This window comes from Cimex lectularius, unplaced genomic scaffold (genome assembly GCF_000648675.2).
Source record: "Cimex lectularius strain Harlan isolate CLEC.00 unplaced genomic scaffold, Clec_2.1 scaffold402, whole genome shotgun sequence".
NCBI lineage: Eukaryota > Metazoa > Arthropoda > Insecta > Hemiptera > Cimicidae > Cimex > Cimex lectularius.
This window is the reverse complement of record NW_019392971.1, coordinates 1-230094: the sequence shown is the minus strand read 5'-3', so window position 1 is coordinate 230094 and position 230094 is coordinate 1. Positions and strand designations below refer to the sequence as shown.

The window sequence follows — 230094 nt, the reverse complement described above, 5'->3', positions numbered from 1 at the left end:
TTGTGAGCTCTCTTGTAGATAATTGTGAATTGATGAAAGAAAAAATCAAGGTGAAATAGGCACTGACCAGCTCTTAGGACTAGTAGTAGCTAAAATTTCAGATATACTTGCTAATACAAAATAACAATGGTGAGACCCTATTTATTTTTATTACCCACTTATTATCATTTTTCATTTTTGTGAGCGTCAAATGAGAAGGAAAGTGAGTTGAATGTGCCTTATTTTTACTGTATTTCAATCATTTTGCTTCCTAGAGTGGAATATCTGAAACAAATTCTGCTGAAATTAATGACAAGATGTGATGACAATTGCAGATTTATAAAAAGTTTCTGACAAACAAAACTAGGGATGTAAGTGAACCATAATGATTAGAATTGACCAAATGATCTGTGATTCTCGTTGATCCCTATACAATATTTTGCAATATAAATACAAGATATTATTTTAAATAAAAGTGGATAGGTGTTTTTGTTCAACTGTCAGCTGAATATAAATGCATTCACCTTGACAAGTAGAATGGAAAGACACAATTAAGAAATTATCCAGATTTCAGTAAAAATCACTTATTCAATATTTTTATATTATTTCAATTTTTTTAAGAGTGAAAAATGGAAATATGTTTCATAAAATAATTGTTAAGCATACAAGGCCAAAAAGAATTGAATTTCACCCTAATTTATTATTACTTATTCAGGTCCGCCTTGAAAGTATCGGAGCAGAAGATATTGTCGACGGGAACCGGCGACTGATCCTTGGGCTCATTTGGACAATCATCCTCAGATTCCAGATCCAGGAAATAGAAATCGATGTGGTAAAGTATCGAAGATTTAGGTCTTATTGATTTTAATTAAGGTATATTAAATGCATAGATTATAAATTGGCGATGAAATTTTTCTAAATGACAACACAAAATTGTAGCTGAAAAATAATTGTTTTATTTGTGTAAGCGATCAGTTATTGAAATAAGGTTAGTTATAATTTGTAAATTATGTTAATAGCCTGTGTAAATTTAATGTACAAACTTTTTTTAAATGAAAAGCACTGCTATAGTGGCAATTTTGCACCGCTAACTAAAATTCACTAGTGAAAAATTTCAAATTTTCGAATTTTTAAGAAAGAATTGTGAGTCAAATAACTTTTTTCTTTTTTTAAATTCAAATCGGCTTGAACGGGAAAGGAAACAGGTACAAAACAAATTTTCCGAGAAAATTAAATTTAAATTACACTGATGGGTAAAATAATTACGCACTACCATGTATTTAGGTTTATTCATAGTTTGCATACCAAAAATAGGTTTTGTTGTAAAAATAAGAACAATAAGACAAAAGAAAATGTTTATTACCTAATTCTAAAATAATAATAATAATAATTATTATTATTGAGTAAAGAACAAAACAAATAAACAGAAAATTAAAAAAAAAAAATAAAAATGAAAAAAAAAATTGTCCCTTTTAAGATGGAGTATTTCTTCCTCTGGCAAGAGTCTGTTAAATGCCTTTGCGAACCTTGGAAAAGAATTCTGGTAAGATCCTGAAGAATTCTTTCCCATTCAACAAGAAAAACCATTTCCAACTCTTTTAGGGTGTTTGGACTTGGGATTCACCACCATACTTATCGCTTAAGTTGGACCTAAACAATTTCAATTCCACACCAAGCACTCCAACCTTATTCAGGTAATCCAGTGACTCGTCCAGCGAGTAATCCACAATATGTGCTCTATGGGTCCTGGGCGGGGCAAATGACCCATGATGGTATGCTCTTTGATTATGTCTTGAAGTACCTCTGTGAAGTTACGTCCTTACACAACAACCAATTTGGTGCAGGCGTTCAAAGAAAAGCCACCGCAGAACATCAATGACCCACAATGGAATGCCACCTAAAGAACAATAAAGCACGAGGTCTACTTTTCTTATGAGCATCTCCATATGAAATTACACCCAAGTGAAGATTTAAGGCCAATTCTCATCTCAACTGTAAAGAGTACTCATCACCAATATTCCAATAGAGAACGGCCATTTTCTAAGCTGTAATAAGAGGAGGTCCGCAAGCCCTTATGTATTTTCATTGAGCCATTTTTCCAGTCCTAGAGGAACTCAAAACATTTCAGACTTGTCTTATTAGATTTCTTATCTCATCTCCCATAATGTTGCGGTTACTTACAGCCTAATGACAGATGAATCTGTTGCCTCTCTCATCCATATACCTAGGTCGACCTGTCCTAGCCTTCTAGTTTCTCTGAAGCACCGAAGAACCCTTCCTAGTGTAGAGTGATTTACACTCAGTCTACGGGCAACTTCACACTGTGTGTCCTTCCTTTAATAATGTTACAAACCTAACACGTCATACCCACTCAAATGCTTGACTGGAGCCATTGAAAAAGGTTTAAGGATAAGAATAATATCAAATGAAATCAACAAAGGAAAAATATTAACTGAAAGCGATCTTTAGACGCAATGGAAGGGCACAATTCTCTTTTTTGTGCAAATGAGATTATTCATACAAACTTCAATACAGGACATAGAAAAACATTATTTACTGTTCATTTTGACTTTGATAGCTCCTAATTACCTGTAACTCATGTAGAAAAATAATGGCTTTAATTTCAAACTTTAAAAAATTGAGTGGTGTGTTAAAATTGTCCATCAGTGTATATACTGTTAATCATAATATCCAGAATTTGGCATTTGACAATTCAGTTTGTTTGTTTTTAGGATGAAGAAAATGAAAGTAGCGAGAAAAAATCAGCAAAAGATGCTTTGTTGCTGTGGTGTCAAAGAAAAACTACAGGCTATCCTGGTGTACACATTCAAGATTTTACAGGTGAAATATTGAAAATATTTCTTAACATCTCGTCCAATTTAACTATAACAATTATTTATATAGGATCGTGGAGGAGTGGACTTGGATTCAACGCCCTTATTCATTCCCACAGACCAGACTTAATCGAGTTTACTTCTCTTCATCCTGCAAAACACATTGAAAATCTAAACAATGCGTTTGAAATCGCCCACACTGAGCTTGGCATCCCTAAACTCCTCGACGCCGAAGGTATACATTTGAATTTTCATTATCCTCGCTTAGCATAATCAATTTAATTTCAGATGTCGATACAAATCGCCCTGATGAAAAGTCAATTATGACTTATGTTGCTTCTTACTATCACACATTTGCTAGGATGAAAAACGAAATGAAAAGTGGAAGAAGGATAGCCAACGTAATTATTTTACATATTAAGCATATTTTTATTTTTAAATTTAATTTCTACAATTATCCTTTGAATCCTTGAACAGATTGTGGGCCAAATGATGGACGCCGACAAAATGAAAGTATACTATGAAAAACTAACGACCACGCTGTTAGAATGGATCAAACAAAAAGTTGCACAACTAGAGGACAGGAATTTTCCCAATTCTCTGGAGGGAATACAAAAAGAATTGTTGTCATTCAAACAATACAGAACAATAGAAAAACCACCAAAGTAAAATATTACTTTTTAATACTTTTTACGGTTTGTTTTTATTATATTATTATATGTTGTATTTCAGGTACAAAGATAGGAGTGAAATAGAAGCACTTTATTTTCACATCAACACATTGTTGAAATCTCTTAACCAACCAGCTTTTATTCCCTCAGAAGGAAAATTGATCCATGATTTAGAAAGAGGTTGGGAAATGTTAGAAGCCGCTGAACACAGACGAGAAGTCGTTCTTAGACAAGAGCTCCTGCGACAAGAAAGATTAGAGCAGCTTAACTACAATTTTGAAAAAAAGGTTTGTCTAAATGCATTATTTTAATTTATAATTAAGATATATAATGAATTAAATTTGAAGTTTGCTAATATCCAGTCAATATTTTATTTTATTTTTTCAATTTTAGAGTGTCCTCCGAGAAGGATTTTTAAAAGAAATGATTCAAGTCTTATCCGATCAGAGGTATGGTAGCAATCTGGCTCAAGTGGACGCAACAGTAAAAAAGCACGAAGCCATCAGTGCTGATATTTTAGCTAGGGTAAAGTTATAATTCAATTTGCTAATTTCTGATTATTCATTACATTAGAATTTCTTGGCAAATATCAAAACATGTTTGACTGACCATATGGACAAGAATCTAGTAGTATGATTTGAGACATGCTACATTAGTATTTCTGTTTATAGGAGGAACGTTTTCACGATTTGAGTAACATGTGTGAAGAGCTAATCAAAGAGAATTACCACGGGCATGAAAAAGTAAAAAAAAGGGAAGTTGAAGTATTGTCAAAATGGAAGGAGCTTCTTCTTCTATTGGATAAACACCGTGCCAATTTAAATACAATGTGCACCCTGATGGCAATGTCAAGGGAAATTGACACTATTATGTCGACGATAAAAGATCTCGAGGTAATAACAAATTTTTAATATTTTAATTTGTCCAAATTTTAATTTAAAAAGTTTAAGTATAATAAGAAACGATTAACTTTTTTCAAGGCAAATTTCCAATCAGAGGATGTTGGGCCTCATTTACTAGGAGTTGAAGATCTTCTGCAGAAGCATAGTCTAAGTGAGATGCAGATTACTGTAGCTATGGGCGAGACAGTAAGAAAGCTTACAAGACAATGCCAGCAGTATATTTCAGCAGGTCACAAAGAAAGTCCATTGCTGCAGTCCAGGATTGATCAATTGAACAAAGCTTACACAAAGTAAGCGTCTTGATTTTTATAAAAGACCCTTTGATATTTGACACTTGTAACAATTTACTTTTGTTACAGTTTGATAGAAAGGTGTAAAACTAGAAAAGAGAGATTGGAAGAAGCTAGAAATTTTTATCAGTTTGTACAAGACCATGAAGATGAGGAAGGCTGGCTGATTGAGAAACAGAGGATCTGCCAGACGGGAATAACAGCAAAGGATTTACGCGCTGTAATCAGCCTACAACAAAAACACAAGGCTGGTTTTACATTATTGCCTTTATCTTTATTACATCTCTTATGTAAATATTTCATAATGAATTTTTTACAGTTGATGCTAGATGAGATGAGAGGGAGGAGACCAAAATCAGAACAGTTGTGCAATGCGGGTAAACAGTTGATTAATGAGAAACACCCAAAATCAAAAGAAATAATGTCAAGGGTCCAGAGCTTGCAGCACCACTGGCAAAAATTGACAGAATTGTCGACTAGTAGGAGTAAACAGCTTCAAGACGCTGCTGAAGCATATCAAGTAATTTTATTATAAATCAAAGAAAATTAAGAAAGAAAATTATTGTTTAATAAACATGTTTTTTTTTTAATTAGTTTTATGCTGATGCAAATGAAGCTGAATCATGGTTAAATGAAATGATGGCCCTCGTTAGTACAAAAGACGATGGAGAAGACGAACCCAGTGCTCAAGCTCTTCTACACAGACACAAAGATCTTGAAGGAGAAATTAACGCTTACACTGGAGACATTCAAAGTTTAAATGCTCAAGCTGAGAAACTGGTCAAAGCTGGAATTTCAACACTAGAGGTACACTAGAGCTTAAATATAATACAATTAATTAAGGTTTTCAGTTGAGATAAAAAAGGCAATGGTACGAGTGGGACTCGAACCCACGATCTTCGGCTAGATACGCCGCTGCTCTACCACTTGAGCTATCGTGACCTCGATCCACTCGGACACTAACTTTCCATCTCAACCTCACCTTTTGAATTTTCCCTCCTTTTTGCCATTTTTCAAATGTCGTGTAATCGGATTGGATTCTCGGCGACAATTGAAATGGTCACGGAGAGCTTTAGTGAAATATACTTCATTTTAAACTTATTAAATTCACTAGTTTCGTGGTCCGCTTGACCAATTAATATCTTACAATTAATTAACAACACATTTGACATTTGAAAAATGGCAAAAAGGAGGGAAAATTCAAAAGGTGAGGTTGAGATGGAAAGTTAGTGTCCGAGTGATCGAGGTCACGATAGCTCAAGTGGTAGAGCAGCGGCGTGTATAGCCGAAGATTGTGGGTTCGAGTCCCACTCGTGCCATTGACTACTTTATCTCAACTGAAAACCTTAATTAATTGTGTTATATTAATTGGTCAAGCGGACCACGAAACTAACTTAACTTGAACTTAAATATAATTTGAAAAGTATTAACTTTTTGGTTTTTAGTTATCAACTGAGCCTGAAATAGTAGAAGTGGAGCCCAGAGTAGAAGAATGGGTTTACGAGAAGCAGCTAGTCCCACAAGAAGTTTGGGAAGAAGAGCCTGTAGAAAAACTCGAGTCGAAAAATGTCAAGGAATACATGCCTGTTACCGAAGTCAAAGCGCTTTATGCTTTCAGCGGGCAGGAAGGAATGGTCATGGCTAAGGGAGAAGTGATGATCTTGCTTGACAAGAAAAATCCTGATTGGTGGAGTGTCAGAAAGGCCAACGGCCAAGTCGGTTTTGTACCTGCAAATTATGTTAAGGAACTAGAGCCAAAGATGAGAGAAGTCATCGTCCGTAGGGCTGAAAAAGTCCGAGGAGTTCAGAAAGTTAAAAAAACCAAACTTGTCGAAACAGTAGTCAGAGTGAAAAAAATATTACCTCCAAAACCAAAAGGTAAATTTTTTAAATTTTCTTTTTAATACAGTGAATTTTTCATTTAATCTTGGTGGTTTGTCTGCAAGTGAATAAACCCATGCTGAACTGATCAACTGAACGGTTTACTCCTAACACCCCAACTTCTCAGCTGCCCTTCTTTTTTTAATGCCCGCCTTCCTTCTATTTTTTTAATTTCATTTTTAATTTTTAGTTCAACCAAAGAAACAAGTAGTCAATGATAATCAGCAAGTAGAAAAGAGACAGAAATACATAAATGAGACATACACTCAGTTAAAAGACCTAGCACAAGTGAGTAATAAATCTTTTATTTTCACACAAAGCTTTATTGAATATAATCATATTGGGCTTCTAAAATATAAATCAGCATGTTCATGCTGTTTGTTTTGATCACACATTCAATATTTTTTCAATTTTAAAGTTTATCTGATTAATAGTTAATATCTGATATAATTAAAAATTATTTTAACAATCGTTTGAAATGTTATACACAATTTTCAGAAAAGACGGGCTTTGTTAGAGGATTCCATCAGATTATATGGTTTCTTTAGAGAGTGTGAAGATTTCAGCAAATGGATTAAAGATAAGGAAAAGATGCTCAGGTCTGGAGATAAATCTGATAATGTTGAAACTGCAAAGAGAAAATTTGAGGTAAATCGACTCTCTTTTTCTGAAAAATTCCCAGGAAGATATAATTGAATAACGAAATTCTTTGTAGAAATTTTTAACCGATCTGTCAGCTAGCAGTAAGAGGATTGAGGCCCTTGATGCCACAGTGGATGAATTTGTCGAACAGAACCATTCACAGCTTGATAAAGTGCGTGCCAAACAACAACAGATCCATCAAATGTGGGACCACCTGAACTGGTTGAAAGCACAGAAAGACAAAAGCCTTGAGGGTGCATCAAGGTTGTACACATTTCTATTTACTCCCAGAAATTGAGTCTAGGACCTAACTGTTTTTCTAATGATTCTAGTGTGGAATTGTTCCACCGGACGTGTGTCGAAGCCAAAGACTGGATGTATGAAAAAATGATGCAGCTAGATACTGCTGAGCTAGGCCCTGACCTGAAAACAGTACAAGCATTGCAGAGAAGACATCAAAACCTTGAAAGAGAGCTTGCGCCCGTTGAAGAAAAAGTGAACAGAGTAAACCACTTAGCAAACACGTACGTTTTCATACTGTTTTGATATCAATTCAAATAAGTAAAGATTTTTTTTTCTAATTTATTATATATTTTTTATAGTGTAAAATCATCTTATCCAAATGAAAAATCAAGTGTTAATACAAAACAAAAGGAAGTATTAGAATTGTGGGATAAAGTCCAGGTAAATGTTTTTTACATTTTTTACTTTAAAATAATTTAGAAATTGAGATAAAAAAGTCAGTGTCACAAGTGGGATTCGAACCCAGACCTTCGGCTAAATACACCGCTGCTCTACCACTTGAGCTATCGTGATTTCAATCCACTCAGACACCAACTTCCCATCTCAACCCCACCTTTTGAATTTTCCCTCCTTTTTGCCATTTTTCAAATGTCGTGTAATCTATTTGATTCTCAGTGACAAATGAAATGGCCACGGAGAGCTTTAGTGAAGATATACTTCATTTTAACTTATTAAATTCATTAGATTTCATGGTCCAATTGACCAAATAACATCTTTCAATTAATTAAGGTTTTTAGTTGAGATAAAAAGTCATTGTCACAAGCAGGATTCGAACCCACGACCTTCGGCTAGATATGCCGCTGCTCTACCACTTGAGCTATTGTGACTACGATCCACTCGGACACTAACTTCGAATCCCACTTGTGATACTGACTTTTTTTATCTCATCTGAAAACCTTAATTAATTGAAAGATGTTATTTGGTCAATCGAACCACGAAATCTAATGAATTTAAAAAATAATTAATATAATTTCACTTTTTTCAACCTTAATCAACTTCTAAATATATTTACTTGTGTTTCAACATAATTTTATTTTTGTTTTAGAAAAAAGCTGTCGATAGAAGATCAAGACTTGAAAATGCAGTTGGCCAACAGATATTTATGAATAGTTCAAAAAATTTGGTAAATTTTTTATCTTATTACATTATTTTAACCGTTTTAAGCGTATTGAATAAATTTACAAAATTGTCTTTCAGCTGAATTGGTTAACCTTGGTTAAAGAAGCTTTGAATGCCGATGAAACAGCACGGGATGTTCAAACTGCTGAAAGCCTTCTGAAAAAGCATATCGAGTTGACTGAAGACATCAAGGCCCATAATGACGAGTATGTCTCTTGTTTTTCTTTATTTCAATTATTCTTATTAGCATTCAATTAATTAAGGTTTTCAGTTTAGATAAAAAAGTCAGTGTCAGGGTGGGATTCGAACCCACGATCTTCGGCTAGATATGGTGCTGCTCTACCACTTGAGCTATCGTGACTTCGATCCACTTGGGCACTAATTTCCCATCTCAATCCCACCTTTTCGATTTTCCCTCCTTTTTGCCATTTTTCAAATGCTGTGTAATATATTTGATTCTCGGCGACAAATTGGCCATGGCCAATCAAGAATAGATAGAATCAAATAGATTTCACGGCATTTGAAAAATGGAAAAAAGGAGGGAAAATTCAAAAGGTGGGGTTGAGATGGGAAATTAGTGTCCGAGTGGATCGAGGTCACGATAGCTCGAGTGGTTGAGCAGCGGTGTATCTAGCCGAAGATCGTGGGTTCGAATCCCGCTCGTGACACTGACTTTTTTATCTCAACTGAAAGTCTTAATTAATTGAATGATATTGCTTGGTCAAGCGGACCACGAAAAATAGTGAATTCTTACTAACATTTAATAAATCATTTGTTCAATATAGGTTTGCAACTGAAAGTCTTAATTAATTGAATGATATTGCTTGGCCAAGCGGACCACGAAAAATAGTGAATTCTTACTAACATTTAATAAATCATTTGTTCAATATAGGTTTGTAGAATTATCAGACTTAGGAAATCAGCTTGTAGCCCACAACCCTGGGCTGACTGAAGTCAAAGACAGATTGGTCAAACTTGGAAAGGAACAAGCGGCTGTTCAAAAAGGACACGCTGAAAAAGGCGACTGGTTACGACAGTGCCTCGACCTCCAATGTTTTAACCAGGAAGCTGATCACATTGATACAACAACATCTATCCATGAAGCTTTTCTTGACTTTACTGATCTGGGTGTAAGAAAATTTCTAATTTTCAACATTTAAAAAAAAATCTGATGATTAAATACTTGATTACTTGTTTAGAGCTCAATTGATGATGTACTCGCTTTGCTTAAGCGACATGAAGATTTTGAAAACACTTTATATGCTCAGGATGAAAGAATAAAGCAATTTAGCGATATCGCTGACAAATTAATGAGAGCAAAACATTATGATTCTGAATAGTAAGGAAATATTTGTTTATTTTCTATTATCACTTATTCTGATATTAATTTTTTTATTTTTAGTGTAAACGACAGAAGAAATCAAGTCATTCAAAGACGTAAAAATGTAAAGGAACTGTCTGCTAAGAGAAGAGCCGAATTGATCGCTTCTTCAAACTTCCACAATTTTGCTGCAGATGTTGATGACCTGAGAGCTTGGCTTGGAGAAAAAATAAAAACCGCTGGAGATGAGTCATACCGCGACTTGAACAACATTGAGCGTAAGCTTCAAAAGCATGAAGCTTTCGAAAGGGAGCTCAGATCGAATGAGAAACAACTGAGAACAATAAACAAGGGTGGCGAAAGGTTAATAGCGGAAGGCAATTACAGAAAGCCCGAAGTTGAACAACTGCTTAAAGAGCTCAACGCAAAATGGCACGCTCTTGTCAAATGTTCCATGGAAAAGGGCAAGCGACTGAGACAAGCCGCGGCTCAACATTCTTACAACAGAACTCTGGAAGATGCGAAGATCAAGATTGAAGAGATCAAATGCTGCTTACAATCTGATCAATTAGGATCTGACTTGAGAAATTGCAAACAACTTCTTAAGAAACATCAGGTAAAAACAATTGCTACAACAGGTCTTTTTAAAAAAAAGGAAAAAAAGTCACATTAAAAATAATCATTTTACCATTTTCAGGCAGTTGAATCTGATATTAATCAATGGGAACAGAAGATAAAAGATTTGAATTCTCTGGGCCAAGAAATGGTTCATGAGGGGCATTTTGATGCCGACAATATAATTAAAGATTGTAAAAAGTGTTATGATAAGTCAGTTCATTTTTTGTTTTAATATTGATTTTGGTTTGAAAATCGTTATTTCAATTGATCATTTTTGTCTCTAGGTTTAGCGCTCTTCAAGAACCGGCCAGAAAGAGGCGAGAAGCTCTTGAAGAGTCACTCATGTTTCATAAATTTGGCTTTGAACTTGAGACTGAGTTAGGTTGGATAAGAGAACACCTACCGTTGGCTTCATCAGACACTCTCGGCAGTAACCTTTACCAAGCACAAGCATTATTCAAAAAACACAAAAAATTGGAAGCAGAAATCGAAGGCCATCAGCCGATGATTGAAAAAACTCTAGCATCCGGCAACGCTTTAATACATCAAAGTCACCCAGAGACAAAGCAGGTCGCTTCGCTCTGCACAGGCCTGCAAGATGCTTGGGATGACCTGAAACAAAAGGCTCATGACCGAGCTAAAAAGCTTGAGCTTTCGCTTAAAGCCCAACAGTTCTTTTCTGAAGCAAATGAAGTTGAAAGTTGGCTCTCAGAGAAGAATAATATTTTAAGCTCTTCAGATTTTGGCAGAGACAGGGATGCTGCCTCAAAGCTTCTCACTAAGCACAAGGTATTTGTTTATAAATCATAAATCAAACTAATAAAATTAAAAATAAACATTTTTAGGCTTTAGAACTTGAACTTGACACATATAATGGTATTATATCGGAAATGGGAAGAGTATCGAATGCGATGGTAGTTAGTAAACATCCTGACTGTAAAGCGATTGCAAGCAAACAAGCATCAATCCAGCAGCAGATGAGAAATCTGCAAAAGTTGGCAAGTACAAGGCAAAAACGCCTTGTTGAAAGTATGTGCCGACATGAATATTTTAGCGAAAGCACTGAATTGGAAGAATGGATCAAAGAGCAACTTCAAGCAGCCAGCTTGGAAGATTATGGACAAGACTATGAACACTTACTTGTATGCATCTTTCAATTAAAAAAAAATAAAATAAAATAAAAAGATCATCACTGGAAATTTGTTTTAAATGTTTTTCCTTTAATGTTTCAGAATCTGCAAAAGAAATTTGAAGATTTGAAACATCTGGTTGATGCAGGAACTGAACGTTTTAATCAGTGTAAAGTCCTTGCGACCAAACTTGTAACAAATGAAAGTCCTTATGCAGAAGAAATTGAATCACGACAGTATCATTTAGGGTAATTATTATATAAATTTAAAAGTTAAAAAAATTATTTATATATTTTTTAACTCTTTTCTTTAGGGAATATTGGCAACAGTTGATGACTGCACTTGACAAAAGGGATCAGAGATTAACTGCTGCTGGAGAAATACACAGGTTCAATCGAGATGTAGCTGATGCCTTATCAAGAATAAATGACAAGAAAGCTGTCCTTGGAGATGACTTAGGAAGAGACCTCAATTCAGCTCTAGCACTTGTCCGGCGTCACGAAGGGTTTGAAAATGACCTTGTCGCACTTGGTGACAGACTCCAGGTTCTTGTTGAAGATGCAGTGAGACTCCAGGCTCTGTACCCAGGAAGCAATGTCAATCAGATCGCACAGAAACAAGAAGTCCTAATAGCTAGTTGGGAAGATTTAAAACAACAATCTGATCTAAGGAAAAGAATACTTCAAGCCAGCTGTGATCATCAACGATTTTTATCACAGGTAGGTTCCTTCACAGATATCGTTTTTCCAACAATACTTAAATATTTTATTTTCTAGGTCAGGGATTTGATGAGTTGGGCGAATGAGTTACGAATGACTATAATGACTGACGTCAAAGCCCGAGACGCTGGAATGGCTCAGAGTTTTAAAGAAGAGCATAAAAGGTTTTGTGCTGAAATCGAAGCGAGAGAAGACAGCTTCCGGCAAGTTATGGATTTGGCTGATGAAATGATTCAAAACAATCATTACGCATCTCATGTAATTTTCTCAAAACTTTATGGAGTTGTTTAAAATATTAGATGAATAATAATAATAATGGAATTATTATTCTTTTAAATAGGAAATTCAAGAAAAGTTCAATCAGCTTCTTGAAGAGAGAGAGAAGCTTCACACAGTCTGCCAGCACAAGAATGTCCACCTTGATCAACAAATTGATCTTCATCTTTTCTTAAGAGATGCAAAACAGATTGATACATTGTGCAATTCTCAAGAAGTGGCTCTTTCTAACAATGATTTCGGTACAATAAACAAAGGCGGTGAAAGGTTGATAGCGGAAGGCAATTACAGAAAGCCCGAAGTTGAACAACTGCTTAAAGAGCTCAACGCAAAATGGCACGCTCTTGTCAAATGTTCCATGGAAAAGGGCAAGCGACTGAGACAAGCCGCGGCTCAACATTCTTACAACAGAACTCTGGAAGATGCGAAGATCAAGATTGAAGAGATCAAATGCTGCTTACAATCTGATCAATTAGGATCTGACTTGAGAAATTGCAAACAACTTCTTAAGAAACATCAGGTAAAAACAATTGCTACAACAGGTCTTTTAAAAAAAAAGAAAAAAAAGTCACATTAAAAATAATCATTTTACCATTTTCAGGCAGTTGAATCTGATATTAATCAATGGGAACAGAAGATAAAAGATTTGAATTCTCTGGGCCAAGAAATGGTTCATGAGGGGCATTTTGATGCCGACAATATAATTAAAGATTGTAAAAAGTGTTATGATAAGTCAGTTCATTTTTTGTTTTAATATTGATTTTGGTTTGAAAATCGTTATTTCAATTGATCATTTTTGTCTCTAGGTTTAGCGCTCTTCAAGAACCGGCCAGAAAGAGGCGAGAAGCTCTTGAAGAGTCACTCATGTTTCATAAATTTGGCTTTGAACTCGAGACTGAGTTAGGTTGGATAAGAGAACACCTACCGTTGGCTTCATCAGACACTCTCGGCAGTAACCTTTACCAAGCACAAGCATTATTCAAAAAACACAAAAAATTGGAAGCAGAAATCGAAGGCCATCAGCCGATGATTGAAAAAACTCTAGCATCCGGCAACGCTTTAATACATCAAAGTCACCCAGAGACAAAGCAGGTCGCTTCGCTCTGCACAGGCCTGCAAGATGCTTGGGATGACCTGAAACAAAAGGCTCATGACCGAGCTAAAAAGCTTGAGCTTTCGCTTAAAGCCCAACAGTTCTTTTCTGAAGCAAATGAAGTTGAAAGTTGGCTCTCAGAGAAGAATAATATTTTAAGCTCTTCAGATTTTGGCAGAGACAGGGATGCTGCCTCAAAGCTTCTCACTAAGCACAAGGTATTTGTTTATAAATCATAAATCAAACTAATAAAATTAAAAATAAACATTTTTAGGCTTTAGAACTTGAACTTGACACATATAATGGTATTATATCGGAAATGGGAAGAGTATCGAATGCGATGGTAGTTAGTAAACATCCTGACTGTAAAGCGATTGCAAGCAAACAAGCATCAATCCAGCAGCAGATGAGAAATCTGCAAAAGTTGGCAAGTACAAGGCAAAAACGCCTTGTTGAAAGTATGTGCCGACATGAATATTTTAGCGAAAGCACTGAATTGGAAGAATGGATCAAAGAGCAACTTCAAGCAGCCAGCTTGGAAGATTATGGACAAGACTATGAACACTTACTTGTATGCATCTTTCAATTTAAAAAAAATAAAAAATAAAAAGATCATCACTGGAAATTTGTTTTAAATGTTTTTTCCTTTAATGTTTCAGAATCTGCAAAAGAAATTTGAAGATTTGAAACATCTGGTTGATGCAGGAACTGAACGTTTTAATCAGTGTAAAGTCCTTGCGACCAAACTTGTAACAAATGAAAGTCCTTATGCAGAAGAAATTGAATCACGACAGTATCATTTAGGGTAATTATTATATAAATTTAAAAGTTAAAAAAATTATTTATATATTTTTTAACTCTTTTCTTTAGGGAATATTGGCAACAGTTGATGACTGCACTTGACAAAAGGGATCAGAGATTAACTGCTGCTGGAGAAATACACAGGTTCAATCGAGATGTAGCTGATGCCTTATCAAGAATAAATGACAAGAAAGCTGTCCTTGGAGATGACTTAGGAAGAGACCTCAATTCAGCTCTAGCACTTGTCCGGCGTCACGAAGGGTTTGAAAATGACCTTGTCGCACTTGGTGACAGACTCCAGGTTCTTGTTGAAGATGCAGTGAGACTCCAGGCTCTGTACCCAGGAAGCAATGTCAATCAGATCGCACAGAAACAAGAAGTCCTAATAGCTAGTTGGGAAGATTTAAAACAACAATCTGATCTAAGGAAAAGAATACTTCAAGCCAGCTGTGATCATCAACGATTTTTATCACAGGTAGGTTCCTTCACAGATATCGTTTTTCCAACAATACTTAAATATTTTATTTTCTAGGTCAGGGATTTGATGAGTTGGGCGAATGAGTTACGAATGACTATAATGACTGACGTCAAAGCCCGAGACGCTGGAATGGCTCAGAGTTTTAAAGAAGAGCATAAAAGGTTTTGTGCTGAAATCGAAGCGAGAGAAGACAGCTTCCGGCAAGTTATGGATTTGGCTGATGAAATGATTCAAAACAATCATTACGCATCTCATGTAATTTTCTCAAAACTTTATGGAGTTGTTTAAAATATTAGATGAATAATAATAATAATGGAATTATTATTCTTTTAAATAGGAAATTCAAGAAAAGTTCAATCAGCTTCTTGAAGAGAGAGAGAAGCTTCACACAGTCTGCCAGCACAAGAATGTCCACCTTGATCAACAAATTGATCTTCATCTTTTCTTAAGAGATGCAAAACAGATTGATACATTGTGCAATTCTCAAGAAGTGGCTCTTTCTAACAATGATTTCGGTATGGAAAACAAAAGACAATTTTACAAGTTTTTTTTCTTCATTTTGATGTGAATTTGATGAATGTTTTCCACTTGGTATGGAGGGGGTGCATCTAACCTACTGGATCTAAAGTTTATAAGTTATGAATATAAAAGTTATACCATTTGGCGACTATCTAAAATAATTCATTCCTTCCCAGACAATGAATATTGTATTGCTTTTAATGACTTTGATTGATTTAGTTTCAAAAGGTCTTTATTTGGCAAAGAATAAAATTATGCAGTATTAAGAAACGCGTTCGGCACCAACAGAGCTGCCAAAAAAGTTTGGATTCAGGCAAAATACATTCAATGTGAAAAAGCTTTTTATTGAATTCATGAAAAAAAAAAAAAAAAACGTAGCTACTTCTTCCAACTTCCCCATTTTTTAGAGAAGTTTAATAGATCAATATAATAATTAAATTATGATGAGATATTTTGTTGATGTCTGTTATGTGATGAACCCATAGTTTTCATTCTTGTTATAATTATTTTTACTTAAATTCACTAATTTCGTGGTCCGCTTGACCAATTAATATATTACAATTAATTAAGGTTTTTAGTTGAGATAAACAAGTCAATGGCACGAGCAGGATTCGAACCCACGATCTTCGGCTAGATACGCCGCTACTCTACCACTTGACCTATCGTGACCTTGATCCACTCGGANTCCACTTTGGTATGGAGGGGGTGCATCTAACCTACTGGTTCTAAAGTTTATAAGTTATGAGTTATGAGTTACGAAGTTTATGAGTTACGAATGACTATAATGACTGACGTCAAAGCCCGAGACGCTGGAATGGCTCAGAGTTTTAAAGAAGAGCAAAAGTTATACCATTTGGCGACTATCTAAAATAATTCATTCCTTCCCAGACAATTGTCCGAGTGGATCGAGGTCACGATAGCTCAAGTGGTAGAGCAGCGGCGTATCTAGCCGAAGATCGTGGGTTCGAATCCCGCTTAAGCCATTGACTTTTTTTTTCTCAAACTAAAAACTTTAATTAATTGTAATTATTTTTACTGGTCTTATCTGTCACACAAACTCTAAAGATGCAAAATGACAAAGCCGGCTATAAAGACAGAAAAAGATTACCAAATCTGATCTAACTACAAATTAAATTATTATTGAAACATATAGTTACATACATTTTTTAGAAACCTCCAAAAATCTTGTCTTTTGCCACTTTTGACAAAACTAAAATTCTTCAGCATACATTTTTCTCAGCAAGCCATTAAATAATAATTATTAGTTTAATAACTGATAATTGATATAGTGTATTATTTTATTACATTTTACCAATTTTTTTTCTTCAGGCGATTCTGTGGATGAAGTATCCATTCATGTCAAAAAGCATGATGCTTTTGAAAAACTGTTTGCTACGCAGGAGGACAAAGTCGCCCTTCTTAACGAACATGCGTCAAAATTGCTGGCTCAAAATCATTTCGAGGCAAACATCATTGCACAAAGGCTTCAAGAAGTAATGGCCCGAAGAGCTGCAATAAGAGATTTGTGCAACAGCAAGAAAAACAAACTTGATAATGCGTTACTTCATGCTCAGTTTAACCGCGATGTTGCTGAAGTATGTCACCTTTTTGTATCGTCACAAAAAAAAACAAAAAAAATTGTTTTTATTAAACCTCATAATTGATACACTTTCAGGCTGAACACTGGATTGGAGAAAAACTGAAGAAGCTTGAAATGGAAGCAAAAGCAGAGGTGAGCAGTTTAGAAGACAAAATCAAAAAGTTACAAAAACATCAAGCCTTCCAAGCTGAGCTTTCAGCTAACAAAGGAAGAATCACAGCTATACAAGAAAAAGGTATAATTGCTAATATCTTTTTCCTTTGGATCTCACTTTAATATTTTTTAATTAAATTAAAGGAGACCTACTTTTGGCCAAAAAGCACAAATCATCACGGGAAATTCAAGAAAGTCTTGACCATCTGGCAGCCTTGTGGAACAGCTTGCTCAAAGAAAGTGCGAACAGAGGCAGAGGACTGGAAGAAGCTCAAGATATTCTTGAATTCAACAATCAGCTTGATAAGATCGAAGCTTGGATCAGAGATAAAGTATGTTTTGTGATGATACAGAACTTCATAAAATTGGTAAAACTTGATTTTTACTTGTATTTTAGGAAATGATGGTACAAGCCGGTGATATGGGCAGAGATTATGAACACTGTTTAGCTCTCCAACGAAAATTGGACGACGTCGACAGCGACATGCGTGTCGATGACACTAGGATTAAATCAATCAATGCTCTCGCCGATAAACTAATCAGGCAAGGTAGAAGTGATACAAGAGCAGTTCAGCAAAAGAGAGACCATTTCAATAACAAGTAATAAACAAATCTATTATATTTGTTAAATTAGTAGTGTATAATTTATTTATTTTTAATTATTGTAAGAAATTAACGAGTTCAACCAACCACATAGGTTTTTCAAGTGATATGTAAAATAATAAATAAATAAAGGTATCACAGGGAAAAGTTATCACATTTATAAATCAATTTCATGATTTAACTTTTTGATTTGAATGAATTCATAGCAGTCATAACTTGAGAACATCTTGAAGCAAACAGGGGTTTGAGCCAGTCCTTCACCTTTTGTCCCAGGTTGAAGTGAATCGTGTTTTTTACGTGAGGTTAGTGTGGAACTTATTGAATTTGGTCGTAATACATTTTTGAAGGGAAGTTTAATTCTTGATGATTTTGAGAATTCCTCACATTCTGCAGAGCATCCACTATCATTCTGAGATTTTTTTGCAGTGCTTGAACACTATTTTTACGTTGCTGCAGTTTCCTATACCTCATTTTTTTCAGATTTTTTTTTCATATTTAACAATAGGTAGAGAATCAGTGCTTTAGCATATCCTTCAGGTACTTTTTTCATTATGTGTTTGGAAATGGATGCCAGGATATTTCAGCTTTTTTTATCATTCACAAGATGTTTTTGTTGATGGTGATTAATTCTGGGGACCATGAAAACATGTTTGCTTCATATTTATGGTGATTTTCCCTCCTTCCATGTACGATTCAATTGAATACATTCATGAGCACATTCTACACATAGGCCTTAGATGCCACTATATTATCGTCTTTGGCATATATTATGGTGACATTTGCAAACTTCACTAGCTGACAACCTCTGTGGTTAGGAAGGTCACTTATGTAAAAAATAAAAAAGTTTAAGAGAAAGGATGGAGCCCTGAGGAGTGCTTGCTTTAATTTGCTTTGTCACTGAGGTATGCTCTTTAATTTTAACATAGAATGACATGTTATCGAGAAATGAAGATAAGGAACATCTTCTGAAAGTTTCATAATTTTTACTTGAATTTTAAGCCTAAGTGCCAACTCGAAAGCTTTCTGCAAATTTAGAAGTGCACAGAGTGTAATGTTTAAGTTGCAAATTCCTTTTACGATATCTGCAGCAAGTTTGAAAATCTGATGTTGGGCTGAGTGGTTTTGTGTAAATCCAAACGTATGTCGAGAAATGATGTCTTTATTGAACGGTTTCAGCCTGGTTCAAAAATGTCAAAGGAGGCTGATTGGGCATTAGTTCTCATCTAAATTATTGCTTTTTGCCTGGCTGTTAATTCTGCTGTTTTTCAAGTTGAAGGAAAGTAATCATTCCTGAAGCAATCATTGAAAATTTGAACTAGGTTCATAATTCCTTCGATTGGTGGATTTTTGAGGTGGATTGCAGAATTGTGTCCTTCTTTCTTTTCGTTCAGCTTTTTAATTTTAATTTTTTAAGTTAACTTCTAAGGGCATGTATAAAATTTAAAAATGGCATTTATAGATGGCGAGGTCTTCAAGGAGCATTGAGCGAATACAGAGAGCATCTGGCTGGTGCTTTAGAAATACATTCTTTTAATAGAGACGTTGACGATACATCACAGAGAGTTTCTGAAAAAGCTTTAGCAATGACATCTGATGATTTAGGAAAAGATTTGAATGCTGTTGAACATCTTCGAAGAAAGCAAGATGCTCTTGAAAGAGATATGACCGCAATTGATGGTAAATTAAAAGTAAGTATAGATGTTAACATCATTGCATTTTAGAACAAATCTTATTTAATATTTTCTTTATTTTAAAGGAGCACGATGTAGAATGCAGAAGGTTAGTAAGCAAATACCCGGACATGTCGACTCCAATTAGGAACAAACTGACTGAGCTTCAGGACAACTGGCATAACTTGCAGTCTTTGAAAAACAGGAGGAGAGATGCGCTCAATTCTGCTTATACTAGTCATAAGTTCCAAGCTGAACTCAAGGAACTCCAAATTTGGGTTGCAGACACTATCAAAAGGATGGGTTCATCTGAATTACCTACTAATGTTGCTGAAGCGCATCTTATGCTAGAGATGCACGACGAAAGAAAAGTATTACATGACGGTTTCAGTTTAATTCATTTTTAACAGAATTGATTATTAATGCTTTATCACTAATGTTTAGGCTGAAATAGATGGAAGACAAGAGATTTTTAAGACACTGAAAGAAGCAGGTCTTCGTCTGAATCCACCACATGAAGATGATTTAGCCAAGTTGGAAGAACTCCGCCGTACGCTCGCAGCTGCTTGGGAGGATCGCAGACAGAAATTGGCCCAAGCTCAACAATTACAATTATTCAAGCAGCAAGCAGATCAAGTAGACAGCTGGCTCGCATCAAAGGAAGCTTTTCTTAATAATGATGATTTGGGGGTAGGATTTGTTTTATTTACAAGTTCATTATTTTTCGTGGTCTGCTTGACCAATTAATAACATTCAATTAATTAAGGTTTTAAGTTGAGATAAAAAAGTCAGTATCATGAGCGGGATTCAAACCCATGACCTTCAGCTTGATACGCCGCTACTCTCCCACTTGAGCTATCGAGACTTTGATCCCCTCGGGCACTAACTTCCCACCTCAACCCCACCTTTTGAATTTTGAAAAATGGCAAAAAGGAGGGAAAATTCAAAAGGTGGGGTTGAGGTGGGAAATTAGTGCTCGAGGGGATCGAAGTCACGATAGCTCAAGTGGTAGAGTAGCGGCGTATCAAGCCGAAGGTCGTGGGTTTGAATCCCACTCATGACACTGACATTTTTATCTCAATTTAAAACCTTAATTAATTGAATGTTATTTATTTACAAGATTTATTAATATTGATATATAAAAAAATAATTGAATTGTTACTTGTAGGATACATTAGCAAGCGTGGAAGAATTGATAATGAAGCATGAAGCATTTGAAAAAACGGTTGACTCACAGCTTAGCAGGGTTGACGATGTTGAAAAACTAGGAAAAGAGGTTTTATCGGACGATCATTACGCTGCAAATGTAATCATGCAAATTCTTCAAGCGCTAACTACAAGGAGAGATAAACTTAAAGAGAATACAATGCTGAGAAGAAAGAGATTGCAAGAGTCTAAGAAGCTTCACCAGTTCTTAAGAAATGTCTACGAGGTGGAAAGCTGGTTGGTTCAAAAGCAGCAAGTCGCTGGCGATGAAAGCTACAGGGATTCTAGCAACCTTCAGAGCAAAATTCAAAAACACATCGCCTTCGAAGCTGAACTTGTCGCAAACAAAGGAAGAGTCAGTGGAGTTAGTAACGAAGGTGAAAATTTAATCCGCGAAAACCATTTCGCATCTGCTGAAATCCAGAGTAAACTCGATGAATTAGAATCTGAATGGAGATGTCTTCAAGAAACCAGTATGATTAAAAAAGATAGATTAAACGAAGCTTACCAAGTAATTTCATTAAAAATTAAACTTTTTCTCGTACATTTAAGTATACGGTCACATAAATAATTATTTTCAGGCACTTTTGTTCAGCCGAACCCTCGAAGAACTTGAAACTTGGATTGATGACATAGAAGGCCAACTGACAAGCGAAGACCATGGAAAAGATCTTATAAGCATTAAAAACTTGTTGAAGCGTCACACCCTTTTAGAAAACGATGTGACTGGTCATGGTGATGCGTTCAACCAACTTAAAGATACAGCTTCGGCATTCCAAAGATCTAACCATTTTATGAAAGAGGAAATTCAAGAAAGGGCTAAAGCCGTGATTGAAAGGTATTTGTTTGATTACTGATTTTCTCTGCATTCATCTAATTATAGCTTTAAGTATAGTTTTGTATCTTTTGGGTGATCATGGTAGCCAAGTGAGCTTGATAGACTCTCGGCTCTAGACCTTGTGATCGTGGGGTTGATTCCCACCATAGCCCCTGGTCCTTTTTTCATGCAACCCTTCCTTACCCCTCCAAAAAAAAAAATGTTCCTTGTCTAATACGCAACGTTCATACAACCATAAAAATAAAAATTAAGAAGTGGGGTTTATTATAATTTTTAGATATCGTTCTCTTCAAGAGCCAATGCAAATTAGAAGGGACAACTTGGAAGATGCCCTACTCCTTCATCAGCTTCTAAGAGACATTGAAGATGAAATGCAATGGTTTACAGAAAAAGAACCACTCGCAGCATCAGTGGATCTTGGAAACAGTTTAAATGCAGTCCAGAGTTTACAGAAAAAACACCAGGTACATTGCAGCGTAGATTAACATCGACGTTAATGACTTACTTATGAAACTCTTTAGGTATTGGAAGCTGAAATTGCATCGAGAGAACAGGTTGTCGCATCATTAGAGAACAGAGCGCAGCAAATGGTAAGAAGTGGACATTTCGCCGCTAACCGAATTGAGACAGCCTACAATGATCTTTGCGAGCAAGTAGCCAAAATCAAAAATCTTTCTAAAGAACGAAAAGGTCGCCTTCTTGATGCTGTCGAATCACAAATGGTAATTGCATCAACATAAAATGAAGATTTATTATTTACCATTTTTGGGTTTTAGTTTTATGTAGAGGCAAGTGAAGCGGAAGCTTGGCTTAAAGAGAAAAAACCTTTACTTACGTCGAGTGATCGCGGAAAAGATGAAGACTCTGTTCAGTCTCTTCTCAAAAAATTAGAAGGGATTGGCCGTGAAATCATGTCCTTTCATCAAACCGTCGGCAGACTTGCAAATCTATCCCATGGTCTTTTGGACAGAAACCATTTTGACAGTGTTAACATTGAAAACAAACAGGTACTTTATATTTTTGCTGATTTGTTGAAATGTCTTTAATGTAATATGTATTTTTTACAGATTGAAATAGAGAATAAACTAAAAGAAATTGAAGCGCTTTATAAAGAGAGAGAATGGCTTCTTGTAGAAAGTCGTAAGTACTTCAGGTTTTTGAGAGAAGCGGAGGAAGTTGCAGAATGGATAAGCGACCAGACTGCTATAGCTGCATCAGAAGATTATGGCCGGGATGTTGAACATGTTGAACTTTTGATTCAAGTAATTTAGATTAAAAATATGAGTCGTCAAATTATTGCTTATAATAATAATTTTTCAGAGATTTGACAATGTTCTTAGTGCTCTGTCCTCGAGTGAAGGCCGAGTCACAAACTGTTTACAGTCTGGAGAGGCATTAATTTCAGAAGAAAACCCAGAATCGGACAAAATAAAAGCTAAAATGGAAGAAACTCAACAACTATGGGATGATCTCAAAGAACTCGCACACGCTCGCCATGATGTAATACCATTAAATATATATTTTCCAATATATTATTTATTAATCCGTATATGTTTAGCAGTAATAATTGAAATAATCAGTATGGCTCTGAACATATAATACATTAATGTAATTATAACAGAAGTAATTATTTCAATAACAGCTCCCTGCGGCCATTTTATAAATCACCAAGAGGGGTGTCGGTGGCCGCAACGGTGTAGGCGTTGACACGGCACTCATCATTGTAAGGTCGAGGTCCTGAGTTCGAATCCAGCGGCCCTGCATTCGAACCTGACATTCTTACAAATGGGCTTTTTTTTCAAAAACACCAGCACCCCGAGGGTTGATATAACCTCTGCTGTTGCGAACCCTTGTTAAAAAAACAAAAAAAAAAAACACCAAGAATCGAATCATGATTACAAATTATTTGAAAATATGGCAGAAAGTACAATTCAAAAGGTTGTAGATTGAGATGAGGAGTTGCTCTCCACGTGGATTAAAGTCACAACAGTTTTAGTGGTTAGAGTAGTGGCATTTTGAGCTGAAGGTTGTGAGTTCGAATCCTGCTCATAGCACTAACTTTTTCATCTCGACCAAAACCTTAGATTAAATGTATTACTAATTGAAATAATCAATATGGTCAATTATGACATCTAAACATATATGGATTGATATAATAATTAAAGCAGAAATTATTTCTACTACTAATTGAAATATTATTTATTAATCGAATAATTTTTAGGCACTGGCAGGTGCTAAACAAGTACATGTATTTGACCGTACAGCAGATGAAACAATTAGCTGGATACAGGAAAAAGACTCAAGCCTATCAACTGAGGGTTTTGGTCAAGATTTAGAATCGATTCAAGCTTTAGTCAGAAAGCACGAAGTGTTTCTAACTGATCTTGCTGCAGTAAAAGAACAAGTAATTCTTTTAAAAGTGTTTTACTTTGACGATGATGTCTTAAATAATTTGTAATTATTTTGAATCAGGTTGAAAGTGTTGTTGAAGAAGGAGGAAGACTGTCAGGCTTATTCCCAGATGCGAGAGAGCATATTGAAGTCAAACACGAAGAGGTGACGGATGCTTGGACACAGCTTTTTGAAAAGACTGAACAAAGGAGGAAGCATCTACAAGAAGCCGAACAGCTTCAAAGCTACTTTGACCTGTCTAGAGATCTAATGTAACTTTACTTTTAAACTCACATAAATTAATTTAAACAAATTATTTTTACACTGATAAATGTTAGGGCATGGATAAGTGAGATGATAGCCAAAGTCACGTCACCAGAATTAGCCCAAGATGTTTCGGGTGCTGAAGCACTGATTTCACGACACATGGAGCACAGGGCTGAGATCGACAGCCGGGAAGAGGCTTTCATACAATTCTACACGACGGGAAATGCTCTTGTGAAACAGGGTCATTTTCTTTCTAATGACATCTTGGACAAAATTAGGATTCTGGAGCAACGAAAGCAGCTTCTCAACGAAACATGGGAGCGACGTAAAATCATTTACGACCTCAGCCTTGATACTCAAGTAATCTCAGTTTTAATTCTCTTCTTCGCAAATGTGTTTCAACTCTGAGACTATTTATTCTATTTTTAAGGTGTTTATGAAAGAAGCAAACTTATTAGAAAACTGGATTAATGCAAGAGAGCCGATATTGCACGATGAAAAATATGGAGACTCAATAGCACAAGTTGAGGAATTAATCCGTAAACACGAAGATTTTGAAAAAACCATCGAAGCGCAGGGAGACAAGTTTAATGCACTTCGACGAATCACTTTGGTATACATATATAAACATACGCTATACCATTCAGTTTAAAGTTAGTAACATTCATTTGTAACATTGCTTTCATTTTTAGCTCGAGCAAGCTTTTCACAGACAACAAGAGGCCGAGGCTTCAGCAAGACAAGCTGAAAGGGAAAGAGTTGAAAAAGAAAGAATTGAAGCGAGGAAAAGGAAAGAAGTTCAAAGACTATCAGATGTGAGTTTTTCCCCTAAAAAACTATCTACCTGTCACATAATAATAACTAATAATTGGTGTTTTACTATTTCAGGAGCGAAGGAAGGAAGATGAAAGGAGAAGACATGAAATTAATGGTGGTCCAGAATCTCCTGGGAAAAACGCGAGGTAAAAATCGATTCTGTAAAATAATAAGTTGTAAAAAAAAAATTGTAGCATGGCGTTTTTAAAATGTTGAATTCCTCTTTAAATATTAATATTTCATCATTTCCTTCTTTGTATTAAATTGAACAAAAATTTCTAATCGCATTTAAATAGTGTTGAATGTTTTTCTTTAGCCTTCAAATTGTTTGTACTAGGTAAGCTATTAACATGTAGATTTATGCTTATATTTTGCCAAATATTAACATTTAACTAAAATTAAAGAGAAAAGAAAATTAAAATTAACATAAAACATTATTTACATTGCATGTTTGCACGTTTAGCTTAATTGAAGTGAAGCATGATTTGGTGATTGAGCCAGGGAACTGGCCTTTCTCAAGTTCAATATTCGAGGAAGGACGAAGCAACCCTGAATTGCAGACTGACATAACCAAAACCCTTTCATCTGCCAGTATTAATAGGTTTGTTCTTTATAAGAAACCTTGTATAAGTAAATTGCCTTTTGTAACATATATAGGTATATCAAAATTAATTGTTAATATAAATATATTTACAATAATCATTACTTTAGGTTAATGCCTCAAGCGTCTCCCAACTCCATACAAAAATCTGGAAGTATATCATCACTCTTTGTTGATAAACTGAAGAAAGGTATAAAATTTATCACTTTTTAAATAGTTCTTATAGAGTAGAACGATGTTAATTGTTATTATAAAATCAGGCGATGTTAAAAGAGCGGAAAGTATGAAGGCTGATCTTAAAAAACCAAAGAGGACGCCATCCTTCACTACAAGGAGGAGGACACAGAGTTTCAGAAAACATCAGAAATTCGGCTCGGATCAACTTGACCAACTGCCACCCGTTGAGATTGAGGGTGTACTCGACAGAAAGCACGAGCTACAAAGCGGAGGAAAGAAAGCTGCTTTGCGATCCTGGAAGAGTTTTTACACTGGTAAGTGTTTTTTAAACATGAATGTACATGAAGGAAAGAATTCAAGAATGAATATGAGTTAGGTGTATATTGAGGCGTGTAGCAGCCTAATAAGGTAGGGCCTCCATTTGTAGCATACAAAATCAGAGAAAACTGAGCTTTGATGCTGCACAGTACTGCTGACAGATGCTGAAGCCATAACAGATGTACAGAATTAGTGCCATTTGTTGGAGACATGTTATTTTTCATTATGAATTATAATAATGATTATAATAAAATCTGAATAAAATAGCAAATTTGCATCTACCTTTCTCAATATTGAGGACAGTACAAAGCTCCAAATGGTTAATTTATTGTTATAACAGGGCAATGAAAAATTATCAATCAAGTATAGCAGGAAGGATGTTGTCTTTAAAATACAAGACGTTATTAATAGTTAAATTCACTAATTTCGTGGTCTGCTTGACCAGTTACTACTTTACAATTAATTAAGGTTTTTAGTCGAGATGAAAAAAGTTAATGGCACGAGAAGGATTCGAACCCACGACCTTCGGCTATATACGCCACTGCTCTACCACCTGAGCTATCGTGACCTCGATCCACTCGGACATCAACTCCCCATCTTAGTGGAGGGAAAACTCATAAGGTGGGGTTGAGATGGGGAGTTGATGTCCGAGTGGATCGAGGTCACAATAGCTCAGGTGGTAGAGCAGCGGCGTATCTAGCCGAAGGTCGTGGGTTCAAATCCCTCTCGTGCCATTAACTTTTTTCATCTCAACTAAAAACCTTAATTAATTGTAAAGTTATTAATAGTAGTGAAATATATATTAAATATTTGTGCTGTGCCAGGGGAGCACAATCCCCCATGGCCAAGCCTACAATCCTGATAATTAAATTTAAGAGAGTTTTACAATGTTATAATTTAGTAAATAATTCAGTTATTAACTCAATTATTTTTACAGTGCTTTGTGGACAACTACTTTGCTTCTTTAAAGACCAAGATGATTTTGTTGCCAGTAAAGCTGCGACATCTCCCATTATTATTCTAAATGCAAAATGTGAGAAAGCTGATAACTACACGAAGAGAAAACATGTCTTCAGGTAAGTTTTAATTTAAATTTACATTATGTCCATTGGATCGCTTAATGTTTAATTTTATAGGTTGTGTTGTACCGATGGATCGGAATTTCTTTTCCTTGCCCCCAGTGCGGCTGATTTGGAAGATTGGGTGAACAAAATAACGTTTCACGCCCAATTGCCACCGAGCTTACAGTTGATGAGTTATGACGAAAGTCGTAAAGTGAGTAATAAATGAGTTTTCTGTCTAAAGATGAAGATGCGTAACGGCACATTTATTTCAGAATAACTCTCCTGGAATTGACAGACTCGCTCCAGTCGGGCCGGAAGAGAGTTCTGGGTCAAGTCAAGGTTCGACACCTGATTTGGTGAGGAGACTGAAACCGCCGATTCCTCCTCGTGGGGCTCCCCCACCAATACCTGTTAGGATGCCATCAGTCGAGGGAATAAAACCAAACCACGGTAAGACTTGAATTTAATTCCCTTTCCAAATAACAACTTTACACAATAACAATTTGTAGAAGTAGCCCCCACGGGCGGCAGGCCAAGGTCTTTACAACCGATGCCTCATACAAATTCAAACCAAAATGGAAACCTGGCTGATTGGAGAAACTCCTCACTTGGAAATGTGGATTATTCACCACAAGGTTTGTAAACCAAATGAAATTTTTGAGCTGTTCATTCCGCTTTATCCATTTTTATTTGGCTCTTTGGCTTTGCTCTCCTATTTTTATTTTTATGCATTTTCATGCTCAATTATTGTAGAAATTCCTCCACCATTACCTGCCACAGCCCCTCCTAATAGACCTCTTGGACCTCCTGCTAGAGAACCATGGCCAAATGATGCCACCAGTTACCGACATGGAACAGGTCAGTTTTGAAAGTTTTCTATAAATAAAAATAAAATAAAACAAACAGCTGTCATAAATAATTGTTATTTCATATCTTGTGTTAGTTTATTGTTTACGATTTTGGGTGAAAAAGATTTTAATAATGTTTATTTTTTACAGTTTACGCAAATCTGGGAAATAAGCAGGTTAGTTAAAATTTATTAATTGTCAATTATATTATTAAATCAAATTTTGACTGAATGGAATAGCTAAGCATCAAATATGAATTAATATTATAACATTTTTAGTATGAACATAATACCAAAACATTAGACTGGAAATTCTGTCAATTTTTCCTTTCAATACTCATTTATTATTTAAAGAATGATTTCAGCCCTAATTGTACACGTCATTTAACATTTCTATTCATCATGTTTATAATACTCTATAAATTTTTTATTGGTTCTAGTATACATTAAAATAAAAAAACCTAACATTTTGATTCTGTTATGATAATTTGTAAGGTCAAGTTGTCGCTTTTAATATCAATTCAATGATGAAAAGTACAAATTGTTAAAATTTTATTAATGTTACTAGTAATCGTACCAAGAAACGTTTAACCGAATAAACTTTTTTTTAAGTTGAAAGCTTTTTTGAATGCATAATATAAATAATGTGGGAAATTTAGGGGCCAACGAATAGCTGAATTCTTCGCCAGCCTCTGCGTGTTCGCACTTTTTTCCTGGTCTTGCATGTGTGTTTTGTTTTAAACTGCAGCTATTTGAGTGTCTTGCTCTGTTACTCTCTGCATTTGTATGAAAACTAAGCTGAAATCCTAAAATGCTAACCTATCATTTGTACCTCAGGTTGTCAACTGCAGACATAGTCATCATCACCCTATACTAACATAGAAGTCTGTCACATTCACTCCCAGGGTTCTCCATATTCCTCGGGGATTGATCATATCCACTCTAATCTTGCTAATAACTTATTTTTTCTCTCCAGATGTCACACACTCACCCCAGAAAACTTTACATTCCTTGGGGTGCAGTTAAACGACCCATTCCTTTCACACTAATAAATTATATTAATTCCAATAAATCAGCATAAACAACGCAAATACGTTTAAAAATCCCTACAGTTCTAAGCTGCAGGAACAACGATCTGTGCTCTCGCCATGTCACAAGACTATGCACACGTCCAATGATTTATAAAAATATTGCTTATAAATGTCAAGCCTTCTACAATTAAAAAGGTGCTCGACTGTTATTTTATTCTTGCATAACAGACACCTACGCAGTGAATGTACCCATTAGTTATTCTTATATGACCTATGTAGTCTTATCAGTATGGCCTATCCCATTTTTATTCTCTGTGGAACAGGGACTGATGACTTTCTTAACCTGCCAGTTTGGCACTGTTATTTCTATTTTCTACAAGCACAGGGGTATCCCATTCTCCTTTTACTGTATTTAAAATTAATAGTTTTAAATCTGCAATCCTCACAACTTGGTATGCATTGTGAAGTCTTCCGGCGGCTTCTTTGACCGCCCTGCCTGCCTCTTCATTCCCTGCTATCCGTATGTAACCGGGAATCATGTCAAATTGACCTTCTTCCAAACTACCTCAATCAATTGTCACCATTTCCCCCTGGGAACCTGATTAGGTGTGGAAACAGAAAGGAATACAAAATATAATAAATTAAAACGAACTTCTGGTGTTTTTAACGAGTACCTTTGCCATTTGGAGCTATCAGGGTTTTCTTATTCATCCAAATGGGCCCCCTCATCATAGGTTGTGTCCATGATGGACCAAGGGGAGGTGCCTGGTTGGGATGATGATGCTAATACTATCACTTATTTTTTCTTATTTTCTCGGGGCCATCCTTTTCTGGCCATTATTGTATTAGCGAAAGTAATTGTATTTTTTTTTCGTAAGTATGTTGGGTTCAAATGCAGGGCTGCTGGGTTCGAACCCGGGACCTTTACCTTATAGTGATGAGCGCCGTGTTAACGCCTAAACCGTTGCGGCCACCGACGCCCCCTAATTGTATCTTTAGATCCGGCTTTGGAAAGGAGTCTATTGTTGCTTCTTCTCAAATGCTTCTTATCCAATTTTGCCATAATTTAGTTGATTGGTAGTAAATAAATTGTCTTTTTCACAATATGCACCAAGAGTGCAACCGACCAAGTCCTGCGACACATGGTTAAGAAACAAAAGTCAGCGTTTTTTTTTGTGTTTTTTTAAAATACCAGTGATTCATTAAATTTTTACTTATATGTTCTAAATTCACATCTCCATCAATTATTGCACCCCATAGAATTTGTAAATTTGGATGATTTGGTACATGAAAGAGTAGGAAACATTAACATCAAACATTTTTTCACTTTTTTCCACATCCTACATGTATTTGTTAAATGTAAACAATGTTTGTAAATCCCAGGGGGGACCGCAGTAGCNTGACCTCGATCCACTCGGACATCAACTTCCCATCTCAACCCCACCTTATGAGTTTTCCCTCCTTTTGCCATTTTTCAAATGTCATGTAATCGGTTTGGATTCTCGACGACAATTGAAATGGCGACGGAGAGCTTTAGTGAAGTGTACTTCATTTTAATTCATTAAATTCACTAATTTCGTGGTCCGCTTGACCAATTTAAAAAAAAATGAAAAAATGGCAAAAGGAGGGAAAACTCATAAGGTGGGGTTGAGATGGGAAGTTGATGTCCGAGTGGATCGAGGTCATGATAGCTCAGGTGGTAGAGCAGCGGCGTATCTAGCCGAAGGTCGTGGGTTCGAATCCCTCTCGTGCCATTAGCATTTTTTCATCTCAACTAAAAGCCTTAATTAATTGTAATTTCAATAAAGATTGAAATGTTGGCACGATAAAGAAAATGTTTTTCTGAAACCTACATCACACCAAACCGCATCTCACCATTTCTGAATAATCGACTAATCGCCACATATTACATCAAAAATCATAACATGTGTAAAAAACTCAACAAATTAAGATCAGCAGTATTACGCCTATTGTGGAAAATACAGTTTATTTCCTACCCATCAACTTATTATGGAGTTCTACAAAATTAGGATGGTCTATCAAAAAATTGCCTTAAATAATCAAAATTTGGGCATTGCAGGTAGACGTGTTCTGTTGTCTCATCCACCCCACAGTGGCAAAGGGGAGACTCCATTCAAAAGCTGTTTAGCTTATCGGCTAAGTCACCCGTGGCCTGTTAGCATCTGTAAGACATAGTCTATATGGAGGATCCTGCATGTGTTTCTGCCCTTGCTTGATGTTTCCTACATATGTTGCCATTCCAAGTAAACCCACTCCTGAGCTTCATCTATCGAGCTTATCACGATTTTTGGCTCAGGTCTTATTTCTTATATATGTCAATTGGAAGGATACCTGCTATTACCTGTAGTGCCTCTATCCATGTCTTGTAGACCTGAGTCAAGGCGAGTAGCATTGGCAATTATCAATTAAATTAAATATATAAAATCTTCCACATTAACGAAAGTGCCCGAATAAGTCCTGTGCCAGTATTATTTACACAGATATTTTTCTGACCTCCTGTTTTCCTCACCTGACTTTCCCTTTTTCATGCTTTTAGAGATTCTAACCTTGAGTGCACCTGCCTTTGTTCACTGTCTTTCAGAGACCATATTTGGAGGGGTTCTCGCCCTTATGAGGTATACTTTTGTCACGGGACTCCCTGGTCTCTTATTTTTTGTCCATGGAGTCTTTTCTCCTGAGAGCCTGGAACTGAGTTGGCACGTAACAAGCTGTGGTTTTTATTGTTGATCATGCTCAGTACTAAGGATATGGTGTTTAGTTCCATTTGTGGCAGGAGGGAATGGCAATGTTTTAATTTTACCTAACATGTACACTTTTTTAAAATATGTTAATTTTGCCAAATCCCACCATACGATGTAGGAGAGAAGTAACCAGGAGGGGCATTTCAGGTTGCTGTTGGTTTAGCTCCCCGCATCGCTAACACCTCATTGGCACTTATGGCCAGTGGCTTCATATAGATACTCAGAAAGGCGTATCTTTAGCAGGAGTTAGGGTTGAAAAGGGTCCTATGTAAGAAATGTTCCAGCCACGCCTATTTGCTCGCATAATATTTCAACATAATTTTTTTTTTTCAATAGATAGATTTATAGATAAATAATTTATTAATTTTGTTTGTTAAAGAATAACACTTATGGTACAAACCGTTCTTCGACGCTACCGACAATAAGTGGGGGTGGAACATCGCCGAGTAACGATTCATCTCGAAGACAAAGTGAGAGCTCAAGTGAAAATGAACACCTTTCTTCCACCAAAGAAATCCGTAAGGACAAAAAACCAAATGTATTATCAAACTTCTTTAGGAAAAAGAAAACGACCAACATGTAAATTAAAATGGTCTTATTATTGTATCATTTTAAAAATTTACAGTTATCACAGTTCTCTGTATCTTCGTTTTAATTATTTTGAACTTTATGAAATTTGAAATTGTTTTTTGTTTTTTAAAGCTGTAAATAAGACATATTCTATGAGGAAATGCATTGTTAAACTGGACAGTCTAAAATGAAGCTAATAAATTGTTAAAGTTATATTTAATGATTGATTATATATATTTTTAACTTTTTTCTTCTCTCTCTTGAAATTCAAAACAAATAATATTTACATGTTTCAAATTATTAATTAAACAGAAATATAAAACATTCTTTTTATTCAGTATTAAATGGTAATATTTGAAAGTAATAATAAAAAATAAAGGAAATATATATATGAATATTTATAGTGTATAATGTTGTATAAATTATTGAAGTTAAGTGCAATGTAAAGTTTCACGATTATTTGACAATAAGATGTTAATAATTGTTTGCCAAATTTTGATTGTGAACAGCAATTTTTGATTAAAAAGAAAAACTATACATATGTATTTTAAAGTTTATTATCTATTTAAGAGAATGAGGTGTATTCCATTTAGTTACCTGGTAGAAAATATAATATATACTTTTAAAATAAGCATTTTTTTTTACCCCTGAGATTCTACCTTTTAATCTATCTATTAAAAAATATTAATAAAGGTATTATGTACTTATTTATTTTAATGAAATAAAGCAATATTAAACTGAAATAATATTTCAAGTGAATTATTAAAAAAATAATTTCCGTTCACGATGAATAAATTACACATTAGCTATACAAATTAGTAGTTCAATACAAAAATAAAATTAATTAATTTTCTATTTTAGGAAAGTGATGAATCGAAGAAATCGTTTGTTATGGGTTTATTATTACAAAGAGTTTGGAGTTTTCTTCTTAATCAAGGTTCATCTAAATTATTTCACAAAAAGTTCAGCACAGTTTTGCCAATTTCAATTGACGGAGGATATGGCTGGGTTATCGTTGCTATCACTTTTATTGGCGTTTTTACCGTTGATGGAATAGCATATACGTTTTATATATTGATGCCAGGTTTAATTAAGGATGGCCTGACTGAAAGCAACTGCGCTTTATCTATAGCAACGATAAATAGTTTATCCATGTTAATTGGTATGTAATTTATTAGCTTGATGGGTTTAAATAAATAATATATTTAGATTATTGGTAATAGCGCAATATGTTCATAAATTATGGTATGCTTGGTGATGAACTTATAGCATGCTCATCCTGGTCGAACTGTTCTCACTAATTTTGTCCGTCACATGACCAGCCAATTGAAGCATAATTCAGAGACTTGAATATCAGACGAAACCAGAGAGATTATGCTTGATGACTTAAAACAATCTACTTACAAAGTGACAACAATTTCTTTTATACATCTCAATTCAATTTTAGCATAGCTAAGATTTTTCAGTATTATTTAGATTTGATTGGGATAATACGAACTACACTTTGGATCTCTGAACTGTAATTTTGAATAGCTTGTCACACATTTTTTTTTTTTTGTAATTGTTCTAATTCCGATTGTCCTCTTCATGTCCCATTTTTAATTGACATTATTTTCAAAAGTATAAAATCATCCGTCAAAAATTAAACCTTCATTCCAATCCACTTGTCCAACAGTTTCCTTGTTCCAACATTTCTGGAAACGTTTGGCGTTTAGAGACCGTTTCTTGAGATTGTTTGGAGGTCATGAGATGCAGTATGGCATGATGTAGGCATTAGAAAAATATTTTCTTTATTGTGCCAACATTTCCATCTTTTTAAATTCAGTAATTTCGTGGTCCGCTTGACCAATTAATATATTACAATTAATTAAGGTTTTTAGTTAAGATGAAAAAGTCNCTATCGTGACCTCGATCCACTCGGACACTAACTTCCCATCTCAACCCCACCTTTTGAATTTCCGTGGCCATTTCAATTGTCGCCGAGAATCAAATAGATTACACGACATTTGAAAAATGGCAAAAAGGAGGGGAAATTCAAATGGTGGGGTTGAGATGGGAAGTTAGGTCTGAGTGGATTGAGGTTACGATAGCTCAAGTGGTTGAGCGGTGGCGTATCTAGCCGAAGATTGTGGGTTTGAATCTCGCTCGTGCCATTGACATTTTTATCTCAACTAAAAACCTTAATTAATTTCCATCTTTATTGAGATCTTTTTTTTTTTTTAATAAAATTTTCTAGCATTGTAAATTCATTTCAATTTTGACACCCTATATGTATTTGTAAAATTTAAACAATGTTTATAAATCCCAGGCCCTGAAGATCTCAATAAAGATCGAAATGTCGGCACGATAAAAAAATGCTTTTCTAAAACATACATCACACCAGACCGCATCTCACAACCTACAAATAATCATTTCTGGAAATAATGTCATTTGCAGAGATTATAGTTGAGAGATCTCTTAAGAGATTGAGCTAGTCTATTGACACTTAGGGCTATTTTACTTTCATTCAGCTGTAGTAAGTTTATTTTGTTTAGTATTATTGTTATTATTCCTTCCACCCCACCAAAATTGATGATTGAAGCTGGGCACATGCAAAGTCCAGTGAATTGTGACAAAGTCCTCCTGGCATGAAGATGGCACCTCTTGTTGGTCTTAAATTCTTTTGGCTAAACTAAAGCATAGTGCCTATGGGATGTAGTGTCACCTCATCGAGACATGGAGTCATTATCACCCAAGAGGTCGAGGTTGTTAAAAGAAAAAGTTTCATTTTATGTATTCTAATTGTGCTCGAAAACCATTTTAAAAAATAGACATTTGGAATTTTTTACAAGTTTATTTATTTTATTGAGCTCAGAAGTGAATATCTGGGTCCCCTGTCCCGATTTTTGGAAGAGCCTGGGTTGTTTTACTGTACATAGTGCTGATTTTGTTGTGTACCCTAGTGTGTGTTGATGGTGAATGTATTTATTAGTGTGAATGTGTTGTGTGAGAAGGGTCGATGGAGTATTCAATATTTGGCCATGACCCTCTCACACAACACATTCACGCTAATAAATACATTCACCCTCAACACACACTAGGGTACACAATATTAAAGGGTGATGGAGGAAAATCAAATACTCCACCACCAAGTGAGTGAGTAAAAAAAGAAAGAATGTAAATAAATACACATAAAGAGAGTGTGAATGGGTTTGGATTTTGGAAGTGATTGTGTTGGGGGCTGAATTGACCTAGCTGTTGATAGCCCCTTGAGCCCAACCTCGGCAGACTAACGAAAAAGGCTGAGGTCTAACCCTGACTACCATCACCTGCGATGAGTCATTCTCGAGGCTTGCCAGTAATTTATTGTAAATTATGAAAAATGGAATTGCCAATGGACTGTAAGAAGCCATATGTTCAACTCTGTACACGTGTTTATGTATAACTGTAATTAACTGAATTGGGTTAGAACATCTATATAGCGTTTTGCTTAGTTTATTAAAAACTCTTTAAAAATAAGTCAATAATGCCCAACTAGACAAATTTGTTTAATATTCCATATTTTTTCAGCACCTCTCTCTAGCAGTTTGTGCAATGCAATCGGATTCAGGACTGTTATGATAATCGGTTCTGTCATATCCTGTTTGGGATTTGCAATGTCTTATTTTGCCATCACATTATTCGGTTTCTTGGGCTATTATTTCACTTTTGGGATATTAGGGGGTATGTACCATTTATGTCGTATTAAAATAAAAGTAAGATTATTTTTTAATCTTAACAGGAATTGGCCTTGGGTTAATGTACTTACCGATGTCTGTAGCACCAAGTATGTGGTTTGACACTAAAAGACCGTTAGCAGTTGGTATTGCAACGTGTGGGACTGGTATAGGAATGATAGTAATTCCATTTTTACTTGAATACCTGACTACTTGTTTTCATTACAGAACTTTGAACTTAGTCATCGCTGGTAATCATAGCCTTTGAAACACAGGGTGTAAGAAAGGATTTCTTAAAATAATCAATTTGTTTAGCGTTGATGTCCGTGAATGTGATTACTGCTGTTTTCTTACGACCAGCTCCTACTATTGAAATTGAAGTTGACAATAAAAATGAACCTGAAAAAGGAGTTACTGCTCGCAAGTTTATTGGAAATTTTCAGTAAACAGAATAGTAGTTAAATGAGATTTGTAGGTTAAACTTGGGTGTATTTTTTTAATTGATTAATTTTTTTAGGTTTAAAGTAAAAGAAACAGATTCCAGTTTTAGCGCTTCGCATTCCTTCAGACAATTCAGGAGTAAAAGAACTAGCAAACTAATGAGCAGAAGTACAATATCACTGTTGAAATTGAAAGAGAAACGATCTTATTCTGTTAACAGCCATTTCAATGAAGAAGTAAGCCATTGCAAAAAATGTTGGCTTTGTTGTAAATACACCTTTGGATTTCATCCAAAAGGATATCGGCCTATGTACAAAGCAGACATATTTTATAATGGAAGCATTTTAAGATTCGACAAAAATTTATTGAAAAAAAATGTGGTAAGGGGTTTTTTTAAATTGGGAAATTTAATTTTGAATGCTTCCTACACCAATAAAAGAAAGAAGTAAAAGAGATAAAAAATATTGCTAAATAATACAATCAAATTAAATTAAATTTTCTGAAAGCAATGGATAAATAAATGGTTTATTTGAAATAATAATACAGTAGTTAAAAATGAAATTATAAAGTGATGATTCAAGTAAAAAAATTTGAGATTTTATGGAAGTATAGGAGGGTCAAATCTTTCCTTAGATAATAATTATAAGATATTTGTATTATAGAAATTACTTCATTCAGTGATATTTTGTGTGATAATAAATGCTAATTTATGTAAATTTAGGGGACTGTGCCCTCGGCTCTAATATTATGGGTGGTTGTGGGTTCAATCCTACCTTCGCTCCCATCATTTTTCCATGCAAAATCTACCCACAATTGTACAAATAAATTGAATAATGAGGTCGCTAATATTGACAAAAACAAAGCCATTAAAAAAGTCAATTGATCTAATATATAAGCATATCCCTTGTAGTGGTTTTAACACTAGCATATTTTTGAATTTTTCCATTATATTTAAAACTGAAGAAAATTTTTTTTTGTATTGGGGGGGGGGTTATGCTGGCATATTACCCTTGAAGTTTTCTATTTTCATTTTACTGTCGAGCGGGATCGGTCGGCCAGGACCAGGTCCCCGCCGTGCCCGCACCCACTCATTCAGCTCCATCATCATCTCATCTTCTAAATTTTCATGGTTGAAGATAATCAAAAAGAAATGTTTATCGACTTAGAAATCCATAGATTATGTTGAAAGCTGATTGATTGTTGCTTATTAGGACAGATTCTAACTTTATTGGTTTGGAAATGTTTGGGACTTTGCTCAGATTTTTTAGCAGTTTGTCTCTTTCATTTTTGTATTCTGGACATTCAAAAATTATGGGGGAAGGATTTGAAGGGCAGTGCAAGTGGGACAGTTCGGAGACGATGCCAAACCGATTCTCTTCTTGTAGTTACCCCATAGGCCATGATTTTATCTTCAGTCTAAAAATAGTAGAATAGAACTCCTTTGACATTGCTTCTGGGCTATCGCCTTCCGAAAACCATNGAATATTCATTTTGGAGAATATATAATATTTTTTATAACTATGTTTATGATTATTTTAATCTTATTTTGGGAATAAAAAAAAAAGAAATAAAAATATTTTGTCTTTACCTTGCAGAAATTTAATTAGAATTGACTAAATTGGCACAAAAAGTGCTTATAAATATACATTGTTCAATAATTAACTATATGTATCTTAACAAAAAGTTTTAATCTAAAATTTCTTTTTGGAGTTGTGAACTTGTAGTATGGTCTTTTTTTTACATAGTGATCTACATCTATTGTTGCTGTTTTTGCCTACCAAACAAATTTCCCCTTCATCTTATCTTCATTGCTGGGTCTGTACAAAATTACACACACACACACACTCAGTATTGGCGGAAAAGCCAAAATGTTTTGGCTAGATGAAACCAACAAGGATAGGCAGCGAAAATAATTAATAACAACCAAAAAAACAGTTCTTTTTGGTCCTAAGTATTGAAAAAATATGCGACTATTTTCTACCCATGAATGTAAATATAAATTAAATATTGTACTGTAAATAAATTAAAATTAAATGTTATATAATTTACAACATTTGCCAATGTTTTATCATCCCTAATTGTCCTGATCCTACAACTCGTTGTTTCAGTCAGAAGGATTTTTAGCAATGTGCATGATTTGTTAAAACATGAAACTAGAACATACAGTAAACATTGGAGAAATATCAATAAAAGCTTACTAATATTCAAACATTTGTAACTAAACAAACTTAGTAAAATATTCCCGGAGTTTCACAATTTTAAACAACAAAAACTAAAATCACTTACATCAACGACCTGAAAATTTGGATATAAGAGCAATGGTGTTCAAAGCTATTATTACTTTTGTTTTGTATATTATAGATTACTTAAAATAACTATGTATTAACTGTATAAATAACTAAAGTTGGTTTTTTAGGATACAATAATGGATTATTCTATGCATGTTTACTACCTACCAACAAAAAAAGATGTCAATGAACCAACATGTAAAGTTTGCTGTCCAGAATCTCTAGTAAGAACTATTTCTAATATGGCTAGTTACACTTTACTCGAAACTCCTAAGTTTCTCTGTTTTTGTGGAAGTGGATTAAGTTTTTACGCTGTTGTGACAGTGCCAATTCTATTTATTAACAGTAAACCAATTACATAATATTTTTTCAGCTGTGTAGTCAGCGATGAAACTTTAAATAAATAATTCTGTTTTAGCTTACATGAAACAAAGTACAAAAGATGTTGACCCACATCATTTACAATTGCTTATCCCATTTATGGGATTGGGCGTATTTGTAGGCAGATTAGGAGGAGGAATATTGTTGCACATTTTTCCTACTATAAAGGCTCTTGCTTTGTGTTTGATAATTCATTTACTGATTTCTACTTCATCTTTTCTACTGACTTTCTTTGCTTATTATCCATTTTATTTTATCTATTCCTCTTTATACGGGTTATGTTTTGGTTTGTAATGAAATAATGATGGTAATGATAATTTAAAAAATAAAAATTGAACTTATAATAATAATTCCAGGGTTGTATGGTTCTTTAAGAAATCTGCTTTTGGTTGATTACATTGGCCTTGAAAATTTGACGCCAGCAACAGGAATTTTGTTCACAATTGCGGGATTAAGCAATTTGATAGGGCCTCCTGTAGCAGGTGATTATCACAAACATAGTTCTAGAACAATCACAAACTGAGAAAGAAAAAATAACATTATTACTACATTATTTTTATTTTATTTTTTTTTTTTTTCAGTGGAAATAACTGGAGGAGGAAAACACTTGGATTTAGCCTTTTATTTTACTAGCATTATGTTTACAGTATCTACAATATGTTTGCTACCATTGATCTGTGCGAAGAAGGCAATTTCAAACTGATCTTTTATGTTCATATATTTCAATAAAAATATTTTTACTTTTTTCTCTTAATAAGTATTACACAATAAGTACAATCAAATAACTAAAGCACAATTGCAATCAATTTGAATGAAAAATTACATTTATCAGATGGGGATTTTGGGGACCATGGTAGTTAAATGGGGTGCATTATTTAATTTAATTCCTATTTGGTTTCCTTTTTGATTTTGATAGTAATGAAGTAGAATGAGCACATATTGGAAAGTTCAAATTAATTATATTGACCTCAGACAATTATTTATTGTTATTAGATTGGACGTGTTGATAGATAGAGACAAATATTTAAAAACTGCCTGTAATTGGCACCAAAATATTTTTATGTTTTAGATGTGTAAGATTTTCAGCACAGACGTTTTAAATTTTAATGTGTGTAGCAACATTAGAACCCTAACTTTACCCTAACCCTAACCCTAATACCTAATTTAACTTGTCCCTAACCTTAATCTTACAAGTATTTAAAAACTTCCTGTAATTGGTACCAAAATATTTTTATGTTTTAGATTTTCAGCACAGTCATTTTAAATTTTAATGTGTGTAGTAACATTAGATCCCTAACGTAACCCTAACCCTAACCCTAATTTAACTCATCCCTAACCTTAATCTTAACCCTACGTAACATAAACAAACTTACCTATCCTTACCCTGACTCAAACCTAACTTGTCCTTACCCTATCTTTAACCCTACTGAAAACACTATTTGAAAAAAAGTGACAAAAATGTGTAAATAAATAAATTTAGTTTAAAATTGATAATTATTCATTATAAACGATAAATGGGGTGTTATATATTAGACATAATTAAACCTAACCCTAATCCTAACACCTAACATAACTTATCCCTAATGTTAACCTTAACGATTATTTGGAGATCATGAGATGCGGTCTGGTGTGATGTAGGTTTCAGAAAACATTTTCTTTATCGTACCAACGTTTTGATCTTTAAATTCACTAATTTCGTGGTCTGCTTGACCAATTAATATATTACAATTAATTAAGGTTTTTAGTTGAGATAAAATGGCCAAAAGGAGGGAAAACTCAAAAGGTGGGGTTGAGATGGGACGTTAGTGTCCGAGTAGATCGAGGTCACGATAGCTCAAGTTGTAGAGCAGCGGCGTATCAAGCCGAAGACCGTGGGTTCGAATCCTGCTCGTGCCATTGACTTTTTTATCTCAACTAAAAACCTTAATTGTTTTGATCTTTATTGAGATCATCTTCAGAGCCTGGGATTTATAAACATTGTTTCAATTTGGGAACAAACCGAAAACAAGGTCCCAGAGGTTTTTTTATGATCGGACCTGAATACATTAATTTAATTTAATGATCAGGCATCTTTTTTTGATATATGAAATTCCAATATTCAATTCAAACCAAAATAAATACGAGACCAAATATTAATTAAATTGAAATCTTTTAATACAATTTATTTCCAATTTCTTTTATTAATTATTATTTTTAATTTAAAGAATCTTTTATTCTATAATTAAACCTATTTCAAAATCTGCAAACATTAATTTTAAAATCGAATTTAATTCTTGTTTTATAAAGAAAAGTAAACGTAAAGGAAATTATTATTATTGTTATTATTATTAATTTTTGACCACCAATTAGAAAATACAATTAAAATTTTAACATAACTTTTAAAATCAAATGTTATTTCTTTTCGTTTTCTTTATAAAAATATATTTTTGTTACAACCATTTTTAAATTAAAGTACAGTTATTATTTTTAGTTTTTTGACGTCAAAATATAATATTTACTCACTTGGATTGTGTGCACACCAAATTTTTTCTTTATTACAAAAAAACAACTCTTTAACCCACAGAGGACAGAAAGGGCATAGCGATAGCCCTGAGAACTGACAAAATTACTCCTTTCCTAGCCCCTTCTCCTTTCACTGTCAGATGTGTGTGGAGGGGCATGGCGGTACATTTAAATCTAAACGTGACACATGTAAGATGTGAAAAAATGAATTTATACAATGATAGGAATTTTAGATCTAATCAAAGTATTTGTACTCACTCAAAGGGTTTGTTTTCTGTGTAGATGTGTCATTTTTGTCACGACACACAGTAATGACACATCTACACAGAAAACAAACACTTTGAGTTTGTATGATCTCAATAAAGATCGAAACGTTGGTATGATAAAGAAAATGATTTTTTAAACCTATGTCACACCAGACCACATCTTACAATCTCCAAATATTCATTAATTAACGGTCACTAAACACCACATACACGTTAACCTTAACCATAACCAAACCTAACCCTAATCCTAACACCTAACATAACTCGTCCCTAACGTTGCCTTTACCAAACCTAACTCGTCATTTCACCTTTCAACAACTTAACAACCTAACTCAACTTTGACCTTATCAAACATAACGAAACCTAACACTACCTAATTTAATTCCTAACCTAACCTTTTCAAACTTAACCCATAGTACAATACTCCTCAGTAACGCGAGACCGATGTCGCAAAAATAATCACGGAAGAAAATTCAGTCCAAAAACATATCCATTTTATAATCAAGATTCTAACATCATTTGCATAATCAATATTTGCTCTGTATGTTGTGCTATCAAGCTGCACCGGTCTAAAGTATAACACCCCCATTTATCATTTTAATGAATGATCAATTTTAAACGAAATTTATTTTTTTAGAAATTTTACTTGTATCGTTTTTTTTTCCGCCGTAAAACTTAAACGAATTATTTTTGACCCTGTTCATAGGGTTTATTCTTGACCACGAACGGTCAATTATTGGAAGATTACAAGTCTGTTCGGGAAATTCAGGGATAATTGTATATAAAATAATTCTGTGGAAAAATTAAAGCGTCAATTTTTAAAGCGTTAATTTTTATTAAATATAAATTAATTAAAAATAATTCATTTTCAATGATATTCATATATAGTTGGAATTTGTTCATAAAATCCCATGTTCTTCGTTCTTCTCGTGTAGAAATGTGTGCTGATTAGTGACCGTTCATCCATAATTATTCAGAAATCGTGAGATGCGGTCTGGTGTGACGTAGAAATACTTTGATTGAATATAAAAAATATATTTTGCATTGTATAAATTCACTTTTCCACATCCTAAATGTATTTGTTAAATGTAAACAATGTTTGTAAATCCCAGGCCCTGAAGATGATCTCAATAAAGATCGAAACGTTGGTACGATAAAGAAAATGTTTTTCTGAAACCTACATCTCACTTCTGAATAGATATTTATATATTTTTCAAACACAAAACAAGTTAATTAATTTTTTTGAACAGATAGTGCACCATTTATACAATGTTTCTTTTGATTAAACACATATTAGTCTTATTTTCTAATGATTCTTTGTGACATTCTTCAAAAAACTGTACAATGTTGCAAGATATGATGGTGTAACTTTTCTATTTTTTACAACGATAGTCCAAACTGGATCCTCCTGAATATCTTGTACGTCATTGCTTAAAGTTAGGATAAAATCTGAAAAATACCTTTGACGTAGAAATAACCCTGTCAGAGGAGAGGCGATACCCACATTTGTTCTTATGTCAGACTAACACAGGCGAGATCATCCCTTAATGAAAAAATATGAGACTGTTTTTCTTGAAATTTTAAAATTAATTGACTTAATTGAGAGAACGCCCTAGTCACACTCTCGAAATCTAAATTTAAATCGTATGGCTGCTCATATTTCATCATTATAAACGGATCTAGGCGTTGATCTACTTCACAGACAGGGATATTTTGAAAGCTGAACCATAAACTAAATATTATTTCGACATTGCCTGTTTGATCTCTGTTCAGCCAGGGTTCCCATCTTGTCTTTTGATCCTTGGTGTTAACTCGCTATGACACTTTTTAAACATTAGTAACGAAAGAAAAGGCCATATTATCTTGCAGTTTAATAAAGCCTGAATTTTCCCCAATTAATTTAAAAGGTCCGTTGTTGAATATCTACGTTTATGTTTACCTATTCTAACTGCTAATTAAAATTCTCAATGTTTAATGAAGTTTTAGAAGACCGTTATATTCAGCCCAGGGGTGAAATCCGTCACGGAATAATCTCAGTTAATCTTAAGGCTGACAGAGCCGTCTTTTCAGTTGATACAGGAATACAATTATTCTGATTTAACATACTCGCCAGAATCGGTTTATTAAGATGATAAATTGATGATGAATAATATTGAATGACAACGGAATGAAAAATAGAAAGTCGACTTAGTACGACAAAGACGACTCTGCATATCAATGTGCCCAGTTAAAACATCATCAGTACTATCATGTGGCTCAAGCAATGAAACGAAAAATTTATTAGTTATCTCCGTATGGTCAATAACTAGATTTTTATTTCTATNCAGCAACTTATACTCTCTTTCGCAGTGCTTAGAGAGTGGGGTAATACCGGTTGTGGCCCGACAAACGCAGTATTTGATCCTTCTTTGGCCAGGCTGTCCGCCTCCTCATTGCCATAGTGCCCCTTATGAGCTGGTATCCATATGAGGGTTACCCTATTCTCGTACCTGGTAGTAATCCTATTAATGAGTTCAACTGTTTCCTCTACCAGCCTAGATGTTTATAACTCTTTTTGTAAAGATTTAAGACTGGCCTGACTGTCGGAAAAAATTTTAATATCGTTTCCCTTAATCTTGTTATCCATGAGTGTTCTGCAGCAAACATTGATGGCCCAGACCTATGCCTGAAAGACCGAGGTGTTATTACCAAGAGGAGAGGAGATGCTGATCCCTAATTTAGGTATATGTATTCCAGCACCGCTTCCCTTGTCCTTAATGAGTGAGCCATCGGTGAAGCAGTCTAGGCTACGATGGTCATCATCTGCCCTATAGTTATAATCACAGGGAGTAACTACCTAAAAGTAGTTTTTCCCTAAAGGTGTTTTCACCTTTTTATCACTTACGCCCAGTAGTTGGTTGTTGACCGTACTCAATAAACGTAGAATTTTCGAGTGACCTATATTGTTTCCCTTATGGCTCCAGCTGCCTTCGCTGATTAATCTATAGCAGTTGGTTAGTGCTCTAACCTTGACCTCAATGTGTAGAGGTGTGGTGTTAGTTATCACTTCTAAAGCTAGGGTAGGTGTAGTGGGAAATGCTCCCGTCATCATCATACAACCTAGTCTTTGAAATGACCTTAGCTTGTTAATAGCCCCTTTGTTTTCTAGCCCTTTCCACCATACTAGGGCTGCAAATAGAAATCTTGGTAGTATAATCGCGGTGTATATCCATTTGGCCACCCAAGGTTTAATACCCCATGTTCTACCAACGATTCTCCTACACTGCACCATGGATATTGTGCCTTTCCTTTGTATATTTTTAATGTGGCCTTTCCAACCAAGTTTCTTATCTAGCGTTATCCCAAGGAATTTGATTGAATCCTTTAATTTTAATTCAATGCCCTGACATTTTGGGTTTTTAAAATTGCCTAGTGATCTTCTCCTGCTGAACATTATCAGTTCCAGTTTAGCAGGATTTATCGAAAGACCTTTGTCACTACACCATCCGGTTAGCAACCCCATCGCCTCCTTCATCAGCAGTGATAGAGTCAGAGGATCCTTAACCGTGATCATTATGGTACCATCGTCTGAAAATAATTGTCTATTCCTATTCTATTGAATAAGCCTGAGTTATTCAGAAGCTCTAATAAGCTATTTAATGTGATTAACCACAGTAGAGGGGATAAGCAACCTCCCTGTGGACAGCCTCCTGTGACCCTGATTCTCAGAGTACTGCTACCTAAGCACATATTTAGCATCCGATCCTCTAGGTAGGTTTTCACCCATCCTATGAGGTGTTGGTCTACGTTATTTTCACACACAATCTCTCACGCTAATAAATACGATCATACAAGAAAGGACGCAGCATTTTGGTAGTATTACTACAACCAAGACGCTTTGGCCTTTTCCCCCATTCTTCTTCCAATTTTTTTTTCCTTACCTTAATTGGTTGGTTTTTTGGTTTTTCGTTCCCGTCGGCCTTGTTGCTTGTTAACCCCTTCCGGTTAGTAATTCGTTTGTTCCATTCCACGGGGGGGGGGTGAACCACATGTGGGGGTTATATGCGGCTGTAAGCGTTTATTGATTTTAAATATGCCATAAGTCGATCTTTATGGTCGCTGTTATGCCTTTGACTTTTTGTGGTAATAACTCTAGATGAAAAACAGTCTGCCAAGATTTCGACCTATTTTAAGTTCACCATGGAAAAACAATGCTAAAAATATCTACAGATTGACATAAGTTTTTCCCAGACGATTTGAAATTTCTTTGAAAACAGACAGCCCAATATTACCCAGGACTGTAATATTATTGAACTGTAACAATCAATAGTATTACAGTCCTTGACAGTGTTGGGTCTGAGCCTATTTTCAAAAGAAATTTGAAGCCATCTATTAAAAACTTGATTATGTCGATTTATAGACATTTTTAACATTTTTGCCCTGATGTTGATTTTAAAATAGGTCGAAAGCTTTGCAGATAACAATTGTATTTCTTTTTTTCTTCCAGACCATACTTAGATTCAGATTAGTCCTGAGTAAAAAAAGTGGTCGATACATTTAAAACTTTAAACAAGCAATGAAAACAGACGTAAAATTAATAAATGCTTCGAACTGCTAAAAATAGAAAAAGATCTCAAAGATCGAAATGGTAAAAAAAATAATAAACAAACTTTCCCTTCTCACACTCCCAGAAACATTATAAACAGTAATAAATACACTATTAGAAATCAAGTATAAAGGTCCATAATTTTTTACTGTACAATAATAAGAATAATTGTATTTATTATGTAAGTTAAGTCGTAAGGTCATGAAGAAATTATGATGGGTTCCACTCTGACGGTCATTGGAAGAGGTTGTCTGTAAAATTTGGTTTGGCCTCTGTATCTATGTGAGAATTTTTGCATTTTATAAATAAAAAAATATTTATAAAGATACAATATCTATTATCCTCGTTATTAATATTAACTGCATAACACAGAAATGGTTAAAAGAAAATGACAGACAGTAAGAGTACAGATATTATGACAATTATTCTAAAATAACGCACAAGAAGGAGAATGTTTGTAAAAGAAACCGTTTGCAATCAAGCATAGGAAAATTTTAAAAGAACATACAAAGAAGTCGAGGGCCTCCATCGAATAAGGATATTTATGTATTCTTTACTAAAATCATCTAACCCTTAACAGACCCGCAAATTTCAGTCTAAAATCATCGCAGGCGAGAATTGAAGAAAACTTACATAAATGGCCAATAGCAAAAGTTTGTTTTTCAAAACAGGCAAGGATGTCTTGCATCACCCGTCCACCTCCTTTTCCTAGCTGCGAAATTCTGCCAATGAGAACATCTTCGACGCTCTCGGCTGGATCTCTGTCAAATCCACATCCAGCACATTGCCTAAATATTGGTCAATTTAGGTCTCGACTTGAGAAAATTAAAGAGAAGAAATAATAAGTTTCTTCGCAAGATAGCAAATAGTAACGCAACACAATGTACTTCATTTAAAATCATACAGATACCATTAAGAGGGAGAAAGATAGAGAAGAAAGAAAATAGATAGAGAGAGATAGATAGGTAGATAGTGAGAGAGTGAGAGGGGGGGAGGGGTAGATAGAGAGAGATAGAGAGAGAGAGAGAGAGGGAGAGAGAGAGTTAGATTAGATCATAAACATTAAATTTGTTTTTTTTGTACTTTGTTTCATTATAGAAATCAACTAGTTTATGTTCACTTCAAACGTTTTATAATAATACTAATCACATTGGCACGTCTATTCTTGATATAGAATAATATCGTATTCTTGCTTCTGACAGACATAGTGAGATTTAGGCGGACCAGTATCTTCAGAGGCCGTCAAATATCTGACATTTTGCTCAGAGAAGAACGGCGGGGGGGTTCAGTTTAATATAAATGGCTCAATCGTTTTATCAAGCGCCATTCATTCTTGATGATCCTCAGTGGCGAAAAATCGACCCTAACCGGGATTGCTTGTCTGCCGAGGGAGCGATAAATTCGGGAAATGACAACCCCTTGAAAAACACAGACTTATGGACTTGTTGCGCTACAATCTTACCCTTTCATCGCATCAATCCTGCGCTACGCAGGGGCCTTTTTACTGCCGTATAAACCCTTAGGTCCAACGCATGGAAAATGTTAATAATAAAACATTGAATCTAAATCGTTCCCAATTGCAATAAATAACGTCTGATAAATGAAATGAATGAGTAATCGTGTCAAATATTACCTACTGCCCTATTAGAAGACAAACCTCTTTATGCTTTTTATGCTACTCAAGGTGTAATTTATTTGTAAAAAGCAGATGCAAACGGCAATGCAGCCCAATATAAATTTATTGTGTGTAGAATTTTGTTATTACTGTCGAAAAGTACTGTTTTTTACGTCAGTACGTTAACTCAACAGAAATAATGCAATTGTAGTTTTGTTTACATACTTTAATTTCTTATTTGTCGTTCTCTGTTTCTAAAAGTTTAACGTCATTGGAGATGTATGTAAAACCTATAATTTTAGGAGTAGTACTTTTGGGAAAAAAAAAAGTTCTTTCTAGGTTGCTACAAAATTAGCTATGCACTAAAACATTAATAAATTCTTATTATAATATTATTAGATTTCTTTCTTTTTCTAATTTGACTTTTTTTAAATTGAGGATTGATAATNTTTTCTCTCCTTTTTGCCATTTTTCAAATGTCGTGACACTGACTTTTTTATCTCAACTAAAAACGTTAATTAATTGAATGATATTAATTGGTCAAGCGGACTATGAAAACTAGTGAATTTAATAAATTTATATTTGTATCTTTAAGCCTGAGTTGGATTTTAATTACGTGTAAGCAATAAAAGTGAAGAAAAGGAAATTCTCATCACATGATATTAGTTATTATTAAAAAAATAGTTTCGCATATACTATTGTATATATTATTAGAAAAATTAACGTTGTTTGGGAGTACGATTTTAGAAAAGATAATGTTCGCCAGAGAATGCTTTTTTTTTATTACTCATACCCAGTTTTCTGTTAATGGATGGATTGTAAACTGCATTATAAAAAGAAACGTGTATTTGGGAAGTTACAGGTAGGGTTTTTTAATTATGTATTTTTCAAAATTAAAATGAATACTAATAAAGAAAACATTATTGCCTTTTTAATAGTATCTTCCGATTTGAAAACTTTTGTATCACGTTTGGATTCTTTAAACCCAAATGTTATTGTTAGGTAATCAATGGAGGATTGTCTAAGAGATAAAACTATTAAGGGAGGCTACTTTTTTTGTCCTTCATCTAGTAATAAAAATTGAGGATTTTAATATATAAGAAATATGGTGCCAAATCGCTTTTTTTTTGTGATTCTGGCAAGTACAAGGAAACCGCAAACCCACGAATAGCCTGTTATGAAAGATTTTTTTAAATGTATCAACAGCCGGTTACAATTTGTTTAACTCCAAAACGATTTGGAGGTAGCTGCCCAATGATCTGACCGCATTATCTTTTTCCTTTACATTACATGGTCTCCTTTTTAAATAGCCCGGCTAAATTTCTCTTCAACCAATGACAAAAAAATTAGTCTAGTTTGAAATGTTTACCTTTTTGTAGAAAAATTATACAGGGCACCTCAGGCCCAGTTCAATTTTAAAATTTCAAATAAGGCCCTGTACATCTTGGCATATCATTTTAAACGATTTTTTACTCTGGAAACAATGGTGCAATCGGATTTTAAATTGGCCAAAAAATGACAAACTTATGGGAAAAAGAAACCGGGCAGTGTAATTTAGGCGAGGAGCTGAATATTTTACAGTAATTAATCCATTTATGTTTGGTGGTCTAATTGACCTTTTAAATTATTTCAATTAATTATTCTTTTTATGTAAGGTCTTACAATCTTACAAGTGACGGAAGTCACGATAGCTCAAGTGGTTAGAACAGCGGCGTATTGAACCGAAGGTCCTGGGTTCGAATCCCGCGGCACTAACTTTTTCATCTTAACCATGACCTTACATAAAAAAAATAATAATAATTTAACAGTATGTTCGCAAAAATCCGAATTCCTCTCTCCGAAATGTTGGAAGGGTTTTAGTTTTTTTAAAAAAATATAAAATTAGTTATGTACTCCGGACTTACCATTTTAAGCCTATCCCCCCATCTTGTTCAGGGACTTCGGGACTATAATTATGACAGGTGTCTAACATTCCTAAACCGTTGGAGTTTTCGAACGTGGGCAGAGCGAAATCAGAAAATTTCGTTACAATTTTAAGCCGTATCGCTCTCATCTTGTCCAGGGACTTCGGGACTCTGATTACGACAGGCGTCTAACGTTCCTTGCACAAATGTCGATTTGGGAGGGTGAAAAAAACGTTCTTTCATACATCCTATGTGGCAGATGAATCCAAGTTCACCTCTAATGGAATACTAAACTGATGGAACTTTCGAACGTGGGCAGAGGAAATTCCGGGAATTTTGATCTCCTGTCATCGTCAGGTGGTTCACAGTATTAACGTTTGGTGTGGACTTCTCGGAAATAAATTAATCGGGCCTTATTTCTACGAAAATAATTTAAATGGTGCTCAGTTCCTCAATATTTTGAGGGAGGTTTTACGAACACTATTAGATGATGTTCTTCTGGAACAACGGCAAAGAATGATTCTACAGTTTGATGGATGCCCCGCAAACAATTCTTTGTAGGTGAGACATTATTTGAATCGTCACTTCCGGGATAGGTAAAAAGGACCTAATGTCTCTTCGATCACCCTATTTCATTTCACTTGACTAGTTTCTGTGGGGCCATTAAAAAAACAATATCTACGTCAATCATAATCCAGCAACCTCAGTCGAAGAACTGTGGCAAAGCATAGAAAATGCATGTCAATCCTTCTCCCCTGGCTCTATCGCTCTGAGCACTGATGAAGAGTGGTTAAACAGAAAAAATCTTTGCAACTTTTCGCCAGGCAAGCAGTTCGAACATGAAATGTGATTAATAAATAGCAAACCACTTTTTGTAAACCAGCAAACCACTATTTTCAAAATAACAACTTTTTTTCAAACTTTATGCCGTAACTTTTTCATTTTTTGACCAATTTAAAATCCCATATCACCATTGTGTTCAGCACAAAAAATCCTTTAGCGATTATTATGCCAATGATTGATTATTTGGAGATCGTGAGATGCGGTCTGGTGTGATGTAGGTTTTAGAAAAACATTTTCGTTATCTTGCCAACGTTTCGATCTTTATTGAGATCATCTTCAGGACTCAAAGTGTTTGTATTCCGTGTAGATGTGTCATTCTTGGGTGTCGTGTTGAGAGTGCCCCGACACACGGTAATGACACATCTACATAGAAAAGGAGTGAACCCTGAAGATGATCTCACTAAAGATCGAAACGTTGGTGCGATAAAACAAATGTTTTTCTAAACCCACGTCACACCAGACCGCACCTCACGATCTCCAAATAATCATTGGCTAACGGTCACTAAACATCACACATCCTTTAAAATGTTGTGTCAAGAAATTATTTGAAATGAGCCTTAGGTACCCTGTATAATTTTTCGACAAAAAAAAAAATGTATTTTTGATAGTGTCATTGGTTCGAGACAAATTCAGCCGAATCATCTAAAAAGGACAACCTGCATATCAAAATTTAAATCAAAATTAAAGTTTTAAAGAGATTGACTATTCAAAAATTTATTTACAAAACTCAATAAACACAAGTGGAAGATGTTATCCGTGTTTTAAATCCTTTAAAAAGGACCAAATATTATTGTAAGGTAATCAATGGAGGATGGATTAAGAGATAATTAAAAAATATGAAGGGTGGCCACTTTTTGTCTATCATTGCAGTAATAAAAATTGCTGATTGTAATAAAAAAATATGGGTTTTAAACTGTGCCAAATCGTTTGCTTTGTAATTCTGGAAAGTACAAGGAAACTGGAAACCCCACAAGTATTTTTTTTAATATATCAACAGCCGGTTACAATTTATTTAACCCCACGAGGATTTGGGTCAAATATCGCGAGAACCGTCTTTTTAACCCTTCAGGCGACGAGGGAGGCGAAGAATCTGGTAGAGGGGAGGCGCGGTGTCCGCCTCGTCCGGGGGTAGAACGAAGGAAGGAGAAGTCGAAAGGAAGCCGGTTCAGTCAGTGTAGTGACATGTTGCTGTGAACATGACTCTAATCACATGGCGGTCATCCCCCCTGATGACGAGTCATCCAGGTTCGTCGATAATCATCATAAGTAGAGATAAACTCCACTATATACATATTTACGCTCAGGCTGAATTTTTCATCCACCTGATCCACTCTCCTGTGATCATTTTTGCTACTTTCCTCCGGGCACCACTTGTTGATACGCTTTTTACGAATTCATTTCGCGATGAATCCTAATTCTCGTCCTTTCATCATCTGATTTCTTACATATACATAAACAATTTAATACATTAGGTCAATTTTTGAAAGTACTGTTGGTGTTTTTTTTCTCGAAAATTTCTGTTTAGTGTATATTCAAAACATTTGATTACTTGTAAATGTTTCTCAATCAAATATCATCTGATTTTTTAAAGTAATAATTATATGACGTATAAACCCTACTCGGAAAAATTGACAGGCAGCTCCTCACTGAAGATAACGGATGGTGAAACGCGTTTGAATAATTCAACAAAACAGCGACTATAGACGGACCCAATAAGTGACCCTATTCCTCGGTTCAGCATGTAGATGAAGTTGTTAAATGGGAATAGTTTGCAAGAAAAAATTGCAATAAGTAGCAAACCTTTGTTCAAATATTATGTTTTACTTTTACATAAAATTACAAGTATGACGTAAATTTTTTAATTAATTCTAGTAGATTTGGAAAAAATGCAATAATCTTATGCAGATTAATGAGCTGAATGATTTTGATTTAAAGTAAAAAAAAAGATTAATCCGGTGATTTGGTATAGAGAATTTAACAATTAATTTAATATAATATAATTTAATTATTAATAAAAGAATCGTTTGCTCAAATAGTATGTTAATTTAATTTGTTAAATTAATATTAGTATATTAAATAAATGCGCAAAATACACGACGAAAAATTTACGAAGACAAACGATATTATCATATAGTTTTTTTACATTAAAAAATATAAGATCTTCGGTGATATGTTGTAAAGAATGAAAATCAATAAAAAAAAGTTGATAATTAGCTCATTTAATACCACTGCAAAAGAGACATGTGGAACTTTAACATTAAATTGTTAAAGCTTTCTTTAAAAAAATTAACATTTATGAGAAAATAAAGAAATTATAGGATTTTAACAATAAATTGTTATATTTACAAGATATTTTTAAAGATTTATAATCAAACAATTTTGGTTTTTCGAAAATGAACGAACAGAAACGAAAAAAAAATCAAAACAAACTGGACGTCAAAGCATTCCTGTTATGTCAGGGGCACATTTTTTCCATTGGAACAACAACTATAATATTATAAAAATTAATTTTAATCTCGATAGTGAAATGCAGAAAAGACTCTGACAGACAAACCCAGCGTGGTTGGAAAGACCAAAGTGATCGGTAACGAACCAAATTTTATCAGCAGGAAACATCAGAAATCTCTCAATATAATATCAGGTGGATAGATAGACAAGATGGGAGAAATTAAGGTCCTGTACCATTTTATGGAGTCTGCCCTATTTTAAACCAATTTCACGTTGCTTCTTTAAAAAACGAATTGTCCAGAGATGACGTATCGAGTATTTGAACGATTTTTAAAAATTGGGTTCCTCTTGTGAAATTCGGTTAATATGCCTGGAAATATAAGCATGAATTTTGTTCACTGTGATTCACACACTATGATTCTTTCACGTTTTCCAAGTTTAAATCTTGATACAAAAGTTTTCAAATCAGAAGGTACCATTATAACGGCAATAAGATTTTTCCGGATTATTATCAGTATTATTTTAATTTTGAAAAATCGGGTTTAAGATTGGCATACCGTAAAATCCATTTCTCTATTTACAAAAAAAAAGTTATATAAATTTACATGAAGAAATTAACTAATGATGGAACTTATATACATTTTTGATTTATTCTTTTTTTTAAGTCTTACTCTCCTTAAAATTGGTTTTTAGTAAATGAACTGACATTAATTAAAAATAAATAACTGGGAGAAAATTAAGATAATATTTTAATATTACTATTAATCCATTAAAAAAAAGTTCTAATTTCTTGGTTTTATTTTTAATATTTTAATATTTTTCCATACAACCATTAACTTTTATTTTATTTTTTAAATATGCTAAATTAAATAAATAACTTTTAATATTTTAAGATCGGTGTTAGTTCACTTAAAAAAAAAGTTTTAATGGTTGAAAATCTTTCTTGTACTGTCATCAACTGGTTTCGCGACAATTAGTTGGACTTGAACGATTTGTTATTTAATGAAAGTGAGAAAGGAGTCATAGTAAAAAGAAAAAGTGAGAAATAGTTTGTAACTGAGAAATTATAGGATAAAAATGAGAATTTCTTGCAAATCCTTAACAGCAATTATTTCAAAAGGGGGATAGAGAAAATAAAGCAATATTTGTATGCCCATCAATTGTCTTAATATTACTTACGTTAATTTTATTCACAAATTAAAAATATTATGTCAAATACATTTAAAATTTCATGTATTGTTATTAGTACATCACAAAACCATTACTTTTTAAACGAGATATTATTGTTAGGATAATTGTTGTTATGTATTTGGCTAAACGAGATGTAACATCGTTGATGGACATTTCTAGGAGGTTTCTAATTTTTCTTTTAGATGTTATATTTTCATGTTTTTCTAATTCAAATCTTGATATAAATATTTTCAAATTGGAAGGTACTAAAGAAGATATTTTAAAAGTGTAAATAATAATAATTTCCATTTGTCAATTAAGTTTTGCTTACTAGTATGATTGTAATTTTAAAAACTCTTAGTTATTAGAGTGATTTAGGCTAAAATCCATAATTAAAAAAATATAGTACGTGTGTGGTGATTAGTGACCGTTAATCGATAATTATTCAGAAATCGTGAGATGCGGTTTGGTGTGATGTAGGTTTCAGAAAAACATTTTCTTTATCGTGCCAACGTTTCGATCTTTATTGAGATCATCTTCAGGGCCTGCGATTTACAAACATTGTTTAAATTTACATGTATTTGTTAAATGTAAACAATGTTTGTAAGTCCCAAGTCCTGAAGATGGTCTCAATAAAGATCGATATATTGGCACGATAAAGAAAATGTTTTTCTGAAACCTACATCTTACCAGACCGCATTTCACGATTTCTGAATAATTAAAAATAGTACCTTTAACTTCCCCAGTACAACAAATACAAACATTTTTTTAATATTGTACTTTACAGTTAAAAATTCATTAACAGAAAACTGGGTATGATTAATCAAAGGAAAACATTGTCTTTTTTAAAATCGTACTCTCAAACAACGATAATTTTTTGAATAAAATATAATAATATATATCATATTACATGTGAAACTATTTTTTAATACTCATTTATTTTGTGATAGGAATTTTTCGTGAATTTCGTAACCTCCTTTTTCAACTTTTTATTGTTTATACGTATTTCAAATTCAATGCAGGTAACCCTTTTCAAGGCTAAAAGATACAAATATAATGTATTATTAATCAACACAACTATATAAAACTGTATCTATAATTTGCAAATATTAAAACCATAACATGTAAAATTGAAACATGGGAGACAAAAAATAGTGGAAAATATACGTTTTCGTTCTATTTTCTTTGTTTGTTTACATTCAAAATTGGCACAAAATACGCTAAATTGAGAAATTTCCTTCTGCTGTCTTGTCGTGAAACTGTAGCTTGGTCGTTTCCTGCCATTTGCATCTGACCATATTCACTGTTATGGTATGCGACTGAAGCTGGCGAAAAATGGAAATCTGCCTTGACCAAAATCACGAGGATAGGCGGACCAATGATCAGAAACGACCAATCATCATAAACGTAAATGAATTTTGTTTTGTTTGTAGACTTAGATGCAATGTTCGAGGCGTGACATATACCTTTGAGACCTATTGTAACTCCTATTCTGTACCTACAGTAGGCAGATCGGTGAGTCCTAGTTCATCATGCAATTCGATTAGTAGGCCCGGTTTCGTGGTTGAATTTCTTCAACGGTTACGTTGTACATCCCGAAACACTTCGTCCTGATGGCAAATGTGCCGCCACAGTATGTTAGTGTGTCCCTTCTTCTTAGTAGAATCTGAACGTTCAGTTTTGGGTTATAACCATCCCCTTCAGATGTCCATTCAGTCTGCAGTGTCCTGTCAAGGATCCCGCCAGAAGTTCTTCTTACTCCCTTTGATGCATTTTGTTGTTTCTTTCTTTCCAAAATTAGATAGAAGGTTCTTGGATTGTTTATATATGAGTGAATTCCACTATTTTCTGATTTTCAATTTAACGTTTTGCCTGAGGTACTCATTGATAGTGTGAATCCCATGCCACAAAAGGGCTCGGAATATATTCAGCCCTTAGAAATGATGAATGATGTTCAATCCGTTTTTAAAAAGATAGTTCCTACTGACAGTAAGTTGTTTTGCAACGATCCGGATTTCGAGCCCTTTAGCTCATCATCAGGTTACTGTACTTCCACAACTACGTCTCTCGACAAGAATTGCAAAAGTAAACCCGCTGATCTCCTCTCAAAACCTAAAGACAAGGTAGGCAACTTGGTAAAAAGCAGGGTTTACCAACTCAATTGTAATGATTGTGATATTAAATATATAGGACAAAGCGGTAGAGAAATAAAAACGAGAGTAAAAGAACACTTGCCTAAATCGAGCAAATTTTCGGAATTTAAGGACCATCTAAAAGAAACAAAACATAGTTTCAATTCAATACAACAGTGTTACATAGTTTCAACAAAGGGAGTGAACTAGATTGGTNGAAGTCTTCAACCAATAAATAAAAATTTTGGACTATTCTTAGTAGTCTTTTTTTGTTTTTGTTTGTGATATCAAATCCTGAAAAGACGAACAAAAATAAAAAAGGACTGCTGTAATGAATGGTCCAAAAAATCTATTGGAAAGTTACTCGCTAAAATTGGACAACGAATGCCGGTGAAGAAAGAGTACGCTAAGTGAGTATTGAGGACGGCTGAGGAGAAGGGCTAAAAGCAGATCTACATTCTTCAAATGGTGAAAAAGTCCTCCCCTCGAGTCTATTTCGAGCCGTGGAATTCTACATACGTGAAACTTTCGATTATTAAATAAGAGCGAAGTTGACAAATGACAATATTCTTCGGACGTGAAAAATGTACAAAATGGCTACACTCTACTTGAAATCGAGGAAGATTTTAAACTGAATCTAACATTAAATTCTGACGAATATTACTTCTCATTTATTAATTTATGTGGTTTAGTCTAAATGCGTACATTTTAAAAAAATAAACAAGCTAAATGTAATATCACAGTTATGTAATCGTGATCGTTATCAAAACAGCATAAACTTTAATATTATGTGTGGTTATTAGTGACTGTTAGTCGATAGTTATTCAGAAATCGTGAGATGCGGTCTGGTGTGATGTAGGTTTCAGAAAAACATTTTCTTTATCGTGCTAACGTTTCGATCTTTATTGAGATCATCTTCAGGGCCTGGGATTTACAAACATTGTTTAAATTTAACAAATACATGTAGGATGTGGAAAAACGTAAAAGAAAAAAAAGTACGCAGAAAAGAAACACTTTGAGTGAGTAGAGATACTTCGATTGAAGAAAAATATATTTTTTGCATTGTATAAATTCATTTTTTTCCACATCCTACATGCATTTGTTAAATATAAACAATGTTTGTCAATCCCAGGTCCTGAAGATGACCTCAATAAAGATCGAAACGTTGGCACGATAAAGAAAATGTTTTTCGAAACCTACATCACACCAGACCGCATCTCACGATTTCTGAATAATCATTTTAATATTATTTAAACTGTTAAAATTTCGTCTCGACTTATTTTGTTTACACGGCCTGTCTGCTCCATTGATTGTTTATTATTGAGAACTGAAGAATTTTCAAACTTTTTTACATCTGATCAACCTTGTCCGTCTGTCTGTTCTCGCACATTCTTCATCTGGACGTTTAAAACTTTGACTACAGTTTAGATTGACGATAAAATGAGATCAATAAAATCAAAAAATTGATATATCGTAAAATTAAGCAAACACAGCAAGGCTAAGGTAGGTATGAATATGCTATGATCTATCTTTGAAAATGAAAAGATTACTTTAGTATCGAAATTCAAGTTATAAATTTGTTACAAAAGCCGTCATTTGCTATAGGTATCAAATGAAGGAGGAAAATAATAAGAATTGATTTTTTTTTTAAATTATTCAGACGGTCTCGACACCGAACGCTTTCCTGCACACTGAAATTTGGTAAAAGTGGTACAAATGAAGAACGTCAAATTCCCTAAAATAATAGCGCTGGAAGACAGGAAAGTAAGTGTAAAGATTTAAGTGTATCCACGGCCTCTTGTGATGTGATCAATATAAACAATGTGAACTTCAAGGATTTAGGAAATACCTATACCGTTATTTAGGGAAATTAGAATAGCCCTAAAATCATATTATAACAATAATCTTACTCCATGCTTTTTAGAAAACGAAGATCACCCGGTTTACAGGGAATTACGGCTTAATTGTACAGGCAATTAGTATCTTAGCGTTCCTCTTTGTTGGACCATTTAAACATAATTATCTTAGGAATAATTTGAGATTGGGTAACAACAAGTCTAATAATTTTTCAGAAATCGTGAGGTGCGGTCTGGTGTGATGTAGGTTACAGAAAACATTTTCTTTATCGTGCCAACGTTTCGATCTTTATTGAGATCATCTTCAGGGCCTGTCTTTTCTATACCGACTTCCTTCCCTACCCCTTCAAAATCCAACATGGATAAACATAAAACAGCAAAATCTCACTGACACTCAACACGCAAGAATGGCACAATTACACAGAAGACAAACACTTTGAATGAGTAAAAATACTTTGATTGAATATCATAAAAACATATATTTTTCATTGTATAAATTCAACTTTTCCACATCCCACATGTATTTGTTAAATTTAAACAATGTTTGTAAATCCCAGGCCCTGAAGATGATTTCAATAAAGATCGAAACGTTGGCCCGATAAAGAAAATGTTTTTCTGAAACCTACATCACACCAGACCGCATCTCACGATTTCTGAATAGATATTCATATATTTTTCAGAAAATACTGAGTTCTGAATAACTATCGATTAAAGGTCACTAATCACCACAAATAAGTCTAATTATAAAAATTAGGGATGATAGTCTAAAACTCAACAAAAACACCTTTTAATATTATTTTATTTTAATGTAAGAGAAGAGCTGTACTTTATTCCGACCAGTCCAAGATAATCTGAATTGAACAAAAATTGGCTAGGGTTGGAAGTTCACCCCGAAAACGTGTCTGTAGATTGTATGAATGGAAAAGTTGGGATCAGTTTAATTAGATATTGAAAAGATTTTACAATCTTCAATCAAACCTTTAACAAAAAATAATTGGTTACAACTAACTACCAAATAATAACAATAATAACTAATAATAAATAAAATGAACAAAACGATAGATAAACAAAAATGTAAAATATAAAATAAATAATAAAATAAATGCACAAATAAAGATATTTAAAACCATTTACTAGTTTTCGGGGTCCGCTTGACCAATTAATATCTTTGAATTAATTAAGGTTTCTAGTTGAGATAAAAAAGTCAGCGTCACGAGCGGGATTCGAACCCACGACCGTCGATGTCACAATAGCTCAGGTGGTAGATGAGCGGTGTATCTAGCCGAAGGTCGTGGGTTCGAATCCCGCTCGTGACGCTGATTTTTTTATCACAACTAAAAACCTTAATTAATTTTGATATTTACATAGTTTTTTGGTCTAATGTTTTCGTTGTTGTAAAAATGAATCACGGAAGTTTTACCTTAATTTATTTTGTATTTACCGTATTTTAGTTGTTAATTTATTCGTATAACGACATGTTTATAATAAAAGTTTCCCATTGTACTTATTACAGATACATATTGAACTTTGAAAAATGGCAAAAAGGAGGGAAAGTCCAATGTAAAGAAATAGCTTTTATTTAATTTTTACATAATATTTAGATGGTGATGAACCTTAAGTTTATTTCACTTGTTTTCGTGGTCCGCTTGACCAATCACTATCTTTCAATTAATTAATGTTTTTAGTTGGGATAAAAAAGTCTGTGTCACGAGCGGGATTCGAACCCACGATCTTCGGCTAAATACGCCGCTGCTCTACCACTTGAGCTATCCTGACCTCGATCCACTCAGACACTAGCTTCCCATCTCAACCCCACCTTTTGAATTTCCCCTCCTTTTTGCCATTTTTTCACACTGACTTTTTTATCTCAACTAAAAACCTTAATTAATTGAAAGATATTAATTGGTCAAGCGGACCACGAAAACCCGTGAATTTAATAAGTAAAAATGAAGTGTACCTTCACTAAAACTGTCCGTGGCCATTTCATTTGTCGCCGAGAATCAAATAGATTACACGACATTTGCAAAATGGCAAAAAGGAGGGAAAATTCAAAAGGTGGGGTTGCGATGAGAAGCTAGTGTCTGAGTTGGATCGAGGTCAGGCGTATCTAGCTGAAGATCGTGGGTTCGAATCCCGCTCGTGACACTGACTTTTTTATCTCAACTAAAAACTTTAATTAATTGAAAGAATTTAGAACAATGATTGACTGTCCTATCGGCCAGGGCCAAATTTTACTCATTGTATTTACATCAAAAAATTATTCATTATAAATTTATATAATTTAAATAAAGCATTTTTGTATTGAATCGAATTGAAAAGGAAATTAAAGTTAAATTTTAGGAATTGAAAAAATGATTACATGTCTGTTTTTCTGTATTGTTGGTCAATTAGGACCAAAGCGGTTAAAAATTTTCAATATTTGTACCAGGTTTCTTCATATAAAGAACATACACTTTAATTGCTACTGTNTATTTAAATGGCTAAGATTCTAGCTAATAATAATAATAATATAATAGCCAATAAGAATAATATTGGTTTCTTCTGATAGACACTTTTAAACCATTCGCGCTAATAAATAAAATTATAAAGAAGAAAACCAACTAACTCTGACTCGTGGGAGTGGGATGATCCCCACCCGATTAAGGATAGGCCATGCAAGGTTGACACGCGGACACTTTTGTTTGGGCCAATGCCCGCGTATGTGTCCAGCATGTAGAGAACGGTCGTTCGATGTGTCCCATTTAATTGAAGATGTCACTCTCTCTCTCGCTGAATAGAGAGAGCGCGTAGGAATGCCACCTGATATGAGAATTGTGCTTGAACACCGCAGTGCATATTTGGGTCCGTTTTGATTCCAGTAGGAAGGAAATATGGTTGTTTTTTTAAATAATACTTCTAGTTTTCTGTCCCGTAGTGAGAGTCGAGAGTGAATGTATTTATTGGCGTGAATAAGTACTGTGAGAGGGCCGATGGTGAAATATTCTACCATCTACCCTTAGTTATATAATAAGGGTAAAGGGTGATGGAGGAATATCTAGTACTCCACCATCCTAACTGTAAATAGGAAAGAATATATTTTAAAATGAGAGAGAACGTGAGTAGGAGGCTGATTAAGTTAGTGGCTGACATGTCCAAGCTGTAGAAATGATGAATGATATAGTGAGTGCGGTGTTCAATCCTTTTTAAAAAAAAGATAGTTCCTACTCACAGTAAGTTGTTTTCCAAGGGCTCGAAATCCGGATCGTTGGAAAACAATTTACTATGAGTAGGAACTATCTTTTAAAAAAAAAGGATTGTCCAAGCTGTTGATAGCCCCTGGAGCCCAAGCTCGTTGGCTGGAGCGAGAGATTCATGGTTTGACCTCGGACTGCCAACACAGGCGATTCTCAAGTACTCTATTGTAAAGGAGTGTGATAGGTATGCTAGGTCTAGATTTGAAATCTTTGAAGGAGAGGACATCACCAAATCACTCCCCGAGATAAAATGGTCTAACATTTTGGGGTTTGTGAACTGGTCCAAGAGGTTTATGCAGGACACGTGAGCCGACCAAGTCCCGGACCCTTTCGGGATGGGGTACGAGNATATATATATACTCTATTGTAAAAGACAAAAGATAAAAATGCCGGTGGGCTGCGAGAAATGATAAACTCAACTCTCAACACGTGTTTGCATATGTACATGTATGTGCAGATTTGAGCTCATATACAGAGTGTATCGACTTCTATAGTCCGCCCATTTAATTCGGAAACGATTAACTTTAGACAAAAAATGGTCTTATACAAGGTGGTAACAGATCTAGCCGGGGAATGACACTAACTTTGTTATTTTAAATGAGAATCCCATAAGCTAAAACAAAATTGAAGATAGTACCATAACTCGGGTAAAACAAGTGAGAAGTGAGAAGTGAGAATTTATTTTTTGCTCGCAAAACAAGGGCATAACTCAGAAATGGTCGATCCTATCAAAATTTTCCTTTCAGTAAAAGTGGCATAAAATAAGCTCTAGAATCGAACTGTACAATAAAAATATGTGGTTCTCATTTAAAATAACAAACACTTTATACATTGATACACCCTACAGATCAGTAAAAGCAACTACGTACTTGATGTGCTTAACGATTATTTCATAATTGTTAGGCACTCACTACTCGCTCTTTAATGGGGTCTTTGAGTGTATTAGACATCGGCCCCAGTATTTATGTTAGTTCATTACATAAACATTTCAAGTATGCAGAGACTCCTCTAGATGTCTAAATACTCTAATTATTTAATATAATCAAATTCACAACGTGTTCTACGACGTTGAACTGGGAGAGACCGTGAGTACTGAGAACTTAACAGTCAGCATTTTGAGTTCACCTGGTTTAAAAGATGCAGGTTGAACCATAAATATTTTTCTAGAGCATTTAAATAAGGTCTGCGACATGATGACGGTGTCCGATCACCCGGCCCTCCTGTTTTTGATGATTATTATCAACCGGGTCCGTTTTATGAGTTTCTAGAATGTGAAAGAGGCATAGTGATGATGTACGGAAAATAATAAGACTATCCAATAGAATTTCTTGAAACATTTTCTTGTATTCTAAGTTCTGAGGGATGGACGTCTAACATCCATCTATTCTTGCTGGTTTTGTATGTCAAACATTGCCATCTGTGGAAACAACGTTGCATTTTATGGCTGAATGTAATATATTGGACGAGATCAGGTTGTTGCACTTGGGATCTTTTACCCTCTCTAGAAAGACTCTGACAAATTTGTTGGATGGCTCAGATGTACGTCCGCCACGCCTGGAAATATAGATTAGATCTAATAATGGAATTCAATTTTTGACCCCTCCAATTCGCTCCAATTTCCTTTATACGATTAAGACGTCTGTTTGTTTGCTATTATAAGTGGTTTTACTATTATGTTTAACTTTTTTTGGGTGTGTGCTAGCATATAGTGAATAATTCACTAGTTTTCGTGGTCCGCTTGACCAATCAATATCTTTCAATTAATTAAGGTTTTAGTTGAGATAAAAAGTCAGTGTCGCGAGCGGGATTCGAACCCACGACCTTCGGCTAGATATACTTCACTAAAGCTCTCCGTAGCCATTCCATTTGTCGCCGAGAATCAAATAGATTACACGACATTTGAAAAATTGGAAAAAAGGAGGGAAAATTCAAAAGGTGGGGTTGAGATGGGAAGTTAGTGTCCTAGTGGATCGAAGTCACGATAGCTCAAGTGGTAGAGTAGCGGCGTATCTAGCCAAAGGTCGTGGGTTCGAATCCCGCTCGTGACACTGACTTTTTCATCTCAACTAAATAGCGAATAATGTTATAACCTCTCTTTAATCCTTCTCTTATTTTTTTCTTTTATTCATTTTCTCTTAACAACTACCTCCGGCAGACGGAGTACTATGCTTTTTAAATAATCGTACAAAGACAACAAAAAAACCTTTACTTAAAACATAAAACAATGACTTGTTTACTTTATACTGTTACTAAATGTTTCACATTCATACGATTAAAAATAAAGAAAATCAGTTTAGTTTCATCATTTCCAGAGCTAACCGGAATATCAATTGGCTTTTTAAATTGTTCTCTTTGATGAAACAATAAATTTCTGTAAAAAATTTATTCTTATTTTTTAAAACATAGTTTTAAGTCGAGAAGATCTCGCTTGAGCAGATGCTTTGACCAACGGCGTACATAGCATTTGTTATGTAGCCATGTCCTGAGCGCTCTACCATCCACGATGGTCTAAATGGTTTAGGGCCATCGGAAATTTCATTCGAAAAGCAGGTAGTGGTCGACCGCCATGTAGGACGGCTGGAGATCGTGTTATTGCTCTGATCGCACTACCGAACCGTCATTTAACCGCTTTCTCGATAGCAAGTCAACTCTGAATGTAAGAGTGAGCTCTAAAACAGTCATGAGAAGGCTTCGTGAGAATACCTAGTCTCTAAATGTTTACATCAGGTTTTCAACTACTGAATAGGCATCGAGTAGAAAGGCAACTATTAGCATCTCGCTTGGACTCTTAGGTCAAAGGCATTTCAAAGACAGCTATGGTATGGAGTGGAAACAACGTCCATTCCCTACCGAACTGATTGTCTTACAGAATGGATCTTTCACTGCACTAGGGTATATTGGGGAAGTTCTGGAAGCTGTGGTCTCATTCGCTTCATTTATTTGGGACAACTTCGCGTTAATGCATGATAATGCTCGACCTATGTTGCTCGAGTTGCCATCCATTGCTTGGACAATGTACGGATTGCAACAGTTACTTGGCCAGCACGTTCTTCGTCAGCCAGCACTTATGGGACTTGAAAAAGAGCTGGAATGGACATAGCCTGCTGCCGTTTATCAGCTTCAAACCTCTTGTTTCACAAGTCGAAATCCTATCGCTAATTTACTTTATGCCTAGGATACGTGAAGTTCTCCGCAAGACCAGAGCAGGTAAGACGCGTTATTAAGAGCAAAACTAGGTACTATATTGTTACTTAAATCTTAATATATCACTAAATGATTTCCTGCTTGGGTGAATTTTCTTTCAAACCTTCATAATTAAATAATTTAAATTAAAAGTAATGCATTTTGGATTTCGTTTAATGTGGTTAGTTGAGTACATGGCTATAATCAAATCCTTTTCAGTCCCACTATAAATTAAATTGAGGACCGCTTAGCCCCTATTGTTTTTGAGTTGCCAGGTGATCATATGTGTAAATCAAATTGTTTAAATGGGTGTCAGTGTGTGTGTACAGAAAAGGGTGCGGCAATCAGCATGATCTGCATTGTTTATTGTGGATCACCCGGCCGTAAATTCATGGGAGACACTAAGTCCTTTTTCAAGAGACGACCCTCTTATCTCGGCCGGAGTTACATGCAAGTTTAATTCCTTTAAATTACGAGAGACCCGTGTCTTAATCAGTCCAATCTGAAATCACTTAACCGAAGTTTGGTGCGACTCCCACCGGCCCATTGATAATCGCTCAGTCCAAACAGTGTGCATATGTATGATCTGTGATTTGCTTTACATGAATTATATGAGTGAACTAGTCAGATCTCGTTTTAAGTTCAACTTGGGCTTAACACAGCCATGAGTCTAAGCTAATTAAAAAATTAAGCCTATAGCAGCCAGAACTAAATATGATTGGCCTTTGGTACATAGCAAATTTGTCAATTGTAATAATTGCTCAAATAATAAACTATTATTTTGTGAAAAAATATGAATTTTGGACAAATAAGTAGATTTTTACACAATATATATGATATACGTTTAAAAAAAATAGATACCTATAAAAATACATACATTTTGACAATCTTTTTGTTTCAAGACACAAAACTCACACACACAATCACCAGCAAACAGCCAAATACAAAAAATATATTTAGGCCATTTAAACAGTTTAACACAGGTAACACAGACGCAAGCACACACATACACACACACTCACATAACGCACGTACATATTGATAAACAATTTATTTTATATATCAATGATTATTTGGAGGTCGTGAGATGCGGTTTGGTGTGACGTAGGTTTTAGAAAAACATTTTCTTTATCGTGCCAACGTTTCGACCATTATTGAGATCATCTTCAGAGACTGGGATTAATAAACATTGTTTAAATTTTAAAATACATGGAGGATGTGAAAAAATTGAATTTATACAATGCTAGATTTTTTTTTAGATTCAAAAAATTTTCTAGCATTGTATAAATTCATTTTTTTAATCTAAAATTTTCTAGCATTGTATAAAGTCATTTTTAAAAATCTAAAATTATCTAGCATCGTATAAATTAATTTTTTCACATTCTACATGTATTTGTAACATTTAAACAATGTTTATTAATCCCAGGCTGTGAAGATGATCTCAATAAAGATCGAAACGTTGGCACGATAAACAAAATGTTTTTCTAAAACCTACGTCACATGACCTCCAAATAATCATTAATTAACGGTCACTAAACACCACACCTTTATATATCATTATTATTTGACGTATGTAGAATGAAAAACACCACAAATTTTCCATCTCAGTCCCTTCATGATCTATGTATTTTTATCTATTTATTTAAAGTATGTCATACATGAGGGCTTAATTTCCAACTACCTTATGGTTATTACCTACGAAAGTCAAACCACATTACACTATTATTTCCATAGTACTCTTAACAAGAAATCTAAGATAAAACGTGTTTTTAAAAATAATTTTTAATATTATTATTTTCAACCTTATCTTTCCTTCTAAATCAAACTATGTTTGTACCTCTAGGAAGAAAAATATGAAAATACACTTAAAAACATTTACATTAATATGTAAAATCAATTCAGCTTATTACCTAAAATTAAACAAAACGAAAACATGTAAATCTGTGTACAAATTATTTTAATTGTAGTTTTGACTTTCTCTTAGGCTAAACGAATTTAATACTTGTGTAAAAAAGTGTTTTTTGCAGCAATTTTGTGTTGTTGCAAGTGGTAAATAGATCATTTTTATTTCGGCTCTGTAAGGATATAATAAGGAGCTCTTTGGAAAAGCAGAACTTTCAGCCATTTTCTTCTCGAGCAGAAAGATTTTGTTTCAGAAAAAAAAGTAAATAAATTAATCAATTTAAAAAAAATCTGTTCTTGTAAAAACGGTAAATTTGTTTTGTTCAATTGTTAATAGGCTAAACTTGAATGGAAAAAAGGAAATGACGCTCATTTGAATTTTGTAACCTTTATACACACTCGAAAGGCAGACTAGAGTTGCAAGATTTATTTTTGGAAAGATACATGATGAAATTGATATTAAGAAAATAATTTGTACAATACCCTTCCCTTAGCTCGATAAAGCTCCAAAAGATTACCGAGGACACTAGGGTCCAAACAAAGCGAATATTTAGATAATTGAATTGTGGCTATAACATGTAATATAATAATTGGAATTAATAAGTATGTTTAATTTGTACAATTATTGATAATTATTTCATTAGTTATCCAGTCATTAGTGCCAGGGTTGACCTCAATTACCCCTCAGGAATATCGAGTACTCTGAGGTAGGTGAAGGCTAACAAAACTATCATGTTTTTATCTTGTGCCTGTGTGTTTATTTGTGTTATTTTATACACAGAGCCTGAGGTACAGAGAAGCTGGTTAACGTTATATCAAAACACACTAAAAGAAATAAGAAAAATCGAGAGAAAGATACGGAAAGAAAAGTTTGTATAGCAAAGTCAAAATTTTAAAGAATAAATTGTTTTAGGTTGTTAATGTTTATTTGTTTAATCATTCCTTTTATCTTCTTTTTTTTAAAAGAGGAATTAGGAATAAAATGCATTGCTGGCAATGAGGGGCGTTTCCTGTATTTTCCCGCTGAATTATAGCTCCATCCCCCGTCTTCCTCCACGTCCACGGGGTGGTTGTTTCTAACTGAAATTCCTCCCATTTTTTCCTGCTCGTGCGAAAAAAACAAAAAACACAAAAGTCCCAACTGCGTATTTCATAACTTTGGACGATTTCTCATTCCGATAAAGAGTTCAAACTGTGGTTTAAGCGGTATTTTGGAGAAGATAGTTTTCAACGCCTCGCACCGACGCGATTGTTTAAAATATTACAGTAACTCCTCGTAGAATCTGTTTTCACGAACAATCTGGACCAACTTATGGTCTTGAAGAAAGTAGGAAATTCAGTTGTTACTGTCACGCTTTTGACCCTAATCAGGTCATCATTATGTAGGTATGTCTACAGATTGACATATTTAAGGTTGTTAGGCGACTCAGTCCTAAAATTTCCAAGGATTGTAAAAAATTTTGCCCTGATGGTTATTTTAAAATAGGTGAAAAGCTTGGCAGTAAAAATTGAATTTCCTATTTTCTTCAAGACCATACCTTGATCCAGTGTTTTTGAGTGAAAATCTGGTCGATACTTCTAACATTGAAATCTGTTTTGCCTGGGCATCCATTAATATTTTAATTGCTTCTATTTTATTGAATAACGATAACGTTTAATTTCACAAAAGCTTTGAAAACTTAATTATCTTTATGATCAGTTAAACGTTTAAAACTTTTACATAATTAACAAAAATTTTAAATATAGATAAATTATGTTAATTCTACTAGAATAGACGAACGATCCCAGAGGACTTAATGAATTTTATCTTTTAATAATGCTCGTTCTCTGATCAATGTAATATCTGCATAAAATCAATGGAATGTTAAAACAAAAACTAAACTCAAACTAACAAACTTTCCCTATTTTGAATGCTGGATGTATCGACCACTTTTTTACTCACACATATTTTGGAACACGGTCTTGAAGTAAAAACCAAATTCATTTCGTACTACCAAGCTTTCGGCAGGGTCACAGACCTTGTTGCAACGTTGGGACTAAGTCGGTCTTCTAAGAAATTTGAAATGAAAAATATAATGTCAATTTGTGGACATATTTAAGAATGTTTTGCTCTGATGATGTTCTTAAAATAGGTCGAAACCTTGGCGGTAAAAACTAAATTTGCTTTTCTCATCAAGTTCATAGTGATCCAGCGTATTCGTGAAACATTCCCTACTTAACTTGATGCTTTTGGCCTGCGAATCGGTGAACTCATGCTGAAAAGGCAATTGGTCAGTTATTGGGTTTTTCTTCACTCGCAAGTTTGTTAACTATTCAAACTGGTTTCGGCATTGAGCCATCTTCAGTGAGGAAGAAGTATCATTTATAGAATCTTAATACTGATAGACAGATAGATATAAACATATGTATTTATTTGAAAAATCTTGTCTTACTTCCTCCTTCCTTTCTCCTTTCTTTTCCCTTCATTTTCCATTCTCTCTCCCTCCCTCTCTCTCTCTCTCTCTCTCTCTCTCTCTCTCTCTCTCTCTCTCTCTCTCTCTCTCTCTCTCTCATTCCCTATTTTTTCGTAACTCTTTCCCTTCCCTACCATTTTTTCTCATTTCTTCTCTATTAGATGTCTTCTTTTCAGTTACACTCACGACATATACGCAAGGACGCATCGTATTTTCTTAACGTTTGTTCTTCTCGGTGAAATGTTTTGGTTGTTACGAACCAGGGTTGCACAAAATCAAACTAAGTTTCAGACAGAACTAGAACCAATATTTATAAACCTCCTCTTTGACAACAGCTACATCTTTTACCATGTTATGGTACCCCTGTGTGTGACAAAACGACGTTCAATTTTCCCAATATTACAAGAGCAGGATTGCAATGTAGGTTGAGAGAACATAATGGATTAGGTCTGGAAGCTCGAGCTGATGACTGACTTTTTTATCTCATCCAAATCCTTAATTAAAGATTACTTAATTGAAAAGGAAAAATAAAATTGATGCAACAATGTCAAATTTGTTCAAAATTGAGTATTCTGAGATCGTGAGATGCGGTCTGGTGTCATGTAGGTTTCAGAAAAACATTTTCTGTATCATGCCAACGTTTCGATCTTTATTGAGACCATCTTAAGGACCTGGGACTTACAAACATTGTTTACATTTAACAAATACATGTAAATTTAAACAATGTTTGTAAATCCCAGGCCCTTAAGATGATCTCAATAAAGATCGAAACGTTGGCACGATAAAGAAAATGTTTTTCTGAAACCTACATCACACCAGACCGCCTCTCACGATTTCTGAATAATTATCGATTAACGGTCACTAATCACCTCACACGGTCCTATATTTTTTTAATTACGGATTTAGCCTTAGTTACTCTAATAACTAAGAGTTTTTAAAATTAAAATCATACTATCGTAGTAAGCAAAACTTAATTGACAAATGGAAATTATTATTATTTACACTTTTAAAATATCTTCTTTAGTACCTTCCAATTTGAAAATATTTATATCAAGATTTGAACTCTGGTGTATATTACTTCTCATTTATTAATTTATGTGGTTTAGTCTAAATACGTACACTTTAAAAAAATAAACAAGCTAAATGTAATATCACAGTTATGTAATCGTGACCGTTATCAAAACAGCATAAACTTTAATATTATGTGTGGTGATTAGTGACTGTTAGTCGATAATTATTCAGAAATCGTGAGAGGCGGTCTGGTGTGATGTAGGTTTCAGAAAAACATTTTCTTTATCGGGCCAACGTTTCGATCTTTATTGAGATCATCTTCAGGGCCTGGGATTTACAAACATTGTTTAAATTTAACAAATACATGTGGGATGTGGAAAAGTTGAATTTATACAATGAAAAATACATGTTTTTATGATATTCAATCAAAGTATTTTTACTCATTCAAAGTGTTTGTCTTCTGTAATTGTAGTAAGTAATTGTGCCATTCTTGCGTGTTGAGTGTCAGTGAGATTTTGCTGTTTTATGTTTATCCATGTTGGATTTTGAAGGGGTAGGGAAGGAAGTCGGTATAGAAAAGACAGGCCCTGAAGATGATCTCAATAAAGATCGAAACGTTGGCACGATAAAGAAAATGTTTTCTGAAACCTACATCACACCAGACCGCACCTCACGATTTCTGAAAAATTATTAGACTTGTTGTTACCCAATCTCAAATTATTCTTAAGATAATTATGTTTAAATCGTCCAACAAAGAGGAACGCTAAGATACTAATTGCCGTTTTTTTAAACTTAAAATTGTTTCATATGTTTGGTGATTGGTGACTGTTAATCGATAATTATTCAGAAATCGTGAGAGGCGGTCTGGTGTGATGTAGGTTTCAGAAAAACATTTTCTTTATCGTGCCAACGTTTCGATCTTTATTGAGATCATCTTCAGGGCCTGGGATTTACAAACATTGTTTAAATTTACATGTATTTGTTAAATGTAAACAATGTTTGTAAGTCCCAGGTCCTGAAGATGGTCTCAATAAAGATCGAAACGTTGGCATGATACAGAAAACAAATGCATGTAGGATGTGGAGAAAAGTGAATTTATACAATGCAAAAAACATTTCTTTTATATTCGATCAATGTATTTCTATATTATTTTTCTACAGCATTTTTCTGAAAACTACATCACACCAGACCTCATCTCACGATTTCTGAATAATCATCGACTAACGGTCACCAATCACCACACATTTCTTTGGCCAATGTTAAAAATTCTTGTGATTTTTTGGTCAGCCATGAGAATATTATCTCCATGGAAAAGGAGCACCAATATTAAGAGTCGACGATTTTGATAGATACATTTTGAGCTATTATCCAACAGAATCACATGTGACTACTCAGACGGTCTCAGGCCTGTTATCCCATTCCTAGACACTAATATAACCCTTAATGAGCTCCAATCAGTTTTAAACTCGTGTAAAAAGACAAAACCTTCGGCTTAGATCATATTTGTTATGAGTTCTACGTCAATTTAACACCTGCGTGTGAATATTATGTCTTGAATTTATTTAATACAGTTTTGCTCAGGAAGATATTCCTAAAAAGTGGTCATCAATCGAACTAAGAATGCCGTTTAAATAAGGAAATCCAAACGACCCGGTTAATTATAAAGGAATTACTCGTCTCATTTTGGCAAACTATTTATTTCAATAATTAATAATTGATTGATGTCAAAGTGGCGTTTGACTATGTTAATCATTCCTTCTTACGGGATGTTGGCCTCATTTGGAATTTGGGCCATAATGATCAATATTCTGCAATAATTATTTATTTTACAATTAAGAAATTTGGTTACTTCATATTTTAGTTAAGTTGGCTAAACTCTAATAAATATTACATAATGCCTCTTTAATGTGTTTTTACTGTAACTTTATTTTCTAATATTTTCAAAATTGTATATCTAATTGTATATAAATCTCCTGTATAAAATAACATGAATTCTACTTGTAAAAGCTAAACTGTTGCTTTTTTTCAACAAATAAATATTTCTATTTTTCTTCTTTTATAATAGTTTTTCTTCACCTTAAATTAACAAGCATATAAAGAAAAATATGATTTTTTTTTGTAACACATATTTAACACCCTGTTAAAAATATGGAGTACATAAGACCATAGGGAGAAGGGGAGGGAGGGAGGGGGAGAGAGAGAGAGAGAGAGAGAGAGAGAGAGAGAGAGAGAGAGAGAGAGAGAGAGAGAGAGAGAGAGAGAGAGGGAGAAGGAGTTGGCGAGGGTGAGAGGGAGAGGGGAGAGAGAGAGTGACAGAGCAAGGGAGATATATAGATAAAGAGAGTGTGAAGGAGTTGGNGAGAGAGAGAGACTGATTGACAGACAGACAGAAGAAAGAAAGATAATGAAAGAGAGTATTTATCACAAACTAAATTTGTTAAACTGTAATTTCAAAACCTCTTTAAATTTTACCACTTCATTTTCTTAAGCTGGACATTCAGAGTGAGACAGACAGAGAGTGACTGACAGACAGACAGAAGAAAGAAAGATAATGAAAGAGAGTGTGTGTATTTATCACAAACTAAATTTGTTAAACTGTAATTTAAAAGCCTCTTTAAATTTTACCACTTCGTTTTCTTAAGCTGGACATTCAGAGTGAGAGAAAGAGAGAGAAAGTGAGACAGACAGAGAGACTGACTGACAGATAGACAGAAGAAAGAAAGATAATGAAAGAGAGTATTTATCACAAACTAAATTTGTTAAACTGTAATTTCAAAACCTCTTTAAATTTTACCACTTCGTTTTCTTAAGCTGGACATTCAGAGTGAGAGAAAGAGAGAGAGAGAGAGAGAGAGGGAGAGAGAGAGAGAGAGAGAGAGAGAAGATATTTAATTAATCAATGTTAACATTTTCTTTTCGACCATTTTTAGACTCTTGGTAATGTACAAAGTTTACTAAAAGTTTTACGATGATGATTAGGTTTAAAATTTAATTTATAACGAGATTCGGGATTGTTTTAAATCTGCGAGTACTGTAAAGTAATTAATTATGACAGTAAGAAACTTATTGATGCCAAACAATGAAGAATAACAATTATACCAAATCTTCCTTATAAAAATAATAAAGATAATATAGTATTAACAACATGTAGCATCAGTACAACTTTTCTAAAACATGTAAAACTTATTAAATTTTTGAAATTTCTGTAAAAATATTGCTTTTCTTTGCCGAAAATTTTTTAGTTTATTGGTTTTTCATTTTATTAATGTCGATAATTTGTTGTATTAATGGCTATGGTCTTTTATCTAAAATTATATTACCCTTTGAGTTTTATTGGTAGGAGATAAACCGTCATCATATTTTTCAAATATACCCCGATTTTGATAGCCGGCTAATTTGAACTTACCATTAATTCTGAGATGATTTCCAACTCCATTAACTAGGTCCTGATAAGAAAGTAGATTATGTTTCACTTACAATTTTTTAATAGACAGAAGGATTTCTGAGAACCACCAGTCAAACAGCATTTCTTAACGCGGGTGGCCACTGTCGACTCGGATCTCTCCCGGCAATTCGAATCCGAAGCGATTTTCTGATCAGCCGACCGAAAACGAGCAACTTTAATTTAATTACCGGTGATAAACATTAACGGTTCACGGAAACGTTTATAACTGTGAGGGGGATGCGAATGAAAGGGGGTTGCGGGGGTTAAAGGACAAAACCGGGTATGCTATAGACCTGGGCGCCATACATTATTACTCCACCATCGACAACCATTTAATCAGCATATCTGCCATTTGTCAACGGCTATTTACGTACTGGAAGAATTGAAATGGTCTATTTGTTCGGACACATCCGATCCACATCCTCTTGGGTGTTATGTGTTTTTTTTTTTTAGAGAATTGGAGGCGGCAGGAGTAAATCTGTTTGTCTATATAAATCCATTCTAAAAGGACAATTTATTCCGCTCGTGTATATCGTTTTGTTCAGGCGAAAAACTGGAAATAGCTTAAAACACCGAGAAATATATAAATTAGTATGTTTTTTAATAACAGAATTACGTTAAGTATTTAAAAACATTGTTTAAAATTAAACGTTAAAAATAAAACTTCTGGTTCGCTTTTGGACAACGAAATAACAGAAAAGGATTTATTTTTAAGTGATATACTGCTATTTAAAATTTTGCACTTAAACACTATTTTTTAAAACAGGGTTTCACAATCTTTTTATGATACATATTCTACTACACCCGATTCGTAAAAACACTATTTTCTATTCAATTAATTAAGGTTTTTAGTTGAGATAAAAAAGTCAGTGTCACGAGCGGGACTCGAACCCACGACCCTCGGGTTGACACGCCGCTACTCTACCACTTGACCTACCGTGACTTGAAGTCATGGTTCGAGTCCCGCTCGTGACACTGACTTTTTTATCTCAACTAAAAACCTTAATTAATTGAATGATATTCATTGGTCAAGTGGGCCACGAAAACTAGCGAATTTACTATTTATGAACATTTATGAATGAATGTTTTTTATTCGTGAGCAAGATTTACATTTTGTTTGAATACGTCATATTTTACATCTTTAAGTGTCTACATTTTATTATTTTATATTGTTTCAACCTCTGCGTTAAAAAATTCATTCAGAGTGTAAAATGGTTTTTTTTTAAAAGACCCTTGTAGGTAATGTTGTTATATGGACAGGTAGTTTATTAAATAGCTTGACTCGAACAAACTCAAACTTTTTTTTTTTTATTGCATTTATTTGGTATTTACAATTACAAGTGATGTATTAAGTAAATATGTTCGTATATGTTGAATTATCATTTGAGGATCTTGTAGGAGAAGTTGCCCAGTGGTAACACTCCTTCATTCTGATATCTTGTTCAGTCGTCACACAATGAGAAGGTCTCAGGGCCACTTTCGCTTCAATCGTCTTGAAGGATTTTCAGGTAGGGTTGAAGAGATAAATTTCGTACGAATAGATTACTGTGTGTGTTCAGTGATTGATGAAATTTTTTATATCGGGTTTTGATGAGTTCATATACAAACGGGATGTGTAGGTCTTTATGGATAGTGTAATTTGAAACGTAAAAAGGAGCATTTATAATTTGACGAAAAATTTTAGATTGGATTGATTGGAGACGCTGGGAATTGGAAACCTTGGTTGAGCCCTACACTTCACAACCGTACGCTCAGAGAGGTCTAATCATTAAAGATTTCAGGTCTTGTAAATTAAAAGTTTATTTTCAAGGTCTAATTTTGATCGTGAGTCGAGTAGTCTTTTTAAAAATTTATAACGTCGGTTTGTTTGCTGTCTTTTCAGTCTTGTATGGGGATTCCAAGTCAGTCGTTTATCCATGAAAAGTCCAAGATAACGCACAAGGTAGGCAATGGAATTCCATTTATACTCACCGCAGGACAGACATTTTTACGTAAGGTAAAATTTATCTGTGTGCTTTTTGTTAGGTTTATCTTTATTCTCTACTTTGTGAACCATATTGTTAATTCATTCAGGTGTTGTAAGTGTTGAGAGTTAATTCAGGGGTCCGAATTGCGTGTAAGAATCGCTGTATCATCAGCGAATGTGTGTGTCGAAATGTTAACGTGTGTAGGAATATCTGCAGTGTATATGCAAAATAGAAAAGGCCCAAGTATGCTTCCCTGAGGAAGACCCGCCTTTATGCGTACATAAGGTGAGAATTCAATTCCCTGACGGACTCGACAAAATCGATCCGTCAGATAAGATCTCAGTATGAGATAGTACGTATGAGGGAGGATGTTCCTCAGTTTCCAAAGCAAGTCCGAGTGCTAGACTCGATCGAAGGCCTGTTCTAAATCAAGAAAGACACCCAAGCAATGCTGTTTTTGTTCGAAGGAAGAGGCTATATTGTCAGCAACACGATGTAATTGTTGAGTTGTCGAGTGAAATGTGCGGAACCCAAACTGCTGATCTGGAATAATATTAGAATTTTCAATTATTGGCACTAATCGTCGGAGAAGTAGTTTTTCTAGTATTTTGGCAAGGATAGAAAGGAGACTAATGGGTCGATAGGAATTTGGAAGATCAGAAGGTTTATTTGGCTTATGAATCATTTTAATTATAGAGAACTTCCATTGCAATGGAAAATATGTGGTCCTGAGTAAAGTGTTGTACAAGTATGTTAAGTATTGTAATCCTCCGTGGGGCAAATTTTGTAATATTTGTTTTGTAATTAGATCATAACCTGGAGCTTTTCGTGAAGGTAGTTGTTTAATAGTGTGTCGTTTATCTAATGGAGTAAATGCTTTAGGAGGATAAGAAAGTTGCAAGGGGACATTCGTCATGTCACATAAAGTCGTGTTCAATGTTAAGCTGATGGTCATGATCAAGAATGTCATGGTGTGCAGTAAAAATTGTGGAAAGATGCTCTGAAAACAATTTAGCAAAGTCGGAATTGGATTTTGCCCAAGCGTTGTTACTACGTATAGGAGGTGTATGGTCCTTATATCGCAGGATCTTACGGGTACATTACCACAAAGACTTGTCTGTTTTGGAAAGCGAGTAGTATATTGTTTGTACATTTCAGCCCTAAGTTTGGCCAGTTCTTGTTTCAGCTTTCTCGCGAGTTGGTTCGTCCGTCGATGATCACACGGATATTCGTTACGCTACCAGATTGCCCTGGCCCTTCGCTTTCAGTTGGAAGTAAAAACTCAAACCTATGATTAATTTTAGTCTTTGTACAGAATGGATAAGACAACCTATTTTTCGTTCTAGTATTATGTTCATGTACATTATTTACATATATATAATTTACAATGTTTTTCTTAATATACAATAACGTGGTATAAATGTTCAGGTTTATCACAGTCATAATTTTATATTTACAAAAGACTAATGTACAGGACTCTTTTCTTTTCAAGTAGAACATTATTCTTACACATCTTTTTTGAATAATGAGGACATCTTTTAGAAGAGAACTTTTCCCCACACTAGCAACTCATAGCTCCTTGGAACTATATATACTCCTTGGAAAAGTGCAAAGTAGACTATGGTGGTCAAGTGGTATCCGTACTTTTTAACATTAGAAAACAAAGGGAAGACAACCTACTGACAATATACTTCACTGGCACCATGATAAGTGACTATCAATAATGATCCCTAATATTTTACAAGTATTTACCTGTGGGTATCTTTTATAGTTAAAGGACGCTATCGTATCTTTTGATTTGTGTATGTTCATTGACATATAATTTTCAAACCATTTGGTCATGCTTTTTAAGGTGTTTACCCTTCTTAGGCCTAGTACGCCCTGGGATTCTTTGAGTCGACTCCTTGAATCTCCGGATAGTCTCGGCTGCGTCTAGCCTGAGTCCGGGCTGCCCCGACTCATTGTTGCGATGAATCTGGTGTGTTGCGGGCTAGCATTTTCGGACTCACGAATCCCATCCGATGTGGGATTCTTTGACTCAATGTTGCGCAACATTTGCCAGTGTGGACGTGAATCGGAACAAGCGCTCTTGCTTCATTTCTTTAGTTGACGTTGTAGTGAGTGTTTTCTTGAAGATTTTGACAGTGTCTTGTATAAAGTAATGTATATCTTGTATAATGTTGTGAAGTACCGAGTTGACATTATAGTTTACCGTAGACATGCATTCCCATCGGTGTTTGTGGGATGTATCATTCAAGGAATACAGTGATCGGGAATTGAAAAGCCAAACATTGAACGGTTTAGGCCAAAAATTCAGTGTTTCCGTCAACGAAATTGAAGAAAAATACACACTTTAAAAGTATAGTTCCGTTTGTTTTGAAATCCTGAAGGTGTACATGAGGCTTGTGTACGAGTCTCCACTCGCTAGGAACCGGAGAGTGGCAGCTTATCTGTTGGCCGGAGAGATTCCCAAAATCTTTCTTGGAAATTTGACCGCCAACTTTCATTAAAATGGTTTCGAAATCGGTCGGGGACATCCTCAAAAAATTTCTGAACCCTGCGCCATCATTTAATCTCAACGTGTCCAAAAGATTTTTCCCGTGCTGATTCCCGCCGTGAATTTGTCTAACCCACCATCTTTTTGGGCGTTTTTTAATGCACCTCCGATTTGATTCACTACGTACAATGCAAAAAAGAGCAAGGGAAATTCCTGAGAGAGCTAGTACCTCCGTCATTTTCGCAGGCACTGATGAATGTGAGCTGAATCTTGGTGTGTACACGGTTGTTTGTCGCGGATCAGAGTCGGGGCTGCATCGCAACAATGAATCTTCGCAGCCCCGACTCTGCCCCGCAACATGAATCGATTCATAGAATCCCAGTGCGTACTAGGATTTAACAGTCAAGGTTATCTATGTCATGTGCAGTTATCACCACTGGGGAATCATCTGCGAACTGATAGAGAGTGACATTATTTTCAATATCAGGAGCAATGCATTTATCTAAATCATATTATAAATATTCGTTCTGAAGGGAGAGTATATTATAAATAAGAGTGGGCCCAATTGTGAGCCTTGAGGCACTCCATGTTTTACCGATAGTTTTAGTAATATTAGATTATCCCACTTAACACACTGACATCTCTTAGGAAATTTTTACAGAAGTAAAGGGCAACACCCCTTACATTCAGTATGTCATTTTTAACAGAAAAAACCTTTTAAATGCTCTATTCTTTTTTCTCTCTTTTGTTTCTTTCGCGCTAGCCAATTATCATAAACTGGCCTAAATAATAATAATATATCGGCTATTGATCATTCTAGTCATAGTATTTCTACTAAGGAAATCGTTGGTCGTTCGGTCAACAGTTTGTCCAAGATATTTAGAAAATTCATTAACACAACGTTCATGTGATTTTTTTTCTTCTTGTTTTCTAAATGATTATTAGACTGGCAGATGCTATTACATAGGGCTGAGGGAATGTGACAAGAAAACCATTGCAATAAATCAGACTGATTTTTTTTTTTTTTTAAAGCTGATTAATTCAAAAGTTTGCAAATCGAAAGCGGACAATGGTTGAGGACTAATAACAAGTGAACGACCTACTTTTGCTTTAAACGTTTTCTGTAAATTCTCATACCGACGGGTTTAATGAAGACTTTCAGACTTTTATTTAAAGTCACTTATTTTATTGTACTATTTATTACAACTATTATAAATTTGTTTATAACTAATTTATTTGTACTAAAGTGTATATCGCTGAATACAACTATTTGTCCAAGTATTAATTACAATTGAGTTTAATGCGACTTTTTTTTACGAAAACTAACATGAAAGCATGTCATTAGATTGTGAAGTTAAATGTTTATAATTCTTACAACGATATTTTATATAATTTGAATATTTTAGAATTCATCGAACGTGTTTTACACTTCTTTAAATCGGAATCGGAATTCATAATAAGCAAAAGTTTTGAAATTTTTAATTTATTATCGCAGCTTGTGAATCTTCCACATAGAGTAATGTTTACCAGACAAAAAAAGCTACTAGCGTATACTCAGTTGTTGTATTTTCAAGTCCCAAAGGTGTTTCATAGGATTTAACTCAGAACTATGCGCTGGTCATTGCAAGCATTGAATTGAAGCCCATTCCAAGTAATCATCAGGGATCTTTGCGGGGTCTTGCATTGTCATGCATAAAACTAAAACAGTCGCCAATTAGTGGCACATAAGGAAGAACTTCTTCTGATAACACATCTTCAATGTATCGCGCAGTTGTTATTGAACCCTCGATGAAGATCAAATTTGTGCCACCTTCCATAGAAATGCTTGCTCAAGCCATAACATCCACTTCCATAGCTTCTCCCGAGTGAAAAATGTTACGTGGATATCGTTCTCCTGTTTTTTCCAAACCCTCTCTCGGGGGCCAGATGACCTCAAACAGAACTATGACTGATTTTAGTCCAATCTTAGTCAGACAAATTGATGCGTTTCGTACAAAATTTAACCGAGCTATTCTCTGGTTTCAGAACTTCTGCACCAGTGGCAGCTTATACAACTTCTGAAAATCTTTGCCATATTGTGCGTAAACTGATATTAACATTTCTAACTTCTTGAGGTCTTTCTTGATCTCAACAGCGGTAGAACGTTATAAAAAAATAAAAGATTATCTCTCTGAGACGTGACAATATGGCTACCTGATCCATGCTTCTTGAGTAACCTCCAGTATCTTGGTATCTGGTACCTGGCCACATACGTTCGACCTCTACCATCTTCGAACAATGTGTGAAGCTGTATCACTTGAAACCATAACTCAAAGAAGTTTGAAACTTAAAAATAGTACGACTTAAAAAAATCAAACTACCGGACGTTAAGAAAGAATCTTTACAGAAAAACCGACAGAAAAGAGATTGACTATTAGATTTATTTACATAATCCAATTGGGAGATTTTATCTGTATTTTATTTATCTCTAATCATTTAAAACGGACCAAATATTGTTGTAAAATAATCATTGGAGGATTGTCTAGGGAATAAATAAAAATATTAAGGGTGGGAATTTCTTTGCTTCTTAGTTTTTATATAGAAAGAACGAATATACTTTATCGAAGGTGTATGTGTTGTGTTTATGTTACTTCAGTTTCACTTCATGTGAAAGTAACATGTAAACAGCTGAATAGAGATGTTTTCTTTTGCAAATTTAATTTGTTGTTTAAATCAATCTAACGCCCTTGTTTGCATTCGTATGTTTTTAGACACATCATGCTCTATAATTTTAAATTATGATCAATTGTTTTTAATCATATTAAATTATTGTTTCTTATGCGATCAACCAGCTTTTACTACGATGTTGGTAACGATTCGGGTTGTGGACTTCAAAAAAAGTTACATCATATTAAATTATATAATTCACTAGTTTTCGTGATCCGCTTGACCAATTAATATCTTTCAAATAATTAAGGGTTTTAGTTGAGATAAAGAAGTCAGTGTCACGAGCGGGATTCGAACCCACGACCGTCGAAGTCACGATAGCTCAGGTGGTAGAGGAGCGGTGTATCTAGCCGAAGGTCGTGGGTTCGAATCCCGCTCGTGACGCTGATATTTTTATCTCGGCCAATACCTTTCATAAATATTAATTAATTGAAATAATAAAACTAGCCAAATTAGGATTTAATAGATCTTGGCATGTTACGCAGCGCAAATTTTGGAGTGTAGAGAATAGACAGTTTAAGTTTAAATACCATTCGACATTTATTGCCAAAACAATAGCTCAGGTGGTAGATGAGCGGTGTATCTAGCCGAAGGTCGTGGGTTCGAATCCCGCTCGTGACGCTGATATTTTTATCTCAACTAAAAACCTTAATTAATTAAATTATATAATTTTCAAGGAAAGTTTAATAAATATTATAATTATGCACTTTTATCACGTTAAAAAACCCGTGCGCAAAAATCATAAATTAAAAAAAAGTTATTCCAATGATTACATATCTATCTTAATCAGGTTTTTACATGGAAACCTATGCTTGGCCATACATTTCCTTAATCATACACTATTTACGGGCTGTTTTTTGAATAATAAAATTTTATGCACCAAGAATACAATTTGGCAAACACTGGATAATTTCTTACCAAAATACTTTCTGTTTTGAATAATCAAATGCTTTGCACTGTTACTATGTGGATTTCAATTCAATATTTAGGAAATAAACTTCTATTCTAAAAGAATACTCAGATGATAAATTCTGAACGAAAAGATTAGCGTAACATTAAGCCTTCTTCTTCAAACCTCCAAATATTTCATGAACCGATATATCCGCTGTTTCCTCTTCTTACTATTTTCTAAATACCTACTTTTTTGGTTTTATCCTTTCAGGCTGTCAATATTATAACACCTATTATTTCTGTAAATCTTTATTTTTCTTATTCTTTTACATTTCAGCACATATATACAAAATCTGTTTATATCTAATCGTATTTTGTCGTTTTAAATACACTTTTTCTTAATATTTTGATTATTGTTTGGCATTTTTCTATTCAACTGTTCTGTTTTTTTTTTACTATATAAATGAAAATGTAATCAATTAGGTAACATTTAGTACAGTGTATTTTTTATATGATTACATACAAACACAAATATACTTAAGAAACACTTTTAACCAACCAAAATATATAACTGAGCTTTAAATTTTAGGAGCGGAAATTTAGTTACAGCGAGAATTGAGTTCAAGACAGGAAAAAGGAGAGGTATGTTGTGGATTTTGTGTCCCAGTTTCCCCTCCAAAAAAACGAAAGAAAAAATCACACACATGTTCCCCGTACATAATGCACATTTTTAGACATTTTTTCTTTCTCCTTTTCTTCTTGTGATGTTCTTAACTTCTTGCCCAAAAACAATTTCCTGCTTCTGGGTTATTTCTAATGCTTGTTTGCATTCAACACTGGTCTTTGTTCATGTCTCACAACATTATCAAAAATCTGTCTAATCATGACTTGATCCATTCCTTCATGTAAAACTTGCACGTTTGTTGAATTAAAATATTGTACCCTTTTTCGTGTTCGAACCTAACGATCTGTTTGTATTGTATATACACATGTTTATATGTTTGTTTTTTCACTCACTTTGTATTTATTATTGCACCGAATCACTTAAAAATGTAAATAACTGTAAATAAAACTGTATAGATAAAAAGGTGAGTATTTTATTTTCTATTTTCTAATAATTACAATTTTTATAGTTTTTTAAATTAGATGTAAAACATATTATTTCTTTAGTTTGATTGCTTTTTTATTTACTATTTTAGTACATGTTGTGCTTTAAGATTTTTAATTCGTGGGATTCTTTATTTTTTTAATCTTAAACGTTTGAACCGATTTTAACTTATAGATATCATTTATTTAATGGTTTATCTATTTAATTATTTTTATTGTAATGAATTTAGGTTTTTATTTATTTAATGATGGGGTAAAGTTTAGGTTGGTTGAAAGTCACAGCAGCTTCTGTTTCCTACTTATAAACTTCAAGCCCACGTTTTTTATGGTTTAATACCGAGAAATCTAAGGATAATAAAATAAAATTATTTTAATTATTTCTAAGGTTAGACTACCAACGATGGCCGATTAAATTAAATGCTGTATCAAATTCGAACAACTGAAGAATTATTAGCAAGTCTTCGACAACTCGAAATTTTACATTTTTGTGTGATCAGCATAATATTACCAGTGGGATTGATAACCAATTGAGAATTTACATTAGGGTCAAAGTATACAATGATATTTATATAGCTACTTATTCATGTATAAAATATGATACTAATGAAAATAACAATTATTTCTGGTGATCTTTACAGGAGTCGGGAAGCAGATGGTTCAGAAATTTTGAGAGATTATTATTATAATTTTTTGGTTATTATATCGATATAATATGTACGGGTACTTGTGTGGGACGACAGGAAAGGCCTTCGTTTCTGAGGGCTTTGATGTTGGGACGGTGTGCCCGGTCGGTCTCCTCCTCTCCGGTCCTTCCTTCGATTCGTCGAGAAAAACGGGGCGACTTCCGTTATTTAGCACGTCAACTAAAAGTCAAAATCCATAGAGAGAGGTTTCGCCCTTCTTCCTGGGCCTGTATCCTTTTCCCCGCTCCTGAGAGCCGACACCCCATTGGCCGAGAAAGGCAGGCACAAGAGATCGGAGGAGAGATCTCCTACCTTCAGTTTTACGAATGCTGTTTGTCGTAATATCTCTTGGATCTTTCATGAGCCTTGTGCAAATTGGCAACCATTTGTTGCACTTCAACGGAAATTGTATCAGGTTCGTCCAGAAAATCGGAGTCATTGTTCCACTTCAAGTGTGTTGGTAGAGCAGGTTCCCTCAAGGCAGTCGGTCGGACCGTGTATGACTGGGAAACGCGACAGAAAACCATTGACATATTCAACTTCACAGGGGGTCTACTCTATACAGAAACGGTAGCAAGTGAATTCCCAGTCCTCTGATTGGGTCATCCTGGGAGACGATCCGAAAAGCACTGTGGTCGGAGTAGAGAACAAAAGGGTAATGCCCTGAACTTCTGATTTGCGAAAGCTACTGCCAGCATTTCTAACTCGTAGAAGGAATAATTTTTTTGTGCTTATTGTTCATCCAATTCGCGTAGCTGATTGGCCTCAGCATGTTATTCTCATCAACTTGGCCAGCATCACTCCTAGCTCTACAACGGAAACATCGGTGTAGAACACGAATTCATAATCGAGTCTAGAATTGCCAACGGACTCGAATTTGTTAGGCGGTCTTTTAACGTGTGAAACTCAGCCTGACAGTTGTGGTCCCAAGAGAAATCTGTCTCTTAAGTTTCGGTTCAGAGGTTCGCACAATTCTTCACAATCTGAGGAAGCTGGCTACTTGGTATGGTATGGCATGGTAAAAAGGGTACTAGGAAGCGGGGTTTGCCCTCCCCCAACACTGCGGGTTTATTGTACCTTCCTAGTTCCATAGTTAGTGCTCAATAGACTCAATCTTCTCCTTAGAAGTATCAGACTGTCACTGCTGCCATTTGATTCCCTAAGTTTTTTCCATTTGTTATGTTAAATCTCCATTGAGCTGTTGCTTCGGATTCGAAGATTATATGGGTGGCTGTTTCCTCCTCATCATTACATAATCTGCAAATGGGATCATCGTTGTATATACCCATGTTGTGTAGATGTTTTCTCATATGCCAGTGACCGGCTAGTAGTCCTACCACTCCTCTGAGTTTGGCCCTCTCCAAAGCTGGTTACTTACTTTTTGATGCCACGTGAGGGGGGGGGGCGTCATCGCGGTAATCGTGCGGATGCGGTCTGGATGAATGTGGACGCCTGTTTGGCTGATCTGATGTCCCAGAAACGTCACCTTCTTTCGTCTAATTGAAAACTTTTCAGGTTTGTAAAGCCGGCACCTCGAGAGAAAACGACATCTAAAATCTAAATCGTCGACATACACGATCAAGAAGTTGTATAGGCAATCGGAGAAGATCACGGTTACCAAATTTGTTAGGTACTGGGACGATGTCGCCAAACCCATCAGTAGTCTTTGATATGGTGAAAAAATGTCTAGATCTTAAGCATCTAGCTGGCCAAGTTCATAGTTCTTTTCTTTAATTCCCGGTAATCGATGACCATTCTGTACATGGGCGGGCACCCTCAGGCTTCACCAGGTCCGTTCGCTGTCCCGGTTATAGTATTTTCGGGCACGAGAAATGCCGGACTGGAGAACGGAGCCTTCTTCCTGTAGATGACGTACCTAGAGCTGCGAGCTTAGGTTGACGCAGTATATAAGACGATAGCTTTACCTTTGTTTCTTCTTTTACCTGCACGTCGTTGGTGAAACCCAGTCTATCTGCTAACACCTCTGGGTAGCGTTCCACCAAGGCTACATCGTCCTCTCTGTTAAGGTACGCCCGTGGTCTTGGCCAACGTCTGCTCGATAAAGGGTCCTCTGAGAGGGTCTGCTCTTCTCTGGGTCAACACAAATTAATACGCTAAATATTAAAGAATGATAAGACACATGTTACCTAGGTGGTCTCCAAACTTAGCATAAAAAATGACATATTTTTCATCCGTAATCCTTTATCGCTATTATTATCATTTTGTATACAATATGCAAACATTTCTACGAGGCTTTTTGGAGAGATGTGGTCGAACGTTTCTCCGGATTTTATCGCTTACACGACAAGAACGCCGTGCCGGGCCAAAATTATCATTTAAATGGCTGGGCTTAAAAGTTACACGGAGTTCACAAAGGTGAACCGGACTTTTGTCGTCTCAAATTTCCACCTTTTGGCTTTTTCCCCTTTTTTGTCGTTGTTGTTAAACATTAAGATGTCGGAACTCTAAACAAAACACGGAAAATAAAGTATTCATTTATAGGATTAACAAAGAGTATTGAAGACAGTTGGAATGAGTGGGACGCAGAATACGATTATAATATAAGAGAGAAGAAGATTTTATGGAGTAGTCGTAGAGCTTTGTCATCTTTGTCAGATTAAACTGTTTTTTATATATGGTAAATTACAGACATTACACCACAAGAACATTAACACTATATAATATTTTTTATCCTTATTGGCCTTTTTCGAAATTTGACAATTTGCTTATGACTAAATCTGCACATTAAATTTCGTTATAAATAATTTTTGTAATAGGTGCTATTAGAGAAAAAGAACGTTGATAACATTATTTTCCAATAACAATCCAAATAAAAATAATTAAAAACAGTATTTGCATAATGTAGTATTGTAGTTTATTACTGGACATTAAATTTTCACTTAAATATTAAATTGTAAGTAGTTTTTTGGTCTTAGAATTAGGTTTAAGTTGGATATTTAGCATTGCAAAATTTAGAATCCCTTAATGTTTAAATGAAATTACAAAATAAACGATAAAAATGTTGTTTTTGAACAATTTGTAACCTAGAAGGAGATTAATAACTAAGAAATTACATTTTATATTTTTGTGACATCAAATTTGATATTTACTAAATTCACTAGTTTTCATGGTCCGCTTGACCAATTAATATCTTTCAATTAATTAAGGATTTTAGTTGAGACAAAAAAGTCAGCGTCATGAGCGGGATTCGAACCCACGACTGTCGAAGTCACGATAGCTCAGGTGGTAGAAGGAGCGGCGTATCTAGCCGAAGGTCATGGGTTCGAATCCCGCTCGTGACGCTGACTTTTTTGCCTTAACTAAAAACCTTAATTAATTTTGATATTTAGATTGGTTTTTGGTCTAATGCTTTCGGTGTTGTAAAAATGAATCAGTTTTACCTTAATCTATTTTGCATTTATCGTATTTTAGTTGTTAATTTATTCGTATAACGACATGTTTATAATAAAAGATGCAGATACATATTTAAAAATAAAGACTAAATAATAAAAACTTTTTAAAGCCTTTTTTTGTACAACCTTTCCGTTTGATGATTGTAAAATTTAACTTTTTGAAAATAATTGTAATTTATAAAAGTAAAAAATAAGCAGAGTAATAATAACTAATTAATGCAAAAAACTTTTAATTCGAGTTATATAGATCTTAAATAATCAGCCAAAAAAGTATTAAAAACATGCAACAACTTCAAATAAAATGAACATACATTATTATTCGACAAAAAATAGATATAGAGCTGCGGTAGTTTTAAGTAAATATTATTTTTTAAAGGCTTGTAGCCTAGTAAGAGGTTTTATATTATTAAGCTAATAAATAGTTAAAACTAATAAAAACTAAATATATTCATCTAAAATAATTAAGATTTGTCCAAATAAGTATTTATTATACATGCTTTTTTATATTATAAAACTATGAGGTAAAAGTTAACCCTATCAAGAAAACAAATTTGAATATATTCTTGATAGAAATTAGAAAGTATTTTTACGTGAGCTTTGAGTAAAATAACTGTATATAAAATTTTAACTTAAACATTTTGTTTTTAACAACCGTGTAAGATATAAATTTAAGTGAAAAACTGGTGCTTGAATACAAAATCCAATCTTTCAGGTATAAAATAAAACTTATATTATTATTCGATTATAAAACGTTTGCAGTACATAAATTTTTAGCAAAAACTAAATAAATAAAATAAACAGTTAAATAATTTTTCAAAAGCAGTAAACAGAAAGAGGAGAATAAAAAAGTACTGTATACTTGTAGGTAAACAAAAGATAAGTTCGCGAAATTAAATGATAAGTAGAAATTTCGAATAACAGGAGTAACTTCTCGTACGAAGTTTACAAGAGTTTATGGCTCATTAAACAAAAAAATTACTTGTAGCTTGAGCATATAAAAATATAGATTACAAATATGTGCATAAGGATTTTTCTCCTGGTCTCAACCTCACATACAACACTATGGCTTGGAATGCACCAGGATGACACATGTCAAGAGAACCCAGCTCACGCCTGGCATTTAATATGAGAGCGAGGAAGTCGTCTAAGGCGACGTGGCGGATTCTCGGGATGATAAACTGTAGAATTTTGGTAGTAGAATTAGGTGGATCGAAAGCTTGGTGTGTAACTTTTAGAAGCGTGATCGGATCAGTACGTTGACCAAAGGAATGTTGAGGTCGTTTTGGATAGTTGGTGATTAATAGTTGCGGTAATGTCTTGTAAAGAGTTAGTTAAGTTTTGACCTCAAAACAGATTTCGGTCCTAAATGTCTTCATAGTTAACTAGTTGTCCGTTAAGCCCTTAAATCTTTTGCTGGGATTACACGTCACTTTGCTATCTAGAAATGTTCTACTTGAGTGGAAGGCAGTAACTCCTTGTTGTTGATTTTTTCCTTATCGTTTGTACTGTACGTTATTGAATATATACTTCAGAACGAAATTTTATTTGTTAACAAATAGTGTTAATTATTGTCTATCCACAGGAAGACCATTGGATAGACAATTGTAAATTAAACTTGAAGTGGAGTCATGTTGGAAGGTCGAAAACCTTTAAACATGCTACAGTATATGTTCAATAACCTACAATACAATTCATAAAGTTATAAAAATAAACTGCAAAAATTTTAATTACTATTAAAAAATATAGAATTTTTTTCAGGCTTGTACGTAGATTTTTTTCCCACCAGTATTCAAAAGCTCAAGGTATTTTTGGATGTTGGAAGTTGCTTGAATAGGATTCGGGTGAGAAGAGAGAAATGCGGTGTCATCCGCATAGGTGGTAATTAAGGTTTTGGTATTTCTAGGAAAGTCATCTGTGTAAATGGTGCAAGGGACCAAGAATGCACCCTAGTGGGACGTCTGCTTATATAGGTAGAGGTTGGAAGGAAGCATTTAAGTTTATAAAGGATGTCTGGGTGCCAGTTCAAAAGCCTATGATTTTGAAATTTATCTGTTAGCATTTAACGCGGAAAAAAGAGTTTCAAGCCAAAGGTTAAGTTTTCTTTCAGTTTTTCGAGCAAATCGGCATAAATTTGACAGTTCTTTCACTTCACAATGAACGTTATGTTTGACAAAGTGAATTTGATCGTATTTTTACAATAAAAATGAAGTTTTTGCCCTAAAAATGACTGAACAACAGTCTTATAACTGTATTCAAAATTGATATTTAAGAAATATTTTCATCCGGGTATTCCATGCGTTTTCATTTAAAAAAAACCCGGTTTCATATGCTTATAGAGTTTAAATTCTCTAAACATGGGTGGTGCTTAAAATTCAGAATTTACAGACGCACTCTCAACACGACACGCAAGAATGGCACAATTACACAGAAGACAAAGATTTTGAGCCCTGAAGATGATCTCAATAAAGATCGAAACGTTGGCACGATAAAGAAAATGTTTTTCTGAAACACACCAGATCGCATCTCACAATTTCTGAATAATTATTTACAAATTTATTTCTTAAATGTGGCTGCAACATAAAAATTGACCTTTTTATGTCAGCTTTCTGACTAAGTAGGTTTTTGTATTTATATATAATAAATTTATTAAAATATTTCAGTTGATGAAATTATATAATTTATATAGTTTTATGTAAAAGCAGTGTTTATGAGGGTTCTAAAATCCGTCGAAGTCCATGATTAGATCATTTATTTGGTGGGCCATTTATGATTTATTCTACCAAATACTGGTATTATTATATATTTATAAGTTAGCTTAACAAATAACATTAATTGTGAGTTATTTTTGTATAGCATTTTCGATATTTTTATTTTTTAACAGCTTCGAATTCCGGGAGTAAGGACTTTAGGCTTTTGTAAGTACTGTGAAGTAAGAAATCTAGGTTTGTGATAATACCGTTTAATTATGATATGCTTTACTCAAAATTCTTTCGGTAGTCTTAAGGGCAAAAATAAACATTTTTGGATGTTATATGGGCACTTCAAGTGCCACTAAAGCGTCTAAATATAGTAGTGCACCCACTTGATTCTTTTCCTGCCTGTTGCAATCGTTTTAAAGAGATAACCTTTTTCTCCTTGCTGGTTTAAAACTCCAACCGGGAGCGATTTCTCACACGACCCTCGTCCAAGTGATTAAAAATGTAAAGCCTTAAATCCTCAGTTTGCCTTGCTTCTTTAGATTGGATTATCGGAGGATTTCGACGAAGGGTGATGTACCTTCTGGCTAGTAGAGGCAGAAAAGGGTATTTTTTACTGGCTCAGCAGATAAAATATTATTATTGAGAATGTTCATTGCATGTTGATTTTAATCTTTAAATTTGTTGTAACCCGAAATGTTAAAAGTTTGTGAGATTTTTTTATAAGTTGAGAGTTTTCACTAGTTCATTTTTCAGATTCGTTTTTGACTTTATTTTCGAATCAGTTTCAACTCGAAACGGGTCACCAAACAGAAACAGTTGCCATTACTCAAGATGGAAGTGGGAAACGAAGAAAAGAAATGATTTATAATTTGAACATATTAGCGGTCAAAATGATTTATAGGGTGCTTTTGGATCTCTTTAGAAAAGTTGTCGTTGTTCTTTCGAAAACCGGATTTTTTTGCGTCACGCCCACGCCAGCTATTAGAAACGCCTCTCTAAAGAAACGCAGGACTGAAATTAAAGAACTTGCCGAAACGGCTGTTTATTTTCGGCTTTAACACCACCGCAGAAGTCTCTTGCCTGTATATTATAACCCTTTACGACATTCCCCAAACACCACATTCATATATAAATCCGAATAAAACGGCAGTTAATTTTGAGTTTAAGACCACCGTTGGTAGCATTCCAAAAATGCAAGCTTTATATAAGGACAAATCGACATTGCTAAACAGGTCCGAAGTTAGCAATCAAAACGTAAAACTACATGAAAACTCAACTAACAACCTTACTTTGACATTGCGGTAGGGTATGTGATCCTGTCAACCTTCAAACATCCTTTTGCATATTCTCGCATGCTTTCTTTGTCAGGTTCGTTACGGCTCAACGAAATATTAATTATCTCAAAACATCACGTTAAAAATTATTATAAATCACGTTGTTACAATTATCAGAATAACTTTATATCTGATTAATGACATTAGATAATAATTAATAATGAACTGTGTCAATTTTTTATCGAATGTTAATGAAAATCAATATAAACTATATTTTGGGCAATGGATATACTCAAATTAGATGTGTCGGTCTTTTGACGTTAGTTAAATGTTAGTTTAAAAATTGTGCAAAAAAAATCTAAAAGTTCCCCGTTAAATCCTTGTATGTTTATCAGTCATAATTGACTTATTTAGACTTATTTAATTATTTCAATTAATTATACTTTTTATCTAAAATCTTGATCAATATGTTGGTTATAGTGTAATATCTACGGTACATATTTGCAATTTATTTTTTAAATCCGTATAAGTTTAGCGGTGATAATTGACCGAATTAATTAATTGAAATTTATTTTATGTTAAACACACTATTTAAAATATTGGTTGAGATAAAAACGTCAGTGTCACGAGCGGGATTCGAACCCACTACCTTCGGCTAAATACGCCGCTGCTCTACCATAGCTCAAGTGGCGTATTTAGCCGAAGGTCGTGGGTTCGAATCCCGCTCGTGACACTGACTTTTTTATCTCAACCAATACTTTACTTAAAGATTAATTAATTGAAAATAATTTATTTGGTCAATCGGAACACGAAACTTAATCGATTTAATACACTATTTAAACTTATTACTCATATACAAAAAGTTAGCTAAATAATTTTTTTCTGTTGGAAATCTTACAAGTTGAACATATTTCGGCATACAATCATTCCGTTTTTTACGAAAGATATTTGTAAAACGAAACTTTTAAGTGGGGAAAGTATGTGAAATATATGTTAGTTTTGTATTAAAAAAACGGGGTAAAACCATTCTTTAAAGGCAAAAGTCAAATTGCCCAAAAATTAATTATAAAAAAAAAAAAAACGCCACCACTTGTTTTTTATAAATGAAAATCAAATTTTTCATTAGACAGAATATACATCAAAATGCATGTTAAAATAGATTTTTAATCTGAAAATTATGCCAAAAAATGAAAAAAAAATTTAATGAAAAACTAGTGAAAAACATTTTTTTTCAAACAAAAGAGAAATCAAGTAAACTTTACATTTTACTACAAACAAATTGTTTTGGTAAGACGTGTCGAGCAACCAGCTTAAGCTAAAAACATATAAAGAACTGTGCTTTTTATGTTGCAAAAACATGGAAAGTGTTACATAATATTATAAATAAAAACTATGTGACACATAATTCCAATTCATATAAAGCATAATTGTTTGTCATTATTGAAATTTGTAAAATTTACTTTCTAAACTAAAACCACATGAATTGTGACCTTTTTCACACGCAGAAAGTTTTTCTTTAACTCCAAATCATATATCCTCTCACAGATCCATCGGTCTTCTCCTTCAATGTCCAAAATTCTCAAAAGACTCCTTGCTTTGTAAACTTAAACGTTTCCTCCCCACGTCTACCTTATCCTGAAATCCTTTTTAACTGACCCCTGCTTTAGAACGCAGCAGGTGCGGCAATGCGTTTTAGGAAGTCAGACAAATTACAAGCAAGCGTCCCACAAGGGAGCGTTTTTGGTCCCATCCTTTATATCATACTGTTGATCTACCTAATTTTGTCCTCTAACTCGAATCCTATCCATGTCACCTCCATCATCCAGGGACACCTTGCTTTTTGAAGACTAGTGCAAAACGCGGAGGACAAGAGTGAATGAAGAAAAATGTGCTTAGTGTACGTTCACATTGAAACAGTCTTACCCTTCACTGTACATCAACAACAAACAGGTACCGACTTCCACTCAAGTCATATTTTTAGGACTTTTACCAAGACAGCACACAGATGTGGAATTCCTACACAAGAGTTAAGAGACATCATAATAGAAAACTTGGAAAACTATATCTAAGACCAAAATATGTCTTGATCGTCATAACTAAACTAACCTTTCTGCGACCAATTTGGACAGATGGAGTGGTTGCATCTAATCCTTCCAATCAAAAGTCCTCAAACAAATCGTCAACGCTACTTACTACGTCACTATCCACAACGACCTCAACATTCCTTTTGTCAAAGATCTCGTCCTTTCCTAACCCTACTTGCACGTCTTATTCCGCGAACCTGCCACACGGCAGTCGACGATGGATGGCCTCGTGACCTCTTTCCCCCTTAATTATTCAGACTGAGTGCCATCATTAAGGCATGTGTCCTCCTGGTGCAGTAGTGCAGTAGTAGTGCAGGGAGTACGCGGGGGGGACGGGCTGATGTATTTCGGCCCGTTAGCCCCTCGCGTGCGGCGTACGACCCGACGCACAATGCGGGCCCGACCATTCGGAATGGACAAGCGGAGAGCGTGGCTACTGTCCCTTAGGGGCCGGGACACCACTACACCAATGCTGCGGCGGTAACAGTTTTCCGTCGTATGCAGAAGTGCGTCAGCTCTCATCTTGAGAATCAAAACGTCCGATAAGGCCGAATAGGCTAGGTGCGGACGTTAAAGATCCTCTTGTCTTGTTGACGATGAGTAATCGGGAACCAAACTGTCCTCCTGGTGCAGCACTGGCATTAGTATTAGTAAAAACAACCTTTTTTGTTGTTCACATTTGGTATATGTAACTAATATTTGTAGGATTCAAATAATTTTCAATAATTTTAAAAAATCTAGTTCCAAACTTGCGTGAAACTTTTGTCAATAAATTATCTAAAACTATGTTTTCCTACTAAATATATAAGTAATTGTTTTAAAAGTCTCACGCAAAAATACTTAGCCGGGTTAAAATCTATCATGAAACACACATTAAATTGTTTTTTCCCCAAGCTTTTTTTTTCTAAAAAGGTAAATTCATCTACAATATATATGAATGTTTAAAATTTTATGAAACTAATTTCCCCTCAAAACTAACATATCAACAATTTTTAAGAAAGACTGAAGTAAAGCTAGTTTTTTCTTGTTAAATAATTGGTAAGTAATAGTTCTTTTGTGAGCGGTTGATTGATAAAAAATTCCATTTTAAATTTTGGCTATTACTGATTTTTTTTTTTAAATATTGGTTAATGTAATAACACATGACGTCTAACTTTGTCTGGTAGGAATTTCCATTGAAAATGTCTTTTCTTTTCTCTATTTCCGTCTCAATGTAAAAATACAAACCCAAACGACCGACCAGAAGAGAGGCGAGGTGGATATTTTCTTCCCTGGTCAAACGGGGGAGATGGAAGGATTTTCTGATTATGTTGCATAATACATATGAATACCATACATACAAAATTTAAACAAAAATTCGTTTTTTTAAGATGCGGAAGAACAAAACTTTCGTATATTAAAAATTTCTCTTTCATCAAGTTTTATAAACTACCAGCTAACTTTGTAGATTATAAATTCCTCATGCGAAACTCTTAAACCTGAGTTGTTTTAATGAAATTGCAGAAAATTTGGCAGAAATCGTATCATTTCCGATCACTAATAAAAACCAGTCATAATAAACGGACCAGAATGATGAAGAATGAAAAAAATATTAATTATTTATTCTTTTTATATAAGGTCTTGATTGAGATAAAAAAGTCTCATAGTAGTAAAAAAGTGGGATTCGAACCCACGACCTTCGGCTAAATACCGCTGCTCTACCCCTGCTATTGTTACGTTTTGATAGAGTCACTCCGGTCTTCTTTTCAAATTAAAAAGTAACCTTCCTAGCACTTACTATCTCATCGTGAAGGCCTTCCACTCAGACCACTGGTTAAAGGTGAGAATTGGCTCTGAATATTTAGAAATCAAGCTCAACAAGGCCGGCGTTCCTCAAGGAAGTATCTTAGGGCCAATCCTTTATACAGTTTACACCGCTAACATACCTACACACCCTAACGCTCACCTCACGGCATTCGCGGACGACCGCAATCTTCTCCTTACATTCTGACTTTGTCCTTACTGCATAAGCAACCCAAGATCACCTAGACCTCATTGCCGACTTGTGCACTCGGTGGCACATAAAGGAAAACGAAGAAAAGAGTCGGCATCTGATGTTCACACTAAGAAAAGAACCCACTCGCCACATATATGCGGGCCTCCATCCAATCAAATTCACTACTTTAGGTTCTACTTGTTCAGCAGACCTCCATGGAACGTACACATAAAACATATGACATGAACTGAACCGATGATACGGACAACTCAGAAACCTGTTTGGACCCAAATCTACAATGAGTACACACATCAACAATATACAAGACACTAATTATACCGATTTCGACTTGGAATCGAACTGTGGGGTTCAGCCAAGCCATATAAAGAATCCACTCCTTTACCAAAATTCTCACGTCGCATCCCCCACGTTCTGATTCTACGTTCTAACCAAACCATCCGCAAAGATGGTGATGAACCAAACACGATTTCACAACTTCCATTGCAAGCTCAATCCACACCAATCCACTAGCTTAAGTTCGCTCTTCAACATTTCACCCTAACAATCCTTTAGGACGCTTGAAAAGGCAGTGACCTCGAGATCTCTAACTCAACCATAAACCAATCAACCAACAATCCTAACCACTGAGAGTTCCAGCAATAGCACCTCTCTACCACTCCTCTGCCGTGTTACAATAATAAAAGTCACTATTTTATTAGAACAAAAAACATTTCTATAGATTTTCATCGCTATTGAAAATGGTTTTCATTTTTATTTATTTTTATTTTTTTCATAAAATCATAATATAAGGAATAGAAATGTGGGGTTGAAGTGGTTCTCAGACATCCCTTGACGCGTCGATGATAAAGCGAAGCTATGAGAGCAAATAGTGAAAGTAGACGGCCCCAGATGGTGTTATTACCTTCAAATGTGTCGACAACGAACGATTGATTTATCTAGTCAAGTACGACTACGTAATTCGTCTTGCTCTTACCTGTTTATTATCACAGTGATAGATGTATCGCCGTAAAGTCTTTCTAAGGAATTCAACGGTTCTTTGCCCATAGTGGGTTTTAGGTTAACAATTATCGATTCCGCTCGGTGTGCGGTTTTTTCAAAAAACAAAAACAACAAAAAGAAAGAACCAGTTTTTTTTTTTACCAAACAGGGGAGACCTTCCATTTTTGTCAAATTAGCCAAATTAAGCTTATCTGACTTTCATTCCTGAATAACTTTTCTGTTATTCCGCTCAGGTTAAGAAAATAGCAAAAAGAAGAAAGGAACCTTTGACTCGTCTGAAAGAAAGACGAAGATCCCCTTTTTTTAGAGGAATTTGATTGGAAGAACCACAACTAATGCGTGCCACAGATTGCTGAAAACAATTTTCAGATTTGTTTGCAATGTCGGAACCGTATCCGTCCTTAAGGTAAACGATGCCGTCACGACCGGTTCGGAAAGGCCTATTGCCAAAGGGGATTGCGATCGTTAATTAAAGCACGGCCTGACCGTCCAAACGGAATCCAAATTGCCACCGATTTATCATTTTGTCGACCTCTCAATGAAGTCCGAAACAGCACCTTGGCTACCGAGTTGAAAGAAATCGACCCGCTGAAAGCCAGTTTAACAGTAATGTCTGGATCCCCAATCCGCAAAAAAAGGCCTGGCTAGAACATAAGCTATTGAATTGGTACCTCGAAGGAATACGTCTTGAAGAAAATAGAGCGAAGATGTCCAAAAACAGAACGCTATATTAGTACTTGTGAGCCCACTCTACTTGATTTACAAAAAAATATTTCTACCCATATATAGCATTTTTCAATCAAATGCAACTTTTTTCAATCGAACGAAACTTTTTTTCAATCAAATGAAACCTTTTTTCAATCAAACAAAACCTTTCTTCAATCAAATGAAACTTTTTTTCAACCAAATGAAACTTTTTTTCAATCAAATAAAAACCTTTTTCAATCAAATGAAACTTTTTTCCAACCAAACGAAACTTTTTCAATCAAATGAAACTTTTTCAATCAAATGAAACATTTTTTCAATCAAATGAAACCTTTTTTCAACCAAATGAAACTTTTTCAATCAAATGAAACATTTTTCAATCAAATGAAAACTTTTTTCAATCAAATGAAACCTTTTTTCAACCAAATGAAACTTTTTCAATCAAATGAAACCTTTTTTCAATCAAATGAAACTTTTTCAATCAAATGAAACCTTTTTTCAATCAAATGAAACCTAAAACCTAATGATAATAATTATGTAGAGGAATAAATAAATAACATTATAGTACTAACAATAATTTTTATAATATTAATATTACAATAATTGAATTGTAAGACTTAGGCACAAGAACGTTTCTTGTGAAAATCCGTATTCATCAAACTTTTCTACATCCACCCCGTCGAAATTTAATTAAGTAGGATAGAAAAGTGTTTTTGAGCTAGCAACAAATTTCTGTGATAGAAATTATGAATGATGGAGTGGGTGTGGAGTTCAATCCGTTTTTAAAAAGATGGTTCCTACTCACAGTAAGTTGTTTCGCAACAATCCGGATTTCGAGCCCTTTAGCTCATCATCAGGTTGAAGGGTTTCTACAACCACGTCTCTCGACATGAATTGCAAAAGTGAGCCCGCTGATACTCCCGCCAACGCGAAAACGGATCTTCACAAAAAACGTTCTTGTACCTAAGCCTTCCGATTCAATTATTGTAATATTAATATTCAATCATGATAAAAATTGTTTTACTATAATGTCATTTGTTTATTCCTCTGCATAATTATTATCATTAGGTTTTAGGTTTCATTTGCTTGAAAAAAGGTTTCATTTGGTTGAAAAAGAGTTTCATTTGATTGAAAAAAGGTATCATTTGATTGAAAAAGTTTCATTTTATTGAAAAAAGTTCCATTTGATTGAAAAAAGGTTTCGTTTATTGAAAAAGTTTCATTTGGTTGAAAAAATTTTTTTGATTGAAAAAAGGTTTTATTTGATTGACAAAAGTTTCGTTTGTTTGAAAAAAGGTTTCATTTGATTGAAAAAAGGTTTCATTTGATTGAGAAAAGGTTTCGTTTGATTGAAAAAAGTTTCATTTGGTTGGAAAAAAGTTTCATTTGATCGAAAAAAGGTTTCATTTGATTGAAAAAATGATTTCATTTGATTGAAAAAAGTTTCATTTGTTTGAAAAAAAGTTTCATTTGGTTGAAAAAAGTTTCATTTGACTGAAAAATGCTGTATATGAACATAATATGTTTCCCACCATATCATCTATCACAACCAATTCACAGCACACTATATCTGAGAAATTTTGTTAATCCACACTCCAAAATTATTTCGTGGAAGTCTGAAATGAATATGCAACAGAAATTTAAATAGCAAAGTAAATAGTTGGAAAAAAATAAAAATCGTTAACCTTTCGACGCGTATTTTATAAACGTTTCATCATTGGGACATTAAAAAAAATTGACATTGACCGAACGGAACGTGTTAAGCTCGGCGAACTTAGTGGGTGTGAAGCATAACGTGAACGTCTTAAGCAACGGATTTTGCCCCGTCACCAAAAAAATAAGGCCACGCCTTGCCATACCGGTGATTTAAGTATTATTTACAAATACTGTTGATGAAAGAAGTAGTCGGTCGACTGAAGAACAGTTGCAGACAAAAATGTCAGAAGAAAGCTGTTTATAAGTTGTGATGTATACGTGAAATTCAACCCCATGATTGTTCATTTGGCTTATTTTTCCTACGAATTTTTATCCAAAGTTTGAGCCTTGTTTTAAGAAATAGATTGAACGGTATGGAAGCTGCGTTTACAGGTCTATCACGATTGTGGGAAGGTCCGTATGTTTTCGCTGCTAATTTGTCTTCAGACGATAATTGAGCCACAATTCATGTGATAATTTGTCAATTTATTATACATAAATAAGTATGAAAAGATTCCTAATTTTTTCTTTATTATTATTATTATTATTATTAATTTTTAAGGGCGTTTTAATTTCTTTATTATTATTATTATTATTATTGACTCAATAATTTCGTAATACATTATATGCTTAAAAAAAGAAAATAATTTAAAATTACTGTTTTATTGGGCTATCCAAATAGGATAGTGTCAGGTTTTCAAGTCTTTCAAGTAATTGTTAAAAATTTTTTAAAATATAAAGATAGACGGCCAGTTAATACGTTAATGCTAAGGTGCCGTAAAGTAACGTGGGCTTGCTCACGCAGGTTGTAATTAATATAAATTACACACATTAATTTACTCTGGCTGAATTTTTTTTTTTCGAAGTCGCACTTCCTCCACAAGAAAATATTAGGGTTGATTATCAATATTTCAAGCTCTTGTTAAATGAGATCTTATTATTTTAAATAAAAACGACCCAAACGAAATATTTGTGGAGGTTTCCCATCTCTCCAATGAGCCATGTTTATATACAAAAAATAACAAATATGGTAATACAGGGTAGTTTAAATAATTATTTAACAATTAATTAAGGTTTTTAGTTGAGTTAAAAAAGTCAGTGTCACGAGCGGGATTCGAACCCACGATCTTCGGCTAGGTACGCCACTTGAGCAACCGTGACCTCCTCGTGACACTGACTTTTTTATATCAACTAAAAACCTTAATTAATTGAAAAATATTAATTGGTCAAGCATACCGCGAAAACTAGTGAATATAATTATTTAATTTTAACATGGATATGTTCTTAAGCTGGATACTCATTTTTTTCGTGACCGTTTTCGCGTCAAGTACGAATGCGTATGTTTGATTAGGTAGGGTTAGGGTTGGACCGGCTAGGTTAGGTTAGGTAGGGTTAAACTTATGATTTGGTATGGATAATGGTGGGGCGGTTTAGGTTAGGGTTAGGTTCGTGTTAGGGTTGGGATGAGAGTTTGGTTAGGTTTCAATGTTACTCGAGAAATATGCCAGTGCTACGCACTAGTTTTGTACAATTTTTGTTGGTGCTAAAAACTGTAGGTTGTTAGGAATTTTCATTTTAACATACTAAATAATTAACATTTTTATGCAATTTCAATATGATAATACAAGAAACAATTGCTAAAATAGTTTCAAGTATCTTAAACATTTTATAATAAATAGATGAGTATATTTTTCAAAAAGAAATTTCATTTATTTATTATTTAAAACGTACAATTTTTTATTATGAAATGTTAAAATAATAGTTATTAGAGCTATTCGTTTTTGGTTTGGCATGGAGTAAAGAAGCGGAAATGGTCAATATAAAATCAATTATATTGGATTTATAAAATCCCATCAGCTTAAAAGTTAAATTCCAGTTAAACTATTAAAGTGATTATCTGCAAAGCTCTGGCGTTCTGCAATAAACTACTACCCGAGCGGTTTTCCATCTCCTAGATCCACGAGAACTTCATGTAGGGCTTATTTATGAATACTTCAATAAATGAGCAATACAAAATCCCCTAGATCTATTATAACTTTATGTAGGACTTATTTATAATTTCGATAAATTGCTTTCAAAAGTTATTTGGTAACAATCCACGGTTGTACATGAAATATGGTCCCAATTAACAATGCATCATAGAACAATATGACAATATTTTGTCATATCCATAATAAAGTAAACACAATAATAATATACCTTAAATAATTACAATGAAACAATTTAATATTAATGGCAAATGGTAATATAAATAATAGGACTAATATTTTTCACACTCATTTCTCCTTAAAAAAATGAAACACATAAAACTAAAACAAATATAAAAAATAAAACATATAGTTAAAAAAAATTACAAATATTTATTTAGAAATCGTGAGATGTGGTCTGGTGTGATGTAGGTTTCAGAAAAAAAAATTTCTTTATTGTGCCAACGTTTCGATCTTTATTGAGATCATCTTCAGGGCCTGGGATTTACAAACATTGTTTACATATAACAATTACATTTTGGCTGTGGAAAAGTGAATTTATACAATTCAAATTATATTTTATATTCAAACAAAGTATTTCTACTCACTCAAAGTGTTTGTCTTCTGTGTAATTGTGCCATCCTTGCATGTCGTGTAGAGAGTGCCAGTGAGATTTTGCTGTTTTATGTTTATATACGATGGATTTTGAAGGGGTGGGGAAGGATGTCGGTATAGAAAAGACATTTTTGTATAAGGTGTCTGCTTCTTTGAGGTGATAAGAGCCGACGAAGGGAAACAATGTGTTGGTAATGGTTGGTAATGGTTCGGCCAGATTATCCTTTCAGGATTATATAGAAAGGGATAAATAGGAAAAGGAAAGCTAAATTGTTGGGAAATTAGACTATGTGAAAAATCTTTGATGTGTGGAATGTAATGTGATGATATAGGTATGTTATCTGGATTGAATTTGATTAATCATATTGGCGTAGCTGCGACTGAGTTTACATGTATCTGTTCTGTAATTGATGCTGTGTTTATCCCTGTTGATATAAACCATTTCTAAGAAATTACGTTTATGTTTGTTTTGTTCTGAGTGTAATACTTTTGGATTTTTGAAGTCGAAATTGAGATGGGGTTGTTGAGATGGGGAGTTGATGTCCGAGTGGATCGAGGTCACGATAGCTCAGGTGGTAGAGCAGCGGCGTATCTAGCCGAAGGTCGTGGTTTCGAAGTTTTCATCTCAACTAAAAACCTTAATTAATTGTAATGATTTAATTGGTCAAGCGGACCACGAAATTAGTGAATTTAAAGATCGAAACGTCGGCACGGTAAAGAAAATGTTTTTCTGAAACCTACATCACCAGACCGCATCTCACGATTTCTAAATAAATATAGATTAACGGTCACTAATCACCACACATTTTACAAAGCGGGGCCTACAAAATAGTATATGAAATGAAGATACTAATGGAAAATACGGAAATGAAATACAAAAATTTTCATATTAAACGAATTGAAAACCAGGCAACTTTAAAAGCTAAACTTACCCAGTGTTTTTCCTTTTTTTATATCTGATATGAGTCAGAGAAATTAACAATCAAACTTTTGAATACAAATAGAAAACGCATTTATCAAAAATGTAATCAAAAACACAAAATAATCAATAATGCATACAATATAAGTACAGGTCAGTACAACAGTAAGTACTAAATTCATAACACAAAATACAGAAAGAAAGAAGAAGAAAAAGAACTTTATTCTCGGGCTGGTGTCCCCTAAGAATAATTTACATGAAATAATTAAACGAAGTTCCTTCTATGAAGTTAAAAGTAAAAAAAGATAGAAATCTTGGCACAATGTATACCAGTAAGGCAGGCCAGAAGATAAAATTACGAGAATATTAAACAAAAATAACAAATACGTAAATATGCATAATACATAAACTAAAATGGTAAACACGAAATACCAAATAACAAATGATATATAATAAACACAAAAACCCAGCATTAATAGTACAAAATGTAAAAGATAAAGTGTAGAAAAATGTATGAACATATATGCAAGTTAGTTTACAAAATTCAAAAAATGTACACCATACACGTCAAATTAAATGATCAGCACATGTAGGAAAACTGAAAGTTCAAAAAGTGCAAAAACAAAACATAAAATAAAAATAACATCCTACAGTGTAAAATATTCATACAACAATAGACGAATCACAGATGTACTACAGAAACTTAAATGCGAAATTATTCAAATTCAGAATTCCAGAGAAAACCGGCAGAATACAGACTAAGTTCATATGCCTATTGTCATTTAACTCATCAGGGTCAATTTTAAAACGCGATTCCTTCTTGTGCGATCTTTAGGCACTTGATTTCTTTTTATTGGATTTTTACAAGTCGGAAATATCAAAGGTTCTACTTTGACTTTTATCTCGATATCTCTGAAGCTCGTTTCACCGGAACGTGTCAATGGACTGGGTGAAAGGTAAGAATCTGAGAGGGAGATTTTGAGATTTTATCATTCAAATCCCTAAGAACTTGTCATGTGCAGTAACAGGAGGAGGGAAAAAAATGTTTCACGACTACCAAAAGCTATTTATTTACTTAGTTCTATCAAGCGAAAAAGAGGGACTGCAGTTGGTTTTACGTTTGTTTTCAATGGTCGTTAAATAGCATTAAGGTCGGATGTCTTTAAGGATATACGACCTCGAAGATAATTGAAAAGGAAAATCGATAACTGGGTGTAAAGTGAGCGATAAAATTTATCGTACTTTACGCCGTAACGGGTATATAATGATCACCGACATCATTCTTTCCTGTTGGAATGTTCTTTCTTTGCAACATTAACATTATCTATATGGCATAAAATCATATATATATATATATGATTATATATATATATAATCATCATATTATATATATAAAACACACATTGAAGTAATGATCGTAAATTTTCAATTGAGATTGTATATTTTTTTGGCGGGTGTGTTTATTCTCAATACAGTATGATTCGTTATCAACCAACCATCTAAATCTTTCAAAATTGTCTAATTAGGAGTAAGATCATAAAGGGTTATTTATCTGCTTATCCGCCAGCACGTTTTACATCTGTAAAAAGCGAGACGAGATACTTTACAATCGCCAATCCATCAGGGTGTAATAACAGGCGATCGGGTGATTTATTTTTGTTTCCTACCGCAAGAATATCTAGGACAGTTTGACTGGAAACGAAAATGGCAAGAGGTAGACGATCTACAAACGCCGATCAATCAATGTGTAATCACAGACTTCGTGGTGATTTATTTGATTCTCGCTAGCGTATCTTGAATAATATCTAGTACTATCTGATTGTGAGAATGCATACGAATACCGGAATCTTTCACTTCGATCAAGTGCTTACAAACCCCCAATCACGTCAATCATCTTAAATTATATTTTATGATGACGAGTCTGCCCAACAAAAAGTGTTGGAACAGTGTTCTAAAATTTAACACGAACTACGAGATAAAGAAAAATTATAAAACAAAGTAATCGTAACAAATAAAACCAACAAAACACAAAGTACAACGTACAGCATGAATATTAAAAATCCGAATTGGAAAAATAAAAATTCGCCTGATAATAATTCGCGCCTAACTCATATTCGCCACGTTAGCGGTTCTGGGTTCGAATCCCGGCAGAGCCCATGGTTTTTTAATTGATTATAGCAGGAAAAAATGTATTGTAAAGTGGTCTGACCCTTCGTCCGAGGTAGTTGAACATAAAACCCTCCTGTGTGAGAAGAATTACTTTACTTAATAATACATTAGAAAACCCACAATAAAATGAAAAGACGGAAAAATAAGCAACAGTGAACAAAGTAATAAAAATACAAAACATATTATATATGCATCCGAAAACACACAAAATATCAACACAAAAGAAATACATGCTCTCACGTACCAAGAGCACTGTCGATGGGTGGCCCTCGGACGATCTGACTCGTAGAAGAAGGGTCATCCTCACCCGAATAAGGATCGGCCATGCGAGGTTGACACACAGGTCTTACTTTCGGGCCAAATCCCGCTTATGTGTCCGGTATGCAGAAAAAGTTCACTCGATAAATCCCACCTAATTGAAGGGTGCAATTCCTTGGCTCCATATCGAAACTGTGTAGGAATGCCACCGGATTTAAGAATGGTGCTTGAACGCGGTAACGCTTATGTGGATCTCCTGTACCGATTCTTGGAGAAAACCCAAGTTGTTTTATTATATAAAGTATTGTATCGCTAGTAAGTGTGGAGAAAAAATGTATTTATTAGCATGAATGTGAATGTGAAAAGGCCGTTGGCAAAATAACCGATTGACTCTCAATTTAGTTAGTTATAAAGTAAATGATTATTTTGTCGCGTATAGTCGTGTGAACCTAGGTTGTTCTGAGAGTGAATGTATTTATTAGCGTAAATGTGCAGTATGAGAGGTATTGAGAACTTTACACACTATTCGCTAAGTTAGAGTAGTGGAATACTCGATATTCCTCCATCACCCTTTCCTATTACATAAATAACCTAATTGAGGCTCGATGGGGTTTTCAATATTAATGGTGATGGAGGAATATCGAGTAATCCACCACCCTAATTGAATGAATGGTATGTAAATAGGAGAGAACGTATTTAAGAATAAACGTGAGTATCAATGGGTTTGGAACTGCATGCGTTGGGCGCTGAATTGACCTAGATTTTGACACCAACCGGAGCCCAACCCCGGTGGTTGGACGGTTAAGATGCTCGGGGACTTCCAACACCCGGGGTGGGTGAGAACTACTGGCAACTTATAGTAAATTGCAAAAAACTGGAATTCCTGGTGGACTGCGAGAAGCGAATAAGCGCAACTCTGCACTTATGTATATATATATACACATATGCGGATTTGAGTTCATATAAATCCAAAATAAATGAAATATTATGTTTTCCAAATTCCGTCAAATATCCAGGTCGTCCCAACCTGCTGACGAGACCACCGCGATTTGGTCTTATGATGCTAAAAATGAAATTAAAAACACGATTATAAATAAATGTAAACATCTGTGTGTCGGATCGTCAGAGAAGCCCTCACTATCAAGAGCCCGGAAGACCAGAAGTCCTTGCGAGGTTGGCACACGAAAACTTACTTTTGGGCCAAAGCTCACCTATATGTATTTATAGTACACGTTTATGTCTGGCACGTAAATACAAGAGAGTAGGAATAGCTGACATGAGAATTATCTTAGAGCTCGACAGCGATTGGCGTATGGCTTAGATTTACTTAAACAGTGTGTCGCTGCGTAAAAACACTTATTTTCCGAAAATGCTCGTTTTTCTTGACAGTCTTCCAAAAACGTGGTTATCTAATACCAACCCTAATATCGATCTTAGCTCATGGATGCTATTTTAAGCTCATTACTCAAAAACAGCTTGTTCTGAAAAATGAGAATGAGATTGATGTTGTCATTGTCGTCGAATGAGATGGATGTTTAATCGTTTCATTTTTTTTGTAGCTTTTGTTCAAATCTTCGGATAATGATTATTTAGAGCTTGTGAGATGCAGTCTGTGTGATGTAGGTTTAGAAAAACATTTTCTTTTTAGTGTCAAAGTTTCGATCTTTATTGACATCATTTTCAGGACCTGGAATTTATAAACATTGTTTAAATTATACAAATGCATATAAGATATGATTATGAGTTTATACAATGATGCACACAACATAGAAATTTTAGGTTTAATGAAAGTAATTGTACTCACTCAAAGTGTGTGTTTTCCGTGTAGATGTGAGAATTTTTGTGTGAAATAATTTAAGCAAAACGTGAATTTCACCAAAGCCGTATATCGCTGCGCTGCGTAAAAACAGTCCCCTAATCTGATTTTTCGAAGAAACAGGACTGTTTTATTCTATATAGTGCTTGATGAATATGTTCATCTATATTCAGTTTTGTATTTTTTCCCTGAGATTTAGTGTATTTATTGGCGTAAGGGAGTGGTTCTTTATGAGAAGCACGATGGTGAAATCCCATCGGTTTTTAATTAGAACAGTTATACGATAATGTATATTATGGAGGAATGCCGAGTTTTCCACCTCTACTTGAATGAATGGCATGCCAATAGAAAATAATAAATTAATAATCTAAGTTTCTTTCGTTGCAGAAATTTGATCATGTTTTTTCCGGAAAACATCTAGTAATATTTTGTAAAAGCTGACAGCACTATTTCTTTTGTTTTCGGCTAATCAATTTCTAGATTTTAAATCAGTATTATTGTATTTCATTAACCAAATTACACAATTTTATTAGGACTTAGTATAAATTATTAGTTATTGTGTTCACGTAACTGTTTGAAAACGTAGTTTCAGTAGTTTTTGAGTTTGTTCAAAGTAGATGTATAAAAAAAACCTTCAAACGAGAATTATTCCTCCAAAGCTTACAGTTTAGACTGAAGTCTGCAGAGGGAAGGCCAAATGTACAGAAATAGGTTTTATTGAATTTTTACATACTATTTAGATAGTGATGAACCTTAAGTTTAGTTCACTAGTTTTCGTGGTCCGCTTGAGCCAGTAATATCTTTCAATTAATTAAGGTTTTTAGTTGAGATAAAAAGTCAGTGTCACGAGCGGGATTCGAACCACGATCTACGGCTAGATACGCCGCTGCTCTACCACTCGAGCTACCGTGACCTCGATCCACTCGGACTAGCTTCCCATCTCAACCCCACCTTTTGAATTTTCCCAACTTTTTGCCATTTTCCACACTAACTTTTTTATCTCAACTAAAAACCTTAATTAATTGAAAGATATTAATTGGTCAAACGGACCACGAAAACCGGTGAATTTAATAAGTAAAAATGAAGTATACCTTCACTAAAACTGTGAGAAAATTCAAAAGGTGGGGTTGAGATGGGAAGTTGGTGTCCGAGTGGATCGAGGTCACGATAGCGTCCGATTGGTAGAGTAGCGCCGTATTTAGCCGAAGATCGTGGGTTCGAATCCCGCTCGAGACACTGCCTTTCTTATTTCAACTAAAAACCTTAATTACTTAAGTTTAGTCTCACCGGCCAACCAGGTAATCAAACCCTAGTGTGTTTGTCTGAGACGAGCAAACTGAAACATTAGTAAATTTTAAGGTTGTACTTTAATGGTTATGTATATCTGGAAAGTTAGGGTTTTAATGATAAAAAAACATGTACAGATACATAATGCTAAAATGTAAATGGTTTGAATTTTGTTTAGCGGTGTGGTTGTACCGGGGCTGTACCGATCTCGGTCTCTCCCTCACTACCTGGGCTGTGACTCTGGGGTGGGAAGCTTCAGCGAAGGAGGAGCCGGTGGAGAGAAGGCTCTGGCCGGACAGGGCAAGGGCGAAGGCCTTGTGGCTGTGGCTGAACTGAGGCAGCTCATCACCCTCAGGCAGCACTACTACCCAGAGGGCGGCTGGGGGTGGCTTGTCCTCGCCTCTTCCGTCACCGTCCACCTCCTCTCCCACGGGCTCCAACTGGGAGCGGGGATCCTTCCGACTCACATCCAGGACAAATTCGGACCACGCCATCCTACTCTCACAGGTAACTACGATTTACTTCTAACAACGATTTTATATGTTAATTTTGTCCAGCAAGCACATAATGCTTTCATTTGCGAGTGGTACGTGTTAAGATTAAGTTTTCACATTGTATGCTCTGTCAGTACATATGTCAGGTATACCAGTGGTTCTGCACTTGTTCAACTCGTTTATTTTAAACTGCTAACAATATTATTTGGTATTTGAACTTTACGGCTCATACTCTACGTTTTTATGCAGTGCATACAAACAATTTTGTCTTTTGTTCGGATGATGTTCACTCATTGAACTTGTCACCATGTCCAACCATTTCTTTCAAAACAAACTGCAGCTCTGTCAGCATATATATGTCTTCCAACCATACTTCTCCTAAGGCTGCTTTTTTAGCAGTTATTAATTAACAAGTAACAGTTTTACAATTTCAAAAAAATATTAATTACAAATGCATGCACGTTTTTTTAAGTTTTGTAATGCCACCTTGCCTGAGAACTGCCTGTTTCACTTTTGCCTATATCACATCCAGATTTGGGAAATCAAGCAAGATGAGGTTCCAAGACTGTCCTTCTAAGCAGTTACAGGTTGCATCCGCTGAGCATCAACTTGTAACGGTGGACCAATGATGGGTTATCCTCGATTTCTATTGTGGAGATGAATTTTTCGGTTTGAGAACCGTTTTAAATTTGTTTCCACCTTTCTTTCCACTCGAGCCGCGTTTTCTTTGTGCCACAGATGTAACGTGAATGTTTGATGCTGCAACCCTTACTGTTTAAAGTTCTGTGGCTTGTGTTGGCGCTTCATGATTTGTGATAAAACCCTTCGATAACGACTTGCGCAGAAATCGGTGCAAATTAATTTTTTGACTGAAAATTTCGGCGACCTGACTAACTGACATTCCTAGTGCAAGCTCTAACATAATTTTTCTCAAAATCTAATGGACCGAATTTTATAGTTGATAATTCGTTTTAAAGAAATTGTCAAGTGCATTTTATAACTGCATCAAACATTAATCGGACTATTAATTTAATTAAAAAAACGAATCTACTGCCAACAAATAATTTTGTTATTTTGTGTATTTTCTTATAGAAATATATTATACAGGGTGGCCCGGCTGGAATTCTCTTGAACCAATAACGTTATAAAAAAATACATGTTTAATATTTTTAAGTCTATTTTCAAATTTTTACCTTTTTTGTAGACAAATCATACAGGGTACCTCAGGCCCAGTTCAACATCAAAATTTCAAATACGACCCTGTACATCTTGACGACAAACGTTTAGCCATTTTTGAACCATTTTAAAATTGAGTCGTAATTAAAATTTTGATGTCGAACCGGGCTTGAGTTACCCTGCATAATTTTTCACCACTAAGGTAAAATTTGAAACTAGACTGTTATGTAGGGTGGGCGACCAAGACCCGAGGGGTAAATGCATGGGTAGACTCGTACCTCATCCCTAAAAGGTCCGAGACTTGGTCGGCTCATGAATCCTGCATAAATCTCTTGGACCTGTTCACAAACCTCAAGATTTTGGACCATTTAATCTCGGGGAGTGATTTGGTGATGTTCTCTCCTTCAAAGATTTCAAATCTAGACCTAGCACACCTGTCACACTCTGAGAGGTAGTGCCGTGCCGTTTCTTCTTTTATCTCGCAAAAACAGCAAAAAGGATCTGGTAGAATACCCATCACGGAGAGATGTCTTCTCAGTGGGCAGTGGCCCGTCAGAACACCTATCAGCCTCCTAATTCCCTTCCTTGAAATAGAGAATGGCAATTTCGATTCTGGTGGTTTGATCGCCTTAACAAACTCTTTCGATTGCCGGTGTCCGGTAGATAAATTCCACCCCTTAAGGAATTGTTTCATGCCCCAGTGTTGATTCTCTTTTTCGCTGTGCTCATAGAGTGTGGTAATACTGGTTGTGGCTCGACAAACGCAGTATTAGAGCCTTCTTTGGCCTGGTTATCAGCCTTTTCATTACCATGGTGTTCTTTATGTGTTGGTATCCAAATAAGGGTTACTTTCTTGTCAAACCTGGAAGAGATCCTATTGATAAGATAAGATTTCCTCCACCAGTCGTGAGGTAGACAAATCTTTTTGTAGTGACCTAAGACTAGCCTGACTGTCAGAAAAACTTCTAATATCTTTTCCCTTAATTTTATTTTCCATAAGTGTTCTACAACACACATTGATGGCCCAGATTTCCGCCTGAAAAACGGAGGTGTTATTGCCAAGAGGGGAGGAGATGCTGATTCCTAATTTTGGTATGTAGATTCCTGCACCACTCCCTTTACCTTGGATAAATGAACCATCTGTATAGCAGTATATGTTACGATGGTCATTCATAATTATAATCACAAGGAGTGAAAGTGCTTTTCCTCCGAAGGGGTTTTAACCTTTTTATCACTAACGCTTAATATTTGGCCGTTAGTCTACTCAATAGTTGTGAGATTTTCGAGTGACCTATGTTATTGCACTTTGTGAGATTTTCGAGTGACCTATGTTATTGCACTTATGATTCCAGCTGCCTTCGCTAATTAATCTGTAGCAGCTGATTAGTGCTCTCATCTTGACCTCAATGTGAAGAGGTGTAGTACTGGTTATGATTTCAAGTGCTTGGTGGGTGTAGTTGAAAATGCTCCTGTCATCATCAAACAACCAAGTCTTTGAAATGACCTTAATTTCTTACTGTTCCTTTTATTTTCTAGACCTCCACCATACTAAAGCTGCGAACTATAATCTAGGTAAAATAATTGCAGTATATAGCCATTTGGCTACCCATGGTTTGATGCCCCATGTTTTACCGACACTTCTCCTACATTGTACCACTGATATAGTGACTTTTCTGTATATGTTATTGATATGATTTCCAATCAAGTTTCCTGTCAAGCTTCACACCAAGGAATTTGATTGAATCCACTAACTTTAATTCTGTGCCCTGACATTTAGGGTTTTTAAAATTACCTAATGTTCTTCTCCTGCTAAACATTATCAATTCCAGTTTAGCAGGATAAACCTTTGTCACAACAACAATTTGAAACTAGACTAAGAATATCGAACACGTATTTTCTATAGCTTTATTGGTTCAAGAGAAATTCAGCCGAGACGTCTAAAATGGACACCCTGTATAGCAACCAACACGGCGTAATTCGACAAAATTTTAAAAGCATATTTTTTAAATAATTTTCAACCTCAAATAATTTGAACTTTATGCTACAAAATAAAATTCGTGTATAATTCTTCCAGGTGGACAGTAATTAAAAAACGTCGTTTAAGCGAGATATTTTTAAACTTGTTATTCATTAGGTGAATTTCTGACAAACGAATGTATAACCCACTGAAGATGGCACTGGGCCAAACACGTCTGACTCAGACTTACGGAAAATATGATAAATTTTGATCATCCTCCTGAAAACTTATCGTAAATTTACAAATTTATCTTTAACGAAAGAAAGAAAGGGAACAAATGAGTGTGGTGTAGAGATATAATCGCCTCCTAGTCTGTATAACGCGAACTAGTTCTCAAAATCTTTAATCATGCTTAAAACTGGTATGAAGAACGCGTATCAATTTAGCATGACAGCTCCTGATTAAGATTTCTGGAGATATTTATGCTTATATTTCGAATTTGCGACTAGTTCTGCCTTTTCAATGAACCCAGACCATATTTGTATTATATTTACGGAAACATTTATATTGATAATTTATATTGTACTGCACGCTATTTAACATTTATTGAAAAATCTTTGCGTAGTTGTAATTCTTTTAAAAGCTATGCTACGATTACTTGGTGCATAAAACATCAATTATAACGTAGATTGTTCGAACGTTTTATAAGCTTTTGAAACAACTTTTGAAAAGTTGAGCTTGAACTGACTTGACAAAAATTCTTAAAACTTTGTGTTTCTTTTGTAAATGTATATTCAACATAATTAACGGCATTGAGAATTATCGTTTGTCAATCGGCGTATTGTTGGGCATTTATGTTGCATTTACAGAATAACATATCAGTGATCTAAAATATATTTTCTACTGTTTTTTTGAATAATTTTGCAGCGATCTCTTCAGAGTGTTATTAAAATATCCAAACTGAAACTTAAATGAAAAAGCAATTTTTCTTCTTAGACACTCTGTACATTATAAGGTCTAAGCCCGTTTGGCTAATCTAGGTTTTTTTATATTATGGATTTCTTTTTAATGCGATTGTTTTGGCATCAGGGATGTGGTCCAAAAGTTTTGCACTACTGCCAAGCTTTCGGCATTGATATGTATATATATATCAATCCTCCATCAAGGCTCTATTTTCGTAATACGATAATAATTTATAATTGAACTTAAAATTGTTTATATTTTATTTATATTCGTCAATTGTGAACAAAATAACAAAAACAATAAATAAAACATAATACTCTGGTTAGCATTCACTTTACACATTGCTCGATATTCCTCGGAGTGATTGGGGATAAGCTCCACATTCCTGCTAATAAATTACATTCATACACCAGACGTCACTCACACTACCTCGATATTCCTCCTAATAAATTACATTCATCCTCGAGAAGTCATTCACACTACCTCGATAGTCGTCGGGGTAATTGAGGAGAGATAAGCTCCACATTCCTGCTAATAAATTACATTCATACACGAGAAGTCATTCACACTACCTCGATATTCCTCGGGGTAATTGGGGACGAGACACTCCATTCATACAAATAAATTACATTCCCACTTTCGTTTACACTACCCCAGCGTACTCAACATTTCTCGGTTCCTCGGGGTAATGAGAATAAGCCCCTCCATTCACGCAAATAAATTACCTGCAGAGATCACAATTCATACTTACTACCCCAGAATACTCGGTATTGATCGCGTAATTATGATGGGTAAGCCCTCCATTCGCGCTAATAAATGACATTCTCACATTCATACACACATTCTCTCTCTCTCTCTCTCTCTATATATATATATATATATATATATATATATATATATATATATATATATATATATATATATAACTTTGTCTTTGCGATTGCTTTTTTCCGTCTGTTAAATATAGCTTGTCTTGGCCAAGTATTTTTCTCTTTAACAGTGTATGCATAGGTTAGATCTCTTATCCTTTGGGTCACTGGATTTAGGCTCGAGAACAATGTTCTTCCAATTTTATTCTTGAATTTAATTTTCAATTTTCTTTTTATGATATGTAATATCTAGACATTTTTGCTGCATTTTCTGAAGAATGGAGTTTAAAAAAATATATATTCATGATCAATAGTGCTAGAACCCGCAGTTTTTATACTAGCCATAAAAATAGAGTTTAAATAAAAGCTCGTCCCATGCTCTAAGACATGCTAATGCAATTAGAGAAAAAGTACAACGTGTTTCAGAATAACGAAATTTTGTCGACATTTTTCAACTTCTTTCTGTGTGATTTGCAAGTTGTTGGATATTTATTACGTTAAAGATATTTTTTCTCTAAATAATTATGACATTTTACACTTTTAGTAACTTAGTAAATTGTAATGTTTTAATTTGATTTTCACTACGAAAGCTGAATGACTTTTCGTCTTGGCATGCGTTCATAGATTTCCAAATTGATAGAAAATATAATAAATACAAAAATATTACATTTTTTGTTTTCTTTTATTTAAAACTTTTGCCTTTTCGAGTGGCTGGTGTTCTAAGGTTTTTAAAATAAAAATCAATATAGAATCTAAACAATGAATCGTTAAAAGTAGAATTATTAGAAAAAGTGGATCAACTTGATTTGTCGTTTTTCCGGTTTTCTATAAAAATAAACAAATAAACAGTTAAGAAAAACTAATAAAATTTTCTTTCTACCTCCTCGAATGTTATATTGTGTGTGTTTGAAACATCTTCTTGTTGAAGTTTATTGCTTTATGGCCAACCTACATGCAGATAGAACCGCTCTCAACCATTGTTCCCCGTTGACGGAAAACCTTTCCTTTATAAATCATTTCCAGTTGTCTTTATAGTCTTTCCTCGGTTACAGTTCATTGGGCGACAGGACATGAGCTCTTTTCCTTTTGATATATATTCCCCTATGTGGGAAAAATATTGAGAGGGCAAAAACGATGAATATTGATAAGAAACTTGGACGTTTTCCTTTACTGGACAAAAAAATAATGTGGAAGTAGAGTGAACTTAGCCAAATTAAATCTACATAAGAAAACAATATAGTACAATATAGGTTTTTCGCTTGTGGAAAAACGAAAACTTTAAAATATCTTCTCTTTTAAGTACGCCATTGACAATGCAAATATTTACAACGTGACATGCTAAAAAATATTTTATCTGTTTAATAATCTCGAGCAATAAACAACCAAATTCAAGACAACGTTTAATTTGCTTAATAAGTTTTCAATTGTTCTTTTGATTGCACCATTCTATTCAGCGCTTTATCAAAATCGTCTTATTAATATGGATGATCTTGCCTCCGCAAATTTTGTCCTTTTTATAAAATCAATTCAGATTTGCACTACAAATAAAGAAAATAATTGAAAAATAACAACCCTTTTATTATAAAACAATTAATATGACATACACACTTCCCTTCTCTTCAATAAATTTTAATCCTAAACTAAACAAGCCCACTTACCTTCCTTGTTCTTGCAGATCAGTCTTTTACCTATAATCTGGAGGTTTCTCGAAAAACGACTGTTGTTCCTCCTTTATAATGAAATTTTTTCCGATATTACTTCTAATCACCAATTCGACATTCAGCCCGGCAAACTACATTGGTCATCGAGAGGCTTCTCTTCTTATCTGTCCTTTTCATGTGTTTCTCTTTTAAACTACTAATTTATTTTCCTCTTTCTCCAGTCAGAGCGTGGCACTCTAAAGTACAAGCTGGATTCGTGTCGGCCTACGGGTTGGCAGCGGACGGCGGGTGCTTTATTAAAGGCAGACGAGGTAAAGATTTGTATAAATCAGGAGCCTGATTTATACAAATTTTTGCTCTCTAACATCTTAGTGAGATAGTGACAGGGATAAAAGAGGCGGCCACAAGGCCTACTGCGCCTCGACCTGAATAGATCGATTGTGCTCCCCTGTTATTAACTCACTGGCCAGCTTCAGGTTATTAACCAGCCTCCACAGCTTTGCCCTCGGCTCCTTAGTGTAGGATCTTGCTTGTGGTTTTTCTCGTCCTAGTAGCAAGAACCTGCACCTACATAGACATTTACAGAAACATAAAATGTGTTCTCCGGTCTCCTCCTCTTCCTGGCAGTACTTGCATAGTTGTTCTTCTGTCTTACTCCTATCCGGTGCATGTGGCCTCTTAAGTGGCAGTGCCCTGTCAGTCCACCCTGGGAGTTGTGGCCCACTCAATGTGGTACCACAACGACGACGGGTGGTACAATGTGGTTAAGGCTCGGGGCTGAAAAGGTGCACCTTGTGTCCTCTTCCACGTCCCTCTCTCAATCCAGGTTCCTTCATTCTATCCTGTGACCCCTCCCAACCCTTGGTTACGAGGGAGGTGTCCGGGCACAAAATAATGGTGTAGCCCAGAGGGCGTGGCAACCTCTCTAAAGCACGATCTGTACTCGTGTCGGTAGCGGACGGCGGGTGCTTTATTAGAGGCACACGAGGGTTAGGGTATCAGATCCTGTCTGAATAGACGGGGGAGGGTGCATAACTATCTGAACTACGGGTTAGCAGAACATGTTCCAAGTCCAACCCTGCTACATGGGAATGGACTCGTAGTGGCTTAGTGAAGATGCTCCTGGCGAGAACTTAGTGTGAACCTGTTGCTCGGGGGTGCCGTTCGCGATTTCCTTCCGAGAGCTTCCTTCACTTTAAACAAAACCGCTTCAGGACCGGATCCGGAACTTCTTACGCTGGAGGAGCCCCGATACTCTGGGAGATAGATTCACCTTCTAGGGACCTGGCGGGACGACCCAGGCTGATGCATTTCAGCCAACTGAGGTTACCCTTTGCGGGTACGGTGCTTAATGCAGCCCCATCCAGTCGGACTGGACAAGCGGAGAGTGAGGTCCCTCTCTTCTAAACCAAAACTTGCGGCTGTAACACCCATCCGAGAGGAGGTGCGTCATCTCTCATCTTGACAATCTAAACGTCCGGTAGGGCCGAAAGTTTAGGTACGGACGTTAAAGATCCTCATGTCCTTTTAAGGGCTCACACTAAATCCCCTCCATCCATGTTAATAAATATTCTCGTAACAATAAATAACACATACCACATACCTGAAGGTATAAAGATCTATTTATGGCACTGAAGTAGTATGTTTTAAGTCCGCAGAAGTTATTCACATTGAAACATTTTGCATTCGTTTAATAAATAAAAATCATTTTATTTTTAAAAAGAAAATTAAATTTTTATGTTTAAACAGTAACTTTAAGTGTATTTAATGAGATTATTTCTCAAAAGGGCATGTTTTACGATTGAAATAACTAAGTATCAAATTATTTAACATTTGCCTTTTATAATAGAATTATATGTTACAAAACTGTTATAATAAAAAATAATGTAAATATTTGAAAAAGAACTTTTTATTAATAGAAAGAAATGTAAACTTATTGATTTATTCAACGTACTTGTTTTTTACTGTTAAAAATTTGCCAGTGAAATATTTGTAAAACATAAATCGAAACGGTTTAATAAAATATCTACTTGTATAGTAGCGACTGTTTGTTAAATATCTTTTGAAAAATCACCTTACGAGTGGCTGGAAATTACATTCAGTTGGCGTCGGCCCAAACTGGTGGCCGAAAGGTAACCGAGATCGTGTTCATACGTACTGTTTCATTAATCAAAAACCTTGTTCGATCAAGCAGAACAAAATCCATTTCTATGGAAATACAAGCTTGGCCCAGTCATCCTCTTACAATTAAGTAATGATTAATGTTTGTTATATTTCAGACGGTATTTTGCAAAAATTGCAAGGTTTTGACAAAGTTGTTTTGATTTAGTATCTATGGATTTTTTTTTTTTTTTTTGAAACGACAGATTAATTTTGTTGAGTAGTTTGGTTCAAACATAATATATAATTTTTTGGAGATCGTGAGATGGGGTCTGGTGATGTAGGTTTCAGAAAAATATTTTCTTATCGACCCAACGTTTCGATCTTTATTGAGATCATCATTGAGCCCTGAAGTGCTGCCCTAAATAATCATCAATTAACTAATTGTCACTAAACACCACATAAAATATATAAGCCGAGGGACCTGGGTTCGAATTCCGCTCGTGACACTAATTTTTCTTCTCAGCCGTCTTTGCAAAAGAATTAAAAACAATTGTAAATAATTAACAGAAACTAATTAAACAAATATAATATGCCACCGGTGTCTGGACCGGCCTATTAATCACTGTGTTTACAGGCAAAGTGCTTCTAGATAAACGTTGTTGACTCGGCGGGACAATTAAAGGGTCGGAAGTGGTGTTGTAAAACTTTAAATAAAAGTTCTATTGAGTAGGGGAGAGATTTGTGACTATCGGAGAGACTTTTTACTTCTTAGGTTTGAAAAAAATATTTTTAATTTTTCAAATAAAAGGATTGAAAATAGTAACTGTAACGATTGGGAAAAATATTTTCTTCGCAGAACCTCAGGTATTAAACTTGTTTTAAAAACGCATGCATAACGTAAATTGACTAATTAGAGCAATACAATATATATTGTATTATATTTTTTGTTAATTTTAGAAAACTTTATTATACATTAGTACATTACAGTTATGCTAACACAAACAACATATAATTTTAAATTATTCAGAAATCTTGAGATGCGGTCTGGTGTGATGTAGGTTTCAGAAAAACATGTTCTTTATCGTGCCAACGTTTCGATCTTTGTTGAGATCATCTTCAGGGCACAAAGTGTTTGTCTTCACAAACACAGAAGACAAACACTTTGAGCCCTGAAGATGATCTCAATAAAGATCGAAACGTTGGCACTGTAAAGAAAATGTTTTTCTGAAACCTACATCACACCAGGCCGCATCTGACGATTTCTGAATAATTATCGATTAACGGTCGCTAATCATCACATATAATTTTAAACAGGAAACATATTAGGAGATGCTTATCCATCGATTAGCCTCCTTAATAATTTAATTAATTAACAACAATATTATATAACAATAAATATAATTAAACTTAACAAACTGTTTAACAATTAATTATGGTTGTTAGTTGAGATAAAAAAGTCAGTGTCACGAGCGGTATTCGAACCAACGATCTTCGGTTAAATACGTCGCTGCTCTACCACTTGAGCTATCGTGACTTCGATCCACTAACTAACTTTCCATCTCAACCCCACCTTTTGAATTTTTCCTCCTTTTTGCCATTTTTCAAATGTCGTGTAATCTGTTTGATTCTCGGCGACGAATGAAATGGAGTGGATCGAGGTCACGATAGCTCAAGTGGTAGGGTAACGGAGTATCAAGCCGAAGGTCGTGGGTTCGAATCCCGCTCGTGACACTGACTTTTTTTATCTCAACTAAAAACCTTATTTAATTGAAAAATATTAATTGGTCAAGCGGACCACGAAAACTAGTGAATGTAAGAATAACGTCGAGGCAACACAAAGTGAAAACAAAAAATTAACAGTCACACATTTATAAATTGATAATAGTGATCCTCTCGGACACTAACTTCCCATCTCAACCCCACCTTTTGAATTTTCCCTCCTTTTTGCCATTTTTCATCTCCAAGAAGCCGACTCCTCATATAAAAATGTCTTTCCATTCCCAACTTCCTTCCCCACCCCTTCAAAATCCAACTAATATAAACATAAAACATCAATATCTCACTGGCACTCTCAACACGACACCCAATAATGACACATCTACACGGAAAACAAATACTTTGAATGAGTACAAATACTTTGATTGAATGTAAAATTTTCTATCATTGTATAAATTCATTTTTTTAATCTAAAATTTTCTAGCATTGTATAAATTCATTTTTTTCACATCCTACATGTATTTGTGAAATTTAAACAATTTTTATAAATCTCAGGCCCTGAAGATGATCTCTATAAAGCTCGAAACGTTGGTACGATAAAGAAAATGCTTTTCTAAAACCTACGTCACACCAAAGCCCATCTCACGACCTACAAATAATCATCAAGCAACGGTCACTAAACACCACACACTACTATCACAAAAGGTGAATGGGAAAAATGTATAAATTATTTGAATAGTCGCAACTGAGAAAATTTAGTTAATTAAGTTCTGTAATCAAATAAATACCCCAAATTCCAATTGAAGGATTCAGCTTTTAGTACTTTATATTTCTATTTTCATTTATAAATTTTGTTTTGTACATATTATGTCAACCCTCCTACACACAGGCATGAGTCCATTAAATATTTGTAACACAACAATGCTTTTATTATAAATATTAATTAATTAACTAAATTCCAACATGTCAGATAGAAGATCACAAGTACAAATTAATTTACTCTTCTGTATTGTCCTATTTTCGTAATTTATTTTCATAATATAAACAAATATTAAAACAAAATGGAATTCAACTGTCAAGAATGCGTCTTCAAAATATATTTATATTATCCAAACATATTTAACATTTTTCAAGCTTAATTGTTTGTCCTGATATCTTCACAAAAACGGTTGAAAAGGTTTTCTAATTTGACGTCATTCTTACTGAATTTTATCTTCTAGTCAGTTTTAATAAATTTAAACAATATAGATTTCTTCTTCTAGATTCTTCCCGAGAAGTTTCGTTGAGTTGTTTACGAGAGGGAACGCAGATTCCACAGCGGCTTCTTAATAAATTGTGGCGCTCATTTGTGAACGTCTCGTTTGAATACTTCCATCCTCAATTGGTCTAGATTCCACGGGGAAAAAATATAAATTAAAGGAAAATAAAAAAATCAAAGAGACATATTTCTACGGGTTGATAATAACCGAAAGAAATCCTCCGTCCTTTCTTGTAAACGAGATCGACTTACTTTATCTATACCTATGTCCTCCGATAACGAAAAGGACCAGGGAATAAAATTTATACAAAATCGTTCGGGAGGTTCACAAGATTGTAAGTATATTGTCTTATCTGGACAGCCGAATTCAAAAAAGAGTACAAAAACAAAACTGCTCACAGATTGGAACCGCTAGCTCCTTTATGTCATTGATTTTATTTTGTTGTTTCGAACGCGGAGGCGTTTTTTTAACTCGCCCACAGCTCGAATACAACACAGACGACCAACTAAAAATTCTTTGGAATACTTTAACATGTCAAAAGCTATTATAAACATGTCATTATGTACTTGCCTAGATTGGAAAATTTGACAAATTTATCGTTGTAGTAAAAGGGTTATTATTGTATTGAAGACATTTCTTATCCATTTTGTTTAAGACTGATAACTCGAGGAAAAGAAAGATTTCAAATATTAATCATGAGATGTTAGGTTAAAAAGAGTCGGCCTCTTTACGACCTTGCGCATTGCAACCAATATTTGTCTATTGTACAATTATGGACCTGCAGGTCTTGGCTTTTCCTCTCCCAGAAGTAGAGATGCATCATAGGTCTTAGAACCAACCGATGACCTGTTCCGTTTTTTCTTCTTCTTCGTGACAATCTGCACAAGCTTGTTTCAGCTGATACGAGGTGCCTCTGGAGTGTGCAGTTCTAGTCATAACTCGTCCTAGGTTTAGTACTTCTGCCAGTTTTTGCGATGCTTTTCTTCTTCTTTCTTTCTTCTTTTTTGACATTTTTCGTATGCGTCTGTCCTGGAATACAATCACATTGAACCGAGGCTTATTATTAGCCCATTGTCTAATGGATCTACATTTTTGACAATTTGGTTTCCCAGAAAAGTATTCAGAGCAGATAGGTCCCATCATCGATTTTTTTTAAAAGGGGCATCCAAAAGGTTGGCCATTTTAACTCCGACTCCCGAGCGCATGGTCAATATTACAACACACATTCAATACGCATCCACACAAATAAATACATTAAAACCTATATACATGCATGTGGTAGATTTAAGTTTAATTCTTGTGTGTTCATATTTGGGGGGGGGGTATCGTGAAAAAAGGGCCACAGGCCACGGTGGGAATCTAACCCACGACCGCGGCGTCTATGAGCCGAGAATCTCTCACGCTAACCACTCGGCTACCGCGGTCCCCCCCCCCATGTGGTAGATGGAGTACTCATTATTCCTCCATCGACCTGCATACAATAACAAACTAATCTAATTGGGGTCGATGATCGACCAAGTCACGTACACAGCTCGAGTGGCGATGGGGATGCTATTCCACCATCAGCCCCTCCCCATTCTCTGTAATAAATACACTCACTTATACAAAACACAGAAACATAAAACATATTTTGAAGGCTATATTCAATAAAAAAAATTCTCAATTCCAAATTTCACTCAAATTCAATGAAATTTCTAATCGAATCCGAATTTCGAAATAATGCCGCCCAAAGGTATCCCTTCTCCCCCAGAAGTTGGCAGCATCCAGGCTGGAGGAGGATGGAGATATGTAGTGGGAAAACATCAGTCGTTCGAATACTCAGGCACACTAGTCTCTGAGCAGTTCTTAAGATTCTGACCACCCTCATCTCTTCGTCCACCGAACCACCGATCCGTAGGATATCATGGATCTAACAACCGCTGTGCATGACCATAAGGACATCAGTCGATTTAGTTCCCACATAGTCGTTTGTATCTACCAACGGCAATTTTTGCTCTTTTTTATTATTTTATTTAGTTGCTGATTCCATCAAAGTCTTTGGCCAAGGATGACACCTAAATATTTAACTTCTTTAGAATCGTTCATTACAGCTCCATTATCACAAGTGGCTTAAATATTTTAGTGCCTTATTGTTGGAGAATATTTTATAAGTTATTAGATTTAGTTACCCGTACAATTTAATTATTAATATAATTATTCAGAAATCGTGAGATGCGGTCTGGTGAGATGTAGGTTTCAGAAAAACATTTTCTTTATCGTGCCAACGTTTCGATCTTTATTGAGATCATCTTCAGGGCCTGGGATTAACAGACATTGTTTACATTTAACAAATACATTTAGGATGTGGAAAAAAGTAAATTTATACAATGCAAAATATATTTTTTGTATTCAATCAAAGTATTTCTACTCACTCAAAGTGCTTGCCTTCTGCAATGTGCCATTCTTGCGTGTCGTGTCGAGAGTGCCAGTGAGATTTTGCTGTTTTATGTTTATATACGATGGATTTTGAAGGGGTGGGGAAGGAAGTCCGTATAGAAAAGACATGTTTGTATAAGGCGTCGGCTTCTTTGAGGTGAAAAGATCCGACGAAGGGAAACAATGTGTTGGTAATGGTTCAGCCAGATTATCCTCTCAGGATTATGTAGAAAGGGATAAATAGGAAAAGGAAAGCTAAATTGTTGGACAGTTAGTCTATGAAAAATATTTGACGTGTGGAATGATATATGTATATTATCTATATTGAATTTGATTAATGATATTGGCGTAGCTGCGACTGAGTTTACATGTATCTGTTCTGTAATTGATGCTGTGTTTATCTCTGTTGATATAAACCATTTCTAAGAAATTACGTTTATGTTTGTTTTGTTCTGCATGTAATATTTTTGGATTTTCGAAGTCGAAATTGTGTTGGTGTTCAAAATGGTGGGTAGCGAGTGCTGTAGGATTTTGCTTGGGTTTTTTGCAATCATAGATATGTAGCTTTACTCTCTTGTCCAGATATTGGGATGTAAGACCGATGTAAGTTGCCGGACAGTTTAAACAGTTGATCTTGTAGATTACGTCAGATTTATTTGTTATTGGTGTGGTATCTTTAATTTTGGAAAAAAGTCTTTGGATTGTTTTATAGTTTTTGAAAGTTATTTTGAAGTTATCTCTAAATGTCTTTAATTTATGTGATAGGCCTTGAATAAATGGCATGGAAATTTATGCTGATTTGTTTGTATTTGGTAAACTTAATGTAGTATTATTAGAAATAGTGGATGGTGTTAGTGTTGAGTTGTAGTTGTAGATTATGTGTTTAGGGTAGTGATTGTTATGGAGGATCTGTTTGTATATATTTATGTTCTTGTGGTGAAATGATTCATGGCTTAACGTAATCATTCTGTGAAGTAACCGTTGATTATTGTATGAAGAAGATGGTGAGATGTAAAGTTGAGGTAGCGATCTGTGTTTCTTGGTTTTTGATACCAATCTGTGATTAATATGCCATCTGGTTGTTTTATTACGAGTGTATCTAAAAATGGTATTTTTTGTTTGTTTTCGATTTCATGTGTAAATTGTAGGCGTGGGTGAAAGCTATTAAATCTATCTAATGTAGTTTGAATTTGATCTGTGGGAACTGCTGTCAATATATCATCTACGTATTTAGTGAGAAAGGGTAATGTGAAAGGAAGTTGTGGCATGACTGTATTTAATAGATGTGTCATGATTATGTCTGCCAGTATCGGGCCTAAACACCCCAAACACAAAATAGCAAAATCTCCCTGGCACTCTCAACACGACACGCAAGAATGGCACAATTACACAGAAGACAAACACTTTGAGTGAGTAGAAATACTTTGATTGAATATAAAAAAAAATATATTTTGCATTGTATAAATTCACTTTTCCACATCCTAAATGTATTTATTAAATGTAATCAAGTTTGTAAATCCCAGGCCCTGAAGATGATCTCAATAAAGATAGAAACGTTGGCACGATAAAGAAAATGTTTTTCTGAAACCTACATCACCGCAACCTACCTACCAGACCGCAACTCACGATTTCTGAATAATTATCGATTAACGGTCACTAATCACCACACATTAATATAATATGAATTTTGTGCCAAAAACAACAAAGAAAGACCTTTATAAGCAACTCCTAGCCTTTTGAAATTTTCGTGTTTGGTTAACATTAGTCTTATATTATTTTAATTTGCTTCTTAGTTCTGAACTTACCTCTGAAGTTAATAATATGAACAAAACATTCCTCGAGTAACATAATAATAAATTCCGGTGATTTGCAGATTATGCTTGGATTTTACCATTAAGTAACTTTAGGCTTTTTTGTTTCTCTATTAGAAGAGATTTCAAATGATTGGAGGGTAAATGATCGACTTTTGAATATGGTCTGTTAAGTAAATTTTCAAATGTGTTAAAATGAGAAATCTAGGTTTTTCAGCGAGAACATGATTTCAAAAGAAGAGAGTATTCAACTTGGAACGAGCATTAGTCCTGCACTCAGAGACACATTTGCGCCCTAATCATTTATCTCAGAGGCAGCAAACTCCCAGTGGCTTCATGTGGAATATTCATAACTGGAAGTAATGATAGCGTCTTCCATTCACCCAGCTAGGCTGGCTACAACAGTAAATTCTTAACGATAATCCTATTTGGAATAAAAGCTATGCTAAAGCGTTATTAAATATGCTAAGGCATGCGGCTTACTTAGCAAAAGCTTTACAGTTTTGGCTAAATTCTCTTGGTCCGGCAATTTTCGTTGATTGTACGCGGTCAAGCGGAAAGGCCTCGTTAGTGCGGCGGCATATTCATTACAACAATGTTCTGGTAGTTCTTCAATTAATGTTTTATTATTTAATTCCCATGTCTAAGTGATTTTTCAGTACATTATTTTAATTTGTCCGTTATTGATAATTACTAGTCTACCCAAAATTGTTATTTCTTCATTTATGTCCAACAGGTTTTAATTTGTTTAAATTATTTTTTCTTACTCCCATCTCCACTGAGTGACGGGCATATGTCTGTCGGCGATTTTGGACCGTGACGATTTATAACTTACAAATAATTTTTTTCTTCGACTTGATTGTTTTATACCCGTACCAATATGAAACGATTGATACTTATTTTTAAAATAGAAATTTAAACAACCTAGTTATGCAAATTCTCTACCACAAATATCCAAATGCTCTACTCTTTGGTCTACTAGTTCTTCAATCGTTTCTTGTTTACTGAACTATTACGGATAGAAGTAGATGTGCGCGCTGGTCGGTCGCAATATTATAAAATAAAGTACTAACATGTCAACGGTTTTTCTGATTTTCTCAACGACCAAGGTGGATAGCAGCTTAATAGGTAAAAACTGCAATAATTTTGGCCAAGGGAGAGGGATAGGGATAAAAGAGGTGGCCACAAGGCCTTCTGTATCTCGACCTGAGTAGGTTTACTTTGCTCATCTGTTTTTTATAACTTACTGGTCAGCTTCAGGTTAATCAACCTCCATAGCCTTGTCGGCTCCTTAAAGTAGGATCTTGCTTCTTGCTTTTTCTGTCCTAGTTGCACGAATCTGTACCTACAATTCTAGCTAAAAGTTAAACAGAATCCGAGTCTTATAACTTACTTTCGGGGCTCCGTCCGAACCCTGGATGATATGTCACATTAAGGATGCGGGACTTTTGGACGCGATGATTGTCAATAAGTGAAATAAAAACTTTTCTTGAAAATAAGAAAAACTGAAGTAAAGTAACTGTTGGGAGTTAATTAACTTGGGGACTGTATAGAAGCGATTCGGAAGCGAACAGTAAGCGAATAGTACGCTGAAGGCAGGACTAGACAAAAACAAGAAGGATTGTGAGGTGGGAGCAATGGATAAGATTAACTAGATGAGAATTTTAGATTAGCTTCATTTTATGGGAAAAACTAAACAATTATAATTCGTGATACTCGACGCGAAAGTAGAAATGTAATAAAAATTCATTTCGTTTTAACAAAACTTGTTGAAGAATAGCTACTTTAATATTAAAATATAATCCAGTCTTTCCCGTATACTCGGTCGTCCTAAAAAGGACAATGAGGATCTTTGACCGCACCTAGCCTATTCGGCCTGATCGGACGTTTTGATTCTCAAGATGAGAGCTGACGCACCTCCGCATACGACAGAATGGTGTTACTGCCGCAGCATTGGTGCAGAGGCAGCTCAGCCCCGAAGGCCCAAGACAACCTCGCTTCCCGCTTGCCCATTCCGAGTGGTCGGCATTAAGTATCAGACCGTATGCCGCGCGCGAAGGGCTACCTAAGCTGAAATACATCAGCCCGGTCTCCCGCGCACTTTCTAGATAGCGAAGGCCACTCTATCTCCCAGAGTATTGGGGCTTCTTTAGCGTAGAAACTACGGATCCGCTCCGGCCGCGGTTTCGTTTAATGGAATTGCTAACCACCCCCTAGAGGAGTACTGTAAAAGCCTCCAATCGAGCTCAGCCTACACCTAAGTGCAAACCATCCGCCACTACTCACGCATTCGAGGGACTTTCCAGCATAATCATAGCGTCCTCAACGCTTATACGCTGCCGGATGGTCATACGCACGTTTCGTGCGAAGGTCACAGATAAAAAACAGCCTCTTCTCTAAGTTCCCGCCTGGGGCGTTACCACGAAACACTACGAGTCCATTCCCAGTGTAGCAGGGGCTGAATTTAGGAACATTTTTGTTACCCCGTAGTTCAGATGGTTATGCACCCTCCCCCGTCTATGCAGACAGGGTCTGGTACCCTTACCCTCGTGTGCCTCTGATAAAGCACCCACTGTCCATGCCGACCCGAGGCCGACACGAGTACAGCTTGTGCTTTACAGAGATTGCCACCCCCTCTGGGTTAACCTTTATTTTGCGCCCGGACACCCCCCTTGTAACCAAGGGTTGGGAAGGGGTCACAGGATAGAATGAAGGAACCCGGATTGAGAAAGGGACTAGATGAGGATACGAGGTGGACCGTTTCGGGGTATCGAGCTTCAAACCACACTATACCACCCGTCGTCGCCATAGTTCCACATTGAGTGGGCTAAAACTCCCTGGGTGAGTAATACAACCCAGTATTATGTGTATATAAAATTGCATATTTTTTGTTTTGCACTGCCTTTCTTAGGTGTTTTGGTCTGTCGGACGAGTTACGACATTTCGCCATCTTCAATGTTAGGTCTAATTAATTATTCCTTTTATTTAAGGTCTTGGTTGAAATGAAAAAGTTAGTGTCACGAGTGGTAAGAGCAGCGGCGTATTGAGCAAGGTCGTGGGTTCGAATCCTGCTACAGGCACTAAATTTTTCATTTCAACCAGCACCTCACATAAAAAGAATAATTAATTGAAAGAAGTAATTTGGTAAATAGACCACTAAACATAATGGGATTAGGTCTAATGTTAAGGTGTAAAAAGGACCGGTTTGACAGAGGCAAAATACAATGACATATATAAAATATCGAAGGCGAAATACCGAAGTGCATTCTGACTGACCAACAACACAGCGAGGATATGCAGACCAAAATGAATTGTAACGACCAAAAGGAAGAGTTCTTTAAACTCTTACGTGAAGACGTAACCTTAAAACAACGTAACTTTTTAAATTAATTTAATCATTCCTACGAACTAATTGTTTTTTCATCGTATTACCAGAAATGCATGTATGCAATGTATACTTGTTTTTCAATAATAAACAGGTTCACTCAACTCCTAGTTATGCAAATTTGAAAAAAAAAATATCTAAGGGAAAAGTATATTGCGATTATTCCGAAAAGGCTAGCTGAGGTTATTATATCGCGTAATGGGTCCATCTAGTTCTATCATCCAGGCCAATTTTCCATTTTAAGAACCGGGGAATCATGATTGCCTCTTAATAGAACGGTTTGGAAACATCCTCCATCCCTCGGCAACGTTGGCAAACGGCTAATGGAACAAGTTGAACCTGTTTATCCTAGCAAATTGGAGGAATTGAGGATTTTTAAGAAGTCTAATCGCTCGAAATGGTGTGTCTTGAGTTGGTTTATCGGCGAGATGTTCTGAGAAGTGCTCATATTGCTGGTCCCGTTTCTGGATGCTTCAAACCAATTTTAAATTGTTGCGATGAAATGTAATAATTATAATATTACTTAATTTTGTCCCTGAACGACATCTGCTTCACGTATATTGAGACACAATATCCAACGGAATTGTCTAAGTTGTGTGGCCGGTTATCAGGATCGATAAGTCTAATGTGTAAATTTAATTTTAGATTAATCTTGTAAAATTGATGCAAAGTTAGTTTTATGGCCACGTTGTTAATAAAACCATTTTCTTCATTTAACGCAGAACATATCGGTTTACAGATACCAACATAAATGAACAATGGCAAAATGTAATGTTTATCATCCAATAATAAAATGCAGTTTGAAATTGCACATAATGTACGAAATGTGAAATATTTGCGAGAATTTATTATATTTGTCGAACATAACAATTTTACGACCACACTTGAAATATTATGGATACTGAAAATGATAAAATATGTGCTAAGGATAGGTAGTTCGAGCTGTAACTTGACCATATGGTTTTATGTTTTTTAATTTTTTACTACACCCCTTTAAGAAGTATTTAAGATCTAACTTGCCTTTTACGTTCTTTTCTAAAAATTACTATTTTCTCTATCTGATTAAGTGAATTAACTCACACTACTGGTTATAAATAAGACTACAACCAAAATAAAATGCACTAAATATGAAAAAGTACATTTTCATTTTGAAGTTTAAAATAATAATAATCCATTTACGTGTAGTGGTCTAATTGACCAAATTACTTCTTGCAATTAATTATTCTTTTTATGAAAGGTCGTGGTTGAGATTAAAAAGTTGGTATCCTATTTTTGTGGTATTTTTGGGTAATTTTTCCACTAGCACAATATTGTTACAATCTTTATATTTAGTCTAGGGATCAAATAGATTAAGATTAAGATTCAAATTATTGTAACGGGATGTAATAGTAAATTTATTAAACCCCGCCATTTCCCCTAAAACTTAAAGGAATGTGTTCTATGTAAATTTATTACAAATAAAACAAATCTATCTTCTGAAAAAGTAAGTGTCACGAGCGGGATTCGAACCCACGACCTTCGCCTCGGTACGCCGCTGCTTTAACCATTTGAGGATAGTTCAATTGCCACGATATTGGCTAAAGTGGTTAGAGCATCGGCGTATTGAGCCGAAAGTTGGGTTCAAATCCCGCTCGAGACATTGACGTTTTAATCTCAATCAATACCTTACACAAAGATTAATTAATTGAAAGAAGTTATTTGGTCAATCGGACTACGAAATGTATTGATTTTATATGACATACGTTAAACAAATATTTATCTTTTAACATAACTTCCCAAATAGGCTTTCATACACATAAAGAGAAACAACAGACACTCTTATTTTTTGTTTATTTCAAACTATATGTATTTTAATCGTTATTTTTCGGTGGTGCCCGCATGTGCGACCTTTTACCCTTTATTTTCCCTATCTGATTAAGTGAACAAACTTATACTACTGGTTATAAATAAAACTACAAACACAATAAAATGCACCAAATGTGTAAATTTTGAAGTTTAAAATAATAATAATAATCCATTTACGTTTAGTGGTCCAAATGACAAAATTACTTCTTGCAATTAATTATTCTTTTAGTGCAAGGTATTGGTTGAGATGAAAAGTTAGCGTCACGAGTGGGATTCGAACCGTCGACCTTCGGCTCAAAACGCCGCTGCTCAAACCACTTGAGGATAGCTCAAGAGCCACGATAGTTAAAGTGGTTAGAGCAGCGGCGTAGCCGAAGATCGTGTGTTCGAATCCCGCTCCAGGCACTACCTTTTTCATTTCAACCAAGACCTTACATAAAAAGAATAATTAATTAGAATAATTAATTTACCCAAAAAACGCACATCAATGTAGAAAATATTTCGTGAATTATAATGGATCAATTATCTCGATATCATTAATACATTAATATTATATAGAGATATTTATATATATATATATATATATATATATATATATAAAATGGTTTCCCATTCCATCGGTTCATTTCATGTACATGTGACTACACAACCTGAAATTTTCAAATGCAAACACTTAAGTTAATATTCTTCATTTTGTATTAAAATATCAAGGATAGGTAAAATGAAAAAAAGCCAATTATCAGTTCTTATAGTTTCGAGGAATAAATATTTCCTATATGCGATATAAATGTTACCTGTGTGGAGATGAACCTATCACTTTTCGTTCACCAGCACTTCCATCTTTTGTGTAATTTACGATAAATTGCCGGTAGACCGAGAGAATCATCCATCCCGGGTGTTGGCAGTCCAGATTTTAGGTTGGGCTTCAGAGGCTGCCAACATGTAGGCTTTTTCAGCTTCCAACGTAATCAGTCACAACCCAAAGATGATATGAGGGTGATATGCGTTTTGTAACAACAAGATAGCCCACCTCCTTTATTTCGACAACGATTAATTTTATCCAAAAATGGTCTTATAGAAAGCACAACTTAATTTTGGCCAGAATCGCATGGACGGCATCTTCCTCATAAACTGAGAAATGAAATTAACTTTGCTATTTTAAATGAGAATCCCACATGTTTATCGTACCATTCGATTCTAGAGCTTATTTTATCCCACCTGTACTGAAAGGAAAATTTTGACAGGACCATTTTGATTTACAAAAGCGTATATCTGCCCATTGCCAAGTACGGAGGAGCAGCTTGGGGAACAAAATTGCAAAGCAGGAGTAGAAGCATCCACGAGCAGAGTCAAAGAATAGCTCCTGAGAACGACCAAAGCTTATAGGACAGCCCCTACTCACGCCCTCCAAGTCCTTACTTCCGCTGCACCAATAGACATTGTCCTCCAAAGTAGAATTGCAATCCGACAGCTAAAAAGATGGAAAGGAGCGAACAATGGTAAATTTGGATGCGTCACATAGGGAATGGCAATGAACTGCACCTAGAAAGCAGATCCGGGAGATCCTTGCAGTTTGGATAGACAACTCGTGGCAGGAAAGATGGGACAGAAGCACCACGAGTTTCTACCCAGTATTGAGGACCGAGCAAGAGCAAAGTGGTTTCAACCAGATTTCTGGATCACACAAATAATGACAGGTCGCGGAAATTTCAACGATTCTGTAGAGCCAACAGTCCACTGTGTCCCGACTGTGGACTTGATGACATTGTCCAACGCAGACTATTCAACTGCCCCCTCCTTGAGAGTGCGAGGGAACCTCTAAAGCTCCTCTTCCGCCACACTTGGCCACCGACCCTCAACGAACTGGTTAAAGAAAAGAAGTCCTTTGAGGTCCTCAAGCCTGTTAGCCGAGATTTAGTCGATAAAGTACCTGACTAGTTTTTTTCTTTCTTTCTTTTTTCTTTTTTTTTCTTCCTGTGATAACTAAGTTACTTGTTAGATCTTAGCGTTTCCCTGAACTTTTAATTGTACCCATAATTATTAGTTATTTATTAAAATACTGTATATATATCTTTATTAGAAAGTGTATTCAAAAGGATTAACCAGCAAGGAGGAGACCTATTAGATTAGGTAAATTAATAATAAGAAAAACATTTTCCTCCTTCCTTGGGTCTTCCCTTTCAGGGCAAGGTCGAAGGAAGCCGTTAAGCACAATAAGATCTCGTAAACTTGCATCCCATTTGAATTAGTTTAGAGGCCGTGTTCTCCCTTACGGCGGGGAGGTGGATGGGTAAAAAAAGGACCATTTTGAGTGATGCCCGACGGAAGACGCGTGAAGGGGTGTGCTTTTTGTAACAAAAATTACCGAAAAATTAACATGGGGTTCGTATATGACCATTTGTTTCTAAAGTTAATCGTTTCCGAATCAAATGGGCGGACTATAGATGTTGATGCACCCTGTATACAGTAGAACATTCCTGTTTCTTCTGCAATCCGGAACAGGGAAAAAGTTTTTTTTAAATTATGTCCGTATGTCACCTTATATGTGTATATAAAGGCTAATAAATTGGTTTTCTACCGCATAATTTTAACTCAATTTACACAGGTCTTTATGGACGTGTGTGTGCGTATAAAAAGAGAATTCAAGCCCCCCCCCCGGTTGAAAATTAAGTGTCTTTTATTATTATCATTTATTTTGAGTTTTTCTTCGTGATTCGGCAGAAAACATTTGTTTATCGGAGAGCCGTTTGCCAGCCGAGAATGGCCTAATGCAACGTCTCCACTTTCCGGCCGGACCTAAGAGATTTTGCGTGCGCCACTTTACTTGATTTACGGATATTGTTGGCTGATATCATTAAAGGGTCAGCTTGCTCCCAAAGGGTCGATAAACCTAAGGATTTCACTTTTATTACCAAACTTACTTTTTTATCCCCATAGACCATTTGAGGGATTGAAGAAATTGGCAAAAACATGTTTACATTAACGGCTGACGCTATGCTTATTTTTATTTTGGTATTCAATATTTCAGACGCTATTGTTATCTATATTTTGTTTTAAAAATCAAGGCCTTATCAACACAAGTTATTTATTAATTCACCTTTTTAAATCCAAACTGCCACAACATCTGTTAAAGGGGAAGGAAAAATTAAAGTGGTTAAAAAATTAAATTAATGAAGTGGTTATCGACAGCATCAGGGGGTCAAAGTAAGAAAAAGCGAAAATTGTCGCTTCCCTGTTCACTTTTTTAAAAAAGTCCTCGGAACAAAAGTTGTAAAGCCTAAAATTAGCGATAACATGACGGTTCAAATCTTATTCATTCTTGAAAATCGGGAGGGAGGGGGAGAGAGAGAGAGAGTGAGAGAGAAAGATCGATTTTCCATAAGCACTTAAAAACCAGTTTTTAGCGAAAAATCGCGAATAACTCAAAAAACCGTTGAAAAATCGGGCAAAGTGGAAGGTGGACAATTGAAAGCTTACTAAAATTTCCTATCGATTAGTATAGGGCGCCGCCCCGATGGCGATTTTCTGGCTCCACAGCTAAGTTTGAAATTTTGGTAAAAAGTGCCAAATTGACATGTTAACGAATCAGTGAATTTACTGATGAATTACCGAAGCTAGGAAAACATTTAAAACGCTATCTTATTCAGCGCAAAACTTTCTAAAAAATGATACCTTGCGCAGGTCTGTGACTTAAAAGGCTGGGAAAATATACATTTTTGATGGGCAGTGCATTAGTCCACAGGCAAATTATAACAGAACATAACAAACATTGTTTGTAAAATATAAATTTAAGAAAATGTATTTACTGTAAACATTCAGACTTTACCACCATATAAGAACTTCTTTGTTCTTTTCTTGTTCAACATCCCATTTCGAACAATTTCTCAAATGAGGTCTGGATTTTTAAAATAAGAAAATCAGGTCGACAACCTTATAGTTTGCTGTTCAAACTAGTTAGTAAGCCGAGGAAAAGGATAAAAAGTTTAATCCTCAGCCATTTAAGAATATGAAGTTACCCAAGAGTTGTCAAACTGGACAGAGGCAACAAAACAAAAAACAAAAGAGCTTTTTTTCGATTTCCAAACTTTTGAATCTGGTATCTTCTAATCTTTCGGTTTTCAACCTAAGAAAGATATTTTAACCGGGTGACATTTTGTTATTCGATGACACCGAGCTAACAGAGGTTTGATGGATGATTTTTATTGAGTTCGGCAATCCCCCAGAGAGCCGACTTTCAAATTTTACTCTTAAAATACGTACTAAAACACTGTCGGGTTTCCATGGCGAAAGCCTTTTTTTCCCTATAAACAATATTCGATTCCGTACAATATTTTCTCCTGACTTTTTTCCATACCTCAATAAAAAGAATAAAAATATAATATTAATTTTTTTATATTGTCACATTTCTCCATGTTATTTGCGGTGTGATAAACACGAAATTTGGTTGTTAGTAACAATATCATTTCTCAGCTTCACAAAATGAACATCAAGTTCATTACATAGTTTGTATCAACACCAGTTTAAACTTTGATAAATTTTTGAATTTAAATTTACCTGACACAAGTTTAGCCAATATATTTAGGAAAAATCCAAAAATTTATGTTCAGAATGGAACATATTTTATGGTAATAGTCTTCTTCTTAAGTAAAGGAGTTTTATTTATTTCTAATCGTATTTTAATTAGTTCATATATAGCTTAAATACATAACGATATTTATCATATGCTAAGGGATAATTCGCCACTTTAAGTGTCCACTGGTATGAGTGATTTGCTCGTGTATTGCCACATGCACATTGGCGAACTTTCGTTCGTATTCGCAGTTGTTCCCGCTCAAAGTCGGTATATCAAAAAGTGTTCTTCGTCTGGGTTCGTTCAGTGTGGAACAATTCCGAACATTCGCACACACCTCAATAGAGGCCTTTTTCTGACAAATGAAACAGCCAAGATGTATTGCCAGTAGGACTTCAGCCAGAATACCCTCTCGACAGTTTGTATCTTTTTTGGTGATTTTTTCTTCTACCTTGTTCGACAAGTAGTTAAAATCTTCAGGAGACATTCTTCTAAAATTCTTGAAAATTCGAACTGCATCCTCTGATGTGTAGCATCGTTACTCTCCTTCCAAATTTTTAGTAGCTGGCGACCCAAATTTTGTCTTGCCCCTTTTTTTTAAACCTTTTTACCTAGTTATTATGCCATTATTAAGAAAAAACTGCACCCACTGACAAACCAATTTTCGTTAAACCTTAGAGCCTACAGTGGGAACAAGTATGAACCTTCACTAACAACTGTATTAAATGCTCGCCAAATGTGAATCCACCTTTAGAAGATGATTAAGGAGGTTTGTTATCTGGTTTCCTGGAATCCAGCCCAATATGTTCAATCTAATACTTTTAATTCACGCATAAAAATAAATTAGATGATTCACGATAAAGAGAGAAATTTTAAATCGGTCTTCGAAATATGTCGAGGAAGGTGTGTAAAAAAATTGCCCTGTTTGCATCCAATCGGTACAAATTGTGTCGTACATTAAACTTTGTCATATGTTAGAAAAACTTTCAATTAATTAAGGTTTTTAGTTGAGATAAAAAAGTCAGTGTCACGAGCGGGATTCGAACCCACGATCTTCGGCTAGATACGCCGCTGCTCTACCTACCACCTCCGAGGTTAGGACAGCTCAAGTGGTATAGCAGCGGCGTATTTAGCCGAAGATCGTGGGTTCGAATCCCGCTCGTGACAGTAACTTTTTTTATCTCAACTAAAAACCTTAATTAATTGAAAAATATTAATTGTCAAGCGGACTACGAAAACTAGTGAATGTTAGAAAAACGTTGAGGCAACGCAAAGTGAAAACAAAAAATGAACAGTTACACATTTATAAATTGATATTAGTTTTGCAATGCAGCATAAATTTTACCCATACATGTATGTTTTATTCATTTTTCGACAAATGGCAAATCAGTGCAACATGAAGTTGCGTTATTTCAAATTTAATTCACAGAATGAATTTCCTTGGTAAAAACCACCTTCTTTTCTATTCTGCATGCCGACAATGGGACTGATAAAGCGTTCGGTTCAACAGATTTAATTTAACAGACAATAGGTGAAAGAGGTTGGACAAAGTTGGAATGAAGGTCCAACTTGAGAAAAAAGTTCACTTCAACTATTACGAGCAAAGCTGTAAGGAAAAAATATATTACCAAAGAGAAAAAAAAATCCATGCTCACAGCAGTTTCATTATTTATAAAGTATTTTAAAATTTACCATTTGGATTTATTATTTATTTCGCATATATTTATTTATCACGTTATCTATTGCAACATATTCTGCTTAAGCTATTTCAGCCATTTCCATTTTATCTAATTTTTGTTTATTAACTTTTAATTATTTTTCAGGTAAGTATCTAAAACTATAAATTGATTGTAAGTACATTAACATACTTTTTTGTCGTTATATATGGATTTAATATCATTTAATTATTGATAAAAATTTAGATAAATATAATAATTTTGCCATCTTGTCAATCACTTTCAATGGGTTATTTATTCAAAACATTTACAACAGTTTAAACATACTTACATAGGAGTGCCAGTTTATACTGTAACTAACAGCTTAAGAAATTAATTATTTAAAAAATACGTGTTTCAACAAGACAAAAGAAAGTTACTTTAAGGGGAAAAAGCTGCAAGTAAAGTTTAAACTAAAGATTTCTTCACTCTCCTACGCCTGTACACGAAGTCCAAGTCATGGTCCTAAATTTGTCGAATTAACTCATTACTGCTAAACTCAAGATATTCTTTGTGAGGCGTTTTATGTGGTGTACAACGTAATCCACGTCTGGGTGATGAGTTTACCAGCCGTTAAAAGTTATTTTGTCAATTTGTAGCGACGCGATGTGCGATAGTGATGTCAAGCCTAATGAAGGTCCAGCATAAAATTTCGATGGTTTTAATCATGTTTATAAGACGTCTGAGTGATAATTTGTATACTTAAATTTCTCCGCCGCTCACTAACATCCTCTGTAGCACTTTTCTTTACAGCCCTCTTCTCTAATTCCCTAGTCTACTAGAAACATAAAATACCTCTTATTTGTCAATGAATTGCCTTCATACAGTCCGTCTCTCTGTTTCTCCTTCTCTTACCATCTTCTTCTCTCCTGCTTATTTCTTTTTTCTCCCTCAACATCTTTCATTATTTTTCTCACTTCTCTATCTCTGTCTCGCTCGCTCATTTTCTCTTACTACATATCTATATTCCTATTATTTATATATGTATCTATTTTTCTATCTCTTTCTTTTGATCTTTTTTTCTCTCTCTCTCAACATCTAATCACTATCTATTTTTATCTTCATCTTTCTGTTACTGAGAGATAAGAGGCAGGGATGTCCAAGATACCTAATTTTACGAGGTAAATTATCATTCAATTAATTTTTTGGCTTTCTTTGTACTCTCCCTCTCACCATCTTTCTCTCTCTCTTTCTCTCTCTCTCTCTCTCTCTCTCTCTCTCTCTCTCTCTCTCTCTCTCTCTCTCTCTCTCCCTTACACTCTCTCGCCCTCTCTCTGAGTCCATCATCTCCTGGCTTCTTCTCTTCCCCCTATGCACCTGCTTATATTTTCCCTCTATCTATATCACACTTATTCTATTTTCTCCCTCAACACCTCTAATTATTTTTCTCACTTCTCTATCTCTGTTTCGCTTGCTCATTTTCCCTTACTACCTATCTATATATCTATAATTTATATATTTCTCTATCTCGTTATTTTGTTCTCTCTCTCTCTCTCTCTCTCTCTCTCTCTCACACACTCATAATTATCTATCTTTTTATATTTCAATTTGTCGATTTTTCTATACCAATAAAATTATCTACTCGTCTATCTGTTTTTTCGTCTCGCTAACATTCTTCCACACTTTAAAGAGGACTTGGAATCTTAATCGTCACTCAAATATGAATATGCTTAAATTATGAAAAAAATTAATAACTAATTTTAAAATTTTTTTTTAATAACTCTGTTACGTATTAATTAAAATTGTAATCAGTGTTGTAGAATGTCATATGTAGTCGGATACAATAAATTATACATACAATAAATTATATTTTTGGCATTTTATCGTCGCCTAATTTATATAAACAAAATAATTTTGCGAGCTTGTTTGAAAATAAAACATTATTAGTGACAATTAAGAGCAAATTCATTGATTATAATAATTGATTTCATTAATATAACAGATTCAAAAAAGCATGTTTTTCTCACCTTAATTTTAAATTTCAGTTGAGTAGCAATTTTGTACTTTTTATTTTAGGATGATGCATGTAAACGTTTATTCAGTAGAAATATATTCAAGAAGAAAACATTCTTGCATAGAACAGAAATGATATTAAACTTAAGTAGATAAAATAATAAAAATCAATAAATTATTAAACCATTGAGCAATACTTTCGCAAGTAATAAGTGCTTTCCATTCAATAGATTGGAGTATCAGAGTCCAAACTGCTGCCATTTAGTTCCGGGCATTTCCCTCTTTCTCAAGAAGAAAACAACGATACAAATGGAGCGATATCGTATCAGTAAAATCAGGGGGAGGAAGAAATGGCCACGGAGGGATTTTTCCCATAGGGAGGAAAAGCGGGTAGGTCGTCTCCTGGGGTCATTGCTGATATTGCTCTCTCTATTATCTATCTTATTTGCCGGAAACGCTGTTTCGCATCCACCTACGATTGAGTTATGTACATATTGTTTACATAAAGCCAGGCAAGGCTCTTCTATGAAAAGACAGATCTTTATGGTCCCGTAGATCCTAAAATAGTCATGGTTTCATTAATAATTTATTACGTTACTGTTCAATTTGACAGCCAGCACAAAACATTTTGATCCATTCTTTCACTTATTGAATAAGAAGTGCATAAAGTGGTACCCAAGTAGTTCTAACGGTTTTCCAAACGGTAAAACAGTAAAACAAAGCAAACATACTTTTAATTGATATTTGTTTAAAGACGTTTTTAGGGATGATTAGGTAATTTTCAGTAAATTACTACTAACTTCAATTCGGTAACAAATTGTAAAGCAGCTTATTATTTTTGAGTAAATTAGAGGTCATGATAGTGTTATCAATCTTGATGTTCCAGTCGTGTGTGTGGATTCCACGACAAGAATGTCGTGGAATCGACATTGTTGTGAATTGATTATTCAGAAATCGTAAGATGCGATCTGGTGTGATGTAGGTTTCATAAAAACATTTTCTTTATCGTACCAACGTTTCGATCTTTATTGAGACCATCTTCAGGGCTCAAAGTGTTTGTTTTCTGTGTAATTGTGCCATTCTTGCGTGTCGTGTTGAGAGTGCCCACGACACGCAGGAATGGCACAATTACACAGAAAACAAACACTTTGAGCTCTGAAGATGATCTCAATAAAGATCGAAACGTTGGCACGATAAAGAAAATGTTTTTATGAAACCTACGTCTACAGGCAGCATATCACGATTTCTGAATAATCATCGACTAACGGTCACTAATCACCACACATTGTTGTGAATCGAAATTGTCGATGTGCAGTCCGAGGTACCACACCTTGTCCGCAATTGGGAGAGGAATATTGTAGCCTGGATGTGAGATCTTTTTAGGAGAATGGAGGTAATGTTGGTGTATTTGTCTGTGCTGTTTTATCTTTTTCTTTTCACACCGACGTCTAGTATTGTGAGGGGTTGGTGGTGTCGAGTAGAAATGGCAGGATCGGAGTTACAAGAGAGAATTGCTTTTTCGTACCTAGCCTTGTTTGGGGCCAGAATTCTGAGGATCACCGGCCAGCATGGATATGGAAATATGCCGAGAGGGAATTGACTTCAATGACTCGGAATAACCAGTCAGTGAAGTAACTCAGTATGAGACAGCACGAGGAAAGATGCCCTTGAGGATGAACAGCAATCTATCTGCTTATTTCAAAAAAGGTCCCAGGACAGTACTGCCCCATCTCAAGGGAAGATGAAATAATGTTCTGTTGGACAGTTGAGTAGCAGTTGCGAAAACCAAATTGATGGTCGTAGGTTGTATTTTGAGAGGATTTGATGAATTCTATTCATGGGCAATAAATTTATTGGCTTATATAAAGCAGTTCAAGTAATTTTTGTTTAAAAATTTACTTTAAAAGCCGGCCATATTTGGTTTTTCGTACATGATTTGCTTTTCCCAGAGGTTTCCCCAAGTAATTAATTTTTTTTCAACTATAGTTTTTTTCGTATAAAATTGACACCTAAAAAATTGAAGAAAACAACAAGATACAGGCAGGAGGATTTCAAAGATGGCAAAAAAGGGCGATTTGTAAAAAGGGGGCAAGTTGGTGTTGTTGATTTTGGTTTAATTTGATCATTACTCCCTGTTAGGACTACTGGATTAAAACAACATCATAAATCAGAAAAAAGACCGTTGGGGCTATTTATAATCTATTTGCACCTCTAGACGTGTAATTTTTCTCTGACTGAGTAGTTAAATGAGCTAAGCTTGTTTTAATTCCGTTTATGAGCGAGTTACAGTCTTTTCGCCAACTCAATTTATCACAGGGTTCAAAATGAACACTATGCATGACGGGAAAATTGCTTACATGAAAGCAAATGATTCTTCATATTTTTTGATCATCGGCACGTTTGATGTTATTGGAAATTATTTATATTACTTAAGGTTTTTAGTTGAGATAAAAAAGTCAATGGCACGAGCGGGATTCGAACCCACGACCTTCGGCTAGATACGCCGCTGCTCTACCACTTGAGCTATCGTGACCTAGATCCGCTCGGACATTAACTTCCCATCTCAACCCCACCTTTTTAATTTTCCCTCCTTTTTGCCATTTTTCAAATGTCGTGTAATCTATTTGATTCTCGGCGACAAATGAAATTACCACGGATAGCTTTGATGAAGATGTACTTCATTTAACTTATCAAATTCACTAGTTTTCGTGGTCCGCTTGACCAATTCATATATTTCAATTAATTAAGTTTTTTAGTTGAGATAAAAAAGTCAGTGTTACGAGCGGGATTCGAACACACGACCTTTGGCTAGATACGCCGCTGCTCTACCACTTGAGCTATCGTGTCTTCGATCCACTCGGCCATTAACTTCCCATCTCAACCCAACCTTTTGAATTTTCCCTCCTTTTTACAATTTTTCAAATGTCGTGTAATCTATTTGATTCTCGGCGACAAATGAAATGGCCACGGATAGCTTTGGTGGAGATGTACTTCATTTAACTTATCAAATTCACTAGTTTTCGTGATCCGCTTGATCAATTAATATCTTTCAATTAATTCAACGAAAACTAGAGAATTATTTTTAAATATGAAAATTAACCCCATTCTACGCACCTTATTCTAAATCATCCGTACATTTAACTGTCCAAATTTTCGGAAGATTTTTATTACCAATATGGGTAATAAATTTGAATTTTTTATATAATTGATATATGAAGAGATATCGCTGGATTCCGAGGCAACATTTAGACATGAAAACTACAGTTTTGTACATTTTCCATGAGAACATCAATTCTCAATTGACATTGACAAATATCTATTAATAATAAAACACAAAACAAATTTTTTTACAATTCATTATTACAAAGAACATTAGATTTGTTATAAAATATTATATTTTGAAAAGAGCAAACATTATACTGTGTTTGTTATAAAATTAGAGTTTATGGAACGTATACTTCTATTTGTTAAAATTGGAGAAGAAGAAACTTTCGTTTATGAACTTTTAAGTCCAACAAGGTTTCAACTTCAAGGCGACCATATAGTTTTGCAAGGAAAAGTTGTTCTTCAGTTCTCTCAGGAAAACTGTTTCCCTGTTAACACAAGATGAACTGAACATTGCAAGAACTTGCTTAACTGACCTGTTTTTCTATCTCTTTTTTTTCAAAGGGGAATTTTGTTGCCAAACTGAGGATTTTTGACCCAAGACGTGATAAAATGCGCTTCTGCGGCACACATGTTGTATATGTAAAGATTTTATGTTGATTGCGCAGCGACCATTTGGAAAATATTAGGTCAAACATTTATTTATTTTAATTTGCGGCGAATCCAGTCGAACTGGCTCCCACATGCATATTGATAAAGAAGTCCCATTAGAAACCTAATTAATTAATGACATTGCCCAATCGAACTGCCGATTATAGCGATTAATGGTCTTGTAATTTTTCTTTGTGGGGAATTTCAAGTATTTCGCCCTTTTCCTTCGATTTTCTCCACGTTTTTAATTGGAACTCGGAAAACACTGAAGTCCGGACGCCACTTAATAAAGTCCACCACACTGCCCAAGAGAGGGAGAGTAGACAAATAGGTCAGGAGCACAATTAGATCCGACCGATACCGGCTTGCAATTTGGAAATGTTGGCGGGTTGAGCAAACTTTACCGATTCTAAACCTAGATCGGGTAGCCTTCATTCGCCAAAATCAAACGGCGGTTTGTAAGGATTTTTTATATTTAAGACAATTCATTGAAGGCTAAATCTTGTCCATACTGCGTCTTTTTTAAAATTTGGTTTACAGTTATGTAAATTAAAAGGGCCGAGAACAACTTTCATAAATTAGTCGTTCACGCCTAGAAAATAAATGAGCTGACAAAAAAGAAATTTAGGGAATAATTAAACTATAAATGAGCTGACAAAAAAGAAATTTAGTGAATAATTAAACTTAAAGCTGATGATTTCGTCTACAAATATTAATGATCAAAAGAGAGAGAGAGAGAGAGAGAGAGAGAGAGAGAGAGAGAGAGAGAGAGAGAGAGAGAGAGAGAGAGAGAGAGAGAGTGAGAGAGAGAGAGAGTGAGAGAGAGAGTTGGAGGGAGGGAGAGAGAGAGAGTGAGAGAGAGAGTTGGAGAGAGAGAGAGAGAGAGAGAGAGAGAGAGAGAGAGAGAAGAATTATGTAATGTGAGAGATATACGGAAGAGAAAAACAAGAAAAAAGACAAAGCAATAAAACAATAATAGAGAAGTTGAATTATCTAAATACAAGAATTATAGCTATTCAAAAATAAATAGGTACATTCATGATTTGTTCTTATTCTATTACATAATTTTAATTAAAATAACCAATATATTCTTGTTAGTTGGATAAAACAAAATAGAAAATACAAACCAAAAACAAACAAATGTCAATTCTCATTTTTAATAACGGATTTACTTAAGAATGGTAAACATGAAGATTAGTCATTTTGTAAACAAACTCTGTTCTTTTCACTATTTTAATGCAGTTGTATTCTCGTTAACCATGGAAAGACATTAACTTGAACCAGAAATTCACAATATTATTGGAAGAATGGGTCATCGGCAAGTGGATATCGCAGAGGCAGTTGGCGTTTGTCAGAACGTCGTCTCCTGGGCTTTAGAACTCAGATCCTAAACGAAGTAGATGTTTTGGCAAGGCCTTTATCAACACGATTCGTAAATGTTGGAAGCTAGCCTCATCGTATGCCCCTTTGAGACGACCTGCAGCCACCAGTAACTCAGGGAAATATGGTGCAGCGAGCTCCTAGAAAATATGAATAGTGAAACGAGGCACCGAAGAGTCTACCGAGAACAGGGGATGGGTACAATGCTCCAGTATGGTGGAGGAGGTGTAATGGTCCGGGCTGGGGTTTACACTGCAGGACGAACTGGACTCCATATTGTTGAATTGTTAATTGGCAGATTTTACCCATAAAAACATTCACTTCGATCTACAAGGCCTGCCTGAATTTTTCTTGAACCAATGACGTTACCCCAAAAAAATACATGTTTAATATTTTTTAGACTATTTTCAAATGATCTTTTTTTGGAGAAAAATTGTAATGGATATCTCAGGCACAGTTCAACTTAAAAATTTCAAATACGCACATATTCTAAAGTTCTCTCGCATCATTCTAAAGGATATTTTACGCTGAAAGCAATGCAATGGTGCAATCGAATTTCAAGTCAAAAAATGACAAAGTTACGGCTAAGGTTGAAAAAACATATGTCTTTTGGTCATTTAGTTTGCTATTTATTAATGATATTTCCTGTCCGAACCACCTGCTTTGTTAAAAGATGCAAAGATTTGCTCTTTTTAACCATTCTTCACCGGAGCTCAGAGCGACAGAGTCAGGGGAGCTGAATTGACAAGCATTTTCTATCCTTTGCCGGAGTTCTTCAACTTAGGTTGCTGGGTTATGATTGGCGTAGATACTGCTTTTTAAATGGTCCGACATGAAATAGTCAAGTGGATTTAAATCGGGTGACCGAGGAGGCCAGCAGATCGGGCCATGAGGTCATATCCACCTTTACCGGACGTGGCGATTCAAATGTCTCACCTGCAAAGAATTGTGTGCGGGACATCCATCAAACTGAAGGATCATTCTTTGTCCTTGTTGCATATGAACATCATCTAATAGTGTACGTAAAACCTCGCACAAAAAATTGAGGAACTGAGCCCCATTTAAATTATTTTCGTAGAAATAAGGCCCAATTAATTTATTTCCGAGAAGTCCACACCAAACGTTGATACTGTGAACCATCTGATCATGAGAAAAGTACAAAATTGTCGGATTTTCCTCTGCCCACGTTCGAAAATTCTACCGGTTTAGTATGCCATAAGAGGTGAACATGGATTCAACAGTCCATAGGATGTATGGAAGAACGTTTCTTCAGCCTCCCAAGTCGACATTTGTGCATATGCATCATAATCAGAGTCCTGAGACAAGAAGAGAGCTTAAAATTCTAAGCCCGGAGTACATCCCCATTTTGATTTTTTGAAAAATCTATAACCCTTCCAACATTTCGGAGAGAGGAATTCGGATTTTGGCGAACATACAAAAAACATTCAGCTTCTCGTCGAAATTGCTGCCGGTTTCTTTTTGCCATAACTTTGTCATTTTTTGATCAATTTAAAATCCGATTATACCAATGTTTTCAGCACAATAGAAAACTTTAAATTGATGTGTCAGGATGTATAGAGTCGTATTTGAAATTTTGAAGTCGAACTGGGCCGAGGAACCCCGTATAATTTTTCTCCACAAAACAGCTAAAAGTTTGAAACTAGACTAAAACATATTAAATACGTATTTTTTGCTTTTTTGATAGTCATTGTGTCCAGAGAAATTCAGCCTGGCCATAGGACATTTCTGGTTCGTGAGTAAGAGCTATTTAAACGATATAATATCATAAATTTTTCATCTCATTCTTTCTCCCTCCTCCACTCACTCACTCACTCTCTCTACCTCCCACTCTCTCTTTTTTGGGCTCTCTTTCACTATCTAACCGAGAGGAATTCGGAATTTCGCGAACATACTGTAAATCTCCCCGTCGAAATTGCCGAAATAGTGATGGAAATGCAACTGATCCCTATCTCCTCATATTACGAGCAACACGAATTTTGTGGCTTAATCTGAGAGGATAAGGAAATTTATGTACGTACTGTACGACGCACAATACCAACACTATCATTAAAACAGTCGTACATATCAACTCCCTGTTGATTGGAAAAATGCGCTCTTCGGTTCGTTTTGAATGGAATGCTGAATGTAAAGAATAGCTACTACGGTAAAATTTATTAACTTATATTTCCAGGAATGAACATTTGCTCTCATAATGCGAGTTTACAATGACAGAATGTACATAATAAAACCTACGGTCAAATAGCTTGTATCGCAAAGCAGTGTCATAGTCGCGTCGCCTCATTTGATCAAAATGCATTATACAATTAATTAAGGTTTTTAGTTGATATAAAAAAGTCAATGGCACGAGCGGGATTCGAACCCACGATCTTCGACTTGATACGCCGCTGCTCTACCACTTGAGCTATCGTGACCTCGATCCACTCGGACACTAACTTCCCATGTCAACCCCAGCTTTTGGATTTTCCCTCCTTTTTGCCATTTTTCAAATGTGTGGTTGAGATGGGAAGTTGGTGTCAGAGTGGATCGAGGTCACGATAGCTCAAGTGGTAGAGCAGCGGCGTATCAAGCCAAAGATCGTGGGTTCGAATCCCGCTCGTGCCATTGACTTTTTTATATCAACTAAAAACCTTAATTAATTGTATGATATTAATTGGTCAAGCGGACCACGAAACTAGTGAATTTAATAATGCATTATTATGAGTATACCTTGCAATAAATTGTTAGTTAAATTTTTAAGCAAAACCACGCAATAAATTGTTTGTTAAATTTTATAAGTAAAACCGTCTATTAAGTTGTTAGTTAATTATTCAGTAATCGTGAGATGCGGTCTGGTGTGACGTAGGTTTCAGAAAAACATTTTCTTTATCGTGCCAACGTTTCGATCTTTATTGAGATCATCTTCAGGGCCTGGGATTTACAAACATTACATTTACATATTACAATTACATTTTGGATGTGGAAAAGTGAATTTATACAATGCAAAATATATTCTTTATATTCAATCAAAGTATTTCTACTCACTCAAAGTGTTTGTCTTCTGTATAATTGTGCCATTCTTGTGTGTCGTGATGAGGGTGCCAGTGATCCACATCCTACATGTATTTGTTAAAGTTAAACAATGTTTGTAAATCCAGGCCCTGAAGATGATCTCAATAAAGATCGAAACGTTGGCTCGATAAAGAAATTGTTTTTCTGAAACCTACATCACACCAGACCGCATCTCACGATTTCTGAATAATTATCGAGTAACGGTCACTAATTACCACACACCCACGTTGTTAGTTAAATAGTATTTTGGTGGTTGGTTAAATGGTTAAATGGTATTTTGAGAAATTTTCTGCCAAACCATTTTGTTCACTTGACATTTATAGAATTATAACAGATACGTGTGAATAAATGTATTTCTCTGGTTTCATTACGATTACAAACTATTTTCAAAATATCAGTTTGTTATTTCGCATCACCCTTGAACTAATGCTCACAATGTCCAATGCAATTTAATGTACCCCCCCCCGTTGCATTTAAATCTACCATTAAATGTCAAAATTTTTATGATCGTCATTAAATGAGTCAAGATGGATTTAAAGCTCGTAAAGCGCCAGTCGAATTGGCCGTTCGACGAAAGGGCACAAAGTTAATTTATACCTCTGTATTTTGAACCTCTACTTTCCCCTTAATTTAACGGCTATTTTAACTTGTAATTGCGAGATTTTGAATTGCCCGAGCCGTCCAGTTATTAATGCTGACAATCCTTATTTATTACGGTGTATTCTTTCCAACGTATTCCACGTTATTGAAATTCTACATCCAAGGAGACGTTTTATGAGCCAATCAAACTTCCTACTACTATCATACATGACGGTATTTAATTATTTCATTTATAAAATTATTTGAATGCAAGTCACCTCGTCTCCGGAAATTTATAAATAATTTTATCAACAAAGTTTTATAATTTAATTTAATTTTTATATCTCTATACATGTTTAGCTTAATTATATTTGACAATTGTTATAAATATGTGTAAATAAGTGTTTATAAAAAAAGGTCTGAGAATATTTTTGTGATAAGTCTGTCTACATCATTTTTATATTATCGTTTATTTAATTCACCGTAAAAGAAACATAAAAACATAAGTAAAATTGAGAATATGTGCATAGTGTTATAGGCTAATTTACTAAAATTTTCTATTTTATTTTGACTGTTGTAAATAATAAATTTTTCGATAGAGATTACTAAAAACATATTTAGGCTTTTAGATTTCGAGAAATAAAGACAGTATGTCAACATAAATTCTGTTGGTTATTAGAGCTTCTGTATCTTCCTTGTACATGTATTCTTAGGTCTTCATTTCCATAAAACGATTCACAGCCGTTAGGTGGCATTTCCAAAGATAGTTAATTGCCTGATTAAGGCAGAAGTAGTAAATTCAAGAGAGGAGCTAACTGTCGTTTCACCGAAAAAAAAGAAAACAAAAACGTAAAAGACTGAAAAAAGAGACCGAGGTAAAAGGCCATTTGCATTTCCGTGACGTGGTACCCTGCATAATGTTCACTAGGGTTGCGGGGCGGTCGGGCCCATTAGTCTTTAACGTTTAAACTGGATGTATTTACTAGAAGGACCAGAACAACGAAAACATTCATACATAATTTGCATAGAGTAAAAATAGTTTATAAAAGAAACGTTTTTAGAGAATAAAGCATCTGACCGATATCTACTGGATAATATTAGACCATGGGAATAGCAGGAATGAGCAAACATATGACATACTTTCAATTAATTAATCTTTATGCAAGGTATTGGTTGAGGTAAAAAAGTCAGTGTCACGAGCGGGATTCGAACTCACGACCTTCCGCTAAATAAAGCGCTGCTCTGCCATATTTTTTGAAATTATATTTGTTAAACAGAACATCTACGAAGACCACATTTTTACGACCACAGTTGAAATATTATAGATGCTGAAAATGTTAAAATATGTGTTAAGTTCACTAATTTCGTGGTCCGCTTGACCAATTAATATATTACAATTAATTAAGGTTTTTAGTTGAGATAAAAAAGTCAATGGCACGAGCGGGATTCGGCTAGATACGCCGCTGCTCTACCACTTGAGCTATCGTGACCTCGATCCACTCGGACACTAACTTCTCATCTCAACCGCACCATTTGAATTTTCCCTCCTTTTTGCCATTTTTCAAGTTAGAGTCCGAGTGGATCGAAGTCACGATAGCTCAAGTGGTAGAGCAGCGGCTGCTTTAACCACTTGAGGATAGCTCAAGTGCCATGATATTGGCTAAAGTTGTTAATGCGTCGGCGTATTGAGCCGAAGGTTGGGTTCGAATCCCGCTATTGATACTTGACAGCTTTGAAGGTTCCTCGGTTACACTATAACTGTAAGTACATGTCTCTTTTACTTAAAATAAATATTAAAATTACTTTTTTCCTCAGGTACATTAGAATATCACAGTTAAGATTAGTTAACCTTTTTTAAATTGTCTCTCCCTTGTGGTAGAAGTTAGCACTTTTATTATTGAGTTATCTATACAGGGTGAATTGCTACTCGTGCTACAAACTTCTCCAGTAGATTCTTCACCCTAAAATGAACAAAAAAGTTCATATTGTCCATGGTCCGATTNGTTGAGAATCGGACCATGGACAATATGAACTTTTTTGTTCATTTTAGGGTGAAGAATCTACTGGAGAAGTTTGTAGCACGAGTAGCAATTCACCCTGTATATTGTACAATTTAAAAAGCTTAACTAATCTTAACTGTGGTATTCTAATGTACCTGAGGAAAAAAATTTTTTTTTCATATTTATTTGTACGTGTACTTATGGTTATAGTGTAATCGAGGTAACCTATAGGACCACGTTGTGGTATTAAATAATTTTTTAAATTTTTCTAGTTTATTGTTTTATTGTTTTTTAATTAACTCCATATCCTTCATTGTTTAAATAATGAGCTTCACCTAATTTTAATTAATCTTATTATAAATGCAGTTTCTTTCTCTCCAGATATATTTCAACACTCATAGAGTTAAACTAAGATAAATAATTGTTTTTTGTAATTTTGTTTTTTTGAATGAAATAAAAGTTCTAACTGCGATATTTTCCTAAAATAAATAGGCCCTGATGATGACGATATAATCGTCAAAAGTTCGGCAAAAACTTAAAGAATTGTCGTTTCTGTTGTGACCTCACTGAAGATCCTTATGTTCAAGATGTAATATATATTTGTATATATATATATATATATATATATATATATATATATGTAAGTTATGTGTAAGTATTTTATTGTAGTAAAAGTAGTATTTTATTTGTCACCCATATAACATTTGTTATATACATATTAAAACTACATTATATGAAAAAACAAAACCGATTTAATTGGTCCTATTATACGATATGACGTCTGAAAGGGAATATAAAGACCGTAGTATTAATAATAGAATAGTTAGAGTTAGTAAAGCCAAAATGGGAATAAACTGGCAAGGAGAGATAAACAAGTTAAAATATTTAATCGACATAATTATGCGTAAGTATAGGTTTTGCCAATGTTATGTTTAATTCCCTAGTTTCGTGGTCAGCTTGACCAATTAATATCTTACAATTAATTAAGGTTTTTAGTTGAGATAAAAAAGCTAATGGCACGAGCAGGATTCGAACCCACAATCTTGGGTTAAATACGCCGCTGCTCTACCAGTTGAGCTATCGTGACCTCGATCCGCCCAACTCTCAATCATCTCAACTAAAAACCTTAATTAATTGAAAGATATTAATTGGTCAAACGGACCACGAAAACTAGTGAATTTAATAAGTTAAAATGAAGTATATCTTCTCTAAAGCTCTCCGTGGCCATTTCATTTGTCGCCGAGAATCAAATAGATTACACGAAATTTGAAAAATGGCAAAAAGGGGGGAATTCAAAAGGTGGGTTGAGAAGTTAGTGTCCGAGTGGATCGAAGTCACGATAGCTCAAGTGGTAGAGTAGCGGCGGATCTAGCCGAAGGTCGTGGGTTCGAATCCCGCTCATGACATTGCCTTTTTTATCTCAACTAAATACCTCAATTAGCTATGTTTAATGCATTTATATAAATACAAAAAAGCTTATTCATTCCATTTTCCGCAGTAAAAACACCTAGGCACTCATCAAAAGCATTTGAATTTTAAACTAGAACATAACAATAAAGATATAAATGACAATAGTTTTGTATAATTAATTGAGTAACAATAGTTTTGTGTTAAATTAATGCAATAATCAATTAAGACAATAAATATTACGTATTATTGTTTTTGAGCTCTTTCATAATCCTTTGCTGATAACAAAAAGTAAGTTATTTATATTACCTAGACGTTTGCTTACGTAAATCATTTTACGTTTGGACAAGATTTAATTGTAATATTTAATGTGATATTTAATTTTGTGGACATTTAATAAAACGTGATTGTAAAGTAGGTTTACTAGAATTTTTTTTAGTGATTCACAAAATGTGACATTCAGGTTATTATTTATAGGCGAAAGCGTATCAGCCACTGTTAATCCGGATAGTATTTAAGAAAGAGTGTAAATCAAAACTAATACGGTTTTGATTTACTGGTCGTCTTATGGAAAAAGAACGTCTTAAGAATTTAAATGAAAAGGCTGAATGTTTTATTTCGGAGTTTTAGCGTGTTGTGTATAATTTTTTAGATGTTTTTTATTTTTATTTTCGAAATTAATAACCGGATAAAAAGCCATCCAAAACAAAAACATATTTGGCGGATTTTTCGTGGCGAATTTGGCTTGAAGTTGTTTAAAAAAAACGAGTACACGGTTTTTCTCCTTTTGGCTTTCTATTCTCTTATAAATAATCAGTTGTACATCTCATCGGGAAAAATATTATATTTGGAGTTTTAGGTTGACATTGGCAGTTCCTCGAAGACAAGTCTACGCGCGACCGATTTGTCTATATAAGGAATCTGTCCGTTAGTCGCTCATTCATAACGCGAACCTAAATATTTCCCACGTCTGAATAAAAACTAGTTTAAATGTGTCGATGAATATATTATTATAAATTTCCCCTCTAAGTTATTTCCCGAGGGTGATTCTTTTGTCCGGAGGAAATGCCGTTTTTTTTAGGAAATGTGCCATTTCCAACTGTCCGACAAAAAGCCGATAAAATTGTTTTCACCCTCATTCTCATTTAATCGGTTCCTGCCGTATATGGACCGCGAATGTTAACATGCTGCGTTCCGATCTGTCCATTTTCAAAAATACTTTCTTCACTTTTGCAACACTCGAAATCAGACGCGCCAGTTTGGCGTCAGAAAAAAATCTGGATTACATTGATTCATGATCAAGTTTTGACCTAATGATTTCGCTGTTCCACACCAACCTGATTAACTAATTATTCTTAGTTTTTCTGAATTCATTTGTGTGGATTAAACAAGAAAAATAAACAAATGTTGGCCATATATCATGTTAGATTTTTTAAGTCTTTAATAAACTGGACTTAACAACTTCCAGTGTTTGGTTAGATTTAACTAATGTTGGTTTCGAATAAATAAATATATTTTCTCGATTTGCCAAAATGAAATGAAAAGACTGTGCGAATAGCCAATTTGGTCGTTTATTAATTATCCTAACCAACCTCTTCTTGTTTTAAGTTCCAGCAGACGAAATTCGACATTGCGCCATATACGGTTTTTTATTTTTTATTACTATTAATCTTTCCACCTTACCAATCCTTCAATACGGTTTTTCCTTTCCTTAATGAATTTCTTCTTCTTTGAGAAAAGTAATTAAAAAATTACACCACTAAAAAGGATATTTAATGGAATACGTTTTCTGCAATTTGCTTGTCTCTAGGCTTGGAAATAGTCGTTTAAAATCATCATAGTAAGTTTTTTCAACTTTGAAAAAAATTATTTTTCAAAGTTCTCGCTACTAAAACGCTTATTTCACGAACGTTTACAAGTTTAGTATTGATCACACCTCATTTAAAATTTAACATAGTTTTCAATGGTTTCAACGGATTTGTCCAAAACCTTTTGGTTTTGGAGTTATCATTGTTTATTTAAATCAAGGTCGTGAAATCGTTAAAAATCATAAAAAGTGGAATAACTCCGAAACTGCAAACATTCCGACCATATATTTAATTAAGTTTTTTAGCTGAGATAAAAAGTCAGTGTCACGAGCGGGATTCGAACCCGCGACCTTCGGCTTGATACGCCGCTACTCTACCACTTGAACCATCGTCGGTCCGCTTGAGATGGGTTAACTGTGTTAAACTAATTAGTAATAATCAAAGTCAAATTGACATGATAATTGGGTGCTTATTATTTAGGGTTCCTAACCGATGTGTGACGTAAATTTTTCCCTTATTATTAAAAATAAATTAAGATTAATCACTTTTTGTCGCAGTGTTTGAACGAATTGGCAAAAATGTGGATTATGAATAATAGAAATTGAGCAGGTCTATTTTATTCTTATATGTTTTTCTTTCGAATTTACAAAGCCGTACGGGCGTTGTGGAAAATAAAATTTAAGGTTTGGTGCATAAAATTGAAATCTCAAAATGAACAAAGATAAGAAACAAATAATTAAGGTTCTTAGTTGAGATAAAAAGTCAATGGCACGAGCGGGATTCGAACCCACGATCTTCGGCTAGAAACGCCGCTGCTCTACCACTTGAGCTATCGTGACCTCGATCCGCTCGAACACTAACTTCCCATCACAACCCTACCTTTTGAGTTTTCCGTCTTTTTTGCCATTTTTCAAATGTCGTGTAATCGGATTGGATTCTCGTGGGGTTGAGATGGAAAGTTAGTGTTCGAGCGGATCGAAGTCACGATAGTTGAAGTGGTAGAGTAGCGGCGTATAAAGCCGAAGGTCGTGGGTTCGAATCCCGCTCGTAACACTGACTTTTCTATCTCAGCTAAAAACCTTAATTAATTGAGTGATATTAATTGGTGAAGCGGACCATGAAAAATAGTGAATTAATGGATTCCGAACATAGTTAATTAGGACTTTTTGGTTCCATTTTGAATGTAGAATCTACTGGCAAAATTTGTAACACGAGTAGCCAAATACCCTGTATAGTAAAATTTAGAAAATTAATTAATTTGTAATTGTAATGTAGAATGAGTACAGTAATGGTCCTATTTTAAAAAATTCTATATTGTGTATATCCTTGTCATCACAGTGTTTTAATGGTTAATTACGCTATTACCTTTATTTCCAAGAGTTTGCATTTTGCCGTTGATTAATTCCAGTTAGTTTAGATCGTTTATATCATTATTTCTCAAAATTATTAAATTCAGATTTAAATTATGACGAAAGTTATTGTTTATGGTAGGTACGTCATGATTTGGTTCTATGTACATCATTTTCTCCCCCTTTGTTCCAACTTGTTACCTGTCTGTAATTCACATTTCTTTTACCTTGTGTATATCAATTCTGCTATGATTCTTCATATGTATCTATCTGATATTCACTTGTGTTTATTTTTCTCCTCTAACTCACTCGTTTTCTTCTGTGTTTATTCTTATTGACTTTATTTTTCTCTCATTCTTTGTATTTATCAAACCTAAAAATGCCGCTGGTTGTTTTTAGAATTTTATGTGAGCGCCGCCTACATCTTTATGTTTTCAGGCCTTTTTATATGTTGTGTTGAGTTTCATGTTTCATCCTCGGCTAATTCTAGAAAGAAGGCCGCCCGTAAAATTTAATGACCCACAAAAAAAAAAAAAAAAAAAAAAAATACGATAGCTTTTTTTAAAAGAAGAATGCGCCTGAATCGTCGAATGAGACCATTAAAACCAGCATTTCGAACAGTCTGAGGAAACGCCGACACATTAAACCCTTTTCTCACGCTGATATTGCCGTCATCAATCGGATGGATGATGTTGATGGGCTGATGGCGGCTTGTAAGCGGAACTTATCAACCCCGTAGATCACACCGTCGGGCGGGAAAGTGAACTTCATCAACCTGGGTGTGATGAATGGCCCCACAACAAGTCTTGTCTTGTAGCTTAATTACTACTTAACTTACTTGTTACTAGACCAAAAGGTCATTCTGTCCACTCGTTGTCTACACGACACTCGAGATTTATTGTACATTTTAGTCTTACTCAAATAGATCATAATGAAGATGCAAAACTGAAAATCCCTGATGATCAAAAATAGCACATAAATATATATAATTGTTAAGAATTAATTTCCTAATAATTAATTAATTTAGAACGTTTTTTGTTTAACTGTACATAAATACATGTATGTACCTGTAGATATATAAAATTTAATAAAAATAAATATGTACACATATATTGGATGTAGATGGGAGTTAGAGAGAAAGAATATGAGTTACTTCAACAAACTATGAAATAGTTTCGCTTAAAATATTCTGATAATCAATTTTCTGTACTATGTTATAAAATTAAATTAAATTTTAAAAGTTACAAGTTGAACTATTGAATAATACATATACCTACGAATATAGGAATTCACAAGGGATTAAAGAAAAGGTACGCTCGAGAGAGAAAAAAGAGTTGTAGATAGGTAGATTCACTACGGATTTGAGAATTTATTTGGTATAAGGATCGCATAAAAATTTTCAAATCTAGAGTGTATCAAAGGTGGTCGATAATAAAATCGATAGATAAATGAATAAAGAGAGAGAGAGAGAGAGAGAACGATAGAAGGAGAAACAGACAGCAAGGCACAGAAAAGTGACAGGTACGAGGTATAACGGAAGGTAGGTAGAAAAAGAAGTAACTGATTGGCAAAAAAGAGGGAATTCTTAATATTTTTAATTATTTCTTAGAAAATCCGCCATTGATTATCATACAACAATATATTTGGTCCCATCTTATTTTATATATTACCAACTACACGGTTCATATCTTCTCTATTGATAGGTTGAAAAATTCCAAGTTCTCCGTGGTTGAAAACCTTTATTCAATTTAGTAAATTACATATACGTTTAGAGCTCCTGGCCGATCATCAGAAACTAAGCATAGAGAAATCTCATGGTATAATTCCCATGATATATTTATATATATAAAGAATCTCATTACCATGTGGTACCAGTAAGGGTCTAAAATAAAATATATGTGTCAATTACAGTTTTAAATCCATGTTGACGACATTGCCCTCAACAAATAAAGGGGTTGGAGAAAATAATATGTATGTATCATTAAAAAAAATAAATAAAAAATAAAAATAAAAATTGTACCATGAAATGTGTAGAAATTAGTGGCCGTTAATCGATAGTTATTCAGATATCGTGAGGTGCGTTCGGGTGTGATGTAGGTTTCAGAAAAACATATTCTTTATCGTGCCAACGTTTCGATCTTTATTGAGATCATCTTCAGGGCCTGGGATTTACAACATTATTACCAACACATTGTTCCCCTTTGTCGGCTTTTTTCACTTCAAAGAAGCCGACGCCTTACACAAAATTGTCTTTTATATACCGACCGATATGTCTTTTATATACATGGGAAGGAACCACCCCTTCAAAACCAAACATATATAAACATAAAACAGCAAAATCTCACTGGCACTCTCAACACCACACGCAAGGATGGCACAATTACACGGAAGACAAACACTTTGAGTGAGTAGAAATACTTTGTTTGAATATAAAATATATTTTGCATTGTATAAATTCACTTTTCCAAATCCTAAATGTATTTGTTAAATGTAAACATCGTTTGTAAATCCCAGGCCCTGAAGATGATCTCAATAAAGATCGAAACGTTGGCACGATAAAGAAAATGTTTTTCTGAAACCTACATCACACCCGACCGCATCTCACGATATCTGAATAATTATACCATGAGATTTCTCTGTGCTCAGTTTCTGAAGATGGGCCAGGAGCCCGAACGCCATGTAATTTTCTAAATTGAATAAAGGTTTTCAACCGCGGAGAACTTGGAATTTTTCAACCTATCAATAGAGAATATTTGGTCCGTATTAAAGGTTTGGGGTAAGTAGAACACAGTTAAAATGTTCCAGTTGTGTTTACAATGCAATTTTGTAAATAAATCATAAAACGTACCATTTTTAAGTATCAAATTTGTTTGAGAGATCGTTTTAGATTCGGCTAGAGGATTGTCGGGAGATGGAAGAGATCAAGCGAATGTGGCCACGGTGCTTTTGTAAGGTCATCATCTATATTAATTTTACATAACGAAAAACATATTTGTACAATTGATTTAACGATTGTTTTTCATAATGTGAAAGTAATATAGCCTCTGATGATGACCTTAAAAAAGATCGGAAGCTTGGAAGTAATAACTGAATTTTATTTTTTGTTCAAGACCATAATTTGATCCAGAGTGTCCTAAAATTAGTACGATTTTGCTGTTTTAATGAAGAGCAAAACGCAACATTAGAACTAGGAATGCAGCTACATTCAATTAAAGGCATGCAATCTTCTTTTTTTCGCATAAAATATAATTGTGGCAATTCAGTATGTACAATATTTTGATTTTCTGTAACGTTTATGACTTGCTACTTTGAAGCTGGGCCTTCATGATGCTTCCAGATTTGTTAGTGAAATCTGAAGAGCCAAAACTATCAACATTATAGTGTACATATAAACAAGCAAATAAACTTTAAATTGTGAATGTATCAGTGCTCCAAGTTGTGATTATTGATCTCTTGGCACGCAGGAATGGTTTATTAAAAAGTTTGATCGGTTATTATAACAACTGTGCCACTTTTCCTGATAAATATTCACACCGATGCTATATAGCTCGACACACTCAAAGTTATGCCATTTTTCAAGAATGGAGACGGTGCGTTTCCGCCAATTCAAAAGTTATACATGGTGCTGCCTAGCAGCAAAGAGTCCACTTGTCAATCGTGACATTTTTCCTTTAGCATCACACACCAGAATGCTTAAAAAACATTAAAAAGTCCAGCTTTTAAAATTTATCTACCTTGTCACTTCCCCAAAAGGAAAATGCGATATGACCAACCTGTGTCTCTCAAAACTGTAAAAATGAACTATAACTATAACTTGAATCCTTTATTGCAGTCACTTAATTTTATATAAAAATAAGCATTATATAATAAGGAGTACGTTAGTACAATCATTACAATGTTAGACTGTAAATAATAGTGTTTCAAAAAACTTTCAAACATGCACCCGGCGGGTTTAACAAAAGGAGAAAGATTAGTATTACAACGTTTACGTGACAGTGAGATTATCAAATCATACAGATCCTATGATTGATTGACTTGATCCTCACTGCCATTTTAGAAGGGGTTAATTAGGGTCCGTTTGATTCGTGTTTGGTTCGATTATGATCTGGAGAAGGATTAGGCTGTTAAATCATTGCCAAAAGTCAAGTTGTAATTATCATAAAAACCTCTGTGAGACTGTTACTGAGCAGATGGTCTTCAGGCGTGTAGAAAAAATTCAGTACAAAAGAAAATTGATTAATCTCAAAACTCGAAAACTAATTGAATAGCCGTACTGGATTTCAGATTTATCTTTCCCCTATGAAGATCACAGAGGTAAATGGAGGTGTTCAGACATTAATAAATCCTGACTAATGGCATGGGTGCGTCCCGGGCGTACATTAATCTTTATCGGGGATCCGCCAAGCCCCCCTGGTTTACATAAGTTCGGCCGAACGTTTCTTAGCAGAAGCTGAACTTAATACGTTTTTTCCTGGCCACCGATGACCTCACCTCTGATATCAGGTCGGTACCTGCTATCAACCCGTAGAACTCGAATTTCCAGACGGTCTCAGAACTGGAATATTCGCACCGAGCGATCATAAATTTAATCACCTAATTGAAATAAATACTAAATTAAGGCACTTATTTATGGGGGCCGGTTTCCGACGGTATTCTACTTGAAACAAGTCCTTACCACCGATCCGCGACACTTCTTGGAGACTTTATGCCCCTTGTTTCCTTTATTTATGTTATACATATGGTTTAAGCAAGCCATTGGCCGGGCTAAAGACAAGGCCCGGCTGACGTAAACGTTCTTTCTGGTTAAAAAATTGTCTGCTAATGGCACGTATTATAAGGAATATTTCAATTTTATGTCTTAAGTTTCTCTCTATGAAAATGTCGCTTCTTGCTTGTAATTTAGTGAGACTGTTATACGTAATTCAAAGCGTCATTGAACAACTTATAGGATTTGACGATAATTACTTAAACTTCCTAATTTCTGTTTAATTACAATTAGTTACATAATTACATACAATGTTCGTTTTCCTTATAAAAATAATTAATCCAACCAAACAATAAAAACTAATTTGTTGAACACTTTACCTTTTTTCTATTTATTTTGTTAACTTAATAATTATAATATATTGCATTTTTCAGTCAAATGAAACTTTTTTTCAGCCAAATGAAACTTTTTTCAATCAAATGAAACCTTTTTTCAAGCAAATGAAACCTTTTTTCAATCAAATGAAACTTTTTTTCAATCAAATGAAACCTTTTTCCAAGCAAATGAAACTTTTTTTCAAGCAAATGAAACCTTACCTCAAGAAAATGAAATCCAAACATTAGGATGTTTTATAAAAATGCGCAAGTAATTCAAATGTAAGTAATTTATGCATTTATTGCTTCAAAAATCTATTTAAAGTTTTGTAATTCAAATTCAACAAATTCAATATAGGAAGATTATATATAACAATATGACGAATGCAGTGAGAAGTCTTTGCCGATATAGTTTCTCAAAGAAGCACAGAACTCAAATGCACTGAACTATAATGGAGAAAAATATGCTCAACAATTTTTTTTTTCTACAACTTAACAGCTCAGTTTTAAGTAACAAAGTGAATAGCAAAATATTGACTAGTGATATAGCTTTTTTCAGTCAAATAAAACTTTTTTTCAACCAAATGAAACCTTTTTCCAAGCAAATGAAACCTTTTTTCAACCAAATGAAACCTTTTTTCAACAAAATGAAACCTTTTTCCAAGCAAATGAAACCTTTTTTCAACCAAATGAAACTTTTTTTAATAAAATGAAATCTTTTTCCAAGCAAATGAAACCTTTTTTCAACCAAATGAACCTTTTTTTTTCAAACAAATGAAACCTTTTTCCAAGCAAATAAAACCTTTTTTCAATCAAATGAAACTTTTTGTCAATCAAATGAAACCTTTTTCCAAGCAAATGAAACTTTTTTTCAAGCAAATGAAATCTTACCTCAAGAAAATGAAATCCAAACATTAGGATGTTTTATAAAAATGCACAAGTAATTCAAATGTAAGTAATTTATGCATTTATTGCCTCAAAAATGTATTTAAAGTTTTGTAATTCAAATTCAACAAATTCAATATAGGAAGATTATATATAACAATATGACGAATGCAATGAGAAGTCTTTGCCGATATTGTTTCTCAAAGAAGCACAGAACTCAAATGCACTGAACTATAATGGAGAAAAATATGCTCAACAATTTATTTTTACTACAACTTAACAACTCAGTTGTAAGTAACAAAGTGAATAGCAAAATATTGACTAGTGGTATAGCATTTTTTAGTCAAATAAAACTTTTTCAACCAAATGAAACTTTTTTCAATCAAATGAAACCTTTTTTCAATCAAATGAAACTTTTTTTTCAATCAAATGAAACCTTTTTCCAAGCAAATGAAACCTTTTTTCAACCAAATGAAACTTTTTTTTCAATCAAATGAAACCTTTTTCCAATCAAATGAAACTTTTTGCCAATCAAATGAAACCTAAAACCTTATGATAATAATTATGTAGAGGAATAAATAAATAACATTATAGTACTAACAATAATTTTTATAATATTAATATTACAATAATTGAATTGTAAGACTTAGGCACAAGAACGTTTCTGGTGAAGATCCTTATTCATCAAACTTTTCTACATCCACCCCGTCGAAGTTTAATTAAGTAGGATAGAAAAGTGTTTCTGAGCGAGCAACAACTTTCTGTGATAGAAATTATGAATGATGGAGTGGGTGTGGAGTTCAATCCTTTTTAAAAAGATGGTTCCTACTCACAATAAGGTGTTTCGCAACAATCCGGATTTCGAGCCCTTTAGCTCATCATCAGGTTGAAGGGTTTCTACAAACACGTCTCTCGACATGAATTGCAAAAGTGAACCCGCTGATACCCCCCGAAAACGGATCTTCACAAGAAACGTTCTTGTACCTAAGCCTTACGATTCAATTATTGTAATATTAATATTCAATCATCATAAAAATTATTGTTAGTACTATTATGTCAGTTATGTATCCCTCTACATAATTATTATCATTAGGTTTTAGGTTTCATTTGCTTGAAAAAAGGTTTCATTAGCTTGAAAAATGGTTTCATTTGATTGAAAAAAATGTTTCATTTGATTGAAAAAAGTTTCATTTGACTGAAAAATGCTATACACAAAACTACCACTGGTTTTTTATTAGGCTGCATTTTGCAATAAAAAAAATCTAACATGTGGACGATCACGTGTTAGTCCCGGATTGACCAAACCAATATTTTGGAGTGTAGTTAATTATTCTACACTCCAAAATATCGGACACCTCTTGTGAATAGGCTCTGGTTTCTTAAAAATGGAAATTTGACATTGACCTTTTTTTAATATTTTAATTTTCCCGTTTTACTTCCTCAAATCATTTTTCATCTAATCATCATCAAATTTGAAAACATCATTTTGCAAAAATGTTTATGTAGATTGCAAGAAAAATATAGTAAAAGTTATCAAGGTTTATCAATAATTAACAAATTTTTAAAACCCAAATATTTTTTCAAGTAAACTAGGTCATAATTTTTTTTCTAATATGAATTTTTTTAGAACCTCTTGAGACCCCTAAATATAACATTTTTTTGGAATTTTGAGTTTTATTGGCCATTAAATTTTTCTCATTTTTGAGAAATCGTTATCTGAATATATTTTGAAATGGCTATAATTCAAAAACAATTAAACGGATTTTATCGTCAAAAGATCCATTTGAAAGAAGAGGGACGTAGCTTTTTAAGAGCAAACGTGTCATAAAAATATATAAAATATTTCTATAAGAATATAGCAAAATTATTTGTTAGAAATTAACCTTTTCTTAAATGGAAAGAATAGATCGATTTTAATGTTTGATACAATTATAAAATGCACTTGATTATTTCTTTAAAACGAATTATCAACAATGAAAATCGGTACACTAGCTGGGAAAACATATATTAGGGCTTGCATTAGGAATGGCAGTCAGGTCGTCGTGATTATGAGTCAAAAAATTAACTTACACCGATTTATGGGAAAGTCTAAGAGTTTTATAACGCTAGAACAATGAGGCCAAATACAAGTTTTGAAAATTTTGTGACCTACTGTTTTTACAGAATGTTTGTTAAAATATGCAAAAAAAAGGTGAATTTTGTTGATCTATCTTTTTAAATCATACCAAATTATAATATTCTCCTCGTATCATAGAAAATTTTCCGTTTGATCTTAACCAACAATGAAATTAATACACCAAAAATAATTTTTTAATTTAAGTTTTTAATAATTTAATTTTTATAATTTTTATTCTCTAAATAACGATAATTTAATCGCGAGTAAAATTAGATTTTAAAAAAATTAACCCTGTTAAATCGATTTATTAAGAATTCCATCTATTTATAATGAATATTTATATTTTTTGGCGAAACGAGGCCTATTCACAAGAATTTTCCGGTAGGCGTTCGATATTTCTGACTGTAGATCCACCAAAACAAGTTTGGTTCAAATCCGTGAACCATCAACCTGGTCGTTCTCTTGTAAATTGAAAAAGGGAAACGTTGCTGCTATTATTAGTTGTTTTTCAACGAAGCAGCTGATTAAGCAGACTTTTCAAAACATTTGATTCCACATGAAGATATGGTTAGGGGCATCGTGTCCACAACAGTTTAGGCGTTGACACGGCGCTCATCACTGTAAGGTAAAGGTCCCGGGTTCGAATCCAGCTGTCCTGCATTCGAACCTGGCATAGTTAGAAATGGACCTTTTTTCGAAAAAAAACCGACACCCCGAGGGTTCATATAATCTCCCTTAAAATAAAAATAATGTCCGGACTATGGATTTTAACCCAATAACAAATTATAATGTTCATTATAAAAATCTAATAATTTAAAAACTACCTTTCACGAGTAATTTATAAACAAAGCGTAAGATTATTATTTACTTTTTAACTTTATTTCTGTATGATAAAATCCGCTTCAGTAAGTATTAAGGCAATTCATCGCCAAGACATTCTATAATAATCTTTTGAACTTCTATTATTCCCGACTTGATTGAACGAGACCTGGTCGCCGCACACGTCCAGATCATAATCACGAACGATGACAGACTCAGGACCTGTCTGTAAAAGAACAGATCCTCCATTGAACGGTCGTCCGAAGGAAATCGTGATTTGCCAACAGGCGCCTTTATACTCTATCCCTATCCAATAATTTTGGACCAGATGCCTGATTGGTTTTACCTCCCAACAATACGTCTCACACTTCTAAAAAGCCTTGACCATTGTTTAAGACATTTTTACGGGTTCGTCATTTTGGTGTAGTTCCAACCGTCGTGACGTTCCAACTTATAGTAAAAATTTCGTACACAACAGAGAGATAATTATAATGGCAATGGTTGACAAAGGAGATCATGGTTATGGGAGCCTATAGCAATATAATAAAATATATTTGTGCCATTCTATAAGCATCATTAGAAGCAAGATAGGACAATCTATGAGACGGTGGTGTTCAGATAAAATGTTTGGTTCAAATGGGATTTTAAGTCAGTTTTAGCAAAATTGAAAACGATTTGTTTAGGAAAAGAGATTGGCTTGTTTTCTTAGTAAGAACGAGGTACAAAGAGATCATCCCAGCAAAGAAGTACTAGTGCGTCACCAAAGCATTTTATGAGCATCGCCACCAGCAAATGTGTAATTTGAATTGGTACTGATAATAGAAGTTGTTGATTCTACTCCTTGTAAGTTACATGAAAGCATAAAGAATGCAAAAAATCATATTTTAGGTATTCACGATGGTTGTAAGATGTTAACTCGTGTTAACTCGAATAGAAAAATGTCCGGTAAGATCGCCCCCTTCTTTTGTTAGCATGCTAAACGTTAATTTTTCCGCAATGCCACACCTGGCGATTGGTAGAACCAAAAATAGAGCTATAACAGTCCTTGAAGGCTTGTGTTGTTTGTTTTGGTTTTCTTTTGTGTTAAATTGTAAGATGCCATAAGTTAATGAAAAAGGAAAATTAATCAATTCTTTCATTCGAAATGTACTAACAAATGACACGCTTCAATTCGTGCCGACATACTTAATTTGTATCCTAACCTCTAACGGCCTAAACTTTACGGGATATGGGATGTATCTATTATGAATTAGAGTATAAGGACAGGTCAGAAATTAACAAAAGAAATGAATTGGTCTGATTAAATTAATGCGTATTTAAGAATAAAAATGCGTGTAAACAAAAAAACAGCTGTTAAATTCTTGGCTGCCATGTTGGTTACCTACGCCCTAACGGATAGCAATGTGACTATATTTTCGACCTAAGACTTAACATTGGCTCTTGCCTGTTAGACCGAGCAATGTTAACTAGCCGATTCTTACAAATCTACTTCATCGTTTTTCTCGATCTAATAAGACTTAACAGGGTTAACACAAAGATCGTGAACCCCTTTTTTTCCATTCGTACTACGAGAACATTTATTTCAGCAGGCATTCAAATAAACGAGACGTTATCATTAATGCATGAGGAGTAAGAAAAAGTACATACACTCTGATTAGACGAAGTTTCTTTGAAAAAAAAAAAAAGTTGTATGAGTAAAGGCTTTCTATAAACAAACCAGAATCCAGAACTGGGCGGGTGTCTAATTTCGTTCATGGTAATTTCAATATGGTTGAAAGTATAAGTCTCAATATTGTAAATAGATAGATATGTAAATGGATTCTCGTGGGGTTGAGATGGGAAGTTAGTGTCCGAGTGGATTGAGGTCACGATTGAGGTAGAGCAGCGGCGTATCTAGCCAAAGATCGTGGGTTCGAATCCCGCTCGTGCCATTGACTTTTTTATCTCAACTAAAAACCTTAATTAATTGTAATATATTAATTAATCAAGCGGATCGCGAAATTAGTGAATTTAAAGATAAGAAAATTTATGTAAAAACAATGCTAACAAAACCAAAAATGGATGTTACTAGGCAAAATCTGTCATTTTGTCTAATTTACTTTATTTAATAAATGTGGTTTTGGGGAACGTTTGATTAGAAAATTCGATTTATCTAAATGAATCAGAGTGCGATGGTAATTTGTTATTTATTTAGTTGAACGTCGTGAAAGTGAAGTTTTATCATTTGTTAAAATTGTATTTGTTCTTTCTGTGTTGAAAACATCAAATCTCTTATTTACTTGTTTGACCATTGTGGCCGGTCTTCTTCGGTGCCCTGTGAAACGAAAGCGGTTGTTTTACGGCCCTGTAAGCCCGTGGAAGTAAGTCCGACAATCGGAGCCGGCTTGAATCCCCGGGATCCTTTAAAAGCCATGGAATTTGGTGGAAAAAAAAAATTCGACACGAACCGCTAGGAGGAATCTAGAGTGATCTGATGCATAAACTACTCAAGGTTGAAAGAAAAATTAGCACCTCGGGAGAGATAGAACGCCTCCGTACAAACGACTGCGCATTCTTGACCTTTATCTCGTCCATTTCTATGCCATTTATGATACAAGTTAAGACATAAACGGAAGAACGTTTACAACTTAAGCTAGAAAAATTAAGCTTACTTTATCGAACTGGAATGAAATACGTTGAAAAACTTATGATACCTCTAAAACATTTCATTTCATTGTGTTATTTATTTTTAAGATATACCATACAATTTCATATCTGCCTAAGCCATTTTAAAATCTCAGGAAGCCGTACTTATAAACAAATGTTTGAATCACCATCGCCCGGAGATATTGCCAGTCGTTCTCGTGAGGTTTTTATTTCTTCAGAAAGTATTTTACTAAAAATATCTACGTATTTTCATGGATTACAAGTCAGACAAGGACAAGAGAATCGCATTAGGTGTAATGGACAACGCGTACCGTGACGTCCCTTAGCCGAATATTCTAAGGTTGAACGATAGAATATATTAAGAGACTACCTGGTCGCCGTCATCGTTCAACAAAGTTTTTTACGATTGGAAATTATTCAGACAATTTTTTTTTATAGATTTCGCAAGAATAACGGAACAAATAGAACAGTAATTAATTTATTTGTTAGTACTATTATATAGTAATTAATCTTTATGTAAGGTATTGGTTGAAATGAAAAAGCCAGTGTCACGAGCGGGATTCGAACCCACGATCTTCGGCTAGATATGCCGCTGCTCTACCACTTGAGCTACCGTGACTTCTATCCACTCTGACACTAACTTCTCATCTCAACCCCACCTTTTGAATTTTCCCTTCTTTTCGCCATTTTTCAAATGCCGTGTAATTCGAATTCGATTCTCGGCTACAAATGAAAGGAGAGCTTTAGTGAAGATATAATTCTTTTTTTTTGTTAAATCCATTATATTTCGTGGTCCGATTGACCAAATAACTTCTTTCAATTAATTAATTTTTAAGTAAGGTATTGGTGGAAATGAAAAAGCCTGTGTCTCTAGTGGGATTCGAACCCACGATCTTGAGCTAAATACGCCGCTGCTCTACCACTTGAGCTATCGTGACACTGGATTTTTCATTTCAACCAATTCCGTAAATAAAGATTAATTAATCGAAAGAAGTTATTTTGTCAATCGGATCAACGAAATATAATGGATTATTTAGTAATTTGCGTGAAAAATAATATTCAATGCAAAGCCTCTCGGGTTGTACAAATTAAACCGATAATCTGTAACATAAAATCTTTTTCTATTAATATTTCTTTAAACATTTCAAAATGCAAACTTTATTATCATCGGTACAAGCTGAATGGTATAACTAATAAAAGAAATAAATAAAATAAAAGAAGTAAATTGTCCATTATAGGGCTACTAAACATAAAGACAAATCACAGAAAGCGAAAAAGCAAAATAACGTCGCCTATTACCATAGATAGCTGTTTGCCGAGGGAAATTTTAAGCTAACCTTTTAAAACAAATAGTCGATTTTTTTTAATGATTATTATTTAATTTTCAGGACATAAGACATTCTGATTCTTTCTAATAATTTAATTTTTACAGTTAATTTTTGCAGAAATCAGTTGATCATTTTTGTGTAATTCCTCATTGTCTACATGTGAAATTAAAAACTAAGCCAAATTTTAAGGAACCTTTCCTCTCAAATCTTAATATTTTGCTTATTTTAATGAAAAGTTCTCCCTTAGCAATAATTGCATAAGCTTTTGGAGCACCTTTCTCTCCTTTAAGTAATTAATTTGAAAAGTGTCATTACATGATGAATTTAAAAGGTTTTGAGCTTCACTCGACATTTTCTAATATTTTAATTTTACAGTGATGAATTCGCCAGATTGTATTATCCAATTTAGTGATGTACCAATGATTGGAGTGCTTTTTCATCTACTAATAAAATTCAAGAATTTATCATAATTTGATTTATGATTTTTGAAGACGAGACAGAGGGAGAGAGAAGGTAAGAAGGAAGGAAGGAAGGAGGGAGAGAGAGAGAGAGAGAGAGAGAGAGAGAGAGAGAGAGAGAGAGAGAGAGTAGTGAGTGACAAAAAGAGTGGAAGAGAAAGACAGACAAACAGATAGATAGAGAGAAGTTATTATTCAACAATATATTCGGTAGGAAAGGCTTGTTGAAACTACACCAAGCTTTCGGTCTTTTATTTCACCTTTCTCAGGACTCCATAACGGGTAAAGTCATACAATATTTTATAATTGCTCATCTGTGAAATTGAAAATCAAACTTGTAAGTTGTGAAAACAAGTTGATATTTGATTTTCACTCACACAGAAGAGCAATTATAATATATTATATGTTTATATATCCGTTGTAGAACCCTGAGGAAAGTGAAATAGATCAGAAAGCTTGGCGTAGTTTCAAATCCAGAACATTCATTGCACCGCATCCTCGATCCAAATAACTATATTGTTAAAACTGATTCTGATGTAGATTTAAGTCATATTAAACTTTCTTACTATTAACTAGTGAGAGTATGTGTGTGAGAGAAAGATAGACATTTAGATAGATAGAAACAGAAAGGAGAGAGAAAGGGGAGAAGAGAGGGAGCGAAGCAGTGGAAGGGAGAGACAGACAAACTGATAGTATATTATATTAACCATATATGATATTAACCATACAAAGAGGTGCACTATAATGGCTATGTAAAGGGTATCGAACTACGTCAACAGACGCACTTCAAGTTATATCAGGGCAGATACCAATTGACTAACTCCTTAGAATAGAGATTCAGAAATTAAGGAAAACAACATGCCATAATTATAGTGAAAAAATTAAAGAATTAGAAAACGAAAATATAACAAAATGGCAAGCAAGATGGAGTGCAAGCGTAAAAGGGCGAACTACTTATAAATTCTTGCCATGCATTAAATCAAGAATCAAAAAAACGTGAATTTTATTCAACCAAATTATATTACTACCCAGTTTTTAACAGGGCATGGAGAATTTAATAAATATTTATATAATTACAAGTTAAAAAACACCACTTTATGTCAATGTGGGGAAATAGAAAGTGCTGAACATATTGTGACGAAATGCGAAATCTATATCCATAAAAGAAGAATACTAGAAATAGAAATAAAAACAAAAGTAGATGATGAATGTAAATTGGTAGAACTGACAAAGAACAAACACAATTATAAAGATTTTATAAAGTATGTCTATGAAAAAAAAAACTAAACACAGTTCACAAAATCAAAATGAAAATCATCGATAATAAAAAATTCCCACAAGGGCTTTTAATTTTATGTAAATAAAGAACTTCAATGTACAAATTTAATTACTCTTAGTGAACTATTTATTTGAACTGATTGTGTAAATTATTAATTTATATAGTTAAATTATTTATTTAAAATGGCAGTTTAAAATAAATGTATATGGTTTAATCATGTATTTAAACTGGTAGTATTAAGTAGTTAAGTTTGTTGTTCATATGTTTTTATGACCACTATGTTAATTCCCTAGTCAATATAGTCATTTTATTAATAACTGTATATGTATATAATCGAATAATTTAAATGAAATTTCTTGTTTTTTATGTTATATATGTACATAGTTAAATTATATATTTGAGAAGTTATATTTAAAGTTATAAATGTATATAGTCCGTTAAGGTTATTTAAGCTAGCATGTTTTAGTAAATTAAGTTATTTATTTTGTTTTCATTATTTTCATGTTTATGAGTATAAAATTGAATTACTTATATGAAATATCTAGTCTAAGTTATAATGTATATATTTAAATAATTTATATGAAATGTTTGTTTAGATTTATAAAGGTTCTAACGAGGTTTATTTAAGCTAGTAGGATCTATTTAACAATCTTTTTATTTAATTGTTTCATTGTGCTCATGTTTTTATTACTAGTCAAAATAGTCTATTTATATTGTTTAAAAATGTTCTAACTGCCAAAAATTCTCTTTAAAAATTGTTGTAAAACCTCTCAGGGAAAAAAAATCCCTGTAAAACCAGATCGCCGCCCAGCGGTCCATCCCGGAAACGTTATAATTATAATTATAACGGCTAAAGATCTGCGTAAGAGGACCTGTTTGATTGAGAAAAAAAATTATTAATTTAGAAATTTATTAAAACAAATAATGTGATAAATAAAAAAGAAAATAAAAGCAAACGCTATAAGAGGTTTACACCGAAAACAGCAAAAACACAAACTGATAGATAGAGAGTGAGAGAAGAGAAAGAGGCGGTGAGAGAGGGAGTGGAAGAATGAGAGAGAGACAGATCGATAAAAGAAGATAAATGAATAGATAGATTGAGAGAGAGAGAGAGAGAGAGAGAGAGAGAGAGAGAGTGAGTGAGAAAGTGAGAGTGAGAGAGATGGAGTGAGAGGTGAGAGGGAACGAGATTGATATTGACTAGATTGACAGATATTTTGATTGACCCTTGATATTTTCGCTACAATTCTACCCTACTCTTAAAAAAGTTTTAGTCTTAGTTACTGGTTAAATATTCTTTTCTTTGTTTTGAATTTGTCCACCAGTTTTTGTTGATAGTTGCTGACACATCAGTCTTCGGCTTTCAACATTGGTTTAAAGACATTTTGGTGCATTTATTCGACAGCTGATAAGCAAATACGCAAAGGTTACGCATAAAATATAAAAATTCCGAGACTAATTTACATACTAAATGTCGTCAGTTGATTTTACAACATAGTGTAACGAATTGATTTAACCTAGGACCTGATAAAGTGTTAGTACAATACAAATCCATAAAGTTCACGGACCAATTTATCTTCCCGAAGGAAAATGGCGGGGGTGTTAATTCAAACGAGTGATTTATAGACAGTTAATAGAGGTAATTAAACGGCCGTAGTGATATAAATCTTTTTGATGCTTGGACGGAATTGAATGAGAGCGATTCGAGCCGGTCGTCGGCCTGAACTTTACCAAATGCTTCATCTTTCCGAAGAGATTGATGGGCCGACCTCGGCTATTGTCTAGGTCCACTGACACCTCCACATCAGTGAGGTTTAAATCTCGTGTGAACCGCGAATGTGACTTATTATCGGGTGTAACGGTGTCGTGCCTAACATTTGAATATTGCTATTTTCTTCATGCCTCTGATCGTGGAGTGTTCTGTAGGACATTAGTCACGACGAATGTCTTTAAAACCTAAATGGGGCTAATCAGTCGTATTGAAACCAAATGGATATCATTCTAAAAAAAGGCAATGTCACCATATTCCATTCTGTAAATTGTTATAGGTAGAAAATACTTCTTTCTGTTTTAAATGCACAATGATATTGTTCGATTTAAAGCATTGTAGAATATTAATATCTTGTACCTTCAAGTAAGGAAAAAAATCATTCTCCAAGTACCCCTAAAAATAATAAATAGAAAATGTACTGTACTTCAGTGAGTCATATCAGTTCAATAGCTCACATACGTATGTGCACGTATGTACAACATTTTTTTGGCAGTCCGTGATCAGAACTCGGTTTTATTCTTTCTGCCACCTTAGTTAAGTAAGTAGATTATGAGACTGTCGACTGTAGACTGTCTAAAGACTGTTGACGTTCAGTCCCCTACAACCAAACCCGGCCACTCTCTCACTCATTGCTAATACGTTCGTTTAGGGATGGTTCGACACAACATTTTTTAAAGATTATTCCCAATTCAACTCGCATATTGGTCAAAAAGAATTCCTAGCCGACATTACCGAGATATATCCGGAACATGTGTACGTATTTTCTCACGGCTCTTCCATCGATGGCAAAACAGGTTATGCCGTTTTTGACCCTAAACATCAATACAAGGAACAACATTCGCTTCCAACTTCAATGCCTGTTTATACAGCAGAACTAATTGCGATAGATAGCGCTCTCGATTACATACGAAAATTTGGTGATTCTAAATTTTGTATCCTCATAGACTGTCGAAGCATTGTAGAAAGGATAAATAACATGATCCCAGTATATAAATGCAGAAACTATATTTTTGCCCAAATCTGTAGGAAAATGCTTGAGACAAAAATCATGGGAAAAAGGGTGGCATTGTGTTGGGTGAAAGGGCATGCAGGCTTATGACAAAATGAAACGGTGGACGCACTTGCAAAGGAGGCTGCAACATCAAGTCCAATCCTTGACATTAAAATTCCTAAAGATGACGGGAAAAACTTTTTGGAAAAGTTTTGTAGAAATCTGTGGCAAGAAAAATACAACGCATCAAATATTGGCAATTATTACAGATCTGTTCCCTGAGCTCAAGAAAAAAATCATGGTTTTCGGAAGGCGATAGCCCAGAAGGAATGTCAAAGGTCTGTTCAACTATTTTTAAACAGAAGACAAATCATGGCCTATGGGGTAGCTACAAGAAGAGAATCGGTTTGGCATCGTCTCCGAACTGCCCCACTTGCGATTGCCCTTCAAATCCTTCCCACATAATTTTTGAATGTCCAGAATATGATAATGAAAGAGACAAACTGCTAAAAAATCTGAGCAAAGTCCCAAACATTTCCAAACCAATAAACTTAGAATCTGTCCTAATAAGCAACAATCCATCAGATTTCAACATAATCTATGGATTTCTAAAGTCGATAAACGTTTCTTTTTGATTATCTTCAACCAAGAAAATTTAGAAGATGAGAAGATGATGGAGCTGAATGAGTGAGTGCGGGCGCGCGGCGGGGACCTGGTCCTGGTCGGCCGATCGGCCTATCCCGCTCGACAGTAAAATGAAAATAGAAAACATCATGGGTAATATGCCAGCGTAAACCCCCCCCCAAAAAAAAATAAAAAAAAAAAAAATAAAAAAAAAATAAATAAAAAAAACGTTCGTTCCTTTTACTTACTTTTGACTCAAGTGGGGTGGCGTAGTAATACATATCCTTCCACTACACTTCGCGCTAATACATACATTCAGTTTTATATACACAAAATGGAACCAAAGCGAGATATCTGTACTACACTGAGAAGTAAAAAAGTGGCCACCCTGTTTTTCCAGTAAATAATTGCACTCGTTATAATTTTTATTCTTTTGTTGTTTATTAAATATTTTAAAAGAAAAATATAAGATATAGCTAGATTTAAAAAATCAATAATGAAACTGAGTGAAAGAATTTTACCAAAAACATTGGAAAGAAAGAAGAAAATATTCAATTCAGTATAGAATCTATTGCATTGACTAATTAACATTTTTCAATTAATTAATATTAATGGAAGGTAAAATTCGAGAGGTGAGGTTGAGATGGGAAGTTAGTGTCCGAGCGGATCGAAGTCACGATAGCTCAAGTGAGTAGCGGCGTATCGAAGGTCGTGGGTTCGAATCCCGCTCGTGACACTGATATTTTTATCTCGACCAATACGTTTCATAAATATTCAGTACAGAATATTTCCTCCTCTTGCGTTATCACCACTTGCATTGCACGTAGCATCGATTTTAAGAGGTTTTGAATGTCTGTTGTTGAATATTTTCCTACTCTTCCAACAGCGCCATTCTTAATTACTTCAAATCTCTGACATCACTGATTTTCTAACCTCTTTGACATCTCGTCCCAAAAGTGTTCGATAGTGGTTAAGTCGGGACATGCTGGCCACTACAAACATTGAATTAAAGCCCGTTCCAAGTAGTCACCGACGATCCTAGCTGTGTGGGCGTTGCATTGTTAAGGAACCAATTCTTCTGATAACACAACACATCTTCAATGTATTGCGCAGCTGTTAGGGAACACTCGATGAAGTTCAAGTTTGTAACCAATAGGTAATTTCTTGCAAACTTAACCGAGTTGTTCTATGCCTTGCATGAGGTACTGGAACAAGGCGGGCAAGCAACGGTAATCCACCCAAAAGTGTGTAAACTGACATTAATATTTCTAACTTGTTGAAATCTTGATCTCAATAGCGGTAGAACATGGATTACGGAGAATTGTCGTTTCTGTTGTGACCTCACTGAAGATCCTTTTGTTCAAGTTGTTCAACAAGCAGGTCGATACATCATCTCATCTTTAAGTGGTCGATACTTCTAATACTGAAAACAGATATGGCCAATTCTTAATTGGGTGAGGATTGCCTCTCTTTTACGATTCAGTTCATCTGAGTTCCATCTATCGACCGTATTTTCGATACTTAGAGCTCCTAGCATTCGGAACCAATGGTGCCATTTCATCGGGGTTGGGCCAGGAGGTTTTTACTTTCTAGATATTGTACTATATAACGTATAATACGTTGTTAATAAAAATGCTTGAGATCAAATAACGTAATTTGTTAGAAACCCTATCAAGATTGAAATCCAATATGTCTAACCTGATCAATATTTCAAGAGAAAGTTTAATAATTATTTCTGATATTCAATATTTTGTTTTAACAAAGAAATTTTACGCAATTTATGTAATACTGTGCCTACCAATTCGATCAATAGATTTACCATCCAACCAGGTTTCAGAGTTGTTTCAGAGTTATCTCTGCTCTAGAGAATGAATAATATTACTTATAAACTTAATTGCATCCTACCAACTCCTTTTTACCTCATCCTTTAATCCTATTTAACCGACCGCTGCTTCAGAGTGAGGTCCGTCAAAGAGTTTTCGGCAGTCAGACAAGCCGGAGTCCCACAAGGGAGCATTCTCGGTCCCAACCTTTATATCACTTAAACTGCTGGCTTATCTATAAACCCTATACCATAATCACGACATACGAGGACGATACCGCAATTTTGTCCTTTAATTCCAATCCTATTAAAATTACCTCATCATCCAAGAACACCTTGAGCTTATCGAAGACTGGGGTAAAAATTAGTGTACAATACTGAAGAAAAATTTACCCTGTGTCGGTTCACATAAAAAAAAACAATCTTCCTCCACTTACATCAACAACAAAGAGAAACCGATTGCCGTTCAAGTCACATACTAAGGATTATATTTAGGAAGGACTGACGTGGAATCCCCCTCAAGGCTTATCAGGCATCAACTACAAATATTTCTAGTGCCGAAATCCATCTTCATCGTCAACTCTAAACTAACCTTACATAAGACTGTACTGCGACCATTTTGAACAATTTTGAACTGAGTGGAACCGTGAGGTCCTGCCAAGCCAACCAAACCTTCCAATCAAAAGTCTTCACAAAATTCGTCTTAGATCGTTACTGACCTCAACATTCCTTTTGTCTAGGAATATTTCACTTATTATTTATTGCACGCACGCGCGCGCGCACACACACACACACACACACACACACACACACACACACACATTACTACTAATTTACTTCATATCTAAAATGAAGTGCTGCACATCGATGGTCCTTTACAGTCAAATTTGGTTCCATACCATCTACTTTTTTATTTAATTTATTTAATATCATTTGGCAATAATTCGCTAACTAATATTACTTTATTTATTATTGTTTTTTTTATCGCTGCGCATTTTTATCACTATGTTTGATAAAAATCGTCTAAAATAGAAAAGGTTTTACGTTCAGAGGAGTAACCGATTAATAAAGAAATCATGAATGTTTCACAAGGGTCGTTCCAGATAAATGATGAAATAGGGTCACCGGCGCTAAAACGTATGCAGGCCGTGTGTCTTTTCCCCCTTTTCCTTTCTTTGTTTATTCACACGTGATTCTTCGCCGATTCGTCTACCTGGTCTGAATATGTTCTGAAGGCAGGGACGGTTTGTGGGTGATTTTCCTGGAAGGAAAATAAATAAAAAATTAATACTGGAGCCTTGCAGCTTAAGTAAAATTAAATTACGCCCTGGCTTAGTTGAACAAAACGATTTACGACATGTTGTAAAAGTTGTTACTTCTTTTATATAACAGCGTTTTATATTTGAACAAATCAGCCATTTTTTTCTTCTTGTGTCTTGATTTTTCACTATAAAAATGGTTTTAACGCCTTTTAATTATCCTACAATTAAATTTACAATCTAAACATCTAATATCCATGTCTAATTTGGTTTACCCCATTTCAATGTAAGTTAAAGGAAAATAATTCACGGACAGGAGATGGTATTTATTATAAATTTATTAAATAAAATTTACTATTTTTTAGCCTATTTTCAAATTTTTAGGTTTTTTGGAATTATACAAGGTGCTTCAAGCACAGTTCAACTTCAAAATTTCAAATAGGACCTTATATATCCTGATACATCGCTTGAAAGGAAATTTTACGCTGAAAACAATGGTGCATCAAATTTTAAATAAGTGAAAAAATGACAAAATTTGAAAAAAAAATCGTAATTTATTTTGCTATTTATTAATCACACTTCATATTCGAACTGCCTATCTTGCTGAGTGCAAAGCTTTCTTCATTTTAACCACTCTTCACCGGTGCTCAGAGTGTTAGAGTCAGGAGAGGTGGATTGACAAGCATTTTCTATCCTTAGCCGCCAGTTCTTCAACTTAGGTTAGCTGTGTTATGATTGGCGTAGATACTGTTTTTTTAATGGCCCCACAGAAACTAGTCAAGTGAAATAAAATAGGGTGACCGAGGAGACATTAAGTCCTGTCCCCCTATCCCGGAAGTGACGATTCAAATGTCTCACCTACAAAGAATTGTTTGCGGGGCATCCATCAAACTGAAGGATCATTCTTTGTCCTTGTTGCATATCACACATCTAATAGTGTTCGTAAAACCTCCCTCAAAAGTTGAGGAACTGAGCACTATTTAAATTATTTTCGTAGAAATAAGGCCCAATTAATTTATTTCCGAGAAGTCCACACCAAACGTTGATACTGTGAACCATCTGATCATGAGAAAAGTACAAAATTTTCCTCTGCCCACGTTCGAAAATTCTACCGGTTTAGTATGCCATAAGAGGTGAACATGGATTCAACAGTCCATAGGATGTATGGAAGAACGTTTCTTCAGCCTCCCAAGTCGACATTTGTGCCATACGCATCATAAGCAGACAAGAAGAGAGCTTAAAATTCTAAGTCCGGAGTACATCTCCAATTTTATTTTTTGAAAAATCTATAACCGTTCCAACATTTCGGAGAGAGGAATTCGGATTTTGGCGAACATACAAAAAAACATTCAGCTTCTCGTCGAAATTACGCTGCCGGTTTCTTTTTGCCATAACTTCCTCATTTTTTGATCTATTTAAAATCCGATTATACCAATGTTTTCAGCACAATAGAAAACTTTAAATTGATGTGTCATGATGTATAGAGTCGTATTTGAACTTTTGATGTCGAACTGGGCCGAGGAACACCGTATAATTTTTCTCCACAAAACAGGTAAAAGTTTGAAACTAGACTAAAAAATATTAAATACATATTTTTGGCTTTTTTGATATCGTCATTGTGTCCAGAGAAATTCAGCCTGGCCATCTAAAAAGGACATTTCTGGTTCGTGAGTAAGAGCTAGAGATCCATATATTTAATGATCATACATTTGTGTGATAAAAATATTTAAATGATGTAATATCATCAATTTTTCCTCCCTCTCTTTCTCTCTCTCTCTCTCTTTCTTGGGCTCTCTCTTTGTCTATATATCTATCTTTTGTTCTATCTCTCTCTCTCTTTCTCTCTCTCTCCCTCCTTCACACTCTCTCTCTCTCTCGTTCTCTCTCTCTCTCTCTCTCTCTCTCTCTCTCTCTCTCTCTCCCCCTCGTTCGCCTCTGTCTTTTTCACTCTCTTTTCTCTATATCTCTCTCATTCGCGTTAACCCTCTTTCTTTTTGTTGCTCGCTTTCTCTCATATAAAATTTAAAAAAACTAAAATCTAGTCGGTTAACAATATTATAAATAATTTGAAAAATAGTACATTCTTGATTAATAAAATTCCAAACGTCTGTGTACATGTTTATCTGTCTATCAATGGCTTCTTTGCAAAAACATCAGCACCCTGCGGGCACATATAACCTCGTAGTTAAAATACCGTCAGAACTAAATAAGAAAATATGGTAATATCTCCTAAATCAATTTTAATATTGTCTTTAAACACGATTAAAGGTAAATTAAAAAATACAAACAGAATTGTTTACGTGCACGTTTATGCAGATTTTTTTCCTTTAAGAATTGCATTTTGAACCAACTTTTCCTCCAGGTATGCTAAGAGTGAAACGAAGAGATTCGATGCTTCCATAATGTCTATACATTTTGTACAATGTTCCCCTGAGGTCATGACCTGGCAGACCTCAACAAAATATGTCTCACAACCCATTTATTTTCCTAGATGCGGTATTATGAAAACTGAGGATGTTTTTATGCGGACTTTTTTTTTAAACACGAGTCTTATCCGCCTCATCGGTTGAAACATGGCCAGTTTTGATGGCTTGCTTTGATAACCGTGAGAGAAATCGCGATTTAAAATTGAAACAAGACACCTGGCCCAATTTTGCACTTTTTTTCCTATTCGCGGTGTTAAAAAATAATGTAATAATGGATGATCTCCAATGGTATCCACCCGCCTGTAAATGATGTAACCCGATCCGGCGAAAGAGCACTAATGCTCGAAGCCTTTGTAATAATACCTCAAGCGTGATTCAAAGATTAGCTCTGACTAAGATTAATGTGTATCTAGGTGCGAGAATGAAAAATAAATGTACAGAGGGTTCATGATGGCATTCAATACTTGCTATGGAAAATGTCGTTCGAGGACAACATCCAATTAATTCTCCATTGCTTCGACGAATTTCAACAAACAGAACTATTAACCTTAGATCATACACGAAAATCTATTCTTTTGTATTTTTTCAGCTACAATAAGTATGATTCAAAAGATATTAACTAAAGGCAATAAAATATTAATTTATAATATTTTTAAAAGTTTTATACTTATAATTGGTGGTTGAAAAGTTGTATTTGAATTTTTATATGAAGTAATTTTTCTCTAGATAATAAAGGAAAAATGGCAATGGAATGGTTAAATCGTTTCAATCACAACACTAGCCAAATATTGTTCTTTAAAGGTTTCTGATGCTGATATACCAGAAATTACCATTTGCTGATTATCTGCCCCATAAAAATATGTCATTAAACTTTGTGTTGAAGAATATCCTGCAACGATTAGATCCTACGACTCCTAGTACGAAGACTAATAGTTTTTCAATATTTGCACAATTTAAAAGGTTTTTTAGAAAAACCTTTAGAAGTGGCAAAAGCAAATATTTATACTGTTACAAATACCGTTAGCCGTTTCCACCAGAGGTATTTTGAACAGAAGTATTACGCGTTTTGAACTTGTTTTCAACTTAATATCAATTGGGCTTTGGTACTTTAGGGGAAGGAATTGTAAATAGAATGTATCGTTTACGTGAAAAAAAGTTTGAATGTAGAAAACATTATCTGTACACACGTGAATAGAGAGATGGGAAGTTGGTGTCCGAGTGGATCGAGGTCACGGTAGCTCAAATGGTAGAACAGCGGTGTATCAAGCCGAAGATCGTGGGTTCGAATCCCGCTCGTGCCATTGACTTTTTTATCTCAACTAAAAACCTTAATTAATTGTAATATATTAATTGGTCAAGCAGAGCACGAAATTAGTGAATCACGTGAATAGAGTTGACCCTATCACTTCTCGTAATCCACGGTAATTCCAGCTTCTTTACTTTACAATAAATTTCCGGCAGGCCCGGGTGTGGCAGTCCGGGGTTAGAGTTGGTCTTAACCGTTCAGCCCCCGAGGTTGGGCTCCAGGAATCCACCAATGAAATTAGTTCCTAAATCCAGACCCATTCACACTCTCACTCAGTGTTAAATACATTTTTTCCTATTTACATACCATTCACTCACTTAAGGAGTGGAGTACTCGATATTCCTCCAACACACTTTCCTATTATATAAATAACTGTATGAAGGTCTTGGTCGCAGAGAAGCCTTTTTTTGACGTGCACCTCTCCACTGAGAGCATTGCACGTTGTACGCTGGTGTGTTTCCACATGATATATTTCTCGAATGCCCGCGTATATGCTTCACTCCGAGAAAACATGTTCCGCAGTCTCGCCGGCGTCACACGTACACAAGCGTGAATCCTTTCGACGCCAGTGCAGATATCTCGCAAACTCTCCAAGGCAGGTTAACTGCTGGGTAGTGTAGGGGTCGATATCTATGTGCTCCAGTTTCATATTATTGGTTACGCTGGTACTGCACATGTATTTTCGACCTGTCTTATGGATGTTGCCACTGTGCGAGTGGCCAGTCACCAGCTTCACTAGCTGAGTTCACAAGAATCCTTGGTGTCTTGCTCGGAGACGTTTCCCATTTCGCACAGCAGACCTCCGCTGCCAGATCTATGGGAATGTGGCCAGCGTCTATATGCAGGGCTGCGGTAGACTTTGTTCGATACGCTCTAGTGATCTCTAACAGTGCCCAAGTGTGTTTCTAATTGGCAATGTTCAGCGCACGTATCCAGGACGGGGCCGACTCGCATGTCATATAATGACCTGTCTTTATAAGAGGTTACCCGCGCGGGACTGGCAGTAGAGTTACAATCTGATGAAAACATGCTCCGCATTGAATCAGAATCTCGAGTCTGCTGTCATTTTGATGCTCTTATATGTAACTGAGGGTTGGGCTTTTATGGATTTGGCCATTCACCCTAATTATGGCCGGCGATCGCATATTGAATTTCCTTTTAAGAGGATCACCTCGGTCTGTTCAGCTGCAAAGGTGAATTTCATTGATCTTCACCATTCATTCACGATTTTAACTTGTTGCGCTCAGTCGTTCGAGTTCAGCCTTCGTGTCAGCACGGACTACAACGACAAGATCATCAAAATATGCGACTGCAGAGAATCCGACTGTGCCCAAAAGCCCGTCGAAAAGGATACTCAGAACAGATCCCTGGGGGGATTCCTTTCCAAATAACACGTGTGCATGCTTCGTTTCCTTGGTCTAGGAATGCCACTCTGTCGTGAAGGTAGTCCCAAATAATCCAGAGCATCTTTGGGGGTATCTCAGCTGGCACATTTCATTCTTAAAGGAGGGCCATTACATGCAGTCCAACGCTTTCTGGATGCGTGTGTGGTCGAGTATCCTGTTTTAGCGCCTAATTTCCATGGGTGCTAATTCCCTCGTTTTGTTCTCTTCATTCCATTGTATATCATTGTTTCGAGGGTTTTGCGGAGGACAGATAGCAACGAGATCAAGCGATACGACCTAGAAAGCTCGGGTGGGGTCCTGGTTTGACGGGGCAGATGCACGCTATCTTTCATGCAATTGGGAAGTACTCGGACACAAGACAATCGGTATACATCTGTTGAAGAAACTCCCCATTCACTGGTAACGTGTCTAAAGTCGCACTGGCTTCAACTTCGTCTGCTCACAGTCATTTCAACCTCTTTGCCTCCTTCGTACCCATCGAAATTGGTCCTAAAACGGAAAACATTGAACTACGTAGACTTCTGACCGATCTCTGATCGTCATGAAGCCATCGGTTGGTTTACACTATACATACACGCTAATAAATACATTCATTATCAAAACATGCTAGGTCCATAAAACTATCGTTACCATATACTAGAAAACAACCCTGTCTCTTCCTCAAATCGGAACAGAGGATCCAGATAGTCACTACCGTGCCCAAGCACAATTCTCATATCCGGTTATATTCTCTACGCGTATGTATGGAGCTATGGATTTGCACCTTTCATTTCGTTGTACATGGCCAGGAACCTTCTCTGCATACCGAGCACATATTCAGCCTTTGGCCCAAATGTATGTGTCAAGGAGTCAGACCGACATGGCCTATTCTTAATCGTTTGAGGATGAGACTTCTTCTGTCTGGTCGGTCAGTCTGATCCTTATTAGTATGATAATATCATGCATTAGTACTGCTAGGATCTGATATTTCGTTTTTCAGACTTGAGTACTTACTAAATAAGAAAACCAAGCCATATCTCTCCCGGATTAGAAAATACCAAGATGTGCAGTTGTCTCATGGGTGTTTTACCCACAACCCAAATTAGATCGTCACCAAATGTAAATGATGGCTGAAAAGGAATCAGAGAGAAGGAGAAGAAATACGAGTAAATATTTTGCAGTTGCATAATTTTTTTTATACAAAAGGGCTTTCTAATAATGTTATATTTAACAAAGTTTTAAGATTTTAAAGTTTAAAAAATTATGTTGATAGCTGTAAGTAATAGAATGTAGTAGGTAGTAATTATTTGTATATTATATGAAAATACAAAAAATAATTTTGAATATTTTCAGAAGTCATTTAGTACCCAAGATAAAACAACCAATTTTTCACAGGCCGAATTTGTTCCTTTTCGCGCATAATCTCTTGCGCTTTTGAAATTGACACCGTTGAAAAGTGACACACGCGTTTATTTATCTATAACTATCACATTGATGACTGATACCGGAAGACGGGCGAAAGAAAAATTCCCCGTCGTTTCCGTGAACCATGAAAGGATTTGATACAAATCTGCGGCCCAAAGATCTAACAACCAGTTCAGAAGAACTTTAAAAGGGGAAACTTTCAGATTTATGTGAAGTTGAACTTCCTTGCGAGTCGTCGCCAAAAAAGTTTATTAGCAAGTGAATATCCGAGAAATGTCTGAAATCTTTGTTTTTTGCTAATGTTAGTTCAATAAATTGGCGATTTTTTTTTGACTTTTGATGTGTGTCATATTGTTTTGCTTTTTGGGTATACAATGGTAAATTATAAGCATTCAAAGCAGCGACTTAGCTCAAACAATATATCATCATAAAAATAGATTTAACAAGTTAACCGGATTGCTTTTGAAGACTGTTCTGTGACCAAACAGGCGTAAAATGTTAAGTAGAAACGTACGTGCTGAATCTTGACCTACATATATCCCAACTATTTTATACGAGGCATTTGATCGAGGAGAAAGTTCACTTGAGAATACCTCCGGTAGCACTTGTGTAACTCGGGCGAGCAAAACAGTTGACAAACTGTCTCCAGATCGAGATGACAAAAGATCACCTATTAATAATTGAGAGCAGTCATAAATTTTTCCCAGGCTGCTTTAAGTTCACACGTAATGGATTCTATTCAGATCGACTTGATGCTTTGGATTTACTTTCCCTTTTAAACGTGTGTAGTTGAATTCGAGTACACAAACTTTCAAATATCATTTTTTTCCTAAACACGACCATTATAAAAAGCTTTTTTCCCCGTAATATTGTAAGATCATACGAAGTGCAGGATTTTTCTTTTTGTGAAAAGTTCTCGCTCTCCCTTTCTCTCTATGTCTGTCTGTCTGTCTCTCCCCCCTCTCTCTCTGTCTGTATGTCTGTCAGTCTCTCTGTCTGTCTCTCTCTCTATCTCTCTCTCTCTCTTTATATATGTCTCTCTGTCTCTCTCCGTCTGTATGTCTGTCTGTCTCTCTCTCCCTCTCTCTCTGTCTGTCTGTCTGTCTGTCCCTCTCTCTCTGTCTGTATGTCTTTCTGTCTGTCTCTCTGTCTCTCTCTGTCTGTATGTCTGTCTGTCTGTCTCTCTGTCTGTATTTCTGTCTGTCTGTCTCTCTGTCTCTCTGTCTGTCTCTCTCTCTCTCTCTNTTCTCTCTGTTTCGCTTTTGCGCCTATCCTCTTTTTATTCTCTCTGTTTCGCTTTTGCGCCTATCCTCTTTTTATTCTCTCTGTTTCGCTTTTGCGCCTATCCTCTTTTTATTCTCTCTGTTTCGCTTTTGCGCCTATCCTCTTTTTATTCTCTCTGTTTCGCTTTTGCGCCTATCCTCTTTTTATTCTCTCTGTTTCGCTTTTGCGCCTATCCTCTTTTTATTCTCTCTGTTTCGCTTTTGCGCCTATCCTCTTTTTATTCTCTCTGTTTCGCTTTTGCGCCTATCCTCTTTTTATTCTCTCTGTTTCGCTTTTGCGCCTATCCTCTTTTTATTCTCTCTGTTTCGCTTTTGCGCCTATCCTCTTTTTATTCTCTCTGTTTCGCTTTTGCGCCTATCCTCTATCTACCTGTACCTTCTAAATCGCAAGCAGAATTCTTTCTCCGATATAGAACATTCCTTATCCAATCAGTGACAGGTGTTATAAAGCAGGCACATATCCCACTTTCTACTTAATATTTCAACTTGAAATAATTCTGTTAAAATATGATATCAGAAAATTGCATCTTCTGATTTTGATCTCTTATTGAAAACAGTTTAAATGATTCTTGATCATATTTTATAGCAAAATAAAATTGGTTAAAAAACGTACGTTAACGTTCTCCTTGTAATGGTATTTCCAGGCAATTAAAAATTCTTCACTATTTATGATTTTACCAATTAAACAAAAGAGGATTTCGCCTTTCGTATAAAGGATATCTTTCTGACTCGAGCTGTTTCTCGTAATCGAAACGTTTCCATATAAAGTTTTCTCATCGAAAAGTCGGTCGAGTTGGTATTGAGTGCAGCGAGTGCATTAGTGAATGGAATCGAGACGAGTTTTATATTAACTTCCATTTCGCAATGTACACTGTTGAGACGGGGAAAAGAGAGAGAACGTCGGTTGAAACAATATTTCCTTAGATATATCTCAATCGGGTGGAGTTAGCTATCCGGAAACTTGTGGCCGGAAAACTAACGTGATCGCCCGATATATTCGAACGCCGGGGAGAGATAAGCATCCCAGGGATAAAGGGGCTTTATTTCATAGGCTCTCTGAAGTAAACACCCGAAGATCCCATTTGTACTACTTACGGGCCTCGATTCGGCATCCGCGCCGTCCTTTCTCACCTCGGCCGTTTCTGTCGTCTTACGGTGGCCCTGTGTCTGCTATAATATTCTCGCACCACCGCTTTACAGTTCTGAATATGCAAATCAGGGTTCATAAAAGTTTAAAAGGCCCTTATCGCGCCTGGACGCCCACTTTATGTTTGTCCATCCCCTTGGCTTAAAAATTCAAATTTTTTGTACCGCGATCCATATTTTAAGAGATAATACTCTCTTAGGAAATTTTAAATTAAACATTCAACCGAATAATCTTTTAAAAATGATTTAATAACATAAAACATAGCTATTCCCTTTGAGATTTAACGCTAAAACGCAGCGGTTATCTGATCAGAAGGAGGACATCAGTGTTGTGCTACGAAATAATTTATTATTTAATTAAATATTTTTATTTATTTATTTTTTGATGTCTTAAATATTAATTAGGAAACTGATTTCAACAGTCCACCAATACCTACATAAAGAATGATTTACAGAAAGGTTCTAACTAAACATTCTTTAAATATAATTCACTAATTTCGTGGTCCGCTTGACCAGTTAATATAGTACAATTAATTAAGGTTTTTAGTTGAGATAAAAAAGTCAATGGCACGAGCGGGATTCGAACCCACCATCTTCGGGTAGATACGCCGCTGCTCTACCACTTGAGCTATCGTGACCTGGATCCACTCGGACACTAACTTCCCATCTCAACCCCACCTTTTGAGTTTTCCCTCCTTTTTGCCATTTTTCATTTTGAGATGGGAAGTGTCCGATTGGATCGAGGTCACGATAGCTCAAGTGGTAGAACAGCGGCGTATCTAGCCGAAGATCGTGGGTTCGAATCCCGCTCGTGCCATTGACTTTTTATCTCAACTAAAAACCTTAATTAATTGTAATATATTAATTGGTCAAGCGGACCACGAAATTAGTGAATTTATTTAACATTTTCTCATTTCATTTAATTAATTTCTAAAGAACTTATGAATATAAAAATGTACTCACTGAACACATGTTTCTTAAAAGTACACAGTAATTTGAGTGAGCCAGTCGTTGAAGTTGAAAATCCTTCAAAACGCGGATTTTTTTCTGTCTCATATACTCGCCGGGGATGATAATTATATTGTACGTATTTGATGGGATTAATGAAAATTCCAGGGCGACAGCGGAGATCAAACCCACGACCGCGCAGTCTACGAGCCGAGATTTTGACACGCTTATAACAGCGACTTCGCAATACTGCTACTAATTACAAAGCGCTACTGTTCTTAAGTATTCTGTCAAATCACATTTCGATCCACTCGGATACTAACTTCCCATCTCAAATTCAAAAGGTGCGGTTGAGATGGGAAGTTAGTGTCCGAGTGGATCGAGGTCACGATAGCTCAAGTGGTAGAGCAGCAGTGTATCTACGCGAAGATCGTGGGTTCGAATCCCGCTCGTGCCATTGACTTTTTTATCTCAACTAAAACCCTTAATTAATTTTAATTATAATATCGCTTCATCGGGTTCTATGAATCTATATTTCTGAATCTTAAGCTACCTTTCTTTCTCTGCTTCTTTTCATTTCTATCTCGTCGTTTTTTGTCCCCTGTGACTATCCGTTTTGACCACGCTCTTGCTACATTTCAAATACGATTTAGAATTAGACTCTGGTCAATAACAACTTTTTAGTCCAATTTGACATGTAGGATAACCGTTTTTTAAAGGTTTGTATAACTCACAACCTCTTTCTAACAGCAATCCGGATTTCGAGCATTAAAGAGTCATCATCAGAAATTACAAACACGTCATTCAGAGTGAATTGTAGGAGTTTGATTTGAAAGATGTGTTGGTAATTTAACGGTGGAAAACTGGATTATAAACAGTTTGGATTGGAACGATCCTTTACAAAAAGTGAATCGACATAACCCATCTCAATTATTTCTATGTAGGAATGTAGGAGTAGGATAACATCCTGAAGTATTGACGTTTTTTCAAGGGAACCCTACACAGAGTGTCCTTTTTGCCCGTCTGAATTTCTCTTGAACAGATGAACACTGAAAAAAAAGAAAAAATGTTAAATACTTTTTAGTCTAGTTTCAAATTTTACTTTTTTTGTAGGACAATTCTACAGGATACTTGAGGCCCTGTTCAACTTCATAATTTGAATTACGCCCCAATACATCCTGACGCCCGTTTTAAAAAACTTTTACGCTGATAAGAATTGTGCAATCGGATTTTAATCTTACCGGTGCTCAGAGCGATAGAGCCAGGGGAGATGGATTGACAAGCATTTTCTATCCTTTGCCGCAGTTCTTCAACGGAGGTTGCTGGGTTATGATTGGCGTAGACACTGAGACGTTACAAAATAATGTTTTATTGTTGGGTCATGTAATTATTGATTTTACGTTAAGCGCCATGTATTTGATGATGTATTTTGATTAGTTCTTACATGCTATTATTATTATTAATTACTTTTGTAAATGTCATGTTAAATTTAAGTTGGAAGATATCTTTAATGATGTATATATCTTTATTTGCCATTTGGCTCCCCCTGTAATAGCTCTTGCTGAAATACAGTATTATCACTGTATCATATCAGTATCTATCTATCTATCACTGTTTTTTCAATGACCCCACAGAAAATAGTCATGTGGAGTTAAATGTCAATGACCATGAGGTCCTGTCAACCTATCCCGTAAGTGACGATTGAAATAACATCTCACCTACAAAGAATTGTGTTCAGGGCATCCATCAAACTGGGGAATCATTCTTTGACACAGAGGAACATCATCTAATAGAGATTGGTAAAACCTCCCTCAAAAATTGAGGAACTGAGCACCATTTAAATTGTTTTTGTACAAATAAGGCCCAATTAATTTATTTCCGAGAAGTCCACACCAAACGATACTGTGAACCACCTGATGATGACAGGAGATCAAAATTCCCGGAATTTCCTCTGCCCACGTTCGAAAGTTCCAACGGTTTAGTACGCCATTAGAGGTGAACATGGATTCATCTGTCCCATAGAATGTATGGAAGAACGTTTTCTTCAGCCTCCCAAATCGACATTTGTGCAATATGCATCATAATCATACAAGAAGAGAGCTTAAAATTCTAAGTCCGGAGTACATCTCCAATTTTATTTTTTGAAAAATCTATAACCCTTCCAACATTTCGGAGAGAGGAATTCGGATTTTGGCGAACATACAAAAAAACATTCTCGTCGAAATTACGCTGCCGCTTTCTTTCTGCCATAACTTCCTCATTTTTTGATCAATTTAGAATCCGATTGTACCAATGTTTTCAGCACAATAGAATCCTTTAAACTGATGTGTCAGGATGTATAGAGTCGTATTTGAAATTTTGAAGTCGAACCGGGCCTGAGGAACTCCGTATAATTTTTCTCCAAAGAATCTCACAGCACTCAGTACATCCGGCGAAACATTTGATAGCGTCATTGTGTCCAGAGAAAAATTCAGCCTGGCCATCTAAAAAGGACATTTCTGGCTCGTGGGTAAGAGCTAGAGATCCATATATTTAATTATATAATATCATAAATTTGAATGATAAAAATATTTAAATGATATAATATAAATTTGTCATCTCTATGTCACTACCTGATGATGACAAGAGTACGAAATTCTCGCATTTTTCTCTGCCCACGTTGGAAAATTCCAACGGTTTAGTACGCCATTAGAGGTGAACTTGGATTCATCAGCTCATAGGAAGTATGGAAGAACTTTTTCTTTAGCCTCCCAAATCGCCAGGAGAGTTAGACACCTATCATAATCCGCTCTCGAGAATCCTGGACAAATTGAGAGCGATACAGCTTAAAATTGTAAGTCCGGAGTGCATCTGTAGTAACCTAGACCCCTAACGACATTTCGGAGGGAGCAATTCGGCTTTTCATGAACATACAGTAAAATATATAAAATATATCTCCTCGTTGAAATTATGCTGCGGTTTCTTTTTTCCACAACTTTGCATTTTTTAACCAATTTAAAATCCGATTGCATCATTCAGCGTAAAAAATTCTTTAAAATGTGTGTGAAGATAGGGGCGTAGTTGAAATTCTGAAATGGAACAGGGCCTCAAGTACCCTGTATAATTTTTCTGAAAAAAAGGCAAAAATTTGAAACTAGATTAAAAAATATTAAACACGTAATTTTTATTTTTTTGTGGACGTTATTGTTCAAGAGAAATTTAGACGAGCCATTTAAAAAAGACACCCTGAATACAAATAAATTTTAATTATATTTCTTCTTTTCTCTTTCGAATTTTATTTCTTGTCCTCTCTTTGTTTAATTTCCAAGAAAATTAATGATTGAAGGGATTAATATATTTATACATGCGTGTCTTTTCTCTTACAGTACGATATAGTTTAAAATGAAAATAACTTAACTTTTAAATTCACTAGTTTCGTGGTCCGCGGTACAGATTTATATCTTACAATTAATTAAAGTTTTTAGTTGAGATAAAAAAGCCAATGGCACGAGCGGGATTCGAACCCCCGACCTTCGGCTTGATACGTCGCTACCACTTGAGTTATCGTGACTTCGATCCTCTCGGACACCAACTTCCCATCTCAACCCCACCTTTTTTTTAATTTTCCCTCCTTTTTGCCATTTTTCAAATGTCGTGTAATCTATTTGATTATCGGCGAAAAATGACTTCACTAAAGCTCTCCGTGGCCATTTAATTTGTCGCCGAGAATTCAATAGATTAAACGACATTTGAAAAATGGCAAAAAGGTGGGAAAATTCAAAAGGTGGGGGGTTGAGATGGGAAGTTAGTGTCCGTGTGGATCGGTTAGGTACAGCGTACATTCAAAATTGTTTATCTTTATGATATTTTTGTAAAACATTTATTTCCACAGTTTTGTTAGATATTTTTTCAGAAGGTTTTTACTGCAATGGAGCTTCATGATTACTTAATGAACATTAAGTTCATCAGCTTTTTGTAGTTGCATATTGTTTTGTTCATGAACTTATAAAATGAATATATACATAATAATGGTACAAACGATAATTTGTTCCCTTCTGAACTCGTACTTTCGTTTATTCCTATGGCTACTAGACATTCTGTTCTATTGCGTCGACTGTCGTGCGATTCATAAGTATTAAAAGTCCTTTTGTGTCCGTTAGCGCAATAACGCATATCGTGCACAATAACTTTATGACGCATGGAACTAACAACCTATTAATCAACTGTACTCTGCACTGAAATTCAAACTCAAGTACTCGGCACTCGACAATAATGACACATGGCAACTACAAGTTCAACTTCCAGTGCTAAAATCCAGAAATAGCAAATTTTATTACACGACTTATTACACAACATAAAATAAAAATGTGTGGTGATTAGTGACCGTTACTCGATATTTATTTAGAAATCGTGAGATGCGGACTGGTGTGATGTAGGTTTCAGGGAAACATTTTCTTTATCGTGCCAACGTTTCGATCTTTATTGAGCCTGGGATTTACAAACATTGTTTAAATTTAACAAATATATGTAGGATGTGTAAAAAAGTGAATTTATACAATGCAAAAAATATTTTTTATATTCAAAGTATTTCTACTCACGCAAAGTGTTTGTTTTCTGCGTAATTGTGCCCTTCTTGCGTGTCGTGTTGAGAATGCCAGTGAGATATTGCTGTTTTATGTTTATGTACGTTGGATTTTGAAGGTAGGGAAGGAAGTCGGTTTAGAAAGACATTTTTGTATAAGGCGTCCGCTTCTTTGAGATGAAAAGAGCCGACGAAGGGAAAAAATTTGTTGGTAATGGTTCGGCCAGATTATCCTTTCAGGATTATATAGAAAGGGATAAATAGGAAAAGGAAAGCTAAATTGTTGGGAAATTAGACTATGTGAAAAATATTGGATGTGTGGAATGTAATGTGATGATATCCAACGTATATAAACACAAAATAGCAAAATCTCACTGGCACTCTCGACACGACACTCAAGAATGGCACAATTACACAGAAGACAAACACTTTGAGTGAGGAGAAATACTTTGATTGAATTTATAAAAAAATATATTTTGCATTGTATAAATTCACTTTTCCACATCCAAAATGTAATTGTTAAACAATGTTTGTAAGTCTCAGGCCATGAAGATGATCTCAATAAAGATCGAAACGTTGGCATGATAAAGAAAATCTTTTTCTGAAACCTACATCACACCAGACCGCATCTCACAATTTCTAAATCAATAAAATAAAAATAGTATTAGAAATATCTTTAATAGTTTAAGCTGTGTGGCCGAATAGAAAAGACACATATACTCAATTATTATCAGCTGTTTTGTAAAAGCCCGTACTAATTAATAAAATTTCCTCGGGTGATTTATTTTTTACGAGAAAGGTTCGTTCCCGTTCCTACCATATCCGATAATAAACATGTTTACGTAACACCGAAGTTGTAATGTGAAACGCCTTTTAGACTTATAATTAGATAGATGGATAAACATTCTATTTATTACGTGATTAGACCTTAACAAAAAGGCTTAAAGGATCAGTTTTATTTTAAACTGGCCCACTCTCGGATTTTTATTTCCTTAATTACTACTAATCTAATTTTCCGACTCGAAACGTTAAAATTTGCATTTCTCAGCTTGTAGGACTGGCGTGGTCGCTCGACAACGGAACGGATTAAAAGAAGGTTAATTAATTAAAATCCGACCGATAAAGATTTATTAGATACGATTTTCGATGAACAGAGACGGATCGGAAGGGCTCCAGGTCATGATCAATCGCGGCTTTCTCTTGTTTTGTTTAATGAATCGGGCCAATCTTTCGAGAAAAGGTGGTTTTTATCGAATCGTTTGTCCTTATTTTATTTATTTTTTTTTTTTTAACGAAAAACCGTCGAAATAAAGCGGCTTCACGTTGAACTTTTTCGATAAAACGTTTGAACCCTGCTTAACATGATAGCAGGGGTGCTTCTGGATTGTTCATCACACTGAATCTTCTTGATTAAACTTGTTCTCTAGTTGTTCGAACTGACTTAGGGGAAAAGTCTGTAAAACTATTTTGATATTTTTGTTTTCCTAGATAAAAGTATTTATGTTGGAAAAAGACTATACTTGAGTTTTCATATCGTTAAATAACAAACCAAATTAAAAAACATAACATTTTAAATGCAAAAAGAAAATATTGCAATATGATATATATATGCACTAGTTTTCGTGGTCCGCTTGACCAATTAATATCATCCAATAATTAAGGTTTTTAGTTGAGATAAAAAAGTCAGTGTCACGAGCGGGATTCGAACCCACGATCTTCGGTTTGATACGCCGCTGCTCTACCACTTGAACTATCATGACTTCGATCCATTCGGACACTAACTTCCCATCTCAACCTCACCTTTTGAATATTCCCTCCTTTTTGACATTTTTCAAATGTCATGTAATCTAGAAGTGAAAGTCAGTGTCACGAGGTGGTCACGATAGCTCAAGTAGTTCGAATCCCGCTTGTGACACTGACTTTTTATCTCAACGAAGACCTTACATAGAAAGAATAATTAAAATTACCTATGTTCACTACGCAACTACAATGTCAATGAAACTGAATTTAGTTTTACTACTTACTTATACTTTTTATCGCAACTAAAAACCTTAATTAATTGAATAATATATATGTACACAATTACAAGTTTATAAAATCACAGAGAAGACATTACTCTCAAAATTAAAAGTTATTTAATTATAACAATGACTATAAAACCTAACAATACAAATAAACAATTTTCAGGTACATTAATAAATAAAAATGCACTAGGAAACCGTAAAAATAACTATTATATAAATTAATAACACATACATTTTTTAAATATTTTTTTGTTAATATATTTATTACAATCTGTAAACTTATTTATATTATGTAATGAACTGGTTTTACGTATGGTATAGATCATGTGTCGTATGAGGATTTAACAACCATTGTTGTTTTTCCGGCTAATCCTCGTTTTGTAGGTCACGAGGCCATCTACTTTTCCGTCGTCTGGAGGAGTGGTTTCTGATGGATAAGTTGGATTGGTCAAATCGAAGAGAAGAGTTTATTGTGGAGAGTGGAAAATGTTCTGGGTTTTTTCACCGGAGGGATTTGCAGGTCATGGGAAACGTAGTAAGAAGCAATTATCATTGTTCTGAGGACTTTAGAATTGGAAGAACTGTACTTTTTTGGTTGTTGGAAGGACAATTTATTGTTGAGAATGGAAAATGTTTTGGGTTTTTTCACCAGAGGGATTTGCAGGTCATGTGAAACGTAGTAAGAAGCAGTTATCATTGTTCTGAGGACTTTAGGTTGGAAGAACTGTACTTTTTTGGTTGTAGGAAAAAGAGTTTATTGTAGAGAGTGGAAACTGTTTTGGGTTTTTTTGCGGGAGGGATTTGGAGGTCATTAGAAACGTAGTAAGAAGCATTGATTATGGTACTGAGGACTTTATATTAAAAGAACTGTATTGTTTTGAAAGGTTTAGTGGTTTAACGGAACAGTTCTAGTCTATACGCCTAGAATGGTTTTAGGTTATAGTTTGTATTTGTAATTATAGTTTGTAAGTTTGTATTTGTTGAAACGGTAGATGTGCGTGATAGTAGTCTCTAGAGTAGTCCGAAACTTTTTGTTTAATTCCTGTCGATTTAGTCGTGTGGGTTGGTGCCAGGTTAGTCTTGAGAAGAAAGAAAGAAGAAAGGAGAAAAATAACTTTATTCTGGGACTGGTGTCTCCTAAGAATAATTTACATGAACTAAATAAAGGAAGTTCCTTCTATGAAGTTAAAAGTAAAAAAAAAGATAGACATCTTGGCAAAATGTATACCAATAAAAATTACGAGAATATTAAACACAAATAACAAATGTTAACGTGAGGTCTCTGCTCGGAGGGAGAGGAGGTGATTATACAGATGGGATTTAAAGGAGGAAAAGGAGGCAACGTGACGAATAGAAAGGGGAAGGGAGTTCCAGAGTTTAGGGGCTCGGATCAGAAAGGATCTTTCGAAGGTATGGGTTGTATGTTGCGGAAGAATGAGGTCGATTGGGGATGAGCGGGTGTTACGAGTGTGATGTGATGAGTTGAATTGGAGGGATTGGGTGATGTAAGGAGGACGACGGGTGTGGATGGACTGGAAAAGAAAGCAACCTAGGAAATACTGTGCACGGAAGGAAGGGAATAGCCAGGAAAGTTGGGAATACAACCCCGACACCCGGGATCCCCGTGGGGTGCCGTACACAAAACTTATGCAACAATTCATAATATGCTTCAATCACACGTTCTCCCCCTCCGAGAGACCACCGTATGCCAAACAGCTATAATCGAAGAAGGGAAGTATAAGGGAAGATACAAGGAGTTTGCGGGTGGAGAAAGGTAAGAGAAGCCAGGACCGACGAAACAGGCTGAGGGAGGCAATGGAATGGCGGGAAATTTGGGAAATGTGAGAATGCCAGGAAAGGTTTTGGTCAAAGACTACTCCTAGGTTTTTAACCGAAGAGCAGAAGGGGATGGGATGGTTATTTAGCATGAGAGGTGGGATGCTGGGGAGGGAATTGAGGAGTTGCCTGGACCCGATAATTATGGCGGTGGATTTGGACGGATTGAGGACTAGGGAATTTTTATGGGCCCATTCGTTGATGGAGTTTAGGTCTTTTTGGATCTTGAGAGTGGCCGAGTGAAGATCGGAAGGGTGGAAGGATATGTAAATTTGGGAGTCATCGGCATATAGGTGATAGTTATAGGACTGGATGGAGTCGGGCAGATCATTGATATAAATGGTTATGGCCTCGAGGACTTCGGCTGGGGTTATATAGGAGAAATAGAAGTTAGACGAACTGAATGAGGGTCCAGAGGGAGCGGGTATGGAGACAGGCATTGATGAAGAAGAGTTAGGCGAGACAAAGTGAGTGTTTAATTCTTCAGGGGAGACAGGAAAGGAACATGGTGAGTTGGGTGGGCGACATATGCCAATGTTTCGAAGGAGCTTCCATTTTGCTTTAGGTTCAGGAGTGGTGGAGAGTGCCTCTTGGTAATGATGGGCTTTGGCCCGACGGATATCTTGAGTCAAGATAGAACCCAAGGTAGCGGACGGAGTCTGTTTTTTGGTGTTTATTGAGGATATATCCTTTATTGAGGATTCTTGTATGAAGGGTTTTGCTTTAAAAGGTGAATTATACAAGGGTGCTTTTGCTTTCATTAAGCTTTATACGAAAGTAACATTCGGCCATTTACAGACCATGTTCCTCAAAGCAATTGTGGAATCAAAATCAGAGGATAGCACAGCTGTGTCGTCGTCAAAGGACGCAAGGATGATGGAGGGTGAAGTTAGTACATTTGCGGTGTAGAAATGGTATCGGGCCTGAGGGAGTAGACTGATCCTTGGCGTACTCTAATACAAAACATTTTGGATACCTTTTCTAGGATCAACATTTAACGTATCTGAGCGTGTTAAGGCCATGTAGGTTATTCTAGCAAACTTCATTAAACCTACATTAACTTAAATTAAGTAATTAACCTCGAGGCAGTTTTGCAGTCGGTACATTGTCGATCAAGCTGTCAAGTTCTTATATGCATTGATGGGCTAAAACTTGATACGTACTTTAAAAGTTCCTGCTTGCCGGTTAAAGTCCCTTCAAACTCAAGTTGTTGGCAATACTGAAAGTATTAGCAAACTTTTCCAGATAATTTGGTTATTTATCTCAACTGTTGATGAAATTTTCATCCACTTGTCAAATCTTAACCAAAAATGCAATCAGAAGAGAAAATCATTCTTTTCAAAAATTGACTCTTAATAATACGTATTGTTTTTCTCCATCAGCAATTATTATTTAGAGTAATCACACATTTCGTTATTATATAAATATTATAGCTACTTACTGTAAAATAGTTGTTTTCTGAATTGTTTGATAATTACTTAATATAGTAATATTTGTCTTTTCTCATTTGCAAACTCTGGCAGATGGCATTAGCCATTACTTTGTATATTATTCAACTTTTTTGTATATTAAAGGTGTATATTTTTTTTCGGGGGTTCGCAACAGCAGAGGTCATATAAACCCTCAGGATGTTTTTGAAAAAAAGCCCATTTGTAAATATGTCGGGTTCGAATGCAGGGCCGCTGGATTCGAACCCGGGACCTTTACCTTACAGAGATGAGCGCCTTGTCAAAGATTAAACCTTGCGGCCACCGACGCCCCCATTTTTTTAATTATATATTATTGTTATGTGCCTTACTTTATTATTATGTCAATTACACATTTTGCTATATAAATATCATTATTGCTCTTCATATGTATATTATAGTATACGAATGTTACTATTAATATTTTCTCTTATTGAATATTTTTTTTAATGGCAAACTTTGGCAGACGGCATTATCCACGTCATTACTTTCTGTACCTTTCAAAATGTAATTTGTATGTGTTCTCTTTTTAAAATCAAAAGCATTTCAATCAATCAACATAATAAATGTTATAAAATAGAAATAAAATCAAGACCAGTGCACAAGAAAAAGTATAAATTTGATACTAGAAACTTTTACGACTTACGCGGAATCCCCATACTAGACGCAAAGGTACAAATTTAAGTACAAGATTAAGACTGCTAAAAACACTACTTGACAAATGATCCAAACTTACACTAACATGGACATACGAACATGAACTGCGCGGATCCGCTAAGCGTTACAATGTTAACGGCCTACAAACCTTACATCTAAAATTCTTCGAACATGGAAGAGTTAATTCTTTCTTCTATGTATCTAACCATACAATTCATACTAACATAAAAATCCCATTCATATCTGACCTTCCACAATTCCGTTACAAGAAATTTCATTTTCAATTACTCTATCAATCGAACCCATTAATACGCGATTTGCCTTCCTCAGCATAACCCGCCAATCCTTGTCGGAGATTGAAGCGAGTTGGCCACGCATTAACTTAGTTGCCTAAAGGTTAGTACACGATCGTAGACAAAATCGCACGGCTGTCTATAGTCGCCGATTTTATCTGTAGACTGTTGCGGAACAGATCCTAGATCACGCGTCCACAACAGCACAGCTCAGTTAAACTAGTTTTTGAGATAACAAGACAAATAAGGTACCAGCCTGCGGCTTTGCTTCTTGTGCAGTTTTATTTTTTGATAAAAAAGGAAAACTAATCGTTAACATAAATGTACGAGGAACGTTTTAACAGACGGTCCTACATTTGCATTGACTCTTCTGGAAAAATTAAAATAAGAAGATAGTTAATTAAGGTTTTTAGTTGAGATGAAAAAAAGCTAATGGCACGAGCGGGATTCGAACATGGCAAAAGGAGGGAAATCTCATAAGGTGGGGTTGAGATAGGAAGTTGATGTCCGAGAGGATCGAGGTCACGATAGCTCAAGTGGTAGAGCAGCGGCGTATCTAGCCGAAGATCGTGGGTTCGAATCCCGCTCGTGCCATTAGCTTTTTTTCATCTCAACTAAAAACCTTAATTAATTGTCATGTATTAATTGGTCTAGTGGCCCACGAAAGTAGTGAATTAAGAAGATTGTTCTGATTTCAGAAATTTCACCCGGCTAACTTCCACGGATTTTTAAAATTTGCTACTTATGGTTGGAAATAAAATATGCAAGCAAGAAACACGATTCGGAGCAACCATTCCAACCTCCAGACTACGAATTGTTACGCAGCGTGTCACAAGGTTTACTTCCGAGCTGGGAGACCATAGACTTGCGATTTTTGTTTACGGGAAGTTTCAGAACAAGCGATTTGTTCACGATTTGTCTATAGACATGAGTTGCGTTTTTTGAGTTTTTTTTACATGTGAGTTTAGGCTTAACATCGGCAAAGGATAGTTGCCAATGATATGTTGCCACCTCGTTGGTCAACTGACGGCACTGGATAGATGCAGTTCATGCCTGCACATGCCTTGCATTGTACCTTCCCACAATATAATAACAATTTCAATATTTTTTGCATATTTAAAGCGCAGAGTAAATAAATAAGTAAACAGATATTTTTGAAAAACTCGATAAAAAAATTTCTTTTCAAGTTATTTTTCGGACCAACATTTAAATTCTCCCGGGGAGTTTAGGACCGGGAAGTGCTGTTCTCTACTGGACGAGCGAAGAATCCCTTCGTGTGACATCGGTGGTAGAGCATTGGTGAGGTTTTTTTGCCGCCGAACGAAATAGTCGAGCAGAAGGTGAAAACTTTTTGATGCCCGGTCTTCCGTTCCTATGAAGTGCGAACTGTCGAGTGCATTTTTCATTTTATCCGTTGTGCTAGATCCTTATGAGGACTTCAGCGGTGTTGGAGGCGCCCGGTGTCTTGTATTCACTGCTCGAAAAAACCCCGAAAAAAAAAAACGGTGAGGGTTTCCTTTCCTGATTGTCCTATCGTTCCACCTATTCTCCGTCTATACACCCTTTCCGGTTTTAAGTGAAGATCAGGGGCACGACGGGACCCAGCCACCAAAGAGAGGAGTTTAATAAACCTAATTTGTTGTGGAATTTAACCTGCTAAAAAATGAACAGGGATATTGCCAATATAGTAGATAGTACATATTTACTTTCCCTAGCATTTTTATTTTATTTTTATTATAAATTGCATTAAAATTTATTAGAAATTATTATGTTTTTACTGGAGAAAAATTTAATTAAGGGATTTGGAAAAATAAGAAAATAAAAGGTTTTAATTCCATAATTTTGTTTATTGGACACAATAATTTTTTTTAAACAATTAATACCGTGTATAATGTTCTTTGTTAGATAAAACCTCTGTGCACCTGTTAGGCGTACTGTTAAGGTTTTCGCCAATTTCAAAAGGAATTTCACTCCATAGATTTTACAACGCTGCACTCAGGTATGCAGAAGCAGGTCAACTTGCAGGGAATAGTGATCGAAAAGCTTTTTCTGCAACGCATCCCACATGTGCACAATGGGATGAGGTCTGGAGACACAATGGGAGAAGGGGCAGATAGGAAATTGGCAGGTTTTCTGAACAATGATGATCAACTCTGCCTCTATGAGGTTTGCCATTGTCATCCAGAAATCAAAGATCCCTATATAATCCGCAGGTTTGAAAGATGTAATCCTCGATAATTTCTTATACTTAACGGACTACGGTGAGGTTGTCTTCAACAATACGGAATCCAGTTGACCCCCATTCTCGGTAGACTCTTCGGCACCTACTATCTAGAAAATCATTCCAATTGTCTCAATTCAAAATAGATAATCACTGATCATATGTCAAAGATCTCCGATTGTAATGAATTAAAGTAAATTCAGTTGACATTGTAGTTGCATAGTGAACAAAGGTAATTTTAATTATTCTTTCTATGTAAGGTCTTCGTTAAGATAAAAAGTCAGTGTCACAAGCGGGATTCGAACCCACGACCTTCGGCTAGATACCCCGCTACTCTACCACTTGAACTATGGTGACTTCGATCATCGCGGACACCAACTGTCCATCTCAACCTACAACCGTTCGAATTTTCCCTCTTTTGCCTTTTTCAAATGTCGTGTAATCAGGATTGGATTCTCGGCGACTTATGAAGTGGCCACGGGGAGCTGTTTAGTGATACTCTTGTAAGGTCTTGGTTGAGATAAACCCGCACGTGACACTGTCTTTTTTATCTCAACCTTGTATAGAAAGAATAATTAATTGAAATAAGTAACTTGTTCAATTGACCACTAAAACGTAAATAGGTAATTTTAATTTTGTCCCCACGGTTGATAATTTAAGTTGATCATATCTGTTCTTAATTCAAAAATTAAGCTATCCTTTTTTATACTGAAACGTTGATGTAAGCTAGATTATAACGTAACTGTGGAATCTTGCTGCGGATACATTGGCCAATAATCTGTCTCTTTCACTCAACCTGAGCTTCTCCAAAAATGTTACAACGATGCCACTAATAGATTCGACATTCATTCTGTCTAAATCCATGGGGATTTCGAGTTCCCGCGCTCTTTCCAACCAGTCCTTACCCAACCAGTCTTTAAACCTCACACTTTCATGAGTAATCAATTAGCTTGCTTGTTTTGGCAATAAATGTGGAATGATATTTAAACTTAAACTGTCCATTCTCTACACTCCAAAATTTGCGCTGCGTAACATGCCAAGACGTATTAAACCCTAATTTGGCTAGTTTTATTATTTCAATTAATTAATATTTATGAAAGATATTGGTCGAGATAAAAAATGTCAGTGTCACGAGCGGGATTCGAACCCAAGATCTGCGCCTAAATACGCCGCTGTTTTACCACTTGAGCTATCGTGACTTCGATCCACTCGGACACTAACTTCCCATCTCAACCCCACCATTTGAATTTTCATGCTCTCATGGTGGTAGAGCAGCGGCGTATTTAGCCGAAGGTCGTGGGTTCGAATCCCGCTCGTGACACTGACTTTTTTATCTCGACCAATACCTTTCATAAATATCAATTAATTGAAAAATGTTAATTGGTCAATCGGGCCACGAACAGTAATGGATTTATTATTCCAATCAAAAGTATCGTCAAATTTACCTGTGTTGTCAATGAGTCACTGTATGGTCAACTATTATATTAGAGTACGTTTAAACTGTTTCTAAAATTTCATTTTTAAATTTCCGACTTTTCTTTGGTCGTCAATTACGATTATTGTTTTTAAATATCATAATTTTTTTATTTAGCGGTATTAATTTTAAGTTTCCAGTAGTCACAATACATTTCTAACTCTTCAACAAAGGAGGGTCTGCCAGTAATACCACATCAACAGCAAATATATCTAAAAATACTAGGGTCGCTTGTCACTTAGCTCTATTGGACACTGTGCCTTAAATTACTCATTTGTATGAGCATTACTAGTTCTGAGCTTTCTAATTGTCTGACTTTTTATTTTGTTTAAGTTCTTAATTTAATGTTTTAAGTCTTATAGTATACAAATACAAATACCCTTACCTCCAGTACAAAAAGAGTCAGTGGCTCCCATCCCTCCCTGGACATTCCCCAAACCGAAAATTTTATATCCACTTGGAAAATATCGCAAAGCCCTTACACCTTTTCATGTATACCAGCAGGAGTTTTTGAGAATAAAAAACGCACTCCCACAAGCGGCATTTATCTATCTATACAGACGGATCAAGGAGCTTCTAGGGGCGTGGGAGCTGCGTCTATATGTCACCCTAACAAATTTCTTTTCTCTCTACATCATTTCTGTAGTAACTATAGCGCTGAGCAACTAGCAATATGGAAATCTCTAAATTTCATATGTTCCGGTAACAATAGTAGCTACGCGATTTGCTCTGATTCAGAATCGGCCTTACATGCCTTGGAACACCGCTATTCAGATGATCCCAGTGTGCAGGAGGTACCAGCGTCACTGGGGAGCCTCCAACTGCAGAGAAGGAGCGTTTGTTTCGTCTGGGTTCTTGGACATGTAAATATTAAAGGAAACCATTTGGCAGATGAAGCTGTAAAAGAAGCAGCCATGACAGGTCTTCAAATCAGGAACGTTCCAAAGGGTGATATGACTGTAGTTTACAAATAAAAAGTTAAGGGTCAATGGAAACAGGTCTGGACTAATATATCTGAAAACAAATTATGGGAAATAAAGGACTCTGTAGATGCATGGCCTACTTCATTCATAAATAGAAGAAGGGAAGAGGTAGTTCTTTCACGGTTGAGGATTGGACCCTGTAGAGCCACTAATGGGGTGAGAGGCACCTTCAATTTGCGGAATATGCAACCAGATCGTCACAATCAAACATATACTTACGTCATGCTCATTATAAACAGCCCATAGACTTCTGCCCTCCTTGCCTGTAAGCATCCAAGAAATGCTAGGCGACAACAATGATAGTATACGTAATTTATTTGATTTTCTCAAATCAGCAAATCTACTCGACAAAATATGAGCTCACACTGTTTGTCCTCTATATATACAAGATAAGATATATAAAGATAAATAGATATAGAATAAAGATAATAATAATTAGATGCAGAGAAAGGTTGCTCGCTGTGTCCCACATAATAGAGGCGTGTCATGCCTTGGCTCCATACAGAGAGCGTGTAGGCCGGACTTAAGAAGAGTTCTCGAACACGGTAGGGAGTTTCACAGTCCCCTGTTCCGCTTTTTAGGGGAAATTGGGTTATTTTATTGTATATAGTATGTCTTATGTGTTGGGTGTCTATATGTTTTGTCTGAGTGCATGTATTTATTAGCGTGAATGGCGAGGGGTGAGGGTGAAATATAACGTCATCATCACCCCTCGAACGATGAGAGCGTAAGAGTGTGTGTTCGGAGTCGATGGCGGAATATTTATAAAAGTACTCCACCGACCAAACGGAATGAGTGTACTGTATGGATGTATTTATTTGTATAAATGTAGTGTTTGAAAGGGTAAATAGAATATAGACATAGTTGAGGGCTGAAATGACCTAGATGTCGGAAGCCCCAGTAAAAAAAATATAAAAAAATAATAATAATAATTAGATATGATAATAATAAAGATAATAGGGGGCGTCGGTGGCCGCAATGGTTTAGGAGTTGACACGCTCATCACTTTAAGGTAAAGGTCCTGGGTTCGAATCCAGCGGCCCTGCATTCGAACCCGACATACTTACAAATGGGCTTTTTTTTTAAACACCGGCACCCCGAGGCTTGATATAACCTCTGCTGTTGCGAACCCTCGTAAAAAAAATTAAAAAATAAAATAAATAAAAAGATAATAAATAATAATAACAGATATAGATATAGAATAAAGATAAATAAATATAGATAGAGAATACTAGGACAATAAGATAATAATAATTAGATATGATAATAATAAAGATAATAGGGGGCGTCGGCGGCCGCAATGGTTTAGGCGTTGACACGCTCATCANCTTCAGGGCTCAAAGTGTTTGTCTTCTGTGTAGTTGTGCCATTCTTGCGTGTCTGTCGAGAGTGCCCAAATATAGATAGATTATACTAGGTCTAATAGATACTAGGTCGACCGTCCGCGTGGGTGGCTCTAATCTGTAAGCCTCTTTGTACCTTTTAGATAATGAGATAGCCATTGGGACAATCATGACTCTTGGTGGTTGTGTTTCCCCCCCCCCCAAAAAAAAACCAATTATAGTAAGGCAGATTTAAATATTTTTGTAAGAAACATATTTTTTTGCAATAAAGTCGTCAGGTTAATTTCTTGTTATATTCTTTTACACAAAAAAAAACACATTATAGGTCATTTGGTTATGAATCAAAACGAATGTTTTGGAGGGCGAGGAATGATTATTCGTTTTGTTATACCCCACGTGGAAATAAATCTTGTTTTTGGAGTTATATTGACCAAAAATACAGGGATGTTTTCAAAACCACTGTCGGTTGTATGGTTGCAATCATCATGTAACGAGTATCAATTGACGAAGTTCCAACTGGAGGCAATCATCCGTAAAAATCCCACTGTTCGAAATGCAAATGAACGGTGACAAGCGGGTGATCGTAAAAATCCAGCGACATCCATACTAGCGCATCGGCAATGATCGTATTTTCACTTCTGAACGCCGTGCCAACCGAGATTAACCGTAACCGGGCCGACACTCTACATTAGCAATTACTAAATTATACGGGGAATTTGATTTAACGTCTTGCCGGATTTAGAGTAACTCGGCTCTCAATAAAATCTCACTTATAAGGCAGTTCGCGTGAGGCTGCGTCGGTAAATCACCCTGGAGCCTATTTATACCTGTACATCGTATATCGGCCGAACCGCGGCTTTTGGGCCTAATTGTGGCCGGATGCCGCGACAGCCGGAAATACGAGATTTACGCCAATTAACTGACAGAGAAGCCGAATCATTAATATTAATTGGTGTTTATTGCTCCTTGCCATATATTAACATGGAACTTACACGAAAATACATGCATTCAATTTAAGCAAAGTGAAGAATATGTTATAAGTTCGAAAAGCTTTGTACACGAACTTGACTGCTTTATCAATTGTAAATGCAAGTTTTTGTCATGTGGAATTATAAAAGGACACTACTGGTCTTATAGGTTTGTTTTCCTTGTGAATTTTGACCGTACCGTATAACGCTGTGGGTTTCGGGTTCATTGGTATTAGTTTTTTAACTGCATATTGGTCATCTGAGAATAAAAAGTCACTATTTTTTATGGCTGTTTCAACTCTAGTTTTTAATTTTACGCTGGGATATTTTTTTACACTCGTTATTATTTAAAAAATCTTCAACTTTAGAAATGTAATTTTGATGTTCATTGATAACTATACTATTTCCTTTATGGGCTTTTAAAACAACGTTGTTGTCACTCAATTAATTAAGGTTTTTAAGTTGAGATAAAAAAATCAGTGTCACGAGCGGGATTCGAACCCAAGACCTTCGAAAAGTTAATGCCCGAGGGGATCGAAGTGACGATAGTGGTAGAGTAGCGGCGCATCAAGACGAAGGTCGTGGGTTCGAATCTCGCTCGTGACACTGACTTTTTTATCTCAACTTAAAAACTTTAATTAATTGGATGATATTAATTGGTCAAGCGGACCACGAAAAATAGTGAATTTTATGAGTTGTTGGCCCTTTTTAACTTTTTATCAATAGACCTGATTGTACTTTGGATATTTAATTTGTTCACGTTTAGATTTATCAAGTTCTGGTAAATTACTTCAGGACATTTGTATTTTACATTTATATTTATGTTACAACAATTTACCGATGAACCAAGAGATAATAATTTTTTTAAATTTAATTATGTTTATGGGACAAATTTTAAGCGTTTGTTTAATAAATTGTTTTTTTCTTTGTTTCACTTACTATGAATAGGAACTATCTTTTTAAAAAGCCGAGTTTTCAATGCACTACTGTTCTGCATATCAACTTTGATTTATTTTTACATACAGAACAATTTATTTAACAATTAATTAAGGTTTTTAGTTGAGATAAAAAAGTCAATGGCACGAGCGGGATTCGAACCCAAGATCTTCGGCTAGGTACGCCGCTGCTGTACCACTTGATTTATCGTGACTTCGATCCACTCGGACACCAACTTCCTATCTCAACCCCACCTTTTGAGTTTTCCCTCCTTTTTGCCATTTTTCATTTTGAGATGGGAAGTTGGTGTCCGAGTGGATCGAGGTTACGATAGCTCAAGTGGTAGAGTAGCGGCGCATCAAGCCGAAGGTCGTGGGTTCGATTCCAGCTCGTGACACTGACTTTTTTATCTCAACTTAAAAACCTTAATTTATTTGTCAAGCGGACCACGAAATTAGTGAATTTATTTAACATTTTCTCATTTCATTTAATTAATTTCTAAAGAACTTATGAATATAAAAATGTACTCGCTGAACACATGTTACTTAAAGGTGCACGGTAATTTGAGTGAGCGAGTCGTTGAAGTTGAAAATCCTACAAAACGCGTGATTTTTTTTTTCAATCTGTCTCATATACTCGCCGGGGATGATAATTATATTGTACATATTTGATGGGATTAATGAAAAAAGGGGGACAGCGGAGATCAAACCCACGACCGCGCAGACTACGAGCCAAGATTTTGACACGCTTATAACAGCGACTTAGCAATACTGCTACTAATTACAAAGCGCTACTGTTCTTAAGTATTCTGTCAAATCACATTTGAAAATGTGGGTTTTCTTCAAAAATTTATAACTATAATTAGAAATTTTAAACATTAGAGACATCAGCCGTTAATACGGGAGACTCCACTCCTTCAGAATAGACGGTCCTTTAGGGATTTGTAGGCTAATAATTTTTTCATAATTTAATCCCACTGCCAAAACTTTCGACCTCTCCATGTTAAGCAGTACAAAACAGATACTCTGGGATATCAAGTTTGTCATTGTGCCCACTATAAGGGCGAGTCATAAATATTTACGGTTTACTGTCGGAGAACTTTCCTTAGAAAATAAGGCTAAATTTATTATCTGGGATTTTATGAAAAACGTCACTATCGATCTGCTATGAAATAAAATATAATATCAGCTTAATCTAACTGCCATCGGGTTTTTGTATCTCCATTGAACCTTGCTCTCTGGCGAAATATCGCGATCAGATTGAATTTTTTTTTTTCAAATTGGAAAATATGTAATATTTCTACTTATCTTTTTTTAATAACAACCGAAATAAGTCATGTTAAACGTACAAAAATGTAAAATTTCTGTGTTTCAAATACGATTCTCCGGTCGAAACACGAGTGCTCCATTTACAAATAGAAAATTTGAAGATTCTAGGACATGAAAGTAATTCCAGTACGGGTATAAATTTTAATTGTGTAATGCATGAATTAGGACAGAAACTACCTCCATGGAACTATCTAACTGAGGCTATCAAAGCAAAGATGCCTTTAATTTTTTAAAGGAAAACTATATTTTAACGCTTGTTGAGCATTTACGACGTCGTCGAACTTTGCCCTTTCCGTCCGGCCGTCCGCAATACAATTTTACGACTCGGCAATGTAGGGCGAGTTTGTTTCACTGCGCTGATTTTTCAAGACCTGGATTTAGTAAAACTTACTTGTCGGCTATTATTTTAATCGTGTGTCGAAACCAACAAGAAATATAAATCCTTGTTTGTAATTTCACTAATAAATGTATAATGGTCGCTAGCGTATTGAAATATTATGCGATCAATCGGTGTAATTTTTATTTCTGAAGAATATCAACTTCAGGAGCTTTTGTAAATTAGTGCAATCACAGTCGCGCGAATCTTTTAAAGTTGACCATTTCAAAATTGTCCGAAGAGAAGAACGTGTCTGATTTTTGTTACTAACCAATTAATGTTTTAATTAAAAATATGACATGTTCTACGTTCTTGTGTTACTGCTCTCCTATGGTTCGATATCACGTTCTTCCACCTCTCAAATTTCAATAAGAAAAGTTCCAAAAAATCTAAAAGTGAGGATGTCCTTGGAGTACTTATAAAATAAGGCATCTTTGGTGAAATCCATAATAGCGTCTACTGTGTATTCGGAAGCAAGAATTTTTCAACGGAATTTTTTGACAAGGGTTGGCAACAGCAGAGGTCATATCAACCCTCAGGGTGCCGATGTTTTTGAAAAAAAAATTATAAGTATGTCGGGTTGGAATGGAGGGCCGCTGGATTCGAACCCGGGACCTTTACCTTACAGTGATTACCGCCGTGTCAAAGCCTAAACCGTTGCGGCCACCCTGGTGGGAAATTTTATGTAGTTTGCAAAATAATGGTCAGATTTGTATTTTAATGTCGCTAAAATTGAGAAATTACGATTTTATAAAACAAAATCTGATTTTAGACTAAAAGCACAAAAATATTAAAATTTCCGGAAATAGTCAAGATAGAAACCTGGTGTCACGGAACTTCGTTTTATTTAGTGAATCCACCATGGCAGTATTTGCATTTAATCCTTTAACATCATTTATACAATATTATTAATTTAAGTTATAGATCGATAGTATTCCATTTTTAACGTTGACTTTAAAAAAAAAAATGGCAATTCAAATATTGAAGAATATTTCATACAGGGGAGCGTCGGTGGCCGCATCGGTTTAGGCGTTGGCACGGCGCTCATCACTGTAAGGTGAAGGTCCTGGGTTCGAATCCAGCGGCCCTGCATTCCAACCCGACATACATACAAATGGGCTTTTTTTCAAAAACACCGGTAGCCATACATCTTATAAATTTACAAATATTTCTATGAAATTAGAACAGTTAACAAGCATGTGGTGTTCGTTTGGGTTCCTAGTCATGTCGGCATTTCTGGAAATGAAAAAGTTGATCAACAGGCAAGGAACGCTGCAAACCATCCACAAAGAACAGATCAATTTCCTCTCGGCCCAGATGATATAGTCGTTTATGTTAAAAACATTTTCAAACGAAAGTGGGCTGCAAGATGGAATGTCTGTAGAGATAGTATGAAAGAAATTAAGCCAGTTGAACATAAATGGCCAACAGAGCAACTTGAGAGAAAATAACTTGTAATTTTACTCTAGATTGCGAATAGTCATATCAGAGTAATCCATAACAGGCTTTTAATAGACAACAACCTTCCAACTTGTCCTCGATGTATGCGAAGTGGAGACGTACACGTACAAGAGCACTTTTCAGCTTTCTCAAATTTATTGGAATTTATAATGAGATTTCCTTTTCCAAAATTGTTATACCAATGAAAGGTTGCCTTCTAATGTTTGAATGAGAGTTGTACGTGCAAGATTTCTTTCTTTTTTCAGGAATTTTTGAGGCTACCGGAGCGGAAAAATGAAATGGAAGAAAATACAAATTGCGGGGTAATAAACTGCAATGCCCAAAAATCGCAATTTAAATAAGAAAGTTAGCTTAAAAAAAATCATACAAATGTTGTTCTTTGATAGTTAATAACAATTATATATTCAAATGAATTAATGATGCAAAATATTGAAATACACTGATGGACAAAATTAACACACCACCCATGAATTTTAATGTATTTAGGTTTATTCATATTTTACATACCAAAACTATGTTCGGTTGTAAAAATAAGACATTTAAAAAGCAAATGCTTATTACGTAATTGTAAAAAAAAAACATTATTGAGTAAAGAACAATGCTACATCAGAACATCAATGACCCACCACGGAATACAGCGTGGGGCGTTCTGAGCGTCTCCAAATGAAATTACACCATCTGAAGATTTGAGGCCAACTCTCACTTCATCTGTAATGAGAGCTCTTCACCAATCTTCCAATGTCCAATTCACATGTTCCTGTTCGAATTGAAACCCTGACATTTCTGATCTGTGTAAAGGAGAGGTCCACGAGCCGGGTGCCGGACCCTGAGATTATTTTTATTAGGCCTTCTAACAGTCCGAGAGGAAATCGAAACCATTTCCTGTAATTCTGCTATTCTGTACTGCCTGATGACGGTTGCTAGCTCGTCTGTCCTGGCTTTCTAGTGTGAAACTGTGGTTCTCTGAAGCGCCGAAGAGTGTTTTTATTGTAGAGTGATTTACACTCAATCTCCTGACGACTTGGTTGTATCCTTCCTCTCATAATTTTATGACCCTGACACTATCATTCTCACTCAAATGCTTTATGGAGTCAATGAAAAAGGTTTAAGAATAAGAATAATATCAAATGAATTACTTAATCATAAAAATTTTCCGGAAAAATGAATTTTACAGTTAATAAAAAAAGAAACAAGTAAATTTTATGATAATAAATATAATGTGTGGTGTTTGGTGACCGTTAGTTAATGAATGGAACCTTTGTTTAATTAATCTGGGTGAGATAAACTTAATTAAAACTATAATGAATTTGTATTAGTAAATGATTTGATCTTCACTGTGCTGTTCTGTCAAACGCATTCCGGTATTTCGCTATAGTTATTTGGAGATCGTGAGATACGGTCTGGTGTGTGGTGGGTTTAGAAAAACATTTCCTTTATCGTGCCAACGTTTCGATCTTTATTGAGATCATCTTCAGGGCCTGGGCTTTATAAACATTGTTTAAATTATACAAATAAATGCAGGGTGTGAAAAAATGAATTTGTACAATGATAGGAATTTTAGACTCAATCAAAGTATTTGTACTCTCAAGTACACTGAAAGTAATAAAGTGAATACACGATAAAGAAAATGGTTTTCTAAACCTACGTCCTACCAGACCGCATCACTCGACCTCCAAATAATAACATATATAATAATAAAGAAAGTAGTAATAACGAAAATAAAAAATAAACGAGTTTGTAGACATTAAGGACTGTCAGAAGGAATTACAAAGATTTCTCAAAAAGAAAACTTAATGGAAAAATTTAATTGTTTACACTTATTTTATAAACAAAATTAATTCTGTTCTTCCACCTATAAAAGATTGTATAAAAACCTTCTTAAAGTGGATTTTGAAAAAGTAAAAATAACAGAAAAAGAAAATAATAATGGAAAACTATTGTGGCCGAAGAATGTGTATATAAACCAATTTTTGCTAAAGTTAATTGTTTTTGAAATAAAGGAGATGGGCCATCTTGTTTTGTAAAATAGAAAACTTAGTGGAAAAATTTAATTGTTTACACTTATTTTATAAACAAAATTAATTCTGTTCTTCCACCTATAAAAGATTATATAAAAACCCTTGAAGTGGATTTTGAAAAAGTAAAAATAATAGAAAAAGAAAATAATAATGGAAAACTATTGTGGCCGAAGAATGTGTATATAAACCAATTTTTGCCAAAGTTAATTGTTTTTTAAATAAAGGGGATGGGTGATCTTGTTGTTACAAAAAGCAGCCCCCTCACGCGTCTTCCGTCCGGCAAAACTCAGAAATCGTTGATACTATCAGAATCTTCCTGTCAGTAAAAATAAGCTCTAGAATCGAACTGTACACTATATGAGATTCTAATATAAAATAACAAATTTTATATCATTTCCCTGCTAAATGAGAAAGTTAAATCTGATATCATCACCCGATTCTTTGCAAAAATCCACTTGGGGTTTGTATAAGACCATGTTTTTCTAAAATTAATCGTTTCCGAATGAAATGGGTAGACTATAAAAGTTGATACAACCAGTATTTATGAAAAATAAAAATGAAAATTCTGTATTAAAAACTTAATCATAAAATAAACGAAAAATATATATTTATAAGTATAAACGTATAAATAATTAATTGATTAAAAATTAACATAATTAAGGTTTTTAGTTGAGATAAAAAAGTGACACGAGCGGGATTCGAACCCACGACCTTCGGCTAAATACGCCTCTGCTCTACTACTCGAGCTATCGTGACCTCGATCCACTCGGACACTAACTTCCCATCTCAACCCCACCTTTCGAATTTTCCCTCCTTTTTGCCATTTTTCAAATGTCTTGTAATCTAGAAGTGAAGATATACTTCATGGTGTCGTGGTTCGAATTCCGCTCGTGACACTGACTTTTTATCTCAACGAAGACCTTACATAGAAAGAATAATTAAAATTACCTTTGTTCACTACCCAACTACAATGTCAATAAAACTGAATTTAGTTTTACTACTGACTTACTTTGCTTTCAAGCTGACTATGAAAACTAGTGAAATGAACATAATGTTACCTAGTTCATAAAAAGAAACACAAGAAAAAACATTTGAAATATCATGGTCTATTCTGTAAATTGTTAACTTTAGTATTTCATTTTCATTCGGCATGTAAATTACATTTATTAATTGTTAACGTGTTGTTTTATAACATTTTTTTTATATTTTAAGTCATAACAGCTGAAAAGAGGGAGCGGGCTGCGCCCCTAAATCGATATTTGTTTTAAAAAAACAATAAAGACTTATTTTTATGAAAGTGTGTTTTTGGTTGCCTACGTATATGGATTGGAATAGATCAAGATAAAAAATAAATATCCGATGAAATTAACGACGGAGAAAGTTTAACAGAAAGCAATCTTTAATTGTAGCAGAACGAAAAGGCTCAATGCTTTTTTTCTACAAATGGGATAAATAAAGGAAGTAAACAAAGCATTATTTACTGTTTAGAATAGCTCCTAGTTATCTGTAATTAATGAAGAAAGATAATGGACTTAATTTTAAACTAAATCAATTGAGTGAATTGTACGTTCTATTTGCCCATCAGCGTCTATAATTTAGAGATATTTAAATGTTATCCAATAGCTATACGTCTTCTTTCTTCAACCAAAGAATAGACTCAAAGTTACAAGGATGACACCATGACGAAGAACTAATTTTTTAATTTGAACAAAAATTATAAAACTTAAATTATCACATTCTATTTAAATGGTATCTCTGGAGATATGCAAGTCATGTCCCCGTTCATCTGAGTGTCCTTTTGGCCGGAGGAAAGGAATTTTTAAAATCCTTCTGGCTTCAAGACGTTCATCATTTTAATACCGTTATTTTTGAAATTTATAGCGTTCTTTTCTTTTCTTTTTTGATTAATGAAGTCCACCGTAAAAACGTCCTTTAAAAAAAATATTTACCACGTTTTTATTTATGCTTTTCATATTAAAATTTAACGTCTGAATGTTACTAACGACCAAGATAGTGCAAGTATATGTGCTTAGCAGTTTAATATATTTTTTATAATAAAAGTATCAAATTGCCAAACCAACTAAAACTCAAAAATTGACCTAAAAGATGATTTTTTTAAAAATAGCCAATTTGTAAATGTTTCAGGCTTGAATTTCAGGGCTGCGGAAATTCGAACCTGGAACATTCTGGTGATAAGCGTGTCATTTTACAATAGGGTTCCTGGCCCTAGGGGTATTTCGATATTTTCACATCGCTGAAGCAGTGTAAATGGGTCCTGACTAATAGTATTGTTTGATAGTTACCTATCATCCTGGTCTGCCTATCCTCGCCGATTTTTTCAGTTCCGAGTTCAAACAAATGGGACAAATCACTCAAATAAAATCAATCAAAAGTTTTATCACCCCGCAAGAAATCTCCCAAGTTGAAAATAGTTTTAAATAAAATTTGATGGATCTTGTAGTTGTTCTTCAATAAGAATAATTTTTTTCACAATTATATTATTAATAAAAAATCTTCACAGGGTCTTTTTTTGGTTCATAACTATTTGAATATTAAAGGGTATTGAAAATTTTGATTTTTAATTATTTCTGGTAGACGAAAATCAGGTGGAACTCTTACTTTTTCAATTTATTTAGGGCGAAAGCCCAGGGTGGACAAAAACAACGATTCAACTTTTATTATATAATATAAAGTTATAAACTTTTCCTACAAATCATGTTTCATAAACCTCCATGCCTGACCGTGGGACGGCATTAAATATTTCCTTCTTTGTCGTCTCGGAGCACTTTTTCTGAGCAAATATCGGTATGTTTTATTGATCATACACTTTCCTGGTTCCATCTCTTCCTTTTAAGCGTTTATTGAGTGTTAATATTTCCATTGCTATACCGATAATACATTTTTACTTTTAAAAATGTCTTTGTCAACTTATGAAATGTTTCTTTCCTATCCGCAACGCCTTAAAAAGAACGATTTACCTTGTAATATGTAATTTAATTGTAAAAAAATCTTTGTTATTTTATGCAAATAAAATAAATTCAAAGTTCAAAGGATCATCGTGACAGAAGTTAGCGTTCGATAAGCCATATTATCAATAATCTAAATATACAAATAACTTTTTAAAATGGAACTATGTAAAAACATGAAATCAAAAAATATTACCTTGTAATAAATTTAAAAATTGATTACACATTAACACATTACGCCGACATTACAACCACATAATACCAAAATTTTTAGTTTTTTTCCGAAAATATATTTTTTCTACCTATTTCTAAAATCATGACTACCTCAACTTCCGAACACCTTCAAAATTGATGGCTCTAGAATTTTTTGAAAACATTCAAAAATTAAGGAAATGTTTATTAAATGCAAGTTTCAATCTTCTTTTTTCCCCATGATGCGGGTAGGTAAATGTAATAATAATAAAAAAAAACTTTAAACCCAACCATTTCTCATAAGAAAAATTAGTGAAATTGCTTACTTGAATGTATGTATTTGACAGTAGTGTCTTCTATTTGACCAATTTATTTGATAAAAGGTTCACAAGATCAAAGTAAATTATCTTGTTAATCGCTAAATAATTTTGAACCCAGATAATTACTTACAAAACTTACTCCAAGAATCGTAACATGGGCCCCAGATACTCGCTGTCGTGCTCAAGCACAATTCTTTTCTTCTTATCTGTTGGAATTCCTACGCGCTCTCTATATGGAGCCAAGCAATTGCACTCTTTAATTAGATGCGACACGTCGAGCAACCTTACTAAATTCTGGACACATATTTTTGGGGACTTTCTTAAAAAAAGCCCCTTTTTATTATTATTATTTTTTAGTTCATTTGGAAGTAGAATTTAAGTTTATTTCGGGGTTTGTATTTTGTATTTATACATTTAAACTTTATTATGTGAGTATAGTAGTTATTTATAGTTTTAGATTTAGTTTTTTTTTAAAAATTTGCATGTACCTACACGTAATATTTTGTCGCAACAATTCATAAATATTTTTAGCTTAATTTCTGCTTTCGATTTTTATTTTTTTCTTAATAAATAATACACCAGAAGATCGTTGAAAATGTCACGTTATAAGAATTTAAAAAAACGCAAAAATGTTACTTTTACTTTAAAACTTACGAAACCATCTGTACATGTACAGAATTGCATGTGAGGGCAATGAAGAATATAGAGAGAAAAAGAATAAAATATGAGATATATGTAAATTAAAAACGAAAGGAAATAAAGAAAGGATGGCTCAAAGGAAGGAAACGAAATCCTTACTATAGAGGTTTGTTTTTATACAATTACTTTTTTATATTTAGTTTTATTAACATTAATTGATTTAGTTATTTATATTACTTATTCGTTTATATTAAAACTTTAAAAGTTTCCGAAAATGTAAGTTTTATTATAATAAAATATTTAGACGTCATCCAAAAACATGTTTCAATTAATTCAGAACATAAAATTAGAAATAAATTTTTAAATAGATTTCGTTTTCAAACTTTCAGCGATAATAGGGAACCAAGGAGATGACATTGTTTTAAAAATAATAAAAGTCAATTTAAGTTTTAGAATCATAAATTAACCGGTTTTAAATATTAAATATAATTAAACAAACCTACAGAGTTGTAATTAACCACGATTTTTTCATTATGTATCAGATAAAATTATGGTAAGTTTTAGCTCCATCAAGCATGTGAACGTTGCGAACAAAATCAAGTTACAATAAAGCACCTTGTTTTTATTATTGTTTTAGTTTTTTTATTGTGCCATTTAGAAACATAATTTAATCCATAACTCTTTCTCTGTTGTCTGTCTCCCTTGTCTCGTTAAAAAAACCTGATTCGGAGTCTCTTCTACTTCTTTTGACCCATTATCTTGTTCCTTTCGTTTCAAATCCTAGAAGGAGATTTTCCAATTCCTTGGGTCGAGTTTTTGATTTTCATTGTTAACACACCCTTCCTCGAGCTGCTTTTCTATATTGTTACTCGATAGTTTGAAATCATATACGCAAACATTTGTATCCTATCAGCAGTCTGGCAGCTTCTTTTTTTTCAAAGATCTTGCTTCTTTGTTTCCTTCTACTCCTACGTGCAAGTAAATAGTGAATCTGGTTTGCATACCAAATTTATTTAGTTTGGTCTTAATACTCACAATCTTTGTTAATGTTCGAGTTCTGGCTACCTGATTTTCTAAGAGTAGGCTTGAAACGTACGTACCAGATCCTTATACCAAAGTATTCCGACTATTAATTAATTATACTTTCTTGGCCGTGGTTTTCATTCCTTTTGTCAAAGAACTTACTCGTTCCTAATTGCAAAAATTTCACACCAACTGCTCAAGCTCTGTATACATTCCCTTCCTGAGAACAACGCGCCACGTCCCCTTAATCGACGATGGCCTGGTCACCGCCTTGCAAGTAAAATATGCAAGAACTAAATAGACGATTTGGGCAACTACGAAGACTTATAGGACCGAAATCAGACGTGACGGTAAAGTACAAACTAACTCTACATAAACCTCACTAGTTTTCGTGGTCCGCTTGAACAATTTATATCTTTCAATTAATTAAGGTTTTTAGTTGAGATAAAAATGTCAGTGTCACGAGCGGGATTCGAACCCACGACCTTCGGCTAGATAAGCCGCTACACTACCACTTGAGCTATCGTGACTTCGATCCACTCGAGCACTAACTTCCCATCTCAACCCCACCTTTTGAGTTTTCCCTCCTTTTTGCCATTTTCCATTTCGCCAGTTTTCTATTAAAAACATTATTTAGGACTATAAAGACATACGGAACAGAACTATGCGTGGAACTCTCTCCCCATATAACAACCAGCAAATCCTACTTTTACTCTAATCTTTCAACCATCCTAACCCTCAAGACCTTTCCGCTATTTCCCATCTGAAAAACCCTCCATGTAACCTCAAACGTCGATGGCCCGAGACCTCCTTGCTCCTTAATCCCTCACACTGTGCCCAGTGCCAGCATGATCTGGTTTTCCCTGACACATGTCTTCCGCGTACCACGTTGATATTAGTGTAAACGCTGTAACACTGTAATTTTTTTTGTAATTACATTTGTAATATCTACGAATAGGGTAGAAATAAAATAACATAAAATTTTTTTTGGAGCAAATGCCCTCCGAATACTGTAGCTTCTTTCGTCACGTGTTAAAACTAGAACGATTACTAATTTATTAGCTGTTTAAAAAAAGTAATTATAATCAAAATATGTTAGAGTAAACAACCAGTAGTTATTAGATCATTTTAGTTTTTAGTTAGTTTTTAGGCTCCAGTTTTGGGGGCTCGCAACACAAGTGTGAATTTGAGCCCCTGGTGTGCCGGTGTTCTTCCATCAAAGAAACTCATTTTTGAAAGGGGTTGGGACCAAATTCAGGGTCGCTGAGATCTGATCCCGCCCCTTCCATTGATAAGTGCAGTGTCAATTTCTTTCAATTGCGGCCACCGGTCCCCTTAGGCGTCAGAAAAAGTCCAGGGGCAACGGTGGGGATCGAACCCACGACAGCGGTGTCTACTAGACCGAGAGTCTGACGCCTTAACCACTCGGCTACCGCGGCCCCCTTTATCGGGGTTTACAACAGCAGAAGCCATATGAACCTCCAGAGATTTTGAAAAAAAATTATAAGGGTTGGAATGCAGTGTCACTAGGTTCAAACCCTGGGCCTTTAGTTTGCAGGCTTACAGAGATGAGTTGAGGTCACCGACACCCCCTACAGCTTACATTATTTTCCAACATTAAAAACTGGCGAAGTTTGAAAATCACGTTCAAAAAAGAACATGAAATTAGCTGTCAAGTTGTGCAAAATATAGTTTATCTAAAGAAATTCAATTAGATTTTAGTTAATGGTATAGTAAGCTTGGTAGAATTGATGGTTGATTCCATCTCGTGAATGCAATCAATTACCGAAGGGTATAATTACATTATAGACAAAACCAATTATTTATCCGCATAATCTTCATACCTTGATTTGTGCAAAGCACATATATTACATTCTTTATTATAGGTGGTCGGAACGTTTGCCCTAATGAGCAAGTCGCTGGGGCGTTTGTTATTTTAATGAGGCGGCCGTTTTAGTCGGCGGCGACTGGTTTGTCACTTGTTAGCGGTTTCTACATTATAGTGCGAATAAATACGTCAAATTTTACTCGCTTCAGCCAAATAAATGATAATCCCTCAACTCGGCCTGAGATCGTCGTGAATCCGCAAGAGAGGGGAAAATGGCTGTGTGAACAAACGATAAATACTGCCATGGACGTGGTAGCCTTGTCGAACGACTTGTGAAAAGAGTTATTGCTCCCGACATAAGACCGGAAACTCAAAGCAATATGATACGAACATAAATAAAGATTCGGAACGAGGGATTTGCTTCTTAACTTTTATCCCACTTAACTTTTCGCCCCCACAAAGACTCTTGTATTGTGTAAGTGTTTCCGGCCTTTACATAAAAACAATGTAGAAAGGCCCTTTCGGACAATCATAATTTGATGAAAAAATCAAAAATTGGAGCACTTAAATAATGTAAAATTGGGTAATATGTCATCTTTAAAAGATTAAAAGTTTGACTATGAAATCATGATTCTGTAAATATAGCTTAAAAACAGAAACAAATTAAATTTAAAGTTGTTGATGGGTGTTGGTCTGCGAGTCGGTGCGAGTCATGTTGGACCGGCATAGGGTCACTTTTGGAGTTTATCTACTAGGGCCTAGCATCGAGGATTCCGAAATTGCGCCATCTTCATTGAAAAACGTTAAAGTCAGGAAAGACGGGAACCGCGCTTGCTAACTTTTTTTTAATGGATACCAGGAACTGGAAGAGTTCCCCCTGAGCACTGCAGCTGTTCAGCTTATTGTGCTTTATTCCTGGCTCCTCGTAACACGAGTGTGAATTTGAGCCCCGGTGTACCGGTGTTCTTCCATCGAAGAAACTCATGTTTGAAGTGGGTTGGGACCAAATTCAGGATCACTGAGATCTGATCCCGCCCCTTCAATTGTTGAGCGCCGTGTCAATTTCTTTCAATTGCGGCCAGCGGTCCTCTTAGGCGTCAGAAAAAAAAGTCCAGAGGCGACGGTGGGGAACGAACCCACGATCGCGGGATCTACTAGCCAAGAGACGCCTTAACCACTCGGCTACCGCGGACCCTTGGTCTCATCCTATATTCAGCCGACTTGCGTATTCATCCCAACACCACCCTGTCAACCTGCGGACTATACCGCAATTTTATCACCTAACTCCAATCTTACCCAAATCACCTCCAATATTCAGGAGCGTCTATGAATGGTGTAAAATGTAGATGATGAAACTGATCGAAGACAAATGCACCCAAATTACCTTCGCGCTAAACAGCCTTTCCCATGACTATACGTTAACAGTAAAGAATGACACAACACATGACCATTCTTACAACCTTTGCAGACGATACCGCAATTTTGTCTAACTCCGGTCATACCCAAGCCACGTCCAATATCCAAGAACTCTTATCTTGAATTATGGTGGAAAATAAACTGAACGAGGACAAATTACATTCGCTTTAAAACAACATTCCCACGCCTTACCAGTAAAGATCTACGAACATCTAAACAAGTAAAATACTTAGGGCTGTACTTAGTAACTGTCGAGGAATCCACATCCAAAACTCAAAGTACAAGAATTAAATAGACGATTTGGGCAACTACCAAGAGTTATAGGACCGAAATCAGACATGAAGGTAAAGAACAAACTAACTCTGTACAAAACATTACTTCGACCGGTTTGGAAACACGGAGCTGAACTGTGTGTGGTACCCCCTAGCCATCTAACAGCCAATGATTCTATGCATTCCAACTTTTACTCAAATCTCCCAACCTTTCTATCCCTCAAACCTTCCCAGATACTTTTCATCCCAATAGCCGTCGAGGTAGCCTCAAACGGCGATGGCCCGAGACCTCCTCGACTTAACTGAGTGCCAGCATTGGCTCATAACACATATCCTCGAGGTGCAGTATTGGCTGCAGTGCGTTTCCTCGAGATTTTATACAAATATTTTTCAACAAGTTACGCGCACTACTTATACATTTTAACCTATACATTTATAAATTAAATATATTTATAATTTAAATATACAGGCTGAAAGTATTTGCAAATATTTTTTTATGTGTAACGATTACAAGTGAATTAATCTATTTTATATATAATCATACAAGAAGCTTCTAAAGTTTACAATTAGCCAAGTTAGTGAAATTTTGCAATAATTTTTTTAAGAGATGGAAATTTCTCATTTATGTAGTTTTTAAATGTATAGTGTTTATAGAAGAGAAGTCTAGGATAAAAATGTGAAAATTGAAAATTAAAGTAACAACGCTCCCCTGACGGACGTGGTATTACGGATTTTAATAAAACTTTTTGGGTAATACTAGGTGGAATAATATTCGAACCGTGTCCTAGCGTTCTTGCTAATGGGCCATAGGAGAAAATTTGTTTTAGGTAATTTAAGCAATTTTGTGAAATATATTGTCATTTTGTCCACGTTGTCATAAGGAATATCAATATCTACGATACCCATGTTTTAGCTGCCAAATAAAATTTTGTGCGACCGAGCGACATAACAAAGCAGATTGCCATATTTTTTTAGCAAGAACCAAACAAACAAATTTTGCATCGGCAAAAACCTGGATTACTATTTTTTGGGGGGAAATCCTCAAAATGTTCGCCTTTCAAATGGCTACTTGTTTAGAAACTCATAAAAATGGAGATCAATGTAAAATGACTTCATCCCTTTTGCTGATTGTACGAGAAAAGAAAATCATACCTGACCACGTTTTGGATTCCGAACAAGACATAAAACAATAAACCAAATTCACTTAGTAACAGACGTAATAGAAAAAGATAAGTGAAAACACGCCTAGGCCCGGGGTCCCTAAATTTCCCACATTACTATTATTAAATTCACTAATTTCGTGGTCCGCTTGACCAATTAATACTTTACAATTAATTAAGTTTTTTTGTTGAGACGAAAAAAAGTTAATGGCACGAGAGGGATTCGAACCCACGACCTTCGGCTAGATACGCTGCTGCTCTACCACTTGAGCTGTCGTGACCTCTATCCACTCAGACACTAACTTCCCATTTCAACCACACCTTTTGAATTTTCCCTCCTTTTAGCCATTTTTCAAATGTCGTGTAATCGGTTTGGATTCTCGACGACAATTGAAATGGCGATGGAGAGCTTTAGTGAAGTGTACTTCATTTTAATTCATTAAATTCACTAATGTCGTGGTCCGCTTGACCAATTAATACTTTACAATTAATTAAGGNTCTTATAAGCATAATTAACGAAACGATAATATTTCACCAACTAAACGGTCCTGAAACATGCATTCATGTAGAATAGGTGAACCAGTATGAACTAGGACACCCAACAAGAATTTAACAATTTAGCAAACAACTGATTAACAGATTATTTAACCGTTATCACCAAACTAACTATAATGTTTAGTTAACAAATTATGTAGGTATATATGTATATTATTTTTTTTCAATTCAGAATTTATTCAAACCCCTTTTAATCCTTACGAAGCTCGGTTGATTTATGAATGACTTTATATTATATTAGATTGTTTTTTTTACTACGTTAGGTTCATTATCCTTTTGTTGCCGGATTATTTGACTAAGCTCATTAGTGCTGGTGGTGACAAGAGGCAGACAAAAAAATTTATCCCTGACGCATGCAAACCAAAATTTATCCCCTCATTGTTAATAACACAATACAAAATATTTATCTGTAACGATTCATTCGGGTGGTGTTTTGACATGAAATAATTTCAACGGGTGCCGCACTGACAAGAATATGATGAGAAAACGTCTAAAATGTGACTACCGCAAGGCTTAAAACTTTCCTAATTAACTTAGACTAACGAGAAGGGAAGAAGCTTTACTTAAAGTCACCAATAGGAAGACCTGCCTTGTGCTATTTCCATTTTGGCAAATAATAAAAAATAATCTTCTTTTCAAGTTATAAAAATAAAGATTACAAACCGAAATTTATACTCTTTGATTATTTTTTTAAGAAGATTATTTACACATATGGATTAAACTATTTGATAAATATCCCGACCTGTTTCGCCTGAGACGGGATTAATGTCACGCATTAAGCAATGGGCGATAGATTAAAAAAATAATCACAAACGGTTTAGAATTATTGATTAGTTTAAGCTGGAATATTTTATTTTATAAATGACTATTTTACATAAAAAGTTAATGGTTTACAGGATTGCCTGACTCCAGGAGGAAAGCTCATTTGGGTCAAAAATAATTTTAGTAAAACTTAGTACATTGATATTTATGCTCGTTTGTTAGGATTGTATTTTGTCTGTTACTATCACAAAAAAATTAATAACCTTACAGTCATTCATTGACCACCATTATCGATTGATACTTAAATTACTGGGAGCATAAATATGTGCGAGAAAAGTGTCAATCAAAAAAGGGGTTGTTTCAAGGGGCGGAAAAGCTGGATTTTTCAAGTTTTGTGTTTTCGCTTGTTTTCCGAAAACCTCCAAATTTGATGGCTCTAGAATTATCTGAAAACATTCAAAACTTAAGGAAATTTTTATTAAATGCAAATTTCAATCTTTTTTCCCATGAGGCGGGTAGGTAAATGTAATAATAATAAAAAAAAACTTTAGACCCAACCATTTCTCATAAGAAAAATTAGTGGAATTGTTTACTTGAATGTATGTATTTGACAGTAGTGTCTTCTATTTAACCAATTTATTTGATAAAAGGTTCACAAGATCATTTAAAATTATCTTGTTAATTGTTAAATAATTTTGAACCCAGATAATTTAACATTTAACAACATAATGTAACATGGGCCCCAGATACTCGCTGTCGTGCTCAAGCACAATTATCTTCTTCTTATCTGTTGGAATTCCTACGCGCTCTCTATATGGAGCCAAGCAATTGCACTCTTTAATTAGGTGCGACACATCGAGCATCCATACTAAATTCTGGACACATATTTTTGCGGACTTCCTTCATTTAATACACCAAGAAACTTGCATTAATTTGCTTCCAAAAAAGCCTTTTTTATTTATTTAGTGTTTTTTTTTTTTAGTTCATTTGATCGTAGAATGTAAGTTTAGTTCGGGGTTTGTATTTATACATTTATACTTTATTATGTGAGTCTAGTAGTTATTTATAGTTTTAGATTTAGTTTTTTTTTTCAAAAATATTTACATATACCTATACGTAGTATTTTGTCGCAATATTTCATAAATATTTGTTAGCTTAATTTATGCTTTCCAGTTTTATTTTTTTCTTAATAAATAATACCCCAGAAGTCGTTGAAAATGTCACGTTGTAAGAATTTTAAAAAACGCAAAAATATTACTTTTATTTTAAAACTTAAGAAGCCACCTGTACATATACAGAATTGCATGTGAGGGCAATAATGAAGAATATAGACAGAAAAAGATTAAAATATGAAATATATATAAATTAAAAAAGAAAGGAAATAAAGAAAGGATGGCTCACAGGGGGTTGTTTCAAGAGGCAGAAAAGCTGGATTTTTCAAGTTTTGTGTTCGCTTAAATCTTGGAGAAACGAACATCATGACAGTTTTTATTGCCTACAACCGTAATGGCGTTTTAATTAATACATAAGTCACAAAAAGTAAACCTACATTTATCTCACCTGTAAAATTATCTTTTGTTGATGTTTGTCACTTTTCTTGTGAGTGTGCGATATACTAAATACAATTCCGAAAAATTTCCTTTAATAAAATATTTTAAATAATAGACTCACCTTCCAATTACATTAGAATATTGATGAACATAAATACTATACACTTTGGATATCTTAAACAATAAATATATCTTAACCTTTGTATTTAATTTTTCAGAAATCGTGAGATGCGGTCTGGTGTGATGTAGGTTCCAGAAAAACATTTTCTTTATCTTGCCAACGTTTCGACCTTTAGTGAGATCATCTTCAGAGCCTGGGATTTACAAACAATTTTTAAATTTAACAATACATGTAGGATGTGGAAAAAAGTGAATTTATACAATGCAAAAAAATATATATTTTTTATATTCAATCAAAGTATTGAATTCTATACCGACTTCCTTCCCCGAATTTTCAAAATCCAACGTATATAAACATAAAATATCAATATCTCACTGGCACTCTCAACACGACACGCAAAAATGGCACACTTACGCAGAAAAGAAACACTTTGAGTGAGTAGAAATACTTCGATTGAATAGAAAAAATTTATTTTTTGCGTTGTATAAATTAACTTTTTTCCACATCCTACATGCATTTGTTAAATTTAAACAATGTTTGTAAATCCCAGGCCCTGAAGATGATCTCAATAAAGGTCGAAACGTTGGCACGATAAAGAAAATGTTTTCTGAAACCTACATCACACCAGACCGCATCTCACGATTTCTGAATAATCTTCGACTAACGGTCACTAATCACAACACATTTGTATTTAATTTTGTAAAAAATAAACTCCAAACGATTAATTTTATAATTGAAATATAAAAAATCAATAAATCAAGACAATTAAATATCGGTAATTAATTTAATAAACCAAAACTACTAAACTCAATTTTATATAAATAACGAGAATCAATAATATAAATAAATTATTTTCTTGAAGCAAAATGCATAAGACTAATTGAGGAGTGGTGGCCGCGAAAGGCATGCCCTAGAGGTCCTGGCGTTGCTGGCCAGTTGTGGGCGTCCATGATCCCTTTGGCTAACATGAGCCTTAGGCGGCATTACCACGTGTGGATGGCATGGGCACGCACACTTTGGGATAAGGTTTCTGGCTTTATGAAGCGTTACTCCACCTTGTTAAATTATACAGGATTAATCCAAATAAGTTGCGAAGAGAACCGGGTTGCTCGCCACGGGGCTGGAGCGTTTGGATTTCTGGAGGATAAGGATGGATAAAAACACCACCGATATAGATTCGAATCATACTTCCGTGGTACAATAGTTCCAATTTTATTCTGCATATTGGAAACGTCACTCCTAATAAAAAAACCGTAGTTAGATAAATTGCTTAAGGCTTGTTTAATTATTTTGAAATCCTAAAACCAGTTAATTATATAACAAAATTAGTGGTGGAATAATAATATTTTTCATTTATCTACACCACTACGCTGCTCCTCAAAAAAGTAAATAAATAAATAAAAAAATAAAAATAAAAAACCGACCATCTAGTTTTTTGCACGAAAAAAATGGCCAACTTTGGAAATTTTGGAAATTTTCTCCACCTTTTAAGTCGTAGGCCTGGGCTAGGTCCCATTTTTTGCCCCTGCGTTTTGGCGCCCTATAGCAATCGACAGAAAATTTGAATAAGCTTTTAATTGGTCTCCTCTCAATCGTCAATTGCCCGATTTCTCAACTGTTTTTGAATTATTCGCGATTTTTGGGCAAGAACGTGGTTTTTTACGTGCTCATGGGGAAAAAAACGATCACTCTCTCTCCCGATTTTTAAGATTGCACAAATTTTGAACCTTCACGTTTTTGAAAATTTTACCCTATACGACTTTTGTTCCGAGGACTTTTTCAAAAAGTGAACAGGGAAGAGACAATTCTTACTTCGACCTTTTGGGATGCGGAATGCTTCTGCTGTCGGTAACCACTTGTTTACTTCATCACGGAAAGGGAGTGATCGGTATTTTCCATGTGCACGTAAAAAACCAACGTTTATTTGTCCATAAATCGCGAATAAATGGAAAACGGTTGAGAAATCGGGCAAGTTGACGCTGACTAAATGAACGCTTATTAAAATTGACCTATCAATTGCTACAGGTTGCCGCTCCTGGACGATTTGCTGTTTCCACAGCTCAATTTGAAGTTTTCCTAAAAAGTGCAAAAATTGACATGTTCCCGAATTTTTTAATTTACTGAAGCTAGGGAAACATTTAAAAAAGGCATTTTGTTCAGCGTACAATTTTCTAAAAAATGAGACCAAGCACAGGTCTGTGACTTAAAAGGCTGAGAAAATATGTATTTCCAAAGTTGGCCATTTTTTTCGCGCAAGAACTAGGTGGTCGGTTTTTTTCGATGGGCAGTGGAAATAATAAATCAAATTGTGGGTCGACTAGGTACTCAATATTCTGCCATCGGGCCTCTCACACTACACATTCGCACTAATAAATACTTTCTATTACAATATGCACAAAAAAAGAAACACAAAACGATATGTTTATTGAGCATTATGTTCTGTAAAACTGCCTTGTTCAAAAAAATATGTAATTGAGGTGGAGTGAGAACTACTCTTCCCAAACAGTAAACAACCTCTCTTTTTTGAATCATGATCAAATCGCATTTTTAGGATCGAAGGACCGGTTCTTACGTACATTTTACATCCGGACATTTTTCAAATTTATTTTTAAATGTGCGACGATACGTACTACCAATTCAACAATTTCCACAAAAAATCATAATATTCTCTTTGAAAAATTAACATGTACAATGAAACCATTGCATAATAACTATTAGTTGAATGTGTATTACGTCTACAATTGGCTTGATATTGTCATGATAGTATCTATAATAATAGTATCTCATGATAGTTTAATCCCATCTAATTGCCGCTGTTAACATCAATATGTCACCATGTGTAACTTATCGTTAGACAATAAAACGGAATTCCACCAAAACCTATGTGTGAGATAGGAAGGTCGGTGTCACGGAGATCGAAGTCACAGCTTAGGTGGAGTTGTGAAGACACTCGGTATGGTATGGTATGGTGAAAAATGATAGTAGGAAGCGGGTTTTGCACTCCCTAGGCACTGCAGCCTTCTGGCTTATTGTACCTTCCTAAGTTCTTATTCAGTGCAATAGACTCAATCCTTCTTCTTAGAAGTATCAGGTCATTGACTGTCGCTGCTGCAATTTGATTCCCTAAGTTTTTTCCGTACGTTAGGTTAAACCTCCATTGAGCTGTTGCTTCGGAGTCAAAGATGATATGAGTGGCTGTTTCCTCCTCCTCATTACATGCAAATGGGATCATCGCTGAATATACCCATGTTGTGCAGATGTTTTCTCAGATGCCAGTGACCGGTTAGTAGTCCTACCACTGCTCTGAGTTTGGCCCTCTCCAATTGCAGCAGTGCTTTGGTGAGGGTTGTTTCATGTTTACTATGTCTAGCACCGCTACAGTTTGTCCAATTTTCCTTTTGTTTTGTTTGGATCCATTCTGCGATGGAGGATTCTATATTTGTTTTTGTTACCAGAATAGATTCAGGGCCTATGTATGTATGGTCTTGCAGATCCTCCTCTGGCCAGTCTGTCTGCTTTCTCGTTACCCGAAATTCCTCTGTGCCCTGGCACACACGATATCATCAGGTTGTTGTGTTTCCCCAGGTTTTGGAGATATTGGATGCATTCACTGACTAATTTTGATGTGATTCTTTTACATGCTAATGCTTTAATGGCTGCTTGGCTATCTGATCTTATGAGGAATTTTTTTTGTCAGTGTAACCTCTTTGAAGATTTTCCAGGGCACAAGCATTGATGGTATGTATTTCTGCTTGAAAGACCGAAGTGTACTTTCCTAATGAGTTTGATTGCCCATATTTTGGGCTTGTATAGAACGCCTGATCCGGTTCCTTCGTTTGTTTTGGAGAAATCTGTGTACCATATCATTGTATCTGATGTTCTCCTGTGTACTTCCTCTCCTTTATAGTCCGTTGAGCCTTTATAGGAAGTTGTGAAGATTCCGGGATCATGTAAGCAGTTCCCATTTCTAATGTGGTATCTGATTTTGTTGATTATAGTTGTATGCCCGAATTGTTGTTCCTTTCCAATTTAATTGTTTCTGGAGACTAAGTGAGCTTTTCCTAGCCTGTCTTTGTATGAATATTTCCATTGGAGGTAGGTTTAGCAGAGTTTCTAATTGGTTTGTAGGGGTTGTTCTCATTGCCCCTGTGATACATAGGTTTGCTAGTCTTTGTATGCTGCCTAATGTTTGGTAGCTACTTTTTGTGGAGCATTGTTCCACCAGAATAGTGATTCATACGTTAAAGACACTCGGTTCGAATACCATCATTGACATTGAACATTTTATCTCACATATCATGTTTAAGAATGAACATATGTAATAAAAGAAATGAACTGAAATCAATAAATTATAAGCATTGAATAATTATAAAAATGTTTTTTTTTTCTTTTTTTTTTTTAAATAGGGTGAGACGCTAAAAAGTTTAAAAACAATAAAATATCCACACCTTTACCCGTTCTGTGAGTTGAAGATAAATTATTACATTTTATTAAATATCAACCACGGTCAAGGGTGAACTTGTATAGCAGTCGGGTTTGTTCCTAAAAATGTCGAACGGCCAGCGAGAGTAGGCGGACCCAGATTGGCGATCTATATCGGACAGAGCGTGAGATTTATTCTTTGATTTCAAACCTGACCTTTTGTACATTTAAAATTCATTCAACAATCCATGCAAGGAGTTGACAATCTGTTGATTTTTTTAGTTTATAACATTTGATTTCCTTCCTGTTTAATATTTTTTTTATTGATACCGTTGAAATTTGCACTAACATTTTAAACGATTTTCTCAGGCTGGGAGTAAGATTATTGATTTGATTAAAAAATTTAGATTTGATATTAATTTAGTTTTTATATAATTTTAATATGTATTTTGTATGTAAATAATTAACTTTATTATTTTAGTCATTAAAAATACGGTTTCGTCCAACCCTCAGTTGTCTCGGATTTTTATTAAATTTTTAACCAATCCCGTTTTCCGCGCTTTCGCTCATCCGCTGTTGAGGACTCACTAATGAAAAAATGGAAGAACTCATCAAAAAGATGATGAATAAGAGAATAAAATAGAAGAAAAACAGGAATGAACAATAGAAAAATTGTGAGAAATTTTCGATTGCCTCGAAAGCTAATTGGCAAAATCATAGAATATGGTCCAATAGTCGAACATAACAAAACAGCTAACTCATAGAATGGAGCCTAACCAACAAAATTTCCATCACGAAAACTTTATGTATGTTACCACACATTGCATATTTTTTTACAAGTGAAATGTGGGTACATAAGTTCATAACATCGATGATAGGCACACGCGATACAGACGTGTCTGATTGGTACGCAGATACAAGAAAATTTTTCGAAGCTTGAAATTCGAGGTGTTTCCTGTTATCCGCGGAGATACTTGGTAATAACTATATATATTATAATAATTCTTAGAGTTTTAATAAAGAAATAAAGGGGGCGTCGTTGGCCGCAACGGTTTAGGCTTTGTCGCGGCGTTCATCACTGTAAGGTAAAGGTCCCGGTTCGAATCCAGCGGCCCTGAATTCGAACTCGACCTACTTACAAATGGGCTTTTTTACAAAAACACCGGCACCCCGAGGGTTGATATAACCTCTGCTGTTGCGAACCCTTGTAAAAAAAAATAAAATAAAATAAAATAAAAATAATAAAATAAAGAAATATTTATGACGAGTAAGGTTTCGTGAAGTATTCAGATGTCATAAAATTGTTAACTCTAATTTTTAGACTATTATTAATATTTTTTCTTTTTTGAAATTTTTCTGAATAAGTAGTGCTATTTTATACAAGGCTGCAATAATCAAACATCTGATGAAAGTATGTATTCCAGGTATAAAAACATGTTCGGAAATGCCAGAAGCCTGTGTAAGCGAGTGGTTTAGAAACGAGTCAGTAAATAAATAATCGTTTTATGGGACTTTCTTTTACTATGGTAAGAGTCCAAGATGGTCGTCATAAAATATAATGAAAGATTAGAATTAATTTGCAAAAAAATCGTTTTACGAGTTAAAAGGCATTTTATCGCTTCAATTCTGGCGTTTGCGTTTTCGAAAGTAGTTTAAAGACTATTTTATAACGATTTTTGCCTCAACGGTCAATTTTACGGCAGTAAATCAAAATGGAGGGGTGAACGTGGAAAAAAGGATGTGTGGTGTCGAAATGGCCGTGATGTAGAAAAAGTTCGCAAAATGCTTGAGAGAAAACAAGACTTCATTTACTTTAACCGTGTGTTGTGCCTCAAATGATAGATCTCGGTTGATCGATCAGCTCGGAAGCTGAATACAGGCGTGAAAATATTGCCGGAACAGATAGATTCAAATATTTATAACGAGGTTTTCTCGCAGGATTCGCCCACTCGGACATTTTCGAAATGTCGATAAGTGGTGAAACTAGTCGGAACGGTTTACCTACATATTGTCGGAGGCATAAACTCTGGTTATTTTATTGCACGTCCTTGTTCGATTTTACCCTCATTGAGAGTAATTGAAAACGGGTTTATGTATCGAGGCGGGCCCTCCCTGAGGATAAGCCCGATCGCTCTATCGCCTAGACATAATTAGCAGATTGCGAAGGCGGCATTGTATAATTGTATTTGCCCAGAGGATTGCACTTGTCGAGCGTAGTCGAGTCACGCATATCATCGGCCGATTACCCGCAACCAAGCAGACCGAATACTACTTACAGTTCTCAAACCGCCAATTTTATGCCTATCTGGTAAGTTACCACAGTTATAGATATACAGAGTGAAAGATAAGTAGGTAGGCAAAAATCAATTACAGTAAATCAGGAGGAACCAAACAAAACAACTACAGTCACTTTTACACGGAAAGGGAAACTTGATCACACGAGGGAAATAACACTCAATAACACTGTGATAGAAATCAAAAATGAAGTCAAATACTGGGCGTCACACTAGATAAAACACTAATATTTAAGAAACACATCAGCTGTATCATCGACACGAGCTTTGATGGTGTGCAGACGAATAGCAGGAAGAAACTGGGGATGCAGACCAGAAACCTTGTTATGGATGTACACAATGATAGTAAGACCTTTACTTACATAAGGAGCTATAGCCTGGGCTGATAAAGCAGAACAAATAACCATAAGGAAAGAACTCACAAAAATACAGAGGCTTGCATGCATCTGCATAACGGGAGCAATGAGAACATGTCCTACAATTAGCATGGAAAAGATACTAGGATTAATCCTAGTTAATTAATCCCCTACATCACATGGTAGAAAGGACAGCACAGAAAATCAACATCATCTTTATCAGAGAGAAACCTCCAATAAAACTGAAATGGAGAGACAGCAACAAACTATGGAAAGACCATCCGACACTCCAAGAGACAACATGAACAGGATGTTTGAATTTAACCAAAAATTCCGAATACATCTGGGTACAAAAAAAGAATGGGAAAGAAAGGGAAATAACTCCTTTAAAAATGGCACCATCCTCTGGTACACAGATGGATCTAGAACACAAGAAGGTACGGGGGCAGGAGTATTTGGACCCGGAACCAAATACTCAGAACCCATGGGAAAGCACACCAGTATCTTCCAACCTGAAATTCATGCAATTAAAAGAAGTACCCAATTCAATCTTAGTGAAGGGTACAAAAACAAGAATATAGCTATCATGTTAGATAGCCAAGCAGCCATCAAAGCACTAAGCTCAAGTATCATTAGTTCAAGGATGGTGCTGAACTGCAAAACCAAATTAAGCATATTACGTATGCAGAATAAAGTCAGCCTCTGCTGGGTCCCAGGGCATATGGGAGTAGAAGGCAATGAGAAAGCGGACACCCTTGCAAGGAAAGGGGCTGCCACACCGCTGATAGGAACCGAACCCTTCTGTGGCATAGGAATCCACACTATTAACGAATATCAAAGACAGAAGGACAAAAAGAAAATGAAGGAACAATGGAATTCACTCATTAAACATAAACAAGAATCTCTGAAACCGGGCCTATTAATCAAGTTTCTTGATGAAATAGGACTCACCGATGTGCTTTAGGCAGAGAACGGAGGATACAATACCTCTTAAAGGGCGCAGTATACCATACCCTGAAAAATTACATCTACATCTACATCTAAATCAGGAGGAAAGAGAGAAAATATACAGGGTTTCAACTTACTAGTATCCCCCTAGTTTTCTCAAAAAACAGAAAAAAAATATATTTTTTTATTTGTAGTATGTTACAACTACCTTCAACTAAGTAATAGTAACAATGAGTAAGGTAATGTATACAAAATTAAAAACAAGAGTGGAGAAAATCCCCAATGCTATTTTTTCAATGTTACTAAAATATTGTCCGTTTAATTGATATTTGTATCATTATAACTTTCATTATCATCACCATCACTTCCTACGAGAGAAAAAAGTTAAAAACGAAATTTTTGTTTTTCAAGTTGTTCGTCAGCAACCAAATACAAAATGGCGCCGACGAACACCGCCGGAGAGATGAGTTTAAATTAATAAGAATATGGTTTCGGTACGAACTGGAATGGAAAATTCCCGATAGATTAGGAAATGTTAGTTTAGGAAGAATTAAATGAGGGAATAAATAATGAACGAAAGGAGTAATTGAAGACTCACTGTTTAATGAAATTTCTATGCCTTACAAGATGGGCGATGATCGTATTGGAGACCTGAAGGCGATGAATACCGGAAAGCGATGAATGTCCCTGAATGCGATATCGTGCGTTGTTGGGCGATGATTCCATTTCATGGTTCCAGCAGCGTCGATGATGATGATGATGAATGATGAAATCAAAGTGGCGATGGTAATGAGATGATGCAATCCAGGTGGCGATGCTAGTGAGATGATGGAGCCGTGGATAACGATGGAGGATTCGTTCGTGGGATTATGATGATGGTAGATGGATAAAGGGAAATAAGATATTAAGGGAAAATGGCGATGATAGGTTTGGGACCATGCGGCCGGGAGATGGGATGCACACGGAGTTAAGGATGGAGCGATTCGAATGTCAATACGCGGACATTCGCGTGGCGATAAATGTGCATAGCAAAGCAAGAGCCGGACGATCTTACACGGTGGTTAAATACTATTGTGAAACACTTAGGGGAGATGACAGGGCGATAGGAGTTGTGAACGCTCCGAGAGCTGGCGGAGAAGAGATCCCAAAAAGGCTGGAAGGGATAGGCTTTTGAGCAAAAAGGAGGGAAGTGTGTTATTATTAGTGAATTTTCAGAAGATAAAGGTGGATAAAGGCCATTCACGATCGCTCCTAGCAGTCCAAACTCCATCGCGCCACTCCAAATATCTACGGCGCGACGACGGCACGGCGCGTTCGTGAATGGGAAAACCACCGTTTTTTGGCGCAGTCTCAGTCTTTCTGTGACTGAGCAAACATCTCCGTCGTACATTCTCAAAAATCAAAAACGTTTATTCTTTATTGATAATGACATCCAATCGAGATTTTATTGTTGAGGTGATTGAATTGTATGAAAGTTTACCATGTTTATGAAAGTGGTG

The 230094-nt window shown here is 35.0% G+C and overlaps 3 protein-coding genes across 9 annotated transcripts; all 3 read left to right on the top strand.

Annotated features, from left to right (window-relative positions):
- The first annotated feature begins 2960 nt into the window (after positions 1-2960).
- Positions 2961-33113, top strand: LOC106662751 (spectrin alpha chain, non-erythrocytic 1). Of its 3 annotated transcripts, none has more exons than XM_024229535.1 (59): positions 2961-3048; positions 3102-3214; positions 3291-3478; positions 3546-3771; positions 3878-4009; positions 4156-4377; positions 4465-4676; positions 4746-4923; positions 4996-5196; positions 5271-5483; positions 6122-6554; positions 6748-6845; positions 7056-7205; positions 7273-7463; positions 7532-7723; positions 7802-7883; positions 8548-8625; positions 8700-8827; positions 9514-9751; positions 9821-9960; positions 10024-10282; positions 12930-13205; positions 13287-13417; positions 13492-13996; positions 14053-14349; positions 14438-14583; positions 14649-15054; positions 15112-15312; positions 15395-15572; positions 16906-17171; positions 17252-17411; positions 17474-17661; positions 17727-17929; positions 19392-19620; positions 19689-19973; positions 20047-20292; positions 20771-21319; positions 21390-21646; positions 21924-22110; positions 22168-22368; positions 22423-22653; positions 22714-22908; positions 22967-23146; positions 23868-24050; positions 24119-24309; positions 24376-24664; positions 24735-24917; positions 24997-25119; positions 25193-25266; positions 25584-25721; positions 25832-25911; positions 25982-26212; positions 27154-27292; positions 27353-27491; positions 27553-27730; positions 27790-27915; positions 28034-28138; positions 28279-28304; positions 32300-33113. In XM_024229535.1, exons 2-59 carry the CDS (start codon positions 3137-3139, stop codon positions 32501-32503), a joined length of 11565 nt encoding a protein of 3854 aa, XP_024085303.1. In that variant the 5' UTR covers positions 2961-3048; positions 3102-3136; the 3' UTR covers positions 32504-33113. The 3 variants fall into 3 exon arrangements, with proteins under 3 accessions (XP_024085303.1, XP_024085302.1, XP_024085304.1); XM_024229534.1 differs by having other exon boundaries at positions 10024-10295; positions 12943-13205; XM_024229536.1 differs by lacking the exons at positions 12930-13205; positions 13287-13417; positions 13492-13996; ... (4 more) ...; positions 15395-15572; positions 25584-25721 and adding exons at positions 10640-10770; positions 10845-11349; positions 11406-11702; ... (2 more) ...; positions 12467-12667; positions 12750-12927 and having other exon boundaries at positions 10024-10558; positions 32300-33112.
- A 244-nt stretch (positions 33114-33357) lies between these two features.
- Positions 33358-40031, top strand: LOC112127943 (monocarboxylate transporter 9-like). Of its 5 annotated transcripts, none has more exons than XM_024229539.1 (9): positions 33358-33427; positions 36040-36192; positions 36251-36436; positions 36501-36627; positions 36703-37006; positions 39043-39259; positions 39333-39581; positions 39652-39777; positions 39877-40031. In XM_024229539.1, the coding sequence occupies exons 1-9, from the start codon at positions 33382-33384 to the stop codon at positions 39996-39998; spliced, it is 1530 nt and encodes a 509-aa protein (XP_024085307.1). In that variant the 5' UTR covers positions 33358-33381; the 3' UTR covers positions 39999-40031. The 5 variants fall into 5 exon arrangements, 3 of the variants coding, with proteins under 3 accessions (XP_024085307.1, XP_024085306.1, XP_024085305.1); XM_024229538.1 differs by having other exon boundaries at positions 33358-33652; positions 36703-36862; XM_024229537.1 differs by having other exon boundaries at positions 33358-33652.
- Positions 40032-52194: 12163 nt separating this feature from the next.
- Positions 52195-199332, top strand: LOC106662696. Its single transcript, XM_024229533.1, has 3 exons — positions 52195-52255; positions 107769-108176; positions 199071-199332. The coding sequence occupies exons 1-3, from the start codon at positions 52221-52223 to the stop codon at positions 199330-199332; spliced, it is 705 nt and encodes a 234-aa protein (XP_024085301.1). The 5' UTR covers positions 52195-52220.
- Positions 199333-230094: the final 30762 nt, after the last annotated feature.

What these genes read in the sequence shown, in the direction of transcription:
- LOC112127943 (XM_024229537.1), top strand. Translation starts at nt 33,382, where the DNA reads ATGGGTTTATTATTACAAAGAGTTTGGAGTTTTCTTCTTAATCAAGGT. An exon ending in CACTTTTGGGATATTAGGGG is followed by an intron (nt 36,193 to 36,250) that starts GTATGTACCATT and finishes TAATCTTAACAG; the next exon opens with GAATTGGCCTTGGGTTAATG. An exon ending in TTTATACGGGTTATGTTTTG is followed by an intron (nt 39,582 to 39,651) that starts GTTTGTAATGAA and finishes TAATAATTCCAG; the next exon opens with GGTTGTATGGTTCTTTAAGA.
- LOC106662696 (XM_024229533.1), top strand. Translation starts at nt 52,221, where the DNA reads ATGGCGGTCATCCCCCCTGATGACGAGTCATCCAG. An exon ending in CCTGATGACGAGTCATCCAG is followed by an intron (nt 52,256 to 107,768) that starts GTTCGTCGATAA and finishes AATTTTGTTTAG; the next exon opens with CGGTGTGGTTGTACCGGGGC. An exon ending in AATGCTTTCATTTGCGAGTG is followed by an intron (nt 108,177 to 199,070) that starts GTACGTGTTAAG and finishes CGGTAACAATAG; the next exon opens with TAGCTACGCGATTTGCTCTG.
- LOC106662751 (XM_024229535.1), top strand. Translation starts at nt 3,137, where the DNA reads ATGACTTATGTTGCTTCTTACTATCACACATTTGCTAGGATGAAAAAC. An exon ending in ATCAACGATTTTTATCACAG is followed by an intron (nt 15,055 to 15,111) that starts GTAGGTTCCTTC and finishes TTTATTTTCTAG; the next exon opens with GTCAGGGATTTGATGAGTTG. An exon ending in GATTAAACGAAGCTTACCAA is followed by an intron (nt 21,320 to 21,389) that starts GTAATTTCATTA and finishes AATTATTTTCAG; the next exon opens with GCACTTTTGTTCAGCCGAAC.